This window comes from Phacochoerus africanus, chromosome 6, assembly GCF_016906955.1.
Source record: "Phacochoerus africanus isolate WHEZ1 chromosome 6, ROS_Pafr_v1, whole genome shotgun sequence".
NCBI classification, from domain to species: domain Eukaryota; kingdom Metazoa; phylum Chordata; class Mammalia; order Artiodactyla; family Suidae; genus Phacochoerus; species Phacochoerus africanus.
Window position 1 is genome coordinate 76,409,141 of NC_062549.1, and position 288,358 is coordinate 76,697,498.

At 43.8% G+C, this 288,358-nt stretch overlaps 1 protein-coding gene across 1 annotated transcript; it reads right to left on the reverse strand.

The window, feature by feature from the left end:
* Positions 1–27,913: 27,913 nt before the first annotated feature.
* LOC125128685 (XK-related protein 4-like) lies at positions 27,914–235,453 on the reverse strand. Its single transcript, XM_047782867.1, has 3 exons — positions 234,660–235,453; positions 31,345–31,544; positions 27,914–27,942 (listed from the first exon to the last, which is right to left on the reverse strand). Exons 1-3 carry the CDS (start codon positions 235,451–235,453, stop codon positions 27,914–27,916), a joined length of 1,023 nt encoding a protein of 340 aa, XP_047638823.1.
* Between the last annotated feature and the right edge of the window lie 52,905 nt (positions 235,454–288,358).

Sequence of the window (288,358 nt, forward strand, 5' to 3'; positions counted from 1 at the left end):
TCAGATTCGTTAACCACTGTGCCACCACAGGAACCCCAATTTGTGTTTTAAAATAATTCTCTTTATGATCCTGCTGTGAAAGTCAAACAGGAAGTGAACGGTGTTACATTATAAGATTGTTCAATTTGTTGGTAAGTTTAGGCCCACACCCTCCATCAACAGTGTAACTCTTTTACGAACAAATGCATGGTGTAAGTATAAACTATGTCTTCTTAAATACAATAAAGCAAATCTATTTTCAGTTTGTTTAGTTTGTTTTGTTAAGTTAAAGATTCAAATAATTTTTTAGATCTTCTTTTTTTTTTTAGTGATTTTTTTTTATTTTTTTTGCTTTTTAGGACTGCTCCTGGGGCATATAGGAAGTTCCCGAGCTAGGGGAGGATTCAGAGCTACAGCTGCCGGCCTACACCACAGCCAGAGCATTGGGGTATCTGTGACCTATACCATAACAATGCCAGATTCTTAACCCACTGGATGGATGGATACTAGTCAGCTTTATTTCCAGTGCACCACAACGGGAACTTCTTTTAGTGAAGTTTTAACCCTCATTTTTGAAAGCTATTTTAACATGACCTTTTTCTGGTATCAATTTTCTTCAAATAGTAAAGACCTTCCGTATTTAGTCATGCAAATGTCTAAGTACCTCATAGGTAGTAAGCATCTTACAGGCCTGGGCCATGTCTTCATACTTCCATCCACAGTATGCAGTCAGCATTCAAGGAGATTGAATGAAAGGGAACCCAAATGGTGTGTGTGTGTCGTCGTGGGCGGGGGGGGGGGGAGTGGATTGGGAGCTTGGGGGTGGCACATTGTTGTCCATGGACTGGATGGTCAATGGGGACCTGCTGTTCAGCAGAGGGAAATCCACTCAATATCCTGTAATGACCTCTATGGGAATGGATATCTGTGTATGTATAACTGAATCACTGCCGTAAGAGAAATTACCACAACATTGTAAATCAATGAGACTTCAATAAAATAAATTAACAGTGAATGTAAAAACCAAGTTGGTTTTCTTTTGCTTAGAAGGGTGATGAGAAGGGGATTCTTTTAGGCTTCAGAAAAATAGTCTGGTCTTGTATCTTGATTACCAAACTGAGATGTTGTTTTTGTCCTTTTCTTTTGTATATTTCTTGCCTTTGTCCTGTTACCAGTTAAACCAACCTTCCTTCCTTCCTCCCATTCCTTCCTGGAGAAATATTTGCCCATTCATTTGTCATTCCATCCTTACTTCAGAAGATCAGTTATGCTCTAGAATTCCCATGTTTTAGAATGTTCCGCTTGATTCCTTGTGGTGTTACTGAACTCAACTGCATTTTTCTTCTTTTCTGGAGAGGAAGTAGTGGTGAAACCTTCGTGTTGCTTCATTCAGGAAGGTACACAAGGTCTTGTTCTAAGATGGTCTGATCTCTACGTTATGAGATTTCACATCAACCTTCCTCACATGGCTTCATCCATTAATGATCCTTGCTGAATCCATCATTTCCTTTGGAGTTTCAAAAGGATGATTTTTCCATCATGCTTTTCAGATTCATTAACTGAAATTCTTTTTGAATAAGAACTCATTGTATAGCTATATCATAATTTATTCAACCAGTCCTTTATTAGTGGACATTTGGGCTGATTCTAGTTTTGTTATTATAAGTTAATACTGTAACAAATAAACTTATTAAACAGTGTTTCATATTTTGGAGGTATACCTCCAGGGTAGACACTAAGAAGTGGGTTTGCCGGGTCAAGGGCGGTGCAGGGATAAACTGTGTTAGTTATTATTCAATCCTGGTTCCTGGAGTAGCATCGTTGTTCACTTCATCATCCGCTCATCAGGGCTCCCATTTCTCCACAGCCTCCCCAGCAGAGAGCACTGCCAAATATTTGGATTCTTGTCAACATCATAGGAAAGAAATATTTCCGTGTAGTTGCTCATATTGTAAGGGAGGCAAGCCATCTTTGCATATTTCACAGGCCAACAGAGAACGTTGTCAGACTTTTGGGTTTTTAAGAGTAAGTCACTTAATCAAACTCACCATGTAACCTGCCAGTTTGGGAACTCAAATTTATTTTTAGGTTTAAAAATTTAGTAGCAAGAAAAGAAAAAGATGAGAAAATTTTCCAAGTTCCCCCTTTTTTCCCATAATCTACTGGGGGTGGGGTGGGGCGCTCCCTGAGATAATTAAATCTCTCGGTGCCCCTGGCAATGCCCAAGAAGCCCACTCATTGTCAAGGTCACCGTCATGGTCCTGGGGAAGCCGCCAGCTCCAGTTCCAGGTGGCTTAGGGCCAGAAGTAGGTGTGTGAAGGCCAGAGGGAGAAAGCGAAGCACTGTGTTGAAAATCAATATGTGGGGAAGCGGTTCAAACAATAACCTGTGTGCAGAGCACGGAGCTCTAGTGAAACAGGAGACCCCTCCCCGCTCCCACAGTCTAAATTTATTCAAATGGAAGGAGAAAGTTCCGAAGATTCAATGCGACAACATCAGGCTCTCTGACATGTTACGGAAAATAAATCAGGCCATGTAAAGTCTAATAAGTTGGGGGAACAAAAATGCAGTGCCTGCTGTGTGAAGAATCCTTTTTGGAATTCTCTAACATGACAGGGAATGATACAGGTCAAGGAGGAATTTCTTCGTGATATGAAAATTTATTATTTAAAGCCTTACATCACTAATCAGAAACTTGAGACTGAAATTGACACATGATAGCATTAATTTAAAACTTCCTTGTTTTTTTTAGTGTGATTTGCACAAACATCACTAGAATCCCAAAGCCAAGAAATTAACTAGAGGAAGAAAGATTTTGTTTTTAAATGTCCCTCAGCCGGAAGCCTCCACACGCTCACAAATGGGTTGTTAAATTTATCTCCTGACCTGTGCGCAACCTTCCTGGAAATTGAGATAACCACAGGCCAGTTTCCATTTGTCAGGATCTGGTTCTTTCCCTTAGCCTTTTACCCTGGGTGAGGGATCACTGCAGACGCTCCTGTACAACTTGCACATAACAATTAGAGCATAGACACCAGCCCCTGGCAGGGACTTTGACTGTGAGCCTTGGGCCAATGGAGAAGAAGAGAAATACTAGATGTGTGAGTTCCAGCAGGCTCTGGGAACCTGGGGACATGGTCGTGTTTTCAGGTAACTAAAAAGAATGGGAACTACGCAGAGACAAGAGCAGGTTGCCAGGGACTCAAAGACAGGCTTCCAACTTCACTTAGTTTCAAAACATATTTAATAAGCACTGGGATGAGAAGAGCCTGGCCAACTAGAGGCACTCAATAAATATTTGTTAAATGAGTAAATGGTTGTGAAACCCTGGAGCAGCCTCAGCGGGGGATAAAATCTAGCATTGACTTTATGTTTCTCCCTTGGACGGCGTGTTCATGTTCTTTCTCTGCTACTTGCCCCTTGATTGATTCCATTTGCCCTTGGAAACTTCATGTTAAAAGGCACTTCTTCCAGTACTTTTTCTGTCCTATTCCTTGAGACAGACCGTATGCATTCATTAGTCACTGTGCAGTCTTCACTTACAGGGCTCTTTATTTTCGAGGGTCATTTTTATAATAATCTCAGGTCTTCTGACTGCTATATAAATTCTGAGGAAGTTGCAGGTGACCATCGCGATGCACCAGCTAGCAAGGAATCATTTTCCATCAGCAGGAAGTCTATTAGTTCGCAAAGCCCTCTGTAACAAAGCACCACAAATTGAGTGGCTTAAACCACAGATCTTTCTGGTCTCACAGTTCTAGAAACTAGATGTTGCAGATAAAGGTGTTGGCAGGGCTGTGCTCTCTCTAAAGGTACCAGAGAAGGATTTGTCCCAGACCTCCCAGCGTCTGATAATTCCCTGGCTTGTGACAGTGTAACTCCAGGCTTCACATGTGTTCTCCGTGTGTGTGTGTGTGTGTGTGTGTGTGTGTGTTTGTGTGTGTATGTCTAAATTTCCCCTTTGAAAAAGTAGACCAGGAATATTGGGTTTAGGCTTACCCTAAGGACCCCCTCTTAACTTATCACATCTGCAACAAGCCTATGTTTTATTTTTAAAATTTTTTTTATTTGTAGAAATTGTTAAACATTTTTTTTTTTTTGGCCGAGCCCGAGGCGGGTAGAAGTTCCGGGCCAGGAATTGAACCCACGCCACTGCAGTGGCAACTCTAGATCTTTAACTTGCTGAGCCACCAAGGAACTCCAAGCCTATGTTATTCATTCATTCATTTATTTTGATTCTTTAAAGTTTTACTGAAGTATAGTTGATTTACAATATTGTGATCATTTCCACTGTACTCTAAGCCTATTTTGAAATAAGGTCATGACATTCTGAGTTACTAGGGGTTTGGACTACAGCATATGAACATGTGGGCATCACAAGCCAACTGACCACAGAGATGCTTATGGTGAGATCCTCAGGGGATGTCAATCACACATGCCTGAGGCTGACAGGCCTTACTGTGGGGTTACTGGAACCTGTTACCCTCCATTGTCCTAAGGGCTGGACATGGCGGGGCAAACATGACAATATGGAGCATGCACGAGTGAAAAATTGTCCTTTTTTATACCAGAGGCTTTTGAGAACGTGCCAATAAGACTAAGAGATCTACACTTGGCCTTAGAGGAAATGATTTCATTGAGATGCCTGAATACATGTATTAGAATTTATAAAGGGACATATGGATTAGTAGTAAATGACACTCTTCTGATGCAACCATGAAAAGAAGGTAAATATTTAAATGGCCATGTTCGTAAGAATTTTGAAAGGAAGGCAGGGTTGGCTTCCTAAATGCAAGACTTAGGAGCTAAGTAGACCCTCTTCCCAGTTAAACCACCCTTTGATGGCTGAAAATTATTAGAAAAAAAGATACTTAAAATCTCTGAAAACTGTCCTAAGGGACTATATCAAATGGAGGAGTCTCTATTCAAGAGCAACTGCTGAGCCTCTGTAAGAGCAGCCAGACATTGTTCCATGAGCTGGGACCTGCTCACGTTACTCCTCCTGGAATTAAGCAGGACCCTGAGCGGCCTCCCCAGAGTGGACTCCTCCTCTTTCCTCCGCTTGCCTTTCTGTCTATAGAAAAACTTGAGTCAAAGAATCTGTTTAAGCATAGTGAGGAAATACAGAGAAAAGGAAAATAGTCAAGCAAGACAAAATAACTGTTTCCCCATTCAACAAAGCCAAGGACTTTTAGTTCTTCCTCAAGGGCTATAGAGAATATTCTGAGGCATGTCCTTGGAGTTGTTTTGCAGGTACTGAACCCCCCAGCAGGTGGAAGAGGTTAACAGTATGCTGCCCACAAGCATGGAGACCCCAGACCTGTTGGAACTATAAGGTTGATGACACTGACTCCCAGTGACCTCACCACCCACCAGTCAGAAGAGTGACCATAAGCCCATCGCGTCCTGCTCCTTGAACACTTTAAGACTCCTCACTGCCCCTCCAGGGGGGCCACAGCCCCTGAGGCACTAGCCTGCTGTGTTCCCTCTTAACGCAGCAATTAAAGCTGCTTTTCCTGTTTCCTCCAACTCTGTCTCAATGTTTCTATTTGGCATCAGTGTACAGAGGCTGCCAAGATTTCGGCAGCACTCCCCTCTCCCAGCTCTGGGTGATAGAAGCTCTACTTTGAGGCATGGCCATGAGGATGGGGCTCCACCTCCTTCTATCTCCCTCAGTCTAGACCTTTAGTTTCACCCTAGGAGGGCAGGGCACCACTCATGACCTCCAGCTGCCAGATGGGTGCGGGGCTCCAGTATCATGTAAAAGTCATGCATGGAGTGGGCTCTCTGGGGCAGGCCAGCAAGTGGAGACGCAAGGCACACCTTGATCCTAGGAAGGGTCCCCAAGGATCTCAATGTTACTACATCTGGCATCGAGGATGCCTCTGAGCCTGTTGGGGATGATTTGCTCACTTGGAGTCTCCCAAGTGATGAGCATTTTGATGTCTTGATATTTCATTAAGTATGGGTACTGCCTATTTCAGACAGTAGCTGCTCGGTTTTCAGAGTCTCTTTAAATATGTGTTAAATAAAATGATCTTAGAAAAATTTTTAAATATTGTCCAGATGAAATAGCTAAGCAATTAATAGAGAAAAACAGGCAGCACGCAGGACTTGAAGGCACAGAATACAGTTTTGTTTCTATCACGCTCACTACCAGCTCTTTTCGGATTCTTTCAGTTGGAGGATAAAACGTAAACTGTCTCTCTTCTTGATTATATCTAACGGGGTAAGCATAATACGTACATGAGTCAGATTATATGTCTTTCTGAAAGGTGAGGCTAAAGACGAACCAAATTCAAACAGATACACTAAAACAAACCCATCCAAACTAGAATTACTGATTTTTCAAAGCAATTTTCTTAGAAGGCTGCTCTATTTCCTGTCTTCCGTGGTGCTACCCTGCTTAACATTCTCTGAAATTGCCTTCTTTCATTCTTGCTCCACAAGTATCTATTGAGTACTTATTATGTGCCAGGTTCCCTAGAAGCTATAGATACAAAGACAAAAAAACCCCCATGATTCTCCCCTGTTCCCCCAGTAGATAGGTGGTACTTATTTATTTATTTATTTTTGTCTTTTTGCCTTTTCTAGGGCCGCTCTCACTGTATTTATTTATTTTTAAATTGTATTTGCGTGTAGTTGACGTACAATGTCATAATTGTTTCAGGTGTGCTGCAAAGTGACTCAGTCATAGATATACCTATGTCCATTCTTTTTTCCCCGTAGAAGTTATTACAAACTATTGAGTAGGTTTCCCCGTGCTATACAGTGGGTTCTTAAAACATGATCTTTGACTACAGGAGGTAGTGAGGAAAGGAGAAGCAGGGCACCTGCTGGTGGATATGTGGTCCAAGTCTCACTGAGGGTTGGAGAAGGCTTCGCAGCGGGGATGGCTTGGCCAGACAGCAGGCAAGGCTTCCGATCAAGACTGGAAAGCTTTTCGTCACTAACACCTACCTCTTTCTTTCTAATACTCACTTTCAGGTTGATCCTACAGCAGATTGCAAACTTAGAGCACCCTTCTTTACCAGACTTCATACCATGATTTTTTTTTCTCATTTTCCAAAAATCACACCTACTCTCAAAGAAAAAAAGTATGCTGTTTGTTGTATTAAAGATATTCAAAAGAATGGCCAACAACAATGATGATTCTCAAAGAGGAGTCCCTGGTGTATTTTCAGCAATGACAACAGCCCACTAAGCTTACCCGCAGAGGTGACAAGATTCACTTGAAATTTGTGTGTTGGGAGTATTTGCTAAAGAATCTGACTTACTACCTTACAACACACCTTGTGTGGCTGAGAGATGCTTTCAGAGGCAGTCACTCTACTATTGGCTCCAATTGGTTTTCTTGACAGCCTGTATTTACTGTCATTACACTTAATTCCTTGTTTACTAATTCACAGGTACATGTCTTGAAGGTGTTTTTCTGCCTCCCTATTTTCAAGGATCTCTCTCTTCCAGTCAGAATAGATAACTTAACTCCTTTTAGTTATAATCCAATGGTTCAGTTAAAGACAAAGTAGAAAGCCTGAGTCCTCACGGGGAATTGCCATTTCTCATCTGTCTTTTGGCTATTATTTTCTCCCTTGGTAAAAATATTTCAGCAGTCAAATGGTAAGTTACAAGGCCACTATTTCTACAACAGTTTTGCTCTGACCCTACAGCTGTTCTTACTCTAACCTGACAAGTTAAACACAGCCGATGAAATGAGATGAAATAGCACACTTGATACCCTACCCAATTTTCCCAAAGTAGAGTATCCCCCCACCACCCCAGAAGTGGAAAAGTATTTTCCTGAAATGGTTTTCTGCCTGAAGATCTGACTTCAACTGGCTCTTCCAAACTTAGCCCCCAACTTCCCATCATCAACTCGCCCATCACCTGCAGGCACGCAGAGCAAGTAGCTGCTCCTGAAACATGTCCTTCTGCCCCGTGCTTTGACATCTGCCATTTCTTCTCCTAAGTTCTCCCCTCTGGTGCTACACTTTCTGCAGCCACACTAGGCATGGCCCCAAATGATGTGGGAACACCAGTGACAATTTGCAGAGGAGACTCACAGAATGGGGCCCAGGATTCTAACTTGACTCCTCCCCTCACTAAATACATATTAAGTATAAGGCGGAACATGAAACAATTCATGGTAAATATGGTTTTCAGGGTAGAGGACTGGGTACGTGGGCTATTTCTGCAATCAGATTGAGGCAGGAGATAGGTGGGCTCCGGGATAGACATTTACAACCAGCCACCTATCAATACTTCAAGATAGAAATAACAACAGCCAGACGGCAAATAATTGGTACTTATTTTCTGGGAACTTGTTAAACAATGATGATGACAGGATCAGAAGAGAGGCTGAGCCCTGCTTGGGCAAAAGACCAAGACTTCACGTACTCCCCATCCTCAAGATCAGAACGACCCCAACTACACATGCGCAGAGAGACTCTTCTGGGTCAGAGAAGGAAGGGTGCCAGACCATAATAAGTCTAGATGACTTTCCCATCATGTTTTGCTTAGGAATCCATCTTGGCCAAAAGATGTGCATGCAGATGGGGGGAGGGCCCTGGGTCTGGTCAGGTGGGAAAGATAAAAGAAGATGATTGGCCAAAGGTAGACAAAGACCTGGAGGAACTGTCCTACATAAGTGACTTCACCTCTCTGCACGCTCCTCATTCAGGGGGACGCTCACAACAGCTCTCCTTTCGGTGTGCATTACTGCGTTGCTTCTGCCTTAGATAAAAAGACTATTCTCTGTGTGCTCTCCCACACATTGTACTGTGTGTTTCTAACAATAAACTTTAGACCTGTTTTCACAGTTGTTGCCTCCTTGAAACAGTCTTGCTTTCAACAGCGGGAAAGAATCAGGGCAATTCTGCTTCTAGCCTCTAGCTGGTCTGCTGGCTAGGATTCCTGGTTTTCATCCCAGCTGCCCAGGGTCAGTTCCTGAGCAGAGAATTAAGGTCTTGCCTCAAGTCATCACGCCCTGCTGTCTCTCCAAAATCTGAATCATGGTTCTACCATTTTTTTTTGCTATGACCTTAGACAAGTTATTTTTCTGCAGCTCTCTTTCCCTTTAAGTGACATTAGGATGATAGAGTAACTAACCCAATTGTCTCATGATATTCTCAGGAAAGACTGGAATAATGCTAGAATTTTAAAGATCATGGGGGGGGGGCAGGGATTACATGAAATTCACACAGTAACAATCAGAACATTGTTCCAATGATTTGGAAAATGGCCACCATTTCAGAAATGTTAACTATTTTAAAACTTATCGGAAACTTCCAAATCATAACAATTCACCTAAAACAAAAATCAGTCACACCAAAAAATAAAAAACTCCACCCCCAAATTCAAACTAAGGTATCTCAATGGTTTCCTTTACACTTGATTAAGTGCTATACTCTCCTCCTTAGATACTTTGGCAATTCCCGTGGCTCTTGCTGCGTGTCCTGGGAATGAAAACCTGAGCCAAAGACTAGAGATTTGTAAGAAGCCCTCCAGGTCAGAGGTGCAATTAGGCAGATCAGGGGGCTGGGGGAAAGCAACTGCTTTCAGTCTGTTTAGGTTTGAGCATCTGACCTGCATTTACCTCCTTAACTTCTGCCTCAGTGTGTGCTGCCTACACCAATACATCTGACTCTACCAAATCCAGGCTACCCTCCAGAATATTTAGGGAATTAATGACATCATGAACCTAAAGTCCTGAGTGGGAAAAGAAAAGATGCTTAAAAAAAAAAAAAGCCAGTGTTAACAAATGGCCTTTCCCTGCAGAATACAAGCTGATAAAGCCTGGTATTTTTTGGGCATCCCCCCAACATTCTGTATAACAGAGCAATTTTTTACAAGGTAATTTTCCATCTTTAGGCTGCTGTAAGTGTCAATGGAATCAATACCTAATTGAAATCTTCCAGAATCAAAGTTCTGACCTTCCCAAAGCCCTCCCTTTCTCCTTCCTTTAATGGCTCCACTGCAGCTTTCTTGGCAGCATTAAGAATCACCTGATTACCTTTATGGCTATAAACTCTAAAACAAACCACCTCAGCCATATCCGCCAAAATATATCACCCCTCAATAACTCCGTATCACATTTTATTCTGCTTCTCAAGACCTAGTAGCTAGCATTCTATTCTCTGGAATATATTCACAACAGCTTTTAAAAAGTGGTTCTCTGAAAATAAATGCTGCCACTTTGCATAATAGTGTCATGTTCCGAGAGATCTCGTTCCTGGTCAGTGATCGCGTCCATTCGTGACTCCGCATATTCTTGTTGGAACTGAGTTAAATACAAGTCACGTTTTGAGCTCTTCCACGAAGATATCAAACCTCAGCATCAGAAAAATAATAATGTCTTTCCTCAGCCACTTAAGATGAGAAAAGTTGACAAAGGCATCTCCAATTATAATGCTATAAAGACTTAAGGAATAATTCCTTTCTTTAATAGTAGTATTTTGAATTTGCCTAATATTCAATTCTTGAAGGGGAAAACAGAGCATAGCTGGAAGATAAGACATAGGTCTTTTTTTCTTTTTTAGGACTGTACCTTGCTGCATATGGAAGTTCCCAGGTGAGGGGTTGAATTGGAGGGGCATCTGCTGGCCACAGCCACAGCCACAGCAACACCAGATCCAAGCTGCATCTGCAACCTACACCTCATTTCATGGCAACACCAAATCCTTAACCCACTGAACAAAGGCCAGGGATCGAGCCTGCATCCTCGTGGATACTAGATGGATTCGTTACTACTGAGCCACAACAGGAACTACAAGACACAGGTCTTTTTCTGACTCTAACTTGACATCTCCTCTTAGTCCTAGTGTTTGACCTTCTGGAAAATAGGAATAAGTCCACAGATTTCACCTTTGAGGAGGGGCAGAGGCATGATGGAGGTGTAAGTGCTTTGATGAAATGATGCCATATAAATGTTTACCACTGGAACTTCTCCTTAAATTCAGAACCTATGGAGTACCCTCAAAGAAGTCATATTTAGAGACCAATGCATTATTATGGATTCCTTTTTTAAATAATGATTTTAATTTTTTCCATTATAGCTGGTTTACAGTGCTCTATCAATTTTCTACTGTACAGCATGGTGACCCAGTCACACATACATGTTTACATTCTTTTTTCTCACATTATCATGCTCCATCATAAGTGACTAGACATGGTTCCCAGTGCCATACAGCAGGACTTATAATGGATTCTAATTTATTCTCATTTGCCTTGGCCACAAAAATAAAGTAGTTCTCAGGAGAAAGAGGCAAAGGAAAACAACTTGGAACCAACAATAACATAGCAGAATTTGAAAGCTGAGCTGTGAAATACATTGTCTTCGTAATAATTTTAATTTTTTTCTTCTTGAAATGAAAATAATTATCTTTTTTCAATATGATGAATAAATTTGGATTTTTTAAAAATATTTTGTTTTCATGCTAACTATATGAAATATGGCTGGCCTGATCTCTTGTGTTGGATGTTCAACATATCAGAATTTAATTTATTTTTGTATGGGAAATAATTTTAAAGGATGATTATAATTGCAATATTAGATCCACCAAAAAGATGAACAGAATATTAGCAAAACATTTTTTAGATGGAAATAGGCATGTTTTAATATTTCGAGCCTTAGATGTAGAGATGCTATAGCTGGATCTTTCCACTGAACGTGTAAATCATCTCTGCAGGATTCTTGTGAAGGTCAGTGTGTTAATAAACAGAGGTGCCAAGTGCAGAACAGATACACCAAAGACACATCTGGGGAAGCCATGGAGGGGCGCCTTGGGAGCCCTTGAGTCAGGCTCTTGGGTGCTCCTTTGGGGAAGTTAGCAGATAAAACCATCTCTCTGTTTGCATGCATGTGGTGCCCCCCAAGAACTCACTGACTGGTTCTCTGAACAAATTGAAAACATTAAAAACAACTGGGAAAAGGAGCTCCCTGGTAGCTCAGCAGGTTAAGGACATTGCATTGTTGCTGCTGTGCCATGGGTTTGATCCCTGGCCCAGGAACTTCCCCATGCTTGGGCACAGTGAAAGAAAGATGGAAGAAAGAAAGGTAGATTAACTGGGAATGAATAAAATGAGAAAAATCCAGTAGTTGAAAATTCACCTAAATCATGTGTTTCGTTACTATCTGGATGTTTGCCTAGGCAGAAAAATGTCACAGGACTCAGATTTAATTTCCTGAGGGGTTTCCTTTTTTCTTTCAACATTCAGAATGAACATGCCTTTTCCAGATAATGTTGATTATTAGAGGTGTGAACTGGAGTTTGGCTCTTGCCATCTGCCTCTACATGGATTAAATCATGAGCCACCACAGCTGCTGACCCACAGTTCCCCTGAGTGGAGCTCAGGGTGGAGACCAGGAGTGAGGCGCTCTGTGCTCTGAAAACTGGAAGAACAGGTCTTCAGATAGTTAGATATTTTCAGAAGATTTTATGAGCCCATTTCTTGCAACTCCTCATATCTAGAAAAACACGAAAGTCCTTCACAGTGCTGTGTTCCCCTCAGGACCAGTGGTGACGGGTCACACGACCAGCAGCAAATCTGTAAAATGTACGCCTGGCAGCAGGCACCTCCCCCTCACCTTTATCACATGTCTTGATACGTCCCTTTCCTCTTTGGGGAAGCTCTCAGAAATACTGCCTTCTGGATGGTAGTGAAGTGGACAGAACAAAAGATGTGATGGTCGGCCACTCCCAAGGGTGAGCCCCGAAGGAACTCAGGAAACAAACAGAAGAAGACCGGCCCACAGCTGAGGCGCGTGTAAAAGGAGTGATTCCAGGAAGCCCTGACCTTTATTTCTTCCCACAGAAACAGATTTTCTGTAAATCTTCCGTCAATCTGGTTTTCTGTAAATCTTTTGTTCCTATTACCTTCCCTTTGTTGCAAAAACTCGTGTATCCTAGCTCTCCGCTCATCCTCCTGGGAGCAGTTTCTCAGGACTACCTGAGACACTGTCTCCTGGGCTTAAGTCCTAATGTTGCCCCCAAATAAAACTTAACTCTAGACTTCGGGTTGTGCTTTTTTTTTTTTTTTTTTTTAAGTCGACACAGGAATGGCTTATCCACGTTTCCATGTTATCACAGCACTTTGCCAGCATTTCCTATTAAAGCTTTACAGCGAACTCTTGCAGAAGGGGCTGGGGACAGGAAGTGCCAAATTGCCTCCCAAGTAGCCTCCTGATGACATCGGTGACATGTCAGCCCTGCTTCCGTTTCCTAAGACACCAGGGCACATTTCGCGTCCAGCCCACCCCTCCCTTAAGTGCGGCCTTCAATTTGATCGTCCCTGAGGCCGCCTGGGCACATATGAGAACTGATGCGGCCAGAGTCCCTCGGCCGGGCTCTCATCCGCACTTTAGAGCGGAGGCAGCAGGCAGTTCTGACGACAGGAGCTTTCCCGTTGGAACGTGACTGGGGGGTTAATTACGTCAGTCACAACAGCAGGAGAAAACACACACAAGGCTGTCTGAGTTCCTGTTAACTGCCAGGCCCGGAGCTCAGGGGCTTCAGGGCGTTATGCCATCCAAAGCGTTTGCAGTGCTCATTGTAACACTGGAGGTAGCTCCCCATCTCTGGGGAAAGAAATCCAGCCTCGGAGAGGTTAAGACCTTTGCCCCAGTTTGCAGATCCCAGGCGGTGGGTGGGTGGGCTCCCCTTGGGCCCCTGCTAGGTTCTGCCCGGAGACCACCGCCGGATGTGAGCTGGGCGGCGCTACCCTCACGATGGAGGCCAGAAGGGGCCGGCCCGCAGAAACGATCCTGATTTCGTTGACACTGGAGCCTCAAACAAAGCAGAAGCGGAAGACCGCGGCCCAAATCTGTCTATTTTCCTGTGACATTAGAGTGCCAGGGAACAGTCGAGCCTGGGACGAGTGCTGCAAAGCCCCGCAGCACAGGCATAGTAACCACGCGCCTCTCTGCGCTCTGAGGATCCAGAAGGAAGCAGGAGCCGCCGTGGGACTGGGCCCATTCCAGGCACTCGATAAGCACTTGTGCAAAGAATAAGGAAGGGAGAGATTTCTGTGTTTTTGTTTCTACAAACCAAAAGGGAACATTTCCTTGAAGCCTAGTTGGTGTGATGATTAGCCTAGTCCTGAAAAGCATAGTTATTGGGGGGGGGTAGTTTGGGGGGTTAAATACAAAGCACGTGACAGCATGAATGCGGAATACTTAGATGCCTCTTGATTTCAATCCCTGGCTATGTTACATCCAGAGAAGCTCGGAATGACAAGACGAATTGACAGACCGAGGGAGAAACGTGGACCGTGGTGCCAGGCAGGACTGCTGACTCCCACCCGGTCAGCCCCATCCCGCCGTGTAAAGAATCTCCAAAACTCTGCTGCACGAATAGCAGCTACTCATAGGGGCTCCCCCGATATAAGAGGGTACTTTGCTCTGCTAGTCAACCTGGGGTGGAGGATTGGGTGGTAACTGTTGGATTTTTTGTTTTTGCGGGCTGAAGAATACGATTTCCCCAACATGATTGATTGAGCAATCTGTATTCCATGTGATAAACATAGAGCTGGAGAGTTTTCAGGCTGGAGGGGCACCCAGTGATCCTTTAAGGTGCCTTTACAGCTGAGGAAACTGAGTGTCAGCCTAGGTGACACATTGGCCATTTAGCTACTGACTAGAAATCCGGTGTTGAGTCCACAGGGCCTGGTTCACTTACTCCCCGTATTCTCTTCTCTCTCTCCCTCGTTAAGTACATTTTTTATGGTGAGTGTGTGCCATGTCTATGTGGAGCTCCAAGCAGAAGAAAACACCCTTCAACTTAAGAAATTGAACATTACCGATGTCTTGGAAGCCCCTTCATCACCCCTCCTCATCCCCAGGGCAACCACTTTCCTGGATCTCAGGTTAATCATCCTCTAGTTTCTCTCCATAGCAGGCTACCTCTCTCAATTTATCATCTTTCTTTTATTATAAAAGCCAAATGCACAGATGTTCCCTGAAGCACAATGGGTATTTTAGAGCTCTAATATAAGATCAGAATTTTAAAGATATAAAAATAGCCAATTAGGCATCCAGATCAAACCTGCATTTGAACCCCATTAGTCACTGCCTCGCTCTCTCTGGCTGGGAGAAGACCCTGCCACTTCTGACCATTAAGAACGTGCTTTTTGGCATTTCCACATCCTTTGATAACATAAATTTATAAGAATAATGAGCTCCTGTGGGGGATTCTTTGTTTTTCTAAACTTATTGGACTATTTTGTAGCCTGCTCATTTTAATGTACTGCTGTTTCAAAACCAGAAAACAACAACAAAAGCAGACCTCCTCCCTTTTCAAGCGCTAACACTGCTTAAGGGGCTGAACAAAAACAGTTACCCTCAAACGTTGTCAGTTTTAATTTCTATTCCCTGATGAAGATGAGATCTGATAGGTACCATGGCAACACATTGCCTTGAGCATCAAATAGGTATTACTGGTACACAGTCTCGCTCACAAATTCTCTTTATAAGTGTTAGGAGAGGTGTGATCTTCTCCTAGAACTCACTAAATTAAAAAAAAGCTGAAGAAAATCCAATTAGTGTTTCCTGAAGTACCTGTCTGGGGTCTGATAATATCAGATCACTGTTTCACATTTTTTTTTTTTACCGGTATCCAAGAGGTAGAGGTGCAGCATTAGACGCCTTGACAAGCATCAGGTAAGTGGAACCCCTGAAGAATATAGGATCCATAAACTTATGGAATCCTGATGTTTTTCTTTGACTTTTGATATTTCAGTTTGTTGAATTTTCTTGTTTCTTTCCTTCCTGGAAGAGGCAGTGATGTAGTACTGCTAATTCCCTAAATCAGTGGTACAGTCTTGGTGGTAAGGCGGAAACCTTCGTTATTAATGATCTGTGTTTTTGTAGTTGATACTGACACATCAGTGTTAAATATTCCCCATGTGATGGAAGAGGATGCCTCTTGAGTACCTGTCACACACCAGGTCTGGTTCGGGGCATCTGACCTTCACAGTGTCTCAGCAGATTTTGCCATGTGCTTCACCTAGGAGATAGAGTTTACTTTCCCCACTTCTCTGGTGAAGAACTCAATGCAGAGAAGTAGAGAAATGAGCCCTGGCTCAGAGGTGTGATGTGGTGGAGCCAAGAGCACAGTATGGTCTTCTGAATATGGACTCTGTCTCCATCCTGCTCTGTGAAGAGGCAGCCTACATCTCTCTCTCTTTATTTGGTTGGTGGAGGTGGGAGACAATTGTCATTGTCATTAGGCATTATACCTTTCAAATACGATGCTATAATTTGAGAAGCAGTCTGGGATGCCATTTATGTTAAATACCATATGCAGTAGCACCCCCCGATACATCTAAGAAAATATGTATAAGATCTGTATGAGGAAAACTACAAAACTGCTGAAAGAAGTCAAGGAACTAAATAAGTGGAATAAAGGTAGTCCATTTTCATGGAGAAGGAGACTCAATATGGTCAAGATGTCTGTTCTTCCCCACTTGATCTATAGAATCAATGCAGTTACAATGAAAATCCCAGCAAATCATTTTGTGGATATCAATAAACTAGTTCTGAGGTTTACGTGATGATGCAAAAGATCCAGTACAACCAATATAATATTGAAAGAGAAGAACAAAGTTGGGTCTGACACTACCCAACTTCAAGACTTTTCTATAAAGCTCCAGTAATGAAGAAGCATGATACTTGAGAAAACTGACAAATAGACCAGAATAGATGGTCTAGAAGTAGACCCACATAAATGTAGTCAACTGATCTTTGACAAAGGTGCAAAGGAAACAGTGAAAAGACAGTCTTTCCAACAAGTGGACCAAAAGACACCAACATGCAAAAAAAATGAATCTAGACTCAAACCACATGAACTTCACAAAAATTAACTCAAAATGCATTGCACTAAATATCAAATGAAAAAGTAGAAAACTCTTAGAAGATGACCTAGGAGAGAATTTAGATGACCTTGAGTGTAAGCATGACTTTTTAGATGCAACACAAAGGCAAGATCCCTGGAAGAAGTAATGGATAAACTGGACTACATTAAAATAATAAAAAAACATTCTGCTCTGTGAGAAACAGTGTCAAGAAAACAAATGACAAACCACGGAATGAGAGAAAATATTTGCAGAAGACACATATTTTAAAGGATTATTATCCCAAATATACAAAGAAGCCTTAAAAATCAACAATAAAAATACAACAACCCGACTCAAAAAATGGGTCCAAGACCTTAACAAACACTTCACCAAAGAAATACAGATAACAATAAGCATATAAAAAGATACTCCAGATCGTAAGTCATTAGGAAAATGCAAATTAAAACAACAACGAGATACCACTACACGCCTCTTAGAATGGCTCCAAATGCCCAACACTGATCGCATTAAATGATGGTGAGGAACTGCCATTCATTGTTAGTGGGGATGTAAAATGGTACAACTACCTTGGAAGACAATTTGGTGGTTTCTTACGAAACTAGATGCACTTGTATCATATAATCCAGAAATTGGGTTCCTTGGTATTCTCCCAATGGAATAGAAAACTTAAGTCCACACAAAAACCTGCACACAAATGTATATAGCAGCTTATTCATAATTGCCAAAACTTGTAAGCAACCAAGATGCCCTTTCATAGGTGACTGGATAGGTAATATTCCAGGCAATGGAAAGTTATTCAGCACAAAAAGAAATGAGCTCTCAAGCCTTGAAGAAATATAGAGGGGCCTTAAATAAATAGTACTAAGTGAAAGAAGCCAATCTGAAAAGACTACACACTGTATGATTCCAACTACATGACATTCTGGGAAAGGCAAAACTATGAAGGTAGTAGGAAAAATCAGTAGCTGCCAGGGGTTGGGGGAGAAAGCAATGAACAAGAAGGGTCCAGAGGATTTTTAGGGCAATGAAAATATTCTAGGATGGTATAAATAGACATAGGTCATTAAACATTTGTCTAAACCCACAGAATGTAAAACATCAAGAGTGAACCCATGTAAACTATGGACTTTGGGTGATTATGATGTGTCAGCGCAGGTTCATATCTGGTAACAAATGTATCCTCTAGTGAGGGGTGCTGACGATGGGGAAAGCAGTGCATCTGTGGGGAGGGTACAGGTGGGGAATCTCTGTGTCTTTCCCTCAAGTTTCACGTGAACCTAAAAATGCTTTAAAAATAAAGTCTATTTAAAAATGAAGAAAATATAATTTGGGGAGTCCTATACTTTCCTAGATTGTAAAAAATACCTCAGCACATAAAATATGAATGCTAAAAAGCTTGTGGGGAAAAGATTAGTTTCAAGGTCTAATGCTGAAGATGATGTGCCTAGGCCATCTTAAAAACATGCTGTTTTCCTCATAAATGTATATTCTTTCAAAAAAAAAAACAAGCTGAAAGTACTTCATGCTAAAATATAGGTCAGTGGGCAGATCAAAGTCTAAGTGGCATTTGCTGGAAGATTTCTGAGGTTTCAAAACCCTTGGGGACAGCTCTGAGGTTAAGAGTCAAGAGCACAACACATGCGGTGGGCATTGTCTGTGCAGGGCCGGAGTGACAAAGGCCACAAGGAGCCTTTGCAGGGTGGGAGCAGGCTTGGATTTAACTTCAAGGTTAGGAAAAATGAGTTCAAATCAGTCAATATCCTTTTAATACGGAAATAAAATGTGAATTCTGAAACCCCATTTCATGGCAAATTTAGGAACTCGCTGAGGGGTCTCTTCCCCCTTCTCCATGTGAGGCAGGAAGGAACTAAAAAGATGGCCACTTGGACTACTTGACACCCGCTACGTGCCGGACAGGTTCAGCCCCTTTACCTTGTGTATGTGATTCTAACACAGTGCTGCAACTTCCATCATGAAATTCTTTTCCATCCAGAGAAGTGGACATGCTTAAGGCTACAAGCCGAGTGAAAACAAAAGGTCATTCAGGATGGAATTTCTTAACATTGGGGTCCTTGACCACCAATGAGAGGGAGCTGGTCCTGACTCCACCTGTTACTGGTGGTGTCACCTTTGTTAACTCACACTAAGCTTTGTGAACTACTAGGATGGGGAGCAGGAACTGGATGAGATAAAACCTTTGCTTTTGCTCTGCTTCTCGAGTCTACCCTTCACCACACTGTTCCTTCACCTTATGTATATGTCTCTGTCCTGACACTTGGCCTCTTAGCCACTTCACTCATTTTATTCTTCCTTTTATACTCTAGGAAGTCTACCCTTGCTGCCATGATTTCTTCTCCTCCAATTTGCAATCTTTACTTCTTTCCTATGTCCTGGTGTGTGTCCCATGATGTCATTAAGAGCCAAATCTGACAGACCGTTAAGTTCTCATCTTGACTGGTGCCTCCTGAGCATCTCTTTTGAAACAATCATCTTGGTGATGGCATCTCTGTGTTCTTCTGTTTGTCCCATGTCTCTCTGTCTTGATCTTCTTCATGGGCTGATCTCGGTCAACTTCATTTTTCTAGTATCCAGTGCCTGCCATGGAGAAGGACTCAACATCCATTTGTTCCATAAATAATGTAATAATGAAGATTTTTTTTTATGTCCTAATTAAGACATTTTAGCCCATTGTTGAGAGATGTGTTGCTAGACCTTAAGAACAAAGAGCGATGGACAGACCCTTGTGCTTCAGTATCAAGTTCACATCACCACCTTCCTATTTCTGGGACGAGACAGGGTCACCACACCTCGTGCTCTAACTTCCTCCTCAGGGCCCAGCAGAGCCACTTCCCAAGCATTTTTACATTAAAAATTATTTCACTCATTCTTTCAGGTCCAATACACCCTCTTTCACAAACTTCTCTAGCATCTTTAAATCTGGAATAAATCTCTCCTTCTCTGCTCTCAAAACATTTCAAAAATGAAATTTATTTCAATTTTTTTTTTTTGGATAGCTGCTTCAACTTACTTAGGTTGATTTCTAAAACTCTGTGATTTAAAATTTAAAATCTATGCATTTATTGACTCAGTCATTTATTCCAAAAGTCTATATTAAAAATGTGTTTCTTCTTTAAATCCTCAGAGATGTGTTTCAGTTTTATTTTATTTTTTATTTTATTTTTTATTTTTGGTCTTTTTAGGGCCACACATGTGGTATATGGAGGTTCCTGGGCTAGGAGTGGAATCAGAGCTACAGCTGCTTGCCTACACCACAACTCACAGCAACGCTGGATCCTTAACCCACTGAGTGAGGCCAGGGATCAAACCCGTGTCCTCATGGATACTAGTAGGGTTTGTTATGGCTGAGCCATGATGGGAACTCCTTAGTTTGATTTTTTAACCCACTATTTTCGCTAACAGCAATCTGGTAGTACCCGCCTTCACAAAAGCCTACACCCTGGAAATACCTACATCTCAACTGTACACTGGAGAACCTCAGGCCCTGTAGAATCATTCAAGTGTGGGAAGCAATAATATTATGGGTGTTTAAAAAGTTTTGACGGTTTGGAGTCTTCTTAGTCTCACAGACTCTCAGACTTTCTCTACAGCTGAGAGGAAAGATGTAGAAATTTAGAATCACAATGAAAGTGCTGACAAAACCTTCCGCAGGCAGCTCTCCGCAGGCCCTGTCCTTCTGCAATCAGAGGCTCATTGTGAGCTTTGGGGAGTGAATCGCCATGTGGTTTTATACTAAGGAACGTTTACAGACCAATTGAATCAGTTGCTCCTTTTTCCTCCCACTTGCATCTGGCTCTGAAAGTGTGAAGGAATCTTATCCCTCTCAACTGCAGACATACAGGCTACCGAGCATGAGCAAAAAAAAATTTAGAAAAGGCCTTCCTTAAATCAGTCAACAGGAAATGATCCCGCTTCTTTATTCCTGCAGAGTCATGAAGAAAATATTAGCTGCCATGTCTAAGGACGGATTTAAATTTCAGTCCAACTTCAATCTCCCGGCTGAATGCCAAATATTTCTCGACTCTGACGCACACATTGGAATGGCCAAAGTGTGCTGTTCAGCGGGGTTCCTGGTGAAAACCATTTCAGAGGTGAGAAGCCCTCCTCCACTCAGCCAGCAGGATTAGGGCAGAAAATCCTGATTGTGTAACTGTGTCTGTGGCTTCATAGGGGAAAAAAAAGCTATTTGGGAAAATATCATAGTAGCCATTTTTTAATTTTTTATTACATTGACCTCACCTCAACCCTGCTCAGCAAGCATTCGGATGCCCAGTCACGGTGGTTATTTTCAGTTTTTAGAAATAATAATTACAGGGCATTGATATTCAGGCAGAGTAAATTCAGGCTCTGAGATTGGGCTAAAGGTCAGGTGAGTGGGCGGCTGTTTCCTTTGTAAACAAAAAAAACCCGAAGGGCTTTGCTCATCACCTGGCCCTACAAGGATCAAGTCTTCAGTCTCTGCAGAGCCAAGGGTGGTGCACCCTGGAGGGATCTGGGATCAACAGATGAGGCTCTCTGTGCTTTGGAAAAACAGGGCCCATAGAGAGTTAGATGTGTTTTCAGGAAGAATTTTAAGGAACCCCAATTCCTGTATCTTCCATGGAAAAGCACTAAATTCGTTAACCTGAGGTGTCTGCTCTCTGTGACCGGCATTGCTTTTACCAGGATGTGGGCTTGACTGCCTGCGTTCTCCAGCCAAAGTCATGTCCATACTGGCTCATCCCCCAACCCCTGCTTCTTTGGAGCAGTTTCCTCAGAGCTGCTGAGAGGCTGATTCCCGGCCTCTCACCCTCAGTGAGATCCCTGAACAAAATGTAAACTCCCAAGTCTGAGGTTGGGCCTTTTCCTTTAGGTTGACACCTTGAAGGTATGAAGTGTGGGAACTGAAACTGGGGGAGGTTGGAGGCTGGCAAACAAGGGCCCTATGAGAGAAGCAAAGGAGCAGTGAATGGGACACCATTGTTCCCTTTGCTCCTCTGTTGCCCCAACCGCCCAGCAACTTCCTGCCAGGTCTCTGCTCCCCCGAGATGTCTGTGTGCAATTATTCACACCATCTCCTCACCCCCACACCCAACCGACGCCCGAACACACGAGCACCATCCCTCACCTCTCGCCAACCAGGGGAGAAGTGCGTGAGAGAGAAGGAATACTGAGTGGAAAAACACCAAGATGTGTGCTTGATTATTGGAGATAATTAAGGAGAACCTAAAAATAGTCAGGCTCTTATTTCATATTATGTTCAAAATGATTCAAATTCAAAAGTATTCACAGCTGTGCTGGGGGCTGCTCTCCCATACAGAGTTGATTTCAAGTACTTGAATCAATGATCAGCAAATGAAGCTTCTCTCTGTTCATCTAAGTATAACTTGGAGTGGTACCATGACTCAGAGGGTGTTGGATGTGAACTAAAGGGATCAATAATATCATTACCCCCACGACAGCCATGGGTCTATTCTGCCAATTCTTTCCAATAGAGCGGGGGGGTGGTGTAGCCAACCCCCCGTCATCGGTGTGAACCTCTCCTTACAACATTGTTGAGGACTCAGCTCCCTATAGGTATCGATTAAGCAGACTGGCAACTTACTATTTTACTGATCAATTTATTGACAATCCCAGTACTAAACAATGTAAAAACACAGGCTGAGAAGCCAGACGTACAGAAAAACAGGTGCCTTTTCTGAAGTACGTACGCAGGATGAACCTTGCTGCTAGAAATATCTTTCAAGTTTGAGGAATAAATCTAATTATGTGCTACAAGCAGCACCAACATCCCATCACCTTGAGGAGGCTGTTACTGCCAGCATCGCTGTACGGACAGGTGCAGACAAAACCACTGGCCTCCCTCTTCTTACTCTGTTCACGAGGCTACCTTTTCTTTACCAAACACAGCAAAATATTAGGCGTCATTTGTGACCCAACTCAAAGGCCACTCTTTATAAAAGCTTCCTTGATCCTTCCAACATTGCCTGATGTCCCAGACGGCATGTTCTTTCTATTTCCTCTGTATCATCTTCCATAGGAGATCACCCTGTATCACCAAAGGGCTGTCACATGGCCACCAACAGGTAGAGCACATTGAAGTATAATGATTTTGGGGTCTTTCTTTTCCATCAGGTTGATTTCTTTGACAGCAGGGCTTATGCCATTTGGTTTTGCATCAAGCTCACCTGGCATTGGGCTTTGTCACCCAGCAGACATTCATTCCTCCTTTTAGGCAACAAATATCCCCTGTTTCCACTGGGCTGGTGGTGGCTCCATGCTGTGGGGAAGGAACATGCAATAGCCTTTGATGTCCCCTCAGCCTCAGCATCTGACTCTACTGACTGCGGCAGCACCTGGGAGGGAGGCTGTGCTGCCCTTTTTAGTACTTGGTGGGGCTTTGCACTAAATACTACTAAATACATGTGCTATATTTATAAAGCCAAAAGAAATGACAGCTCTCCCGTGTGGAAGCTGCTCTTTTATGATTTTTGTGTGGCTCAGCTCTTTGCAAGTTTTCTAGGGTCAGAATTCTGTTATGTGTTTGGAGAAACTCACATCCGCTTTCCTAAAAATTTTGGTTCAAATCAAAAGTCTCTATTGAAGCGGTTCTTACAATGTTGTTTCATCAATAATAAATTTCTGTGCTTCATAGAATAGATGCAATAAAGTTGCTATGGTAGGTACAGTGAAGTAATGAGGGAAGAAATGAGGACACTTCTTGGAATCAAGCCACTGGGCACTATGAAGAGAGCTCTTTCCCAAATCTCCAGAGATTTGCCCCAGTCCAGTCCTTGTGCTACTTATTCCCCTCACTGATGTCCTGTGCATTTGCATCAGAAACTTGAGATGCTGCAAAATTCTGCTTAAGAAATGTGCTTTAAAATTGCCAGTGTGACATTATGTATCAAAAGCTTTCAAGCCCAGCCTTGCCCTCGAATCTAGCCACTTCACTTTTAGGAATTTATTTTTGAGAAATCATTAAGACTGCAAAGATTTCCTTAACGTGTTTAGCATAGATTTGTCATAGGACTCTTGGTTGTAGCAACTGTAAGGATAACTGATAATTTGAAAAACGGGGAATTAGCAGAAAGGAAAAAGATGATCCATATGTTGGTAAATTCCACAGTCCTTAGAAATGGTGCCGGATCACATAACTTGTCATGTTCATGATAAATTGTCACAAAGTGTTACAAAGCAGTATCCGTAGTTTAATTCGACTTTAATGTAATATATACTAAACGTGAAAGAACTCAATAAGCAATCAACATAATTGTTGATAACGGTAATATGGTGTAGGTGCTGTGGGTCAATTTTTCTCTTTAGTGAAGATAAGAGCTGTGGCAGTGTGCTCCTTTATATGTGATGGCAAGAATGTAGAGAAAGGAAAATTTGATGATGCAGGAGAGAGAGAGGATAATTTCAGGAACAAGGTGCTTGCATAGGTGAGAGGGCATGGAATCCAGCACAGAAGAGGAGGGGTGGAGAGACGGGAGCGCGCACACTTTATCCCCAGGAACCGAAACCCAGGGAGGCCAGGCGGTGGGTGCAGAAGAGGTGGACACTATGGTGGCCTTAGTGGTGGGACAATAATAAAGCAGTTCTGGTTTCAGTGATTCTCTTTTCCCACTGAAACAGTAAGTGAGACCAGTGGTTCCGAGCGATGGAAGCGTGACAACACAGAAAAAAGTAGGAAGCGGTCAATTTTGGAGCAGGAAAGTGCAGTTTAAGCAGAACAAGTTCCGAGCGCTAGACAGGGCTGAGTGGCCGCTTGAGATCTATGGTCAGACATTTAAGGAAAGACGCATCAGTTGCCAAATTCAGCTGCTGGGATATGTTTAGCATGACGCAGTCTCCGTGATCTGAAACGCATGAGTTTTGTCTTGTCCAATAGTCTTTCCGGCTTTCGCTCAGAAGTAAGTAGCTTTAGCTGGCTACTCAGACTTGATGGCAGGTCTCTTAGGTGTGAGCAGGGAAAAGGAACCTAGTGAGTGATCGAGGCGTGTGTGTCAGTCACCTGGCAGGCGGGGCTGCCAAGGCAGGTCATTCCCAGCTCCTTCGCTGGCTTCCCACTCGATTCTGCCAAAAGGTGGCACTGGTGGGAATGGAAGGCAGGAGGCAAGGAAGGCAGGTATTTTTCTGGCTTCCAGCTCAGATTAGCATCCTATTATCTATCATTGGACCTCTCCAGCCTTCAGCCCTCCTCGGTTTTTGGCACGTGCTACCATGGTGAGGGCGCCAGCTCCTGGCACAGAGCCCCCATCAGTAAGAATACGCCCAGTGCCTCCATGCCTGCCTGCGTGGCATTCCACTGTATGGGCTCCGCAGCAGCTAGGCTGACCCCTCTGCTCACCCAGCACTCGCCAGGCTGGGCCCCTCCCCAGGGATCTGAGCACCTCTCTCTCATTCCTCTGGCCCCAGGGTCGGAGCTGCTTCCTTTAATTAAGAATGCAGGACTTTTCTGAGCATCCTCTTTTTGACTTCTCAGCTTCCTGTGAAGTAGGTTTTCCAATGTAAACCCCTCCTCTGTGAAATACTTAAATGTTCTGCTTTCTTGGTTGGGGATGGTCTTCTCATTGACACAACAGAAAAATACAGCAGGTAATGATCAGAGATACAACAGCAACCCCCCATCCCCCCAAGTGGTGTGGGGACATTGGATGGATGTGCATGAGCTCCTGGCAAGCATTGTGCAAGGAGGGGCCAGTGGCTGGAGGTGCGCACCCCAGCTGTAGGAGAGCTGAATGGCAGGAGCAGCCCTCATGACCTGCAGCATCCCAGGGCAGCACAAACCCACCTCCTCAGGCCAGACGCCAGGCCTCATTGGAAATGCACTGCCCTCCTCTCTGGTCTGATCCACTTTTTCCAAAACTGTCAGTACAGATTTCATAGAAACAACTCTGTTTCCACACTTGTTTTCCATCCGTTTAAATGCTAATTAAACTAAGTGGTTACAAGAACAAGGGCGTGAACACAAACAGCTTCAGAAACCCAGACTGACTCCTTTTATGTGTTCAGCTCAACTTGAGGAGACAGCTGTGCCCGTGGACTCAAGGGCACCTGCTTGGCGTGGACACCCAGCACACTGGGCATCAGGAGAGCGCTCTGCAGAGGGAAGGGAGAACTGCTTGCCCAGCGCCCGAGAGAAGAGATTTCCCTACAGCAGCGTTGGGATCATGAACAGCTTCCTTGTGGGATGGTGGCCCCTGAGGTTGGGTGTGGTGAGCAGAGGCAGAACGGATCAGAGACCCACGTGGAACAATGGACTCTGGCAGGAGCTGTGTGGCTCCTTGTCTGGGGAGGTGAGCTAGACCCTCGCTCTGGGCCCCTCTCGTTTTATATACTTGCATCTAGAAAATGCAGCAGTCCTTCTGGAATACACCCAGACACATTAGCCGCTTCTAAATAGGTTTCGTCATGGTTTTTATAAGGTCTCTTAAGGTTTTTTAATAAAAAGTGAATTTTTTAGGATGAATTTTACAGAGCTTCACCCACCATCATGCACACAAGAGACATTCAATAAATGTGTTAACAACCAACAAAAATAGTAATTTCAAAGTAGATAGATCTAAAGGGACAGGACACAATCCCACTTGAAGGGTGACACTCTTGTGGGTGCTCTCCTTGCCCCCGCAGGAATCCAGAGGTGGAGCAGGAGCAGAGAGTCAGGCACTCAGCAGAAGGAGTGGCCTGGGCCGGGGGTGGGTGGGTTTCTTCTCTAACCTGAGTCTCTTTCTGGAATGCAGTGGGCATGCATGGCTCTATCTGCTTTCTCATAAAGGTGAGCAACTGGAAATGCAATGATTTAGCTGGAAAGCCCTACTCAGAATGTGACATCTACACTTCAGGATTTCTCTGACCCTAGTTGGCTGGGGACTGTTTGTTGAAACTTTTTTTTTTTTTTTAAATGGCCACACCTGTGGCATATGGAGGTTCCCAGGCTAGGGATCAAATCAGAACTGCAGCTGCCAGTCTACACCACAACCATAGCAACACAGGATTCAAGCTGAGTCTGCGACCTACACCACAGCTCATGACAACACTGGATTCTTAACCCACTGAGTGAGGCCAGGGATCAAACCAGCATCCTCAATGGATACTAGTTGGGTTCATTACGGCTGAATCACAACAGGAACTCCAGGGACTGTTTGTTTAAGGAAAAGCCCCTTAACCTCTGACTTCCATGTAGTCTCGCGGAATACGAGATATGAAAAGAATAATTAGAAACTTCTTCCAGCCCCCTTCCCTTTCTTGCTCTCACAAAGTATTCAGGATAAACTGTAGGCAGAAGAGCCAGCCTGTGGGTTTGGGGTATGGAGAAATCAGAATCAAGGTAGGTGTGATTAATAGATGCAAACGATCACATTTAGAACCACATAAGCAATGAGGTTCTGCTGTACAGCACAGAGAACTCTATCCAATCTCTTGGGATAGAATATGATGGAAGATAATATGAAAAAATAATGTATACATACGTATGACTGGGTCACTATGCTGTATAGCAGAAATTGGCACAACACTGTGAATCAAGTATAAATTTAAAAAATTTTTAAAAAGAAAAAGCAAAAAAAAAAAAGTGAGGTAGGTGTAGGTGTCTTTTCCTGCTCAGCAAAGCTTTCCTGGGCACATGGCTTGTGGAAAAACATTTGTTCCTAACTCACTCTGGCCTCTCAGCTAAATGCACGTAGGATGTAAAATGAGATTTTGCAATAACGTCAAGTAAAGGTAGAAACTGGAAACGAAGAGGTAGAGCCATCTGGAAAAAGTGGGAACATTTGGGCTGGTAGGTAGGTATCCACGGGCATCTGCTGAGGGCCTGATTTCCTTTATTTTACCTAGAAGGTTCCTTACAGAAAGCGCTGTTCCTGCACGACGGCACCATGGCGTGGGCGTGCACACCTGTGGTTCACACGCCCCCGCCCGCGCCTGGAAGGTTTCCCACGGTGTGTGTGGCGACGCCACCAAGCAACCTGGGGCTGCGCCGCCTAACCTGCGCTTTGACCACGACCCGGTGGCTCATCCCTGAGCACTGTGGCCACGCAAGGCCTGTGGACAACTGCACCTGCAAGAGATGGTATCCTGTCTGCTAACTACTGGAGGCCGGGTCCACGCAAGCTAAAAGGGACATGAGAGACCCTCCATCCCAGCCCGCCCCCAAAAGGCTGGGGGTGGGGGGTGCAACTTGGTCTGTGGGAGGTGGTTAACCTTCTACCTTGGCTTGTGCGTTTGGATGGAATCAAAGGTCCTGGATCGGTTTGAGATGTTGCTGGAATATAGGACCGACAGGCCTTGGACCAACACCTTACAGCTTTAACACCGAGGGCCTCATCCTCTACGTGAAAACAGGATCGATTTTTTTTCATCTCTGCTTACCCGGCAGAGCCCTTCTTCCCCTCTCCCCCTCCATCCTTTTGTCCTTCCTGCCTGCCTTGCTGTTTCCCAACCCCCCCCCCCCACCCCGCCCCAGGTGGGGACGTGGGATTGGATGGGAGACCAGAACACAGTGGAACCTGGGAACTCTAAGCACAGGCTGCTGTGCTCGCCGCTGTCTTATCTATCACACGCCCTCTTAGCTCTGCGTGTACAGTTGGACAGCACGCACTATTTCTTCCACTCCATGGGAAGACGTTCCTGGGGAAATTCTAGATTCAGTGAAGAGGAGCAATTATGGCAAAGGTGACCGTGTGAAAAGAACCAGATACTCGCGTTCACGTTTCTGCTGTGCCCTGACTCCTGGTCTCAGAAAGGAAGACAAACTGCTCTTCCCAGCACAGGACAAGCTGAGAAACAATCAGGCTTTGCTGAAACTGTTCTCTACTGAGCCTGTCAGCCTCCAGCACAATTAGGCATCTCTGACTGCATTATTCAGGAGCCCTGAGAAAGGATTTTCCCAGTTGACAGTGTTTTCGGGCTGCACCAAATTTCCATACGGAGAATACAACTTTTAAGCATCAGTTTTAAAATGTCTTATTTCTTGTACGCTTTTTTTTAACTGGTGTACAAAGAGTGTCGGTCAGAGAGCAGTAGATGTGAGGTTGGGTTAAAAAAGCAATTTTCTTTCTATCCTAAAAACAATAATTTTAGAGATAGTCATATATAGAAATAACTTGCAGACTTAGGGCTCCTCTCTACCCGCTAAATAAAAATATTTTGAAGATTTTAATTCAGAGTTATGTGCAAATACCTCACAGCTTTCCTACCATTGATTATTTGCATTCATTGCAGAATTCTGTGCTTTTTCATATAAATCTTAGGACTCTTTTACCATAAATATGTGTGAAAATATATGTCGGACCAGTTTCTGTCACTTTTTTTTTCTTTTCTTGGAGAGGGAAAGGCTCCATTCTTATAATTCACATCCATTTTATTTATAAGCTAGTTCATTTGTAAGCGGGATCACCTATCAGCAGAAGGTAGGATTTATTTATTTATTTATTGCTTTTTTTTTTTTTTTTCTAAGGGCCGCCCTTGAGGCATACAGAGGTTCCCAGGCTAGGGGTGGAATCAAGCTGTAGCTGCCAGCCTACACCACAGCCACAGCCACACCGGATCCTTAACCCACTGAGCAAGGCCAGGGATTGAACCTGCAATCTCATCGTTCCTAGTTGGGTTTGTTACTTAGTCACAACGGGAGCTCCAAGAATTGCCTTTTCTCTCTCTGTTGTTTTTTTTTTCCCTATAAAACTACATCCAAAACACAAACTGAAAAGGTGGTCTCATTTTCTATGCCCTCCCTTCCTTTTCTCCTCCATCCCCATCATCTTTAGGATAAAAACCTCCCTGTGATTTTCTAAACCTTGTAGGAAATGAGTGGAGGCCCTCAGGAATCTTGGGCCACAGGAGGTGGTTGGCAATCCTCCCCGTTTGTGTTTGGGGTTTGTTTCTAGAGAGGCCTCGGCTGTGCAGCTGTACCAAGGGGCTGCCCAGTTGTCCTGGAGGTGAGTTATTTGACAGGGATTCAGTTTGCTGTTGCCTTTGAATGTGTGTCCTCATGCACAGACCACCCACTAAGGTGTCTGCCCAGCCCTGCGGCTTTCCTGGGCACGCAAGGAGGCAGCGGTAGACGGGCACTGCCAGGAGTTTGGAGAGCATCTAGTTTAGTTTGTGGCCTTTACATTTGAGACACCGGGTCTCACGGGGAGGAAGTGAGATGAGCAAAACCAGAGCCTCCCTCTGCAACTCATGGCCTTTCACCTCTAAACACAGTGGTCCACAGATAATTCAGCCTTCTCCAGGCTGTCCTCTTCTGTGTCTGGGCTAAGACCCATCTTCTCCTCCGGTTTGCTTTATGGCGTGTGGGACTCATGCCCCATGGATCCCTCTGACCCTTTCCTCAAACATCTGAGACTGAAGCTCTTCTAGTGTGTGGAGCCAGGGCTGGACCAACAATTCCTAAGTCCACGGGTCACTGGCTGTGGGCACACTCTCCATCTCTCTTGTCCTGTATTGTTCTTTCTCCTCCCTCCAGTGAGTAAAGACCTCAGCCTGGTCTGATGTGCTCCTGGCTAGACAAAGTTACAAGGATGTTGCAGAGATTCCCCGGACCAACCAGACAGGGTCTTGGGGGAGGGTGGCCCAGCCCCCGGGGAAGGTCACCGCCAGGCTCTGCTGAGATGGAAACAGATGAGCACGTTGGAGAATGCTACGCGCTTAACAAAATCTACTTGATTACAGGACTGACAAGTTACCAGGAAACTAGTTAGACGATGGCAACCTATCCATCATCCTCCACACTAGTGTTCACCTGTCTACCTACTGGCCTGTCTAACCTTCTTGCTTCTCAAAAAGTTTTGAGCAGCAAGCCCTAAGGAAACATCAGGGCAGATCTGTTACTCATGGAGTCATCTTCCTGATGAGAGGATCAAACAGGACGGCAAGACACAAAAATATTAATCTGACAGTAATGTTCACTGTAGGAAACTTAGTACTGCATAAACCATACATTGTTAAATATTGACATTTTTCTATATAACCTTTTAAAAAAATATTATGGTAATCTTTATCACTTCCTTTTAATCTCTCTCTGTTTTCTGTCCAAAGGAAATGGTAGTGACTACCCTTGTATTCAAATATATATATATATATTATATACATGCATAAAATATATATAATACATATATTATATATACATGAAATATATGTAACATTATATATGTATATATATATATATATATAAATGATAGGGAAGGTGATGAAAAAGATAGCTCTTTTTTCAAATTTTTGAAAATTATCATACAAGCCAGAAAGCCTCAGTTGACTCTATTCTCATATTGACCAAGTGTAAAATCAAAAGGATTTTTGTTCCTACACTGAGGGCAGCATAAGGGCAAAAGAGAATTGTTTTTCTACAAATTACCCACTATAAGTGATGGAGAGATGAAAATACACATCGTTCATAAATTCACGCGTCAAGCAGCCTATGTTAAGAGGGTTCACCACTACCTCCGTCAACAAAGGGTTCGGGATGAAAGGAGCCAGTCTGTCCCCAGATGCAGAAAGCATGTCGAGAGGCCTTACCTTGGAGGGCCTGGAGCCTGTGGGTCTGCACGATGATGCAGAGCTGCAGCACCAGCTGGGGGGCGCTCTCCAGGAAGGTAGCCAGCAGGTGCAGCATGCTCACGTCTGCGTACTCATAGACCATCTTCCAGTAGAACCTCCACCGGTCATTCTCCCCACTCTGCCGACTTCGAATGCCCAAGTATATCGTGTGGAAATACCTAGGAAGGAGACAGGGAGAATAAGAAAGGTGTGCGTGATAATAGCCCCTTCAAACACCAGGGCTCTTTTCTTTTCTTCAAGTCACCACGTACATGAGGTGCCTTAGTGAGTGACTTAGAATTAACCCTAATTTTTTTGTTCTCTCTCTCTCTCTCTTTTTTTTTTTTTTGCTTTTTAGGGCAGCACCTGCAGCATATGGAAGTTCCCAGGCTAGAAGTCCAATGGGAGCTGCCACAGCCATAGCAATGCCAGATCCAAGCCATGTCTTCAAACCACACCACAGCTCACGGCTCAGATCCTTAACCCACTGAGTGAGGCCAGGGATTGAACCTGTATCCTCATGGATACTAGTCAGGTTCTTAACCTGCTCAGCCACAACGGGAGCTCCAACCCTTATTCTTAAATGTTCACTCTGAGGAGTCACAGGAATTTTTATCCTATCTAAAGGCATTCCATTGCATGGCAGTAGGAAGTGGGAGTGGAAACGCAGGTGTAGAAAGGATTCACTACTTTGAAAATCTATCTACACTCTTTCTTATCAGTTCCTCTATAGCCCAAAGCTACTCAAGGGAGGCGCAAGCAATCAAGTTCTAGGATGTACGTGCTTGTGAACTCTCTTGATGTCTTAAATTTTTTTTTTGTTATTGAAACTTTCAAACCTATACAAAAGAAGAAAAAAAAAGTGTATTGAATCCACAATACCCTACTTCTATGTGAAGAAATTATTAATATACTTAAAATCTTTTTTTTTATTTATACTTTCACTTACTCCTTGTCCCCACATTATTGGGAAGAAAATTTCAGGCATTATATTATCCCATCTGTAATATGGGATACACACATAAATGAAATATCATTATTACACTTACAAATAAAGGTAATTTCTTTCTTTCTTTTTTTTTTACTTTTTTTTTTGTCTTTTTGCCATTTCTTGGGCCGCTGCCGCGGCATATGGAGGTTCCCAGGCTGGGGGTTGAATCGGAGCTGTAACTGCGGATCTACGCCACAGCCACAGCAACGCAGGATCCGAGCCGCGTCTGCGACCTACACCACAGGTCACGGCAACGCCGGATCGTTAACCCACTGAGCAAGGGCAGGGATCAAACCCGCAACCGCATGGTTCTTAGTCGGATTCGTTAACCACTGCGCCACGACAGGAACTCCCTTTATTTTTTACTTTTTAGGGCCACACCCATGGCATATGAAAGTTCCCAGGCTAGGGGTTGAACTGGAGCTGTAACTGCTGACCTACACCACAGCCACAGCAACACGGGATCTGAGCCGTGTTTGCAACCTGTCTGAGCTCAGGGCAACTCAGATCCCTGTCCCACTGAGTGAGGCCGGGGATCAAACCCGTAACCTCATGGATACCAGTCAGAGTCATTTCCAGTGCACCACAATGGGAACACCATTAAGGGTAATTTCTTAATATTATCAAATACTCAGTAGTCATATTCTTCTGATGGTCATAATTTTTTTACAGTTTGTTTGAAAATACAATCCAAACAAGGCCCCATGTGATGATTATTTATGTATCTTAGTCTCTTTTATACCTTGAATTCTCCTTCCATTTCTTTTTTTTTTTCCCTGTGTATTTTCCATTATCTTGATTTTGATCATTGCATGGAGCGGTCAGCATCTTTCCTTTGTGTTTTCTTCAGTCGGGTCATTAGTGTTAGAATTTTGATCAGATTCAAGTTTAATTATTTTTAGCTATCATTTATTGTATATCATTAAGGCGAAAAGCAGCTTCAAACAGCACTAAAAAATTATGTAAATGAACTTATTGACACCACAGAAATAGATTCGCACATAAAAAACTGGCGTATGTTCAAAGGGGAATGGGAGTGGGGAGGAGGAGGGATAAATTAGGAGTTTGAGATTAACATATACACACTATTGTACATGAAGTAGATAAACAACGAGGACCTACTGCGTAGCACAGGGAACTATACTCGATATTTTGCAATAACCTACATAATGGAAAAGAATCTTAAAAAGAATACATGTTACATATATATTATATATATATTTATATATATGTAACTGAATCACTTTACTGTATTGTTACTAATGTAACAATGTAAATCAACTATATTACAACAAAAATTTAAAAAACAGTATATCCAAAAAAATTTTAAAAAACAGTACATGCAAAGTGCCCCACTAATAGTTTTAAGTGTGTGTGTATTGAGGGTGCAGAATAAAGGTTAGAAAGTTTAACGACAAAGTAACATGGTGATCTCTGAGTGGGGCTACAGATTACTGATTTATTATGTTTGAAGTTGATACGCAACCATGATGAACTTCCTATAGCTAAAGTTTATTACTTTTTTTACTTTTTATTTTATGATTTTTATTTTTTCCATTATAGTTGATTTATAGTGTTCTGTCAATTTCTATTGTATAGCAATATATATATATTCTTTTTCTCACATTATCCTCCATCATGTTCCATCACAAGTGACTGGATATAGTTCCCTGTGGTATACAGCATAGCTAAAGTTTAAATGCTGAGAAAGCTTGAATATTTTAAAGCTTTTGTTGTATATTGTAAAATTGCTCGCTAGAGACACTGTGCCAGTGGACAATGTATGAGTGTCCTTGCTTTCTTAAACCTTTACGAATTATCACTAAAAAAAAAAATCTTGTTAATTTTATGGGTGAAAAATAACATACGTTTGAGTCAGTGACTCTCTTATTACTACTGAGGTTTTAGATTTTTAAAGATTTACTGGTCCCTTGTACTTATTACTCTGTGATTTACCCATAGGTCATTTTCAACTCTATTTATTTATTAAGTATGTATTTATTTATACTTAAGTATGTCTTTATTTGTACTTAAGTCTGTATTTATTTACTTTGCTTTTTTAAGACTGCACCTGTGGCATATAGAAGTTTCCAGGCTAGGGGTCAAATTGAAGCTACAGCTGCCAGCGTACACCATGACATATCTTTAACCCACTGAGAGGGTCCGGAGATCAAACCCACATTCTCATGGATAGTAGTCGGGTTCTTAACCCACTGAGCCACAACAGGAACTCCTCATTTTCGACTTTAATAGTTTCACCTTTGAGGCCTCGATTCTCAAATGTAGCTACTTACATGGACCTCAGTGTGGACAGCCCTCTGCCCTGCATGCCCCCTCCTGTCCTCTCTTGCTGTCTATTCACATTTGTGCTCCCTGCCCCAAGCATCCAGCCACCTCCAAGAGCCATTCCTCCAGGCTTCGCTCAAGCTTTTCCTAACAGTTATTTCTGCCACAGCAATTCTTATCCCCTGAGGGTCCCTGGAACTCTCTCAGCACCAAGTCTTGGCATCAGTGATCCCTTATTCATGAATGGTAAACAGGTTGTGGAGTTCCCATTGTGGTGGAAGTGGGTTGAGAATTCAGTGTTGTCTCTGTGGCAGTGCAGGTTTGATCCCCAGTCCAGGGAACTTCCATATGCAGCAGGTGCGGCAAAAAAAAAAAAAAAAAAAAAGCTTTTGTTTTGCGTGCAGACTCTGATCCACTGGAGAAGCATTCTGAGTTGGCCTTTGAGCTCTTGGTATCAGTTAATGTCCTCCACCATTGGCTGAGCAATAGCCAGTGTGAGAGGTATTTGCTCCAATTGGTTCATGGGCTATTTAATCTGGACTCACTAGATAACAAGTCCCTTAAGGTACATATTTTCTCTCTCTTTGTTCCTATCCGGCTCGTCAGTCTAAAACGTAGGTTCATTAATCTAAATTTAAAGCTCAATAATAAGGTTCGAACATAGATACACATATATATGTATACAATACACACACCCAGGTGTGTAAAGAACCAACACTGTCACCCCACACACGATACATCACATGGGCTCAGCTGAAAGTGCAGCTCTGTTGGTTGGCAATCGTATTGGGTATGCAGTAGGATTGCAATAGGAGATAAAGGATTTAAAACCTTTTTAAAATCCTTTGCTGTTCTCATCTTTGAGCATTCCACTACACACATCTTCCCCCTGTGCCATATCATATTTTATTATCCACTAGTGTCTCCCAGCCAATTTTCTTTAAAATTCACAAGATAAGAGGACGGACACCTACACACATTCTTTCAGGATATAATTAGAGCTGTTCTGGTAATTTATGAACTAAGGTTGCACATCATGCTTTGAACTCAATGCAGCAACATCAGTGGTCAATAAGATTTGATTTTGTCTTTTATATCACAGGGGAAAATCCGACTGATTTCAATTTTATGTAGAGGATGGCTTTAGTTGAAAAATCATACTAGTAGAAGTCTGACACATTCTTATAGGCTTTTCCTGAACTTCTGCTATGGCTCATGGGAGTGTGATTGATGGTGATGTATTAAATATTAAAACCGATGTAAGATTTAATTGAAACTTATAGGGCAGCTTTACTTAATTTACTGTCTATTGTGTAATTTTTAGCACATGGCATAAATAACAAAAGACTGCCTACAGACTTCTGTTGTTTTATCATAGCTCAGAATTAAATTAAACTTGTTGAGATTCAAGAAAAAAGGACATGCCATGCCACACTGACTTGAACTTCCAACTTGGTTTTGAGTGGCGGCTAAGGGGTGTACGTGGAACCATCTGAGGGAGGAAAGACTGTCTGAGCAAGTTCAAGGTTTGCTTTTGGCTTTCAGCCTCCTGGAATGAAGACGCACCATCAGACAAAGGGAATTAACCAAAACTTTGCACCTAAAACACAGGGACCCTGCAGAGAACACTTTATATATGCTTTCTTGGTCTCCTCAGATGCTTGGTGGAGGTGGTGTTATCTGCTCCCTTTGACCCACAAGGAATCCTGGGCATCAGAGGCCATTTAGGAAGGTCACACAGCCAGTCAGCAGGTGAACGGATCATACACAGATGCCATTTCCGTTGGCCTCTGAAAGCCATGCTGTCTACACACATCCAGACCCACTTTGGCATCTCAAGTTGTAAATAGCCTCCCATTTCCAGTCCAGAAAAATGTGTCAGCTGCCCATGCCCAAGTCACTCCCTTGCTTGCCCTATATGGAAGTGTTATTTGGAGAATGTTACTCAGGCATAAACAAGAACACAATTCTGCCACTGGCAACAATGTAGATGGACCTAGAGAGTATTCTGCTTAGTGAAATTAAGTCCAACAGAGAAAGACAAACACTGTGTGATATCGCTCATATGTGGGATCTAAAAAAATAGTACAAATGAATACATTTGCACAGCAGAAACAGACTCAGACCTAGAAAACAAACTACTGGTTACCAAAGGGAGAGGGCAGGGCAGGGCAGGGACAAATTAGGGATGTGGGATTAACAGAGACAAACTACTAGGTATAAAGTAGATAAGCAACCAGGATATGCCATATAGCAGAGGGAAGCAGAGCCATTATCTGGTAAGAGCTTTTAATGGCGTATAATCTGCAAAAATACTGAATCACTAAACTGTATACCTAAAACTAATATAATATTGTAAATCAACTGTACCTCAATAAAAAAATGTCATTTGGGTCAAAACTAACTCATTCCTTTAAAACAGGGTTGCATCTGATACACTGTGTGGTTCACAGCAGCCTTTAAGCATGGCTCTCTAGAAGGCGAGGGTGAGATCCCTGTCCTGGGTCCTGGCACAGAGCCCTCTGCTTGTCAACAGCTGGGTGAGACTGGTCGATTTATTTATTAGTGACCTTGGTCACCAATAAGCGTGAAAGTGCTTGGGAGTGTTGAGGACCGACTCTCTGGACGCCAGGGCTGCTGGTGCCCTGCCTTCCAGCCTTATGTCTAATTTCACGCCTACAGCTTGCCCCTCACTGGTGTCATACAGGGTGACAGGGTGACGCTTTGCTGGAATTGCCGTCCTTTCTCCTACTCTTTGCCCCAGGACTTCTCATTCCTGTAGCCACCCTTGACCAGGGAAGATTAGAGGGGTCACTGGATCAGAAGTCCCCTCTTCCCTCGCTCAGGGGTGTCCAGCCCACGGCACCCAGTGGAGACCAGCCCTGCTGTGCACCCCGAGCTGGTGGGCCCTCCCTTCTTGTGTCCCCCTCCCTGGAACCCCTCTTCCAAATAACCCACATGCACACTGGCTCTTTCTCAGGCTCTGCTTCCCGGTGGATCCAGACTTAGATGTTTTTGCCAGAAGGGAGTCTAGAGCTTTATTTCTGTCGCCCAGGATTGTGTGGGAGGAGGAACTAGGTAAGTGAAAGTTGCCCAAATTAAAGATGCAAATTAAAAAACAAAATTTGGGAGCACAGTTAGCATTTTTAAAAACAGATCTTTTTTTTTTTTTAATTTTTAAGAGCAGGTCTCTTTCAAATCCACGTGGCTTTCCATTTTCATGATGCCCAACAAAATTCTTACATTTTTAACTTACTGCTCAATTAAGGTTGTCCTACAGGGCATATGCTGAACCAGCCTATTTCTGTAATCAGTTTTTGTTTCCAGTGGCTCAGGCAAGCGACAGTAGGGGAACATGCTGCTCTGTTCAGAGCAAAAGGAAGACTCTTCCTAGTGAATGTGGCAGTGGGGTCATCAAATGTCACAGGGCTGACTTTCTTGTAATGCAGTGAGGAAAATACCCTGCCTCTTCTGTCAGGAACAAAAAACTGGAGTTCCCGTCATGGCTCAGTGGTTAACAAATCTGACTAGGAACCATGAGGTTGCAGGTTCAATCCCTGGCCTCACTCAGTGGGTTAAGGATCCGGCATTGCTGTGAGCTGTGGTGTAGGTCACAGATGTGGCTCAGATCTGACATTGCTGTGGCTGTGGTGTAGGCCTGCAGCTTCCAGCTTTGATTAGACCCCTAGCCTGGGAACCTCCATATGCCTGTGGGTGCGGCCCTAGAAAAGCCAAAAAAAAAAAAAAAGAACAAAAAACTGTTTATCCTATCCTTAGAAGGACCACAGCATTCGGAGATGAGAAAAGCTAGCAATGGGTCTTCTTTTAGAAAAACCCTCTTCAAGGTATTTTAGTGATGTTTCTGGATCATGTGAACTTTTCAGAGCCTCCACCTTCATGTCCAGCTATTTATTGAAAAACCCATTTCTGTCATCCCCACTCTCCCACAGCATATAAATTCTCTGCCTCTTCACCTCTGCCTTCTTTCCTTTCACTAGCTTCTTTCTCCTCATCATCATCTAATACACAATGCCCTGCCTAGATGTTCTCACCCTTCTCCAGCTTCAACTGGCCATGAAGAGTAAGAAAACTCGGCTTCGTGTTCTTCTGAGCAGCTTTCATCACCCAGTTAAAGACCACAGCTACTAGTTGAGAAACATGGCCTTGAAAGGAAGATTAAAGACTTGCTCGCTTTATGGAGTTCAGCTGTGAACTACATATGCTCGCGAGTTCCTTTGTTTAATAGTAAGATGAATGGTCATTGTGAACCTAAGGTATACATGTCCCTATGCTAGTCACTGAGATCCACAAATGACTAATAAAAAGTTCTTACCCTCATGATGTTTATAATCTAGTAATAGAGGACTGTGATGTCACCCCTTAAAACTATAAACAGAGTAGTTAAATAGATTCTGGATTGTCTTCTCTCTTCCCCTCTAGTTCTCATTCTTTTTTTCACCCAGGCAACCATTAAAATGTGTTTAATATCTGTTCTTCTAATCGGCATTTGTTCTTAACTTTTCATTGAGGAATAATTTTAGACTCACATAGCAACTGATAGGTAGTATAAAGAGTTCCCAAGTGACCTTCCCCCAATGACAACGTCTTATAATTATCAATCAGAATATGGACGCTGACATTGACACTGGTGCAATATGATTAACTAAGCTACACACCTTATTTTGGCTTTTACCAGTTTTTACAAGCATGCTGTTTTTCCTTTTTTGGTGTATACCTCTATAAAATTTTATCACCTGTGTAGATTCATTAAACTGTCACCACAATCAGGCTAAGTTTATCCTAAATAAACCACTTGTGCTACCTATTTATAATCACACCCAATTCTAACCCTAATCTTAACCCTGATAACCACTGATCTGTTCCCCATCACTGTACATCTGACATTTTAAGAATTTCATATAAATGGAATCATACAGTGTTTAACATTTTGAGATTAGGTTTTCTTCACTAAGTAGAATGTCCTTGAGATTCATCTGAGCTGTTGCATGTATCAATCAACCATCTCTCTTTATTGCTGAGTAGTATTCTCTTGTATGGATGTAACACAGTTTGTTTATCCATTTACCCTTTGAAGGACATTTGGATTGTCTCCATGTTTGGTGGGTATGAATATAACTGCTATGAATATTCAAATGCAGGATTTTGTGTGAATGTATGCTTCTTTTCTCTAGAATAAATAAGTGACATTGCTAGGTCATATGGTGAATGTATGTGTAACATCCTGGGAAAGGGGCATTCATTCTTGTATTCATTCTGTTTTCATACATTTGCTTATTAAATGTAACTGCATTGAAAATATTTTACTTTCTTTTTCATCCAGTGCCATGTTTTTAAGATCCATAAGTATTGCTATACACGTAACTAATTCACAGAAAGATATTCCACTAATTGCTGCACAGTACTGCAAGGAACCCTTTACTTCAAAGAATTCTACAATTTGTCATTTAGTAAACCAAAAGATTCTTTGGAATATGTATATCCCATAAATAATTTGTTTAGTGAATTTAGGTTTATGCTTATCAGGGTCTAATAGACAGTGTATCATTGTTGCCTGTGGGTTTGGTTCATGGTTTTACATATTGATGGAAACATTATCAAGTACTAACAGCAGCTGTCTAGGTTCAGACTCAGGTCATGAACACAGTAGAATCCCTATGTTGTTAAAGCACCAGAGTTGACCACTCCTGAATGAGCAGCTCCATAGACCTATAGATGTTTCTCTAAGTTTGGGAACAAGAAAAGGATGCCTGCTCTTGCCACTTCTATGTAACAGAGTATTTGAAGTCCTAGTCAGAGCAATTAGGCAAGAAAAAGAAATAAAAAAAACATTCAAATCAGAAGTGAAGAGGTAAAAGTATCTCTGCATATGACTTACTAATAAATGTAGAAACCCTAAAAATTCTACACAAAAAATGTTAGAACTAATAAATGAATTCAGCATAGGTCCAGGCTATAAAACCAACATGCAAAAAGCATGTAGGCCTTTGCATACACTGACAATGAACAATCTGAAAAAGAACTTAAGAAGAACTCAATTTATAATAGCACCAAAATGTTAGAATACTTAGGAATAAATATAATGAAGGATATAAAGAACTTTTACACTGAAAACTATAAAATATTGCTGAAGGAAATTAGAGAAGACACATCTAAACAGGAAGACATCCCATGTTCATGGATTAGAAGACTTAATTTTGTTAAGATGTCATTACTACCCAAAGCAATTTAAAGATTCAATTTAATGTCTACTGAAATCCCAAAAATATTTTTTTGAAGTAGAAAATTCTATCCTAAAATTCATGTGAAATCTCCAGGTACCCTAAATAGGCAAGATAGTCTTGAAAAGGAAAAACAAAGCTGGAGATCTCACACTTCTTTTTTTATTTTTTGTTTTTTAAGGCCACACCTGTGGCATATGGAAGTTCCCAGGCTAGGGGTCAAATCAGAGCTATAGCTGCTGGCCTATGGCACAGCCACAGCAACATGGGATCTGAGCCAAGTCTGCAACCTATGACACAGCTCATAGCAACGCTGGATCCTCAACTCAATGAGCAAGGCCAGGGATCAAACCCACATCCTCATGAATACTATCAGGGTTCATTACAGCTGAGCCATGACGGGAACTCCAGGACTTACACTTCTTGATTTCAAAATTTACTACAAAACTACAGTAATAAAAACAGTGTAGTACAAGAATACAGGCTGACATGTAGATTAGTAGAATGGAATGGAATGGAACAGAACAGAACAGAATAAAATAGAATGCTTAGAGAAAAAAACAACAACTTTCATTTATAGTACAATAATTTTCAACAAGAGAGCAAGATCATTTGAAGAGAAAGGACAGTATTTTCAACAAATGGTATTTGTTAAACTGGATAGCCACATAAAAAAGAATGAAGTTGGACCATTACTTTATAACATATACAAAATTAACTCTAAATGGATCAAAAATCTAAATGTGAAAAACTAAAACTAAAGTACTCTTAGGAGAAAACAAAGAGGAAACGTTGCATAACATTGGATTTCATGATGATTTCTCAGATACATCATCAAAATCACAGGCAACAAAAGACAAAACAGGTAAGCTGAACTTTATTAAAATTAAAAATTTTCATGCATCAAAGGAAACCCTGAAGAGAATGAAACAGAAACTCACAAAATGAAAGCCAGTATTTGCAAGGCATTCATCTGATAAGAGGTTAATATCCAAAATATATTTTAAAAACTTCTAAAACCCAACAATTTTTAATTAAAAAAAACTTGGTTAAAAATGAGCAAGTGACTTGAATAGCTATTTCTCCAAAGAAAGTGTACGAATGTCCCCCCACATGAGAAAATGCTCAACATCACCAATCACTGTAGAAATGCAAACCAGAACCACAGTGAGCTACCCCTTCACCCTGATAAGGACAGCTATTAGTTTTATAAAAAAGGAAATAACACATGTTGGAGAGGGTGTGGAGAAATTGAAAGCTTTGTGTTAGGAGTATAAAATGGTGCCACTGCTGTGGAAAACAGTATGGCAGTTTCTCAAGAACTTAAAAATAGAATTATCATATGATCCAGTAATTCCACTTCTGGGTATATCCCCAGACTAACTGAAAGCAGGGACTCAAACAGATCTTTGTTCACCCATATTTATAAGAGCATTATTCACAACAGCCAAAGTCTAAGTAACACAAATGTCCATCAATGGATGGATAGATAAACAAAATCTATCATGTATACACACTACATACACGCACCATAGAATATTATTCAGCCTTTAAAAGCAAGGAACTTTTGATGTGTGTTATGACATGGAGGAATCTTAAAGATATGCCACATGAAATAAGCCAGTTGCAAAAAACCCATGAATAACATACACTTCTATTAACATGTAGTACCTAGAACAGTCAAATTCATATGGACAGAAGAAGAATGGTGGTTTTCTGGGGCTTGGGAGGAGGGGTTGGGGATTTCATGTTTAATGGGCATGGGGTTTCAGTGTAGGATGGTGAAAACATTCTGGAGGTGGATGGTGGTGATGGCTGCACAACTTAGTGCCACCAAACTGTACACGTAAACATGGTTAAAAGAGTGCATTTTGTGTTATGCATATTTTACCAAAGTAAGAAAGGTTGTCTAGCATGCAGATTGCACAAAGGCACCTCTGCCTTGCCCTTGGGGTATGGGGTACCGCTGCAGGCTTTCCCCCACCCTGCCATGGCGGTCTGGTCAGCAGGTGGGTTAGTGGCTGAAGGAGGAAGTATTCTGGGGGGAGGATGTTCGTGACTGTGGTGAGAAGGCGATGAGCCTTAGCTTGGGAGAGCGTGGAAGATGCCTGGTACACACCGCTTGGGGTATGGAGGGGGAGAGTTCGGGAAGTCTAGCATCTCCACAGAAAGCTTTTTTTTTTTTTTGGTCTTTTTGCCATTTCTTGGGCCGCTCCCACGGCATATGGAGGTTCCCAGGCTAGGGGTCCAATCAGAGCCGTAGCCACCGGCCTACACCAGAGCCACAGCAACGCTGGATCCAAGCCGCGTCTGCAACCTACACCACAGGTCATGGCAACCCCGAACCCATGAGCAAGGGCAGGGACCGAACCCGCAACCTCATGGTTCCTAGTTGGATTCGTTAACCACTGCGCCACGACGGGAACTCCTCCACAGAAAGCTTAGAGGGAATGCAACTCCATTACTGCTAAGGCTCAGTCTGTTTGGGGGGGAAGAAGCAGCCACTCAAATGCGCTGCATTGAGAGAATTTAAATGGCATTCGGTGTCCTGTGGACTCTGATATACGTCTTTATAGAACAGCACATCTTTCCAGATGTTTTACCCCAGAGAATTCAGTACTAATGCAAATGATAATTGAGTGTTTATCATATGCCAGATACCATTTTTAAGCCCTATGGGCCTTTTCTTAGTTAACCCTCATTTCCAGCCTCTGAAGTAAAGACAAGAATTTTCCTCATTTTTCAGGTGAGGACACTGGATCTTAGTGGGATTGGGTAACTGGAGAGAAGTCCCTTAACTATTAAGGGACACAGCTGGTCTTTAGTCCAGCTTAGCTACACAGCCTTTTTTTTTTTTTTTTTTTTTTTTGCCATTTCTTGGGCCGCTCTGGAGGCATATGGAGGTTCCCAGGCTAGGGGTCGAATCGGAGCTGTGGACACCAGCCTACACCACAGCCACAGCAACTTGGGATCCGAGCCATGTCTGCAACCTACACCACAGCTCACGGCAATGCCAGATCCTCAACCCACTGAGCAAGGCCAGGGATCGAACCCGCAACCTCATGGTTCCTAGTGGGATTCGTCAATCACTGAGCCACAACAGGAACTCCAGCCTCATTTATTTTTGTGTCAGGTTCTGGCAAAAGAGATATGCGATATGCCAATGAAAAAACTACCAGTAATGTCTGATCTGGCTCAAAGATAATGATGACATTGGCGATGATGACTGTATACTGTTTATAACCATCCCCAATTCACAAAGCCCCTTTATATACATTCCTCTGCTTTATCCTGAAAATAACTGTGAATTAGTTACTTTTCCCATTTTCCAGATGGAGCCTGCAGTTTGGTGGGGTTAAGTGAAAGCCAGAAAGTGGTAGAACTCACGTGTAAATCAAACCTCTGTTCTCAATAGCTAGTGTCTTTCATTAGACCATATGTGGCCTCACATGAGTTTGCTTTTGAGAAGGGAAAATGGGCCAGACGTTAAAGTACAAAGCAATATTCCTAGTGATATGAGTGGACGGATGAGAGCTTTGTCATTTTATAGTCACCTTTTGTGTGGAGCCCTGGGAATCCTTAATGCATCTCAGAGAAAGAGTAAGATAAAGAGAGTCTGTAAAAAGTCTAGGAAGCACAGACTAGTAAATAGAAATTAAATCTTTAGAATCCCTAATTACTAAGTCTTGTCAAGTGCAATTTTGTTCCCTTTTATGTGGTGAACTCATTTTATTGCTTAAATTTAGTCCATGTAGGATATTTATGTAGACGCTACAGGCTATTTTGGGACTATGGATCCCTCTTTTCTTCAACTCTATCCCTATTCTATTTTTCTCCCTGATTTTAAATACATCAATGATGAATTCTACCTTCCCGGGGCAAAAAGCAGAGACACAAGAAGGTTTAGGAAGCCAGCTTTTCCTGTCGAAGAGAAAATACCGTACTATTAAGTCGATGTTCTGTGACGGTTCCACACTTATTCATCGAGGGTCCACCTCACTCCTGCCAGTGACCTGGGCACTGGAGACATAGCTGGGACCCAGAAGGTCAGGATACCCTGTCTCAGGAGGTCTATAGGTTGTGGAGAGGACTCCATGAACAAATACACAAACAAGGTCATTTCAGAGGACAATTTCCATCAAGAAAAGAAAACAGGAGTTCCCATTGGGCTCAACGGTAATGAACCCAACTAGTATCCAAGAGGATGGGGGTTTGATCCCTGGCCTCGCTCAGTGGCTTAAGGATCTAGAGTTGGCATGAGCTGCGGTGTAGTTTGCAGATGTGGCTCGGATCTGGCGTTGCTGTGTCTGTGGTGTAGGCTGGCCGCTGCAGCTCTGATTTGACCCCAGCCTGGGAACCTCCATATACTGAGGATATGGCCCTAAACAGACAAAAGAAAAGAAACAAAACAGAGAGAACATGTGTGCAGTGGTGGGTATATTCTCAGTGGCAAGGAGGTGACCTTGCCGCTGAGATCTGAGTGACACAGCAGTGCTAGCCCTGAGAAGATCCAGGGAAGGGAACTGCAGAAAGAGAATGGCATGTGCAAAGGCCATGGGGTAGGCACTTTCAAAGGGCAGAAAGAGGGCCACATGGTGGGGTCACTGTGAGTGACATGAGAGGAAGCTGGGGAGGGAGCCGGGTCAGGCTGGGAAGGACTGGGCAGCCTCAGTCGATGGCTGGTTCTCGATGGATCACTGTGCAGAGTGAAGCCACCTGGGAGCTCGGTGTGTAAATGGGACTGCAGAGAGCATGGAGGAAGCTGCTGTGCTCTCCAGGTAAGAGACAGTATGATGAGGTTGAGAGGAACTGGGTGGGCTGGGGACCTAGCTGGTGGCCTTTTTCCAAAGGACCTGATGTGCACAGTAAGGAGATGGATCCCAAAGCAGCTTAGAAAATCTGAGCCACTCTTCAAGTATTATCTTGTTATTTGTGATATTCTCTGGGACATGGATATTATGTCCCTACCTCAAGACAGGGACTGTCCCCTCTGTATTCATCATGTTCCAATAACACTGTCAATATTTCCCTTGAAACCAACACATGAAAAATCCCGTCCGTAGAAACTGGGGTGTGACCTTTTCTCAGATTTGGTTGATACCATCGCCAAACTAGACCAGCGTTTTGATTGCAAAGCTGTATCTCATTTTCCTCTGCTAGAGTTATTTGGCAACTGGCATCTTATTTGTTCTGGCAGAAAGGTCAGGCAGACTTATTTTCCCCCTTTTAAAAATGTCACAGAGTCGAAGTTATTATAGGGAACATTTGTTTTTACTCCCATATTTTGCTGAGTTCTTTGTCAAATACGGTTCTTTACAGCTAAAGAATGTTAATAAAGTTTGAGGCAATCATTAAAAAGATACTATGCTATCCTTTTTTTCTTAAAGGACACAAATACTCTTTGACTGCAAGGTCTCCTTTAAGAATGGCTTTGGCAAAGTACAACCTGGAAGCAATTTAAACCTATAACGATCTTAATTATCACGCAGTGGGGAGATGATTATTATTATTGTCTTTTTAGGTCCACACCCATGGCATATGGACGTTTCCAGGCCAGGGGTCAAATTAGAGCTATAGCTGCTGGCCTACACCACAGCCACAGCAATGCAAAATCTGAGCCACGTCTGCGGCCTACACCACAGCTTGTGCCAACACCAGATTCTTATTGCACTGAGCCAGGCTAGTATCCATGCGTCCTCATGGATACTGCTTGGATTCTTAACCTGCTGAGCCTGACGGGAACTCCAGACTTTTACTCTCATTAAACAAATGATCTGATCGCCATGAAACTCTTGGTCTGCAAGATGAAACAATAGGACAGATCTTGCTCGGCTACTGGGGGCATTCGAAGGAACATATGCTAAGCATTATCTGTGACAGGACCTGGAGTGGTAAGAATTAAACAATCAGTGTCACTGTTCTCACCAATATCCTCACCCAGGGGCACACAGTTTCCTGTGTGGACAACTGCATTATACCCCTAACAGGTGCTCCTGCCTCCAGTTTTCTATCCTCTGTACTCATCTTCCTAAATATCACCTGCATCATGTCATCTTGCGACTCAGATGTGGTCAGTGGTTTCTGTTGACTAAAGGATCAAGCCCCAGATGTTTGGTTTGGCCTTCAAAATCACAGGCTCCACATTCCACTCGATCTACATTTCATCCTTACCTCTGCTCCAGACCCTGGCATATTCATGCTACTGATTTGGAATTTATCATAATCACACCTTGTATCATAGCTTTTCCCCTTGTGAACAAGCCTGATCTCCCCAACCATACATGAATTTCCTAGAGAAGAATTACCCATGTCTTATTCTTTTTTTTTTTTTCTGAAAACTAAGATTTATTTATTTATGGACTTGGCACTTTAATGAGTTATCTCATTTACGAGATGTGTGAAAAGGATGGGCAACCATTCTGAGGAGTAGAAAGATCTTTTTTTAAATTATTATTAAAGTACAGTTGATCTACAGTGTTGTGCCAGTTTCTGCTGTACAGCAAAGCGACCCCGTCATACATATATATGACTTTTCTTATATTATCTTCCATGATGTTCCATCCCAAGACATTAGATATAGTTCCCTGTGCTGTACAGTAGGACTTCATGGCTTATCCATTCTAAATGTAATGGTTTGCATCTACCAACCCCAAACGATTAATTCAGCTCACTCCCTTCCCCCTCCCCTTGGCAACCACAAACCTGTTCTCTATCTCTGTCATATTCTTCTGTAAAATTTTCCCGTAGGAATTCCCGCCCTGGTGCAATAGGTTAAGAATTCAACCAAAGCAGCCTAGGTCGCTGCAGAGGTGTGGGTTTGATCCGAGACCTGGCACAGTGAGTTAAAGGATCTGGCCACAAAATTAAAAAAAAAAAAAAAAACCCATAGAATCTATATGTAGAGTGTCTCTTACATATAAAATTTCTGAAAAATTGTCCCCTGATGGTGATAAGATTGTAGGCCAGGAAGACAGGCAATTATGTGTAATCATGATGAGGAAAATGAACAATATTTTAGTTACTAGTGCTTTTGTATTTTGTCACCTTTTCTTGAATCCTTCTGAAATCAACGAGGAAGGAACAATAAAATTTAAAGTTAATATAAACAGCAGTTTATAGAAAGCTTTTCTTACAAAGTCTTCAAAAACCCTTTAGGTTTTTAACACATTTTCTTTATATTCGAATTCAAAGGAGAATTTTTTTTTCTTCTAAAAACAAACTCAAGGCCCCAGAAAGTAAATTTTTACTCATATTACTCACAAAATCAGGAAGACCTGGGATCAGAATCAGATTTTTCGAACTCATCCTCTGAATACTCAAAACAGAGAGATTAATGGAAAGAATACATAAGATCTGAAGCAGATTCAAAGGTTAGTCCAGTATATTGAAATGGGCCTAATCCATCAAACCCAAAGATGTATGGAGATCTGGAGGAAACACGTTCTTAAGACATGTTCTTCTCTGTTTTTGTTTTCTGACTGTAGCATAGCAATATTCACATCTTCCAAATGGAATGCTCTTTGAGACTGCCAGCCAGGGCATAGCTAGAATTATGCCTCATAGCTGTCCTTGATTATGGCTTTCTTTCTTTCTTTCTTTCTTTCTTTCTTTCTTTCTTTCTTTCTTTCTTTCTTTCTTTCTTTCTTTCTTTTTTCTTTCCAAAGCTCTTTAATGTGCATTTATTTAGCATCTATTTTGTGCCATGTAAAATATGTAGCACATAAAGGATGTGGTACATATTTTGAGAGACACAGAAAAGAAATAGAAGAAGACTCCATCTGCACTCTCAGGAATCTTTCGTTCTTATTGGAGAAATAAGATACATCAGGCAATGATTCATTAGGCAATGATCATGTGCTGAGAAAGGTGGTCAAATATTTATAAAGGAGCCCCGATTAAAGGCTTTTAAAGTTTGATATGGTAAGGGAAGGTGTCATGAGGCTGTGAAAGGTACTGGGAAAATAACAGGTTTTTGTATCAGACCCTGTTGAACATAAATACTGGTGATGATTCTTACTAGTTATATGGTTTTAGAAAAGATATTTCCTATCTTCTGGTTTCAATCTCCCCCTCTGTAAATCTGGTATAAACACATCCACTTCACTGGCGCATCGATTTCTAGCACATACCAGGACCTCAGTAAACAATGCTTTTCTCCTGCAGTGAAAGAGGGAGGTACCCAGGTTTACACACACAAAAAAAATCAGTAGGTGAACACTTATCTTGGTTTTATTAGAAATTGCCAAAACCTGGAAACAACACAACTGCCCTTCATCTGGTGATCAGAGAGACAATGGAAAACTATTCAGTAATAAAAAGGAACAAAGTATCAGAGACAACAACAAGGCTGACTCTCAAATGGATGGATCTCAAATCTCAAGTGCTACATATATATGATTCTATTTACATGACATTCCAGAACAGGTAAAATTGAAAGAGAAAACAGATCAGTGACTGCCGAGGGCAAGAGCTACATACCTCCCTCAAGAGCTACATATATATGATTCTATTTACATGACATTCCAGAACAGGTAAAATTGAAAGAGAAAACAGATCAGTGACTGCCGAGGGCAAGAGTGGGGCTGGGTTGACCGTAGAGAGGAAAATTAGTGAACAGTTGGAATGATGGAACTCTTCTGTATCCTGATTCCAGTACTGGGTACAGGACTGAACACATTTGTCAAAACTCATACAACTGTCCACCAAAGAAGTGAATTTTACCATCAGTAAATAAAATAACAATATCATAAACATTGGTCACAATAATAAATTAAATGAGCAAGATCATATGATTATCTCAATAAGTGAAAAAAAGCTTGTTAGAATGTGACACCATTCAAGATATAATTTAAAATATTTTAGCAAAACGGAGCCATAAGAGAAAGTTCCAAACCCTAGAAAACATACTGAATGATGTAACATTGAAATACTAAAGTAAAGTATACAAGAATAACTACTCTCACACTTCTTTTCAACATTACATGGGAGATCCGAGCAGGAAAGAGGCAAGAAAAATAAATGTGATATAAAAAGATTGGCAATGAAGAACAAAGCTGTCATTTCTGAGAGAGAATATAATTGTTCCTGCCTTATCATAAAAAAATTGAAATAAATGATTCGAGTATTAAAAAGTTCAAATCATACAAAATCAGTGCACAAATTGTGAATATCATTCTATTCTGTTCTATTCTATTCCATCCATTCCATTCTATTCCATTCCATTCCATTCCATCTTTTTAGGGCCACACCCAAGGCATACGGAAATTCCCAGGCTAGGGGTCAAATCGGAGCTACAGCTGCCAGCCTACACCACAGCCACAGCAACGCTGGATACAAGCTGCATCTGCAACCTGCACCACAGCTCACGGCAATGCTAGACCCTTATCCCACTGATCAAGGCTAGAGACTGAACCCACATCGTCAAGGATACTAGTTGAGTTTATTAACTGCTGCGCCATGATGGGATCGTCCATGAAATAATTGTAAAAGACAACATATTCTGTAGCAGGGAAATGCAAATGGAGACCTAAATGAGATAAGATTCTACATTCATCTGATTGCCAAAACTTAAAAAGTCCAACCATATCATGTTTGGTAAGATTAGAGAGCAAAAGGTGCTCTTATTCTGTAATGATAGAAGTCAAATTGTTTTTTTTTTTTTAAATCCTTTGGAAAACAATTTGATAATATCAGGCAAATTTAGAAATGCTCACCTCCTCTGGCCTGCCAATTTCAAGCAAAAATCCTATCCTAGAAAGAAATGTTTGCCTATTTGCAAAGGACGATGTGTATATGAATGCTCAGAGTTATTTTATACGGTTCACGTATTTTATAAATATTCTTTTCATTTTTTCAACACTTGGTAAGGTAAAGAATCTGATGGGAAGGATTTGTTAGGGACGGATGACCTTACAAGGAAGACAGGGACCATCAAGAAGAGAAAAAAAGAGCGTGATGTCACAGCCAAGGGCACTGACAATAGTCTCAAAGGGAGCTGAAAAGTCAAGAAAATAAGGACAAAAAAGTTTTGTTACTCAATGGAACACACTGATGATCTCGGGAGGGCCATTCTCATGGAGTAATTAATGGGTAAGGTGCCTTGCGTGGTAAGTCAAGGTTAGGAAATGGAACCCATGAGCACAGACAATACGTTTGACAAGTTATGCTCGGAAGACAACCAGAGAAGGTAGAGTAGCTGGAGATTAGATAGGTTGTTGAAGGAAGATTTGGTTTTCTTTATGTTAATGAGAGAACGAGGCACTGGTTTAAAACTCACAAGGAAGCATATCATTGAAAGAGAGAACTTGAATCCACAAAATAGAGAAGGTGTCGTGGGCAGTTTAGGTTTTATGAGAAAGCGGGAGGAGGCAGCAATCGACCACAAAACCAGGAGGAGGGATGGGTCCCAGGTAGAAGGAAGGTTAGTTTTTATCGGGGGAAGCAGAAGGGGGTGAAGATGCAGATTTAATGGAGGGAAGCCAAGCCACTGCGGTCAGATTCTCCTTTTCTCTGCAACAAAGGGCATTCGAAGAAGGTAAAGAGGTGATGCCTCGGGTATGAAGAAGGTGGAGAAAGTTTGAAATAGTCCTTTTGGACACAGAGAGTAAGTGGATCAAAGGAAGGGAGTAGGGTTGACACATAATAGTAGGGACAGCATCGGCAGGTAGTCATGAATTTCTCACAGCACCAACCCGTAGAGTTGTGGGAACAAATGTGGCAGCTGGCAGTGGTGCTCAGATGCTCTGGTTCAGCTGAAGAGCTGGGTTCCCCTGGGAATGGGACTTTGCTGGATGTGTGTGACAGAAGAAGGGTGCACGGGGGCGGGGGGGTTAGACTCCTGGGAGAGTATTACATCAACATGGAAAAGGAGGAGGCTGATGGATGGTGCTTTCATGCAAGGAGTTTGTGTTACCTTAAAATTAGAGGAAACACACAAATAAACCAACAACTATGATAAGAGATAGGTTTGCAAGGACCAAAGAAGGACCTGCCTGTTGTAGGGGAGGGGGTCACATTTGACTGTTACCGTTGAGTTGAGTTACTGTTGAGAAGGGTTACTGTTGGGTGAAGTCTTGGTAAAAGCTGCAGTATCTACTAAGTGTGGCTGACGGCCAGAATAAGATGTGACGGCATCAGGCAGGAGATGGAAGGAGAAAGCATCAGCTCTCCCAAAAGAGCATTAGGGTTTTAGGCAAACCTCATGTAACAATTAATGGAACCGAGTTTCAAATCCAAATCCATTTCTATTTTTGCGAAAAGGAGCCCAACCGCTCTGAGTTTTCACAGTCCTTGTGCAAAAAGCAGCGCCCTCTCCTTTCTCTCCCCTTTTCCAAAACAACCACCTTCTCCTGATTCGAGCTGCAGGTTGCTTCAGGACCAGCAGGCTGTTCTTTGATATTCCAGCAAGTGACCTAGTTTACACTGAACTCTTTTCCATCATCCCGGAAAGTGAGCTCAGGGCTCGAGACATCCCTTCAATCCTGCAAATTACCAGGGCAGCTTCTGAGTCCGAAGGGGAAGGGCGGAGGTTATAGAAAAGTCAAGTAAGCGGTTTCGCTTTTTTTTCTCTTGGTAAAAATATTCATTGTTCGAACCAACCATTAGCTCTTTGTTTCGCATTGTTAAAGTACTAAGTACAGCTGTTCAAGGACTTGTTGAGATCAATACATAACGCTTTCCAGCCTCCTTTGTCTGCTCTAGCCCGCTGAAGTGCACTGGCTTCTGGGTTGTCAAGCCCTCCTGTTCTGCAAGGGACAGCCCAGGATCGAGGGCAGAAATGAGAGTGGGCGGGAGGAAAGTCAGTTTCACTCTCCAGCAAGAAATTGGGGGGCGGGGGATCATAACCACTGCGGCTAAGGCTCACTTTTATTTTGCTTCTTCAACTAATGTTACCTCCTTCTTCATCACTCTGCGTTGCTGATGGGTATCAATCACGGGTGGTACAGTTCTGCAGCCATGAACTTCATCTACCACTGCCTGACCAGGAAACTTACTCCATTCTTCCAAATAACTTCTATTTATCTCGCAAGTAAAAATAAGAACTTATTCTCTAGGATTGTAAAGATTAGGAGAGGAAAATGCCTTTAGCCTAATGTAGCTGCTTACAGCATCATTGTAGCATATTATATGTATCTTATAGCACTTTCCATAAACGCCTTGAGTTTCACCTTTAGTTTGTATCCTCCAGGAGACAGTAGGGCTCCTTAAGAGAAGGGATCACAGCTTCCTCATCCTTTTGTAGACATGAAACTCAGTCTAGAGTTTCTGGCCCACAAATGAATGTAAATTGGAGAATGATGACTATCCAACATTTATTCTTGTGCAGCAGAATGGCCTTTAGGGAGCATAGCAAATGACCTCAGGGTACTAACCTTTTGGTACCTAATAGTGCATGAACAAAAAGAGGGATAGATGTGACCTGCAAAAAGAATTTAGATACTTATATTTCGCATATGTTCCGCTAATGGTTAAGGAACAAAGCTCTTACTTTTTGGTAGTAAAACTATTTAGAATTCACCAAAGAACCACACAGTGCAAAATGTACTTCTGAGGATCAAGTGAAAACTTAGGAATCTAGGTTTTGCTTTTCTTTTGAATTTTTGGTAGAAAAAAAAAATCACAGAAAAAAACAGGCAATGTAAGAATTCCTTTGATCTGAACTGATGATGAATTTTTTCCTAGTGTTTTTCTCTTTTCTCTCTCACTCAGAAACATAGAATGTCACAATGGCCTGAACAGTTTCTTGGGGAAAAATGAGATGCACAGAGAGCAAGCTGCCACAAAGACAAAAATGAACAAAAGTCAGATGATTTGCAATTTCTTGGGAGACACTGCTCTTCTGTTTTGACAATATGTACTGTACTAGAACATTCTCATTGTACAATTTTAATCTTGAAACCTAATTTTGTTATCCCTAAATGCTCTTTCTGACTGTGGTTCTGCATTGTCCTATTTGTTAACTTGTCACATCTGATGATAGAGACACTTATAACAATTCTTCCTGCAAAATGGGAAGCACTGTCTGGGACGAGACACTGGTGCTGAGCTTCAGTGTCTGGTGAGAGCAGCGCTATTCATTTCCGGGGAAATGCCCCATGGATCCTCCTCCTGGGACTGTAAGCTCTTGCAAGCCAGGGACCGTTCTGTGCTCATCTTTGCATTCCCAGGGTCCAGCACCATGCTCGACACATCGCGGGCTGTCATTAATGTTTCCAGTTAACAAGCATAATCCCACATTTCCGAGACAGCTCACTTCACAAAAAGTCAGAAGTGCCCTTGGATTACTCCCTGGCTTGGGGCCAGGCCGTGGAGAGAGATCCTGGGGTTTCTGTTTGAGGTTAGAGAAGAGAGAAGTGCCATCAGAGCCGCCTGCATTTTCCCCAGTGGATAGCAGGTGCTCGATTAAACACAGTTGATGTGAATAGAAAAACTTCATTGGATTTTTACTTTACGCGAGAACAACCATTTATTGAAAATCAAAATATTCATAATATAACTTTTGGCTTAACCATTCTCTCGATTATCTGTGGGTTTTTGGTGCCTATTGGTCATGATTCAACTAGATGGAAGATATGAGTCCATGATTTGAGCTAATCAGGGTAATTTTTTAGGAGGATGCTCATCTCGTCTCCTCCCAGCTCCAAACCTAAAAGGATTCAGGGTCAGCAGAGGCGTAAACTCAAGCCAACTGAGACAATTCAGCATGAAGCCAACTTTGGCCTAGGTTTAGTCCAGCCTGAACACTGGTTCTCGTACGTGGGATTATGACTTGGTCCCTGTGAATAAATTACATCTTGGTATTGCACTTTTAGGAAATGCCTTCCTGTCTCTTTTTTGGAGAGGAGCGGTTTGACTCTAGGTCATAGCCATCACCCGTGGGCTCAGGCTCCTGCTCTGGTCCCTGGCTTGAGTTCCCTCCCACAGACCTTTTTGCTACCCATCAACTCTGACTGCTGGGTGACTTCCACCATGCCGTCCTGATCACCTGCTGCTCAGGCTCTCCACCATGGTCTCCGTCACCCACAGCCGGGCAGTGACCTCTACATAAGCCTTCCGTCATTACCTGGGTCCAGCCTGGACCAGATCAGGGTGTGTCATGACCGCCGGCTGCTGGAAAGCTGGGGCTGACTCTCAGCAAACTTGGAGCTGAAAAGCCTGCAGGACCATCTCCTGTCCGTAATGATGTCAGAACCAGTATTAACAGTTCAACATGGAAATTCCACCTAATATAAATCCTGCTCTCTCAGAGGTGGTATGAATCATTTTTTTTTCCTGATGTAAATGAAACAATGGGGGATATTGTACCAAAGCCTTGCTCAAAGAACTTAGACCAAAACTCCAGACCCAAAGAGACACAATAAACCAGAAGTTAAAAAATGATGGCTCATGGCGGGGGAGGGGGATAGGTTTTTAAAATTTGTTTATTCGTGATCAATCTTTCAGAGACATTTCGATGCAAAACAGACTAATGCCACGCTACTTTAGACATAAGCAATGGTTTGGGCCACTCCCATCTGTATTAGCAAGCTAAGTAATTCAGATACGTATTGGAAATGAGTGTCTATAAAAGCCTTCAGAAGAGAACAAGCTAAAGATTATCTCAACTTGGAATTTCTTCCTGTTTGTAACTTTCCAGAACAGATGTCTTCATCTATTCTGGCATAAAAGAGATTTTTGTTATTTTAGAGGGTAGTGGGGGTGGTAGAAGGGAGGGGTTGCTGTGGATGGGGGAGGGGAATAGTGGGACAAAAAAATGTTTAAACACAATAAACTGAGTTATGTTTTTTCTCTTCAAATATTGCCCTGTTCAGTCCTGCACAGTATAGGAAAAATAACTCTCTTAGGATATAAGAATCTAGCACAACAAGCCACAGATATTTCTCCAAGGACGACCTTAGGAAGTTCACACAGGTGACCTCCTTACTTTGTACAAGACAAGCAGGACCAGTGGGGTAAGTTCGGGCAAAAGAAGCCAGAACTGGAAGTCCGATCCCTTCATGCAAATCCCCCAGGGTCATTCAGACCTTGACACGCACACGCATTCAGATCCCTCTCTTTTCGGGGAATGACCTCAAGGTTTGTTGGCAAAACCCTGCTTTTCTGAAAAATCACACGTTGACTGTCCAGCCTCTAGTTAGGACAGACTTGGTAAGGGGACTCCCCAGAAAAATTTCTCAAAATTTCTCTTCTGGGAAAATAGCCCAGAAAAGAATAGACATAAAAAAGAGAGGGAGGAGTTCTCGCTGTGGCACAGTGGGTTAAGACTATGACTGCAGCAGCTCTGGTTGCTATGGAGGAGTGGGTTCAATCCCTGGCCCGGGAATTGCTACATGCCAAGGGTGTGGCCATTAAAAAAAAAATAAAGGAAAGGGAAAGTGTAAAGGGTGGGATAACAGATAGGATGCAAATGCTGTTTAAAGCTGAAAACTTGTTAATGTAATAAACCAGTGCTTTAAACAAACAGAATACGGATGAGTTATGCCCAGAGCACCATCCACCACTAACTGCAGTTTTCTGAAACAATCATTTCATCCGAGACTCTGTTATGAATTTAATTGGCCAAGTACCTCTCACCTGTCAGGGAAGAAAGGCAAGTCTTTAACCATTATGAGCAAAACGAATCAATCTCAGGCTATTTTCAACAAAGGCCACAGAGTCATCGCTACACATTCCCCTCCCCCTCTGGCAGCCTTATTTTTAAGCCACAGAAAGTAAATGTTTATTAAAAGCTTCTCAGCCAGCAATTCCTTTCAATTAGGAGTCCCTTTAAGATCTGATATCCTTCTGTTATTCCCTCAAGGACCATTTTAGCTGCAATCTGCACTTAATATTGAATCTGCACGAGAGAAATTCATTCGTTACCAAGAGTGGAAGAATTGCTTTATGTTTCCATTCTTTTAATTCAGTCCAAACCCCTGGGCCACTGCATCACATCAAACATGCTTGGAGGTTGAGGTAGGGAATGGGTGGAGGAGAGCAGGAGCAGAGCAAGGGGACCTGGGCATTGAGAGAGGTGAGCACAGGTGAGTGCAGGTGCACTGCGGAGATAAAGGAAAAGAGGAGGATGTGGGGGATTTAAGCCGCTTAGCTACAACCCAGGAAGGCTGAGCTTTGAAACCATCCTTCCAAACCAAAGTCAACATGATTATCTTTCAGTGCCATCAACTCTTTAGCAGAGTGTCTGTTTCAAATAAATCTCCTAAAGAGTTTCTTAGACAAGTCAGGACTTCCATCCTGAATCAAAATAATGTGTTTTGTCATAGGCGCATATCAGGAGCCATGGGCCGAGGGGTCTTGTTTGGTCCCTGCGTGGCCAGCGCCAGCCTGCAACTATTCCCTTCTTTTGAGCCTGGAATTCTGTGCTGCTGCTGGTCACAAGAGCCGGGAAGGAAAGATTCATTGTTTGGATGAGGGACTTCCATCCACAGATTTTCAAAAATAGGAGAAAATGATGAGAACAGGCTTTAGACCTTGTGAAATTGTTATTCTGGAAGGAGTCTGCCTACAGGCACGTCCTTATGTTTTAAAGACTCTATTAATTCAAATAACAAGTTTGAATGACTTCTTTGCTTTCTAGCTGACTCTTTTGGCTTCATGCAGCTATGAGCCAAGCTCCAAGGTCCCCAGGATGACAAGGACACCTCGAGGCTAATCAACGGGGCTTCTCACCTTTAGTTGAAATCACATTAAACTGTAAGGGTCCACCCAATTTTTAGGATTTTATAAGAGATGCTGCAGTACTCCTGTGTTGAGGTTTTTATTCAGCGAAGACCATTGAAAATATGGGACGTGCATTAAAAACTCCAGTGTTTCCTTTTTTTTGTTTGTTTTTTAATTAATTAATTTATTTATTTATTTTTGTCTTTTGTTCTTTTAGGGCCGCACCTGCAGCATATGGAGGTTCCCAGGCTAGGGGTCTAATCGGAGCTGTGGCCGCCGGCCTACACCACACACAGCACCGCCAGATGCAAGCTGCATCTGCGAGCTACAGCACAGCTCACAGCAACACTGGATCCTTAACCCACTGATCAAGGCCAGGGATCGAACTCGCAACCTTATGGTTCCTCGTCAGATTCGTTTCCACTGTGCCACGATGGGAATTCCTTTTTTTCGTTTTTTAGAAGTTTTATTGACATCTGATTGATTTACAAGGTTGTGATAATTTCTGCTGCACAGAATGATTCCGTTACACATTTACATGCATCTACTCTTTTTCAGATTCTTTTCCCATATAGATGATCACGGAATATTGGGTAGAGTTCTCTGTGTTCGACAGCAGGTCCACATTGGTGAGTCATTCTTATTCTACAGTGTGCATATGCAGATCCCAAACACCCAGTCCACCCCCTCCCCAGCCAGTCCCCTTTGGCAACCATAAGTTTGTTTTCAAAATCTGTGAGTCTGTTTCTGTTTTGAAAATAAGTTCATTTGTATCCTGTCTTTAGATTCCACGCATAAGTGATATCATATGATTTTCTTTCTCTATTTGACTAACCTCACTTAGGATGATAATTCCTAGGTCCATTCATATTGCTGCAAATGGCATTATTTCGTTCTTTTTGATGGCTGAGTAATATTCCATTGTGTATATGTACCACATCTTAATCCATTCATCTGTCAGTAGACATTCAGGTGGCTTCCGTGTCTTGGCTATCGTGAATTGTGCTGCAATGAACATTGGGGGTGCATGTATCTTTTCGAATTATAGTTTTCTCCAGGTAGATACTCAGGAGTGGAGTTGTTGTTATCTCTATTTTTAGTTTTTTGAGGAATCTCCAAATTATTTTTGAGAGTGGTTGTACCAATTTACACTCCCACCAATGGTGTAGGAGGTCTCCTTTTTCTCTACACCCTCTCCAGCATTTGTTCTTTGTAGACTTTTTGATGATGACCATTCTGGCTGGTGTGAGGTGGCACTTCCCAGGAGTTTCAATCTGCATTTCCCAAATAGTTAGCAATGTTGAGCATGTTTTCATGTGTTTTTTTGGCCATCTGTCTGTCTTCTTTGGAGAAATGTCTCTTTAGATCTTCTGCTCATTTTTTGATTGGGTTGTTTGAAAAACTCTAGTGTGTCTTTAAATGACTAAAGTCATGGATAGCCACTTTTTCCTTTCCACAGAAAGGTTGAGCGCATCTTAGGGATTTTCTGGACTGAGAAGGCATAATGAGGTAGTTCTTCAGAATCAAGAGTTCTTTGAGTTGGAGGCAGCTCTGGGACCTTCTGGGAATGGCACAGCCCAGGGCTGTGGTTGCCAGCAGCAAACTATCCAGAAATTCTCCCTCATTCCTTGCAAAAGTCCTGTCTACTTATTTGGAGACATTGCCCAGACAATGCTCCTCAGACACTGACCAAAGCTGGAGAGGAAACCCAACTGTTTGCTGCAGTTCCCCAAATTCCACTGGTCCTTGCAAAGTTCTGTTTACTTATTTGGAGACATTGCCCAGACAATGCTCCTCGGACACTGACCAAAGCTGGAGAGGAAACCCAATCATTTACTGCAGTTCCCCGAATTCCACTGGTGCCGTTGGACTGTAGGCTCCTGACTTTAAGCACCTGGCTTACTCCTCTCTGTGTCCTTGGAGCCCCGCATGGAGCTGGGTACATGGCAGCTGGTCCAGGAACAAGTGCGAAAGCTAATTGCTAATACAATTAGCCACTGCGACTTACAATAGGCCTCCCCGTCTCATCAAGTGGACACACCGCTCTAACCTGAACTGCTTTTTTTACTGGAACACTCAGGAGATGCAGTTTTAGTCTTAAAGGTTGTTATTAATGAAAACAATGCTGTGAAATCACTTAGTTCAAGAACAGCAAATGCTTGGCATTTTTGCTTTCTCTTTCCTTCCCTGTCCTTGTGGCCAACTTTACTTGTCCACAGGGGTCTATCCTGCAGAAGAACCCCCCCTTTGCTCCTGGGTCTAGTTTATCCTCATCATTTTACGGAGGAGAAACTGAGAAGAGGAGGTGACGCTCCCAGCGGTTGGTGGGGGAGAGGGAGACTAGCTCCTGGACTTTAGCAGGTTGTGAACCATTGTTTCTCTCCCTCTCACCCACCCCCTCTCTTTCTCCATCTGGCAAAACTCTTTTCTTGTTGCTGCTTTTTGGGGGAAAGAATAGGAACGTAAGGATGAACAGAAAAGGCAAACTTTGCAAAAATACACATTTTCTTATTTATTTTTTCTGTTATCATGAGCAACACGAGGGCAAATTAACTTAAAAATTCTTTAAAAATGATATGAGAAAAAGAATGTGTACGCAGTATATGTATGTATGACTGGGTCACTTAACTTTACAGCACAAATTGGCACCACACTGTAAAGCAATCATACTTTAATAAAAAATTTTTAAATCTTAAAAAATGGAAACTTGAAATTGTTTTACTCTAAACTCTGCCTCAATATCACTTCATAAATTACCATCCTGGCCACGTACTTGCTGTTGTATAAAAATGCCTTTCTTTAATATACAGATGTGGGAAGATTTTACTATATATGATTTTTATCATGTTCATAGTATCTAAGTAATAATGTATTATACTATAATAATAATAAGTAGTAGTAGCAGCAGCGGTATTTTCAAAGCAGACTATTTCATGCTGAAAAAAAAATTTTATGGTCAAAACATTCCACTTCTTAAGAAAAACATTTGTACTTTAAGATCTTGTGGCAAATACTAACCAATCCTCCAGGAATCTTTTTGTAATAAAGGTAGTAAAGGCAATTTGGCCATCAGCCTGGCAGTTTCCCAAGGAGGTGAATGGCAGAACAAAAGGTGCTCCCTGCTCTTCTTCAAGGTCAATGTCCCAGAGCCATGGGCCTGGGGCAGGAAGGGCATCCCAGGAAGATCCATTACAACTACCAGGTCTCCTGGGGTCAGAGCCTGCATGCCTGGGGCTGGGGTGTCATTGATGGACCCCTGGTAAAGGGATTAATATTCCTGACCTGAATTCAGGATGTCATCTGCCAGCTTTTGGCGCAAGTTTGGCTCCTAAATTGACTCCCATTTTAAAATCTTAATTGCTATCATGATTGGATTTGCCAAGTTCACCAGTCGGCCAAGGATCTCAGAAGGATTTTAACCCAAGGAGGGCACTTCCATGTGGTGCTGGCTGCATCCTGAAATCACTCCACTGCTGCTGCTCCTGGGATTCACTGATGGAGAATGGACCACAGCCGGAGCTCACCGGGAGGATAAGTCAACAGTCAAGACCAGTGCCTGCCGCTGGAAACAGAACAGTGCAGGCATCGGGGGTGAACGATGAGGCCAGAATTCGCTTATAACTCAGGAGAAAAACTGAGCAAAACACTTACGCCTGCAAGAATGGCCACATTCAAAAAGTCTACAAACAATAAATGCTGGAGAAGGCATGGAGAAAGGGATCCCTCTACACTGCTGGTGGGAATGTACATTGGTGCAACCCCTGTGGAAAACAGTAGGGAGATTCCTCAAAAAACTAACAACAACTACCATTTGATCCAGAAATCCTCCTCCTGGGCATCTATCCAGAGAAAACCATGGCTCAGAAATATACATGGGAGTTCCTGTCATGGCACAGAGGAAATGAATCTGATTAGGAACCATGAGGTTGTGGGTTTGATCCCTGGCCTCGATCAGTGGGTTAGGGATCTGGGGTTGCTATGAGCTTTGGTGTAGGTCGCAGATGAGGCTCAGATTTTGCATTGCTATGGTTGTAGTGTAGGCTGGCAGCTGCAGCTCTGATTTGACCCCTAGCCTGGGAACCTCCATATGCCACAGGTGCAGCCCTAAAAAGCTACACACACACACACACACACACACACACACATGTACTCCAGTGTGCACTGCAGCACTGTATATAACAGCCAAGACATGGAAGTGACCTAAATGTCCCTCAACAGAAGACTGCATAAAGAAAATATGGTACATACACACAATGGAATATTACTCAGCGATAAAAAGGAATGAAATAATGGCACTTGCAGCAACATGGATAGACCTAGAAATTATCATGATAAGTGAAATCAGACAGTGAGACGCGAACATCATATGCTATCACTTATATGTGGAATCTAAAAAAAGAATAGAATGAACTTCTTTGCAGAACAGAAACTGACACACAGACTTTGAAAAACCTATGATTACCAAAGGAGACAGGTTGGTGGGGGAGGGACAAGTTGGAGGTTTGGGATGGAAATGTTATAAAATTGGGTTGTGATGATGGTTGTATAATGTTAAATAGAATACAATTCATTGTTTTTAAAAAATAAAAACAGCAAAAACAAAACAAAACAAGCTCTTTAGTTCTGTGCTAATTAGTCATTCTGTGTCGATCAGTTTCCCAGAGGGTCTCAGTTGGGAGCTCCAAGCATCAGAAGACGCAAATGGCGTGCCTCCTACTCAAAGCACAGGAGGCAGCAGCTGGTCTATGCAGCCTTGAGTTACTCTTGATATTCTGCACAGTTTCCCTTCCCACAGAGCAGTGGCATTGAGGAGGATGGAAGATCAACCTTACTTCTCTTCTGCCCGTGGGCTTTTGGGGCATTTGACCAGACTGACTATGTAGACAACCCCATGGAGTGGCTTCCAGAGACCCAGCACTCTCAGCATCATGGGCCTCTTTTCTGCCCAAACACCAGGCTGCTATATTCCTCCTGAAGCCAGAAAGTGTTGGGGAAACTGCCAAGGGGACTGCCTCCCAAGCCCCTTTGATCTTTTCCAGAAGAAAGTTTTAGCAAATGAGCCCTCCCTACATGTCAGCCATTCTGCCAATAGTGTCCCTAGAATGGGTTGGACACTCAGCTTGTGCAAGTCAGTGTTACAGCTCCTTGCCAATTACTGTTTATCCTACCCTAAAATATTCCTCCTACTCATGATAGTAATGTAAAAAGCACACAACGTATATAGCAACTTTATTTCAAAGAGTGAATTAGAGAATCTATCAAAGTGTGAACAGACTGGGAAATGCATAATAATGATGCTTTTTCCTTCCACGGGTTCCAGCCACCAAGGGAATTATGTATGCTTTCTGTAAAGCACACTATTAAAACAGCAATTAAAATGCTATAAACCCAGGGAAAGGAAGGAGAAGAATGTAACCAAAAACTGTGTCATGTGAGGGTCTTAAGAAAAACTAATCAAAGGCTCTGTCTTGTTTAAAGAATCTAAATACAAACCCACCCTAAGGGATGAGACGGAAAGATTCCATCTAACAACCAGAACAACATGGGTCCTGACTCTTTCTCCTGGGCTTGATCCCCTCGGTGAGCCAACGATGATCAGAGAGGGGGTCTTAGACAGCAGCTGGTCCTTTGGGTTCTAGGAATCAGAGTTTTAACAGGATGATTTGCCTTCATTCCAGAAAACTGCAAAAATCTTTTACCTTCATTATAAAACAAGCTACTCATGAGATTCATGAAGAGAGAGAACTTCTAACCAAGACCCTGATAGGCATTGATGCCATGGGTGATGGACTCTTTGTTTCACCAATATTGCAAGGGAAGGCATGTCAGTACCACTGTTAAATGCCAGTGATCCAAGCTCAAGTGCCTGCTGCTTTGTGTTTGAAGACTTCCTATTGTTTAAATCCCACCCAGAGGGCTAACTGTGATGCTAAGATAGAGATCTGGGAGGTGGCAGATACAGTCACAGTTCGGGGGTTTCTCTCAACTTGTTAAATATGTAAAGCCATTCTAATGCTGTTGTAACTGGTCATATAAATAAATGAAACTTACATCAAATGTATTACTTAAAAGTGTCATGCAAGGAACCTTGGAAAAGAGAAGGTTTTTATGGTAGGTTGACAAGGTATGAATTGTGGCTCTTGCCTTTAACCAACTTGAGGAAATAGTTTAAGAGTCCGTATCAAGAGAAATACCCAAAGGTGGTTTCCTATATTCAGCCAGAAATCTCCAATTTTTCCTTTTGGAAAAAAAAAAACAAAAACAAAAAACCAAACTTAGTCTAGTGGTCACTGACAAAAACTGTATTGTCTTCATACCTAAAATCACTGAACAGGTTTAGAAGAGGCTACATTTGCAACTAAAATTCACAAGAGGCTCACAGCTAAATGCGTTTTGGAATAATTATTCTCATTTGACCATGAAATTAAATTGTGCCAGAACAGGCTGTCTCAGAGCAAATCTAAACGAGAATCTGCAAATTTAATTCGGAGATGGTAGACTACCCTGGACCACAAGATGAGGAAAATCCATTACATTATCAACATCATCAACCATAGAAGCTCTTCTTGTGTTTAGTTTTTTGTTTTTTGTTTTTTTCCAAACTAAATCCAAATACACGTTGAGTTGTTTTAGGCTCACTATAAAATTTCTTTTATCTTCCAGCAAGCAAAGAATATGAAGACAATTTTAAACCTACCTCGTTTCAATTCTTTAGAAATGATTCTATGTCCCCAGTGACTTCTTTCTCTATCATTCATGGATGTTACGGCAAAAATAGGCTCCTGTCTACAGGTTATCATCTCATGGTGAAGTAAGACATGTGGATTCTTCTCACAGCAGATACGCTCCTCTGCTCAAAATGGGCATGGCCCTCAGACCTGTGCAAGTCAGCTCACATGGGTCTCCAGCTTTTCTCACCTTCCAGCCCCATCTTCAGCCACCCGTCCCTCCTTTAATCCGTTATCCTGGGCTTCTTTCATCCCTTGGATGTTAAGTTCTCCTTAGCTGGGTGGACCATGTTCATCTCTCACCACCTCCCTCTTTGCTCAGCAAAGTCCTTCTCCTTCATTCCCTCATTTGCCCCCGAGAGTCCTCCCAGGCCCCTTCCTGCCACCCAAGGTGAGCTGAGGTCATCCTCTGTGCTCTCCTGCCACCTGTGTGTACCTCCCCATATCTAGTGGTTGAGCTTTTTGTCACTTCCCCACTACATTATAAGTGCCATTGATGGAGAGTAAAGCTCCCCCTTGCAGATGCTGTCAACACTTCGCCCAGGTCTCTTTGGAGCCCTTTCCAGTTTCAGGCACACAGCTCCCCAGGGTGTATTCACGCCTCTAAAAGCCAACACTTGCATCCTTTTGCCAAAGGGCTGTCCTCAGGCAGTCAGAATTTGCCTTGCGGGGTCCAGGCACAGAGCAGGTGGTGCCCGGGGGTTTATGTGAGTGTGAACTGCCACGAACAATGACCAGCCAGTATGGGGCACAGGGGTGGGGGGGGGTGGGTCCCCTGGTAGGGATGATGTTGGGGTAATCCACATCATGTCTAGTGCTCTCTGAAGGGGTGCCTCTAAGCCACTTTCTGTGGGATTTTCTTGACTTTTTTCTTTGTCTCACTTCCATTTTGCTCCAGTTTCCTGGGCCCTTGGAATAAACCCTTCCTCATGAATACCCTGCTCAGGGCTCATGAAACCTTCTGGGGACCTCAACCTGAGCACCTAAGGGACTCCCCACTAATGCTTATTGAGTGAATCACGTCACCTTGATAACTGCTGCAGACAGAATTACTCCAAATCACAAAGCTTTACTCTTATTTTACGAATTGAGGCTCAGTGAGCACATGACTGGTTGAAACTTAACTCAACCAGCCAGAGGTAGAGCAAATTGACCAATCCCAGGGTCCCTGCCACTCAATTATTCTGACTTTATTCTGTTCCTTTGAAAAGAACAATCAGAACCTTTAGTTCTTTCTATTTTAAATGTAATAATAACAATACTGGTAAGAGCTAGTGTTTATCAAGTTCTTACCATGTATGCGGCATGATGCTAAAGATTTATATACATTATCTCATTTGAAACTCATAATAACCTATGCAATAGAGAGTATTTTTGTCCCCGTTTTACAGATGACAAAACTGAGGCTTAAAAAGGATGATAACCCTGCTGCACATCATGCATCTAGTAGGTGGCAGATATGGACTATGAAACCTGGAAATCTGACTCTAGAGCCCATTCCACTAAAAATCATACATACTTTATCACATTAAAAAAATTGATGCACATATGCATAGCATTACTTTAAATAGTTCCAAAGATATATTTTTAAAGTTCAGATAAGGCTTGTTTTCAAGGACCTTATTTCTAAATTATAGGATTGCCAAGCCCTGAGGCAATGCGTCTTTATATATATAAAACCATTTTATGTGTGTTTGTGTGTATTCTAAATAATTACTTTCTTTTCTATTTATTTTATTTTTATTAGAGTATAGCTGATTTACAGTGTTGTGTTAATTTCTATTGTATAGCATAGTGACCCAGTTATGCATATATATATGTACATTTTTTTCTCATATTATCTTCCATCATGTTCTATCTCAAGAGACTGGATATGGTTCCCTGTGCTGTATAGCAGGACCTCATTGCTTATCCATTCTAAATGTAATAGTTTGCATTTTGTAACCCCAAACTCCCCGTCCAAAGAAAAAATATTAAAAGCCACAAGGGAAAAGCAAAAAAACAAAATACAAGAAAACTCCCATGAGGATAACAGTTAATTTTTCAACAGAAACTCTGCAGGCTAGAAGGGAGTGAGTGGCAAGGTATATTTAAGGCAATGAAGGTGAGGAACCTAGAACCAAGAATACTTTACCCAGCAAGACTCGTATTCAGATTTGATGGAGAGATGAAAAGCTTTTCAGACATGCAAAAGCAAAGAGAATTCAAGACTGCTAAACCAGCTCTACAACAACTACTAAAGGGTCTTCTCTAGGCAGAAAAGAAAAAGTCACAATTAGAAATAAAATTACAAATGAGAAAGTTCACTGGCAAAGGCAAAGATAATACAAAAGTAGGAAATTATCCATTGACAAATACGATTTCAAAACTAGAAGAGGAGAGGACAAATGCAAAACATTAAAAATGCATGTGAGGTTAAGAGTCAGTGGTTCTTTTTTTTTTTTTAAGGGGAGAATGGAACCCTTTGCAAAATCATAGGCTCTTTTGAAATAGGCACCTACATACACACAAAGTATTGAAGACAACCTCCAGGTGAGTTAAGGACCTTCTGAATCTGCAGAAACAGGTTAACCTTCCATGCTTGCAGGTACATTCAGATGTATTATCATTAATAAAAAGCATCTGAATGATGAATGGCGTAAAACGCTGAGGGATCTAGTGTATAAAGGTCATAGTCTTGACTCTCCCTTCTAAATTTTAACAGAGACAGTTCACAGTCATAGCTATAGAATATAACATTTTTCTATGATGTTTTTTCTTGAAAATTTATTGAGAGAATGGTCGATTCACAGGCAGTTGTAAGAAGTAATACAGAGACTTTGTCACCCTGTTTCCCCCGGTGATAACATTTTGCCAAACTATAGTATAATAGCTCAGCCAGAATATTGACATATGCCAATCTTATTCATTTTTCCCCATTTCCCTTGTACTTGTTTGTGTGTGTATCAAGTCCTCTACAACTTGGCCACATGTACCGGGTCATGTGTGCCCTGCTATTGTCAAGATGCTGAACAATCCCATTATGACAATGCCCATCAGGTTGCCCTGTTATGGCCACACCAACTCTCCTCCCACCGGCCCCATCTCCCCCCCCTTCTCAACTCTTGACAACCATTAAAACTGTCCTCCTTTTCTAAAATGTTGTCACCCTGAAAATGGTACCTAAATGGAATCAAATAGCCTGTAATTCAGCAGCGGGGTACCTCGCTCAGTATCGTTCTCTGGAGTTTCATCCAAATGCTAGCATGTATCAGTAGTTCATTCTTTATCACTGACCAGCATTCATGGTGTGTGTACTCATTTTATATCACTGCTGCTGTAACACATCACCCCAAACTTGGTGGCTCAAACCAACACAAATATATCATCTCACGTTCTGTAGGTCAGAAGACGCGCATGGGTGTCACTGGGTGAAAATTAAGGTAGTGACAGGGCTGTTAGTTTCTGGAGTTTCTAGGAAGAATCCATTTCCTTGCCTTTTCCTTGCCTGCACTCATTGGTTTATAGTCCCCTATATCCATTCTCAAAATCAGCAAGAATGTGTTGTCTGTCTCACACCGCATCACCCCAATCTCCTCTTGGCCACCCTCTTCCATGTCTAAGGACACATCAGTATACACTGCAATATGTGTGCACCACAGTTGGTTTATCCATTTGCCTACTGAAGAATATCTGGGCTGATTCCAGTTGTTGGTTATTTCAAGTAAAGCTCCCATGATCATTCATGTACAGGGTTTTGTGCAAAGGTAAGTTTTTATTTCTCTACTATAAATGCACATGGGAGGAGAAAATGATAAAGCAAACATGGTGATATGTTACACTTGGTGACTTTAGGGTAAAAGGTAAAGGAAATCTGCGTATTATTCTTGCAACTTTTCTGTACGTTTGAAATTACCAAAAAAAGTTAAAAAAAGAAAGTCCAAGGATTTTTTGATTTCCAGTTTTGTAAATGTTGTCAAGCAAATGTGAGAGATGTTGTTCTTATCATTATTTTTGTTATATAAGATCTAAAACTAAAAGGTGCCATAGAAATGCTCACAGTATAAAATATTTTATTTAAGAAAAATCGCTGAGTGAATGCCAGAAGAATAGACTGTTAAGTGCAGTTAATCAGATACAATATGTTGGACAATTCTGAGTGTAGACAGATAATATCATTGGACAATGGAACAGTTGACGGAAGTTTACATTCTTTTCTTTATTACGATTGTTTACTTTTTCTAATTTAAAAGAGTAAATAAGTTTAAGATGGTTGTGGTGCTTTAACAGTGAACAGAAAAAAGAAAAGAAGGCAAATAGGCTCCATGACCCCATGACCTCGGCTAATGGGTTCTGGGAGGAAAGCATGTTCAGAGCCCTCTTGAGAAGCATACTAGGTTGTTTGGTTGTCTGTATACCTGAGAGGTCTAATTATATCTTTCTTAGAGATATGCATACAAATTTTCTAAGTTTTCCTCATCCCCATCCCTTTCCCAATAAAATGTCAATTCAGCCTTTTCCCTTAGGAGGGACTTTTGTATCCTATAAGATCTTGACAGATTATATGACAGACATCTTCTGCCATATCTCAAAGATCTGTCCCAATTCTGGATTATAAGTGCTAATGTGTGTTGTGTTGTAGGCTTTCTGAAGCCAGGGATCCTGCCTGTTTCAACCTCTGTTGAGAATCCAGCATATATTGATTTTTAACAGATATTTATGCAGCAATAGCACCATTCTAACCCATCTTGCCTTAACTGGACATTTTCTGCCCTTTCTGATTGGTTGCTTTTAATTCAGTACTGGCTCTTGGTTTTTGAATAATAAAATTATTAATCAGTATCACTCGTTCATCGAATCTGATGGTTCCAGTCTGAACTTGGAGCCCCTTCGAAGCATGTTCCCCAAACTCCTTCGTACTGCATTTGCAAGGCTGCATTGCAACGGCCTGTTTACTAGTCTGCACCAACCCTCTGGGCCCAGCCGAAGAGAACATAAGTTCCTTGAAGCATATATTCGCATGTCCAGAATGATGTGTAGCATAGAATAGGTTTTCAGAGAGCATTTTCTGTTGTTGATAAATCTAATTTGACATCCCAATTTTAAGAGGAAGAAATGGAGACTTGGCAGTGAAACATCTTCTTTCGTTAGGACCACACAATGCAATACCTTCAGACAGTAATAAGAACCCAGACTTCTCATTAGGGTGGTTGCTCTTTCTTTTTGTAATATGATCCTTTACAAACCACTGCCCTTTTTAAAAGTAATATGATCCTTTACAAACCCCTGCTCTTTTTTAAAGTAATATGATTCTGTTCTTTCTTTTGAACATCATACCATATGCATGTTTGGTTCAAAATAAAGAGTTGTAGTGAGTGTGATAATTCCTGATTTTATCTCTGCAGTCTTGCATGAGTTCCACCATCTTCAGGTCTCCTCCGATCCTGCCTAGTCTTAGGCAACTTCTTTAAATCTACAACTGTTATTTCCATCTTCTGATCTCAATAGGAGCTCAGCTATGACCTTCTATGTGTACATGCTTGGTTCATTTCTGCTCATAAACTCTCTTAAGTTTTTGCGGGATTTGGTTTCCAATGATGAGTTTCCGTGTGGTATCTGCATTTGCTTTCTCCATAAGGATAAAGAAATAGTAAGGGCACATTAGGCAGAAGGATAAAGGAACAAAAGGTCTTCATCACCGGAATGACTTGCTTATAATTTTAACAAGTAATTACGACACAAACCATTAGTTGCAGTCCGATATCCAATCCACACTTCGAATAATAGAATGCCACCTTGTAGCTGGTCATACAGACATGTAGCCAGAGCCTTTGTCTGCAGTCTCCTTCACAGCAGCAGCTGAGGGTGGCCCTGTGACTATATTCTAAACAGTGGAATGAAAATGGAGGTGACACATGTAATATCTAGTTCATTCCTTTATTTTTTTTTATTTTTTATTTTTTCATCTTTTTGCCATTTCTAGGGCCACTCCGAGGCACATGGAGGTTCCCAGACTAGGGGTCGAATCGGAGCTGTAGCCGCCGGCCTACTCCAGAGACACAGCCACACAGGATCCGAGCCACGTCTGCGACCTACACCACAGCTCACGGCAACACCGGATCCTTAACCCACTGAGCAAGGCCAGGGATCGAACCTGCAACCTCATGGTTCCTAGTCAGATTCGTTAACCACTGAGCCACAACGGGAACTCCTGGTTCATTCCTTTAAATGGAAAGGATATGCCCCCACCTTCCTCTTTCCCTCGTGCTGACTGGAGTCCTGGGACATTAGTGGGGGATGGGGCGCTCATGTTCAGCACAGATGATGTGAGACAAGGCCGTCCGAGTAACAAGGTATAAGGATCCCAGATCCCTGAAGACCGTCCAGTCCCGTACTAGCCCTGAACCACTTATCCTCCTTTGTCTGGGAGAGAAATGAACCTCTATCTTATCTATATCACTAGTATTTTGAATTTGTTACAGCAGGCAAACTGATAGCCTATGGAGTAAAATCTTCATTTAATGCTAATCAAAGTCTTAATAGATCTGTGGAGTGTGAAATAATAAAAATGGAATAAAATGTTAATTAAAACCACTTGAACATAAAGTGACTATGTATGATCAATAAATCGACCCCATCTATAAGCTATCAGGAACAGGCAGATAATTAGTATTTATACTCTACTGAGCATTTTAATTATCTTTTTTTTGGCAATTAGCTTAGAAGACAAAATTCTCTACCCCAGAAGAAGTCTGAAATCCCATGAGTGACAAGTAAACATATCCTATAAATTAATAAGTGCCTGTTATTAGCTCAGTGATCCTATTTTACACATTTATAGCTTTCCCCTTATTTATTACCACCCTCCCACACAACCCATTGCTCTGCCTAAACTGAATTACTTACAGTTTGATGCAAGAATCACTTAATATATTGTTGCTACTTCTTCATTCCTGCTATTAGCACACAGAAGGTCCAGTGAAGACCACCGCTCGTGAGTGGAGAAGTCAGTGTGCATCAGGGAGGTGGCAGGGACATGACTATTGTGGGGTGATGATGGCATGAGGGAAAAACATGCACGTGACCAACACGGGAATAGTTAGTTTGAAATTTACTACGAAGCAGCCCTGCAGGAAATGCCTTTCCTTGTTCAAGGGGTTCTTAGAGAAAGTAAGTTTAAAATTAAAACTTTATGAAGACGGTAGAAGAGGTCTGGGGACAAATCCAAGAATAAGAGGTAAACTAGCAGGACTGAAGAAACCAAGAGGCTGGAGACCCTTGATTGGTGTTGGAAAATAGTGATGATGGTGGCGAATAAGAAATGATATTGAAGCTATAACAAAGTAAATTGATAGAAGGCTTTGAGGAGTCTCTATGGGTCCAAATGTTTGTATTACTAGTTCCCGGTGTCCTGAATATGGAGGATTTTAATGAGTAAATGTTTCAAGAAATCAAATTTAGATGTTGATGGGATCAAGAAGTCAACCTAATGATAACTGGAATGGACAGCTTAAATTCTGATGTAAACAAGTCAAGAATGGATTGATATTTTTCCCTGAGTATTTAATTTCCCAACAATTAGTCCAGGTTTGCTATATCAAGTTGATTATGACAGAATGAGTCAAATCAGTATCCTAAGCTCAGATTTTCTCATTCAACTTTATAAGTATCCGTCCATGCAAATAAATAAACAAAAAGAGTCCATGTTTAATACTTAAAATATTTCTTTAGGAAAATAGCTTAAAATATGATATTCTTCTAAAAAATGGGGACAATTTTTCCAGTTTCTTCCTAAGATATAAATAAAAATCTGTAGCTATACTAAATACTGTAATTTTTAATAAATACATAAAGGGTTTGTTTTAATCACATATAAACTACTCCTTAGTTTTAAGCAAGTATAAGCATAAAAGTATATGTTCTTCATTTTCTTCCCCAAAACGTAGCCAGTTAGTTATGTTAAAAAGTAAATAAGAGAACTTCTTACTGTAATTTTATCTTACAAGAACTACTGAAAAACTTATTACAATTTATAATTTCACTTATAATTTATATTTATATTTAAAATTAAATTTATAATTTCACATTGTTTCTTTTTATAAAAGAGTTTCTGTCAAACTATTTGGATTTTAAAATACAATGGAAAAAATGAAATTTGGTGATAGTAATAAGTATGTTCTCTGAGCACAATAAGGAAGACTAGAAATTAAGAACAGGAAGACAGGGTAGGAAAATATCCAAACACAAAGAAACTAAACAATGCACTGTAACATAATCCTTGGGTCAAGGAGGAAGTTTCAAGGAGAAAAATATAGAATTGAAAAAAAAGAAAATACATTTCAAAATTTATGAGACATAGTCAAAGCTACACTAAGAGGGAAATTTATAGCACTAAGTCTCCACATTAGGGAGATAAAAAGAATCTACAAGGGGTAAACACATATAGTGATGAAGCAAAATACAGATATTAGAAATAGATTTCTGCAAATGTGCCCAACTGATTTTTGACAAAGTTACAAAAGCAGTTCATGGAGGAAAGATAGCCTTTTCAATAAATGAATGGCACTGGAACAACTAGATGCATAGGCAAATACACACACACCCAATCTTAGCCTTACACTTTATATACAATTTAACACAAAATTAATTCCAGTCTTAAATGTAGAACATAAAACAATAAAACTATTAGAATAAACATAGGAAATATTTAGAAAAACATGGGAAATTTCCAGGATCTAGGTCTAGGCAAAAGATTCTTAGATATGACACCAAAAGCATGATTTAACACCAAAATCTTTATCCATAAAGATTAATAGACTACATCACAATGTAAAAGTTTTGCTCCAAAAAAGATAGTTAAAAGGATGAAAAGACAAACTTTGGTCTGGGAGGAAATATTTGTAGACCACATATCTAATAAAAACCTAGTATCTAGAATATATAAACACAGCATATATATAAAAATCCAATTGGAAGTTGGGCAAAAACGTGAAGAGATTTTTTTTTTTTAACCAGTGAGAATATACAGAAGGCAAATAAGCACATAAAAAGGTGTTGATTATCATTAGCCATCAGGGAAATGCAAATAAAACCATGAGGAGAAATCACTAAACACCAATCAGAATGGCTAAAAAAAACAAAACAAAAACAAAAACAAACAAACAAAAAAATGATGACACCAAATGCTGGTGAGTATGCAGAGAAATGTGATCAGTCATTCATTACAAGTGGGAATGGAAAATGGCCCAGCCACTCTGGAAAATAATTTGGCAGTTTCTTATAAACTAAACAGGCAACCTCCTTAAAACCCAGCAACTGCTCTCTTGGGGATTTAATCTACGGAAATTAAAATTTGTGGACATACACATGTATCTAAATATTTATAGCAACAGTATTCATAATAGTAAAAAACTGGAAACCACCTAAGTGTCTTCCAACAGGTGAGTGGGAAACAACGCCCTTGCCGTGGAACACAGCTCAGCAATGAGAAAGAACAAATTACTCATATGGAACCACTTAGATGGATTGCCACATCACTAGGCTCAATGAAAGAAAGCTAATTTCCAAAGGCTACCTACGGTATGATTCCATTTATACAACCAAGAGAATAGAAGGGTGGTTGCCAGGGTTTAAATTTGGGGGAGTGGGAAGAAGTGAGCATAGTTATAAAAGGACAGCATGAGGCTCCTTGAGGTGGTGGGAAGTTTCTCCCATCACTGTATTAACACTGATATCCTACTTAGGACCTTGTGCTCAAGTTTTGCAAGATGTTACCACTGGGGGGATTTGGACAAAGGGTGCAAGGAGCTATCGTTCCTTATTCTTTCTTACAACTGCATACCAATCTACAATTTTCTCAAAACAAAACACAACAAAACATATTAAAAAATACAACAGAAAAAAAAAAAAAAGGTAGTTGGAGGAGACGAGGGGCATCTGCTTTAAAAACGTTTTGCTCCGTATGGATCTTTACTACTCTCTGAGTATAAAATTCATTATTATTAGCTGTGCTAGGAGCATGAGATGGAAATGGCTTTTACAAGTGAATAATAATACCTAGTTTCCTTCCTGAAAGCACCTTCAGGATCCACTGTAGAAGCCACTGCTTTGAGGGTTTTAGGCACAAGATTCTTAAGTGAATTAGATGAGTTTTACATCCCTTAATTTTCTGGGCACCACCTCTCGCTATTATTTTTTAACCACGGCAAGACAACCAAGGCTAAAATTAAGTCAGGAGGCATTGTAGTCTTTGCAAGCTACAGGATTCTTTCCCTGAGTCCTTGAAAGCTGAACTGCAGTCTTTGTGTGTGACAGAGCACTGAATGTGCCCCTGGTAAATGATAGAATTTCCCCAGGAGCTTAGATTAGAGGAGGGGGCATGTGCCTGGTAAGAAGGAAGTCAGGTCAGGTTCTGATGCTAAGTAAGAATTTCTCTTTTTCCTACAAACTACCTTGGGTCAGCAGTGCTCAGGGAAAGCCTCTTTTAAAACCTCAGCTTAGCAGGTTTTGAACAATAATACTCTTCTGTTCAACAGGGCCTCCGACTCCCCAAAGCAAAGCCCCCCAGCAATGGCTCCTGTGTAAGGCCCTTAGGGAGAACAAGGCTGGGGAAAGAGGGCAGACTGGCTGTTCCCCTCCACCTAAAAGGTGAGCAACTTGTTAGTCTGCAAAGCAAGCCTTCTGGTGAGCCCACCACACCTGGCTTTGTTAGAAACGGCAGGATCTGGTGAGCACATATCACATTTCAGCATCCATTTCCGAGATGCCTCCTCGCTTATTAAGTAGATTTTCTTTGCTCCGGGTTTCCTGACCGGAATCCTAAGGCCTCTTCAGAGAAGATGAAACATCTTGGATGTTGAGAAGCCGTACTTGGGTGTTCTTAATGCCTTTTCCCGCCAGCACTTCAGCCTTAGCAGATGCACCTGCAGTCTCCAACACGTAAATATGCTTAGACTGCAACTGATTTTCTAAACATGGCCTCGGACTTATCAGCCTACACAAGATTGTCCTTTGGAAATCGCCAGTGACCGGTACCTGAGCACTGAGTATACAGACTGCCCTCCAACGTTTGGCACTGCTCATGTGCCAATGAATATTTTGACTTTTTGAAAAGATACATTGAAATGGTTGAGAAGGATAAACTGAAACTTGAAAATGCTGATTTGCTCTTATATGTTTTTTAATTTAAAATGCTTCCTGGGGGCTCTGCCATCTTGTCAAACCTCAGCTACTGAGGCTTTCGGCTTGCTGCCCTTCGGGCAAAACAGACCTGGTGCAGTAACATCCCAGTGCTGGATGAATGAGACGTGGCCAGAAAGAAAATAATCGTACTCCAAAACTAACATGGTAGCCAAAGTTCTGCAACAGCTATGGACTCAAAAGATGGCTAAAAATCCTCAATAGAAACTCTCCAGTAATTAAGCAGCACCTGGCAACACAGGGACTTAAAGTGTTTTTTAAAATATATTCAAGATCAGCGCCTTTGTCAGTTACACTTTTAGAAATATCTTTGACCACTATTTTCATTGCTGTTTTACACATAATGCTCTGGGAGAAGCATGAAAGAATACTGAGTACCCTAAGACTTCCATGTTGTGAGAGAGTCCAAACTAACCCCATGGAAAGGCTACACGAAGAGCTATTTGGCTCGCCTCAGCATTCCAGCCATCCCAGTACACACACCAGACACGAAAATGAAAAAGCCATTTTAGACTTAGCCACTCCAGCAAATATGATATGAAGGATAGGGAAGATAGGAGTTCCCGTCCTGGCTCAGTGGAAAACGAATCTGACTAGTACTCATGAGAACACAGGTTCGATCCCTGGCCTCGCTCAGTGGGTTAAGGATCCAGCATTGCTGTGAGCTGTGATGTAGGTTGCAGACGTGGCTCGGATCCTGCATTGCTGTGGCTGTGGTGTAGGCCAGCGGGTACAGCTCCTATTCAACCCCTAGCTTGGGAACTTATGGGTGTGGCCCTAAAAAGACAGGAAAAAAAAAAAAAAGAACAAGACAGCCAGCAGCCGGAACCAAGACTTCAGACATTCAGACATAGGACCCAGATTGAGCCATTGCATGATCTCTAGCCATTCAAACCACCCAGCCAAGACCCCAGTCATTGTGGAATGAAAACTCTCTGTCTTTGGTCATCCCTGCCCAAATTCCTGGCCCATAAAATCTCAAGCAAAATAAATATTGTTAGCTGATGCCACTAAATTTGAGATAAATTGTTATGCAATGGTAGATAATTGAAACAGAAAGTTCATTGAAGGCCAATGTCGAGCCGGGCTCTGAAGGACTGGAATAAGTGCAGAAGAGGGCTCCTGGAAAAGCAAACATATGAGCTAAGTCGATAAAAGAAAAATAAACCTGAAGCCTTCGGGTGCTGGTGAGGTGACCATACCAACAAGTAGAAAAGATTACTTTTGGATAAATGTGGTAAGATGTTCTTCACATTTACTGGTTAGACAGAACAAGGAGAGAACTTTGTTAGTATAATAGCACATTAAAATGAAGCTATATAGTTGTCATCATGAAGAAAAATATGATGATGACTTGTGAATGTTGCATTCTGAAGAATCTGAAGTCACAACTCCTGGAATGGACCCACGGCCCTGATTGAGGTCACCTTTAGAAAGGAAAAGAAGAGATAGAAGAGAGAATGATCTCATATGTGTTTATCCTACATATGCCTGATAGGTACCGAATGGGTGACTCCATGGGAAAAGACTATTATTAGTTTATTTGGTTTTCATTCCCCTAATAGATTCCGAACTCAGCATATGTCCAGTATCAACAGTTGATAGTGAAACTACTCTCTGGAAATGAACTTTATATGTAAGATTTACCAAGTTTATTTATAGAAATGTATTAACTTAGCTAGTAAGAAGCATCAAATCATAAAAGACCTTGCCAGAGGTAGGGCTTAGATGAAATGGGTGAAGGTGGTTAAAGGTTAGAAAATAAGTAGATCATGGGGCTTTAGTGTATGGACATAGTTAATAACATTGAAAATTACTCAGAGTAGATCTTAAAAGTCCTCATCACATGAAAAAAATGGTATAACTGTGTGGTGATTGATGTTAACTAGACTTACTGTGGTGAGAATTTCTCAATATATGTAAATACCTAATCACCATGTTGGATATCTGAAACTAATGTTATATGTCAGTTATATCTCACTTTTTAAAACAAAAAATTATGAAAAACTTTGAAATATGTGTTTTTCGTTGGTTTTTTTATGGCTGCACCTGTAGCATATGGAAGTTCCTGGGTAGGAGTGGAACCAGAGTTGCAGCTGCTGGCCTATGCTGCAGCCACAACAACACAGGATCCAAGCTGTGTCTGCTACCTACACCATAGCTCTTGGCAACACTGGATCCTTAACCCACTGAGCGAGGCCAGGGATCAAACCCGCATCCTCATGGATACAAGTCAGATTCTTAACCTGCTGAGCCACATTGGGAACTCCAAGAAACAGGTGTTTTAGATATAATTTTGGAAGCAACTGAGAACTTGTCTCTTGTTAAAATGGTTATAAGTACATATTACAAAAGTAGTTCCCATGTACCTTTGGGGACAGAGGAAGGAAAAGAGACAGATGAGTTTTCAGAGTATAGAATTAAGTAAAAGGATGCATTGGTTAAGTTGGCACCAAAACAAGATCAAGAACTAGCACAAGGGGCCAGTGGCATTGGGACATATTTGCCGTATCACTGTCTCTTCTCTTTCATTTCTCAACCTTGAAAACTGCCTTTGAAGGCATAAGTGGAATAAGGTGGTGATTGGAAGGAAGGTGTATGATAAGTGCATGCCCCAACTATGAAAAATAGTATGAAAAATTATGGAGTGCAAACGAGATAGTGCATATTGACTTCTGTCGTCAACATCTAGTATGATGGCTTATCTCATAATGCTGGCATTTTGAACTGTAGTAAATAAAAACTTTCTGTACCAAAAAAAAAAAAATGCTTCCTGGGTTGCTAAAGTCTGCCCCTCCTCCCCGGAAATATTTGAGATATCTTGTTTTGACAATTAAATTTCCAACTTCAGATGATAGCTTTTTCTTCTCTATGTCAGTGGTCTACGGAAAACCAAAAACGGAAGGCCTCTAACCAATAAGATTTTGTTCACTTAGCTTTCACATAGTACAGGTACGGGATGCACCAGAACTGATGGATTGTTAAAAGACAGGAGGTCCCCCTGTGGTGTAGTGGGTTAAGAATCTGAATGCAGCATCTGGGTGGCTGCAGAGGCTCGGGTTCTATCCCCAGCCTGGCACAGTGGGTAAGAGATCTGGTATTGCTGCAGCTGTGGGGAGGTCACAGGTAGGTCACAGCTATGGCTGGGATTCGATCCCTGGCTGGAGAACTTCCATATGCCGCAGGTGTGGCTATAAACCAGAAAAAAAAGTATCACAAAACCATGTCGCATTTCTGGACATTAATAAACCCTTAAACTAAATAACTTTGTTGACCAAAATGTAATTTAAGGACAATTTCTGGAGGGCATTTGGTCCTGAACATAAATCTATGTCCAGCCTCTTCATGTATCTTTCCTTACAAGACAGATCCTTCAATATTTGGCTCTAAATATTTAAAAATCTTGGTATTTTGAAGGAGGGATCTCCTGTTTGATGGGCAGTAGGTACCGATTCCATCTAAGGAAGCCCTGCATCATGTACATTCACTGAAGGAATAAAACGCAAAGACTCAGTGATCCCACAGAAGGAAAGCAGGAGCCCCGTCCCCCACGTCATCAGCTTTTGGCCGCAGGCGTCCTGCCAGAAAGGCTGCAGATCTGTTTCCTGGACAACACTGGCTGCTGGCCTGGTGCCCAGGGACCTGTGCCAGCCCTGCTACTGGGGGCTGTCCCTCCCCAAGGAAACTCACTCCCACCTTCCCTCGGGCTCCCCGCTCACACCATCCTCACCATCCTGTATCCCTGTGAAGCCAGACCACACAGCCTGCCACCCAGGGCCCCCAGAGCAGAGGGTTGCCACTTGGCACGGCACCTTTGCAAGATGCTGTCCTCTGCATTCATAATGGGGACATGGGACGGGCAATGCTGCCTAGTGTCCAACAGTAGCCCTGAAGACTAAATTCTCTCTCTGGGCTGGCTTCTCGCCTCCATTTCCATAAATTTCACATCTCCCTTCCCAGCCCAGCTGTAGCCTCCACATCTTCTGCCCTCCCCAGGTAATCTCGCTGTGGTGTGACTCCTTTCTCTTTCTCTGTCATTTTTATTTGCAGAGCCAGAACCACTCACTTCACATAGCCACCTTGAGGTAGGAGACCCTGGGAAATTTTCCTTTACATGGGGGAGGGACGGGGGTGGGGGGTGGGGGCGACTCTGATGACACCTATGACTAGTCTTTCTTCTTTTTCCTGCAGGAAATAAACACGACTGTTTATTCCCAAGCCAGGTGCTGGGAGGGTAGGTGCAGCCTCCTCAGAAGGTAGATTCCTACATGCAAAGGATGAAGAACCAGGGTCTGCAGGATTCCTGCGAGCCGCTCCCATCCCCCCAGTCCCCCCAGAGCTGCTGGCGGCAGAGATGATATTGCCAAGTGGGTCTTCTGACTTTAGATCCACTACTCCATAGCTGCTTCTCCAGACCATCCAGATGTCATTAAAAGTAAAGCAGTTGGCATTCCCTCTATGGCGCAATGGGATTGGTAGCATCTCTGCAGCACCAGGACACAGGTTCCATCCCTGGCCTGGCACAGTGGGTTAAAGGATCCAGGTTGCCACAGCTACAGTGTAGGTCACAACTGTGGCTCAGATCTGATCCCTGGCCCAGGAACTCCATATGCTGCGGGGCAGCCAAAAATGAAAAAAAAAAAAAAAAGGAAGAAAAACAAACAAACAAATAAAAAAACACTTAGCACCGTTCTAGGTATATAATAATAGCACAATACGTAATTATTGTCACTAAAGGAACAAAAATGATACTCTTCTCTAAGAACTGTGGCTAGAGTTCTTCCACTAGTATTAGTTTGGGATATGAATTTTTCTGACTATCCGACCAGATCACTCACTTGGGTACCCAGTCACTTCTTGGAGTTGATGGCTGGGGCATAGCTGCTGCTGACCAGCACCTGGGAAGAAGCATATGGTCACAGAGGATGCTTAGTGAGTCCCAGTTACTCTGCCGGTTTACTTTCGGAATATTGCAGGTTTAGCCAAGAATGAGCAAAGTCATACCTGCCCATCAGTATGCAGTTGGATGGTCTTGCTAGATGTTGGGGTGTAAAGTTTGGAAGTAGTCTTTTCTTGGAAAAAAAATCATAGAAGGGGTTCATTTGGGGATTTTTGGATAGAGTATGCCAGGGCCCCAGGATATAAACAATGCGAGGAGTGACTTAAACAACTCCCCTCCCATTAGCCCCAACCTGTCTCAAATCAGGAGTGAGTCACACCAAGAACCTGTCTTTGTGACATCTACATTGTCCTCCTCTCTTACAGGTTAACAAAATATGGAGTTCCCGTCGTGGCGCAGTGGTTAACGAATCCGACTAGGAACCATGAGGTTGCGGGTTCGATCCCTGCCCTTGCTCAGTGGGTTAACGATCCGGCGTTGCTGTGAGCTGTGGTGTAGCTTGCAGACGCGGCTCGGATCCCGCGTTGCTGTGGCTCTGGTGTAGGCCGGTGGCTACAGCTCTGATTAGACCCCTAGCCTGGGAACCTCCATATGCCGTGGGAGCGGCCCAAGAAATAGCAAAAAAAAAAAAAAATATATATATATATATATACATATACATATACATATAACACTGACTTCAGGTTCAAAGTTTAATAAGAGTGGCGTACATCTTTCTAAATTCTTCATCTGAAATTTTTTTTTTTCTATTTAAGGTTCACTTTTCCTTTTTCCTTTTTTCTTTTTTTTCTTTTAGGCCCATACCTGAGGCATACGAAAGTTCCCAGGCTAGGGGTCTATTGGAGCTACAGCTGCTGGCCTACACCACAGCCACAGCAATACCAGATCCGAGCCGCGTTTTTGACCCACAACACAGCTCACAGCAACACCGGATCCTTAACCCATTGAGCAAGGCCAGGGATTGAGCCCGCAACCTCATGGATACTGTGTCAGTTTCTTAACCCACTGAGCCATGCATGACAGGACGTCCCTCCCGTTCCCAATTCTTATTTTAAACCTCAAGAATCCCTCATCTCCCTTTTCCTTAATCACACGGGTTCCTTTATCAGAAGACACAGTGAGGAGATACAAGATAAACTATGTCATTGAGTAGCCAATACTTTCATAGAATAAGGCAACCGCCTTCATTGAATGCCTGTGTGTACCCATATGATGAACTACTACTTTTTGACAACCCAGCTCAGCTGAGATCAGAGGACGAGCACTTACGGCACAGCAATATCATCACGAACCTAGCCTGTTTTCCCCAAACCAAGAAGAATTAATATTGAAATTCTCTTAGGAAAGTCATTGTCCACCTCCTATAGAGAGAAAAGCTAAAACCCAGAAAAGCTCTATGATTTTCCAAGAGGCAAGTCAGGATTTTTTTTTCCCCACTGGTACCTGTTATCATTTGAAATCTGAACCACCATAAAAGACGGGTCTTTTCTCCCAGATACAAAGCAGAAAGTGATAGAACATGCAGTTTTTCATATGGTACACTTTAGCAAAACCATCAATTCAAATGCAGAATAAAATCTTCTTAGAACTGTTAAATAGGAGATTTTGCTTTGATGTGCAATGGGAAGTGGATGAATATTTTTCAGTCTTCAAACCTATATGGGCTACATTTTAACATACAGGATGGTCATTGTTTAGTCCTACTTTCCAAACTTTCATTCCTTTTAATAAAGGCATGGATGCCTCACATTATCTATCACTGAATGGTCTCTGAATAACTTTCATTTTCACACCTAAAGTCAAAAAAATATTTTAAAATCCCAAGGATCTTGCTAGTTCAAATTGATTGTAACTCCTTTGGAATGATTATGAAGAGTCATGGCAAAAAGTCATGAGTTGATATACTTACACATACACTGATTAAAAGGAGATAGAAATAATCCAGCAGAGTGTAGGCTTAAGCTATGCTTCTCACTTATATCGTCTCATTTTCAATGTTGTGGAAAGTAACATAATGTCTTTTCTATCAAAGGAAACCTTGGTTACTCCATTTTGCTCAGGGTTCAGCTGAAACGCCTTCCTGCGACCCCACCCCACCTCACTTCCCTCTTCTTCCAGTAACAATTTGTTTCAAATTAGCCAACCGAGAAGAACGTGCACCCTGACCTGACCAATGGGGAGGGGACAGGTACATCACCTGCCTTAGGGGTAAATAGGGAGGGTCTTTTCTTCTTTGCAGGTGCTTTTTGAGCACCTGCGCCCTTCTGCAGAAGTAAAGAGGCTTGTTGAGATCTCCCTGTGTTCATGTGTCTCATTTTTCGACACTGACGATCTGAGCCATGTCCTCAACAATGTCATGGAGAAAGAGAGAGGCGAGTTGTATAGATGACCGGGGGCTACAGAAAGAAAACTTTCCACTCTTAAAATGATGTGGTTATTTATAAGCTGATTAATGCCAGGGAGTTCACCACCTAATGTTTGTGTTCAAGTGACAGGACACCCTGAATCAACATAAGCTTACCTAGTGGGTTTGCCCATTTGCACATTTATTAAATCTTAACAATACTCTCAATTCCTGTGTGATGACTCAGTTCTCAGAGAGTAAAGCCCTTTATTGTGCCAGATGGAAAGAGTGACTCTGACAAACAAAAACACTTTAGGCTCCAAATACAGCAGAAATATGGGAATGCTTCTCTACACTCTCCTGGCACAAACCTTAATAAAGTAGCTTTCTTTTTTTTGTTTTGTTTTGTTTTGTTTAGCACCGCACCGCACCTGAGGCATATGGAAGTTCCCAGGCTAGGGGTTGAATCAGAGCTTCAGCCATAGCAATTCGGGATCCCAGCTGTGTCTGCAACCTTCACCACAGCTCATGGCAACCCCGGATCCTTAACCCACTGAGAGGGGTCAGGGATCGAACTTGTGTCCTCATGGATCCTAGTTAGGTTCGTCACTGCTGAGCCATGACAGGAACTCCTAAAATAGCTTTCTTTTTATTTCAATAGTAGGCATTCCTCTAATCAGATAGTTACTATTTGAATGAAACACAAATATACAAAGCCAAAAGAAACACCATTGCTACCTTTAGAAATTTGATGCATCTTTTCTATAAACCATGAGAAAGTTTAGTCTACTCTTTTTCACCATGTGCTCTCACTACTACTGACTCTCATTTGAAAGAAAAGCAAAAGCAGGCTTGATTCTGCAAAAAAAGAGCAACTGCTTGCATCTATTCCACCCATAGCCTAGTCATTTCTGCACTGGTCTCCAAATGATAGGTCTTGGGGACCAGTATCCCACGCTATTGGTGCCACTCTGAAGGAAATGAGGGTGACTTCATGAGGAAGACTTGGACATGACAATGTTGAGAGGAAGAGCTGTCCCCAGCCCACCAGCCTGGCTCACTCTGTTAGCATCGGCAGAGGGGGCCAATCAGAAAATAAAGGCTCTTCTCAGCTTCCAAACCAGGGAACCTGGACATTGGGTTGAAACGGTATTCGGTCTACTAAACTTTACCATTTGCTACCTCCGTCACTTCTGATACAGCAAAATGTAGGAGAAAAGAGGGTTACAGGTTCCCCTCAACAGCAAATTCTTAAAAAGTAAGAATCAAGACTGAAGCAACAGAAGCGAGGTCTGCCAAGCTGGGTACAGCCACTGAAAATGTCCAGAGTTCCGGAGATCAGTGGTACAGAGTCAGCACCTAGAACATTTTAGACATGGGAGCGAGGCACCTGTGTTAAGCCCTTCATTCCACAAACTGATTTTTCACACTTCAGAGACATACTTCTCTACACACCTTGCCTATAGTCTCTAGACAAAAGAAGACCAAGGCTGAATGTCTGTGAGTTTTGTGTTCTTTGCTGCCAGAACTGATGTTCTTTGGTGCATGGAGAAGACTGAAGCAGTGGAATAGCACAGGTGAGAGAAAAGAAAAATGAATTAATCTTTGAGCCTTTATTGTGGAAGGCGTGGACACAATAGATTCTGGAACAATAGAGAATTATTTCCCAAGAACTGCTGAATATCCACTTTTTTTTTTTTTTTTTACCTGCTTCCCTTTCAAGTTTGTGGTTCCTGAGATACTCATGAAATAGCATAGTATCTCAAGAGTTGCCCATGGAAGCAAACGAATATTTTGAAATATTGCATGAGTACAGTTAAAGGTGGATACATGCAGGTGAGGCTGTGTTAGGTAGGATAGGATAGGATAGGGACTGGGATCCGGGTGATTTAAAACAGGCCATTTATCCATTACCAAAAACAGGAGGCCTGTGATCAAACAATGAAGACACATGCAGGTACCAGAGGCATGCTCTTCAGAGCATCTTCTTATAAGCTTTTTCCCATGCAAATAAGGCATCTTTGCCCAAAACCAATCAGGGGATCCAAACACACCCCCTCATGCAGAGATCAAAACAACACAGGGTGAGGGGGTTGGGACAGGAAATTAGTGGGCCTGGGGCAAGAGAATAGGGGTTCCCAAGCAGGTCCGTGATATAGGAATAGAAGGAGAGACCCAGTTGCAGCCAAGGCCAGCCCCTACCCCAGGGTGGCCCCATCTCTCTGAGGATGTAAATAAAACTTGCTGTACACTGCTACCTGACTCCTGATCGCCACCTCCGAGGAAGCAACAGGCAGGAGCATTTTTCGCTCGGGTCAATGGACTAGGACTGCTCATTAAAAGAGCCCAGGTCAGGGCTGTTACACTGTGGTTGTCAGTTCAAGGGGAAATTCCCTTTGACCCAGAACCACTCCCATCCCCAGCCGATGGCTCCTGTCGGGAGAGACCACCTGCCTCCATGGCTGCGTGGCAAGACAGCTAGGTCTATCTCGGCACTGCTGGAGCCCCTCCCGGCAGGAACAACCCCCCCTCCAGACCCCCTGCCCTCCATCCGTGCAGGATGAAGCCTGCTGGTTCTACCCTGGCAATGCTACAGTGCTTCTCGGCCTGCACCTCCAAATCCTTGCTGTGTGTAGGCAAGGACGGAGAGAGATGGCACTGAGCAGACGAACTTGAGAGCTGTAACAGAAGTACCCAGACAATTCTCACTTAACTCTATGGAGTCACCTATTGCATATAGAAGTGGTGACATCAGTATGCTGTGATGGTACTTCATATGATAAAAGTAAAATATTTTACAATTTTTTATACAATAATGGCAATTTATCATAGATGACCCATTTATAGCATTTGGATAAAAGCATGACTTCTGAATCTAAGTGTTGCTTTAAAATTTTCATTATTAAGCCCAGTTGGCACTACTTTATTATAATGAAGTTACTGCAGTAGAAATAAATGAAAACAATCTTAAAAAACTGCCATAATCCAAGAAAAATTACTTTGGTGTTAGTAGCTTAAGAATAAAAATTCTGTGATGGTATTGATTACAGCAGCATCTTAGCGATTTTGTTGAAATAGTCAAGAAAAATAATACTTTGGAATAAATCCATAATAATTTGTGAGTTATAGATGTTTTAACTTATTGCTCAGTAAATACGTGCTGATCCATAGCCTAACACTTCAATTTATCCATTAATAATTAAGCTCAGTCATGATGGATATTTTGATGACATATAAAAGCAGTATAAACAATATTTGATATAGACATTATTTACAAGTTTTTGATTTTCACCCTCTGAAGGTCTGTTTATCAAGGTAGGGGGATCAACACAATAGAACATAGTTCATTGAACAGTGTGTAATATTGATTTATTATTTTTAAGTATTTAGACGATATATGGGTCTCCATCTGTCTTCTTGCTCTAAATCTGAGAGTGTTTCAAGAGATATGTGTGTGTAAGAACATGAAATTCCCATTGTGGCTCAGATGGTTAAGGACCTGGTGTTGTCTCTGTGAGGATGCAAGTTCAATCCCTAGCCTTGGTCTGTGGGTTAAGGATCCAGCATTGCAGCAAGCTGCAGCACAGGTAGCAGATGTGGTGTTGCTCTGGCTGTGGTGTAGGCTGGCAGCTGCGGCTCCAATTTGACCCCCTAGCCAGGGGAAATTCCATACACTGTAAATGTGGCCATTAAAAAAAAAAGGAACGTGTATACACTCGGAAAACAGTTATCAAATAGTGTATCAGTGACCTACTGTTCTAGCCCATTAGCATCAGGGATTTAGAAAGGATGTAAACACAGATGTCTGAGAGCAGCCCATAACTGGACCAGCTCTTTGGTGGGTCACATATCCGCAGTTCACAGTGACCTCCATGGAGCCCAGAGAATGTTCTCAAGGACAGGATCTAGACTTTAGCCCCAGGAGGCAGCCATTCGGTCAAGCATTGCTCAGTAATCCAACTGGGCTTTTAATTGGCTTTTCCAAGTACTGTCATCCTCAGCTATTCAAAGGCAGCCAATGAAATCTAGTCCTTCAGGTTAAATCCTCCATAAATAATTACACCAAACAAACATTCCGTGGTAGGACTGTAGTTGACACAGCTTTGCCTAATTTTTTTTTTTTTTTCCTATTGCCTGATTGGATTAGTTTTGTTCTCCTTTCCAGTTCAGTTACTAGATGTTGATGTATCACCGGAATTTGCAAGAGAAATAAAGTTGTCTCTAAAAAAGTGATTGCAAACTGGAGTAATGGTTAATGATTTGTTTCTATCTTGACATTTCAAAAACAATTGATGTGTCCAATATTTACTGAAGTAACATAAATCATATTTATCTGTAATCGCTTGTTTGGAAAACAGTTAAGAAAAATGGTTGACTATTTCACAGCAGGGCTCTCAGAAATTGTGGGGTTCCAAGGATGAATAGGATATTGACAAGACTTAAGGTTTTATCTTTGCATCTCTTGCTACAAATCAGCGTGAAGAGTGGCACTATGCTTTTCTGGAGTTCAAGCCATCTCTGGAAAAGGGAGAAGATGAGGATGATTATTGATTTCCACGTGACGTGAAGTGATTCACTGGTTGTCACTATTGTCCTATTTGCCATTTGTGCCATGACTACTTGAGCAAAGGGAATTGGAAAGGCAAGCAACCTCCTGTGCCTCCATCAGACCACTGGGCAGAATGGTCCTCTCTGCCCTTTGGGAGAGAGTATAAAGCTTACTGCTGATAAATAATAAATTGATTTCTCCAGGTGAAAGAGCCTTCGCTTTCCTACTCTTTGTCACCAGACCAAGTGTCTTCAAAGGTACTAAGGATTGAGGGTATTCTGCTAAATACAGTCTCAGATACCCAGGCAAATATTGGCATCTTAAATGCTGTGTGAAGGGTAGTTTAATTACCCAGGGTGCACTGTGTGGAGTGATTTTGGACTTTCTAGTAGAGGAAATTGTTTTCACCAATTTGCCAGAGGCCTTAAAAATTCTACCCTTAGGAACGCTGTTAGGGGAGGTTTGGAAGAATTAATATGTAAATGAGCCATCAAAATGTTAATGTGAACAAGGTTTTACCTTCTAACAGGATGAGGAAGCATCTGGAAAAGTAGGAGGTGTTAGGCAACAAGGCCAGGTAGGGTGGTTCTGGCCAAGGTCTCCAAGGAGGGTGACATATTTTGAGAGGAATTTGGCAAAAGAAAAGTACACAATTTTACCTGGGTTCAGCCCTACACACCAGGTGATTTCAATAAAGTAGATAAACTTGGGATGAACTCAATCAACCAGTGGACTTGTGGTTTTTTTCCTAGCTGAGCAAATTGCTTGAGGAGAAAGTCATAAGGAGTGGAAGTAATATCCCATGCTCTTTTATAGCAGAATATCCACACTGCAGATCTCAGTTCTGGGCTGGGGTCCATTTGTTCTTAGGGTGACCCAATTACGAAGAAAGATTGTTCAGTTTAATATTCCTAAAACTCTTTCCTGACATCCTCTAGCTCCATTACACCCAAACCCATGCCGTTTATTGTTCAGCCCAAAATGAATACATTTATTTTACAATACCTTGGAGGAGTCAAAGGTATCCATGTGATGTAAAAAAATTTCTTTCCCTATGTAATTAAAAATCAAATGTTGTTATTATATTCCCCTTTTCAAATATTTAAGCTGAATTATTCTTTATTACTATAAAATCTATTCCTACTATCTTCTGTCATAATAGCATATAAGATAGCCATATGATAAAGTTCTATTTTAAAACCACACGCTTTAAAAAAAACTGGAGTTTCTGTCATGGCTCAGTGGGTTAACATTAAGAACATGACATAGAGCCCCTGAGGATGCGGGTCCAATTCCTGGCCTCTCTCAGAGGGTTAAGGATCTGGTGTTGCCACACACTGCAGCGTAGGTCACACATGTGGCTCAGATCCCATGTTGCTGTGGCTGTGGTGTAGGCTGCAGCTGCAGCTCCCATTCGACCCCTTGCTTGGGAACTTCCAAATGCCCCAGGTGTGTGGTGGTAAAAAGGAAAACAAAAAAACACCGCCTCCCCCCCAATTTTAGTCATTTCATTCTAAGTAGCTATTGAAATAGAAATATGAGGGAGTTCCCGTCATGGCTCAGTGGTTAATAAATCCGAGTAGGAACCATGAGGTTGCGGGTTCGATCCCTGGCCTCGCTCAATGGGTTAGGAATCTGGTGTTGCCATCAGCTAGGGTGTAGGTCGCAGATGCAGTTCGGATCCCGCGTTGCTGTGGCTCTGGTGTAGGCCAGCAGCTACAGCTCCAATTAGACCCCTAGCCTGGGAACCTCCATATGCCACGGGAGCAGCCCTAGAAAAGACAAATAAATAAATAAATAAATAAAATAGAAATACGAAATAATGAATACTTTTACTTTGAAAATTGAAATGATTTTTTTAAACTAAAACATACCTATCTTTCAAATATTTTTATACAGAGGTTTCATTTTACAAGAAAGATTTCTTGCAAAATACATAAAGATCTTAAATTTAAAATAAGATTTTTGAATTCCAGTATGCTAATATTTCCCTAGGAAACAAGATGTAATTCCAATTTAGTTTCAATACAGGAGTCTGCTTTTTGCCCCAAGCACACAATAAGGGAGCCTGTCTTTTCTGCAAGAGGCACTTGTTATGGCTGAATTGTGTCCCCTCAGAATTCACATGTTGAAGTCCCAGCCACCTCCAGGACCTCACAATGTAACTGTATTTGAAGACAGGGCCTTTAAAGAGATGGATAAGTTAAAATGAGGCTTTCGTGGGGGCCCTGGTCCAAAATGGCCAGCGTCCTTATAAGAAAAAGAAATTAGGACAGACCACACACGGAAGGAAGATGGCATGAAGACACAGGGAGCAGGTGGCCGTCTGCCAGCTGAGGAGGGAGGCCTCACCTCAGGACGCACCAACCCTCCTGTCACCTTGATCTTGGACTTGCAGCCTCCAGAAGGCTGAGAAAATAGATTCTGTTGTTTAAGCACCGGGGTCTGTTGTTTAAGCTCATGACAGCCCGAGCTGACTAGCGCAGCACTAGACATGTGATGAGCAGTGGTAACAAGGTTATTATTTTGTATTTCACATTTCTGCACCCATATGCCCCATAGTCATTATCTTTACATTATCGTTGTCTAGTTTGTACGACCCTGAACTTGTTCAGGGCCCTCGTTTCACTTTGCTGAAATCCCTATGCACAAACAGAGCCAAAGAGAGGACTCTAGGCAGAGAAGCTCTCCTCCCGTATTCCTCATCCTCCAGGGCAGGGATGCAGGATTCCCGAGCATGGCTTGCACACCTCCCTGGAGCTTCCCTAAATGATGCTGACTCCTGACAAATCTACTCGCAAAGGCGTCATTGTCAGTGAAGGCACACACACACACACACACAGCTCTTTTCCTGATATCACTGCCTTCATTCAATTCTATTCTTATTACGCCTGTGGGAAAAAATTTAGCTAACAGATACCATCATGTTTCCTCCCATTCAGTGCGATTACATCACCTCGTCACACCCGTTAGAGACAGGCAGAGGTGTTCCAGGGATTTTTGTTGAACTGCAGTTAACTGGCCTAAAGTGGGCGGTGGTGGTATATATCATGGGAGGTTATGTCCAATAGCTTAGCTACCTCCAGATGCGATTAATTAATAGAGAAAAGTAAGTCATTCTACAGCTAATTAAATTTTAGTCTAAAACATAATTCTTAGGATTCTTCTTTAGGGGACAGAGTAGAGTAATTATTCACTGTAATGATCGCTCAACAGAGAGATGTCATCTGCCCTGGGTTTTAAGGGAAAGATATAACGTAGCACTTGTGTTTACTGATCTAGCGTGACTCAGGCGTGGTAGAGACACAAACTAAGGGTGAAGCAGGTGCCAGAGACAGATTCCGTGAGAGATCCTGGAGGCAGCGCTGAAGCTGGCAGATGGATGGTTAACAGAAATCTGGCATGAAGGGCTAAGACACTGTCAAGGATCTTCCAAAGCAGCAATCCAGGAAGCGGGCTCCCATCTAAGCCTGGGGGTAGTTTAAGCTCTGTGACAAAAGGAGGGCCCATATCCGTTTGAATGGCTTCCATTCTGCCACCACTGCCTTTACTGGGCTAACCCATGACACAGGGGCTTCACCTGGCAGCATCTTTAAGGCATTACTCACACAAATCTAAACTTTATTTTCTATCTGGTTACTTATTTACTTTTTACATAGTACATATTAACTTTCTCTCTCTTTCTTTTTTCTTTTTTTCTTTTCTTTTTTTTTTTTTTTTTGCTTTTTAGGGCCGCACTTGTGGCATACGGAGGTTCCCAGGCTAGGGGTCTAATCAGAGCTACGGCTGCCAGCCTATACCTCAACCACAGCAACGCAGGATCTGAGCTGCATCTGCAACCTACACCACAGCTCATGGCAACCCCGGATCCTTAACCCACTGAGCAAGGCCAGGGATTGAACTCTAAACCTTATGGTTCCTAGTCAGATTCATTTCTGCTGCGCCATGATGGGAACTCCCCTTTATTATTATTATTATTATTATTATTATTTTCATATTAACTTACTCTGAATCTAAGCCTGCAATTCTGTAGTGGCTCTAATGGTGGTAGCCCTGGACCTAAGCTCATATAAAGATGTCCCTCTCCTCCCTGGCATGGCTTGGCTTACAGAGAATGACATCCTTGGCTTGCTCTGTTAACAATCACTTCTCTTAAGGTCTATCCCCACCTAGACACCTCTATGACCATCTCTCTCCCCATTACCTTCCCCCATCCGTCCCACACATCACACAGCAAACTCCAAATTTACATCTCTGTCTTGGAAACTAGATATACAAACGGAGGATGGCCAGATGACATATTTAAAAATAGAACTACCACTCACAACCTGAGCAACCGGCCCAGTAAACCAACATTTATCTACGATAAACAGCCCAGGATGCCAGCGTCCGTAAGTCAGATGTGCAGGAAACGAGCTCCTTATCTCTAGTGACAATCCAGGAAGCTAGACAATCACTCCTGTAATGATCAGCCCCAAATGGAGAGGACGTGATTAATAACTGCCAGCTTTCCTAATTTTTGTCCCTGCTTCCAATTTAGGATGAACCAGAGGAAGCCAAAACATTAAGTAGGGCACCCAGCTTCTGGTCAGCCTGCCTACGGCCTCCCCCGGCCAACAGCCTCCACTCAATAGCACATACTGGAAGCCTTCCTTTCTCCCACTATAAAGCTTTCCCACTCCTCTGCCTCTGAGTCTCTGCCAAAACGCCAGTAACACGGGGACGCCCTTGCCATCTCAAGCTCAGAACAGACTTGGCTTTTCTCATTTGGTGAGTCTTCCTTTATTTCTGCAATCTTTTCCTTCTCTGCCTTCCCCCTTTACTGCTACTTTTTGGAGACCTTAAAACAAAAGCAAGCCATCAAAGACCGGTGTCCCGAGCCTTGCCTACCGTGGGTTTATTTCACTGCAGGCTCGAAGTGCCCTTCCCTTAGCAATCATTGCTACCTTCCTGCTGCTTTTCAACTCCTTCATTCCCTTAGCTCTGTGTTAATTAGTGATTAACTTCAAGACATCATGCCTTCTGGAACTAGGAAGGAAGCAGTAGAAAAGGAACAGCACTTCCCAGATGAAGACTGGAACCTGATGACTTTCTAGATGGGAGGGTGAGAAAGAAGGTGAGATGTTAAAAGGGACTGTGATATCTTGGAACCCGATGATAGGGATATGGTCATGCTTATAAAAGTGAACATGGAAGAAGGAAGGGGCTTGCCGCCGAGAATGCCACCTGTCCACCCAAACGCATGCTCTCCACTCCTCTTGAAGGCACAGACAGAACCCACGTCCCAGCTCCCTCCCTCTGAGGAATGGTCAAACCACAGCACTCTCATCTACAGCACTCAGCAGAAATGCTGTGGGCGACGCTGGGCCAGAGCTTTAAAAACTGAGTTCTGGAGCTCTTGTGCTGCACAATGGGTTAAGGATCCAGCACTGTCACTGAAGCGGCCCAGCTGGCTGTTGTGGCATGGGTTTGATCCCTGGCCCAGGAGCTTCCACATGCCATGGGTGCTATCAAAAAAAAAAAAAAAAAAACCCACTGAGATTTACTTCCTTTTCACTGCCTTCTCTCGGCTAAGATGGCTGTGTGCACAGTGACCTGGAAGCCATGGGTTGAAGATGGACTCAATGGCCTTGCAAAAATCGCCATCAGCAAACTGGAACACCTGTCCTGGTTGGTTACCTGTTGCAAACTCCAACATCCTGTAACTTGGGGACATCGTGTTAAAGCAGTTTAGTCTCTGTCCTCTAATATATGTCAACTTGGATCACATATTCTGAGAACTGTCATTTCACTGGAATCCCATCACTTGAACTTCTCTAGTGCTCAGGGCCTTACTTGAGACCTCAGGAGTGTAAGCCTGGAGAAGAGTGGTGCTCACAGTGGGATGATTTGATAGACAAGCAATACAGCACCACCAGCACCCCGGAGAAGTGGGTCTGAAGCACTGAGGCTGTTCATGGAGGGGCCAGCAACTCTTACTGCAGGAGTGGAGCGAGCTCCAAGTTGGGGAGCATGGGAGCTGCCACATGAAGGATGGCCAAGAGGTTGCCAGTGGCCAAGATCTCAGCAGAAGCAAAAGAGGAAGTGCAGACTAAGGCAAAGGGGTTGAGTGCTGAGCCACCACTGGGCAAGGTGCAGAGCTGCGACCTGCACAGAAGCCCGGGGACCTCAGAGGGGATTTCATCTAAACTTCCCCTGATGCGCAAACCTTCAATATAGCCTCCCAGGCAGGGGGCCCAATCCTTCTAGAATAAAGAGTTCATCCTTTGAGGAACATGCCCCAGTGTAGGATATTTTTGTTTATAATGAGTTAAAGGAAGGAGCCAGTGATATCATTCGACTGATTAACTCATGTTTGGCCATTGGTCACAAAGATAATGACAGCAACGCCAATGGCTCCCAACGATACCTGCAGAAACACAGCACTTGTGCCATCAGCTCCCCATAGCGACCCTCTATAACTATGGCCTATGAGTTCAGAGCTTACTGACATTTCTATCACAAGGGTCTCCAGGTTCACTGATTTACCAGCCACGCGGGGCCCCTGAGCAGCATTATCAGCAAGAAAAGATGCAAACCCCACAATGGACAGAGCATCCGGTGGTTTCCATATCCAAGGTTTCTTTGGGTCTTTGTTAGTTTGGTCTGTACCTTGGGGTATCAGTTCTTGAAGGCGAGTGGGAGCCCTGATTGGGTGCTGCTCCTGGCTCAGCTGGTCGTCATTAACCACGACATGACCTTGGATGGTGGGTCTTGTTCTAATCCCTCCTACCCTCATCTTTTTCTATCCATGAATATAGGCAGCCGTTTAGAAACATCATGTGCCTTCAAAAGTACCTTTTTCAGGAGTTCCCATCGTGGCGCAGTGGTTAACGAATCCAACTAGGAACCATGAGGTTGCGGGTTCCGTCCCTGCCCTTGCTCAGTGGGTTAACGATCCGGCATTGCCGTGAGCTGTGGTGTAGGTTGCAGACGCGGCTCGGATCCCGCGTTGCTGTGGCTCTGGCGTAGGCCGGTGGCTACAGCTCCGATTCAACCCCTGGCCTGGGAACCTCCATATGCCGCGGGAGCGGCCCAAGAAATAGCAACAACAACAACAACAACAAAAAAGACAAAAAAAAAAGTACCTTTTTCAAATCATGGAAGCTAAAACTGAAGGTTTTGGTGCCATACTGATGATTTCAGATTGAACAATCTGAACTGTGCTAAGGGTTTAGTGATCATCAAGAGATCAAAATCATAGGAAGTCAAGTATTGCTGATGTTCCCTCCTTGCAATCATGGCATCTCATTTATTCTACAGCCTAACTGCTCACATCACAGCACAGAATCAGAGAGGAGACCAAAAACCAAGCAAACCAATAGCTGAAAGTGTAAGAGCAGCCAGAATACATGTTTATTGCAAAATGAAATAACTTGTTTAGAGAAAGTTCATCTGGACCTCATTCAGAGGTAATTTACTCATATTTGGCACATAATTCTTACTATTTTGATTCCTTCCAGTCTGGACACCGATCAGAACAGGGGCTGGAACCCCAAAATCATGACATGAAAACAAAAGGAAAAAAATGAATCGTTGGACATGCACCCTCCTAAATCATCCAGGAAAGGTTTCCAAAATTCTTCCATTGTGTGGAACCTGGGCATACCTCTTAGCAAAGTTCATCCAAAGTGACTAAGACAAATGCGGGGGCTTTAAATACTTCTTTGTGCCACTGGAACTTGATTTATGGAGAACTGCTTATTCCCTAGCAGAGCCGGAAAAACAGTCTGAGCCCCCATTTCCTGGTGTATAAAATGGAGGTAGAAATTTGGGCCACTTACAAGGTCGATGTGAGGTTCACGACATGCTGGTGGAAACAGTGTAATCCTGGCACATCATAAGTGCTCGAGGGTTATTGGAGCTGTTGTTGTGGTTATTACTGATTGTTGCCGGTGTGAATATTGGCTCCCTAAATAAATCAGCTTCTTTTTTGACAGGGACTGTATACTAAAATTCTCTTTATTTCCTATACCTCTTAGACTAGGGCCTTGCTTTTGATATGTATGTAATAAATATCTGTTGAATCAGAAAACCTGATTATATAATACAGTAGTCTACATATTACCTGCTAATGTATCTATGATAGGGAGTTCCCTGGTGGCTCAGCAGGTTAAGGATCCTGTGGGCACAGCCAAAAAAAAAAAAAAAGTATCTGTGATGGCACCTAAAAGTATCAATGTCATTTGCAACTCTCTTTCCTTTGCATGCCAAATGTCTTCAGCACTTTACCTGGAGGCTACCATTGCTATCACTATACTTATTTACCATTAGGCTAGAAATGCATTCCTTTAAAAATGATTATCTTGTAAAGTTCTCCTCTGCTAGATCTCAATTAAAGTGCTAAAAACATGACATACATTCCTTTCTAAAGATGAAAACAAATAGCTCTAATTTATGGACAATCTGATGACTCTCCCTATTTATTTTAATCTTGAAGTTGTAAGAGGATAATGTACTCATGATGGCAAAATCAATAGGCTTGTGTGCTGTTCCCACAATGTCTTTTCATAATTACATACTGGCTATTAGGTGACGCGATGAACATCTCAGATAGGGCAGAGCCAAACTGCCCTGTCTTTTTCTCCCCCTCATTTCCATGTATTTACCCCCTCTTTTATTTCTCAGCCCAGATTTTTCTTTTTCTAATCAACATCATGCAAAGGAGAAATAAGGTTGTCTCTGTTTATGCATGACTACGAACTATTCAGCAGGTTCGGCCAACATTTTCTGAGCCCACCTGTCTTCCTGTATAAAACACAGTCTCTCTTTAGTAAGAGAAATCATGCCAAGCGGAGAACAGACTCTTAAATGAGTCCGTCCTCCCAAGTGCAAAGAGAGATAAAAAGATCATCTTTGGTCAATTATTAAATTATTATAGTCATTATAAAAATAATGAAACTGAGTTCCCACTATGGTGCAGTGGGTTAAGGAGCCGGCATTGCCACAGCTGTGGTGTAGGTCGCAGTTGCGCCTTGGATTTGATCCCTGACCTGGGAACTTCCATATCCCTGGGGTGAGGCCATAAAAAGACAAAAAATCAAGAAACTGTAGTAGAAAGAGAGAAAACAATACATACAAGAAATAAAATTCATAAGGCCCATTCCACTATCACAATCCTTTTTAACATGTTGGTTGCAGCTTAATGTCCGAAACCTTAGTTCACTGTAGCTAATTTTATGTATGTATATTTGGATGTATGTATGTATCTATCTATCAATAGCAAGAAATATATCCTGTTGTTAAGCCACCTCACTTTGGGAATCCTATGTTTCCGCCACTGGCGTGCATCCCCCTAACCAAGACAGGATCTGTACCCCAGACAGTCCTTTAAGTTTTCCTGGCTCTCACTTCTACAGGGTGGCTGGAAAAAGAAAAGTGTACGTTCTATGCAGATGTGCTTATGTAATCTGTACAGAGTCACAGAAACATCGCTTACTGCATTAGTCTCCGTGTGTTCTCTAATTTTGTCTTAAAACTGTGTTTGTAATACCTGATAGAGATCAGATGCACGGTCTCCAGTAATTATTCTCTAGTGGAACTTACCCCAGTTACAATCTTGTCTGAGCTTCTGCATTAGCCCTCTGCCTTCGGCTCTCCCTTCTCCCCTGGCCATCCTCAGGCTCTCCTGGTACCAAAACCTGCAAAGGGCTTCCTGCCCCACTCCCATCAAAGTTCTCCAGCTTCTTTGCTTCTCCAGTGGACATTTCCCTGCCAGTGGGAGGAAGCTGAGCAAAGGTACGTCGATGCCATTGCGAGTGCAAATCCTAGCGTTCCCCTTTCTCGGCCTCTCCCCACACTCAATACACGATTTATCTCACAATCATGTGATGCTAATGATACTTAGCCATGGTGTCAACTTTTTACCTGTGCTTTCTCCCTAGCCTGAATAAGAACAGCTCAGAGAAAAAGGCCATGTCTCTCTAAATGGATCAAATGGGCCCAGGGCAGGGAGGGGGCTGGCAGCAAGAAGCTCCTGAGTATGAGGGGTTGTTCTGCATGTGAGGGGGTTGCTCTGGGGAGTGTTCTAACAGAGGACCTCAGTTTCCTGATCCTTTAACAGTAAGACATGGTGTGCCATCCAGAACGTCACCTTTCATTTCTGCCCTTGTGTCTGAGCCATTTGTTTTCCCTCCCTGTGTACTCCTTGTATTTGATACTGGTTGAAACTGACCATGGCTTTCAACTTGTTGAAGGGTGTGTTGAATTTCTATCTTCTTCCGAAAGGGCTGCACACTCCCCCTTTCTCGGCAAGTTATTGTCAGTGAATGTCACGGGCATCCTTTCAGCTCTGTCCTCCTGCTGGTGGGTGAGCTCTGTGGATCCTTAAGTTGGGCCTGTCCAGGGTCCCAGGATGCACTGGGGAGTAGAGGGGCTCTCAGGAATGCGGGCACCTGCTCTGTCTGTCCCCATCCTTCACTCCTGACTACACACCGGCTCCTGTCAGCTTTGCCTCGTGGCTGCCCCATCCCACCAACCCTCAGACCTGTAACTTTCCATCCCTGCTCTCAGCAGGAACATGGTTTCCCACCTCTCACTATTTTCCCTCCTTCCTTCTCCATCCTCAAAACCAGCTCTGACCTTCAGGACCCCACTGCTGCAGGACCAGCTGCCTGGATGGCGCACTAGGGCTGTGTGAGAGAACAGAACCTCTGAAGCAGTTCACAGCTGCCTCCAAACAGCATCCAGCTGACACTGAGCTCAGCCCTGAATCAGGCACATGTCTCATGCATGTTTTGAAGCAACTGCAGATCTCATTGGCCAGTCCAGTGAAAACCCTTAGCAGAGATGACCGTCTGCCAGGGGTCTGTGTGACACCAGGTGTCTCTGTTCTGAATAGTTTTCCTATGTGGGTCCCAGAACTGACAGGCTCACCAAGGACTGAGATTCTGGAACAGAGTCTGTGTGCCTGTACCGCGTCTTTACCTGCTGCAGTGGCCTCTTGGTGGGAGCAGGGTGGACACCGGTGGACTGTAAGGGAACAACAGGTGTCCATGCTCAGTGCAAACAGAGTGGCCAAAGAAATGCCCCAAAGTCCTAATTTAGGACAATGCAGATGGTCTGCAGAATTCTGGGAAACAGCTGCAGCAGACAGACCCAGCTGGCAGCTAGCAGAAGAGGCTTCCTTTTGGAAGGAGTTTGAGATTTTTACATGTATCACCAAGTCTCAAAATTATATCTTTAGAAGCAAATGAAAACTATATAGTTATATAAGTGCTTTGTATATGTGTGTATATACACATGTAAGCATATGTGTGTATATGAATGCATATGTGTGTGTATGCATGTGCTTCTGTGTGTCTACGTGTGTATATGTGTGTATACACATATTCTGCATAGACAGAGACAACGAGACACCCAAGGAGGGATGAATAAGGCTCACACCCTTGCACTGCAAGTCTCACGGTAGTTAATTGCTTCTGTAAGAGTATCTGCATCTGTGACATCTGTAGACCATGAGGCACTATCGTTTCTTTGTGTGGTTTCTAGTTAAAATGACAAATCTCATGGACATTCAAACATAGCTTCATATACCAATTGTGGCTGAAGCCTTGACTTAGCTTAAGCACAGCTAAACACGGCTGTACATAAATATATTGACGGTTTTCATTACCCCACAAACATACGCCAAGGGCCATTTGTCTATCCACTTATTCATTCACCAAGTATCTGTTGAGGGCCTCGACATTTTGGGCACAGTGCTAGGCACTAGGGAACACAACAGTGAAAAATTCAAGTAGCTGCTCTCATGGAGTTCATAATATGGAAAGGAGAAAAGAGCAATAAACCAATAAAGACAAAGTTTTCCAGGAGCTGATAAAGGCAAAGAAGAAATATAAAGTAGGCTAAGGGAATTAAGGCTGGCATAGGGATGCCATGTTCCGGACAAAGAGAACAAGGAGCGAGCTGGTAAGACATGTGGGGAAGGAGCCTCCAGCCAGTGCAAAGGTCCTGAGGCAGAAGGTGCCTCAGAGCAGACAGCCAGAGGAACAGGACTGAGATGAGGAAGGAGAGAGCTGTGAAAGGCAGCGAGCGAGGTGGGGAGGAAGATCCTACAGAGGCCAGGGCGACCTCGACGGTAGCACCTGTTCCGAGTGGGAAAAGAGCGAGCTTTACACAACAATCCACCCTTGGACGCTGCTCTGGCCTTCAACACATTAATAATGTCTATTTTCCTCATTTCAATCAAGAAAATGAGAAGTGTTCCCAATGGAACTTTGGCACATTTCTGCACACCTGAGCGTGGTGTGATGATGGCACAGACTCAGATGTTCATTACAGCTGAGCCCGGCATTTCAGTCTGCGCTCCAAAGGACACGGATTCTCAAAGGCGGCATCCGTATCAACGAAATATATCCAGTGACAGTTTGGAAGGTGAAAGGGAGAGAAGACATTAATGACCTGAAATAGCATTTACAGCACAATTTAATGTTGAATGGAGAGGATTACAGAGAATCTCTATAAACTGCTCAGCCATCCTTGGGTAAGAAGGTGTTATATAAATAGCACTACAGTGATTACTTTAAATATGCATTATTTACATTTGCATACAATTTCAGCTTCAAAATCATAATTATCTATTTTTGTGTCTGTTTCTGCCTTTATCCCCAGCAAAGCCTGCCTGCTCCCCTCGATCTGGCGGATGAGAGGAGGAGAGCAGAGGAGGGGCCGCATCAGGTCAGGGGGAGGGGCCACTGCACGAAGCGCAGTGCTCAGCACCGCCTCCTGCTGGTCGTGTTTCCCACAGTGGCCCCTTGGGCCGCGCTACCGCCCACCCCACACGCTCTGCTCACAGTGGCTGACTGACACCCCCATTGTACCTTGTACCACTGAAGGGTCTGAAGCAGGAAAGTAACAAATACTTTGTAGTTTTAAAGAGATCACTCCAGAGTGAGGACGGCCTAGAGGGTAGGGTTGCCTGCAGGAAGACCCACGTGGGAGAAGGTGCCAATGAACTTCCCGAAGGCTGGAAGAGCAGGGTGACCAAAGGACAGCCTTGCGGGCACGTTGGAGAGGTAGACGCAGACCTGCTCTCCTGCTTCCGGTGTTTCTGATTTGGGGAGAGAGTTCATCTCATCTGTCTCTACCTCCTTGGACCACAGTGGTCTCAATCCTTCCCCTCCATCTATGCCATCACCCACGAACTGTATCCTTGATCCCATGTCCTTGCCTGCATGGACTCGGAAATCAGGCAGAGCTGGGGTTTAATACCACTGCCTTAGCTCAGGCTGCTGGAACAAATACCCCAGACTGGGCATCCTTAAGAACAGATATTTATTTCTTGGGGTTCTGGATGCTGAGAAATCCGAGATCAAGATGCCCTGGATTCGGCTCCCCAGACGATACGCTCCCTGGCTTTCAGACCGCTGCCTTCTGGCCTGTGCTCAGGTGGTCCTCGTCTGCTCTGGGAGAAAGAAAACTCTGCTCTCTCTTCCTTTCTTGTAGGGAACTCATCCCATTATGAGAGCTCCACTGCATGACCTCATCTAACCCTAGTCACCCCTAAAGGCCCCACCTCCTGACACTGTCCCACTCGGGAGGAGGGGCGGTCAGGGCTTCAACATATAAATTAGGGGAACACAAACATTCAGTTCATAACAACTTCTTAACTCTTTGGTCTCAGGCAAGTTAAAAAACTCCTCTGTTTCCCCAAGCATTTCGTGGGAAAATAACATCTCCCTCACACATTCGTTGCATGGATTAATTTTGGCAATTTATATGAAAGCCTCAGAGAAGGCATTTAATAAATGTCAGTGTCATGCTACTTAACGTCTTTCATTAATGAATTTACTTATTAACATCCTGCCTATTTATTAATGTCCAGACAATATTTACATGTACATTCTCCATGAATATTATGTAACGTCAAACTCATTTTAAAACTTATCCAAGGCAGTTTTTAGATGATATCTGCGAGATGTTGGTTTTGACCTTGTTCACCAAAGTTCTCCCACTCAGTGCTCTCATGATCTTTCATTTTATTAAAACTAATAACTCTATCTCTTCCAGGATATGGATAAAGATTGATTACAATCTAACAGATGCTTTGTATGAATATATATATATATTTTAAGCCAAGTTTTCCATTCTTCAGTAGCAAGAACTTAATCTTACCAGCAATGTCTCATATTCCAGAAGAGTGACCCTTTAGCCTATTAAGGTCCGAAGCCTATTTTTAAATCCCTGGCATTTCCCACCCCCCTGTGGACAGTCAATGTGATATTTGCAGAGCGAGATCTGTGCAGCTGCCTGTTGCCAAATCTCTACTTGTTTCAAACCTATTTTATTTTCAAAGAAAGCTTCTAGCTTTGTTTTGCATGTTTTGTATGAGCCTAGAGAACAAATTTAAAAGGTTGCCAAAGGCCATCTTCCCTTCGTTTTGAAAATCCTGACAGTTTTGTTTTTATTACTTTCAGAAAATGAAGGGTTGGCTGGGGTGCAAAGGAATACAAAATAGAAGCCCTTTAAGCTAAACCTCGTTGGAGCAATACTTAGACCTGTGAAAGGAGAATAATTTCTTCAGCCTCATGGAAAGAAGTAAAACCTGTAACACATCCCTAACATTAGAAATCACATTTATGTCAGTTTGAGGTCTGGGATGTTGGAGCTGGTTAGATCTAGAGTATACGGTTAGACCGAGAATGACAGGTTCTTGGAGAAGCTGGAGGTCATCTGGGCTGACCCACTCCTCCTCCAGGGAGGGGTACTCAGTTCTGGAGAAATGCAGCCATTTCCCAAAGTCACATGAAGTGATCACCAGTGTTAGAATCCAAGTTCCTAACTCCTGGGCTACCATTTTTTTTCTGCTGCATCTTTTCTTGCCTCTCCCTTTTCTCCTTTGATGGCATATGGTTTCCTTGAAGTCTCACCTCCGTGGGTATAAGGTTAGGAATATACTAAGCAGTCTTCTCATCCCTTTCAGAAAAATAAATTCTTTATCTCGAAGGCAAAAACAGATCCATATTAGCTATTTACTAGTTTAACTGAGGTCTCAGCAGGCAATGGAATAGAAATACAACACCATGAAGAATTTTAGGGGCCAATTGTAAAAGAGGGAAGGCAGCTTGACTGGCGGAGAAAGAAGGTGCTATGCAGTAGCAGGCTGGCGGCTGGTGGGGAGACACAGTCACAAAGGCGGCAGGGCTCCAGTTACCCACCGCTTCTGCGAGAATTTGCTGAGCCCCAGCCACTGAGGATCACACCCTGGGAGGGGAGATAGAAAGCAAACAAGGTACATGGGGAAACAGAGGATCCCAGACCCTGGTACGTGCCAGGTAGGACACAGAGAGCCGGAAGGGCAGGACGCGTTTCCTCCATCAGCTGAGCGTGTGTCTGCTTGTGCGGTGCTGGGAAATTTAGACAAGACGGCTAGGGCAGCCCTCACTGAGATGCTATTTGAAAAACATCTGAAAAGAATTAGGTTAATTAAGTGTAATAAGAATTTCTTATTTCTGTATGGAGTACAGTCTGTTAGAATTCAGGATATTAATTAACATAAATCTTCAAATTCTCCACTGAAGAGTACACAAAATGACCAGATAGGTGGATCAATAGGGCTAATAATTTCCACCATGACAGTGCAAGAGCCTTGAAAGAAAGCAATCATCTCCTTCAACTCTCTCAATACACTTCATCCTTATGCGCATAAAGGGAGGGCCCTTACCCACCTCAGGGGGCCCCCGGCGGTATCTGAGGGTCTCAGGAAGGCAGAAGGGGCAGGGCTTGTGGTCAGATGCACGTAGAAAGCCCGCCTCTGCCAGCTGCTCTGTAACCTTGAACAGGCGTCATTCATTCTCTGCACCCCAGCATCCCCACCCACAACAGAGGAATAAGGAATCAATCAATTCATGTAATAGTAGGAGCTACCATTCACATAGCGTTTGTTAAATGCCAGACCCAGTGTTACATTCCTTCCACACATTATCTGATTTAATGCTCACAATTAAAGCAGGCATAATCATCACCATTTCACCGAGCTGGAAGCCAAGAGGTAGATGGTTAAAGAATTTGCCCCCAAAGGACCTGAACCCAGGTCTGAAGCTGCAGGCGTGTTCACCATCAGCCACTTGCCCCACCTGGGGCCCCTCTGGGGCTGCAGGTGCTGGACCAGCACCTACTTCATCTTCTCCCACCTCATGCACCCTAGGATCTGGAGGCTTAAAGAATCTAAGGTGGTTCCCAAACGTGCCCGTGTCCGCATGAGCAGAGGGTAACATGCTGGTGAACCAGTCCCAGTACCGGCCACCGCAAGAGGGAACAGCTGGCCAGTCACGACGCAGGAGCTGCTCCATCGGCACGTGCACATTCTGCGCCGGTAACGTGGTGTTTGGCCTGAGTGAGCCAATCAATGCTCTGTTCAATGTTTGCGATGATTCTCTCTGATCTAGAAAAATCACTGAGGTCAAGACGAGAAAGGCCTGTAGGGATCCAACACTTGCCTGTCAAATCCTGAATGAAAAGGGCCGGGCGAGAGAAACTACCGAAACTCCGCTAACAGCAAATATTCTGAGGAGGGAAAGCTGAGGGTAAAGCGCTCCTTGGCCCCGGAAGGTGGGGCAGAGGCGGGAAAGGGGCGGGGAGGGAGGGAGAGGGAGGACCAGGGAGGAAAGGCCCAGCCGGTCCTCCCCCACGAGCCCCCATCCCCCCCACCCCGGGCCTTCCCTACAGCTACAGGAGAGCCTGGATCCCCCACCCCCAGGCGCCTGGGGTGGCTCAGGCTAATCCTTTCTGCTCCCAGGAATCCAGGCCAAGGAGATCAGTGCTTTAGACGGGGCCTGTCCACCGTGGTCCACATCCCACCCCCAGAGCATAGGGCCCTGAGGGGCTGACAAGCCAGTGCCAGCCCCAGGGGTGGGGGCAGGGCCTTTTAAAGGTGGATGTCCCCCTAAGTAGAAGAGGGAGAAACTGCTCTTTTTTTTTTTTGTCTTTTTGTCTTTTTTGTTGTTGTTGTTGTTGTTGCTATTTCTTGGGCCGCTCCCGCGGCATATGGAGGTTCCCAGGCTAGGGGTCCAATCGGAGCTGTAGCCACCGGCCTATGCCAGAGCCACAGCAACGCGGGATCCGAGCCGCGTCTGCAACCTACACCACAGCTCACAGCAACGCCGGATCGTTAACCCACTGAGCAAGGGCAGGGACCGAACCAGCAACCTCATGGTTCCTAGTCGGATTTGTTAACCACTGCGCCACGACGGGAACTCCCTGCTCTTTTTTTTGTCCCAGGTAAAGGCAGAGCATGTTTAAAGAGATTTCTTCACGGGTAAAAACTGTACTAATTGAATGTTATCAGAGTGGAACATTTGCCCCAGAGAAAGCAATGACAGGGGTCACTGCATGCTCCCCTGGTTCAAGTGTAGCAGGCAGCCTGCTCCTCTTCCCCCCCCACCCCGGCAGTGACACAGCCCCTCTGGGGTCACAGGGTCACATCCGCACCAGGCAGCCAAGGGGTCAAAACCTCCAGCCGAACCTGAGGTTCCCAATGTGCCCTGACAGCATCTTTCTTCTGTATCCTGAAATTTCAGCCTCGTGATGAAGACATTCAATTGGCCATCTGGCCAAGAGCAGGTGGTGTCCTTAAATCTGGGCAGATCCTAAAGCAATCTGACTGGCTCTGGCCTGCCCACTCCCGGGCGGCTGCCCCTGGACTTCACCAGCCTGCCCATCCCTGGGCTGCATGCCCTGTGATTCATAGGGGCAGCAAGGAAGCCACAAGAACACAAAAGCCCCTTCCCCAGGGGGATGCAGACTGGATCATTAGAACGACAATAAAATACAAATGATCATTAAGAGACCATTAAATTAAGATTGGTACTAATTAAATAAATAACGGGACATGTTTAATCATGATGATGATGGTGATGACGGCTCAGTGTGGAGTGTTTACTCATTACCAGACCTGGGGGCTAAGTGCTTTCTGATTTCCCTAACTGCACCATCCACAGCTCTGAGACAGACAGCGTTATCCTTACTCTGGATTAGACAGCACGGGGACATACCTGTCAGGTGCTTGGCCCAAGGTCACCAGCTCAGAACCCAGTGCCAGGACTTGAACCAGGCCCAGCTACTCCTGCTCAGAGCCCGTGGCCTGAACCATTTCACTGCACCCACCCCCATCCCCTGCCACAACCCCCCGCCCCATGTCCACTGGTGGCAGGAAGAGGCCTGGTGACCAACGGGTGGACCGAGCAGGGTTTGTGGGGGAAGAAAGCAAAGTCTGATCTGAAAAATGTTTTAAAAGCCAGAGAGGCTCAAGGAAAGCACCAGAATATGCAAAAATCAATAGTTTTCCTCATTCTTAGCTCTGGAAAGGTTTTCCCTTTGAGCGTGAACAGCCACTGTATCTATTCAATTTTAATAAAGTGTCACAAACCCAACACATCCTTAAAAGTTCAAAATGGAAACCCATGGGTATTTGGGGTATGTATATATTTGCAAAAAAGTTGTTTCCACTTAAGGAAGGATCATCTTCAAATTCTCATGACGGAACTTCTTTCTCCTCCCAGGAGCCTCCCCTTCGTGTCTTCCCCTCTCTCCTCCCTCCTCCCTGCCCCCCCTTCTCTGTGTTTCCCTCCCCCCACCTCCTTTTCTCTCTTCCTCTTAATTGCTCTGTATTTTCTTTCTCCTCTCCTCTCTTCCTTAGTTTTTTCATGCTTACTACTCTTTCTCTTTAAAAGTATTTGTTTTTAATACATTAAACCGTGAATACATACCTATTGAATGAACACTTTTGATACCATTCTTTATTTTAAAATTGGTGGGTGGTCTGCTTCCCCTAATTCCTAGAGAAACCCCAGGAAATTTAAAGTATTACACATGGGCTTTTATCCTGTCCACATTGGATCGGTTTCCTGCTCAGCCTCTGTAACCATGCCAGCCGGCCACGGTTAATGCCACAGAGCCATCTCAGAGTGAAATCCCTGGCCTTCTGAGGGTAGATGACCCCATCTCTCTAATCCAAATCTCTTCTCAGAAGTGGAACCTCAAACATGCTTAGCATCAACAGCCATCTCGGATTCGTTCCATCATTTCTACCTCTGAGATCCCATGTCTTCCTTGGCGTTCTCTCTCTCAGTGGGCAAAGTCATCCTGCATCAGCCGTGCAAGCCAGAGATCTCAGATTGCCTTAAACTCTCCCCTCAATGCCACCCAACCTCCCACCAGTCACCAGCTGCCGCTGATACTATTGCCTGGACGTTTCTCCAGTGACTCCCTACTCTCCGTCCCTACGCATCTGGCCCTGGCTTCTAGCTTCTCAGACTAACCGCAAACGTAGCCCGTCAGCTGTTGCCCGGGACCCAGTTCCGTCTTCCTCGACTCCATTCTCCACAAGCTACCCAGGATTCATTCAAAATGCAATCTGGCCACACCATTCCTTGGCTTGAAAATTTCCAGAGCCCTAACTACCTGCAGGATCAAGTTCAAGCTCTTTAATAAGATCCGTGGAGTTCAGGTTCTCACTTTCCCCTTGGCCTCATACTGCTCCTCCTAGCAGCTAAGGCTCCACGAAGTCTCCTACTAATGTTGCTAAATGTTATTTTTCCGGGATGCTTTTACCCAGCCCTGCCCTGCCGACCTCTGACACCCTACCCCCATCCCCACCCCTGGCACAGCCCCTCCAGGAAATGCTCTTCCAAGCCCTGCTCCACGAGCCACAGCATCCAGCTCACCTGTCACTGCTCTTCTCTCTCCGCATGGTTATTATTAGACTGTGTCTGTCTCTCTTCCATTTGTCTTCATTATTTGCAAGGGGCAGGAAACTCACCCTTCCTGTGCTTTCATCTCCGGCTCCCACAACTTAACCTGGGACCTCCCCAAACTCATTTTGATGTCTCTGGTTCCAACTCCAAGTAATTCGTGTACCATAGCTCACGCAGTTCCTTACCTCCCACACCTAAGAACACAGCCACTCTTTAAGCTTGCCAACATCTCCTACTTACGTAGTTTTGGTCTAGGGTCTTAATTATTTATTTTTTATTTTTAAAATTTTAATTTAACTTAACTTGTTTATTTTTTTGGCTGTATGTGTAAATTCCAGGGCCAGGGATCGAAGCCATGCCACAGCTGTGATAGTGCAGGATCCTTAACCTACTGAGCCACCAGGGAATTCCTATGGGTTTCCTTTAATGTTTGACTGTAAATCTTTTACATATGCAGGTGTGTATTATCATTGTTATCACTATCGTTATTATTTGACATCATGCTTTAAATTTTGTTGTTCATTTGTCACTAAGCACATGCTGAGTGCTTTCTCTGTGCTTAAACAGCGCTGCAAATGGGAGGATCTAAACACCAAAGACTCAGTTTCGGCCTCCGTGATGTTTATGATGAAATATTTATTTATTAATTGGGTAGTTCGGTGAAAATAAAAAGCTGTTAGGATATACACTGGAAAATACGGAACAAATGATGATGGTCCCTGATGTAAGTGATAGGGGAGCTAATTTGAAAAATGCTGCATCCACAGAATACGCATTAGTACCAGGCATCGTTGCAGGCACCAATTTTCTCTTCCGTCCTTACTCTAGGCTCTGAGAAGCAAGGCAACTTGCCTAAGGTTATCTGCCAGTAAAATACAAAGCCAGACCTGTCAGATTCAAAACACACGCCCTTCACTACCCGGAACCAGAAAAGAAAACGTGCGCATAAATCAGAGTTTTCTCTCAAAAATAGTGGAGACATGAAGTTACGTAGTGGAAATGTAGCATTTATACTCAGGAAAGTTGCGCAGAATAATTAAAAACCTGTTCGTTGTGCTTGATTTCACTTCCATTCTGCAAACTGACTGTGTCGGTTCTTTCTCGGGCTCCAGAAGCTCCACTCAGCTGTCAGGCATGCCTCTGGCTAGTAGAGACAGTGTATGACTGCTTCAGAAATATAATTTGTTGGTGGATAAACTCTTTCAATACCAGGGGTCTGTGGGGAGAAGCAAGAGTAGCCTTTCATAGTCAGGACTTTTGTAAGCGGGGAATAGGGCATTTGGCAGGTGTAGGAATCACTGAAGCCTGGACTCCACTCCCTGGAGCAGGGGCCACAGCGTGGGGACCGATTTTAGAAGGCACGGGATCCTCGTAGTAATGGAAACAAGTCAGCACATGGGCTCTAAGCTTCCAGCACAACCAGAGCTCGCCAGCATCGGGAACAGGATGGTCTAGGGCTGTTCCTGGTATGACTTTACCAAAGTGTGAACGTTTCTTTCAGTTCTAAAAAGGATCACTTGTTCCATGAGATTGCTTAGCAAGGCATTGAAAGAGAGCCATTTGTAGATTTTCTTGGAAGAAGAAAAGCACTTAAAGTTCATACTTTCCTCAGGACTTTGAGCTGCTTGAAACCCCATCTGTGACAACCGTGTGTAATGGAGACAAGCGTGCGGTTGTGATGGGATTACATACCCTGATTATTTGGTTGGGAGAAGCAGTTCCAGTGTGTTTAGGATTTGTTCAGGTCCATCCTCCTGGGGACCACACAAGGTAATCATTTTTCATGTTTGGAGAACAAGAGGCCGGCTGTGAGCCGAGAGAGCCCACCTCATCTCTCTTCTTTATTTTATTTATTTATTTGGCACAACACAGGAAGAAGGAAGACAGACTCAACTGAAAGAGATAATCTGTATCAAAGGAATAACTCCTCTGCAGGAAGCACTTTCACGTGACAAAGAGAAGACCAGGCACGGGAAGAGGAAGGCAATGTGTACAAGAGAACTGGCAGGGAACTTTCGGAGACACTCCCAGAGCACAGGACTGTGTTTCCCAAAGACACGGACCTCGACCTTCCTGGCTGTGATTTTTTTCTGAATAAAAAGTGACTTGCTGCCCACACTCAAGGTCATCCTAATTCCTTGAGATAAGACTCTTGGAACAAGACGGCATTCATGCAGTGCCCGAGAACGAACGTTCTAGAATTGTGCTAGCCTTTCATTCGGCGTAAAGGTTAATCTTAAAAACTTAAGGGGGTTGAATAGTATTCTACTGGCCCTTTATTGCTATAAAAATAAACCTAGAAAAAGGTGTCCAGGAAAGCTACCCCAAAGTGTGATTCCCTAGCATCTACATGGTAAATGGTATAAGTCCATTGTCTTTGTGAAGAAGCATCTCAAGGAGAAAATATTGTGGTAGGTTGCCACTGGTTTGCATTTGGCTTCCATGGTGGATAAAAGGTTAGCGATAACTTTTTACTACCATTGAGCTGAGGAAGGAACAGAATATTTACATAGAAAGGAAAAGGCGTAGCTTAGCAGATAATATGCGCAAATCACCCAAACCCTCATTTCGTGCACATGGTTTCTGCACACAAAACTCTTTAACAAAGCAGTTACAATTAGGCAGATTCCTCTGACTGCGTTTCTGCCACTCCCCTCTGCTTTCCTCTACTGGCATCCCCTGGCTCTGGGTTTGGGAAATCTGGACAGCAGATTAAGCCCTTTCCATCCCCTGCCTGTGTGTGGTTACAGAACACAAGGAAGGCTGCAGGCGTGAGCTCTGGGAACAGCCTCTGACGTCCCGTTTGGTCTCTGCTTTTCTGGTTGTGACTCACATTCCGTGTCCACTATAGATCCTGCCTCTGACCCTCCCGCTGGACTCAGAGTGGGCTAAATCCCAGCTCCTCATCTCTCCCGTCCCCTCAGAGACTTCCGGGGGGATCTCTTCCTTCCAGGAATGCCCTCCGCATAGACCGACTGATCAGCAGTCAGTACCCAATACATTTTCTGACACACACAACACACCCTCCCCGACCCATGGCCCGGAGCAACTCATCATGGGCACCGCCCATCTGGTGAAGGGGAGACGGTGGAGCTTTATGCATAAGACCAGACTGAGAAGTCTTACAGAGTTCAGGTAATTATTTGTAGCAACTCTCGATCTTCCATATGCGGAAAATGAGTCCCCATTGTGGAGTCTCTCATGCTCTAGCCCTCCTCCCTGACCAACGACTCCTGTATTCAGCAGACACTTAAATGTCTACATTGTTCCAAGCTTTGGCCGTCAAAATCCAACCGTGAAACAAGGAGTGCCCACCAGTCAGGGGGTGGGGTTGAGGTCCTCCCAGCGTGGGGAGAACAGGAGAATCAAGGCGAATAGCTTATCCAGTTCTGCATTGCCTTTTTTTTTTTTTTCCTAATAAGAAATTTCAGCAGACTTCTCCAACCTGATGCCAAGACTCAGCTGAAAAGAAGACGTTCAAGGACTAGTTTGTTTTTCGCAGCCTCAGCCAATGCAATTGCTGCTGCTCTGAGAAGCTCTCTTTCCTAAACCATTGGGACACAGTGCATCTACTTGGGGAAATTTTCCATGCACGCACACAATTTAAATCTGTTGGAAGAGGAACGACATTTTTACAAAGTTTTATCCATTTGAATCCGACATGGGACAAATATGGATTTTTCTATCCGGGAGGAAACTAATATTTTATAGACATACAAGCCTCGGGCACTCATGGGATTGCCAGTTAGCATAATATGCTGTGAAAAAAATGACCATCCTGACCAAGAGTGACAAACGGAACTAGTACACGAAATACAAATTGGCCAGATAGCAGAGCAAAGCAGGCCTGCTGGGGAATGAGAAAGCTAGTACTTTTGTTTTAGAGACCGATTAACTACGTTGGAATATTTTCTTACTGGTGGTTCAAGCTAAGCATCTGGGAAGTCCCTAAAGACAAAATAAATGTTCCCATTGTTACCGTGTCTGAGAAGAGATATAAGGGGGTGAAAATGCTAGAACAATGACTTCACACTCTTTCTCGTCCTCCCAGGCTACTGTATGAAAATCAAATAGAGGATAATGGACTTCCTTCAGGGTTTAGAGATTTAGATTTTGATTTGTTTTGAAATTTCATGGATATTTTTACTCATCAAGCTTGCAAATGGTTGATAAGAAACAGCCACCCACTGTCTCCCAAAGCCATGAGGTCCCCAGAACCCCCATCTCTCCTAGCTCCATAACTAAGTATCCCGGTCAATAGTTTTTCTGTCTAAACAAAGTCAATAGGTGGACAGGGGCCTCAAAGACAAGCTTCTACATCAAGCTTGCAGAAGCAGCCGTGGCTGCTGAAGTGCGATTGGACATTCAACAACCCCTTTCGGATTCAGCAGCTGAAAGCTGTCTCTGACCCCGTTCATCTTGACCTTAAATGATTGTGGGTTCTTTTCAGAGATCTGGATGACACCAGAAAGTTGAGTCATTGGTGGGAGCAGGCAGAAAGGACCTTATCAATAGCTGTAGCTGTGTTTATTCCTAGTCCTATTTCCATAGCTTTTGGAAGACATCTCTTGTCCTCTGTTGGGTCCTTAGTGCCTCCGAAGTAGAGTATGCTGAATGAATACTGTGGAATCTCCCAGAGTCAAGGATGAGTCAGGATGACCAGTGAATGGGGCGGAATGCCAGCTTGTGGTCAAAGTGCCTAATTACAGGGTTTACAGCATTTGCAGGTAAAGGATCAGTCATCAACTTCCTCAAAGAGTACCAATGGCTGGCCAGGATCCTGTCTTCGTTTCTAGGCCAGTTGAACATTCTAAAATGGATATTCACAGTTGATGCTACATTTTTTTTTTTTCCATTTCAGATGATCACAAATCGAAGGATGTACTAGATATTAGAAAGTGTAAATGGTGATTTGGGGGAATCCATGGCCTAAATTTAGGTCCTGTAGCATGGACCAGATGAACAGAGGTCCTGGGTCCTCATAGGAATCAGAGAACTCATCCACAGCTCTTAGGAAAGTTTCTTGTGGAGCTGTGAATTAGGCATCCAAAGATACAGAATTAGGGCATCCAGAACCAGAACGTGGAAAAAAAAATCACAGAAGGAGAGTCTGGTGACCTGTTTTTGTACACAGTCCTCAGGATCTATGGCTCTTTTTTTTTTCTTTCTTTCTTTTTCCTTTTTTTACAGTAAATGTGAATCATTCCATCACATTACTGTTTAGAGAGAGTTTGGGGGTTTTTTTTGTTTTTTGTTTTTGGCCTTTCCCACAACATGCGTACGTTCCCCTGCCAGGGATTGAACCTGTGCCACAGCAGCAACAACATCAGATCCTTAACTGCTAGGAACTCCACGGAGATAATTTTTATTTTAGTGTGAAAACCAGCTTGCTACATCCTTTCTCAAAAAAAAAAAAAAAATATGTTCTTTGATTCACATGTAGCTATCCTTTAGCTGTCTCTAAACTTCCTATTTCTTAAATATCCATAACAACTTCCTAGTCAAACCATCAGAAACTGAAGACACATTATCCAACAGAATTATGACAATTTAAAATGATCTTGAAAAATGTGTATAACTTAAATGCCGTTAGATTTTAGTGGATGAGAGAAGGTACATGCAACTTGCTAATGCTAGGAAAAAAGGCATAATTTTTTTGATAATTTCTCTGATCCAGAAGGTATTTTAAAAACTCTAATAAATATTTCCTTGGTATTGAAGTTTTTAGTTTCCTACTCACCTACTCACATTCTTTTTCTGGGAGGGGGGTGATCTTTTCATGGCCACACCTGCTGCATATGGAATTTCGGGACTAGGGGTCAAATCAGATCTGCAACTGCTGGCCTACACCACAGCCACAGCAATGCCAGATCCTTAACCTGCTGAGTGAGGTCAGGGATCGAACCTGCATCCTCATGGAGACAATGTTGAGTCTTTAACTCACTGAGCCACAACGGGGCCTCCCACTACTTACATTCTTATACATGAGAATTCCTCAAGCCAAATGATGCTATTTAACAATGTTTGATTCTACATACAAAGATAGTCAATATGGATATAAAGTAAGAATCACATAGAATTAACACATTAATTCTATGGGACACTAAGTCTAAATTGGACACAAATATGATGCAGCCACATCGTTGGCTGAGGGAAACAAAATCTTTCTATGTCATCTCAATTAGGTCTTTGAGGACATTTTTGGATGCAGTTTCTAAGGATGCTTCATGCGATGGAGTTGGAAAGAACTTATGAAAGAAGTCCCCAAAGTATAAAGCTCAAATGGAAACTTTGAAACTGTCAACCCACTAAACCCTGTGACTGTATGAGGCACTTGGCTCAGGAGTGGAGTCAGCCCCTGGGGGTGGACAGGGCCCATTGTGAGAACTGGGAATTGAGAGATTCCATTGGGAGGTCACAGGAGGTCAGGCCTCAGCAACCCTCTTGACCACGACACACATCTCAAAGGAGAAGACAAAGCTGCAGAGGGAAGAGTGATGCTGCCATGAACCACAGCCAAAGACATAAACGCCCATGACGCTTGAGCAAAAGAAGCAGAAGAGGGGTCAAAGAGGGTTATTGCTTTACCTCCAATCTCCATCTCATTCAATTCTTCATGTGTTCAGATGACATTCCTGTCCTCGAATGGCATGACATACCCCTTTGTTAGCCTCAGTGAGTTTCATTTTTCATAATGAGTAATTCCTGGCCAGAATACAAGCTTCATGAAAGCAGGAATATTGTCTGTTTTGACCATGAAAAGAACCATACTTAGCGGTCAACAGAGACTGCTGAATGAATTTGAAACCAAGCTGAGCCCCTTGTGGGCTCCTGGGCACAAAAGCCTTTCTGTGTCTCCTGTTTCTTGTTTTTAGGGACTAAGCCTTATTCAGCCTCCGTGACCTTCCCTGAGTTCCAAAGTTTCAAACAGTTGCTAATCAGGGAAGGGAGGGGATACAGAGACCAGGTAGAAACACGCAAGAAACAGTAGTGCCAGGAGTTCCCACTGTGGAGCAGTGGGTTAGGAGTCTGAATGCAGTGGCTTGGGTTGCAGAGGTAAGGGATCGGTCCCCAGCCTGGCACAGTGGTTAAGGGTCCAGCATTGCTGCAGCTGCAGCATAGTCTCAACTCAGATTCAATCCCTGGCCAGGGAACTTTCATGTGGCAAAGATGTGGCCATTAAAAAAAGAAGACAAAAGAAACAATAGCACAGCCTTGGGGCAGGGTCCTGCTTCTTCCTCAAGGGAGACACATAACAATATCTTTGAGCTCTTCTATAGATCTCAAACCCCCAAGAAGTGGAAGCTGTTAACTACTTGGTGACAAATTCTTCATTCAGAAAGGAGGCGAACCACCAGAACCAGTCCTGGGGGGCCACTGGGCTTTGAAGAATGCAAGCTTGCACCTACCCTGATCCGTATCTATGGTCCTATTGTCTACTCCCAAACTATAAGGCCCCTCTTATTCTTCCCAAAGGAGGGCACAGTCTTTAGGGAACTAGCCTTTAGAACGCATGAAGAGTCAATGCATGAAGGGGTGTGAAGTTCTAGTAACAAAAACAGGACAGACTCGGAGCCAAAATCGACCACACGCTGCTGATGGTCTGAGGTGAAACCAACGTCAAACACACCTGTTTCTGAATAAATTCTGGTTCTTGCAGTAGATGTCAGCATAGAAAATGAGAAGGCGGAGTTCCCATCGTGGCTCAGTGGTTAGTGAATCTGACTAGCATCCATGAGGACGAAGGTTCAATCCCTGGCCTCGCTCAGTGGGTTGAGGATCTGGTGTTGCCTGGAAACCTCCATATGCCTCGGGTGTGGCCCTAAAAACCAAAAAAAGAAAGAACATGAGACGCCTTTATGCTGAAGTGGGGCTGGATGCTCAGTGCCTGCTGGCCAAAGCCTCAACCTGGTTAGAAGGTAGAATCCTCTCCCACAAGAGGGTCCCCAAGGTAGACCTCGTCAGGGCTTTGGGGGCTCCCTTTTCCTGTAAGCCAGAGCACAGCGAGGGAAGAAGGAGACCCTCTCCGACTGCACTTGTTTTCCTCACCAAGTGTAACTCAGTCATTGTTTTGTTTTTGAACAGCGTGCGTCTTGGGAAATGTCATGGTCATAAACTGAACTGAGTGTGTCATCTTGTGAAATGACAGTTTATTTGGAAAAAGATTTTTTTTTTTAAAGCAATTGGCTTCCAGAGACTGGAATCTGTTCCCTTGCCAGTATGTCCTCGAACCTAGTAATCTGCCTTTTGGGTTCAGTATCCCCTGGGGAAGATGAGGGCTTATTTCCCTCCTGCCACCCTTTTTTGTACGATGCAGCTCAAATAATTCCCAGCCACCTGAAGTTTTAATCTTCCACTCCACTGAATAATGTTCTCTCTTCCTCTTGAAGTCTTATTTTTTATTTTCCTCACTCTAGGATCAGCCTTGGCAGCCTTCAAACCCCCAAATCAAGCAGCCTCCCAACTTTCCGGTCCTCTCTTGTCTCGGCCACGCCAGCCTCCTTTGATGCTAATCACGCTGCCCCAAGATTCACCAACACAAACCCTCCAGCTCCTGTCTTCTAACATTTTTTCATGTATCTAAGACCATGTAGATTGCTTAGTATGCAAATGGCAACCTTGATCTCCAGGACCTTTCATTTGACTTCTCATTCTGTTAAGATGTGGGTTTTTAGAGCAGTTTTAGGTTCATAGCTAAAGTGAAGGGCAGTACAGGGATTTCTTACATAGCTCCGGCACCACACGTGCACAGCCTCCCCATCACCAAGGGGTGCATTTGCTGCAAGTGACGAATCTACACTGACACATTATGAGTACCCATGGTCTAGAGTTCCCTTAGGCGCCACTCGTGGTGTTGTGCAGTGCGTGGGTTTAGACAAAGGTATAATGACACGCATCCATCCATCAGGATGTCATGCTGAGGAGTTTCACTGCCCCGGAAATCCTCGGGGCCCTGCTTATTCCTGTCCGCCCCTCTCCCCCCACCAACCCCTGGTGACCACTGACCTTTGACCGTCTCCATAGTTTTGCCTTTTCTGGAATGCCATACTGTTGAAATCATACAGTATCTGGCCTTTTTAAACTGCTGTCTCTCCCTTAGTGATTCACAATGAAGTGTCCTCCGTGTCTCGTCATCGCTTGAAAGCGCATTTCGTTTTAGTGCCGAAAAACATTCTGTTGTCTGGAGGTATTTATGTGTCCGTTCACCTGCTGAAGGACATCTTGATTGCTTCCAAGTTTTGGAAATTATGAGTTCAGTTGCAGTACACATCCCTGTGTAAGTTTTTGGGTGGATATATACATTTCCAACTCATTGGGATTAACACCAAGAAGCACCATGGCTGGGTCCTATGGTAAGTATGTTTAGGTTTGTAAAATCACCACCAGACTGCCTTCTGAAGTGGCTGCACCATTTGTGCATTCTCACCAGCAATGAATGAGAATTCCTCACCCGCATTGGATGCTGTCAGTGGTTTGGATTTTGGCCCTTCTAATAGGTGTGTAGCTGTATCTCATTGCTGTTGTTTTAATTTGCATTTCCCAAATGACATCTGCAGGGGAGCATCTTTTCACATGCTTATTTGCCATCTGTATTTATTCCTTAGTGAGGTGCGTGTCAAGGTCTTTAGCCCATTTTTTTTTTTAGTTGGCTTGTTTGCTTTCTGATTTCTTGAGGTTTAAGAGTTCTTTGTGTCTTTAGAGCTGTATTGTATATGCATACATTTTAATTCCTCATGATCCTTACTATTGGGGTATTTTATTTTATTTTATTTGTCTTTTTGTCTTTTCTAGGGCCACACCCGAGGCATATGGAAGTTCCCAGGCTAGGGGTCTAATCAGAGCTGTAGCCACCGGCCTACACCACAGCTCACAGCAACGCCGGATCCTTAACTCATTGAGCGAGACCAGGGATCGAAACCTCATGGTTCCTAGTCGGATTCCTTAACCACTGTGCCACAACGGGAACTCTGGGGTTTTTCAATAAATATGGCCTTACTGACTAACTCACAAGAAATCACTGGAAGAGAAGGATCTGTTTCATTCAGCTCAAAGTTTGTGCAAAGTGTAGCTTCCAGGCCCTGTACCAGGTGCTAGGGATGAGAGCATGGCCCTGCCTTAAGGATCTGACAATTTAGAAAGGAGACAGAAACAAGCTCAGTGAAATGTTCCAAGTGCGGCTACAGAATGCAAGCAAAATGTATGGGCTCATAGAATAGGGTGCTTAAATTAGCCTGGTGGTATCAGAGGAGGCCAAGATCTGGGGAGAGAGCATTAAGTCAAGTGTGAATAAGAAGTACTTTGAGGAAATGGTTTGCAAGAATCATTGCTCTCGGGAACTGCTTTGAGGTGTCAGCTGCCATGCAACCTGTGTAAAGGAGACCGCTTATTATTATTATTATTATTATTATTATTATTATTATTATTTTCCTTTTCTTTTTCGGCAGCCGGGTGGCATATGGAGTTCCAGGGCCAGAGATCAGATCAGAGCCATAGTTGTGACCTACACCTAAGCTGTGGACATGCTGGATCCTTTTAATCCACTATGCTGGATTAACCTGCGTCCTGGTGCTGCAGAGATGCCCCCAATCCTCTTGCGCCACAGCAGGAACTCCATGAAGGAGACCACTTTTGAAAGGAGCAGGATGGAATGGGTACTTGGGTGAAAAAGTTGGAGAGGGGATATTGGGAAATTATTAAGCTATCCCTGAAGGACTCATGTCAGGATATATACATTTGGTAGTTTTCCAAATCACTCAAGAAACATGAGAACGGACGGGTCTCTGAAACAGAACGCCCAGCACGAGAAGAGTCAAAGGCTGGAAGGAAGAGCAGCAGAGTAAACGACTCGGGGACCAGGAGGAGGGGCAGAGGCACAGAAGCACGGAGACCAGAGGCAGTGCAGAAAGCCACGTGCACAGAGATTCCCTCGGATTCTCAATTCTCCGGGCTGGTAGGCAAAGATGCTCTTCAGTTTTCACCCCTCAGAGGCTTTTCTAAATTGCTTGGGGCTGCAGGCAGTGTGTCTTCTGCATATTAAAAAAAAAAAAAAGCCTCGTGTGGTAGAGCATAGCGTTTATTGCTATTGATCTGTTGCCATCTTTTTCAGTCTGAACACAATCCGAGCTATCGCCCATGACCAAAGAACAAGACACCTCGTGTACAAAGTGACAGGAATCCATGACATCTCTACCCAACACAGCAGTGCTAACCAGCTCTTCCAACTCCAACAGGGAAGAGAGATCACCATGTGTTTCACAGGCCCCTTTAACAATAAATTATATAATCGTAAAGAACAAAGAACACAGAAACAGAGCCCCAATTATGTTTCATATGGGTTAATATGGGAAAAAAAAAAAACAAAAAAACCCTGCTGGTTAACCACAGACATGGAAAGCTACTCTTACAATGCCTTTGCTCAAATACATCAATAACTAGTAGGGTACAGGGGCCATGCATGGATTCTGACGTCAGACACGTTTAGGATGGAGTCTCAACTCCACCCCTTTTTACTTGTCTGCTTCCTGTAGGAACCAGACCCATGATTCATGTCCTCTGAACCTTATTTGTTCATCCTTAAAAATGGAGTCAGAATAGCCGTGTTGCCAGTGTAATTGGACAATATTTGAGGTTTTAATTTATGTCGTTTTGTTTCTCCGCGTGAGTGACTGATGCTGTCTGGGCACAGGCATGACCTCTCTGTATCTCCTTTTAATAACAGAACCGCCCCTTCCACTGGGGCGTCAGCTGGCTGGTGGCGCATGGCTCCCCCTAGCTTGCAGCTGCCATGCTTAGTCCAAGCAAACGGTGTGGGTGACCCGAGAGCATCCCTCAGCCAGGCTTGCCCTGGATGCTTGCTGCTTCCTGCCTGCTGCTGGCTGGAAGACAGTGTGGCCGAACCAGCAACATGGCTATTCTGATTCCGTGTTAAGGATGAACAAATAAAGTTCAGAGGACAGCTCAGAGAGAAAAAGCTAAATGGGTTTAATGTTTTCTCTCAAGTGCTTGGGTTCGAGAAGGCAAAAAAACAACCTCTACCTTGGTGAATTCAAGAAGGCTTCAACTCAGGGTGACATCTGACCAAGATCTTGAAACAGAAGAGTAATGAGAGGGGACAAAAGAAACGAGTTCATTCTCAGCCCTGAGCACATGCTTTTCAACCATAAATAGGTGACAGGTGGCCACAAGTATGGTTTTGAAGACCGTTATCATTAAAGGTGCAGCCAGAATGCAGTGACTGATGGAGGGGGACGGGGCAGACAGGTGGTTAAGGGTGGTTTGGTTTCCCAACAACCCTTAACTCTCCTCCATGAAAAAATGGTGTTGCTTCTGCTTTACAGATGAATTGAAATTGTCCAGCTGGGAAGTGGGGAAGATCTGGTGTTCAGACACTGGGAGCAGCTGTGGTACTTAGGAGCCAGGCCAGAGAGAAGGGGGAGTGACAGAAGAAGCGGTGGCGGGGGGGAGTTCCCGTCGTGGCTCAGTGGTTAATGAACCTGACTAGTATCCATGAAGACACAGGTTCCATCCCTGGCCGAGTTCAGTGGGTTAAAGACCTGGCATTGCCATGACCTGTGGTGTAGGTCACAGTCATGGCTGTGGCTGTGGCGTGGGCCAGTGGCTGCAGCTCTGATTGGAACCCTAGCCTGGGAACCTCCATACACCAATGGGTGTGGCCTTAAAAGACAAAAGAAGTAGAAGAAGAAGAAGAAGCAGGGATGAGTGGGAGCTGCTGGTCCATCCAGGACACGCTATGGATTTTAGCTGATCGGCGCTAGTCCTCCACAGCATGAGGATGAAATTTGTTAGTCATGCAGTGAGCATCAACAGGGAGGGCACAAGGACACTCAAGGCCAGGTGTCCCTGTGCCCCCCTAGTGCTGATCTCTCCTTGGGACAATCAGGCTGAACATATGTGCTTGGGAAGATTTCCAGCCTCGTCTGGACTGCACTGGAGTCAGGTGGGATAAACCATCTGAGGTTTAGTACAATGTCCTCTTTCCTATGGACCATAAGACACAGGGCAGAAGGCACTGGGAATCCAGGCAGGGTGCATGGACGCAGCCCCCTGGGCCTCCTTTCATGACACTTCCCATGCAAAGGGAAGGAGAAGCACAGACCGCAGTGTAGTGCAGCCGGCTTCCCGTTTAGCTCGCAACCCCCCCACCCCTGTGCCAGCACCTGAGTGGTTATGTGAGGTGTCTCTGCCCCTGTGGGTGCCCAGCTCCCGTGTCCTGCAGATGCAACCGGGGTCTGCAGACTAGATCCCCTGCACTTTCTAATTTAAATCTACCAGTTATTCTGGCCAGGCAGGCCTGGGTGGAACAAACCCCAGGATTTGAAATCTGGTCAGATGACCACAATTTTATGCCAAGAGGCCTGAGCCAGCTCACCATGGAGCCAAACTCAGTATGAAAAACCATAGCCCACAGCTCAATCAGAGGCAATTTAATTAAAGCGAGTTGGTTATCTAGGCCCAACGAGGCTCGCCAATTTGTAACTTGGCGACCAGCAGCCATGTGTGGTTTTGAGGATCCTTTGTCCTCTGACACCCAGGAGGAGGCCGTGGCGTGGCCTGGCTCTTTGCCCTTCCCATTGCTGTGGCAGCTTCCTGCCAAGGTTGCCTTCAGAGTGGGTTTTTCCTGAATTTGTTTCTATTATTATTAAAGTATAGTTGATTTACAATGTTGTGCCAATTTTTACTGTACAGCAGGATGGGTTTTTTTTTGGGGGGGGTTGTATGGTTTTTTGTTTTTTGTTTTTTTTTTAACAATTTGTAGGTCAAGAAGAGGGAAATAGGGAGACAGTAGGTACCCAGGGGAAATGTGATCCATATACCTGCATAGGAATCTATGACAAATAAAAATGAACTTAGGTTTATGTAGCATGTGTGAGCCTTTTGCTCACTACTGTGACGAACAGCTGAAACACACCCTCTGCTTTTGCCAAGGATAAAGGGCTGGGCTAAACACCCTTCCTTCGTTATGTGACACAGTACAGTCACCTATGGAGCAGGTATTCTTAGCATCCACTCGGGACAGTCAAAGCACCTGCAGTGGGTTCAATAGCGACTTCTTCCCCGTCAGCCACCAAGTTCCTATCCACCAGGAACCTCAGAACATAACCTTATTTGGAAATAGCATCTTTGCAGCTGTGATTAAGGTAAGGATGGAGACGGGAGAGTACTGGGTTAGGGTGGCCCTGCGCTCGATGACAAGCAGCGCCATAAGGAGAGAACACACAGAGACACGGAGGAAAGGTCACGGGGAGACGGAGGCAGACAGCGGAGTGATGCATCGACTGGTCCAGGAGCCAGAGGACTGCCGGCCGCCGCAGGAAACCAGGAGAGGAAGGGAACAGAGTCTCCCCTTCAGAGCCTCCAGAACGGACCACACAACCCTGCCCACACAAGAATACAGACCTCTGGCCTCCTGGATTGGGGGAGAATAAATTTCTGTTGTTTTAAGCCCCTCAGCTTATATCATTTGCTATGACGGCCTCAGGAATCCAATACAGCAATGAACCCCTGGTCCAAGGATGCAAGGGGCTGAGTGGTCCTGCCCCAGAGTCTTTGCTCCTGTTCATCACCTGAGATGCCTCCACAGCAGGGGTCTGTGGGCATCCTGAAAGGGTCCTAGAGACCAGGTCATACCTGGTTTTCACTGTGTCTTTAATGCATCTGATTATTATATTCTTGGTGATAAGCCATTCAGTATCCCCATTTGCTGCAATATTCCCGTGTTTGCTTCACTGGCTACCTGATTACAACGCCTATTAAAATAAATATGCTTCAATTACCTTAAAATCACTCAACATTGCCAGTGTTCCTACTGATATAAAACTACTGGAGTGATACACATTTTAATAAGAGATGGATTCGGAAGTAACAAGGTTTTGTGATATGTGTAATGTGGAGTGATTTCAGGAGAAGACATTTAGAACTGTCTGGTTCAGACTGAAGAAGTTCAAGTTCAGAGGCAGTCTTCAGACTCAGCCCACAGAGGTGTTTAATTTGGGGTGACTTAAAAGTCTGGGCCTCTTCTGTTTTTATCAGCCATTTTTGTTCAACATTCATGTTTGTTTTCAAGGATAAACATTTTCTAGTAGCTACAAATGGGTAAGAATGGAAAAACAAAGTGTTTTCCAAAAAATATGATTTTGCTTGTTCTAAATACAATAAACAATTTTTTTTTTTTGAGAAGAATGTCCAAGCCTGACAGCATTTTTAGGTCTGAGGAGTTCCAGGCTGTTAAAATTACACCAGTGTGAAATTGAAAGCTGCTTCTGGGTGGGTAATGAAGGCCTCTCCATTGCTGGGCCCTGGGAATTGCATCTTGCTAATATCTTTCTTGACCACAGCTTCCTGAATTTCCTGCGGTATTAATTCGAATTTCAGGGAATCGATCACGGCACTGACTCTGGTACAGACTCCTGGCATGACACAGTTTTCTGGGTTTCCCATTAGAACAATTTTTCTTAGTCAATTTTTGCCTGTCATGTCTAAGTCCACAAATGTAATCATCACAGCTTTTGAGATACAGTCTTCCTCTTTTTTTTTTTTTTTTTTGTCCACCTCTGGGCACATGGGGGTCCCAGGTCAGGTATCAGATCCGAGCTGCAGTTGCGACCTACACCACAGCTGAAGCAACGCTGGATCCTTAACCCACCTCGCTGGCCGGGGATCGAACCTGCGTCCTGGTGCTGCAGAGATACTACAGATCCTACTGCACCATAGCGGGAACTCCGAGATACTGTCTTTCACTTATGTGGTTTTTTTCAGTTTGTTCAGAGCGTTTGCAACAGGTATTCAATAATTGCATTTTCTTAACCCAGTATTAATGGAGAGTGTTTTGACAGAGTTTAGGAGTCGGGGGCTAAAGCTGGTGAAAATGCGTCAGACTTCACAGTGTTTATGGGTCCGGCATTTGCACACTTTGGGCGCATTTCCACCCACCACCATGGCTAAGCTCTAGGACCAGGAAATCAGGTCTACCTCGCTGGGGCCAAGGTCACAGCTCTTGGCGGTGATCAGACGTGCCCTGCATACATGGCATGTTCACACCTTCTCAAAGAATCTACTTTCTTCCAGAGCCTGTGGATTGCAGGCCCGAGGGCACATGCTTCAGCCGACTGGACCAAGGGCCTTCCTGACCTGCGAGGGAGCCATCAGAGAACCCTGTCCTGGTGAAAACGGTGTGGGCTGGATTGGAACTCCTACCGGGGCTTCGGGTGGAATAAGAGTCGAAGTCAGTTGTAGGACCAAAGCCCGTAGATGTGAAAGACTAGAGATGAATTTTATTCTCCATGGAAGCTGGGAAGACACGCCGTCTCCACTTCCTGCCTTTCTGAAGCTGGGTCTGTGAAACACCTCAGCGTCTTTAGAATGAGGTTCCCTGTCCAGGTTAGTGCCTTTAATTTACACTCAGTTGCCTGGCTCAACCCGCAGTGAAAAGTGACCCGGGAGCAGACCTGTCCCCAACCAGCCTGCCCAGCCCTGCAGAGCTCTCCTCTCTCTCCCGCAGGTGCCTGGGCCGCTCCCTGCTCGGGCCCTGCTCACAATGAACAGGAAAGACATTGAAGGATACAGCCTGCCTGCCGAGGAAGCAGCTCAGAGATGGCTGTGAGAGGCACAGGACCACACAGAGCTGACGGCAGAGAGAGGGAATCGGGGTGGGGGCTCGAGGTGCCCCAAGCCGAGAACCAGGCCCCTGCAGGTGACCAGGCTGTGGATGGCTCATGGACATGCAGGGGTGGGCCCTGTGACAGCTCCTTGGACGGGCCCAAAAGGTTCCCACGTTAATCCTGATTTCTGGGCGTGTCTGGGAGGGTGTTTGGGAGGAAATAAGCGTGTCTGTCGGTGGCCTTGGCAAAGCCGGTTTTCCCCTCCCAGTATGGGTGGGCATCCTCCAGTCCGCTGGGGCCTGAAGGGAGGGAAACGATGGAGGGAGGAGAGCTGTGCCCTCTTCGCTGTCCCCTGAGGGCCTCCCTCTGCATGGAGATGCACGCTGGCTGCCCTGGACTCGGGGGAGGCCTTGGCACTCAGGCTGGAGCTACGTCACAGGCGTTCCCGAGTCTCCAGATTGGGGGTTTCTCGGGCTCCATAACTGCCTGCGCCAGTTTCTCATGGCAAATCTCTTCCTGCATGAACCCCGTTGGTTCTCTTTCTCTGGAAACCCTGCCAAATACAATCCCTCATCTCCTGGTTGGACCTGCCTGCCGATGAGACAGGAGACACAGAGCCCCAAACTGATGCTTTCTTGAGGCTCCGGGAGCCACCATCCCAGGATTTTGATACAGTGTTATTAGTGTTATTTTTTCATTTAGTAATTTTTAAAGTATGGGGTTTGCGTTTAACAAAATCAAAAGGCAAGCTTTATACATGGCTCTCTGCCTCTTCGTAAAGATAAAAATAATGGGTCACTCACACGGTGTTTTCAAGCAAGCCTCATGTACACCAAACGCATGGAGGACTGGCTGCAATTTGCATTTTTCTCCTGGCTTTTTGATGTCTCAGGGACAAAGTCTCAACATGATGGTGAAGCACGATTCCTCTTTGCATGCTTTCCAGGAGAGAAGCGCAGTTTCCACACTGTGAACATACAGCGGGCTCCACATTGCAAACCACGGCGGCAGCTGGGCGTTAATGGGCTCTTCCCAGCAGTGAGTCCGCTAATGGCCTCTTCCTGGCACTTGTCAAGCATCACTAAGGACCAGGAAGCTCCCTGCTCAACGCCCGAAGTGTGAATCCACCTTCCTATTTAAGAGCTCTCCAGAGGTCCCTCCCTTTGGCCACAGGAGCCAGGGGACTTGGATGTTCAGCCTGATGGGACTGACGTTGGATGTGATCAACTCAGGAATGTGACAAGCTTGGGACAGGATTCAATTCTGAAGCAACAGTGGAAAGGACGCAATGTCTTTCTTTTATGAGACCATCCTTCAGTTTTAGAGGGATGTCAGCACCACATGTTTGCGGATCCCCAGTTACACTGAGTGGACCTGAAATAACAACTGGTCCTCAGGACTGGGATTCTGCAGGTGATTCTGTTGGAGTGAAGAACCTCAAGCTGTCTCAGCTCCCTGCTCCTCTCTGACCGGGATTGATAGGAACTCTTGCAAATTAGATCGGCCGGGCGGAGTTTCTAGGGCGGATTATCCTGCTCTGCAGGTGGCTTTTGCCACATGGACCCAGTGTCCCTGCTCCTTTGCATTCATCTTCCCTCAGCCCCTTCTAGACAGCACGGCAAGGCCTCAAAGCAGCTCCTGGCGTCACATCCATCTGCCAGGGTCAGGGATCGCAAGCCTCGTCATTCCTTTGCCAAAAATTATGAATCGGCTGTGTTGATGGATGGCTCCTTCTCCTGGCTACCTCAATTTGAACTCTGCCTCCGTCAGGGTGGGAAGGATAGGGTGGGCTGGAGGAGACCAAAGCAAAATCAAAGGGATTAAAAACAACCGTGTAAGTGAAATCAATGGGTTCTTCGAAGCTAAATGAGGTGGGAGGGTAAATACTCTCAGGATATCACGATGGTTTTATCCCCCCACCCCTGGGCTTAAGTGATGGGCATGATACGTGTATTTTCATCACCCTGTCCAGTTCACTCAGGAGGTTCTCTGCTTCTCCAGTTTACAGGAGCCAAGATACCCAGGTATGAACAAGGAACAGTTCCATTTCTGATGTATTCCTCATCCTCTGATGGGAAAATCCTTGCTTATAATCCTCCATTCTTTAACTGGAGTTTATGCAACAGAAAACCAGATTTAAAGAAATAGAGCTATCACCTTGATTAGGTAAACTGATTAATCAACCATATAGTCTTTAGGACTGGAAGAAACCTCTTCTCCATTTCTGAGTCTTCATTTTAAAGGGGAGAAAACTGAGGTCTATGAAGAGGTCAGGCAACATGTCCTATGCCTTGTCAGTGTCCAAGTGCGCTCAGACGGGGAGCTGCTGGCGGGACAAGAGATGGGGACAGAAAGGACGTCAGTGTTCCCTGGGTTCCACACACAGGCTGGTGTCACTCAGCTAAGGAGCAAGGACATCAGGTGGCCACTAGTTGGAGATTTTCACAAAAGTGTTGTTTCCAGTGGGAAAGGTTGTCTTCTGAGATGGTCGTGCCTCCGCTTAGGGTTAAAATGTAATGATGGTTACTGCCCATGGGGATTTTAGAAATGTCTTTATGGGGGAAATACGTGTTTGCCCTCCCTAACTTTTTTCTAGTTCTGATTTTTTTCTGGTTTTGATTTTTTTTTCCTAATAGCTTTATTTACTGCTCTATCATATCTAAAATTCCAGGAAACCACTGCCTTAAGCTATAACGAGTAACTGGAGATTTTTAAATCAGAGAGTTAACATGAACAGAGAAGTAATTTGGGAAAATTAATTGTCCTTCAGTGCATAGTATCAACTTTAGTGGGAAGAAAATGGAGTCAGGAAGCCTGTTTAGAAAATTGCCACACAGTCAGCACAGAGTCAGAGGAATGAGCTTGGGGACTGCAGGGGGCAGGGGGGCACTGAGATGAACAGAACAGGGCAAAGGAGAGGAAAGGGGCAAAGATGACCTGAATGACAATGATTTACACAGGGGCCAGAAAAGCCTGGAAAGCTTAGGAAAAAACCACCTGATTGATTTGGTGATGGCTGTATTTGGTTTGAGAATATGACAGGTACATAATGGTCCGATTGGAATTTGGCCACGTTAAGACCAAGATTCTATAGGGAGCCTGAGGGAATCCCACGGGAAACCCACAGAAATGTGGCAGTCACAAGAACAGAGAGAAAACACACATGCAGAAGACCAAGGGCTGGAGAGGCTAATAGGTCCTTCACAGAAGGGAAGGATACAGAGACAGTGACGGAGGCAGAGACAATCAGCCCGAGAAAGAAGAAACCCAGGAAGAAAGAGAGATTTAACATGTAACACACAGTGTCCCATCCCTTCCTTCCTTCCTCCCTGCTTCTCTCTCCTTCCTCTTTCTTCTTTCCAACCATCCATCCATCCTCCATCCATCCAACTATTTATTGAGCACTTCCTATGTTCCAGACTCTGACCTTGGCTCCCTGATCACCCAGAGGCTGCAGGTGTAGAGACAGCTGAGCAGTTGAAGGAAGCGATCGGTTCCAAGGGAGGGCGGGTCCACAGGGCCCATCAGCCCAGAGCCCCAGCTCTTCAGCCAGGGCCCTAACTCCTCGGCCTTATGATACTTTTTGCTCATGACCTCGGTCGTGTCCAGAAGCACTGGTCAGAGTGCTGAGGGCAAATCCACAGAACGTACGTGTCAGCCCATTTAGCACATGGGGCAGTTCCACTGCTGCTTATGTTACAGGCAGAATAAATTTAAGCAAAACCCATCAGGATCCCTATCCAAGATAGGCAGGTGCTTGGGGACCTGGCCAAGCACGTCTGACAGCACGCTCCCATCAGGGGCAGCAGGTGCTGCTCTGCACTTTTGCAAAGGCTTGACTTAGTTCTTTAGACAGAAAAAATGCCTTTCTGGCAAGATATAGAAGTCTCTGACTGAAGGGAAAGGATTCCTTTTTAGCAAAACATCAGTCAAGTGGAGGAAAGCCCCATGATCAGTGGTGTTTAGAGACAACCTTTTCTCTTAATAAATTCCTGGATCTAGAATTACAGTATAGAAATAGAAATGTGTGTGTGTGTGTGTGTGTGTGCATATACACATATATACATATATATATATATATACGTATATGCATGTATACCGTTCACAAATATTCAATGAAGCACACAAAATGAAAACAAATAAAATAATTACAACGGTGGTAAGCTATGAGGAATATCAACGCGGTTCTGCTATATAAAGCATAACAGGAGGGGGCCTACATTAAGTTAGATTCCAGCTCCTTATTCTGGAGATGAGGGTGAAGGCTTTATTAAATTCTTTAAATTGTTACATGTTTTAAGTGATTTCTTCAATTAAATGGTAAACAATAATATTGCATTGATTTTTTTCCCCTTTGTGGGGATTTTAACTATTAGACTTAATTATTCCATTTATATTTCACACGTGTGCCCCAGGCTTCTGAGAAATGAGAGCACTGGCAATAAGTTAAATAAATAATACATAATAAATAAAACACACTCTCGAATGGTTTTCCATTAAAATTTGATTTTCCTTAAAAGTTACCATTTCCTGTAGGTTCATCCTCTTTTAATAAAGAGCAGTTATGATTGGCTTATTTATTTATTTATTTTTTGGCCACACCTGCGGCATGTGGAAGTTCCTGGGTCAGGGACTGAACCCGAGCCACACCAGCAACCCAAGCTGTTAAGCCACAATGCCAGGTCCTTAACCCACTGCACCACAAGAGAACTCCTCTTTGGTTCTTTTGACATCTACTATTTATAGCAAATTATTCCCAAAGATATGCCCAGGGTGCCCCAGCAGAAGGCTGGTGGCACTGGGGTGTCCCCAGATGTGTTCTTGAATGAGCTGGTGCCTAAGAGCAAGCACAGAGAAGTAAGCGAGGGCCGGGCGTACGGGTGCATTTTACAAAGTAGCAGGTGGGAGAGGCAGGTAATAAAGTCCCCATCTGTCTTGCTCAGGCTCCTGGGTTTCATTTAAAATTTTTTTTTAAATTAGAGTATAGTTGATTTACAAAGTTCTGCAAATTTCTGCTGTCTAGCAAAGTGACCCAGTCATATATATATATATATATATATATATACACGGTTTTTTTCTCCTACTGTCTTCTGTCATGTTCTATCATAAGAGATTGGACATAGTTCCCTATGCTGTAGAGCAGGACCTCATTGTTTACCCATTCTAAATGTCATAGCGTGCATCTAGTAACCCCAGACTCTCTGGGTTTCATATTGAAGGTGACGGGTACCAGCAAAGGAGCCTGGGTTACAGGATGCCATGGTTAAATGCGCGTATTAGAAAGACCTCTCCGTGAACAGCACAATTCTTCTACCAGGACACATTGAAAGGCAACTGAAGCGTGAGATCTGTTAGAAGGTGGCCTTGGCAGTCCAGGCAAGAAAAGTGGGGACATTGAGATGGAGAGGAAGGCAGAGGGAGGACAGGTCACACTGGACGGTGTACAGGGCACAGGGGGGTGGGGGAAGAGGGGGCCACGAGGAGCCTTAGAGAGTGGGCTGGGAAGACCTATTTTCTAGCCAATAGGAGGCCTCCCTCCCTCTCCAGCTCCGATGCTAAAGCCTTTCGTCTTGACATTCAGTGTCTAAATGGTCCATTCTGTAGACAATCACTTCACAGGTCACAGCCTGTGTGAAAGCCCTCCTCTATCTTTTTTTTTTTTTTTTCTCCCCAGGCTAGGGGTTGAATCAGAGCTGTAGCCGCCAGCCTACACCACAGCCACAGCAATGCCAGATCTGAGCCACGTCTGTGACCTACACCACAGCTCATGGCAACACCGGATCCTTAACCCACTGAGCGAGGCCAGGGATCAAACCCTTGTCCTCATGGATCCTAGTTGGGTTCGTTAACCGCTGAGCCATGATGGGAACCCCTATCTGTCTTTTAATCTCACACCTGAGAAGATACTTCCTTCAGCCTCCTTCACATGCTCCATCGCTGGGTGTGCATTTTCTCTCTTCCGTAGGTTAATGCACGATTCCTACAGATCTGAGAAGATTTACATTCTTGCCATAATTTTGAAGTTTCTTAAACTACACTTCTGTCTTGTTTCATGAATCCGTGAATAAGCTACATCTTGATAATCATTGTATATAAAGACAATTTTGACCTATCTTTACTACGGTGTTTGCTTATAATTTGAAGGGCTTTTTAAAGTGATGGACCATGGTCGCCAGTGGATGCAGAGTGGGGAACCATGGTAGAGGCTAGAACTGTCCAGTTCATGTGGACACGCAGGTCCTGAGGCTTCGGCCACTTCCACTCTTGCCAGCTCTGGTCACCACGTGCCTCCTGCCTTCACCTCTTATGCAACAAACAACCTTTCTTATTTTTTAAAAAAGAAAAGAAGTGAAAACACTTGAGAGAAAAAAATGGAAACACTTGAGACTTGTAACAATATATTCCATGTGGAGCATCTAGCTTCCCTTTCTGGCTGGTGTCTGCATCTACTCTTCTCTAGAAAACAAAGACAATTGGCAGCACCACACCATGCAGTGTCATTTATTGCAAACGGTCAGTCCCTGCCCTGGAACAAGGGCTGTGCAGGCATTCACGTGGGCTTTTGTGAAGATGCAGTGGGTCTCTGCATAGTCCAGCCTTTGGTGCTGGAAGAGTATGGCTATAATGAAAACAAGAATCTAGGAGGTGACCAGACCCACCATCTATCTCTGCGGGAAGGGGGGATCCCATAGACCCTTTCCAGGCCTGGAATTTTGTTCGTATGATCATTTGTTGCTGTGGAGGGGTCAATGGCAGCAGTGATCCTATTACACAGCCCATTTAGGCTGTAGGAGATGCTGCAAGGCTGACAGGCAAAAAGCACCATGTAGTTTATTATATAGGCTATGCCACCTAAGTGCAAATTCTAAATATTACAGTTGTGCTGTGCAGTATATATGCTTCCCTGGAAATAACCATTTAACATGCAGAATTCATCATTATCTTCAAAAAAAATTAAGCTAGGAACTTTCTACATTACCAAAATCAAAAATAGCCACTTGAACTCACTCCATGGGTCAAGGACCCAGCCAATGACACAAGCTGGGGTGTAAGTCACAAATGTGGCTTGTGTCCGGTGTTGCTGTGGCCGTGGTGTAGGCCAGCAGCTGCAGCTCCGATTCGACCCCTCACCTGGCACTTCCATATGCGTGGGTGCAGCCCTAAAAAGGAAGAAAAAGAACAACAATAGCCACAGAAGGAAGTAAGATAGTCTTTCAAGCCTGTGAGTTCCAGAGCAGGCACAGTCACATGCACCTGTTGCCCAAATACTATGTGAGACAGATGTACTCGCCTAATAGATGCTGGGCAGCACAGCGGAACCTCAGCATCAAGGATTAGGGCACAGCAAGTTCTATGCTGTATTTTATTCTAAATATGTATAACTTCCTAATTTTTTTATTTAATTCACGAGTGTGATACTTATACCAAAATCAAGATGTGTGTTGTTCTTAATAGCATCACCAGTAGTTAACTAGTATCAGAAAGACCTAATTCTTATTTTTAAAAACAAGAGTTTAGAGCCCCTTCAGTGCCTCTGAAATCAGATACAGTCAAGACGTCACTAGACGCCAGTGTTTCTATAGAATAAGAAATGCCAGAAAGCCATTTAGATCATCTACAACTAAGGCCTTCCAAAAGGTTGGACATGCAATAATAAACCTTCACAATTCTCTGTGGGAAAGAGGGAGAACGTGTGGATAAATAAGTTTAGGAAGAGCACCATTTGCTGGTTCCTATCTCCGTGACTCAAATGAACTTGAGAAATGAAACTGTCGCGTTTGTTTCACCCAGTACTTCCCCAGCCCATTCCCTTTCCCCACAATCCCGAAGGTTACATTTTCATGTAAACAGAGTTCGTTGGGAGTTCCCGTCGTGGCGCAGCAGAAACCAATCAGACCAGGAACCATGAGGTTTCAGGTTCGATCCCTGGCCTCGCTCAGTGGGTTGGGGATCTGGTGTTGCCATGAGCTGTGGTGTAGGTGGCAAACGCAGCTCAGATCTGACGTTGCTGTGGTTGTGGCGTTGGCCAGCAGCAACAGCTCCGATTAGACCCCTGGCCTGGGAACCTCCATATGCCGCGGGGTGTGGCCCTAAAAAGACAAAAAAAGAAAGAAAACAGAGTTCCTTGGAGCACACTTTGGGAGGGATTTTATAGCCCCAATCAACTGAGGTCGAGAATAATTAAAAGTCAACAACACAGTTGAGATCTTAGTGTTTTTAAGGTGATTAAATCTTTCTGATCCTGGAGGTGTTTGGAACAACTACTCTTGTCTCAGATGCAGGGAAAATTCCTGGGGGCACTAACAGTCCCAGAACAAGCCGAGGAAGAGTTCTGAGCAGGTCAGAGGGATGGTCGTTTTTACAGAAATATACCATCTCCAAGATCGCGGCATCATTCTCCACCGTCTGTTCAAATGTATGCCTGTTTCAAAGAACATGATAACTTGTTTTTAAAGGTGCCTTGTGACAAATGGCCAAAATCTTCTGTCTGAAGGTTTATGTCATGAAGTAAAAGTAAGATCTATGGACCCACAAATACTGGCACTTTTTAAAAACCAGTTTTCAAAAGAGAGGTTAAATCTTTTGATTTTCTATAACTTAAAAGGTCCAGGTTGCCATGCTTTTGGTATGAGTATTTATCCTTTGATTTTTGTGTATTTTTATCATTCAAAATCTAGGCAGAACAACTGTGTGTGAGATGGTATTTCAGCCTCTATGTGGATAACAGTCACTTTGATTTTAGGTCGTCTTATCGCAATGGTTCGTAAGGGGTTTTCTTCTTTTTCTTTTTTAGTTTTATTGAAGTATAGTTGATTTATGAGGCTGTGATCATTTTTGCTGTACAACAAAGTGATTCAGTTACACATGGACACACAGCCATTCTTTTTCAGATGCACGGAATATTGGGTAGAGGTCCCTTGTGCTGTACAGCTGGTCCCTGTTGGCCAGTCAGCCCATCTACCACAGAGGGGTTTAGTTTCTTGATAGAAGCAAATCGAAGGCCCCCCTCTTCCTAGGCAAAGTGTCCTTTGGTTTTAAAGGAGAACAACCACCTGTCACGTGACATAATTGCATCACCTGTCACACAAATGGGCTTTCACAACTCAGATGTGAATTCAAAACCGAGCTCAACCACTTTGGAGCTATGTGGCATCGTGTGGGTAATTACACTTCCTCGGTGTTGGTTTTCTTATCTCTAGAGTAATTAAGGTCATGGGTAGCTCGCTAGTTCTAACTTGGTATAAATGACAATGTTTGTTAAGCTATTCAGCCACAAAAAAGAACGCAGGAACAAAACAAAAGCAAAAACAAAAACGAATGCAGGAACGCCATTTGCAACAACATGGGTGCAATTAGAGATTCTCATACTAAGTGCAATAAGTCAGAAAGAGAAAGACAAATACCATATGATACCATTTATTTTGTGGAATCTAAACTATGGTACAAATGAACCTTTCCACAGAACAGACTCACACATGGACAACCGACTTGTTGTCAAGGGGGCAGGGGATGGACATGGAGTATAAGGTGAGTAGATGCAAACTATGACGTGTAGAATGGATAGGCAATGAGGTCCTGCTGTGGAGCGCAGGAAACTATATCCAAACACCTGGGATAGACCATGATGGAAGATAATATAAGAAAGGGAATGTATCATATATGTATGACTGGCTCACTTGGCTGTACAGCAGAAATTGGCACAACACTGTAACTCAGCTGTACTTTTTTCTTTTGCTTTTTAGGGCCTCGCCCACAGCATATGGAGGTTCCCAGGCTAGATGTCCAATCAGAGCTACAGCTGCCAGCCTATACCACAGCCACAATAACACTGGTTTCCAGCCATGTCTGCAACCTACACCACAGCTTGTGGCAATGCCAGATCCTTAATCCAAGGGGGTTGAACCCACAGCCCGATGGATACTAGTCAGATTCTTAACCCACTGAGCCACAATGGGAACTCCTAAATCAACTATCCTTTAATTAAAAAATAAAGAAAAGAAAAATATGTCTTTGAACACTGGCCCATCTTATTACCTTTGGAGAGAGGAAGCTTTAAAAACATCTCCTGTAAAAGGAAGGGAGAAGGGGAGGGGGAAGAGTTGGAAAAGATCACCTGTTAAGATTTTCTTTTCTTTTTTTTTTTTTAGGGCCACGCCTATGGCATATGGAACTTCCCCCAGGCTAGGGGTAGAATCGGAGCTACAACTGCTGGCCTACACCACAGCCACAGCAATGCTGGATCTGAGCCTCATCTGTGACCTACACTACAGCTCATGGCAACGCTGGATTCTTAGCCCACTGATCGAGGCCAGGGATTGAACCTGGGTCCTCATAGATCCTAGTTGGGGTTCATTACCACTGCACCAGAACAGGAACTCCCTATTATGATTTTCATTTGTTTCTGTCATTCAGGTAGTGAATAGAACCAAGTCTTCTTCTCGTGTGTTTGCCACTGATCCCATTACTTTCCCCCACAGAGGTAAGTGCTCTCTTAAGGTTTGTGTTTATGATTTTATTGTCTTTGCAGTCTTCTGAGACAATGCTACATATCTATCTATCTATCTATCTATCTATCTATCTATCTATCTATCTATCTATCTATCTATCTTTCTATCTATCTATCTATCTATCTATCTATCTATCTATCTATCTATCTATCTATCTATCTAGAATTTGCCCTGTGTACTTCTCATCTCTAGGAAAGAATGGTATCATATAGACTCCACAACTGGCTTGTATCTACAATTCATTTGCTTATAGCTGTAGACAATTCATTTTTATTTCCAGGAACACTCTATAATTTGAAGGTCCCACACAAATGGAAGGGAATTTCTGGGTTATAAACTCAGGACAGGAATGGCTGGGTCAGAGAGCATACATGTGTTCAATTTTATGAGATAATGCCAAATTATTTTCTAATACAGCATTAACAATTTACAATCCCACTAGCAGAATTTATGCTTTCAAATCTCCTCTAATACTTGGTATTACCAGACTCCCTATTTTTTGTCAATCTAGATGATATAAAATGGTATCACTGCAGGATTTTTTTTTTAATTTTTGTTTTTGTCTTTTTAGGGCCACACCCATGGCATATGGAAGTTCTCAGGAGGCTAGGGGTCAAATTAGAGCTATAGCTGCTGGCCTACATCACAGCCACAGCCACAGCCACAGCTATGAGGAATCTGAGCCTCATCTTCAAACTATACCACAGCTCAAGGCAACACTGGATCCTTAACCCACTGAGCAAGGCCAGGGATCCGACCTGCATCCTCTTGGATACTAGTTGGTTTTGTTACTGCTGAGCTACAAAGAGAGCTTCCACTGCAGTTTTGATTTGAATTTCTCAGGTTGCTACTACAGTTTAGTACAGTTTCGTACATTTATTAATTTACCTTTAATTTCCTTTTACCTTTAATTTAATTTACCTTTCTGTAAAGGTAAATGTCTTTTGTGCATAGTTCTTTTGAACTTATTATTTTTTTTTTTTTGCCAAAGATACCTATTTGCAATTCTAATGCTTTCTTGTTTATATGTATGAAAAATACTGTATTCCAGATCAAGGCTTCTTCTTCCATTTTCTTTACCGTAATTGTAGTAACAGAAATTTCCAAATTTTTTTTTTGGATGTGCCTGTGTCATATGGAAGTTCTAGGGCCAGGGATCAAACCCATGCCATAGCAGTGACAACATTAGATTCTTAGTGGCTAGGCCACCAGGGAGCTCCAGAAATTTCTAATTTTAATGTTGCTAATCTCATCAACATTTTATGGCTAATGTTTTCTATTGCTTTGTTTAAAATTCATCAACCTTTTATGGCTAACACTTTTGCTTGTCTTGTTTCAAAAAAATCTTTCCCTACCCTGAGTTCATAGAGCTAATTCCCCTACATAGACTTCAATTCAGTTTGCTCGTATTTTTAGTAATTTCACATCTGTATCCATGAATGAGGTTGATTGGTTATTTTCCTTTTTCGCACCAATCTTTTCTAGTTCTAATATCATTCTATAAAGGAGGAGGTGTTCCCTTTTTTCTACTCTTTGGGGAAAATTAAGATTAAAATAAATCTTATTGGTTTAATCCAGAAAAAAACCTTATTATGCTATCTGTACCTGAAGAACTGCATTGGATCAGATTAAGCTGCATGTAAGCGTGTGGGTAAGTTATGGTCACTAGTGAGCCCTAATATGTGCCCCAAATGGTGAAGTTCTGTCCTGGCCCATGTCGATGGGGTCTTCCTCACCAGCTGAATGAGGAGTAAGAGAAAAGCTTTAGGAATTGTTTTTATTCTCTGAAGTCAAATCGGTTTAAGAGGCACGTGATAAAAATGTTAGGAATTCACAATACAGGAAGTAGTAACTGACAGTAGAAGCACAATTTACTATCCTGTTTTTCTAAAGAAACATAGCCTGGAGGAATAATTTCTGGTCTATTTACTTTTGTGCGCGGCTCTAAAACATGTGCATTTTATAAATCAGAATCCTCTGACATCAAGAGAGGAAACTTGTTCAATAAATGATGTTTTGTTTTGCTGCTAGTCCCAGAGGCAAGCAGGGGACTCCTTTGCAAATTGAAGTGGAGAGGTGGCCTGTCTTCCTCTTCCTCCTCCACCCACTTACCTACAGATAAGTAGGAAATACGGCAGGGACAGTGCAACCCTGCACCCCACCCCCACCCCCCGCCACCCTCATACTGAGAATGTACTACAGAGTTCCATGGTCAGTTCAAGAAAGCAACACCTCAATTTAGTGAGCATGAGGGACCCGCCAAAATGCTACTATATATATATATATATATATATTAAATGATTTAATGATACTATATATGTGTTAAAATGAAAACCCATCATACCTCAATATATTTGGGGGATGTTGGTGTGAATACAATCAATGGTAGCTGTGTATTCAGGGCCAATTAATCTTTTCACTCATTTATTATTTACCAACATTTATGATGTGTTCACTATAGTCAAGGGATTGGGCTAAGCATTATGGAGGCACCATAGATAAAATATTCCAGGGGGTGAGGGGACACAAACTCTTTTCCACCCCCAGCTTTAATGAGATAGAACTGATTCTTTTGAAGACAGAAGTCCGGATTCTTTGAGTTAGCCATAAAACTGCCTAGTTGGTCATTATTATGAATGCTGTTTTAGAGACTGAAATGAACATAGTGATGTCAGGGGGTAAAGAGCCCTCGGGTGGGAAATGTTCCTGTTCCCTTCCTATCCCGGGCCATCCTGGCAGGTACCTGTCAAAGGCATGACACGCCAAAGCGTCATCTGTGCAAGAACCTTCCAAGCCCGAAGCAAACTGGGGACGATGCAATCACATTTTTCTCTTCTTTTAAAGAGATACACAACTAACCAAACAGGGCTCCTCAGAGCTTCAGAACAAGTACATGTAGACCTACTGTGAATGACGTTTCAGGCCCCTGGAACGAAGTTGTCTCCGACCAGTTAATCATAGCTTGGCCTCCCCACTCTGCTTTGTGCGGTTTTGGAAAAGAATGGGCAACCTCAGCACAGGTCTGGCATTTCAGGAGTGTGACATTTTCCTCCCAAGCCTTGGTTCTGGGTTGCAGTGCTGCGGGGCACACAGGATTGAGAAAACTGAATTTCCCTAATTAAGCAGACGGTTCTCACGGGGCTGGACCGCGTTCTAATCTGTGCCAGGCACTCTGGGGACCAAGACTGGCATCTCCTCGCTGCAGGAAAAGTCTCAGCCTGAGCCTCGGTTTCCTTGATACCATGTACCATCTCCCTGTGATGATTATGTGGAATTGGCTTCGGCACCTCCAATCTAACCTTCGCTCCTGACCTTGAAAAAAGCAGCCTCCAAAATCGTATTTGTCATTAGAAATAGACACTTTCCCCAAAGCACAAATATGTCGAAAACCAAATGCCAACTAAGGGGACTGATTCAGTTTTTTTTGTTTTTTTGGTTTTTTTTTTTTGTCTTTTTGCCATTTCTAGGGCCACTCCCACAGCCTATGGAGGTTCCCAGGCTAGGGGTCAAATTGGAGCTGTAGCCACCGGCCTACACCACAGCCACAGTAACACTGGATCCGAGCCGCATCTGCGACCTACAGCTCAGCTCACAGCCAGATCCTTAATCCACAGAGCGAGGCCAGGGATCGAACCTGTGTCCTCATGGATGCTAGTTAGATTCGTTTCCACTGTGCCACGACAGGAACTCCTTTACTGAGCCTCTCAGCATGAAAATACAATAGATGGACCATCCCCCACCTCTGAACGTGAATCTAATTTTATGACAACAAATGAGTGTCACACAAGCTAAGTACACAACAAACTAAAACATCTGAACGTGCAATGTGTACGTGGCATGACCTGAAAATTCGGAAATACGATGCACTAGGCAGAAAAGCTTTTTGCTCCTTAAAAGGAAGGAAGGAAGGAAGGAAGGAAGGAAGGAAGGAAGGAAGGAAGGAAGGAAGGAAGGAAGGAAGAAAGAAAGAAAGAAAGAAAGAAAGAAAGAAAGAAAGAAAGAAAGAAAGAAAGAAAGAAAGAAAGAAAGAAAGAAAGAAAGGAAAAGAAAGAAGAAGAAAAAAGAAAGAAAGAAAGAAGAAAAGAAAAGGAAAGAGGTTGTGCTAATAGTCATCTCTTTCACTCAAAATAAGTTTAAGGTTTTTTTGGTTATGCCTTTGGTTTTTTGCTATTTCTGTTTTACTAAATAAAAGAGAGCATAGTATCAAGGGACTGTTCTTCACTTTTCCGGCTGTGCTGGCATTTGGCAGAAAGCTTCTGAGAGCCTTCCAGGCAGCCACCTTCACAGCTCGTCAAGGGGGCAATTACGAAAGCCTGGTCCCAGCACACAGCTAATGAGGCCCCCAGGGCCGACCTGCCCAGCCTGCCAGCCCATCCCCGAGGTGGCCCTGTGGAAAGTTGTCCCCGAAGTTTTCTATTTACCTTTGAAAGCAATAAAATGCATCACTGATACCTTCCAGTTATCTTCCATTTTGTCATCTCTGTCACTATTAGAAATTAAGCATAGAAAACATACTTCTCCATTTTTATAAAGTATTCGCAGGTGAGAAGCTGTATCCTCGAAAGTCCAGCTCAGAATATATGTTCGCTCCCCTCTTTACTTCTCCACAGCCTTTTCTCTCTCTAGGCTCCGTGCCCTCAGATGGGTATTATTCACTTTTTAAGACCACTTCATGTTGTGGTTTGTTGCTCAAGAACTGAATTCATTCTGTATACACATCTCCTCCAGCAAATCAAAAGCTTCAGAAAGACGGAGATCTTGCTGTCAGTTAAAATAAGGCCACACATCTTCACAGAGTCTACACCTAGTGAAGTTTTCTGTATACAAAAGCCAAATGAGGGCTTGTTGGGACATGGGTTTTCTGAGAGCTGGAAACGCCTTTGTAAGTCATCTCCTCCAGTCCAGTGGGCCTCGGTCTTGGGTACACGTTTGAGTGACCTGGGGAGTTTGAAGGACACCAATGCCTGGGGCCCATCCAACAACTGAGTCAGCTAATGTGGGTGTGGCTAAATGCTGGGGCTTTTCCCGGGTGTATCATCTCCAGCCATGCTTTTGTTTTGTTTTTCTTTTTGTTCTTCTTACAGCCGCACCTGAGGCATGTGAAATTTCCAGGGCTAGGGGTCGAATCAGAGCTGCAGCTGCAGCCTACACCACAGCCATGGCAACACCAATCAGAGCTGCTTCTATGACCTGCACCGCAGCTTGTGACAATGCAGGATCCTTAACCCACTGAGTGAGGCCAGGGATCGAACCCTCATTCTCGCAGAGACAACACTGAGTCCCTATCCTTCTGAGCCACAATAGGAACTCCCATCTCCAGCCACGGTTTAGACTTGCTGCTCCACCTGCAATCTTTCTGATGCTTTCCCACAAAAATAACCTAGAAGCTTATGAACGATAGTTTGCCAAGTCTATCATATGAAGTTAATTCAGTGGGTCTGAGATGCAATCTAGACACCCCTCTCCAGAAATTTCCATCATCAGGGAACTTGAAGAGACAGAGAAGACAGCTCACGGGTCCCCTGATTAAGAGGTACACACACTATTGTGGCCTCAGCCATCAGGGGCCAGCGTGTGCAGACATGGGCATGCTATGGTGAAGTTTGGGCAGCAGGGGGCACAGCGAAGAGAGGACAGCCTGTATTGGTCCATGACCTCTGCAGCTTTTGGAAGCAGAGGCAACAGCCGGCAGGCATGTGTCTGCTTCACTGTTACTGACAGTGTCACGGCTGGTGCCCATTGTGACCAGCACACTACAGGCCTGTCGTCTTAGCAAACGCCCTGGTAGCTGTTCTACACCAAGCTTCTTGCTCCACATTCTGCTAAGCTTAGAACTTTGCTACACATGGGACAAGTCCCCAGTGAAGTGGTTTCATCCCTCAAGCGCCTGCACCTTGAGGACATCCTCCAGCTGTGGCTGGACTCAAGGTCTCCCCCTAAAGGTCTGGGTGGGTGAGCGGACAAAACCTCTCTGCAGACTCTGCATTGATTTTGGAAATCAGTCTGTAGTGGCTGCTCTGTTTGGCCTTGTATGTTGTGTGCATTTGAGTCTAGACACAGTTTCATTTCTTTCTTTAAATCTTCATCAATGATGACACATTTCCGTCCGCCCTTGGCTTAGAAGCAGAATTAAATCTTCCCAATGGAGGCACTCAGACCTCCCAAGGATGATGGGGGTGGCGAGATCCCTGGACATGTAACAAAGAACAAACCTGACTCCATATTGAATCTATTCCTTTAGCTCTAACTTTGTGCTTTCTTGCCTGTGCTTGGTCAGGCTGGCTCAGCCTCTTTATAAAAGATGTGGCCTAGAGCCTGAACTGTACAGGAGAGCCTATTGTCAGGGCTCTGACCTATAAAGATATAACCCTTTTCCATTCATATAGAGATCAAAAGTTGCAGAACAGAGAATACCATTTGCCTTGTTGGGGGGCTCTGGGAACATGGTGACCAGATCTCCCTAGACAGCTGCAAGAAGAATGAAGCCCAGCACCAAGAAGTTTGCAACAACCAGCCACAACCCCTCCCCTTTTGGTAAAACAGAAGCCTGAATTCTAACTCAGGTAAGATGGTTCTTTGGGACACTTGTCCACCATCTGCTTGGTCTGTTGGCTTTCCAAATAAAGTCGCTAGTCCTTGTCCAACACTTCATCTCTTGATTTATTGGCTTGCCGTGCAGCGAGCCATATAAGCTTGGACTCAGTAACAGAGAAGGCCTTGGAGCCACAGGCGAGCCCAAGCCCCCCTGGCCTCCAGCTATAAATGCTGGTCACTTCCAGTTGCACCATGGGGTTGAGACATTGGAAGTGCTGACTGGGGAGCCTTCCTCAGTCCAACTCTGAGGAGTGAACATAGCCTGCATGAGAAGCTAAGGACCACATCACTGCTAAATCTGGAAAGGCTCATTGTTGGTCCAGAATCCCTTGGATGGCACTGCAGATGAATTCAATGTCTGTGGATCCCTCCTGGTGATGCCTGGGCGAGGGCAGCCTTTCAGGGTGCGGCTCAGTCTAGGAAGTACATTGGGTAGCCATTTCTTATAAACTTCCTCAAGCAACTCCCCACCCCACTTGGGTTCTATAAATCATTTCACTTCCTGTAAGACCCTGAGCCGATCGTTGTAATGATGATGTACTGAATTCTGTATCCCTTCTGCCCCTGGTCAATCACAGAGTCACTAGCTTTTAAGAGGCAAGTCCAAGCTATTGGGGCAGTCCAAATTTGGGACCAGTTCCCTTGTTGGGGTCCGTCCTTATTAGAATTGGAATGTGCCCTTTGGCACTGTTGCTTCCTCTTTGCCCTATCTGCCTACCTGAGAACCTTCTTGAGCAGTTTCTATATTGTAACAAAAGTGACATGGAGCAAAAACTAACAGTGGGAGCCCCCATTGGGTAAATAAAGTAAGATGTCTCCAAGGAATGATGCTTGCTTCTAATATTAAGTGGACATCTGATTTAATAACTCATTTCCCAAACCACATAAAGAGAGGCCCTGTTTGGACAACGAGGTAGTAATTGGAAACATTCTGTTCTTGTAAATGCTCGACTGTGTAGGCAACAAGGGGCCACACCCGCTCAATGGGCCCTTTCAGGGCCTCTCCAGAGCCATCGGAATGGTGACTTTCCATTTGGTCATGTTGTCATCCCTTCAAGTCACGAAACCCTGGAAAATTCTAGAATCAGACCTTAAAGCCTCATTCTTTCTCCTGATTACAGAGCTACCCCACGGCTCTCTCTCGCACATGGTCTCCTACAGATGGGGTCAGAGGTGGAGCTGGAGGGAGGAGAGGCTGCCCAGAGCCCAGCAGCTGCATTCTCCCTGGTGGAATACAAAAATTCTCTGTGTCTCAATTTTCCCAGAAATGCAATGACAAAAATGACATGTTTTAAATTACCCAGGACTCCAGAGGGGCCAGGGATCTATAATTGTAACATAGCGTTCTCCTTACTGTTCAGGTGAAGCTCAGTTTGCATTATACCAGCGTGAGCTCTGCCGCACACCAATTGTTGGCATAGAAATGTCCCAGTGAAGTGACAGTGTTTCAGATGCATTGTATGCTCCAATCAACTGCAGCCACAAAGACATTTTTGCATGTCCTTGATTTGCCTGTACTGTCCTAGGACTCTGCAGACAGTCACTGAAAAGACTAAGTACTGGTTAATTTTGATTTCTTCCTGACTTTCCACCAGGAGACAGAACGTCAACCTTGTTCTCTTGATTCACTTGTAGATTCTCATTTGTTTCAGTATCTGTGCTGCAGCCAGTGTCTACCCTTAAAATCACAAGCAAACAACAACAGCAATGACAAGATCCCTGGAGAGTATCTTATGATATTCCATTGAAAGGAAATGTGACTCAAACGGGTAGTTAAGATAAACTTAAAGGATATTTTAATTAGCTTTAGCTGGTCTGCTATGAACTAGGATTCAATACTGGTACAGCTTAGAGCAACTAGTTTACAAATACTCAGTTTGTCTTAGGGGGCTGCCTTCTGTTTAACCTGTTTAGCCATCATTAAAACATTAAAAACACGGTTGTTTCTGCTGACACACGCCCCAGATGTTAGGAGGTGGAGACTCTGGTGCAGACCCAACCACATCACAAACAGCTTCTCTCCATCAGAACTTTTCGAAACAAGGCTTTCTGTTTTCCAATGGTAAAAATGATGCTAACTCACACAGCCGGGCCAACACACTACAGCAAAGCTGATTCGAGAATGACCTGATTTATTGGATAAATAAAAATAACATTGCAAAAAACCAGGGTCACTTCTCTTTCCAAAATCATCTTACTGATATCATTTTTACATTTAACTTTCCTGGCAAATAGTCCCTGTATAAATTTTAGGATAAGCAAAATACTTACCAAAAATTCTGAATATTTCACTTTATTTGTAACAATTTTTCTGGCTACCTTTATGCCCACCACCTCTTATTGGAATGATGAATAGGGTACAGACTTAGCCACATGGTATTCCAGAACCAAGGCCAGGAAATGGTTAGGAGTTGAAAATTCTGGCATCAGTCACTATGTGCCAGCTGCGTGACCTCAGGCAGTAGCTCAGTCTACTTTTGCCTCAGTGTGTTCATGGGGAAAGGGGAGAAGATGCTAGCACTGCCTCAGGGGGATAAGAGGAGGGTTAAGGACAGGGCAGGTAGAGGGTTTGGGGCAACGCTTGTCCCACAGCAAGCCTGGCATGAATGCTAGCAGTTAAGTTAAATAAGCAGCTATTTTATATCTAGATCAATGCTACGTCAGCCACTGACCTATTTGGAGGGGGTCTTTTGTCTGTTTTCTCCAGCATTAGGGGGTCGTAGTTCTGACCAGAAGAGCTGGCATACTCTAAAGTCCATGAAACTGAATCCAAAGACTATATGTGCTCGTCTTGGACCCTGTTAGCTCTGCAACTATGGGCAGATCACTCACGGTCCTGATACCTTGTTTCCTTACCTGCATCATGGGGACATGTAGAAGTTTGGAGGGAGACACTTGTGATGAAGACAGAATAAAGCAACCTGAAGGCAGAAGTACTTTGGAAATTGTATGGCACCCAGGAGATGTGAGTTACCATTATAGGATGTTTTAACTAAAAGGAAATAATGACAAGTCACTAGTGATAAGAAACTATGGAGGGCCTACCAGGAGGGAGACACAGTGCAAAGCACTTGAGATGCATCGTCGCCTGTCCCCAAGTGTAACCTGAGATTACGTCGAGTTTTGCAATCTATGATTTGCCAAACTTGCTGATTTTAACCTCTCTTCTTTTACCTTACTACTATTTTTAAAAATCAAAGTCTGATCCAGTCCGCTGTAGTTTTGAGAAATGCCTTTGACCTTCTCTCCTTGGGCTACTACCTCTAGCTCTGTAATGGACCATTTTACAATGTACATGAATATGTAAGGAGTAGTACTACAAATGCCTTTATTGCCTTCATCTTGTTGCCTCCATTGAGATAAGTTTTTAATAGCTTCTTTATACGTGAGCTGAATACTTTCCTTGCTTTTTAAAATTACTTTACATACCCTTGCCGACTGCAGGAAGCTGAGGTGTTTACAGCTGGTTCAAAGGCTAGACCATCTATTTGCTAAATTTAAGGTCAAATTATATCTTTTGCAGACATCAGAATACATAATAGCTTTCACCATGAAATAGAGAGAATTGAGGTGTATTTGTTATATCTGTCCTAAGGTTCCGAAAGGACTTTGGGCCACCACCTGCCCTCAGGGGTGGTGTTTTGTATAACTTTAGAAGTGCTGTTCACATTGTAATGATTATTTGTTTATTATCACAGATCGTCGTATATTTTTTCTAACAAAAATCAGTATTTTACTAGAATTTCCTAATTGATAACAGATATATTCAAAATTGGAATCCACTTCTCATTTACAGGAAGGCTTATACATGGGCCTTCTGTATATACCACTTGTGTAAGTATGTATATTCATATATTATTTATTTATTTATTTATTATTTTTCACTTTTTAGGGCCACACTTATGGCATATGGAAGTTCCCAGGCTAGGGGTGAAATTGGAGTTACAGCTCCCAGCCTCCGCCACAGCCACACCAACACCAGATCTGAGCCACATCTGCGACCTACACCACAGCTCACGCAACGCCAGATCCTTAACCCACCGAGCAAGGCCAGGGAGTGAATCCACGTCCTCATGGATCGTAGTCAGGTTTTTTAACTGCTGAGAAACAAAGGGAACTCCCTATATATCATACATTTATATATAATATTTATAATAAATATTTATACGTATAGTTTTATATTTATAACTATTCTTGATTTAAGCCCTCACTAATTGAATCCTCATGATCAATTTTAAGCTGTTCTTTTACTATTTTTATTGATTTTTGATCATCCTTTCTGTGTTCCATAACAAAGCTTACTGAAGGTCAAGAAACTGTATTTTACACTTGACATCAAACTCCAAGTCACCTGGGCCGAGCAGATGAGAGCTGACATCACTGTCATGACCGGCAGGACATGATAAAGTCACTCGCAAGACAGCACAGATATATGCCAGCAGAGACCCAGCCTAGTTGATACATCCAGGAAGAGAATTGTTTTCTTTTATTGAATGTATTTATTAGCTTCACACATGCACATGATAGTTTCTGCTTTTTCTTTTATCCTTTTTTCTTTTTCTTTTTTTTTGGGGGGGGGGGGCAGTTCCCAGGGCATGTGAAAGTTCCCAGGCCAGGAATTGAACCCACGCCATTATAGTGACCTGAGTCGCTGCAGTGACAATGCTGGATCCTTAACCCAGTGCTCCACAAGAGAACTCTCAGGCAGAGAATCTTTACTCTTCAATTTTAGCTGCTTTTTTGGAGTCAACGGCAGCCATGACAGAGATGCACCAAGACTTCATGACCAACACAGAAGGAAAACCAAAATCTGATACTGTCAAGTAGGCAAGAGCTTTGATTTCCAAGAAAACACCTAATTTGGCCAATGTAGACACTTTTGGATGACACATTTATTTTTTTCTCTCAGTCTCAGGATTCTTAGGGCCTCCATAAAATTAGGTGGAGCTCCAGTGAAAATTTCTTACTGTACATTTAATCAGGGATCCTATTCATAAAACTTCATTTGTGAAAATCTGGCTGAAGCCCATGTATTCGTGTGGGACATATTCCATTTTAAAGTTTAAAATATAAAGCTTATAAGGAGCTTAATGTCTCTATTCATTTAATTACATTAAAATCACAAAGTGAACACTTTTGTCCATAAAGTAACACAAATCCAGTTTTTGCAAGAAGCTCATTAATGGATGCTGTGGCTAAGGATGTTTTTCACTAGCAACGCATTACCTACTATGAAGGTGTGTGGCTACACCCCTTTAAAGAGTCACAGAGCAAAAGACACTCAGGTTACAAACATGAAAATGACTGCAGCAGTGAGCAAACAGTATCATCAAGAGCTGTGGCAGCCTTAAACTTTATCAGCCCCACACATCAGTAGCATTGTCATAGCAACTAAAAAGCAAGGTCAACTATCAAGTCTAGGGTTCTCCCCATGGACAGCCATGACTAACAGATTATAGAAAGAGAGTATGGATCGTTTTTCCCTCCACAGTCTTCGCTCCGTTCAGGGTTGGGTTTCCAGTTATTTATCTTGCATCCGTCATTGTACCCGGAGGGGCTGCAGAAGAGGCAGCCAGAAATCATCTACTGACCCTGCTTTAGAGAGAGTTTCTGACTGCTTCTATTCTAGCGTCCAGCCACATCTACCAGGGCACAGCCGGGGAAGCAGCAAAGAGAGAGCCGCCCCTCTCTCCTTCCCTTTTAGGCTATCTCAAAGATTCTAACACATTCGCACACTTTCCAATTCATTCTTGATTTTTTAAAATAGAAATCTAGATATTAGCATTTTTTTCTGATTCTTTGATTCAACAAATTCCATTGTAATTTCACTTAAGTAAATTACGTCTTTATCCCCATATGACATTTGGTTTTACAAACCCATAATCTGGTTGAGATTTTTAAGGTTGTAGGAAAATAATGCAACGTCTATAAGATGCTCAGTTATGAGCTTTGAAAACACAAATTTAAAATCCTTAGGGAGGACTTCCCATTGTGGCTCAGCGGTAACAAAACCGACTAGAATCCACGAGGACATGGGTTTGATCCCTGGCCTCGACCAATGGGTTAAGGATCCAGTGTTGCTGTGAACTGCGGTGTAGGTCACAGGCATGGCTCAGATCTGGCATTGCTGTGGCTACAGCTGTAGGCCAGCAGCTGTAGCTCTGATTCGACCCCTAGCCTGGGAACTTCCATATGGCATGGGGGAGGCCCTAAAAAGGCAATAAAATAAAATAAAATAAAATAAAATAAGAATCCTTGGGGAAAGCATAACCACACCTTCAAGTGAATGCTGATACATTTACTACAAAGAAGTAGGGAAACCTATTCTTGTTAAGAGGCCACCACGGATCAGGCCTTATACTGTTCTCCGGAAAAGCCTAATAAGGCCTTTTGGGGCTCAGAGAGGGACGTGCTTCATCTCGGGCTGCCTGGTCAGCGGGCACGGGGCTCTCCAGTACTTGGGCTGCTCTCCCCGCCCACCTGCTGCTCCCCTGATAACTTGGACAGCAGCGTGAGGACACTGCTCGAGAAACAGAAAAGAGAGGCGCTCCACCAAGCTCTAGATGAGCTTGGCTGTGTCCCTTGGAACTGTAAAGCAGCAGGTGCTAAGCCAACTGCTTGGGTGACACACGCGGAGAGATTTATAAAACGTAGATTCTAAGCCACATGGGTAGAGATTCTGACTTAACAGGTTTGGGGGTGTGACTGGAGCTTAAGTATTGGTATTGCACTTTAGGGTAATATATTTTTATTTTGAAATTTTAATTGGCCATGCCATTAGACTTTCCTGACACAAAAAATATGCATATACATGAAAATGAAAAGAAAAAAACTGATGTGACTGTAATCTCCAATATGTCAAAAAAAACCTCTTGTTTTCATTACAATTTTAGTGTACAATTGGTCAAAAATGTAAATACAGTGTGTATGAGAACATATAATTACCTTGATAAATTAACAAATTAGTGTCAGATCAAAAAAGTAGATATAGTTTTGATAGATAATTATTAATACTGAGTCAAATTTGATGATGAATGCCTCTAGTTATGGAGATGGATAATGCTTTTGTTCAATGCATTCACGTACTTGTGTCTGAAAATTGTTTATTGCTGGAATGGACAAGAGTCAGAGTCAACCCTGTTCCTCTTTGCCTTTCCTCTAGAATCGAGTACTGAAAACGGTCACACAAATAGGATGGAACGGACGCAGTTCCTTGTAGTGACCTACACAATTCATTGTATTCCGTCCGAGTTCTGTGTCCCAGTTGCACAGTTGTCAGTCATGAAATACAATTTTTAATCATCTACCACCTGACAACAAAGAATTGGAAGCCACTTGGCTCCTAAAAGGGTTCTGTTGGCTGTAACTGTCCCCATTCATCAGTATCAATGGATTTCTTTCAATACCACTCTTGGCGTTGTCACCCTGACACCCAGAAGGTGGTGGAGCCCACAGCTATGACTCACCCTAGGGCTCCCAGGGGGTGTGTCTATCTTCCTAAAGTTGGAAAAGACCCACTGTGAAAGGGGGAGCTTCACAGACTCAAGAAGGTGATCTGAAAACCCTCAGAGCCCACGTGCCCTCTGTGTGTGTGTCAGGGGGTTATAGCCTATTTATAAAGACGCTGCCTAACCGTGGGTGTGATCAGCCTCTTTGTGGCAGACTGCTGCCTGGGCGTGGCTAAGAAAGAACAGTGCCAGACAAACGTGACACCTGGGTCTTTGGAACCTGGAATCTGAATCATCACTGCAGAGAGACACCTGCTTGCCTGGCTTGTAAGGGTCTCTAAGTGATCAGCCCTGAGACTCCAAGGTGCACCCACGTCCCTCCTCAAAGAGGTAGGATGTGCCTAAAACATCCAGAGGGAGCGGCCAGCACCTCTTGGTCATGACTAAAAATATTCCACAGCATCTGCAGGGCTGAATGACACATCATGTCAGGGGCTGCTGGGGGTACCAAACGCTCCGTCTGCACATGACTCAACCAGAGTAAAGAAACACCGAGACATCCGGAAATCCGACCTAGAAAGTTTAGTTACTTTGAGGATCCTGAGGGCAGGGGGGCACTGCAGGGCATCCAGGGCAGGCTGGAAGGCAGGCAAGGAGGGTCCTGACCAGGGAGCCCTGTGACCCGGGCTAAATGCCCAAGGGGCGGTGACAGGACCCCGCAGGGAGAGGACGCAGGCCAGCAAGGAGCCAACGAGGCCTCCTTCTCAGCCCTGGTGTTCGAGTTGGGAGAGTGGCCAGTTAGGCGGTTGAGCACCTGGACCAGAAGCACTGTGTCTGTCGTTCAGCTATCTCATACCCAGAGCCCCCAAACGCCAGCATGGGGGACACGCTCAGACCAGCCCTGGTGACTGAAGGGGGTCTCCTGCCCCATGGCTTCTAAGAAATCACACATTCACTTCCTCGGAGCATCTTCTCCAGGGATCCCTAGGCTCTGGATCTTCTAGTCCGGGGCCCTGGTTTCCGCAGACCAGCTGTCACTGTGGGAGGGAGCCTAGCAGCGTGCTCCTGGGAGTGGGGGGTCAGGTACTGGAGGATCAAGATGCAGCTGAGGGGCCCAGAGGGGGCGCAGTGAGAGAACAAAGCCAAGGTCTGGACACAAGAGGGACGGTCCTAGAAGTTCTGTCAGATGAGAAAGGGAGGAAGTGGCCATGAGCTTGGAAGGGGGTTGTGTGGGGCAAGAGGATGGGCTCCAGAGGGGAGAGAAGATAGACATTTAAAAAGCATCAGTGAGGAGTTCCCGTCGTGGCGCAGTGGTTAACGAATCCGACTAGGAACCATGAGGTTGTGGGTTCGGTCCCTGCCCTTGCTCAGTGGGTTAACGATCCGGCGTGGCCGTGAGCTGTGGTGTAGGTTGCAGACGCGGCTCGGATCCCACGTTGCTGTGGCTCTGGCGTAGGCCGGTGGCTACAGCTCCGATTCAACCCCTAGCCTGGGCACCTCCATATGCCGAGGGAGCGGCCCAATTAATAGCAACAATAACAACAACAACAAAAAGACAAAAGACAAAAAAAAAAAGCACCAGTGAGATTAATCACCATAGAATGATTGGAGTTAAAAAGAGAACAAGGAGCATAAATAAATTAGCGTATCTGTCCTGGGCAGCAGTTTGATGGCCGATGGGGGAAACGGGAGCGGAGCTCTAAACCAGCCCAGCTATCTCAGACTTCATCCCAGGACCTACAGTCTCCTTGCAGAGGGCGCTTCAAGGCCAAGGCAAAGGGAGTGGGAGGGGAAGGATGGAGGAGGAGAGATTAGGAGGGCACTGGAGGTGGGGTGGGGGCTCTGCTGCTGCCCTGCTACTGCTCGGATTCGACCCTAACCTAGGAACTTCCATATGCCTAAGGTGAGGCTCTAAAAAGCAAAAAAAAAAGCAAAGAAATCTAATTTTCATGAATTGACCTATGACAGCCTGCCATGTGTATTTTTAGGCTATGTGGACCTGTGTTTCTAATTCTCTCTTCTAATAGATTCCAACAATAGAAACTCAGAATAGATTTTTTTTTTCCTTGTTTCTTAGGGCTGAATCAGAGCTGCAGTTGCTGGCCTACACCACAGCCACAGCAACACAGGATCTGAGCGGCGAGCGCAACCTACACCACAGCTCACCGCAACGCTGGATCCTTAACCCACTGAGTGAAGTCAGGATTCAACCCACGTCCTCATGGATACTAGTCGGGTTTATTATCTCTGAGCCACGACGGGAAGTCTAATATGCTCATTCTTAAGGGAATAAAAACTGAAATAAACTGAAATAAGTTGAACAGGGGTTGAAATTCCATCGAAAGCAGAATTAACTCATTCATTTAGGAGTCGAGGACCTGGCAGGACAGAGAGTAGTGGAGATTTTGATCCTATGTCTCTGAACTTGTACATAAATTACAATTGTGTCTTTAGAATTCTGATTCCCGGAGTTCCCGTCGTGGCGCAGTGGTTAACGAATCCGACTAGGAACCATGAGGTTGCGGGTTCGGTCCCTGCCCTTGCTCAGTGGGTTAACAATCCGGCATTGCCGTGAGCTGTGGTGTAGGTTGCACACGCGGCTCGGATCCCGCGTTGCTGTGGCTCTGGCGTAGGCCGGTGGCTACAGCTCCGATTCGACCCCTAGCCTGGGAACCTCCATATGCCGCGGAGCAGCCCAAGAAATAGCAACAACAACAACAACAACAACAAAAAAGACAAGACAGAAAAAAAAAAAGAATTCTGATTCCCAGTCAAGATGACAGAAGAGACCTGCATGTCCTACCACCTGCGTGGAGCAGCACTCCATCCACTGACATTAACTGCACACTTGCGAAGAGCTGGGTTCTGTGCCAAGGACTCTAAGCCACGTTATCTCATTTAATCCTCCCCCAAACCCTATCAATTGGTAGGATTATTGTTATTTCCCTTTTGGAAATTGGAAAACTGAGGCTTAGCGAAGTTAAGGAACACACTCAACTTTCCACAGTTCCTAAGCATCGACGCTTATGTGTCACCTGTCTGAGAAGTGGTGGAACAAGGATTTAAGCCCTAGGACTTTGCCCCTAGACCCCAAACTCCTGACCATTTCTTTCTCCGCCTTGTACATCTCAACTCACTTGGGCAACATCAGGAATTTTATTTCTCCATTTTTAAAAACTTCCCCAAATGACCCCTCCTTTAAACTTAGGGGATTGAGGAGACCGGATCTCTTGAACTACTGAACTGTCTTGGGAAAGGGTACGTTCTGAATTTGGGGTCTCATTCTTACCATTTGGCTTCCTTTAATCACTAAAGATTACTTTGGACAAATTGTAGTGGATTAAAAGGTCTTAAGAGTCATAGGGTTGCTCTTTCTTTTAAAGGAATTCAGTCATTGCTTTCTTGATAGCTTCAATTCCAACCATTATACAGTAAAATTAAGAATAAACCAAATCAAACTGACCTTTCGGTTAATAGCTAAAAATGCAAGACAACACATGTGACTGTTTCTTGTTAAATGCTATTTAATAACTTTAAAAGGGGGTTGGTCGCAAGAGGTGTTTCAAAGCTTTGACTTTAGTTGTAACGTAAATACACACAGTCCTACAAGTTCCTATGAATCCAGACCCAATTGTCTACTTCAACATCTGCATTTCTGAAACGAAATTAATACCATCCCTTTAACAGATTATGTCTACCTTTTAAGAAAATTATTCAAGCACCAGGAAAAAGTCGTGATTTTTGTCTTCTTTGGAAAAGGCAAAAAGCATATATACACACTGAAAAAAGCTCTTAAATTTCTGAGCAGAGAAAATTCATTCTGTGTTTGTGAAAGAGATGGCTTTTATAATTAATTTGAATTGAAAACACAACGGGATGTTTACAGCTCATAGGAAATGAAGCTCCTGGACACGTTTCACGGAACTGCCTTTGCAACTTTTGATCCATCACAGGATTTTCTCAGTTGACTCTCTGGCCTTTCTTGTCTCCATGTCTCTGTGCTGGCCATGGAATGAAGACACACACAGAATTACCCAAAATCTGAGAAACACAAAACAGCCCCAAACAGAGAGTCAGCAAACGACAACCTTGAGGTCCACTGGAAATGCTGTGTTTTTGATAAATAGAATTTTTTTAAAAAATGCTATCACCTCTAAAGCAAAATTCTTATGTCACATTGTACAGTAAAAACAAGATTCTGATGGCCTGGATTCCTGAGAAAAGAAAACTACACACATCTAACAGGGTCTCAAAAATCCCATCGTATTCACAGGCTCGCTCTGAGGACTTGGAGAATCCCTCAATTCCATTAAACAACTTCAATCTATATTCCCCCCGTTTACTGTTTCCATGTGTTTGCTACTGCTCTAGTCCAGTCTGGCTGCTCTACCAAAAAGGCCACAGCCTGCGCAGCTTACGAAGAGCAGAAGCTGATTTCTCACAGTTCTGGAAGCCGCAAGTCCTAGTCTTGGTGTCAGCACGGTCCGGTGGGTTGCAAGCCAACTTCTCTCTGTCCTCACTTGACCCCAGGAGCTAGCGGGCTCTCTGGAGGCTTTCCCGAGGCACTCATTCCGTTCACCAGGGCTCCATCCTCACTATGTACGCTCTTCCCAAGGGCCCCACTTTGGGGCGTCAACATGTTAGAATTTTAACATAGGAATTGGGGGAGGGCTACAAACATTCAGACCATAGCATCTATGTATCCTTAAGTTCACCACTATTGATAGCGGGTATTTTTATCTTTCTGTCCTTGACACAGAGCTTCTCCCACTAGACAAGAGACCCTTAGTGTCAGGACTCAGGGCTGTGATGCCAGGCTGTGCAGGTTCCTGCCCGGAAACACTGCAGTCAGCGATTCAAATCCGGGCTCTAGAATGATTACGGGTAAGCCACCAGCTTTCAAACCGCTCATCTCTGGGCTGAAACTGAGAATGTCAAATTCATGAATACCAAGGGTTCTTCTATTAAATTGTGCATGACATACACACAGTCTCTTAGACCCAAACAAACATTCTCTATGGATTAGGGACTGTGTTATGTAAATGCCAGTCTTAAGAAAGGGGGGTGGGAGCACAACCAGGAGGGTTTTCCTTTCATTGTAATTGCTTCTTTAGTAATCATAGCTCGTATAATTTGCTTGTTCCCTAGATACTGGCCACTTATGACTACATAATTACTGATTATACACATAACGGTCTATTATTTCATTACTATTATTATCTTAATCTAGGGAGCATTATTTCCTTCAAGAAAAGGAGGATAGATCCTGAAGCATATTTGAGGGTGAAACAAGTATAGACTCTGTATAAAACAATTCATGGTTCATTATCGTTGATGGATCACCCCATTTTTAAAAATCAAATCTTGTTTTCAAATTCATACGAATATTGTCATGGCCTCGACTTAATTAAGCACTTGGTTCACGTAAATGGGTCCGTGTAAACACAAATTAGCAATTTTGTTATGAGGGTCAAGCTTGTGCTTACTTGGATGTTTTGCATTTTTCTGAGAAGAGGTGAAACAGTCCATTGCCAGTGAGGCTGGGCAAACTGGATTACAGTTGACCCTTGAACAGCACGGGGCTTAGAGGATGCTGACCCTCTGCCGGGCATGGAAAATCCACGTGTAAATTTCAGTCGGCCCCCCCATGCTCTCGGCAGTTCCTCTGGATACACAGTCCTGCCTCCAGGGGTTCCACCAACCGCAGATGGTGTGCTGTCGTGTCTACTCCTGAAAAAAATCCAGTACAAGTGGACCCTTGCCGTTCAAACCCATGTACAGGGTCCACTATACTGACTTCGCAGTTTGCAAGCATCTAGATGCCTGGAGAAGGCAAACTTAAGATGCCACAGTTTTGTCTAATGTAGGGTCTATTTGCCTGTCCATAAATAGAGACAAAAGCCATGCACATTTTTGTCAGCAAGCCGTGCATGTGGGCAGATAAACTTGACAGGGTTTATAAACACTGGAAAAAAGTGGGAGGCTGATTTTATTTAAGGAAATGCTCTTCCTCGATGAGGTGAACATAATGTCTAGGACAGTAGAGAGACCCTTTTGATGTAAATAAGAAGCATTTCCCCAAAAGAAATATAAGGAGTTTGGTAATTACCAACCATTTTTGATGACCAGTTCCATGCTTTGTTTCCATGAACGACCTCACTGGCTTTTTTGAGCCTGAGAAGTTCACATTCACAAGAACGGAACATGACGTGGCTACATGAAGGCCTTGCGGTGGCGGAGGGAGGGCAGGACAGTCTCTGACCATCAGCTTCTCCGGTAGAATCAGGCTCGCACACTTTCTTCTGGGAAACCGCTACTGTCCACGAATAAGTTAATCATCTGTCATTTCAGTGGCAGCCATGATGCATGTAGTTCTCTAACTGGAACTCTCTATTTTAACCAGGCACTTTTCACCAAATCATAGAAAGTGATGGGCAACCCTGAAGAGTTCAGAGTTCTGCAATTTCAAATAACTCTCAAATAATAGTTACAACTGCTTCTCATCAAAGCCTGACCTACTTCCATTCCTCTTACTCTAAATAGGAACCTAATGGTATGCTAGCAAGGACTTTTGTTAGCTGCTAACTCATCTTACAATTATTAGAAGGTAATTCAAAGGATGGATATGTTCTGTTTGTGTCCACTGGAAAACCCAGAAAATATAAAAAATAGCTTCATAAATGGAAGTGCATGTACCCTGGAGGTATAAAGAAGTTAAAGGCAGGGTAAAGCAGTAGAAGGTGACCTTTCAATAGGAATTACTGCGTCAGTACCACTAGGTAGAAGGGGGATTTCTACACTCAAATGTATCAATACTGAAAAAAAATTACTCTAGGTCATTTACATAGTGATGGATGGGCTTTGGTTTAAAATGGTTTTGCAAATGAGTTTGCCTCCAGCAGTGAGAACGGGATCCTCCTATTTCTCTGACCCCTTTTCATCAAGCGAAGCTATTAAAAAATAAATTCGCTCTGTGTCACAACGTCTCAGGTCAGCTTACACGCGAAAACTATTGTTTGTGGCGCTTTTTTTTTTTTATAATTCTAAATTGAATCTCAAATGATATAAGATTAGATGAACTATAGTTAATGATTGGCATTTATTACTGAATATGAAGATATTGATACTCATAGCTTTTTGGAGTTAAGTAATCCTTCAGTTTTATATTATCAGTCTGTTCCTAATAATGATTTATCCCTAAAAAAAGGAACAACAGAAATACTCCTGAGAAGATTTCTATTATCTGAACACGACATACAGCCCGATTAGAGGACAGGAGAGTTAAGGCTGATGCTGGAGAGACCTTGCTCTGGAGATGATAAAAGTGAGTGATGTTCAGAATAGATATCGCTGAGATCATCACCACCCTCATTTAACACCTTCTCAGCAGTGATATCTAACAGGGCTCAAAGATTTGAAAGTAGTTCTTTTTTTCCAAAAAAAAAAAAAAAATCACCAGTGTGATTGTACAGACACACAGAACAGACACATGAATATAAAAGAGAACAGAGGAAAAATACACAATGGCCAACATGAAAAGTCAGTGCTTGAAAGTGTCCAGAAAGATGTAAGTAACATTTTGCCAGCAGAGAGCTTCAGGGGACAATGATTCCTATAAATAGGAAAAGCCAAAGGGCGAAATAGCACAAATTGCTATCAGCGAGGTGGTGGCAGCAGCAAATAAAAAGAGCAGAGATTTCCGGTTCTCTAAGATTTTTGTGAGGCATCTGACACTGGCTTGGAAACGTGGAGAGTATGTTGCCTGTACTCTTCCAACAAGGAAAATGCTGAACAAACAGCAAATTAACAGCTTTTCTGAAGTCTTTGAGAAATCAGTTTGAGGAGCAACCAACCAAGGTGCAATCTGGGGAAAGACATCTACTGGGAGCCACGGGTTCCAGGCATTTGCTGACTTGGAATAAACACTGCTGAACACCTAGGAGCTGGTTAAGAAGATTCAGCTACAATGTTTTTAACAAACTACTGAAAGCTAAATAGAGGTTATGGTTTGGGAGGCGGGGGGGGGGGGGGGGGTAAAGTCCCTGGGGAGGCAGAACAGGAGGGTTCACACTCCTTGGAAGATTCCTCTCCATGAACCCTCCCAGGCACTCAAGCAAGTTTGGTGAGAATCTTGGTCCCAGAGACATTAAAATGATAATCAGCACACTGTGAACTACACTGTCCTACTCTACTACAGATTTGACAACTTAAGTAAAAAAATCAATAAATTCCTGAGAGATACAAGCTACAAAAAGTTATTCAAGAAGAAATAGATAGCATGGATAGTCCTACATCTATTAATGGAGTAGGATTATAGTTTAAAATCATCCTCAAAGAAATACAGTCCCAGATGGCTTCCCTGATCTACAGCTAGAGTTTGGCAAGGTCACAGGATATCAGGTCAATATACAAAAGTAAATCTTATTTCTAAATGCCAGCTTTGAGAGATTGGAAGAAAACACATCCACAATAGCAATGAAAAGTGTGCACAAAAGCCAACACACACATGTGAGAAGAAGATATGTTCAAGAATTTTCTACTGAAAACCTACAAAACGCTCATTAAAGTTTTGTAAAGTCTTGAGTAAATGAAGAAAGATACCATAGACACACGTTGGGAGATTCTATACTGTTAACGTCTCAGTTTTTCCTCCAATTTATCTATAGAGTCTACAGAACCCCAATCAAAATCCCAGCAAGTTTGGTTTTAATTCTTGTAGATATTGACAAGTTGAATCCAGAATTTATTTGGACGGTCAAAAAAAAAAAAAAAAGCTAGAATAACAAAACCAATATTTAAAAAGAAGAACTAAGTTGAAGGACTTACATTATACAATTTTATAACTTACTATACATTTATAGTAATTAAAACTAGGTGATGTGTTATGTGAAACCATAGACATGTAGATCTATGAGACAGAATACAGAGCCCAGAAACAGATGGACCCAAAGATAATCAATTGATTTTTGACAAAGGTACAAAAGAAATTCAACGAAAAAATAAAAATCTTTTCAACAAATGGTAAAGTTAGACATCCACATACAAAAAATAAACCTCAATGCTTACTTCATACCTTATGCAAATATTAATAAGGATTATAGCTAAATATGAAACATAAATCTATAACAGATGTTTCTTCCTAGAAGAAAATCTGTGATCTTTATTTTTTCAGAGTTAGAAAAAAAAACACACCAAAAGCATGATCCATAAAATAGTAAGGTGAAACACTGAACTTGATCAAAATTTAGAGTTTTTGCTCTGCGAAACAGAATGTTAGGAGAATCAAAAGACAAGCTACATACTAGAAGAAAATATTTGCAAATCATATTTGATAAAGAACTCCTTTCCATAATATGTAAAGAATTCTTGAACTTGAACAATAAGAAGTTTCTTGAAAAAAAAGTAGGAGAAAGATCTGAGTTGACATTTCATCAAAGAAGAATTATGGGTGGAAAATAAGCATATAGAAAATGTTCAACATCGTTAGTCATTTAGGAAATGTGAATTAAAACCACAATGAGATGCTACCCCACAACTATTAGAACAGAAAGACAAATGGTCTGGCAGTAGCAAATGCAGGTGAGGACAAAATACTGGTAGGAATATATGGGAATGTTACAGCCACAGTGACTGCCAAGATGGTTGGAGTCTCTTATAATGTTGCATAGTCATCATCCATGTCAGCAAACCCACTCCCAAGTATTTATCCAAGTGAGTCAGAAAGGAACAGTCATACAAAAGCCTATTAGCTTTTTATTTTATTTTATTTTATTTTTTTGTCTTTTGTCTTTTTGTTGTTGTTGCTATTTCTTGGGCCGCTCCCGCGGCATATGGAGGTTCCCAGGCTAGGGGTCGAATCGGAGCTGTAGCCACCGGCCTACGCCAGAGCCACAGCAACGCGGGATCCGAGCCACGTCTGCAACCTACACTACAGCTCACGGCAACGCCGGATCGTTAACCCACTGAGCAAGGGCAGGGATCGAACCCGCAACCTCATGGTTCCTAGTCGGATTCGTTAACCACTGCGCCACGACGGGAACTCCCCTGTTAGCTTTTTAAATAATTGCAGCTTTATTCACAATTTCCCCAAACCAGAAACAACTTAAATGTCCTTCATTAAGTGAATGGATAAACTGTGGTGGAGCCATCCACGTGATGGCATACGCCTTGGCCATTAAACGGAATGGCAATTCATTCAGGCACCAACAGGGATAATCCTAAATGTGGTTCCTAAGTGAAAGAGGTTAGACCCAAAGAGGGACATATGATGTGATTCCACATTCTGGAAAAGACAAAATTATAGGGACAGAAAAGCAGTCAGTCGTCACCAGGGTGGGGGTGGAATGAGAGGCTGACTTCAAAGAGTCAGGCCGAGGGCATTTTTGGATTCACAGAACATCATATAGGCTACTATGGTAGCGTGGATACAGGACTCTGAATGCATCAAAACCACAGAACTGTGGACTGCAAGAAGTTGTTTTTACTCAGTTGAAAAAAAATCAACCAGGATGTGGAGAGACTCCAAGATGGAAGGCAGGTTGTGCCAAATGAATCAAATTACAAGTGATACATAATCACCATGCTGCGGGCCTAGGGAAGAAGTCTCTAACCCCAGCAGCTTTGGACAGGAGAGTTCTGACTAGGTGTTGTCAGGCAAAGACAAACAGGACTGTGTGCAAGCATGGTATTCTCACTTGGAAACCTGTTTCCCACAGGGTTTGGGCTAGAAACTCTAGAACTACCTCACATGTACACTAGGGCTGGGCAAACAAGGAAATACGCTGTGTGTAATGAGAGTCGGAGGCTCAGTTTTGGAGAATGAAGCTACAAAATAAGCAAAGGGGAATGCTAGAATGAATCCATCAGTATGAACTCATGTATATTTAAACAGAGGTAGAGAGATGATGATAGATAAATATTTGATAGATGATAGATAGTAAATAGATAGACAATAGATATGCGGAAATATGGACACGTAATCGGTGCCTTATTATACACACATTTATGTCCTAACTGTCTGCTGAAAGGGCTAAAAGCAGTCGCTCCCAGTACTAGCCAACACATCCTGTGCCCAGAACTTGAAATCTGAAAGGAACTGGGACTCCTTGGAGAAATTGCTGATTCCAGGACTGGGGCGGGGAGAATCCTCGATGAACCTGGGACATCATTCTGTGCCAGAAAGAAGGAACGTGCATAACCTCCCCTCTGCCCTCCACCCCAAACAAACCATGGGTCTTATGTAAAGGACACGGAGGCTAGTCAAAAAAACAAACAAACAAAAAACAAAAACAAAAAAACAAACTAACAAACAAAAACCCACTTCCAATGGAACAATTTCAGCAGTAAGAAAACAACAATCTTTCTGGATTCCGGCATAAAACATAAAGTTAATATCCATGAGTCTATGCAGATATAAATAGTGATAGAATAAATAAACTTATGGAGAAGGAACCAGTGTTCCTTACAGAAGTATTCCAATCGATAAATGCAGAAACTGCTAGAAGAAAAAAAAAAAAGAAAAATTTAAAGAAAGAGAAGCACCATTATATCTCTATGTCAATAACTGCTGCAGGCAAATAGCCCCTGACAGGTGCTAAAATTAGTGGGTGGGTGAGACTTTGAGGAAACACAGGATATTTGCACAGCCTCAAAATATCTCCTCCAAAATATCAACTCCTGTGGGGGTTCTTAGATGTTCCTCCTCCAGGAGGCAGACTAAGTGCCCTTTCTTTGAGAATGGGCTGGAGTTAGTGACCGGCTTACAAGGAATATGGCGTGTAAAGGGGAAGCCATGATTTACCACCGAGAAGGACAGATGCCACCTTCGTCACCTGCCCACCGTTAACCTCACTACACAGGACGGCACGTGCCCCTGACAGTGTGGAGAGAAGGGGACATCTCGTGTGGGGTATTGTGCCCCCAAATCTATCACCTCAAGTTACTAAGGAGAAAGTACTAGACAAAGCCAAATTGCGGTGCCTTCTACAAAATACCTGGCCAGCACCCTTCAAAAGCATCAAGAGCATTTAAAAATGGATGGAGGAATTCGAGAGACAGGAGGTGATTAAGGAAAAAGGAAAACACTCCTTTGGTATTTCTGGTGGGAGATTTCCTAAAGCAGCATTTCTGATGGGAAAACTTGGAAACGCTGATTCAAGCCTGTAGTTTACTTAATAGCATTTACATTAATTATTGATATCAGTATATTAATATATTAATATCACTTTTTAAATGTTGATAATTATACTGTAATTATGTAAAGTGTTAGCAGTAGAGGATTCTAGGTGGAGAAGATACCAGAAAGTACTTTACTATCTTTGCAACTCTTCCACATGTCTATTATTATTATTATTATTATTATTATTATTATTATTATTATTATTTGGCTTCGCCTGAAACATCAGTTCCCAGGACTGGGATCTAACCCAAGCCATAGTAGTGATGATGTTGGAACTCCTAAAATTATTTTTCCAACAAAAACTTTAAAACACATTTGTAAGTTCCTCGAGGAATTCTGAGCCCTGTTGTACGGCAGCCTGAAAATTTCACAGAACTGGAGTGTCCTTAGATGTAGGAAAATTGCCCAGAAGAATAACAGACACAGACAAGATTAATCAAGGATTCGGTCTCCTGGTATCTGCTGAGGACTTGCGATCCGTGGGCTCCCGTGCCGTGTATGGGACATACAATACTGAGTCATGGACAAATCTTCGATGTTTAAAATCAAGAAAAATAAATAATTTTAATTCAATACAATGTGGTAAGAGGCAGGAGTGATTAAGTCTGGCTGAGGGAGTTCAAAAAAGATTCGAGGAGGAGAGGGCAAGACTTTTAAGCTGGTCAGGTCTTAAATTGTCCACTGAGCCTCCCCTCTGCGCCCATGGTTTAATGCACACCCCTTCTCCCCAGCGAGTCAAGTTCAAGTCCCTTCATCTCACCATTCTGCCTCCTCTCCTCTTTCTACACGCCCCTCCCCAAAGCCCACACCCTTATCCCGTGCTGCCAGAAGGGAGAGGAAGTCTCCCTGCCTTTCAACCTTGTGCTGTTGCCCAGGTGACCTTTCTAAAATGGACAAGAATCCTTTTTCATTTCTCCCACAAATGCGTATCAAATGCCTGCGGCACATCACGGAGTGGCCTTGAGCTTGAGTGAAAACTTGCAGTAAAAATCCCCAGCGAATGTTCCTGGAAGAATGAAAGGAATGAAAGGAAGGAAGAATGAAAGAATGAGAAGAAGGGAAGGGAGGAAAGCAAATGAAAAGCTAAGGGGGAGGGAGGGAGGTACAGAGGGAGGCCCCCGGAAAAGCCATCAGGGTGACCCACTACAGGATGTGTGTGGGCGCCAGGAGATGGTGCTGCTGGAGGGTCCAGGACCAGAAGAAACCATGCAGAGAAAGGAACTTTTTTTTTTTTTTTTTTAAGGGCCATACCCATGGCACACGGAAGTTCCCAGGCCAGAGGTGGAATCAGAGCTGCAGCTGCCAGCCTACACCACAGCCACGGCAACACGGGATCTGAGTCACATCTGCAGACTACAGCACAGGATGCAGCAATATCAGATCCTTAGCAAGGCTAGGGATCCACTGAGCAAGGCTAGGGATGGAACCGGCATCTTCATGGATACTACTTGGGTTCGTTTCTGCTGAGCCACAACAGGAAATCCAAAAGAAACAATCTTAAACGCAACGAATTAATGCCCACAAAGAACGATCCAGAGACTACAGCTTCTTATTTGTCAATGCAGCCTAAGGACTAGAAGAACACCGGAAGCCAGAGCAGGGATGATAAGACTTGGTCCATTGTGCTGGACTTGCAAATGTACTCCATTGAGACATAGTAGGAACTTGGATCTGTTCATAGAAGACCTGCCAATAGGACCCTAAGTTCAAATTTACTTTAAGGTTTGATTCAATGGGCCCATCAATCAGCTTGCCCTGACAGGGTCAAATATCAACATCATTCATCAACATGACTCTGGAGTAAGTTTGTTGTGACCCTGTCAGGTAGCGTCTTCTTATTTGAGAGCAAAAGTTATGTCTTTGTAGACAAGAAAGTCTGAGGAGGAGCTCCCACTGTGGCACAGTGGGTTAAGAATCTGACTGCAGCTGCTTGGGTCCTGTAGAGGTGCCTGGGGTTCAATCCCAGTCCCAGAGCAATGGGTTAAAGGATCTGGCGTTGCTGCAGCAGCTGATCAGATTCAATCCCTGGCCCAGGACTTTCCATATGCTGTGCGTATGGCCATAAAAAAAGAAAAGCCAGAAAAAGTAGAAACAATTACACAAAAACACATGATATTTTTGTACCAATATGCATAGTCATACTTTAAAAATGACTCCTGAGTTTCTTTGGCCATACTGACACCCCTGAGCTATTCTAGCACAAGAGGTGCTAGGAAATGACTTCTCTCTGAAATCAGGTAGGCAGGTAGAGGCTCCATTAAAGCTCTGAAATCTGCATATTCATTTTCCTCGCTAAGGACTTCAACATACCCGCTGCATATCCATCTAATTCGCTTCTTTTGCACACAGGTGTATTCACACACCGCTCCAAGCAGCCCTGCCTATGTAGATAATCTGTATAGATAATCTTTGATGGATTAGCAGTCCACAAATGCTAACACATGTCATGCCATCAATGGCCTTCATAAAGTAACTCTCGACGCATAAATCTTTGCAACTGTCCCCTCTAAGATGATTTAGTCCATTTGAATCAGTATTTAATTCAAATACAAAAGTTTATAATCCGTGTGTTGACATCAAGATGTAGTTCATTATGCATATAATTATAATAACACTGTGTTTAAACATCACTGCACAAAAAGAATGACTATAATCAAAGCCTTCTAGGATAGCACTGGATAATTTTAGTTTCTGCTAGAAGAGGGAAAAACTGTTCTATAAACACTTCTCAGAAATCTCCAATTGTCATCGAAAAGAAAATATAATCATATTTAAGTTACAAGTTATTTTTATTGTGATACTAATGGAAAGAGCACAAAAGACAAATAAGAAACGGTAAAGCTGAGTCATCCTCCAATAAACCCATTACACCAGCCCCTCTTTGCTTTCTTATAGTCCATTCTGTACCACTGCCACAGGTCCAGGAAGCTAAAGCAATGCTGTGTGATCACCTAGGCAACAAAGATAGACTCGCACAATTTCTAGTGAAAAACATTGAGCATAAACACCCTACCTCAAGCTGGCCCTGCCTTTGACATTTGTAGATTCGAACGCGAAGCTGAAACTTACTCCCTCCATCTTTATAAAAAGTTGATTAATCAACCAGATTTTTACAACGCAATCTCAGAGTTCCCGCTGTGGCACAGCAGAAACAAATCCAACTAGTATCCATGAGGACGTGGGTTCAATCCCTGGCCTCGCTCAGTGGGTTAAGGATCCGGCGTTGCTGTGAGCTGTGGTGTAGGTTGCAGACACGGCTCTGATCCTGAGTTGCTGTGGCTGTGGCGTAGGCCAGCAGTTGTAGCTCCAATTTGACTCCTAGCCTGGGAATCTCCATACGCTGTGGGTGCGGCCCTAAAAAGACAAAAAAAAAAAAAAAAGCAATCATTTTTAGGCTCCAGATTATTTTCTAATGATCAGCAGCACAGTGCAAAAGCAATTCAGTGGTGGAAATCCACAGGTGGACAGAAACCTGAATATGTGAGAGGGACCTGTTTGGGGGCAAAATGATACCTCTCTTGCTAAAACTGGAGAACTTTAGGACAGAAAGGGACTTTTTTTTTTCATTTTTAGGGCTGCACTGGGGGCATATGGAAGTTCCCAGGCCAGGGGTTGAACCAGAGCTGCAGTTGCCAGCCTACACTACAGCCACAGCAACTCAGGATGGGAGCCGCATCTGCAACCTACACCCCAGCTCACGGCAACGCCAGACCTTAACCCACTAAGCAAGGCCAGGGAACAAACCTGCATCCTCAGGGAGAGTATGTTGGGTTTGTAACCAGCTGAGCCGCAATGGGAACTCCTGGAAAGGGATTTTTGAGATGCCATGCATGTCCCTGGAGCTCACTCAGGATGAGCAGGTAAGAGACAGGCAGGTGCTCTCCCGCTTCCTCTCTACATGGAGCTGTCCTTACACCATCTCAGGAAAACGAATTTCAAGTTTCTAGGGCCGGCATTCTCAATAGTGTTTGGTAACTGATATTATAGTTACTGTTGTCAGAATTTCTTTTACTAACAAACTCCCAAAACCCTGTTCCTCCACACGAATCTCTATTTCCACAATTTCTAGCTCACTCCACTGCATTTAACTCATTTCCTCTCCTCTAATTTTTTCAGGGAAAACAATATGCTCTCACCATCCTCGTCCCTCCCTGCTGCTCAGATAAATCCACTTTTCTCACCACACTCCGCTCACAAGGAGCAAGACAGCGAGTGAACATTCTGTTTCGCTCTTGGAAGAGGACTCTTTGCAGGGAGCTGAGGCCATTGAGGCCAAGAAAATAACCAGTACCCTGGACCAATACAAGGGGCTATTATCATGTTTGCAGACCAGAGCTGTTAGACTGGACAGTGTTTAAAGGCTTTGCTAGTTCCTAGTCTTTATGCTGATTAGAAGGAAACCAAGGGCAAAAGGAAGGGGATTCATGAATTCCCTAAAGTCACCTGGACTAGGGAGTGTCCAGCTGGTGCTAGAACACAGGTTCTCTGATGGTTAGCAGGGCTGTCTTCTACCACGGGACATGGACCCTGGCAGGATATTTTACCAGGAGAGCAGTGGAGAGGAAGACAGCAGCAGCTCTCTGCTGGTTGGGGTCAGGGGATGTGTGTTAGTTATGATGCTCAGGGATTATCATAGGAAACACTTGTAAAAGGAGGATGGTTATGTCACCAAATGCTTGGTGTTCAATACCTTTTTTTAATATATATATAGATACCTTTTATACCTTCACAATATCTCAGTGAGTTAGGTTATAGCATCCTTTCCATTTTACAGATGATGAAATTGAGGCACGGAGTTTATATGGTGAGCCTGAGCTCATGCAGTAGTTGGCAGAGCTTGTCCTTGAGAGTGACCCAGCTGGTCGCTTACATCTCTCAGCTGTTACTGAGTCAAGACGAAGAGGGGATTGAACACTAAGGCGATATGGGTTGTGAAGTAAATGCAGGGGTAACACTCTCTGCTTTCTAGCCATTTCCCTAGAAGGCCCCCAAAGCCTCTTCCCCTGTGCCTTTGTGTCCATAGGTACAGTCTGTGCAACCTCAGTGAAGCCAGAGGACACTGCCGCCGTCGCTCACAGTGGTTTCTCTTCCTGAGAAATTCCTGCTGTCAAAGACTTGTGTTGGAGTTCCCGTTGTGGTGCAGTGGTTAATGAATCCGACTAGGAACCATGAGGTTGCGGGTTCGATCCCTGGCCTTGCTCAGTGGGTTAAGGATCTGGCGTTGCCATGAGCTGTGGTGTAAGTCGAAGACACAGCTCGGATCCCGTGTTGCTGTGGCTATGGTGTAGGCTGGTGGCTACAGCTCTGATTAGACCCCTAGCCTGGGAACCTACATGTGCCGTGGGAGCAGCCCAAGAAAAGGCAAAAAGACCAAAAAAAAAAAGGCTTGTTTTAATCCTCTGCAGGGCAGTGGGTGTCCAGGGACAGGGTACTGGTCCTTGGCTGCCTATGAGGCTCTGGCCAATAGGATTTGAGAGGAGGGTCTGGAGCTGAGCAGGGAAGCGGTGGGCATCATGTGGCTAAAATTCTGGGGATGAAGAACAGTAGTGAGAAATGCAAAACCAGTCAGAAGCCGCACATGCCCAACCCAGGCTGGAACACCAGATCCTCTGGGAAAGAGCAGTGTGACATTTCTAACTTGAGAACGATGACCTCTCTTGGACTGGCGTCCATGAAGACTGCCTACTGGGGTGACAAAGAGAAGGCCTCTTTCCCAGCAGGAGGGACTCGCCAGCACTCGCAGGCCTGTGACCCCAGAGCCAGCCAAGTTACAAGGCACACCTTCCACAGCTACAGGGAGTTTAGGCACATGTTAACTTTACAAGGACCATGTCTGGCAGGAAAGGGGTTCCAAGGTGGGCAAGAGACCCTCTTCCTACTACTTGTCTGCTCTGCCTCGCTCAGCTTTCTGCAGCATCCACTATGCTGGCTGTGGCCCCTGCGTGGGAGCTTTAGCGAACCGTGTTATTGGGCATCCTTTCAGACGTAAGGGTCCATTAAGACGTATGCTGTCTTAGAGTTATGATGGGTAGACCACTGACAGCTATAGATTTCACATTTCTACTTGTGATTTTTTGAAAATTATTAAGCAATTACTTCTGTTATTTTGTAATTTGGCTGAACACAAATTTGCCTTGTGGATGCCGAGATGGATGCTGGCCTGTGGATGGGAGTGAACTGGGAGGGAGATACTGTCCCACTACCTCCATCTTTGGCTCATGATTCCCATGAAATCATCACACTTGTGAGAAAAAGAAAGAAAGAAAGAAAATGGCTATCCAGTAGGAGTCAATTGTAATAAATGCCAAAAGTACACTAAAATGTGCCATGAACAGGGAACACAGGATTCTCCACAGAAAAGGTCCAATCCAAGTCAGAAGCCCACCCAATATTTGACCATTTAGGTATTTACAAAGGTCTAGAGAGAAAACCCTTCTGAATGCTGGCACCTACCAAAAACTGAATGGATTTCTTTCAGAAGGAGAGGCTTTCTGCACTGTGTTCCAAGCAGAAGATCAGAGCGAATTAGAAGGTTTTCCTACATATGCACACACACACACACACACACACGCACACGCACACGCACACGCTCTTGCACTGGCCCCCAACCCTAAGGACTGCATTTAAATCTGTCTCTTCCAGAGGCTGTGATCCAGGAATGCAGAGCTGGCGGGGCCAGAGACAGTGTGGCCCGCTCAGTCACGAGGGACCTAGTCTGTGCCTGCAGAGATGTCAATCCCCAACTCAGGAGGCTACGTTTCTAGAATACATACTTCTGAGCTCCTTGAAAAATGATGGGATGTAAATTTTATATGCCAAGAATAAACATGAGCGGCCATGCATAATTTATTCTTTCATTTTGTCACTACAGATCCGTGTTTTGTCACAGGCCACCTGCATCTCCATGATTTACGTTATTAGCTAACATAGGAAGGGGATGTGTGCTTATCCCACGTTTACAAGGAAGCCTCAACTTCACATCTGTTGAGTTCAGAGAAAAAAAAAATCTCACATTTTTATGGATGTTAAGGATTTCATTCTATAGAGTATGAAGTGACTCAAGTGACTTAACCTATTACCCCTAATTATAGTAACTTATAGGAAGGGATCTCATACCCCCAAACATCTAAATGTACACTTTCCCTAAAACTTATGTACCACTCAGATAATGAACGTATGCTTATTTTATTTATTTACTATTTGTTTCAAATATTTGTGCACAGTGGTACGTTGTTTCTTCTCTACAAGGAGGTGATTCAAAGACAGATCACTTTTATACACAGAACTTAAAATAAAGCTCAATCGAGCACAACGCTCTGTTTCTATTCTGACACTACTGATATGCTTTGATGTCTCTTTCCGCAACAAAGGTCTAGCCATTAAGAAAGCTGAAGTTCTGGAGTTCCCGTCGTTGCTCAGTGGTTAGCAAATCCAGCTAGGAACCATGAGGTTTCGGGTTTGATCCCTGGCCTCGCTCAGTGGGTTGAGGATCCAGTGTTGTCCTGAGCTGTGGTGTAGGTCGCAGACTCGGATCGGATCTGGCATTGCTCTAGCTCTGGCGTAGACCAGCAGCTACAGCTCCGATTAGACCCCTAGCCTGGGAACCTCCATATGCCGCAGGTGGGGCCTTAAAAAACGACAAAAAGACCAAAAAAAAGAAAGATGAAGTTCTGAATTTGATGGTTTTTTCATGGACCTAGCATGCAGATATAACTGACCATGTGCTAAAGTGCTTTAAAAAGACTTCTTAAGTCATTAAATGACCAAGCATAAATCTTGATTATTTCAGCAGAAATTTTTAATAACAAAACTAGACATTAAAAAAAATAGTCAACTTTCTTTGGTCAGATAGCCACATCTCTTAACCATGGTTCCAAGCCTTTGGGAACTAGCGCTTATATTATTCTTACATCATTCATAATCTGCCTAAATTGACTCCATGGAAACCAAAATATTGGATACAAAACTGCTTTCTGACAAAGCCAATTTCTATTATAGCTTTGAGTTACAAGCCTAAGCTTCTCATAAAAATGTCTTAAAAGCCTCTTCAACCATCAGGTGAACTTTTGGTTTTAAAACTCTAATTATACACAGTAGACCATCGTTGTCTGGGTTTTTCGACAGATGTCAAATAGATCGTGATCACGTTCAGAATGCTCTCTGGGTGTACACTGAGCCAACTGCAACAGCATTTTATTACTTATTTTGAATAATACTATTTAACATTAATGTATATGTGCATAAAATATCCTGGTCTCCTAATGAAATTACTTTCTTCCAGGTCACCACTAAAAAATAAACTGCGTTGGTCACAACTCTTTGATTATTTTCTCATCTGAGGAGGAACAAAGGCACCTGTTAGATCCTGGAGGACAGCCTGAGACAAAGAGGCCATGATGTGGGCTCGTTAGTGGGGTCACCAAGCCTGTCTCAGGCCGCCCTGTGGGAGATGCTTCTGGCCCTGCGGGATCAGCCCCATCTCAAAACTCTTGAAGGACAAACAAGGCCTGAATTTTTGTACCAGGTGTATGATTACCCCATCAACTGGGAAAGATGCAGCTACTGCTCCATCCAGCTGATGACAGAGTTGGGGCAAAGTCCTGAGTCCTCCAGTCCTTACCATACACTGCCCAACCCCTTAGGACAAGGAACCATCATGGATGGGGAGTAATACGAATTAACCGGAAGTCGCACAATGGTGGCTTTATTTTTTCTGAATAAATTCTGCAGTTAGACATTCAATGCTGGGGAAGCTTTACTAAATATTGCAGCTAGAGCCATGTGAGGCAGTGGTCACTCAAAGATACAGAGGTGGTCTCCATGCCTTTGCTCTAGTGCAAGTGACAGCCTTGTGTTCTTTGGAAGGAGTTGAGGGCGGGATACAGAGACACCTGCTTTAAACTTCTTTCAGTGGATGTAAGATCCACAGGTGCTGTGGCTTGGACTGTAAGTAGAAACTGACCCTAGGGCTTGCTGTCTTAGGGTGATGGGTTGATGCAAGCAATATAGAAGTCTTGTTTTCAGACATTTTCTGATGTGAAAAATAAAACATATTGGATTAAATATCTGTATAATTAATTGGTGGTATTACCTTACAAGGCAAGCATGTTTGGGAAAGGCTATGGTGCCCACCCTTTAACCAACTGTTAGTTCAACTGATACTTTTTTACAATGTGCTTGGTATCCCGTTCAGCAGTGGGTTGTGGAGATGTGAGACACTAAAAGAATAAAAGCCAGCTCCTCCGAGGAGAGCAGAAAAACGGTTGTAAGAACAACGGAGAAGGGCAGTCGAAACAGAGGGCAGCTCAGGGAAGTCGCAAAGCCTTTAGAGTGTTCTAAAGCTGCACATGTTTTTACATTGATGGGCATGAAGTACAGGACAATGGAGGAAGGCGAATATTTAGAAATTCAGCTAGAGAAGGAAGGAGGGGCAAGATCATGACCGTAACAACCACAGCAACAAAACGTGTATGACCCCACGCGATGCACCAGGCGTTTGAGCTTAGTGCGCATGTGCTACCGCATCCACCTCCCATCCTCAGGGCGGGGCTGGAAGGGACCCATCAGCCCCGTGTGCTGGGGAAGTCGAAGGACGGGTGTGGGCAGTGAGCATTTCTACAGTTCAAAGCCCAAGATCTAGGGGAGCTTGAGAAGCCAAAAAGCACAGTGACCCAAGTAACGGAAGTACCTGTCCGGCTGCAGAACTTCGTGCAGGTAACGCTGCCCTCCTTCCCCGCCGCCTTGACGAATTAGCGCATTCCACAGTCGGGGGTGGGAAAAGAAAAAAATCACTTTGTGCACCCATACCAAACCAAACGGATCACCCAACAACAAAACCAAAAAAACCCCCAGGGTCCGCCCATTTAGTTCTAGTTCCCCAAGTAAATGGCACCTTGAACATTTCCCATGATTGCCAATACCTGGCAGAGCCGTTCTATGCTGGCTTTTACATGGGATCTCTGAAAATGTGTCCCAGACTTTGTGGATAGCTAAGCACTGAGAAAATGACTGTCTTTATGAACAAACTGAACATCTGACAAATTTGGAAACAGTGCATGTGTGTGTGTGTGTGTGTGTGTGTGTGTGTGTGTGTGAGTGATACCTGTGTTATTTTAAGTTTGGTAATAGCCCCTCAGAAGTCTGTACAAGTGTGTTCCTTTCCTTGTCTAAATCTTCTGACACTGGGTCTTTTTTTTAGTTGTAAGAAGGGGAAAGTTTTGTCTTGTTCTGTTTTGTTTTTTTGTCTTTTTAGGGCTGCACCCGAGGCATATATGGAGGTTCCCAGGCTAGGGGTCTAAACGGAGCTGCAGCCGCCAGCCTACGCCAGAGCCACAGCAACGCAGGATCTGAGCAGCGTCTGCAACCTACACCACAGCCCAAGGCAACGCCAGATCAGAAAGGGAAAGTTTTAAGAAATATACGTAAGTGTTTTGTTTGTATAAAGAAACTCAGAATGGATGCAGAAGAAAATATAGACACTGTTGCCCATTTGGAGCTGAGGAGCAGTTGTTTGGGTGGGGCGAGTAAGGGGTTAAGACTTGTCACACTGGCTTGACTTTTGAAGGATAGAAATATATTATCTACTTAAAAATAATTTTTTAAAAAACCCTCTAAGTTTGCATAGTATTATTTCCACTTTGGAGATGAAGACACTGAGGCAGAGAAAAAGTAAGTCACTGCCTCAGACCCTGATCCTATCCGAGAAGGGACCTGTGAAGGATGCTAATACCTGGCGTGTGTATGTTCTAAAGGTCCCTGTGGGGACAGAGGGAAGGATACAGTGGATGGGCTGCAGTGAAACACCAGGAGGCCAGCCAGCGGGCAAGGGCAGTGGTTCGAGGGCAGGGGTTCGGATGAGGAGCAGTGGGGATCTGAACCCGGATGGAGAACAGGGACTATAGCTCAGGGGTGGCCGGAGGTTACCTGATTGGCAAGTGATGGAAGGAAGAGTGAGGGCAATTCCTGGGTTTGTGGCTGAAGAGAGAAGGGGTTGCAGTGTCCCCAGCAGGGAAGGGAGACGACACAACGTTCAGAGTTCAGCCCCACTGGGCAACCGTGACGCCCGTCAGGGCCGGAATTTGAGAATGATGAGAGCCAAATGCTGACTTCCTAATGTGACCTTGGCAACGAGGTGAAAGGGCGCCCCACGCCTGTGCCGTCGGACCTGTGGTGTCCCATTCTGTAGGTGGAATCGTGGAGACCCTGTACTCTGCAGAGGCTTTCAGAAGACCTACAGCCTGGTGTCTGATGAGATCCAGGCTTGGGCTCGTCTGGCCCCTCTTTCCTCCCTGCACTGCCTTCCATCAGATGCTGGAACAGATGCTGTAAGGAGACATTTTCTAGCAAATGCCTCACAGATAAAATTCAGCATGAGCACCTCGAAAATAGTCTTTAATGTTCAGATATGCATTTTCATTTCCCATCGTAATGACCAGAAACCATCTTCACTATGTTCTGAGCTCTTTTTTCATTGTATATTATATATGTGTGTGTGTGTGTGTATTTTCATCCATTTTCTGCCCTTCACTGTAGAAATATAATCTGTGATATAAATAGATAAGCTATTTTAAGTTAATATTAATTTCTAGAAAGTATGTGATAACCTGATGCCAAAAATACCATAGAAGAATTGACAGAAAATTATTAGATGACACTGCGAGGAAGCAGAGGTCACCACTAAAGAAGGAAACGTTGAGACACTTTGACCTTCTGAGGTCTGACAGGAGAGCTGTTTGCCATTGCCACGCACTTGTCAATAACCAAAGAGTCAAAGGAAGATTTCAGTCCAGAAACGCTAAGTGTGGGGGCTTGGTTTTCTGTCGCCTGGCTGTGATGTTTCCACGGAGCCCACTGTGTCTGTGCTTTCCAGAATAAAGGGAGTGCTGCCCGCAGATGCTCTGGAAGGTAAGGGACACATGTCTCAGGAGCGGCTGCGCTCATCTCCTATCACTGCTGTGTGGTAACAAATGACCATACACATAGGAGCTTAAAGCAATACTGCTTATTTTCTCACAGTTCTGTAGGTCAGTAGTCTGGAAAGGACCTCCCTGGGTTCAAATCAAGGTGGCAGTAGGGACATGGTCCTTCCAGAAGCTTTGGGGAAGAACAGGCTCCCTGTCCTTGCCAGCTTCCAGAGGCTGCCCACCTTCCCTGACTCATAACCCCATCTTTCCATCTCCAAAGCCATCGCTGCACCTCTCTGAGCTTCCTCCATAGTGGCATCTTCCTCCAACTCTTTCTCTGCCCGCCTCTTCCACTTTTCAGGGCCATCATGATTCCCGTGGGCTCATCTGAATAAACGATCCAGGATTCTCTCTCATGTCAGTGGATGAGCAACTTTAATTCCATGCGTGAGCCCCCTTAGGTCTGCAGCCAAACACATCCTCAGGGCCTAGGATGTGGACCTCCTTGGAGGCCACTGCAGGACCTCATGTACGTGGCAAGCTCATCACGCGTAATCCAAGTGTGTCACATTTGGAATATGCTAGAAACTTGTGGTTAAATATAGGATGTGAAGACAGACCCTGACTGTGGAAGTGCATTTAGAGAAGGCCACCAGTTGCCTGTTTTGTTAGAGTCTAAGACAATGAGTCACTGTCATAACTCAAGATTCATACAATATTATAAAATGGCAGATTCATGGAAGTTAAACTAGATTGAAGAAGATGTTAGCTCACTCTGATTATTTTTCCCCAGAATCAGTATTGGTTAGGAGGAGAGTCAGAACTCCCTTACATCCAAAGACTCCTTTTCATCTGGAATTTCTTGGGTATGTAAATATTCCTATTTAAGGTCCAAAACATAACTTCTGCATGGTAGCTATTTCCACCATGGCTCTACAATTTTTAGTTTGTGTTTAATTTAAGAGACAGTATAATATCACTTTATTTAAAATCAATAAAATTTAAATGGATGAAACATGGAGAAAAAAGTTTAAAAAAAATTTTTTTGGTCTTTTATCTTTTTAGGGCCACACCTGTGGTATATGGAGGTTGTTCCCAGGCTAGGGATCAAATTGGAGCTACAGCTGCCAGTTTATGCCACAGCCACAGCAATGCGGGATCCTTAACCCACTGAGCGAGGCCAGGGATCGAACCCATATCCTCATGGATATTAGTCCTGTTCGTTAACTGCTGAGCCACAATGGGAACTCCAGAAAAAGTTATTTTTGCCCACAGGTGTTTCTGACAAAGTACGGAGATCGTCCCTATCCTGACCCATCAAAACCATTCAGTCATGATGGTTTTGTGGAAGGACCAAGCCTCCTGGACTCGTCCTCCTGGTATCCTGTTGGAACAGGGACATACAACACACAGAGCCTTGAGAAAGTAACGAGTCAGTACCTTCTGTGACCATGAATTGATGGCGTTCTTATTGGTGTTGGCATTTACTATCCAAATTCAATCTTCTCAAAGGGAGAAGACCACTGAGGGGCATCACGGTCATCTCACTGCCCTCACGGCTTCCTCCCTGAAGGTTCAGTTGAAACAGGCTGGTTAGAAACCACTGCCGGCTACCATGGCTCTAGGGTCTTCCCCAGCACCCAGGCCATAAGTAAGGTGAGTTTTGCATTTTTTTTTTTATTTTAATGACTGCATCTGAGACATATGGAAGTTCGCAGGCTGGGGGTCAAATTGGAGCTGCAGCTGCCGACCTACACCACAGCCACAGCCATATCAGATTAGAGCCGCATCTGCGACCTACACCACAGCTCACGGCAATGCTGGATTCTTAACCCACTGACAGAGGCCAGGGATTGAACCTGCATCCTCACAGAGACTATGTTGGGTTCTTAAGCCACTGAACCACAATGGGAACTCCTGCATGTTAAACTATGCATAAGACATTAGCAAACAGCACCAAGTATAGGAACTTTGAATCATGTCACTATTTCAAAGAGCACATGTTAATAATCTGACTGCTTACACTTCGGAATTTAGTATGCAACTTATGTCTTGAAAAAATAAAAAATGAGAATTGAAATCATTTTAAAGGCACATGATTTAAAAAAAAAAACAATTTGTTTCTGAAATGCTTATTAAGAAACAATCTATCAAATATGCAGTAGATTTTCCATAGGGCTGCGGTTTGCCCAAGAGGCGCTGGCTAATCCGCTCCCTGGAAACAGACTGGAAGACACAGAGTGTGTATTCAGCATCTACACTTCAGAATTAATCACTACATCCTTGTTTGTAAAATAAAGGCCCAAAGCCCTGGAATTTCTTGCTCTTATGAAGGAAGAATTTGATCAGCAAGGAAACACTGATGAGGTGATTTGAAAAGTCTTTCTAAATATTAGGACGATCTGAGAGAATTTCTACCAGGGTTTTGACAGGAGGAGATACACTGGCTAAGCTTATGAATTAAAAGCAACAGAGTAAAGAAGAACTAAAATGAATACATGAGATGACACGGGGCATATGGTCCACGGGGCATCTGTTTTTCCCACGGTAAAGGTCATTCTTTCTAATGACCTCAGAGCAATATTTACAGAGTGATTTTCCTTCCGCTGTAAAATAAAGCACAGGAAAGGAGGAAAGGGTAGCAGAAAAACGGATATGTTTAGAAATTGTTATAAAGTAATACAGAACCTCTCAGCAGGTTGTGTAATTCATTTTCTAATTAGTTAATGTCTTTGGCTGTACCCACCACATGCAGAGTTCCCAGGCCAGGGATCGAACTTGCATGACAGCACTGACTGGCACCACTGCAGTGACCTCGCTGGATCCTTAACCGCTAGGCCGCCAAGGAACTCCTGGGGTAGTTTCTAATGAAACAACACAGGATGAAGGATTCGGTATTTGCCACTTTCCTCCCACTTCCCAGCTTTCCTCTATGTCCTCGAGGAAAATACTACCCCAGATAAAGGAAAAAAGCTGTGCAGACGAAAACAGCGTTTCTATTCAAGGTCAACACGGGGTCATCCTGGACCCTTATCTTCCTCTCCCGACCCACAGCCCGTCCATGAGGAAATCTGTGGACTCGCCTTCAAACTCCATCCAGAAGCAGGTCGTTTCCCATCACTTTTGCCCCTTCCACCCCAGCACAGCTTCCTTCCTCCCCTCTGGAAATTGTGACCTATGCTTTAAATGTCCACCCTTGCCTTCTTGCCATCTATTGTCAACTCTTAGCCTAAATGTTCCTTTTAAAATGTAAATCTGGGAGTTCCCATCATGGCTCAGGGGAAACAAACCCCACTAGTATCCATAAGGATGCAGGTTTGATCCCTGGCCTCCATCAGTGTGTTAAGGATCTGGCGTTGCTGTGGCTGTGGTGCAGGCTGGCGGCTACAGCTCCTATTTGACCCCTAGCCTGGAGCTTCCATATGCTGCAGGTGCAGCCCTAAAAATACAAATAAAATAAAATAAAATAAAATAAAATAAAATAAAATAAAATAAAATAAAATAAAATAATAAAATATAAATCTGATCATGACTCTCTGCTTAAAACTCTCCAATGGCTCCATGTCTCACTAAAAGCAAAAGATCACCTTTGCTCTGGTCTGCCAAGTGGGGCTGGATTTGAGTCCATCCTTATTTCCACTCATCGTCCCCTCGCTGTCTCTAGTTCAGACCTGTTGACCCTCTTGCTGCCCTTGAACGTGCCGTGCAAGGCCGTCTTAGACCCCTCTGCTTGCACACCCCCTGGATGTCACTAAACACCATCTTCTCCAAGATTTAACTCACATCCCACCCCACCAAGAACTCCCTGGGCCATTCTCTCCATCATTTTATCCACGGAGCACTTATCATCATCACCCGTGTTGTGTGTTTTTCTTACTACAATATTTAATTCTGTTTCCTTCCATTAAAATGCGAGCTCCATAAAGGCAGAGAATTTTGTGTATTTGTTTGTTTGTTTTTGCAGCTGTATCTGTAATGCTGGGAAAATGTTTGGCATATGGTAGGTGCTTAAGACGTATTTTTAGGGAATTCCCTGGTGTTCTAGTGGTTAGGACTCGGCACTTTCACTACTGTGGCTCAAGTTCAATTCCTGGTTTGGGAACTGAGCTCCCGTATCAAGCTGCTGCATGTTGTGGCCAAAGAAAAAGACATTTTTTTAAATGAAGGAATGAAACATTTATCTTTAAAGACTCAGGTTAGATGCCTGTCTGTATACCAACCAGGCAGTCCCCTCTGTCTTCCCCAGCAGGATGATGGGGCTGGAACTTCTCTTGCAGATTCAGGCTTCAATTATCCCTAAGAACGACCACTGCACCGTGCATCCTGGCCAAAGAAAAGAAGTTAGCTTCTGCAGCCAACACTGCAGAGAAAGTGGGATTAATTGGTTATTTATTAACAGTATGACGTTAATTGGGCCTCAGCTGGGGCATCGTTAACACTATCCTTCCTCCGGTTCCCAATTCATTTGTTTGACGGAGGCCGCCCATTCCACACTTTGCTGCAGGTACATGTTTCCCTCCCTCCCATTACCTTGTTCAAAGCAATGCCCGAAGTCACTTCTGAACATATCACACTTGACCCTGAGTGGGACGGAGAGACCAAGAACCAAGGTGAAAAGATATCCCGACTCACTTTGTTTATACGTAGAAGTAATTACTTTCTCCCAGACAGAGAAGCCTTGATAGCCTCTTTTCCCACAAATTTCTTTGACACTCAACTGCCATAGTTCATGAGCTTTCAGAAGAAGAGATGAAGAGTTAGGTCTCTTTGACTTTGAAATGCTTCTTTGCTGACATAGACGATAACATCCAAATTCATTGTCGAATTTAGATGTAGTGAATGTTTTGTAGATTATTTTCAGTTTGGGGCTTCCCTTTAAAAAAAAAAAATACTTCGTGCTATTTGCAAGTTTAGTACTGCCAAAATTTTAAATATAAACTACTCAGGCAAAAATATCTTATTTGCTGGTACAGATGATTAATGTTTTGTAACATTGAAAAATGAAAAATATGTGATCGTCATGCATACTAATGGTGCATAATATGTACGAAGGTCAAGGAAAGATCTTAAAATAGCTGGCCTGTTGATTAGCCCTGATTCCTCCTTTGTCTTCCTATACATGGCTTCATTAATACACCGCGACCGTGTCATTAGTCTCACATGGAGAGGTTCTTACAAATCAGCTCTCTAATTTCAAATAAAGACCACTTAAGCAACGCTGTGTCTTCCTCCAAAAAGGAACTGTTGGGAAAGATAAGCACAGCGCACTAGCATCGTCTCACCTTCCACAAGCCCTGACCGTTCCCTTTCCTCTGTGCTACCAGGCCGCAGTTTCACAGAGTTTGCCTTTGACGAGAAAGGAACACCCTGCCTCCAAGTGAATTCAAAGGACTGAGCCTGAGCACAAGGCCTCAAGGACACTGAAGGGCAGGGCGAGTCAAGGACCATCTCTGGGGACTTGGAAAGCAGAACACCCCCCTTCTGGGTAAGAATAATGGCCCTAATTACCACCCCAAGCACTTGGGGATATATACCGACTTTCGTTAGCAAGATTTGGGCTAAAATACAAAATTTTTAAAAATTTGGCCAGGGAGTTCCCGCTGTGGCACAGTGGGTTAAGAATCAGATTGCAGCAGGTTCGATCCCCAGCCTGGTGCAGGGGATTAAAGGATTCCACGTTGCTGCAGCTGTGGCTTGAATTCAGTCCCTGGCCCGGGAAATTCCATATGCCTCGGGGGTGGCCATAAAATTAAAAAGAAAAAATAAAAAAAAATTAAAAATGTGATCAGATTTGACTCAGTCTTATCTTCTCACCTGTCTTCTCTGTAACTTTAAACAAAAACATGTTAGAAAATGACCCCCACTCTCCTTTCCTTTTTCTCGGGGTCCAGTCTTCACAGAGGCAGCCCGTGGGGGGTGTTCTGAGGCCCGACTGCTCTGGACCCAGTGCTGGCAGCTGTGAAGCGCACCCAGCCAGAAAGCATCAGCTTCTGTCCCGAAGGATGTACATTTTACTCTTTTAGAGATAAAATCGAATCTTAGTTTGTTAGGGGCTGGGTCTTTGAACAAATGGGAATTCTTTGCATCCAGGGGCCCTTTCCCCCACCTTCCCATCAGGAGGACAGAAGAGGTGGGGGGGGGGGGAGAAACAGAGGGGTGGGTCCCAAAGCCCCCAGTGCAGGAGGGGTGCTGAGGGGGCCTGCGCTGAGCTCCTGTGGGGTGGGTTTGGGGCTGTGTCCTGGATGGAAGAGAGGACAGACGTCTCAGTGGGTCACAGAAAAGGGTGAAGGTGCCCCGAAGCCATGCGTGTTTTGGGGGGGTGTGAACCCCCAGTCACAGACGGGGCCTGCAGGCCTGGGGAGCTGGGTCCCTCTGTGTCCGCTGGTTTCCTTGCTCTGTTTTAAAGAGCATGTAGATAGTATTTACGAGCATTATAATAATGCCAAATTATTATACATTTTTGACCACACCCACAGCAGACAGAAGCTCCCAGGCCAGAAACTGAACTCACACCACAGCAGTGATTCCAGCCACAGCAGTGACAACGCAGGATCCTCACTCTGCTCTGTGCCCCCAGAGGACTCCTAAATTATTATAATATTTAACATAGTTGCCTGAGCTGTGAAATCAGACGTCATGGAATCCATAGGGATGTATAAATAAGAATACTTGGAGTCTATGTGGAAGGGAAATTCCTTTTGGAAGCACGGTAGGTCCCATTCCCCTTTTTACCATTTGCTCCTGTGTTTTCTCTCTCAAGCTTCAGTGCAGCCCCAACTTAACCACAGTCTTTTTTTTTTTTTGGATGGAAGTTCCCAAGCTAGGGGTCAAATTGGATCTGTAGCCACAGGCCTTCGCCCCTTCGCCACAGCTCACAGCAATGCTGGGTCCTTAACCTACTGAGCAAGGCCAGGGATCGAACCTGCATTCTTACGAACCCGCTGAGCCACAACGGAAACACCAACCACAGTCTGTTTTAATGGAGGAATCTGAAAGTCACTCACACTTTAACACAAAGGGCTATAATGCTAAAGTCGTCTCTTCTCAGGTTTATCTGCATGTTAACAGAGCTTGGAGCCTTAAGTTTAAAAAAAAAAACAAAAAAAAAAAAACGAAGCTTTAGATGTTCCAGCAAGTACACATATGTATTAGGGCACAATAAATTCAAAATAGAAAAGAGATACATTTTAGTTTTTAAAGTATTTCCCTAAATATGCTTTGGCTTTCGTGCCACTTTACTTACCTAGGTTTCTGGCTTGCAAAGTAAAATTCACTATATATATAGCCATACAATTGTATCTTGAGCAGGCACTGAAGATATTTACTAAAGAGCTTATAAAACTGGGGAAATACTTTCTTGTTATGATAAATGAAAAATATATCAGTCCCCAAAGCTCTATGCACAGTGGGATCAAAATCATGTAATAAATGCAAAAGAGAGAGAGAAGTTGGTTCTACATAGTACATCTAAGGATGATTTTTTTCATTTAAATTTTATTTTATTTTAAGTTTGCTTGTCATAGTGTATAGAATTTAAAACAGAAGAGATACATTTCAGTTTTTAAAATAGTTCCTAGATTTGATTTGACTTTCATGCCGTTTTATAGGCCCTTTAACAATTTCCTTTCCATTCATGCATCCATCAGCTGAGCATTTTCAGCTGCCTCTTGCATAAGCACTGCCGAAGTGGTCACCTGCAGGGTCATTTCTGGGACTGAGGTCAACTGAGAAATATTCACAGAGAACCTCAGGTCAGTTAGGTCCAGGCTTATGTAGACCCTCCGCTATGCAAAGGCTTCTTCCTCCCCTATCCCCTCTGCACTAAAATGTGTTCAAATGATGATCTTGGCTCCTTCAAGAAAGAAAGGAAAAGGAGTGGCTCTTAGATTTGAAGCAGTCCAAGCAGGTGTTTTTGCCCAGCTTTACACACTGTGTTCTCTCTCCCTAATTCTTGTAGCCCAGAGGTCCCTGCAGCACCTGGTTACACCCTGGATTTAGTTTGCTATTATCCAATGGGTGTGATTAGGACAAGGTGCCCAGAAGACATTTCTGAGTGGCTCAGTCCAACTTTGTGCTCTCATACATGAGCTCTACCCGAGGGAACGCAACACAACTTCTTTGTTAGACTCATGCATAGGGTGGCCGTTCTAGGTGATGGCTACTGGCCTTCTAGCTGAGAGGCCTTTGCATCACTCCAGGAGTGGTGTCAAGTTCAAAAGCATCTTGGTGGCTAAGAGAAAAGAGGACAAAAAGAAAGGATAACAACCATGAGTTGGTAAACCCACATTCTACCCCAGAGCTGTGTGAAATATCTGAATCTCAGATGCATAAAGGCAAGAAATGTTTACAAATTTCCCAATTACATTTCTCTTTTGCCTGGATTGTACTGATGTTCTGTATTATTCCAATTTCACAATCTCCGTATCAGTTCCACTTGTTAGCTTTCTACTGTGTCTATATTTCAACCCATCCATAAATATCTCTCTAAAAAATGGAGGGCGTAGATCCACGTTCAGTCAATAGATGAAAAAAAATCAGTCAAGTTCATGACTTGCCCAAAGCCACTCAAGGTAGATGGTGGTTCTAGCATCCTATAGGATGCCTGACCCATGGAAATTTGCCGAATATGTTCTAGAAGCAGACACTAATATCTAAAGTAGGTTGGGACGGGTGACCAATGGTGGAATGTCAACCTAAGTGGTGAGAAGAGCATCAGTTCTGACCAGAAAGAGAAGCAGGTGCAGGGTACAGGTAGCAGGAAAGATAAGTCAGGATCCTGCTAAGTCAGATTACACCTGGATATTATCCACAAAGAGGAGCCCATGCAGCATCACATGGAATGAGACTGTCCAAGAGGAAAATCAAGGTGACCTTGGTGGGTGAGGCTACTTAATCCCACTTGTCTTTATTTTCCTGCAATTTCCCTGGCAGAATCCAGAGCTATGCAGCATGTACCTGAAGGCTTGCTAGGATAGACCACTGGGGAGAAGGCCAAGTGTGGGAAAGAACTTCGGAAACAGATCTTGGACCATATTCTGACATGCTGAGAGTTCAGGTATGGTAAAACAAAAACCCCCAAAAAACCCCAAAACTAAGACATATCAGAAAGCAGTGCAGAATCCAATAGGTCAGTTGGCTAAATGGCAAAGAGATGGTTTAATTTTTCTGTTCCCCACACAGCAGGATTTTGAGTTACGAGGACAGAACAATGAATTCTCTTCAGGAACAGTATGCACCTTCAAACACTATGAATAATGATTCTATGTACTGGCTGAGCACCAATTTAGAAGCTGACATGATGTCCCCCTGTGAAAACCTGCTTTATATTTTATGGGCTGATACCACACTTGGAAATCTGGATATCCAGTCCATTTCCATTGCTAGCGATCTCCTTAGGGACGGCTTTACCCTGAAGTTTATGGAGATGCTTGGTTGGAGTAGCCCCCTGTGCCACAACGGGGGCTTCCCACAGATGGACCACATCCCAGCCTAGGGGGATAGGATGAGATTTTTAACTCCCCGAGCATGCATGCTGCACATCCCTTTTCCTGTCTCTTTATTCCTTTAAGATTTTTTTTTTGTCTTTTTGTTGTTGTTGTTGTTATTGTTGTTGTTGCTATTTCTTGGGCCGCTCCGCGGCATATGGAGGTTCCCAGGCTAGGGGTTGAATCGGAGCTGTAGCCACCAGCCTACGCTAGAGCCACAGCAACGCGGGATCCGAGCTGCGTCTGCAACCTACACCACAGCTCACGGCAACGCCGGATCGTTAACCCACTGAGCAAGGGCAGGGACCAAACCCGCAACCTCATGGTTCCTAGTCGGATTCGTTAACCACTGCGCCACGACAGGAACTCCTATTCCTTTAAGAATTTTACTAACGTTCAAACCTATGTCTTTTTAAAAAATTAAATAGTATTCAGAATTTACGTTGGCCAAAAACGCAACCCAGGCTCCATTCCTCTTTAACTTGGATCCCCCATCCCATGCCCCAGAGAGCAGTATTTTCAAACTTTTTAGGTGTTTCTTCAAGCATTTATCCCCAATCTCTTTGTTTCTATATGTTTCCTTACACATTTTAGACATGATTACAGAACTAATTAAGGAAAAGAGTTTTTTTCAGGGGGGCGCACCCACACATATGGAGGTTCCCAGGCTAGGGGTCGAATCAGAGCTGCACCTGCTGGCCTACACCACAGCCACAGCAACGCCAGATTCAAGCCGAGTCTGTGACCTACACCACAGCTCACAGCAATGTCAGATCCTTAACCCACTGACTGAGCCAGGGATTGAACCCATGTCCTCATGGGCTCAATGGATACTAGTCAGGTTCATTATCGCAAGCCACAATAGGAACTCTGTAATTAAGGAAAAGTTTTAACTCCTATGTCCCATCTCACTTCTGCCTCCCTTTTCCATTTCACATTGTGACGAGGTCAGTGTCGTCTGCTGTTCGAAGAACTTGGTTACAAGTCCTCACTCACAAATAGTTATACATTTATTTAAATTTAAAATTGTCTCCTTTTTTCATTTGTTTTCCTAAATACCTACCACTAATTTCTTCCCAAGAATTCCAATAGATTTGCCAAGAGTCATAGTTTCATGAATGTACAGAAACAGTCACAGGCAGTCCACCCCTGTGTGCCCTGGGGGGTTCCTCTTCCACGTCTCAGCTCCAGTCAAACCTGGCTGGTCCCAGAGGTCACTCTCCTATGTCCAAAGCCCAGCCTCTGTGGCTCATGAATTATGCATTCTGGGGTAATTCTTCTTTTCCCTGATCCACGTCTTCCAGCAGCTTTGTAAGGTGGGCTGTTTGAGAGGTCATTTTGTGTGCGTGTGTATATGAGTCCTCGCATGTCTGCTGTTTTTATGATGATAAAGAAAGTGTCTTTATTCTGTTCTTACACTTGATGGACAGATGGCTGAAGTATAACTTCATATGGAAAGTCATATTTCCCTATCTCCACTGTTTCCGATTCTCCAGTGTTGATATAAGGGTGGTCCCATTTTTAAGCTTTACCGTTTCTTCCTGGTATTTCACAATGGTTAGCACAGGCATCTGTGTGCTTTCTTTTTGAATCAGACTCAGTGTTGGAGGGTCGCTGTTAAGTTACAATTTTATATTCTTTCAAATGGCATGTGTTCTTTCTGGAGCAATATCTTCCCTTGCGTTTTTATCTGTTCTGGTTTTTTTTGGAACTTCAAGTCGTATGTTAAACTTTTTGGAGGGGGAGCCAGGTGGAGGGGGCTGGGGTCTCAGAGCCACAGGCAGCACTATGTTCCACCTTTTTTCATAGTTACATGCCCACCCTCCTTTTCCCTGGACCTGGGACCAAGGTGAGGCTCTCTGCCTTGACTTCTCTAGAGCATCATCTTCTGCTCCGCAGACAGCCGGAGAAGGAAGGTCATCTGTCCACGTGGATAGAAGGGGGAGCTCCCTGAGCCCCCAGGACCCCCCGAGTGCCCTGGGCAGTGTGTCAACATTGGTCTCCCTGCTTCCTCCCCCTACTGTGAGACATTTTCTGACGTGTGAATATAAATCTTACAGTGAAAAAAATATATATGCCCGGTCCGTACATATCCCCAAATCTCCATTTAAGTGACCTATTTCTTTCCTCAATAAATAAGGTTTTGGGTTTTTTTTTTTTTTTTTTTTGCTCTTTTAGGGCCAAACCCCCAGCATATGAAGGTTCCCAGGCTAAGGGTGGAATTGGAGCTACGCCAGAGCCACAGCAACGTGGGATTCGAGTCGTGTCTGCGACTACACCACAGCTCACAGCAACGCCAGATCCTTAACCCACTGAGCGAGGCCAGAGATCGAACCCATGTCCTCATGGATCCTAGTCAGGTTTATTAACTGCTGAGCCACAATGGGAACTCCTAGGCTGTTTTAATGAATTACAACTACTTTCTACCAAAGCATTTTAAGTGAGTTTAGCTGCAGCTGCTTATAACTTAAGGATGGAAATAGTTTCTCATCTCTATTAAAGTGCAGGATCCTGACGAACAGGACTTTGGCCCCAGCGTATCTTCTACAAAAGCTTTTCGGAGGAGGTTTTGCTGTACCATGAACAGGGAGATGGTGCTGTGAGGTCTCAGGCAAAGCAGAGGGAGCTGGTTCACCGCTTCCTATCCAGTCCTGAAGGTAGCTTGGTGGAATCTAATATCTGATGTCACCAGCATTAAGCGCTTTTTTTTTCAGGCATCTTTTGTTTTTTAAGATAGAAAAAAAAAATCCCCCAAATACTTAAAAACATCAACCTTTTCTGGGTTTCAAGGTGTCAATACAAAATGACGGATATTATACTTAGGAAATTTCACAAGAATGATGTAATTCTTTCCATACAACTTGCTTAAAATTTCGTTTCTCTAGAGATTCAAAAATAAGGACTTGAATGGTCATATTTAAAATATATTATTAAAAATCTTTTAGGAATGATAATAAAAACATCCCTCGAAACCTAATTATGGAATTAATAAACAGAATCTGAAAATAGGTTCTCAAATTCTAAAGGGTGTGAAGGCCAGAAAAGAAATGTTACAATCGTCCCTGGGTATATAAGGGGGAGGAATTAAATCTTTCCTGTCATTAAGAGCCCGAAACGCGCAATCAATGGGCCACATACTCTCTAATCCATGCCTGGAGCTCTAAGAAATGTCAATAGAAAACTGTGTTGGAAGATCAAGGGCAATGAGTTTATCAATGTGTTTACCCTTCCTGGGAAAACCCGCTTACCAACAGCAGACTCGGAGCCAAAATAACGCTGTCAATTCCCCAGTATCTTTGAATTGTCTGTATGTCTCATATCTTCGTGAATTAACAAGCCTAGCTTTCCTTTTTCCAACTGGACTTGCATAGACTTAAGACAGCACTGAACCTCTCACTTAGTGGCAGAGGAAATATCTGATCTGCCTGTGCCAAGCCCTTGATCTGTGTTTCCATGATCAGAAGGGCAGCAGAACTAGGCACTTCAAGTTAGTTAAGATTTGACACCTAAAACAAGCCTTACAAACAGGAAGAAAATGTTATTAATCTGAGAACGTTTATCTCTGTATTGGAACTCAATGGAAAGTCCTCATAGCTCACCATGGACAATAAAGTACGAAGAAACAAGTGATTCAACTGACCCACATCGCATGCGTTTTATTTTTATCATTAAAGTAGATCCACGCCTCTGAAGGCAGTTCTCCTAGCAACAGTGGTGCTAATTTCCTCCTGGTCTTCTCGCTGGAAGGCTGAAGTGCTGGTGTATATGCTCTTTGAAGGTCCACAGGTCATAGACTAGTCTTTGAATATTTTCTCCCTGTAAGGCTCCAAAGCTTTAAGAAATAACTGGCCCTTTCTCCATTATATCTTCCCTTGGAGAAAAAACCTACAAGGTGAAAGCACTGAAAAATGTCGATATTTTTTAATGTTTCTTCCAGTAAAAGGTTTTCCGTGCCATACTTGGACCAAGGATTGTACGGAAGCTGAGTAAACACAACTCATCTATCTCTACATAAAAATCGGGAGACCCTTGAAAGGCCAATCTGATGCATCATGTACGTGGCAATTATGGCAGTGAGGTCAACTCTAACGTGGACTTAGAATCTCGATCATTCTTAGTCAAGGAAGTGCACCAATCTCAACCCAGGACCAGCCTAGATTCTCCCAAGGGAGCCCCAGAAAAGTACTAGTCAAAAGGCACCTGCAGGAATAGGAGTGATCACCTCCAGTTCTTCCCCTTGTCCATCCTAGAGCCTTGGGCTCATGCTTGTAAAGAACAGGTACCACACTGCAAGGTAGGCCTCTGCTGCATTATTCAGTCCTCATTCTTTAGAGCTGAGTAATTGAGGCTGGAAACCCTGATGTTACTTATGTAGGTCAAGTCTAGTTCAGAGAGGAGCTGGAATTGGACCTCAGTGTCTAGTCTCCAATGTCACGTGATCCATCCACTTCTCTGACAAATATTACGTCTCATTGGGATCAGACTGCTGAATGGACTGAACTCACAGCGAAATAAATCAGTTGATTTTTCCCTTCCTTTGGTAATCAATAGTCTGGATGTTTCTAATTTTGCAAGTCATTAGCATTTAGAACTTTTCATTTCGGTGACTACCATTGCCAGAGTTAGTACATCACTTAACTTACATGAAAATTGGAAAGGATCAATTAAAAAGTGCTCTACACTTCGTAAGTATTAAGAACTTAGGAATCGAGACCCCCCCCCCCAAAAAAAAAAGGAGTGCCCACTGTGGTTCAGCAGTAACGAACCCGACCAGGATCCATGAGGACTCGGGTTTGATCCCTGACCTCACTCAGTGTGTTAAAGGATCCAGCATGGCTGAGAGCTGTGGGGTAAGTCACAGACTCAGTTCAGATCCAGCGTGGCTGTGGCTGTGGTGTAGGCCAGCAGCTATAGCTCCAATTAGACCCCTAGACTGGAAACTTCCATACGCCACAGGTGCAGCCCTAAAAAGACAAATAAAAAAAGAACTTAGGAATCTAAATGACTGACCATTCATTTATCATTACTTGAAGACAAACAGAATTTTCACAGCCCATGTAATACTGTTTTAATTTTTGCCTCAATAAAGAGTCTGCATAAAACCTGCCATTTTTCTGTGAAGGAACAATAAATGGTACATAATGAACATCTTATCAGATTTTAGATCAGGCCTTAAAACTCTCTGGAGAGCCCTCGAGAATTACCTAATATCTATCATCTAGCTTTAAACAGAGTTTAAACTATCAAAGCTCCTTCCTCATAACCTCTGGTAAATCTGACATCTCGGGTCCTCTTTCATAAGGATAGTTCATGTTGAAAGCAACTTATTCTGTTATTATCCCCTTTACGGGCAAGTTTTCTAGCTAAGGTTCATTGAAAACTACTTTCTTCTATTGTGAGAGTAGGAATTACTTTAAGTAGATTTTGCTGCTATTATAAGACATCTGAGATAAAGATGGGCAAGCTGCCACTGTACCAGGATCCTAGCAAATCTTGATATGCTGACCCAGCAATTACATTTCTGGGAATTTAAAGAAAGAAAGATGCACACACAAAAAAGTTACTCACAAATTCTTCATTCTATTTTAACAATAAAAACATGAGGGAAATGGTTAAATAAATTATGGTATATTCACTCACTGAATATTAATAAAGGCATTAAAGTCATGTTTTTGAAAACCATTTAATGACATGAGAAAATGCTCATCATGAAATGTTACATAAAAATAGAATACAAACATTTACAGCTTGATCACCTATGATTCTATCTATGGATCCAACTGTCTGTCTTTGCAATTCAACAAAAATACATAAAAGGATTGAGGGTGAGTGGAAGGCATAGAGTGATTTAAGTTTTCTTTTTTATACCTCTCTACATTTTTATAAGAAACATGTTACTTTTATATTTCTGAAAAACAACGTCTGAATGTTTTTTTAAGTTCACTCTATTTTTATTTATTTGTTTGTCTTTTTAGGGCCATACCTGTGGCATATGGAAGTCCCCAGGCCAGGGGTCAAATGGGAGCTGCAGCTGCCAGCCTACACCACAGCCACAGCAACACCAGATCTGAGTCACAGCTTTGACCTACCCTGCAGCTCATGGCAATGCTGGATCCTGAACCCAGGGATCGAACCTGCATCTTCATGGATCCTGGTCAGGTTCGTTACTGCTGAGCCACAACGGGAACGCCTTCAGTGTTAAACGATAAGGGAACTCCTTAAACGATAATCACCTGTTTTTGCCTTATAGTGAGGTCTGCACCAGGAGAGACCTCAGAACGCCTGCATTTTTGTGTGGCTCCCTCACCGATCACTGGATGGTCCTGTCATGCTGGCGACAAGGAGGGACATGAGCTTGCAGTGTGATTGGCAGCACGTCTCTTGTTTCAGATGACGCGGGTGATAGAAATTCAGCGCACATGCCTGGCATTCTTCTCCTCTGCCTCAGCTTCTTTCACTCTCAGATCTGGTATCCCATTAGATAATTTTTCTTAAGGTCAGACACTGTCTTTTCAATCTTCCTGGTGAATTTTACTTTGCAAACCAGAAATTGAGATATAATAAGATATCTAGATATAATAAGATAGTGCTATTCTTGGTCATCAAATATTAATATGCTGATGGGTGGGGTGGGCCGTTGAGAGGCAGTCCAATTGGACTTGGGGGTGCCCTGGCAGAGCTCGGGAGATGTTAAGCAAAGGAAAAGACAGTCTTGCGCAGACAAAAAGCACCACATTACTATGATTAAACTTCCTTTAAATACTGAATGCAAGTCTGGTAATTACTAAATCAAACACTGTTATTTGCAACCAATTATACCTTGGCAAAGCACTTGTTCCTTAGAGAGCTGGAATGAGGGGGGGCTACGAACCATCTCACTTACTGAAACGCACTTAGACAAATGCATTCGCTCAATCGCCCTTCATCCGTCTGCTCCTTCATTCTCTTGCACAATGGCTCTTTGGCACCAACTGTGCCCCAGACATTGCAGAGATCACCCTGAAGACAATACCATCCTCTTCTCAGGATCTCACGGTGTATCAGAGTGGAAAAACACACAAGCAGTTGCGACATAAGATAGACATGACATGCGAGGTACTTATGATGGGCTGTGCCAGTCCAGGAGGGAAAATGTTTAATTGTCTGGTAACATCTGAACAAGGATTTCCAGGATGAGGAGGAGTTTGCTGAGCAGGAAGAGGGCAGAGAGCGTGTGGAGCAGGGGGCTCAGCCCCAGCACTGTGAAGACATGGGGTCTGCTGATGGAAGAGGGATGGGTGGCGCCTGGGATGAAGGTACCAGCGGGAAGGTTGTATGGGTTGGGCTGAGGGATGGGAGAGTTAGGAGGGATCACACGTGACTTGCTGAGGATGACTGATATTACAAAGGGTGTCCAGGCATGGCGGGGTGCTAAAGTTATATTTTATCTATGTCGTCTGGAATAGCTAAATCTCAGCCTCTATTAGCAACTTGCTCCCTCCCACCTCCTTCTTCAGCAACTCGTACAGTATGCTAAAATACACTGGCATCAGTTTGCAATAAATCTGCTGCCATGCTTAGCTTACAAGCACAGATTTGAATGTAAACTGAACCAAAATAAAAAGAGAAAAGAAATGGCAGAAAAACGTGCCTTGCAGTTACAGCTAACCCAAAGTGTTTGAGTGCAGGCATAAAAAGTGCTTGATGATGGAAATACTGCTCTGATTAACTTCACGACTCAGTGATAATCCCAAAGACCATTAGCAGGTAACCCGTGAAGGGCTGCTTAGATCATCTTAGGGATGCTCAGCAGAATTGAAGTCATACTGCTCCACGGTTTACAGGTGAAAAATTGGAGCTTTATGCTGACAGTCCAGGAACATCCAGCAGGAGGTGGAATGGTCAATGCCAGGTCTAACTCTCCAGGTTCATAGCGCAGGGTCTTCTTGTTTCCTCGTTGTGCGTGGTTAGAAGGCATGCATTGCCAAGGTAAAGAGCACATCGATAGAACCTTTGTATAGAACTATTACCAATAGACAGCCAGCATGGGTTTGGATAAGCCAGTCCCCACCGCCCGGACCCAGCTCACAAGCAGCCACTTTTATGTGGCTGCTTGTGAACTGCCCCATACGGTAGCACTGCCTCTACAGTGGGTTGCAGAGAACTAGGCTCACACATCACAGCTAGTTCCTTCCTCATCCCCTTCTGCCAGCTGCTGCCCCGTGGTGGCCTCAGCTAAGCTATAAATACTCTGAAAGGCAGAGCCTGTGGCAGCTTCTGCAATGCTCTTTTCAGTTGATGACCAGGAGGAGAATGATGGTCCTGATAGTTATCAAAACCAATCCCCACGTTGCCTAGAAACCCTAAGGAATATTACGTAATGTCTAAATTTAAACTTTTTCTCCTTTCCAAAGGCTCCCCACCACCCTACCCAGACCCACTTCTTTGCTTCCGTTCTCTTTCTCTCCTACTTTTCAAATGCAACACCTCTATGGTCCTATCTGAACTCCTGCCTCTCTCTGTTTTTCTCCTCCTGCATAGACTCAGGGCGGTTCTTTACGACACTGTTACGCTTTCCCTCACTGGCACTTAATTCAGTTGAAAGAGAGAACTACTTGTGGCTGAAGGAAGTGGAGGGGACAACGTGTGAGATGACTTGATGGGCAATTAGAATGCTTGGGTGGGTCAAGCACGGTACAAAGAAGCCGCAGAAACGTGGGTGGTGTGGACACGGCCAGCAAAGGGCCTGCCTGAGATCCAGGACCAGGAATGCTGCCCATTATCCAAATAATTACTTACGGACTTATTCCCAGACAAAAGCTAAAGAGGACTGTGTCTTAGAAGCAAAAAAAAAAAAAAAAAAAGTCCAAGCAGAGTTCCTGTTGTGGCTCAGCGGTAATGAACCCAACTAGTATCCATGAGGACATGGGTTCGATCCCTGGTCTCACTCAGTGAGTTAAAGATCTGGCGTTGCCATGAGCTGTGCTGCAAGTTGCAGATGCAGCTCAGATTTGGTGTTGCTGTGGCTGTGGTGTAGGCCGGCAGCTATAACTCCGATTCAGCTGTAGTCTAGGAACTTCTATATGTTGTGGATGTGATCATAAACCACCCCCCCCCAAAAAAAATTGAAGTATTTTCTGAGTAGTGGTTTTTGAGCATTATCTAATTAAGCCACAGGGGATTTTGTCTTATTTTTATGTGTGTCTTCCATAGTACCTTTGTTCTTAAGAATTTATTTATTTATTTATTTATTTATTTATTTATTTATTTTTAGGTCTGCACCTGCAGCACATGGAAGTTCCCAGGCTAGGGGTTGAATGGGAGCTGCAGCTGCTGGCCTACACCACAGCCAGAGCAGCACAGGATCTGAGCTGCTTCTTCAAACTACACCACAGCTCATGGCAACACCGGATCCCCGACCCACTGAGTGAGACCAGAGATTGAACCCTCGTCCTCATGGAAACTAGTTGGATTCTTAACTCGTTGAACCACTACAGGAACTTCTCAAGAATTTACATGTTAACAGTAGGAAAGCAAATCACCAAGAAGGAAAGCCCACTTGCTGCTAAGAACACTTTCTGGGTCAGAGCTGGGGAATGTAAAACCAGCTTTTGAGAAATAAGTCACCAGATTTAATGTAGCTGCACATAATTTTACTTTTCCCTTAAGCTAATCAACCACCTCATGGGTCTAGGTTTGGGTTCTGATTGTGAAAAGAAATAAAGAAAAAAGAGAAAAAAAATTAGTTATTTCAAAGACAAATAATAAATGATAATCCTCTAGACAATGAAACTGGATAGAATGCAGCGTATTTTGTTTGGGTTGGCGTGGGGGGTGGGAGAAGACAGAATTTCAGAATGTTATGCTGTCATGTATTTTACATTATTTGACCTGATGATTTGACGGTGATTTCAAAGCAAAAGAGTCACATCACATTCGGGATCTGGACATGAGACACACTTCTCTCCACGGAGTACGAGATCGTCGGCCCCTGGTCAAGCTAAGTAAGCTATGGTAATTCTCAAGAAAAAAAAAGTCATATGCCTCTGGGAAATGTTTCCTTCTTCAGTCCAAACTTCTTAAAGTTCATAATCAGAGCTCTCCTATTTACGAAACCACCGGAAGAGTTGGTGTCTGAGCAATAATGCTGCTACATGACCCAGTGTGCCCCACTTCACTCAGCAGGTTAGATGAGGGAGGAATGAGAGCCCACAGCCCCTAGAAGTCCCGGCCCCTGTCCCTCCTCCAGTGCATCCTCCAGAATTAACACAGCTATGATACCACAAAGGTCCAAAGTCTCAGCTCACCAACGTGGTGGCTTTAGTCTTCGTAGTTTATGTCATTCATCTGGTTATATTTTCCCCTTTGGGCACAATTCATATTTATAACAGGGAATCATAAAATATACAAGGTAGGACCAAGTTTCCAAAGCCTGAAGGACTTGTGGTTTTACTTCCTGCCGTTCACTGGGCATCTAGGGATGTGCCGTCACATGTTCAGAGGTGCTTCCAAAGTCTAGGTGTCAATGCTCTGAGATACAGTGCATTTCAAGCCAAATGCACAGGTTGAAAAGAACAAGAAAGGGACAAGCAGTCACCAGCCTCCTGCCTCTTCTGAACAGGAGTTTCACAGCAATGGGCAGAGCCCCCATCCCGCATCACAGCATCTAAGACGTGACGAAGCCCACGTTCTGCTCTTGATGTACTGGAAATAATTCAGTTTGTCATTTAAGAGTCTAGAGAATCTGTAAAGCACGAAAATTAGATTCTGAATCATGAGGTTCAGCATAAAAGAGGATGTTCCTCATAATTAAAAGACAAAAGAGGTTATGAGATTGCTCCCCTACAGGTCTTTACAAATTGGAGAGAAATGCTGCCCTTTCAATGTTCTCAGCTCATTCCTGAAGCTGGACCAGCCAACCTCTCCAACCTCTTACTTAAGGCATTTTACGCTTGGATGGGCTGCTTTGTTTGCTTCTTTTCATGATCTGTGATTTCTTTTTTCAAATAAAGCTTTAGTCTCCCCGTGTCTAATGAAAACAGATGTTAACTGAAACTATAAGATATAAAATGAAGCAGATGTGAATTGATTTTTTTAATATACCTGCTTCTCACATTTACTGGGACACATATGCTGAAAAATAGATGTTTGACTTTAAAGATGCCTAAAACCTACTTTAATGATAAACATGAATATGTTCAATGCTGAGACCTATCACATCATATTGCCCTTGACTTTGATAAAGTGCTCAGGTTATTGTCAAAGACAGCATTTCATTGTATTGGGTATAGATAGCATGGCTTCTCCTTCTACGGGGTGATTATCTGGGTGGAAGGGGGTTCAGCCCGGGTGACTCCTCAGCCAGAGGGCATCGGGAGGAGAGGGTCACCGCAGGTGCCAGCGTTCGTCCGTTTTTCAGTGTCAGCCGTGCCTCTGGTTCACACTGCTCACATCCTTTCTCCCTCAAGCCTCTCACCTTGAGAAATTGAAAAGCAGAGACTATCACTGGAGATATCTGAGGTTCTTGACCCGAACCAAAGGGAAAAAATATTTGAAGACATAAAAAATTGTTTCAAAGACATGAGAAAGATCTATTTTCCTCCAGAACTGGGCTGTCCAATATAGTAACTACTAGTAGCTATTCCCACAAATTAATGAAAACTAAACATTCAGTTTCTTAGAGTTCCCTTGCGGCACAGCAGGTTAGGCATCTGGTGTTGTCACTGCTGTGGCTCGGGTTCGATCCCTGGCCAGGAAACTTCCACATGCCATGCGCGTGCCCCCCCCCCCCCCAAATAATCAGTTTCTCAGTCACACTTGCCACTTGCGCTACAGCTCAAGGGCTCAACAGCCATATTTGGGACAGCACAGACTGGGGACATCTCCATCACTGAGGCTAGATCTGCAGCGGGAAGTGCTACTCTAGAAAATACGGTAGTTGGGTAGCTCCTAAGGAACTACCTTACAGGTCATTGTAATTATTACCCCCTATTCACACTGTTTCAGAAAGTCTCTTTGTTCTCATCCCCAACTCTAGGCTGGCCTTTCTGTCAGCTGTCTTCTAAGTTCCAGCAGTGGCTTAGGAATCTGTGGCGTGGGGGAACACTGCGGCTTTTCCTTGGGAATTTCGATCCTGTTTTTGGAGTGCATGAGAATGGCACATCCCAAGAGAAGGCACTCTGCAGAACCTAAGAGGCAGAGCAAAAGCAGCGTGGCCTTAGATGGCCTTTCCTGCTCTGCGGTGACTCAGGTTACAGTGTTCTGCTGTTCTCATTTCCAAAGCATCGGCTTTATTTCACAGCTTTACCCAACCAAGAAAAATAAACGCAAGATAATATCTACACTACCAACTGAGCCTAAAATCTCCCCACCCCCCACCCCCCCACCCCGCAATCTAAATAACTGATAACATCTTTGTTTCACAAATAGATCTGTTTCCAATAATAAAACTATTCAAAGGACCCCAGGAGACTACTGGAGTGAACCAACCAGCCAGCTTGCACTCATTTGGCACTTACTGCAGACACAGTTTATGGATGGAAAGATATAAAGAGCTGGCCCTAAGACTTAAAGAATATTACGAGAATATTACTAGATGCTTAATGTACAAAGTCCTCACTTGGACTTCATCACACATTTGCATTACCTGGCCCTGTAGGTATACGAGTGTGTAATTCCTGCTGAAGAGCACTGACCAGAAGAAATGGAAATGAAATGTGTTGTTGTGTCATAAAGACCAATCCTATCAGTAATATGCCGAGATAATTTAGAGATGACAGAAGATACCATTGAGGAAAGCAGCCAAGGGGTTGTTGCAATAATTCAGTCCTGGTGTGATGAGGATCTGAGTTAGAGGAAAAGCCGTCAGTGGGGAAAGGAAAAGGATCAATCTGGCATAAATGACAGATGAGCTCTTAGAGATAAAAGTCAAGCAAGAGCCAAAAATACAGTCGGGGTTTGGGTTGTTTGTTACCAATGGTGACCCGGGAAGGACTGCTGGGGGAGGGGGGCTCTGCTTCTTCACTGGGGTGCTGGTTCCATGTATGAGCTCTGGGGAGTCTTCCTTGAGCTGATTTCATTGGGCACATTTGCGCCTGTATGTTATGCTTCAAGCAATCATGCAAGAAATGCTTACAAAAACAGAGAATGTAAGCCCAGGGTTTCTAACTTCAAAATTCATAAGACTGGTACACTGACTTACTAAAATTGAAAACTTTCAAAGAAACAGTAAAGTCGATGGTATACTAAGAATTAATATACTTACAGCAAACTATTACATTTAGAATCGACCAGCAATGAGGTCCTGCTGTACAGCACAGGGAACTACATACAGTCTCTTGGGATAGAACATGATGGAAGATAATATAAGAAAAGGAATGTATATATATGTATGACCAGGTCACTTTGCTGTACAGCAGAAATTGGCACATCATTGTAAATCAACTACGCTTTTGTTTTATTTTTTTATTTTCTGGTCTTCTGTCTTTTTAGGGCCGCACCTGTGGCATATGGAGGTTCCCAGGCTAGGGGTCTAATTGCAGCTACAGCTGCCAGCCTACACCACAGTTCACAGCAACGCAGGATCTGAGCTGCATCTGCAACCTACACCACAGCTCAAGGCAACGCCAGATCCTTAACCCACTGAGTAAGGCCAGGGATCAAACCTGAAACCTCCTGGTTCCTAGTCGGATTCATTTCCACTGCACCAGGATGGGAGCTCCACACTTTATTTTTAAAAAAGAATGAATACACTTACAGATCTCACTTTTTAAATTCCTCTATATTTAAATCTCTGAAAGTCAACTCTCCAAATCTAAGTTGCCAAAAAAAAATCTAACTATGAAACACTTGAAATATATATATATGTGTGTGTGTGTGTGTGTGTGTGTGTGTGTGTGTGTGTGTATATATATATATATATATTTTTTTTTTTTTTTTTTTTACCATGCCCACGGGCTGTGAAAGTTCCTGGGCCAGGGATCAAACCCAGGCCCCAGCAACAACTACAGCCATTGCAGTAACAACGCCAGATCCTTAAGGCTACACCACTAGGGAACTCCAAAATGTTTTAAAATATACTTAAGCAAAAAAATATACTTGAATAAAAAAATTTTAATGAATCTCGAAAGATGTAGAGATCTTCTCACATTGACCTAGTTCTTGGCCTGTGTGTGGCCCTGAGGCCTGAGCCTCAGGGAGACCCAGGAGGATGGAGTAGACCTCTGGCGAGTTCAGGGGCAGGGGAAGGAAACCAGGATGGGTGGGGCTGGGAGAGGCAGCATGGACTCACTGAGGACAAGGCGGTGGGAAAAGGCAAGCATCAGCGGCCTGAGAGGGCCCCTGTACCCCCGCCATCCCCAGGAGAATGGTGGCCTCTTCCACTTGAGAGAACAATAGAGAGAGAAAGGAGAGGCAGTTTTTTCAGTGACGTGAAATTCTCTAAGGAGACCAGCAGGTGGACAGGATAAGACAGAGTGCCCGGGAGAGCAACCCCTGGTTCCCTGGGCTGGAAGAAGGGAAGGCGGCAGGGGGTGGGGTGGGGGGACTTACTTGCTAGCAGTTCTCAGAAGCAGGAGCTCCCCCAGGGGGTTAGCAGACCAGACAGGGCGAGGGAGCAACCAGGAGACCAGCCTCTGCTGCTGGGGCTCCAGTTTTCACCCCTGGGCCTGGAGAGGAGGGGCCGGAAAGCCTCTTGGAGGAGTCTTGGGGGAGAGGGTGCTTTCGGCAGTGCTGGCTCCGGGTCTGGAGGTCCAGCTCCCTCCGAGGGTGCTGTGGGCGTGAGACCCTGCCCTGCCTCCCTGATCCACTCGAGACCACATTTAGTCAAATGCTTTCTTTCCTGGGAGTCTGAGATCCACGGAGTCTGATCTATGGGCAAGCTGTTCTAGGGACTGTTGCTAATGGACGAGGAGGAAGGGGACCAGAAGGGGCCGTTCCACCGATGAGGGAGTGATGAGAATGGCACCCACGGCCACCCAGGCCCCCAAACACGCGTTCCCAAGCCGTCCCCACACCTCTCTCCCTGATTCGTCTCAATAGATCTCCGCTTGGTGTGAGCCAGCATTGCTGAAGGCAGATGGGACTTGGGGCTCCAGTGGAGCCTGAAGGGGAGGAGAAGGGGCAGAGAAACCAGACATCCCCAGCCAGCTGGGCAGGGACCTCAAGTGATGCCAGAACAGTGACAAGAGAGAGAAGGTGGTTCAATGTGGGGCACAAGGGGCGGTGCCGGGGGAAGGAAAACCCTGCCGGGAGATGGAGGTGGAGCAGAGAACAGCCCACCCTCCAGAAATAAAATATTTACCGCAGCACAGAGCGAAATTTCACAAATGAACACCTGCAATTCACTTGAAAGCTCCCACAAGATGGCCCTATGATTTTAGTTTTTATTTTTCTGATTGATGGAGATGATTCTCGATGATTCTCTCTGTCCACGGGCAGGCCACCCTTTGTCAAGTGAGCTGAGGTACCCCCCACCCCCGCCCCCACATCCAGCATATACAAGAGGGCAGCACCCTCAGAGCAGGGGGCACGGCAGCAACACATAAGCGGATACAGACCATGTGTCCTCTGATACATACACATACCTTTCAATATGAAAGGGGAAAAAAGAAAGGAGAAGTTGAAAACCCTCAGAGCATCACACCTTCCAGCGCCCTAGAGTGCCACAGCATCAGTGGTCCTCAGGGTACTCGATGACATGAGGCGGAGGACAGCGACCAGCGTGGAGGTGCTGGGAGGGGAGTGTGGGGACCTCTGCCTGAACCCTTGAGATGGAGTCATTCTGCGGACTGAGATCTTCCCATGCTGAGACATGGGTTTCCATGGAAGGAATGTCTCTTAAGCAAAATGAAGACATTTCTCCATCCCATGTGGCATCGTAATCTGGTCTTAATAACAGTCTGTGATCAAAACAATGGCTCCCAATTGTTTCAGACTTTCATGGTGACATTCCAGAACTTTTACACTTCTCTACCTAAGAGTTGAAATGAACTCTAGGATTTGAAGCTAATAATTATTGATTAGACTGCAGCTCAAACTCAACTTTGAGATGCTTACGGAAAAAAAGATACTCTGTCAAGATGGTACCAATCAGAATAATTTAGGATTTTCATCATTAAGGCATTTACCTTGAAAAAGTCTAAAGACATGTTTCCAATCTAATAAATAAAATAGGATGTGAACTTTTCCAGTAGACTTCCCCAAGTTTTGCCAGCTTAAAAATCAAATGTTAGCTAATTTAAGTAGGAAGGAATCAATGATTTAGAAATACATTACCCTTAATTATGCATAATTTGATAAATTGAGGACTTGTGCTTAAAGGTGTACATATCCAATTAAGTAAAAAGGTTTTAATATTATTTTTTATTGATAAGGATGACAGAAATAATAGCTAACCATTCCTGAGTACTCTTTCTATGTCAGGCCACTTTAAATCTATTAGCTCATGAAATGCTCATACAAATCTTTTGGGGTAGCAACCATTATTATTTCCATTTTGCAAATGAGAAATTGTATATTTTAGTTCAGTAATTTCTCAAAGAAGATAATAAAAGATTATTGGGATCCTAATTTTGATAATAAAGCATTGATATCAAGTATCTTTTCCTCTGAGTAACCTGTTTCAGTAGAATCCTATTTCAGTAAGGCTCTAAGTTACTTAAATAGCACTTCTTTTTACTTTATTTATTTATTTATTTATTCGTTTGTCTTTTTAGGGCCACAGCTGTGGCATATGGAAGTTCCCAGGCTAGGGGTCAAATTGAAGCTACAGCTGCCCATCTACACCACTGCCACAGCAATGCCAGACCTTGAGCTGTGTCTTTCACCTATACCACTAAGTCACAATGGGAACTCCTTAAATAGCACTTCTGAATTTACCCTCCTACAAGTCCTTTCTCATTGACACACTGGACCCTCCTCGGACACAGAGGGATTTAATATGACTACCCTCTTTTCAGAAAAGATGGAACAGTTTAACTTCAGACAACTGTGGGGGGATGGAATTTGAGTCTCTAGAATCTTGGCCCAACACGAAAAATGTACACATGCACCATTTAGCTTTCACTCTCTGCTGTGCAAAGATTAAGCACAGGATTCAAAAGGTTCAGGCAGAAGAGCTCCTCATTCTTACCCACGGGAGTCCCCTTAGGGCTGATCCCTCCACTCTCTTCTGGAACTTTCTTGACAATTGTTTCCTCTCTTTCCTACACATTCAACTTATCCTCTCATAGGACGCCTCCCAAGCCAGGGGATCAACTCTCTCTCATTAAAAAATAAATTAATTAATTAAAATAAGCAAAACTAAATGAAGAAAAGAATCCCCTCCCTCAGCCATGCATTGTAACCTGGAGACTTTGCCATCACTTCCCCCAGCACAGGGGCCAGCACATTCTTAATAATATTTGTTGGACAAATGGATGAGCTGAATGTAAGCCTCATTTCATAAGAGAAAACACAAACTGGTAGTTCTCTTCCATCAGGTGCATGGTCTTTGCTTTGCAGAGCTTAGCATCAATTCTTAGATACCATGTTTTAGAAATATCCAGGTATCTCTAACAGTCATTATAAATTTAATATATTTCTAGAGCATCTAAGAAAGATGATTTCATTTTTACATGCTATCTTTTTTTTCCCCTAGAATACCCTCTGAATATTCTCCTGTAAGTTGATATTAAAAACTTTTCTCATCTCTTGGTGTCACCCACAGTCTTTCTCTTGCTCATCATCCCGGGAGCACAGTCTTGGTTGCCCACTATTGAAGGAATTCTGAGAGCAGCAGATGATCGAAAAGCTTGGTTCTGTCTATCAGATCCAGTCTCCTCCTCGCCCATCATATCTCTTTAACGAACTTACAAACAGCTCGGTAACTGTTCAAAGAGTTAAGTGTCCAAAAAAAAAGCATCTTTGGACCAAGGAGCCATAAACAGACAATTGCTTTGGTTAGGACACAAAGTAACACAGGGCTTTAAAGAGTTAATGAGCCAGCCTCCCTCCGCCTGTCTTTTCAATGATAGAAATCCATGCCCCCCCCCAACTGCTCGAAAAATACCTCCCCTAAAGATCTTCCTCAGCTATGCAAGATTTTATATTAAACATGAAAAAACAGCCACCTCTTCTTAATCCAAATACCACCAGTATGCATGCTCTCTAAACTAGCTATTATTGAGACTCTATCCAAATTATTCTTTCATTCCAAGGTTGGATTTTCACGCTTCTTTAATTTTCTGTGATGTTTCTGTGCCTCCTATCATTTTTAGCATTGAATTATTAATTATTCAGACTTTTGGGGTATTTTTATATTTTATCTCTCCAATTACATAATAATCCCTTAAAGGGCTTGCGAATCCCTGTTGTTTTCTAGATTCCTCTTTAACTGAATGTTTTCATCAGAGTAGGTGCCTCAAGATACAACCTGAGTGGATAATAATGGACAATTGAAGCCATCACCTTAAAGGTAAATTTTAACATCTCTAGGCAGAGGGTAAGAAGCCTGGAAGGAATTTCAGAAATCCTCTTGCTTATCTTCTTCTTTCCTCTCTCCTCCTTTCTCTCCCTACCCATTCATCCCCCACTGCCCCCAACTTTCTTTTGACTTTATATAAATCCTTCTGACCATTTTTTTTCTAGCAGATTCTCTGGATATCTTTCCAGCAGCTGACATGAAAGTCTAGTGGTAAAGATCACTAAACAGAAAAACATTCCCACTCTAAGTTCAGCTCCAGGACCTAAAACCTTGTTCTCAGAAACGTCTAGCTTTATCCTCTCTTCAGTGTGTAGGGCTGCTTACAACTGTAACACATGGGAGAAGCCCAAGGGGGTTGTTTGAAACCACTAGGAGCTGACGTTGTTGAAACTTGAGCTAAAATGATTTAACAGGCTTTCTTATTTCTTCATACAACTACCATTTTAAAGTCTTCATCTCTAATTAAAGAAACATAATCCATTCGTTAGAACACACCAGATTATCCAAAGTAAAAGGAGAAACTGCAATTCATTTAGTATCAGGGAACAAAAATTTTAAGACCTATAGATCTGAATCACTCCAATTATTATGAAACAGCAACCTTTCTGATAACACAACCAGGATCGGCTTTTAGACTATTCTCCGAAGCATGAATATTATATTAAACGTACTATTAACCCCCATATTACCGATTACTCAAAACTCTCATACATATAACACTTTCTCATGTGAGAATGAAAATGAAAGGATATGGTTTTTATGTGAAATGCATATATTTACAGAAAGCCCTAGACTGGTAGTTAAACTGAGGAGATACTCGACAGGGAATTCATTCATCTGCAATCTGTAAGGGTTGGGCAAATAATTATTTAGAAATTTTAGATTGTTCTCTCTGAAGGAAGAAACATCTTCCACTCCCCAAACAATCCCCTACTCACCCCAGGCATATCCAATAACATGCCCCAATTCTAAAACAAATGTGCAATTGTATTGTGATTTGACACAGGAAAGGCAAACTCTTGAGCATGTTGAAAGAAAATCTAGGCAAACAATGGAAGATTTACATCCGATCCCTTCTTTGAGGGGGCTTCCCACCTGTTAGCTAGGCGGGAGGGAGGAACCAACAGGCAGGAAGCGAATGAGGGGTCCCGCCTCCCAGATCTTGCCTCAGGGAGGCTCCAAGGAGAGGGTGTGACCAGATTCCGTCCACTGGCTCAACCAGCCCACGTCCTCTACCCTGACTCCAAGGTTGCAAAATCGGAAGCTGATGTTATTTCTGGGCATAATGGGATTCCTGGCAAACTTCAGCTGTGGTTTTACTCTCCTGCTCTTTAAAAACCCAACTCTCCCGCCAGCCAATGCATCTGTCCTCAGCTTCTCCTCACAGAGCACTTACATATGGTGGACACAGGAAGGCATGCTATCCTGAGATTGTGCAGTTTTTCTCAATTGAAGGGAAAGAGTTAACATCACAGGTAGAGAAAGACTGAAGTTACAGGGTCAGATAAGATTTTTGGAGGATCTTCAAAAACTTCATTACTCCTATTTACTATTCATAAAACATTGAATAAATATTTATTGCGTACCTACTATGTACCAAGAACTTATATCAAATACAAGCACTGTAACATAGGGGTTAGAGAGTGGGATTTAGTTTTTCAAATTGTGTATCACAATTGATTGGCATATTCAATTTAGTACATTATTATTATAATAAAAAAGATTATATTCTATCTATCCCTTGTGTGTATATGTGTGTGTCATTTGCACCACATGAAGTGTGACCATTGTTTCATGACATTTTGGTTTCAAATTCACATGCATGTACATATACATACGTGTAGATACACACACATATAGATAGACATATAATAGACACATATCTGTATCATGGTGATCTGTACTGATTCACAAGGTAAAATGTATTTCTTATGCATGTTGTAAAAAAGAAAGAAAAAAAAACTGTTATAGACCCTGTCGCTATGGTCCCAACACCAGTTTTTCCACCTAGTAGCTCTGTGTCCTCAAAGTTCTGTGCACCTTATATTCTTCGCCTGTTAATTAGGGCTTGGGTGGTGAGGATTACATGAGATAAATCACTTGCGGGGCTCAACGCGGGTGTGGGTGTGTGTGTGTGTGTGTGTGTGTGTGTGTGTGCGTGCTCTTTTAACAAAAGGTAAAAGATGATTTTCCAAAACTTCTTCATTTGGTACAAGACAGGCTTAGAGATACTAGTACTGCACGTAAATGAAGAAGCTGCAGCTCAGAGACTGTAATTTCCTCTAAATCAAGCAGCTAGTAAAGGGCAGAGAGAAAGCAGACTCCAGGCTATTACTTTCCCTTACATCGTCTTGAGCACCATGAAGATGGGGCAGGCAACCACGCCTGGAGGTCTGAACACGGAAGGAAGGAATAAATGAATGTAGATAACATTATTCTGACTGTCTTTTTCTCCGCCTTCCTTTTGGTCCTTTCATAGGGTTTTAGGTGAAAGCAGCATTTGCATGTGAATGTATTACACTTTTTTCTTTTTAAATTTTGCATTCTTTACCTTCGCAAAGTGCATACTGGCTACTGTCATCCGGATCATACACAAGTAGCTTCCCATAATCACAGAAATGATTTTGAATAAATCCAACTAATTTTGACAGAAGGAGGCAAAGAAATGTCCTGCTCCAGAGAGGATCCACTAATCTAGTGTTCACCCACTTTCTCTGCTAGAATTTGGTAAACTGATCTTGATAGCTTCCATTTGGGAGACAACTTTTTTCTTTTGGTCTTTTTGCCTTTTCTAGGGCCGCTCCTGCAGCATATGGAGGTTTCCAGGCTAGGGGTCTAATTGGAGCTGTAGCTGCTGGCCTACACCACAGCCACAACCAGCGGGATCCAAGCAGCATCTTCGACCTACACCACAGCTCACGGCAACACTGGATCCTTAATCCACTGAGTGAGGCCAGGGATCGAACACGCAACCTCATGGTTCCTGGTCAGATTCGTTAACCTCTGAGCTGCAATGGGAGACAATTTTAATATATAGTAGATATGGATATATTACCACACTGTGGGGAAAGTGTTTTTCTCTAATCAGTTGTTTCAGTCTTTCAGTTTCCTTTCAAATTTAGTAATTGAAGAAACTTATTTCATAAATTGATTTTAGAGAAAAATAATCCACCTGGGAGGGCAATTTTTCTAAAACATCTAAAAGGTTGAATTTCCAAGTCTCAGGTCTTCGTAGGTATTAACGGACTTTCTCACTTTCTAAGCAATCCATAACTGAAAAGGCTCCAACAATTTTAACTGTGCTGTATCTCCCAGATACATGTCAAAATATCTCTTATAAGTCTTCATCTCCATTATTTGTGCTTAAATATTCAGACAAAATTAAGTGCAAACATAATCCTCCCCATCCATCTCTTCGTTTTAATTGATGGCAGTTATGGAGGGGGGCAAACATCATCCATTAAATATCAAAATACCTCATTCAAGACTGTGACATCTTTGGTGAGTAAGTACATTCTCAGTTTCCCTCTACCCAGGGGTGATAACTTATTATCGGTGATCTTCAGGAGGAGCTGCTGCAAGAAGCAGTCCCCCCGCTTAGTCACAGAGCCAGGTTCCTCAGCACGCGACCTCTCTTCATGAACCATTCTATCACCCGAACCCATAACACCAGCCACGAATGGCATCACACAGACCACAGGTTCATTTCCCCCACAAGTGACTTTGGTGCACGGGATGGGAGCTGTGTGTGTGGGACTTGGGCATTGAAGCCTGTGTATCCACGCTTTTGTGCAAGATGAAGAATGAGTCTATTGCTCGTGGGGCTCAGCATGGCAGCTCCAGCCAGAGCAGTTTAATAAGTTGTACTTTCACCCCAGCACTTACTCTTCAGGGCAGATTTTGAAAACATTTATCTCTTGGAGTTCCTGCTGTGGCACAGCAGGTTAAGTAAGGGGCTGGCGTTATCTCTGAAGCAGCATGGGTTTGATTCCCAGACTGGCGCAGGGGTTAAGGATCCAGTGTCGCCACAGCTATGGTTTGGTTTCAATCCCTGGCCCAGGAACTTCCATATGCCGTGGGTGCAACCAAAACAAACAAACAAACAAACAAACAAAACTGTATCTATATCTTGCTTATCCCATTACCCCTTTTTCCATAAATCTGTGGCTATTTTCCAGTAGCCATTCCCATTTTAATGACTCTATTTGGAGAAACAGGAGCCAGGAAGACAGGCTCCTTTCTTGCTGAAGCAACATGTGCTTCTCTCTTTCATCCCAGCTCACCCTCCCAAATGTGAGAGGCCGTATCATCTTTCAAGGACCAGCCTGGTTACCGAGTCACTTTTCATCCCCAGGCTGAACCAAGGCTGGCTGATTCCTTACCAGTCTTCAATGGCACCATCTCAAGTCACACCATTGGGCACCCCAGTATGGGTAACTGGCCACACGCCTTTTTTCTGGGTCCCCAACTCTTCCTCATGCCTCTAGTATACTTCTCTTCTGAAAACCCCACAGGCTCCCCTTTAGGCAGGCATGCTGTCTGCATTACTACCAATCTCCTTGAAGTTAACGATCTGAACCCCCCCCCACCAACTTCTGACAAGTGCTTAGAGCACAAAGGTTAATAACATGTCCTCAGAGTCAGGGACACCTGGATCTGAAGGTTCACTTTGTCTATTGATGATGTGACCTTGGATAAGCCTCTGGCTCAGCTCTCAATCTCTTTGTAGAATGGACAAGTTACAGTGCTTACATCGTGGCCGTTATGAGAATGAAAAATCATTTATGGAAAGCATACTGCCCGGCGCAGGTTGAAGCCATGTTACCAGCCCCAGCTGCCATGCTCTGCCCGTCCACGAGGATAGGCAGCTGCTTGTGGTTTGCATGGCCCAAGTGATGACATGGCAGGGCCACCCCCTTGGGTCCTATGCTTTACTTCCTAGATGAAACTGCCTTGCCATGTCCCATCAGGGCCAAAACAGGATTGTTTCTTCCTAGAATGACTCTCACGAAGCCACACACAAGCCAATCATTAACAACACCTGTCCTGCAACTAATACCAGGAAGATGCTGAAAATGTTTTTATGAACATCCTTTTGAAAAGCACACTAATCATGAGTAGGAGTCATTGAACACAACTACATTCAGGGGACGCTGAAGCGAGACACCTGATGCAGTTGAAGTGGTCCAAGCGTCAAGGTGAAAGGACTCTTATCTAGAAAGACAAAAGGATCTGGGTCTTGAAAGAAAAGATAAGATGAAAAAAGCATGATTTCCCATTACACAAGTAATTAGGCAATGTGTGCTAAGTGATCCTACAAATGTTTCTACTTTGTTCCAGGAACTCAGAGAAGGCCTGTTAGAACGTGCTTAACACAAGAAGGCTCTTGGGGAAATGAGCTTGAATAGGAAAAATAAAAACTCTCGGGTTTTTGTTTGTTTTATTTTATTTTGTTTTTGAGGGTTTCTAAAGCAGCACTTCCAAAGTTTACTATGTACACCACTCACCAGGGGAGCTTATTAAATGTGAATTTTGATTTTAATTCATCAGGCTGAAGGCCCCAGAGACTGAATTTTTAACAAGCAGGTGAGGGCTGAACTTTGAGAATCAAAGCCCAGGGTCCCAACAGGGGCAATGAAAGTAAACTACTGGTCAGCTGGCCATGTCCAGGGTGTCATGGGCTGACTTCACCTGCCCTCTGCCATGGAGCCTGTGTGTGTTCACACACACACACACACACACACACACACACACATTACATAAACTCTCATAGACGATGGGAACCTGGTTATCTGGTCATCCACGCCTCAGGAGGAGTCTAGGAACACTGTCCAGGGCAAAACCAGAGCAATACACACAGGCATTGCCAACGGAGGCTCGGTCCAAATGGAAGGCAACTAAAGAGACTGGGGGCGGGGGGACCCTGGCCGGACTGTCCTTCCCACTCGTGCCACTCCAGTTAACACAGCTTTGGTCCCGGGTCCCCCACGCATGCACTGGTCTTTCTCCTCCACCACTGACCCCACCCGGCAGCACACTGGGCTCCAGCCCAATGCAGTACAGTGTGTGCAGGACTGGAGTCACCTCCTCTGCACTGTCCCCACCTGCCACGGCCCCCTGTCCCTCCAGGGGCTTCCTCAAACCCCTCCATGCAGCTTCCCCTCAAGCTCCTGGGCCATCTCGCCTTGCCCAGTCAGTTCCCGCCTCTTCTCAGCATGACCCCTCCTCTGATGCGCCACCCTCCTGCAAAGGCCCTCAACCTGGGCTCCTCTGTCCCCTGCTCAGTACCTCTGCCAAACCCCATGGCAAGGTTGACCTTTTGGAACCTACATACGCTCATTCAAATTAAAACCTTTCTGTGGCCACCAAGACCCCTGGGCGCATGGCCCTCCCACCTCCCCTTCATCCTCCTCAGCCACCTGTTCCCTGTGCTCCTGTCATCCTGGTCCCTGTTCCCTTGGGCAGCCTCCCAGGTGTGACACTTCTACCTGGGATGTTCCTGTCTCAGGTATCTGCATGGCTGCCTCCCTCCCTTCAGTTATTTGCTCAAATGTCACCATCCTGGAAACACCCTCCCAACCACCTTCTACAGATCAGAAGCCCCCACCCCCAGCTCTCTTTACCCCGCCCCGATTCACTTTTCTTCATAGCACATGTCACCTGACATGCGTTGATTAGCTTTTAAATTATTGGTGACATTTCCTCTTTGGAATGCTTGTTGCCATACGTTTTGAGCCAACAATAGTATCTGATTTTTTTTTTTTTTAAAGCTGATTGAATGCTGACAAATGTCTAACTGGTTGTTTCTGAGAGTCCAAAGACTTCAGAGAGAAATCACAAATCAGGTAGGTTGGTAATGCTCCAAAATCAAGGGCATCAGGCTTAGCTGGGCACCCAACTCATCTTACCAGAGTTCTCTAGTCCAGTTATTTTTCCATCCTTTTAAGTCACTCTGTCTTTGAACTTATAAATCCTGCTCCAACCACTACCCATACCTCCCTAAGCAGATGGCCTTGTCTCGTAGTTTACAGGAAGAACTTATGAGAAGGCCAGTGATCCCTGACGGCACGGGCCCCCTCCTCCCTCTGCCACCTGGGAAAGCCCACTGATCCCCGTACTCTGCTTCTAAGAAAACTTATCTGTCAAGTCAAGGTTGGTCTCGGCATTATCTCCCTCTCCCGGATCCATCCAACCACAGTCCAACATGTTTTAGATGCTTCCATTTAAAATATAACAACAGGAGTTCCTGTCATGGTGCAGTGGTTAACAAATCCGACTAGGAACCATGAGGTTGTGGGTTTGGTCCCTGGCCTCGCTCAGTGGGTTAAGGATCCGGTGTTGCCGTGAGCTGTGGTGTAGATTGCAGACACGGCTCGGATCCCACGTTGCTGTGGCTCTGGCGTAGGCCAGCGGCTATGGCTCCGATTAGACCCCTAGCCTGGGAACCTCCATATGCCGAGGGAGCGGCCCAAGAAATGGCAAAAAGACAAAAAAAAAAAAGATAATAAAAAAAAATATATAACAACAAGGGGGCAAAAAGTAAATATGGAAGAACAGAAAAGAAGACCAGAAAAGCTAAAGTCACTCCCTTCCTGGGGCCAGGCTCCTGTCCAGTCCCTCTCCTGGTCCTCATGGTCAGGCTTCTCTAGCATCGCCCTCAGGCCCCTTCATCCCTTGCTCATCTCTGATTCCATCCTCCACCCACAGGAACCTGGCTTCTGCCCACCACGCTCTTGCTGGGGTGGCCAACGACCAAGTACCATACCCTCAATATCATGAGCATTCTGCAGTAGAGGAATGAGTTCAGATCCACATAGGCCCGATCCACATAGTCCCGACAGTCAGTGAAGAGAAGAGTTTGCAAACTGAAATCTTCCTGGAATTCCATCTCACTTCAGTGGAGATGCACTCTCAGAACCCACCACCATGCCTCCCGGCACAAGATGTGCAAGAGTGTTTGAGAGAATTATTTTCGAGGGATTTGCCCAGAGGGAAGAAGTCCCTTGAGGCCATCACATCTTTATCCTGGAAAATTCTTTTCTTGATTCAAAATGCAGGCTCTCAGAATATAATGTGGGTAGCCAACCTTTTAACTAGAAAGAAAAACATGTATATATTTTGCCCTTAAAACAGACACCTTTGCCTTGTCTATTTTCAAAACTCAATATTCACCCCTTCCTAGGATTTTGCTGAAAAATATTTCTTCTTGCTGTAAGGTCATTATCTCCCTATTTTGATTCAAACACTTCCTGAGTTCGGCTGGAATGTGGCTGGAATGTGAGAGCGTTTGCTGAGGCTTCCAGTTTGCCCGGGGTTGGCTGATGAAGGATTCAGAGCCTATCATCCGTCCCACGGAGAGGACCCAATAAACAAAAGTCTTGGGTACATTTCCCCCTGATTCTGGTCCTGAACCCACCCTCACAACTAAGCACCTGCATTTCAAATCCTGAACCATGGCGCTGCTGCCGGAATAACAGGTGGTGCCATTGTGCTCTGCTCTACTCTGCTGTTCCTTTTGTTGCAGAGATTTGTTTTTCCATAACATTTCTCTGGAAAGAGGAACTGGGAATCTCTGTTGCACGAGTCAAATCTAAAGAGCTAAAGTATCAGGGATTGTTGTGTTTGGTTTGATTATCAGCAGAGAAAAGCTCCAGGGCCGTATCAGTAGCTTTTTTTTTTTTTTTCTTTTCCTTTCCAATGTGATAAGTTTTAAATGAGCTAAAAGTATAGGCAGTCATCCAGGACAGACTCAATCATGGTGGCGCTGACTTTGTTACCACGAGCAAAATGCCTTCTTAAAATGAGGCCACTTAATCCTGGCTGCTAAGGCTTGCCTCCGAGGCAGGTCTGTCTAGACCTCTAGCCAAAGAAGTGGGAGCAAAAGCTCTGGGCTGAAGCAGAGTCAAGGGCAGCCCTGCAGGCTGCGTGTCTCCGATGCCCCTCACAGAGGACACCCACACATCCATGTGCAGAACTATAAGGAGGAATGTTTTTCTTTTTCTTTTTTTTTTTTCTTTTTAGGGTTAGGGGTTCCTGGTTAGGGGTCGAATTGGAGCTGTAGCTGCTGGTCTACACCACAGCAACATCGGATCCGAGCTGCATCTTTGACCAACACCACAGCTCACAGCAACGCCTTATCCTTAACCCCCCCGAGCGAGGTCAAGAATCAAACGGGCATCTTCAGGGACACTATGTTGGGTTCTTAACCCACTGAGCCACAGTGGGAACTCTGGCACCCTCTCTCTTTAAGGGTCTGCCACCTAAGCTGAAACGATAGGCATTCACAGGTTTTAACACTTCAAGGCAGGCCCGCAGCTTCAGAAGGGTTTAACAGTGGAGACATCCTGAATCTGTCAACCAGTTTCTCATGTTCCTCTGTTCCCATCCCCACTCCATGCAACCTACCAATGGAGAACCTATGCCGCCTGTTTTGCTGGGCTTTCTAACCTGTTTATCCAACTGGATGAAATTTACCTGAGGCTAAGATACATTTTGTTCATTTTTTTCATCCTCTTTATATATTTTTAAAGGATTCCCTCTAAGATTTTTTGAAAATGGCATGTTGTTACTTGGGTTTTAGGGAAAAGACATGTCCTCTAAATCAAAGTATGCCTGAATTCTGTAATTGTGGTTAATTTGATGAAGCACTTGATTGATATGTTATTTGACTAAATGCATGAGTAAATGTCTAGAAAATAACATTTTATGAGATTTCTACAGGGGGCCCAAAAGCAAATTTAGTTTTAATTTACAGTATTCCTCAGCAGCAAAATAACAGAACTGAAACTCTAAAGGAACTTTTTTATGGAACTCCTCCTGGTTTTGATTGGTTTATTTATTTCCATGTCTCTGTTTTCTGCTCCATCCTCTGCCTCTACCCTCTGGTTCCCAAAACAGAATTTACTATTGAAATGTATCTGTTGACTCCACTCTGCAGGCTTAAGAAGAAGAAGGTTTGTTACAATGTATTAGATGACCTAAAGAATTTCTGGAGTTATCAAAGTGCTGGGATGCTCCATGGCCAGGAGCGATGCTACTGGACAATGACTGCCCACAGCCTGAGACTTCGCCTCCAGCATCTTGGTATAGATGCCACCTACTGCCCAGCACTGAGGACCACATGATAGGATGCTATGATCTCTATCACAGCTTCCCAGAAAAGCAAGACACTTCCTGGCACACAGCCACTGCCTTCACTTGCTCACACCATCATTCCAAGTTATCACAAATGTAACTTTTTGGCAGAACCGTGTTTTCTCACTGCATGAAAGGATTGAAAACTACTTCTTCCTTGGTCCCTCCCTCCCTTCCTCCCTGTACCCCCCTCACCACTTTTTTTTAAAAGCTTTTCTGTTTCTATCGCATAAGACTAACTAGAAGGGGGCTGGAGTGGATATTTGGTGAGCCAATCTGAAATATCTGCTGCATACACAAAGGGATAAATAAATCTCAGTTTTCCAGGTGAGAACTACAGACAGGGTCTACTTCATCCATGTACAACCTGGGCCACAAACAAGGCCCTGCACTTGTTTTTAAGAGACACAGGCAGATCAGCTATGTTGGTTTAATGCCTTCCGAGCTTGAAAACAGAAGTGAATTTCTTCTACTGGAAGTAAAATTGTTTGCATTTTGCATTCACATGCTTTTGTGTGAATTGTCTACCTATGTATTTGCCCATTGTTGAAGTGGTTACTGGCCATTCTTTTCATATTGATTGATGAGGATTTTTATGTTAGAAGTAGCCCTTTGTCTGTGATAGGTAATATGTGTTGCAATGATATTCATTCAGTTTATCACATAGCTTTCAATATTTTGTGGCACGTGTGTGTGTGCAAAAGGATTTTACCAAATTAGTGAGCTAACCAACTTATTTGTAGAGAAATAAAAACCAGCAAGTTCACATAGGTTGGCAAACAGTTTCTTACATCTCTGACATAATCTGTAGCCATCTGAAAAATGCCTGTTGAAAAATGTCTTTCTATAAGGACATCATCCTGCTGTATGGCACTGGGAATTGCATATCTAGTCACTTATGATGGAGCGTGATAATGTGAGGAAAAAGAATGTATACATGTATGTGTGACTGGGTCACCTTGCTGTACAGTAGGAAACGGAAAGAACACTGTAAACCAGCTATAATGGAAAAAAATAAAAATCATTATAAAAATAAATAAAACTAGTCCGTGTTTAAAAAAAAAATGACATCACATGTCCTTATTTGTCATACCAACACCATTTTCCAGAAAATAGCTTCATATTAAAACCTATAATTTATGATTGAAAAATATCCCCAGAGGATAGCAGAGGCTGGGAGGTGTTATGAAATGTCCTAGCATTTGGTGGAACCTTATTAAATACTTCTAATGAACTATTGAGCATAATATTTCAAGTATGAATAGATTACTATTGAAGAAAATGATGGTGACCTCATATTATACTTGGAAACCTCAATCTGGGCTTCCAGTTAAAAATAAGCCCACTTAAAATGGTTTGGACGGTGTCTATGAATAGGAAGAGGAAACTTTAAAACCACAGTCCAGTTTCCAAGTTATCCAGATGCTGAAACCTCCTCCCAATCTCAGAACTGACTTCGATGCTTTGGAAGAAATTGTAATAAAAAATGCAACTAGCTTTAAAAGCTTGTGAGAATGTTTCATGAAAGATTAAAGTTAAACCGCAGTAATACAAGAAGACAGCACATCACAGCTTCTTCCACTACTACGGTCATTAACAGTCATGGGCTTCAAATCTTCTAGTCACCCTGGTGTGCACAAACAAACTGAAAGGAAATCTGGTGTAGGGACCAGTCAAAGCACCTTGAGCCCTGCCTTCAGCAAGTTAAGATTCTTTGGCACGGGGGACAGGGAAGCAGAAGGAAAATGGGGTACGATTAAAACATGAGAATTCATCTGGCTTTACACATGGTGGCAAAGTCAAAAAAGCAGACTTGGAGGGAGTGCTATCAATGGACATTATGGTGACATGTCAGCAGGTAAAAATAATATGATGCTGTGATTACGGCTGCCAAATTTTTTGGTCCAGTCAGAACTGCTCAATGTAAAATGTAGGTTTAGGGTCTAAGAAAATGGTGCAAATGGTATCTCTTGCTCACTCTTCCTCCCTAAGATGAAATAAGCATGGCACTACCTGGAGTAATAAATCATCACTAGGAAGCCCCTGAGGACCTTCTGTGGGACACACACCACAGGAGAGGATTATGCAGAGACAGGTTTCTGTGGCTGCTTCTGGGAAAGGCAGCATCACCAGCAGGACCAAAGCCTCCACATGTGAAGGGCCAGGCTCATCCTGGGTCTGGGATGGAAGGCACATGGTTATGTTGGCAGGTGCCACTCCCAGGACGTTCTTAAAGGGAACTGTGAGGCATGCTTAGGTTTTGCAGTGTCCTCTCAGGCCAGAAGCTCTGGAGACCTGGTACCAACGCTCTGTGGTCTCAGTCCTGGTTCTGCAGAAGTCCAGCCTGAACATCCACTGGCCTGATGCCAATGGCCAAGTTCAACAGGGAAGTCAGCAGGCACACTCTAACGTGATGTCTGGGCATCGTATGCTTTTTCAATCCACAGAGTAAATTCACAGTAAAATGAAACAAAGAAATGAGGGATGCACCCATTTATTTTATTGGAATGATGCCTTGCTAATTTGCATTTCATTCATTTATTCCGCAAGTATGTATTAAATGACAGCCACGTGACAGATACTGTACCAGATGCTGGCTGGGGACACTGCTGTGAACAAAACAAAGTTTCTGCTCTTACGAAGCATACATTCCAGAAAGGGACAGATTTTACAAATGAAACTAGCCAGTGTGAGGCTGATAAAACCAAGCACCAATCTTATCCAAAAACTTTATTTCAATGTAAGCAAGAGATATTATTGAAGAAGCACAAGCCAGCACACAAGTGGCAGGTCCAAGCCAGCTCATGAAGGTGTTTTTACCCACACCTGACCCCCAGCCTTCCTCCCCTCCCCTCTCCCATCCCTCCCATTCATATGTCTTCCACTCAAGTCCTAGGAGCGCCCCCCACCCCCGCCCCAGGTGACACAGCAAAAGCCTGAGGTGGGCTTAATCAATAACTTCTGGGAGAGAAGACAAGACAGATAGCACTTTGCTGCAAGTCACAGCAGATGCAGCAGAGCGACTATGAACTGTGTGTCTTTTTCTGTGGTTACTGTATCTCCTCCCTGGTTGGGCAGACTTCAGGGCTTCTGTGTCTCCACCACATAAAAACTCTGTTCTATCTTTCAAGCATATGAAAAGGGATCCTTTAGCGTTTCCTCATTAATTTCCCCTCCAAAATCAAGTGCCCACAGACTGCCCGTTCACAAGCCATCCCTTTACAACAAATGAATGCATGTTTACCCTCAGGACAGAGAAGCAAGCATCCCAACCCCTTTCAAAGCTGAGTCCTCCACCACACACTCTATTTCATGAAATTAGTAAAGTTTTACTGGCCCTCCCAGCCAGATAAACCTCACTAGAAATGTCACTTTACACCATGTAAAAATTCCAGTTTCACAAATATTTGTATGCAATTTTAAAGCCAAAAAAGTTGGAAATATGGCGACAGATGTGGGGCTGTGGATTGAAATGAACACAATGCAGAATGCAAACCGTTTGACACCAATACTCAAACTGTTTCTATATAGTACAAAGGAACCAGGAAAATGATCTGATGATATAATTTAGGCTAAAAAAAAGTTTAAATTTCTCATCTCCTTTGTCACTTTAGTCCAACAGATAAGAACGAAATTTTTAATTCATTACCTGCTTTTAGGAATTACAAAAATATTTCAGTCCAAGCTTAGCTAATACTATCATGCTTCCACTAAGGATTCTGACAAGACCTTTTAAAGGTAGAAAAACTAATTTTCTGCCATTCATCTGTGTATAATTTCCATTCAAGTCCACTGGAGGCAAAGCTCAAGCTGAGCTGGAGTGAGAGAGAATCAGGCTGTTGCTCCCCAGGGCAACTGTTCAAGCCTCTGACAGACTCCAAAGCAGTTCGAGGTGATGGGAGGTGGCGGGCAGTGTGTGTGTGTGTGTTGTGTGTGTGTGTGTGTGTGTGTGTGTGTGTGTCCCCGCATGCACGCATGCACACATGCATGCACTTTGCATTTTTTTTTCCTGAAAACCAGAAATTATTTACCCCATGGTACTTATTTAAAGCCATAATTACCAAGCAAGTTTATAAATCTATGAAGATCACTGATCTCAAAAATACATTAAAAAAAAAAAGACTGCTTTTGTTCTAGCAATTTTTCTTTCATCCATGTGAAACCAGAGAGCTGGACCAGAACTCAGTGTCTAGATGTCCAGTTGTATAATCTCATAAAACCACTCAAATGCATCACTGATATATTTTATTATAGTTTAAAAACTTTTGTAAGTTTACCCATTTCTCATTTAAGAATAATTATGTGATTTGTACTAGAAAGCATAGATCCTAACCAGTAAGTCACTCTAACGTTTTAGAGTAAATTTAGAACTTGTAACTGGAACAGGTTCATGGTACCTAAACACTTTCTAGAATAACTTCTGTATCCTGGTTGACTAATTTTGTGCCCTCTAACAAGGAGCGTTTGGCACGTGGTAGATACTCCAAAGTTGTTAAGTATGGGAATGGAAATTGGTGCTGCCACTTTATTAGACAATTGGGCAGTTTCTTATAAAACTAAACATGTTCATCCCATAAACAAAGCAATTGTACTCCTTGGTATTTACCCACATGAGTCGAAAATGTCTATCTATACAAAACCTGAACACACATGTTTATAACACCTTCATTCATAATTGTCAAAACGTGGAAGCAACCAAGATGTCCTGCAGAAGGTGATGGATAAATTAACGGTGGTGCATCCAGACACTGGAATTTGATTCAGCACTAAGAAGAAATGAGCTACCGAGCCACAGAAACATATGGAGAAACCCTAAAGGCATCTTGCTAAGTGAAAGAAGCCAGTCTAAAGAGGCTACGTGCTATATGACTCCAGCTATACGACATGTTGGAAAAAGCGAACTACAGCAACAGTGAGAAGATCGGTGGTCTCCAGGCAAAGGGGGGTGGAGATGAACAGGGAGAACACAGGGGCCTTGAAGGCAGTAAACTATTCTGAGTCTCACACGGCAATGGGGGGGGGTCCAAGTCTCGAGGCATTTGTCACAACTCTTAGAATTCACAACACAAAGAGGAAATTCCAAACCTGGACTTCAGTCCATCATAAAGTATCAACCTTGGTCCATCATTTGTATAAAGGTACCACACTCACAGAAGACGTTTCTAAGAGAGGAACCTGGGGGTGGGACATACAGGGGAAACCCTGTCTTTTCAATTCCATGTCTTCTGAAAGCCCAAAACTGCTTGAAAAAAAAAATCTATTACTTACAAACTAAAAAGTAATACATTTTAAAGGTTGTTAAATGAGGCTTTATGGCAATAAAGGAGGTCAGCTGGGACCTGAAGCTACCTTCCTCTGAGGACTCTTTGCTGAGCTAAGCGGCTCAGATGAGCCCCCACCACATCCCAATGGCTTACATGGCTCGGGCTGTCTGTTCAGGGAAGGCTCGATCGCCTATGGAGTCTTTGCCATGCTGGAGTTTCACCTACTCATGCAGAGAAGAGAAGTTCATTTCCTATAGTCAGAAAGGAAAATCCCACTGCAAACTAAAAGAGCCTCTACAGCCATAGGAATTGAGGGAAGGGAGAACTGAATTTACAACCAGACTCCCTTTAGGTTCAACCAGAAGCCCATGAATGCCTAGTATACCCATCACTGCTGGTCCCGAGGTTCGTCAGCAGACCCTACTACCAGGAAGCCCTAATTAACTTCTGTGGGGAAGTCTCCTAGCTAACTGGTGTCGATTGTAAAAGCAAACCCTCCTCCTGACACACACATGTATTAATGCACCCAGTACAAGTTCAGGGTAGCTATTACTGAGTTGTCACAGGCCCATTAATTATCCCCTATACTGTGTTTAGCTTTACTCGGGTAAATCTTTTTTAATTGCCCAGCCTACATCACAGAGCATCTCTATTTAACTCTGTTTATGTTTATGCCTTTTCCAATAGCTCATTAAGTGCTATCAGAAGCCTCGGTGAGAATCACCAAGCTCATCCATGCTTTCATTTTCCTCACTCATTACCTTGCATCTTGGAGCTCCGGAGACTTTTCATCCACCGGTCCACGCACCTGGTCTCTTTCCTGCCTCTGAAGGGTCTGGGGGACTTCCTTCCGCAATAGTTCCAGACTGCGAGTCAATCCTCCCCACCGCTGAAAGATCACTATTTGAAAATACGAGTCTGAACGCATCCCCTGAGCGCCCCTTACCCACAGATTCCAGTCCTGATTCCTTAGGAAAGCAGCCATGGTTCTGGCGAGTTTGGCGCCAAACTCACAACTCAGCTGCTGGCTTCTTTCCTTCCCACTTTCCGTTGCAGCTCTTTACCAACAGGGCGTGAGATGTCTCTGTCCCTTCAATGCTTTCTGCTGGGAACATAGATTCCACAAGTGTTACTCACTTGTGGAACCTTGCAGACAGAGGCCCCCCCATCCCTGCATCACTCCCCCAGACAATCCTACTCCTGCCCTTGTGGAGGCTGCAGGACCCTCTGAGGTGTAAACAGTTGCAAATGGGATGCTCTCCTGCCAGACAGTGACCTCCTTCAAGTCGGGGAAGGGGGATGCATTCCACTTATCTCCAAGTGCCCAGCGTCTGCCCACAGTGAGGGTTTGAGAAATTTTTATTGCGTGAATGAATGAATAAAGGCATTTTCACTCCAATCTGAGTTTCTTTTTTTCCCCCTATAGCTGCAGCTGCAGCATATGGAAGTTCCCAGGCTAGGGGTCCAATTGGAACTGCACCTGCCGGCCTATGTCACAGCCACAGCCATGCCAGATCCACAGGGTCTGCATCTTTCACTGAAGCCTGCAGCAATACACAGATCCTTAATCCACTGAGTGAGGCCAGGGATCGAATTTGCATCCTCAAAGAGACAACATTGGGTCCTTAACCCATTAAGCCACAACAGGAACTCCAAACTATCTGGGTTTAATTAAATCATATCTGCTCTTTGCAGCACTTCCTAACTGATCAGCTGTATACGTGGAAGAAACCCATGAGAAAATGAACTATGGTATAGGTACACATGTTTCTTAGAATACATTACTTGGGACTAAAAAAAACCCCAGTAAGTCAGAACCCACTTAATGTCATGGACATTTAAAACATACCTGGAAATCTGCCTCCATGGAAAAACTATACTTTCTGAAGATGTTACTGAACAAAAAGAAAAATGATACTACATGTTTTTCATGAAATGCCACCCCCCAAAATAATAATTGAGAAGTTTGCCGATGGAAAGCCCTTTCAAAGCAAGTCAGATCCAATTCAGGAAGGCATCTTTTGAGGGAGTCCTTTTGATTTTTATTTTATTTCTTTTAATTTTTTTTTTTACTGTACCTGCAGCATATGGAAAGCAATTGCTAGGACCAGGAATCAAACCAATGCCACAGCAGCGACCTGAGCCACAGCAATGACAATGCTGGATCCTAACCCACTGCACCACCTGGGAATTCCTCTTTTGCTTTTTAGAACTGAATATTTGGAATTGTCTTTACAAAAACTACCTGTGCCTGATTCTGAAAATTTTGAATTAGGTGCCTCTGAGAATGAATTTTCTAGCACTTGAATATGTTGGACGACTACTGAGTTTGGTCCACTGAGGTATAGGTCTTTGGAGTTGAATTTGAAGTTGTGTCACATAGATGTAAATCCTGCTGGTCTCAGAGAGAAAGACGTGACTGACAGTGAGGCTTGCCTGGAGTGGCTGTGGTTGAATTCTTAATTCATGAACATATTGTGGGGTAGGATGCTGCATTTGCAAAGCATGACTGCAAGTGAAATGAGGATATAAATGCAGGTTAATTACATGATATTCACATGGGACTGGAGCCTCCTTGGCATTCTTTAGTGTCATGCATTTCCCAATGGAAACAACATGCATTTTACCTCTAGGTATCAAATGAAAGTGACACAATTGTACAGATAACATTGATTCATAAGTGTTCCTGCCATGATACAGTGGGTTAAGAATCTGACTGCAGCAGCTTGGGTCACTGCAGAGGTGTGGGTTCAATCCCCCTACCAGCGCAGGGAATTAAAAGGATCCAGGTTGCCACAGCTACGGTGTAGTTTGCAGCTGTGGCTCAGATTCAACCCCTGGCCTGGGAACGTTATATGCCATGGGTACAGCTCTAAAGTTAAAAACAATAAATTGATCCATAGTCTCTGTGTGTGAAGTTGGTGTGAAATATCAACTCCAAGAATAGCTTATCAGAAATCTAACCCAGGTCAATATAACAGGCATATTGTTCCCCCAGTGGATATTTAATATAGCACATGAGAAGAGGTGATGTGCCTCATTTAGACCAGGCTTCCTCGAGCTACAGGGCTGAAAAAGACTTCAGAAATGACCTGGTGTACCTCCCACCGACTGTTTAGTAGTTGACAAGTTTCCAGCAAAGCTGAGACTTAGATCTGACTTCCCTTCCTTGGCTGTGTCTCTCCCTTTCCCTGTAGTCAGGGGACCATCCCATAATCAGTCTTATGCAATCCCCACTGATGGCACAGCACAACTGAATTCACTGCAGTTGTTAGCACAGTTGCCAGGAAATGACTCTCCAAATTGCTCTCTAGGATCGATCTTATACGATACGGTGGGAAAATCGCAAGACTAGGAAGTTGAAGTGGAGAATGTGAGTGCAGGTGATGGGCTGTGTGGCCTCCGGCGAATCGCCTACCTTCTCCGAACCTTAGTGGGTTCATCTTTACCTGGGAATGATAGCCATTCCCACCTCAGGACGCTGGTGAGACGACTGCATGGTTTAATAGGAGTGAACGCACTTGGCAAGCCACAACGGCCCTTACAAAGATTCAGTCCTTATCGTGATCATCAAATACCATTTAGTAAACCACCAAAGAAGCGCAGCAGGTCGCTGGGCCTTAAGCAAGGCAGGAAGCAGGGCAGACAGTGGACTGTACCCACGTTAGGGGTTTATCTCCTAAGGAGCCAGTTTTCGCCAGCAGGTAATCTTATTTGCAAAGCCCATTAAGTCAACCTGCCTCGGCAGTGAACCACCCCCGGCCCTTTCCCTGGTAACTTCTAGTAATTTCTCCTCTTAGTATTTTGAAATATTCTCACTCCTTAAGCACAGAGCCCTCACATCGTCTAGGGAAGCTCTCTCCAATACAAGTGCAACGCAAGCCATGCTGTCATTTTAATGTTCTTGCAGTCACATTTAAAAAGTAACAACAGGAGTTCCCGTCGTGGCGCAGTGGTTAACAAATCCGACTAGGAACCATGAGGTTGCGGGTTTGGTCCCTGCCCTTGCTCAGTGGGTTACCGATCCGGCATTGCCGTGAGCTGTGGTGTAGGTTGCAGATGCGGCTCGGATCCTGTGTTGCTGTGGCTTTGGCGTAGGCTGGTGGCTGCAGCTCCTATTCGACCCCTAGCCTGGGAACCTCCATATGCCGCAGGAGCGGCCCTAGAAATGGCAAAAAGACAAAAAAAAAAGTAACAACAACAAAAAAAAGCACCAGGGGAAATTAATTTTAGTATATTTTATTTAATCCAATCTCTCCAAAATGTTATCAATTCCTCATATAATCCATACGAAAATTATGGATGAGATAGCGATCATGCTTTTTTCCCCCCTAAGTCCTCGAAATCCCCTGGGTATTGACACCGACCGTACACCTCAACTGGGAATAACTGCATTTCACGAGTCATGTGTCGGTGACAGCTACCATACTGGAAAGTCACGCAGGTACAGCCTGGCAGGGTGACCACACCTACTGATAAAACAGACTGAGATAAATGAACTTGGAAACTCTCCATGGAAACACTTAAGAACACTGAAGAAACAATCACATCCTAGGACAGAGATGGGGGAGGGAGCCCTAGCAACAGGAGTGACAGCCTAGCAACACCAGCTGTTGCACGAAAGGGAAATTACAAAACCATGACTTTGAAAATAAGCATCTCTTTGAAGGTCATCTTTTTCTCTTTTGTTTAAGGTGAAGGAAGGACATGGATAACCCATCTACACAAATATACCTTTTAGAAGGCACCATTTGCATTATCTCTTTATGCCGCCACACAGATGCTGACGTATTTGGTCATATTGTATTCCTAGTTCTCACTTAGACACACAGTAAAGCATGAAATCAGGCTGAGCCGATTTCCATGGTACAGCCTGTCTGGTGGTCCCCGCGGCTTACCGTGAGGAGCTGAACTGCACGGAGCAGACGGGTCATCAGAAATCTTTCCATATCACATGATGAAGCTACCCTGCTAACTCCTGGCCAGGGTCTGGTCTTGCGGGCCTGGGTGCCTTGTGCATTTTCTTTACTTCTCCCTTGGTTCTTCTTTCCAGCGTAGACACAGAGGCTCCCTGGTCCATCAGACTAAGAGCTGAGGGTGAGGAGGGTCCAGAACCTCACCTCCCGTCCACTGTCCTTGACACCCCAGCGGTGGGACGTCCTTGATCACCCTCAAGGCTGCTGCTTTTTCTGAAAAGTGTGAATGTGGATGCCACAGCCAGCCCAGCTCCACCTCTCTGAGCAGAGACAACAGTATGTCTTTCTGGGTAAGAGCTGCTGCCCCCCTTTCCATTCTCACCATCTGGTGACTCTGAACCCAATGCTGTCTTCAGTGTCCACCGCCATTGGAAGGTCTGGTCCCTCTTCCTCCGCCCCTTGTCCACTCCATCCCAAATGACCAGATGGCAACGGCCTGAGTACAATGTAAAACTATGCAAGGAGGGGGTCAACGTGCTGGATGATCTGCCCGGGGGCCAGCTGTGAACAATAAAACCACAAAATAATGGGGAATTCCCTGGTGGTACAGCAGGTGAAGGATCCAGTGTCGTCACTACTGTGGCTCGGGTTCGATCCCTTGCCTGGGAACTTCCTTGTGCTGTGGGTATGGCCAAAATAATTTTTTTTAATTATAAAATAATGGATTTTGAGTGACGGTCTTACTACAAGCTTTCAGTTTTTTCGGCATGTGTGGCTTACCGTCCTGTCTACAGGAGGCTCCCTGGTGTGTACCTGGGTGCTTTTCACTGTTAGTTTATCGGCCGTGGTCCTGAGTGAGTGGACTGGTGAGAAGGCCAGTTACGGAGTCTGGATCAAGCCTGTTTTCCATGAGTGTCCAGCTCAGAAGAGCTTTACCAGAGCACTTCAGGTAAAAAGGAGCCCCCTCCTCTGTGGCAGAACAGATGCAGCTCTGCTTCTCAAACTTAAACATGCACCTCCCCTCACCCGGGATCCTGTGCAAATGCAGGGATGATTCTGTGACCGAGTCCAAGGTGGTACCGCTCGCTGCACGACAGGCCAATAAATCAAGAGATGCATTGTTGGGACAAGGAATTGTGATTTCATTCAAAAAGCCAGCAGACCAAGAAGATGGTAGACTCATGTCCCAAAGAACCAGCCTGTCTGAGTTAGAATTTAGGCTTCTTTTGTACTAAAAGAGGAGAAAATAAAGTCCAGCCTTTCTTGGTTCTGATCAGCCTGTGGTGGGGAGGGAGGCAAGAGGGGGTAGTGTTAATTTCCTCCTTCCAGCAGTCATTCACGTGTGAGCCTGGTCAGGATGTTTCCAGCAAGCTAAACAAAGGTATTTGGAGTTCCCGTTGTGGCTCAGTGGTTAATGAATCCAACTAGGAATCATGAGGTTGCGGGTTCGATCAATGACCTTGCTCAGTGGGTTGAGGATCCGACGTTGCTGTGAGTTGTGGTGTAGGTCGCAGACGCGGCTCAGATCTGGTGTTGCTGTGGCTGTGGTGTCGGCTGGCGGCTATAGCTCCAATTAGATCCCTAGCCTGGGAACCTCCATATGCCTCAGGAGCAGCCCTAGAAAAGGCAAAAAGACAAATAAATAAATAAATAAAAATAAAATAAAGGTATTTTAGCTTAATGCTCATTCCTGGAAGGCAGGGTTCCCAGAGATGGGCCATCATGTACCATTTATACTTTGGAATAGAACCCAAAGGTTCCCCTATGACAACTCAGTAAACTGGGGTGAGCCTGAGGTTCTGCATTTCTGAGACTCTTCCAAGAGATGGTGAGGCTGCTGGTTGCTGGCCCTACCTTGAGTTGCAATGTCATTGCATTGTCACGACATATTTTGGAGGTGTGAACCCAGCTTGCCTCCTTTCCTAGATGGTAACCCTTCTGAGAGCTATTCTTTATTTATTTTTTTCTTTTTCAGGGCCGCACCTGTGGCACATGCTAAGTTCCCAGCCCAGGGGTCCAAACAGAGCTACAGCTGCCAGCCTACACCACAGCCACAGCAACACCAGATCCAAGTCACATATGTGACCTACGCCACAGCCACAGCAACGCCTGATCCTTAACCCATTGAGCAAGGCCAGGGATTGAACCCACATCCTCATGGATACTTGCCGGGTTTTTAATCTGCTGAGCCACAGCAGAAGCTCTGATTGAGCTTATTTTTTTAACACGTTTTCCTTCCTGTGATTTTAGGCAGATGCTTATGGAATCCATGATTGAAAAGTTATCATTGGTGACTTATTTTAAGGGCATTTCATTCTCAGCAGCCAGCTACAGTGCTCAGGCAGTGATTCAGGCAATGGGCTATTAATAAACTTGTAGGTGTCAACAGAGGTTTAGTGAACCTGCTGTCAATTCCAGCTCTCTGGCCTCCCCTCAGTGGGATTAAAACTCAACCTCCGGTTTTAGGCCCTACTCTCAATAGCCCACCAGCCAGAAGGCATACAATGAGGATACAGATGAAACAAATTTCCCGTCAGGCGTTCACTTGAAGCCTGGCTGTCACGGTTTGCTTTCCTGATGATCTCCTTGATTTCAGAGTCTCCCCTTCCTTTACTATTGTCAAGTTTGCCCCTGGTCCCTGCTTAGACTTCTGGTTCCTAACATCTTCCCCTTTGCGATGATGTGCCCTGGCCTTGACCCTCCTCCAGTGGACTTCCGCCTACTTCTGACCTGCATCCTAATGTGGGACTCAGGTCAAACCCCCTCTGGCTGCAGAACCCATGGTGCCTTCGGTCTCAAGTTGAGTCCCTAAACCTGGCCATCATCACAACTGGAGCTTTTGCCTTCTTCGCCCCTGGAACAAATGCACCCCATGGAAGCTTGGCCTGGCGGGGGAAGCCTTGCTTTAAGCTTTGCTGGGATGTGTTTTATAATGGGGGTCAGTACGGTTCCCCATTCCTATTACCAAGGATTAAAAATCCATCCTCTGATTATAAAATAAAATTCTTCATCTTCATTCATTTCTTTCCTAGCTCATTTTTCTTTCTCCAGCTAATAAATACACGTTTTTGTCTACAACACGTTCCTCTCCAACTAGCAGATCAGAGAATGGGGTGAAATGAGAGCTTCCAGGATACCTGGACATGCTTCCTTGATGGAAGTTCTCCTCCCTCTTACTCATTTGATTTCAATCTTTTTTTATTTTACTTCACGTATTTTTTAATTGAAGGAGAGTTGATTTACAATGTTGTGTTGGTTTGGGATGTCCAAAAAATAAATATATGTATTTATACATATACATATACATTTAAATATATATTCTTTTTCATACTCTCTCCTATTTTGGTTTATTGTAAAATGTTGAATATAGTTCCCTGTGCTATACAGTAGGACCTTGTTGTTTGTCTATTTAATTAATTAATGCTTTTCAGGGCTGCACCTGCAGCATATGCAAGATCCCAGGCCGGGGGTGGAATCAGAGCTGCAGCTGCCAGCCTATACCACAGCCACAGCAATGTGGGATCCAAGCCAAATCTGCGACCCATGCCACAGCTCACAGCAATGCCAGATCCTTAACCCACTGGGCAAGGCCAGGGATTGAACCCCCATCCTCATGGATACTAGTCAGTTTCATAACCTGCTAAACCACAACGGGAACTCCCTGTCTATTTTATATATAGTAGTGTGTATCTGCTATTCCCAAACTCCTCATTTAACCCTCCCCCATCCCCTTGGTAACCGTCAGTTTTTTTCTATGTCTGTGAGTCTGTTTCTGTTTTATAAATAAGTTCATTTGTACCATACTTTAGATTCCACATATAAGAGATACGGATGATATTAGCACATCCTTAAGTCACTGCAATGATTGTTTCTTTTTCAGAAGTAGGAACATAACTAATATTTATGTTTTCATTGGGATGGTGTTATATTACCTGTTCCCATATAGAAGTCAATTTTCAAACCTGACCATGACCAACCAAATGAGGAAAAATCCCATAGGATAGCTGTGACTGCCACTCTTTTCTTTTCTTTTCTTTTGTCTTTTTGCCATTTCTTGGGCCGCTCCCGTGGCATATGGAGGTTCCCAGGCTAGGGGTCGAATCGGAGCTGTAGCCGCTGGCCTACACCAGAGCCACAGAATGTGGGATCTGAGCCCCGTCTGCAACCTACACCATAGCTCACGGCAACGCCAGATCCTTAACCCACTGAGCAAGGCCAGGGATCAAGCCCGCAACCTCACGGTTCCTAGTCGGATTCGTTAGCCACTGAGCCAAGACGGGAACTCCTGACTGCCACTCTTAATAGTAGTACATCCCCTGGAAATGTGAAACCCCATGGGACCTCCTTTCTCATTTCAGTTATAATAAAAGACCTGAGAACCAGAAACCACTTTGGAGAGTCTTCGAGAATTGACCTACATTTTTCAAAATGATTGCTCTTAACTTTACTGTTGTAAAACAGTAAATTAATTAATGAGCTGAGACTCTATCAAGACAAAAGAAGCCTTTGCGAACCCTTTCCCTGCTTTCCTGAAGGATCCTTTCTTCATTGTTACAATTACCTTGACGGAGTGATTAAGCCACGAACTAATGACAGAGGTGATGGGGGACCATTTTGTTACTGTCACTGCGACAGGGACCGCCTTTGTCTTATTGACTCTCTGCTACTGAAAACACGATCTGGAGAGTAAAGAATCCACCCCAAACTGACATCTTTATTCATAATTATTATCTGAGCTCCAGAAAGAAGAAGTCAGACTGCTATTTACATGGATGGAATCTCCTAGGCTGGGGGTTCAGAAAGGTGACTTTTGTCCTTTTTAATTGATGTTTTTGATGGAAAGTCAAATCAAAGTCACCTCAAGTCCCTTTAGACTCCTGTTCACTACAGATCCTACTTTTTTACATACACGCGATTCTGATGGATTGATCCTCAGCCAGCCCACACACCGCCCTCTGCTCTGTTTGTGTGAAAGGGTCCCCATGACGGGAAAACAGGGCATGTACATAAATTGAGCAAAAGAAGTAGAACTTCTTCAAACAGCATACTTCTGAATCATAAAGGGAAGAAAACAGTTCGACATACTTCAGACACTTTTTAAGTAGATGCTTAAATTATTACTATTTTTTTTAATGTGGAAGTCTAGAGTTCCCGCTGTGGTACAACGGGATTGGTGGTGTCCTGGGAGCCCTGGGATGCAGGTTTAATCCCCGGTCCAACAGAGAGGGTTAAGAATCCTGCGTGGTCACAGCTCTGGCTTGGGTTGAAACTGCAGTTCAGATCTGATCCCTGGCCCAGGAACCCCATATGCCATGGGGCAGCCCAAAAAAGAAAAAAAGAAAAAGGTAAAAGTCTGAAGTGTTGCCATGGGGTTGAATACTGTTCAGCATCAGGCGAGATCTCTAACCTCCTCGAGATCCAGGTAACCCCCCATCAGGAAAGGTCAGGGCAGTGATCTCCGCTGGCAGAGTGTCACCTGGGCCTGTTCTCTAACGAGTGCAGGCCTGGGGACAGTATCTTTGTATAGAGTTCAATTCAATTTCCAGCATATTAAATCTGTGACAGTGTGACCCAGGACAAGCTTTTAATTTAAAAAGCAAATCCAGCTCTGACAACAGCCTTCTCGTTGACATAATGGACAGTTCTTTTTAAGCCTGGGAAGCACAGTTCCTGTTTCCTAATCATACCAACTCCAGTTGTGCACACGTCATCACGAGAAATGCAGAAGACAAGTCTGGCTTTCCAAGTGTCTACAGCACCTCTTCTGGAATGAGTGGTCTGGAACATTTTGGACATTAGCTTCAAAGACTTAGATATGGGTTTTCATGAAAACAGGTTAATTTGATTATAACTAAAACTTGGCAATGATACAAAATAAGTTGCATTATACAAAGAAGCTTAAGAATCTCTCTCCATGCATAAATAATACCAGTTCCTGGGTTTTAGACACTAATATTGTCAACTCTGGAAAATCCCTTGTAGATCCCGTTTGACTGCATGACACACACGGTAGCAAAAGCCTCAGAAGAATAGACTTTCTGGTGCACATACTCAGGGGTCTGGGCAAGCAAAAAGGAAATGTCTAAGAGTAGGATCAGAATGTTAAACCCAGAAAGAACTGTGAATATTATTTCTGACCAGTCATATCATACAGGCAGAACACTAAGCCCAGAAGGAAGAGACCAAAAGAAGCTCTAAGCCGGGGAGCCCCAGGGACTCTGCTGCATCAGCTGTCACCTGTAACCTGGTTAGGGGACTACCTGGGGTCTGAGCCACCAAGCAGTCAAATACTCTCTGCTGACGCCCCATTTTGTCCATTTCTCCAAAGGGCAGCTGCCTGTCTAAATAAGGTCCATCGTTGAGGAGTTTCTGTCATGTAGTAACAAATCCTACTAGTATTCATGAAGATGCAGATTCGATCCCTGGCCTCACTCAGTGGGTTAAAGTGGGTTGCCGTGAGCTGTGATGTTGGTTGCAAAGGCAGCTTGGATCTGGCATGGCTGTGGCTGTGGCTGTGGCCGGGGTAGGGGGGGGGCGATGCTGCAGCTCCAATTTGACCCCTAGCCTGGGAACTTCCATATGCCGCACCTGTGGCCCTAAAAAAGCAAAAGCAAAAGCAAAAAAAAAAAAAGGTCCATTGTTGAGACTCCACCTATGACCCTCTCCCTTCATCTCAGGGTTAAAAAGATCTAACAGTGTCACTCAAGCCACCTCTGGCCTCTAGGAGGTTTTGGACTGATTTATTTCTGTTTTTGACTCATCTTTCTTTTCACTGGCAATAGTAATCTGGATTAGTGCCGTACATATACTAGACATGGAAGCAATGTTTCATGGAGGCAAGAATCACAGTGATGATGGTGTTGGTGGTGGTAACAGTGGAAGCTATAGCCTTGCTGTGTGAGTAGACAAACAGGAGTGCCAGAAATACAAAAAATCATTCTGTATACAACTATATTCTTAAAAGGTCAGGTGTAAGTCAGAATGAAGTGAAAAATATTGATCCCAAGGCTTCCTCAGTCTGACTTTTCCATCAGCAAGAACAGGAACGTGAAGGTGGGCTTCTTGCTTCATTTTTTTCGGAGGATAACTGGTCTTGTGTGACACTTATCCCCACTCCCCAGCACTAGTAACCTAAAACAGAGCTGTGTGATTGGGTGTATCCTTTACAGGTAAGGCTCACTTTTCCAATTTTCTGTACCACTAGAAACTCAAGAAGCAACAAGGCAGCAAGTGCAGTGACACTCTTATAAAGAAGAAAGAATAACACCGGGGCATCATTCACAGATCAACAAATATTCCCTGGACATGTCTTCTTGTGAGCAGAAGTTCCACAACTACTAGAGCAACTCCATGAAGCTTTGCCCATGACCTTCCTTCCCAACCCGCCACGCCAACAGTTGCCAACGACACCATCCTACACCTAGATGGAAGTTACTTGGTGGGTGGGTCAGAATTACACATGCCATTCAAGAGACTATCTCTTGCTGAGAATTACTGAATTTTTTTTCTATGAAATCCATCGACATATTTCAACCAGTTTACAAGACTATACCTGCTAAGCACGTTCTCATGACGAGCACCACACTGAGCCTTACGTTTGATAATGCATAAGAGTAATGAAGCCAATTCTGATTCCAGGTCTTGCTTCCATAAGCCTAGAATGGGGGCCTTTCAAATTCTAAAAACAAGTCAAGGAAATGTGCTAACCAGATTAGCCCACGATTCCATACGAAAGGGAATCTTTCTATCTGTTACTCAGTGACTGGGGCTCTTTAAATTTACAGGTAGACCATTCCACTCAAACTGTGCACAAAGAGATCGCATTGAATGGCAAGTCATATACCTGGATATTCAAACATTAAGGATATTTTTTGTAAGTGGCTATGGAAAGACCTTCAAAGCTACTGACCCAAGAATTTTGGACCTGTTCAAAAATGACAGCATCTATTTGTACAGACACCACTGCAGAATAGTCTACAATTTCATGGGGTAAAATAAGTATAACTTTTTTTTTCCCCTGTGAACAGGGTACAGTTTATGTCAGTGGAAAAAGGAAAATGTTTGCGCTGATTACAGAGATACTGAAATAGGTATATCCACCACACAGATTTATGCATAAATGATTCCAGCTCAGACAGAAGCCCAAGTAAATGCACAGAGGACTGTCAGATGGTGTGTGGATTTACATCCATTAGCTAACTCAGAGATTTAAATACCAAGCCCAGCACTCAAGGAAGTGGTGTGGATTTGTGATGCTCTGGAGAAGACACAGGGTCCATAAACCAATGCATAGGTTTCAAAGTGACACGGCTGCAGTATTTCAAGCGAACTCCTACTTCTCTCATGCACGAAAAGCAAAGGTGAGTCCACTGCGTTTGGAGCAGCACATGTCCACTGCATAAAATCTCAGAGCTGGGAGACAGTCAGGTTCAACCCTCTGTGTAATAAAGTCTCTTCTACCGCAATTCTGCCTACAGTTTCCCAACCTATGCCTAGACACGCCAGTGATGTGGAACTCGGTGCTTCGAAGGATTAGCTGATCTTGGGATCCCTTTGACCACTTAACATTTTTCTCCTTATGTCAATTCAAAATCTCTTCCTGTAGTTCTCATCCTTTTTGCCCAGAGGGTCTATGCAAAAATCTCTTCCATAATCCTTCAGGGCTTCCCAGAGAGCTTTCAAGTTGAGAGGTTTCTCTTCTACCTAATCCTCAGTTACAGCAACCATTTTCCATATTTCTTTTTTTAAGTCATGTAGTCTACAAAACTACATGACCTAAAGAGGGACACATCTAAAATTCTCTATCTCAATTTCCACAAGGGCAAAACGCAAGTGTCACCTCAAAGATGATTCGGAGGACCACATAGGAAAGAAAAGATGGAAACCCTCTGAAAACTGAAGTTCTGCACCAATACAAGGAACAATTTTCTAAGGACCAGGAGATCTAAATTTCAATAAGGTGAAGCCCACCATATCCTGGGGAAAATATCTTCAAACAGTAACACAAACTTTGCCAAGAATTTACTTTACGAAAACTTTCCCACCATGTTGGGCCTATTTATATGGTCCAATTCATTCCATCCAAGCTCAATTTGTTTAAAATCAATGAACTTTTATGAGTGAAAGAGACATGAACAAGTCAGAGAGGAACTGATGACACACACCCCCTCTGAACCTTTCAACTTTTTGGTTTTGCCGTTCCTTCGACTAACAAGGTTTTACCACTTTTGTCAATGCTCTTCCCTCTTATAATCTTTCGATGGTTTCTCAGTGCCTTCAGAATAAAATCTACATTCCTTTCATTATCCAGCCCAACTAATTCTCCATCTGCACCTCTAGTGCTATCTCTCACTCACCCTCAACGCAAAGCACACCCTAAACCTGCCTTGCTCCTTCTTGCCTCTCTGCCCTCACACATGGGCACAACCACGGCTACACAGCCAATGCCAGCAGATCTCCCACCAGCCAAACCTTAGCTCAGACATCCCCTGTTCGAGAGTCCTACCTGAACCCCTGAGGTGGTCTGAGTTTCCTGTTCCTACCACGTGCTTATTTCCCTGTACTGAAATTGTCTGCTTACTATCTGTCTTTTTCATCAGAAAGCAGATTTCTTGAAAGAAGATGTGTATTTTATTCGTTTGGGGATGATTAGTACCTAGCACAGAGCTTTGCAGGTGCTCAATTCAGACGAATAGATAAATTAATATTCAGCAGATGGACCACAAATATATGGAAAAGAGCCATTCACTAAACTCAGAAAAGGGGACCCATCTTGCCTGACCTAGATCAATTCTGCAGAACTAACTCAGAATCAGTAAGGTACTTTTTCAATAGTTGAAGCCGTAATCTATATGCTATTTTCCTACCGGTTGTTTATCGCTAGAACTTTTTATCATTTACAAAGCACTTTCTGCTTCTTCACATACATTGTGTGCCCTTTAATCATTAATGCCACTATAAGATCATGTTACCCAGCTGGGATTTAATGCAACAGCCTCAGCTCATCCAAGTGATATGGGAAGCAGAGCACAGGACTTAGACGACAGGGGCTCTAGCCCCTGTTCTGCCATTAAACTACAGGTGTGTTATTGGAGAAACATCCTAACTTGTCTAAACTCAGCTTTCTCTCCAATTTTGCCAACCTCAGTGAAGGTAAATTGTCATTTCTTATACATTGTTGTCCTTATTATGCAAATTGGCATTTGGAAGTAGCTAACTGAGCCAGAAAGAGCACAGACTCCAGGGTAAGACAGTTTTGACTTGTTTTGACTCTGAGCTACATCACATAAGAGATGGATAAACTTGTGCCAGTTACTTAATCTCTCTGAGCCAGTTCTCTTATACTGAGACATACTAATGATTAGATTAGATAAGGAGTATAAAAATACTTGCAGATTTTTCAAGTGCTGTATAAAACCCTGGTTATCATCCTTCTTGTTTGGCCAGGTTGAAGAATGGCATAGAACAACATTTCTTGGAGTGCTTCGTGTGCCACTGAATTCTGAGAGTATTTAACAGGTGTGCCTTTAAAAAGTTATCGGCAACTGCAGAATAGCTTAGTAAGTAAACGCTTTGAGAAGTTCTGCTGTGGGGAGATCTGCTTAACTGTTTATCCCGTCATTTTCCCATGTCCTTAAACCTGGAACACATGTTAACAGCTTGTGGGGATCAAGCATGAGAGATGCAGGAAAAGCTGTGTTTTCACCAGGTGACTCTCATGATAAGCTATTTAGAAACAAAACCCAAAATGATAAAAATACTCTCCATTCCATCACCCATTGACTTACCCTTTGCCATGTGCCTATTTGCTAGAAAACAACTAAATATGTATGCACCTACACATGTAAATGTGAGGAGAAATTTAGCTTGAATTTTAAGAAACGTCTTAAATCCTGAAGGAAGAAGACATCTAGATATAATTGATTGTGGGTATGAAGACCAAACACTGTTTCCACTGGGCATTTATAATTCCCATTGGCTGAAGTGCCCTCTTCATAGCTTCTGGAATCACACGATATGAACAAGAAAGCAAAGTACTTTCTCATTCATTTGTAGGTACGATTCCTTTAAAGCCATGATTGCTTTTTTCACATGGTAGAAAATATTCACTTCATTATTTCAAATGGCTCTTTTCTAGTATCAACTCCTGTGACTTTAAAAGCTGACATTAATTTCCCATTAGTAAACTTTAATTAAAATGAGTATGTATCCCGCTTTGGGTGGTTGCATTTGTAACAAATGTCCGAATACATGCAAATCTTGTCCAAAATGTTTCCAATAGCTTTTTCTGAACAAGCAAACACTTTGATGTCTTTTCAAAGGATTTTATCTGCAGAGAGCTTTTAGCATCTGGCTCTTACCTAAAATGACTAGAATGCTATGGAAATACAATGGATAGTTACCAACCTAGCTAAAATCTATTCTATTGATCTTAGAAAGTAGCATGTTAAAAACATGAGTAATGATCTCTGAGCTTTGAACCATTCATACCCTGGTGTTTTCTGCAAACCTTGTGTACAATGCATTGCAAAGAAAAGCTAGAAAAAGCAGAAGGATGTTCCTCATTTAAAGAACCACAGTGCTCAAAGATAATGTTCTTACACAGTGATCCGAGATGCACTGCATCTCACCAGCTTATCACCAAAGATGCATCCCCCAAGTTCCCTTCAAATAGTCTACACTCAGAGAAGTTGAAACAGTTCCGAGTGCGTCTGAGAGTCAAACCCCATGAATTCTGATCCCATGTCAAATTCCTACATCCAGCTAAAGTTTTTTGTTCTGCTTTGCTTTGCCTTTAACATCCTAAGGCGAAAATGAGGCTGAGTCTTAGACCAAGCTTCCACCTAGTTACCCCATTATCCTTCAACTACTTAACCAGAATCCAAGAACAGTAGGATTAGATAACTTAGATATGCATATTAAATACATTATTCCGCATAGGTAGACAAACATCTGAAAACATGTCCAGCAATACTTCCTCCCAGATGACTTTGCATTAGCAGAATAAACTTCAAAGCCCTTAAGGAAAACAGGGTAGAAATGTTTAACAAAAAGGAGCCACATGACTACAGTTTCTCCAAGGGTTGGGCTGGTTAATGTATTTGTCTGAGAAGTTGGGGTTTTCCTTGGCATCCAACCCTCCCCGCTTCCCTCCTTCCCTTGGACAGCTTTGCCATATGGCCAGTTGACCCAGTGGCTGTGGTCTCACTGAGATGTGTTTAGGTCCTTGTCTTTTCCTAATTATTTCTGACTTTCTGCATTTTCTATCCTGAGATATCAACATCATTTTTCAACTGGGAAAATGTTTGGTTTAGCAGGTCTAGTAAACACAACCATAATGAAAAGGACTTCCTCAGACTTAGAGTTTGAGATCTGATTTTTCATGCCATATCAATCTGTAAGAAGCATAGGTAGTTCTTCAGTTAATAGAACTGAGAAGTGTTTGCATTAACATAAATCTAGAAATTTTAAAGGTGAAAGTGAGTGATTTCTAAAGCCGGCATAAAGTTTGCAGAAGTTCACAAACAGAAAGTTAAGTGTCATTCATCACATTACCAGAGTAAAACTGCTAATCATGAATCCTAGCCACAAAACAATTCCAGGAATTAAACCCAGCATTTGAGTTCTTCATCAAACTTGAAGAAGAGCATCAAGCCTGTCTTTGCAACAGTCAACCACAAGAAATGGAGCTAGCACATTTCGGTGACACTTCAAAAATCCCTGGAGTCCAAAATATGGAGGTTTCCAACATCAGTTTGTCTGATCGCATACAATGTAGCACTTTTCCAGAAAGTATCTATTTAAAAAAAGAAAAGCTTTTACCATTTGAAAGGTCACTGTCTAAGGCAATGATTTACAAGCAATGGTGCTGGGAAAGGTTGAAAAATAAGCACACTTACTCTACCCAGTGAAAAACACTGTAGTTCACCATAAAGAAAAAGAAGTTTTTAGTTCTGTTCCACAAATTCTCCAAGTTGTTTCCACTCGGGAAAACTCATCACAGTTCAGGACTTAAAATTTTTTTTAATCACAAAAATAACTGCAAATGAAATTGAAAAGGACACTGGCATAGCAGAAAGTAGTCCCATATCAGTGCACTTGTGGAGAAGTTCCCTCATTTCACTTACACTTAACTAGGTCATTTTAAACAAACAAACATAAACCCCACAAAGCAAAAAGACAAAACTCCAGGATGTTAGCATGCAAATACTTCAATGGAAAGAATTTTTGTAGAGGTAAAATGTCACTTCAAAAAGCACAACGCAGAGCCACGCGTGTCTGAGCACACTGCTTCATTATATTCCTAAATCCAGCCAGTGATGGCTCAAACCATGGTTCCCTCTGCCCAGAGAGTTTAGCCCTGTATTCAGGTTGTAAGTGGGAGTGATGTCTGTGTAAAAAGACTGGGAAGATCAGATGACAAGCAACAAAGCGAGTCCATGAAGACGCCAAGTGTGATCCAAGTTTACGAGATGCACAACCCTTTTCCACGGGTTCTTAGTTATATGAGAAATCAGATACGGCGAAATAATCAGAAAGCGCAACATAAGAGTAAGTCTGGGACCCATAAAGTGTACTTACTCGTATTTGGAGAGAAACATAAATAAAAATATCGATAGCCTTCCAAAAAGGCAAGCGTGTCCCTACTAAGCTTAATTCGAAGCACAGGACTTCTCTCTAGTGATAATTAAAAGGCGAGTACTTTGGAGCAGCAACAACTCCCATCTAACTAGCAATAGCGATTTTTCTCAGGAACCAAAAGACACCATCCAAATTGCAATATACACCTCTAATTCAACATAATTAAAGGAGATTTTTAGAAGGTGTGATAGGCATCCTCTGTACTCACTGAAACAGTGTCACTAAAAACGTGTGTGTCACTGGGGGGTGGATAGCATATAGATAGAGAAGCTAGTGAGTGGGAATACAGAAGGGATGAGGTGCTCAAAGCCACTTTGCTGCCTCTTCCTTGCTTCTCACTTCTCCCACGCCCCCCCTCCCCTGGTCGTGATGACCAATTTTAAAATGCCAAACCAGTTTTGAAAAACTAGCAAACAAACAAAAACGGAAAGAGTGTGACTAGGGTTACTCCCACAGCACCCCTAAACGATTTTCGTGCAACAGCAAAGCAGTGGGGATGTAATAGCAGCAGCAGCAGCAAATCTCCCTCCAACATCCCCACCCGTGATACAGTACCTCCAGATCTGCCCGAGCTGCAAGATGTGGATGAGTGACTGCAGGAGCCAGATGCAGAAGGAGCAGGACGCAGACCTGTGTTTGCCGCCGGCCCGGCTGCTGGCGGCGGTGATGTTGCTCTTGCTGGCGTTGGATGCTTGCCTTTGCGGCGTGGAAGGACGAGCCTCGCCTTCCGCGGCTGCAGACCCGCTGCTGACCACTGTCTTGCAATCCGCTCCAGGCTGCGGGTAGCTGGAGGCGGCGGCGGCTGTGGCGCTGTCCTCGGTGCTGAAATCGTGCACAAACCAGCGGAAGCTAAACACTTGCACCGAGAGCGAGCCGAGCACCACGAAGAAGAGCGTAAGCCCGAACCACCAGCGCTGGCCGCGCAAGTAGTAGTCCACGGCGAGCCAGATGTCCGTGCCCACGTCCGCGAAGTACACGGCCACGGCGGCCAGGATCCAGAGGCAGTCCCACAGCGAGTAGCGCCGCTGCTCCCTGCCCAGGCGCAGGCACAGCGCCGCTGAGCCCGCCCCGCCGCCGCCGCCGCCGCCGCCGCCGGGGCCGCCCGAGCCCCCGGAGCCGCCGCCCGAGCCGCCGCTCCCGGCGCAGCAGCAGCAACAGCAGCGCGAGCAGCCGCCGCCGTCCCGGCAGCAGCCGCCCCCCGCCGCCTCCTCGTCCTCGGCTCCCGACCCCGACGGCAAGCCCGAAGCCAATCCCTGCACCGAGCCCGAGTGGTCGGAGTTCTGCAGCGGGGTGAACGCCACGTCGCTGCTCTTCTTCATTTTCAGCCTCCCGTCTGATTTAGCGGCCATGATGCCTCCGAAGCGGAGGAGCGCCCTCCTTTATGTGACACCTTTCCGCGCTGTCTCCTCCTCCCGCCACCTCCTCGCCTCGCCCTGGCTTCCCTCTCTGGCGACGCGGCTCCCCTCCTCCTGCTCCTGCGCCGGCTCGCCTGCCGCCTGCCGCCCGCCGCCCGCCGCCGCCGCCCGCCGCCCGCCGGGCTGGGCGCTGGGCCGGGCTAGCGGCGCGCCCGGAGCCGGCAGGAGCGCCGCCTGGCTGCCTGCGCGGAGCCAAGCTGCTCGCGGCGCCCGGCGCGCGCCCCGGCCCGCCGCCCGCGCTGCTCGCTGTCCCGGCCCCGCGGCTGCCGCCCGAGCCGCCGCCGCCGCCAGCAGCAGGAGCAGCAGCGGCCGCCGCCGCGCTCCTCAGACCTGCACATTCCTCTCCTCCCCTCGCGCGCGCTCCCTCCTCCCGCTTCCTCTCCTCCACCAGCTGACTCCGAGGGAGAGGATGACCTCATCCCTTCTCTTCCAGCTGCCGCCGCTCCCACCCCGGCTCGGGAGGGGCGAGGGAGGAGGAGGAGGGCCCCGGAGGAGGGGCGGGGACCGGGAAGCGCGGCTGGATGCGGGGTGGGGGCGGCCGGTCCCCGGGGCCGGGGGAGGGAGGGGGAGGCGGTCTCGGGCCCTAGCTCTCGGGACTCCGGAGCGCGCCGGCTGGCTTGGACCGACCCTGGGGGAGGGGCGGGAGCGCGCGGAGAGGGGGGGTGGTCCCCGCGTCCAGCCGGGGCGGAGGTCGAAGGAGGGTGGACACCGCGGGTGTGGCAGCGGCAAGGGCTGCGGGGCGCAGGCCTCTTTGTGTTCCGCTCGGAGCCGCGGGTGCGTGGGAAAGGGCTGGGGGCGCATCTGGGGCCGGCGAGGGTTGGGGGACTGGCTTGAACTCGGACGCCAGGGCCCCGACTGCTGGCAGCGGCCGTGGGTGTGCCCGGCCTCGGAGAGCGGCGGGGTAGAGGGCGCGCAGGGCCGCGAAGGCGCCCAGCGTGGATCTGGGTCCGCGGAGGACGGGCGGGCCCGCCGGGAGCCCCAAGTCCGCGCCCTCGGGGGAAGGGACGCGCAGCCTCCAGGCGCCTGGCTGGGCCGGGCCGGGACAACCTCGGGGAGGTGAAAGGACGGCCCGGAGCCCTCCGCAGCCTGGGCCCCCTACAGCCTGGCGGGGACCCCCACGCGCTCTCCGCGCCTGGAAGACGGCTGAACCTGGAGGGGCGGCGGCGCGCGGCCGCATCCTCCGGCAGGTGGGACGCGCAGCACCCCCGGCGGCGGCTCCGGGTGCGGGCGGGCGGGGCCGGCCTCCTCGGGGAACCGGGAACGGAGCCCCGGCCCGCAGGCGGGGAGTGGCGGAGCCCGGAGCTGGCGCCACCTCCCCGAATCCAAAAGGAGAATTACCTGCGCTTAGAGCTATAGGATTTGCAGGCTTGTGTAGTACCGCAACTCCAGAAACGACTCGAATAAAATAAATGAGTGATCCAAGTGGTTCACCAAATTACATATAAAGAGAATTTGAAACATTTTGCGGACTGAAAAGACTTAAAGATCCAATAGATATAGGATCCTTTATATATGTATGAGTATGTGTGTGTGTGCGTATAATCTTAGTCTTTGATTTGTCTCACAACTTTTGCAAATGTAAAAAACAGGGAGAGTAATTCTTAAATTATACTGTGACTCACGTGTTTTAAGACCAGAGGGAAGTGAGGCAACACGTATTTCACCTCCACGAAGAACACCAGTGTGGTTTTCTAAACCTGGAGGCAAAACCTAACACCCTCCTGCTTAAGGGTAGACCTCAAGCTCTGTTCGAACGCGTGTCTGAGCCATTCTTAATTCCTGGCATTATGGAGTAGAATTTCTCCTCATGTAGACATAGACGCCCCATAGCATAGACGTCTTATGCTATGGCTCCTCCACTGTTTTGGCACCCAGCCTGGAAGGGTGGGCCTTGCCCCATCCCCCCAATCCTTTCTTCTTAAGGACTGCTTCCCTGGACAGCCTTACTTGGCCTTTCCCTGTCAGCCTGACAGGAGGTTGTTGGGCCAAGGAGCCCATAAACATTACCTGACATGTACAACTCCAGTATTTCTAAAAAGGCATGGCCAAGTGGTGAATAAGAGTCATGGCAGGACCATGGAACCGGTTAGGTTGCCGAGCCAAGGGTGTGGTTTTTTGTTTGTTTGTTTGTTTTGTTTTTTTGTCTTTTTGCCATTTCTTGGGCCGCTCCTGCGGCATAGGGAGGTTCCCAGGCTAGGGGTCGAATTGGAGCTGTAGCTGCTGGCCTGCCCCAGAGCCACAGCAACGAAGGATCCGAGCTGCGTCTGCGACGTACACCACAGCTCACGCCAACACCGGATCGTTAACCCACTGAGCAAGGGCAGGTATCGAACCCGCAACCACATGGTTCTTAGTCAGATTCGTTAACCACTGTGCCACGATGGGAACTCCCCAAGGGTGTGTTTTAAATCTAGCTTTAAAATTGCACCTTCTTGGAGTAGAATCAGCCTTTTTTTGGGGGGGTGGATACCTGGGGGGTTTTCCCCAAGGTCCAAATCTAAGATTCCATCTCCAGGGCACTACAGCTGATCTCACTTTGTGCCAAACCACTGGGGAGAAGAATGATCTCTTAGGTAACTGGGTCCCGGAGGATAGAGTGTATTCTTGGTCAAGTGAGGTGTCTTACAGTGCACCAGGCATGACAAGGCTGCAGAGGATCCGAGGTTCTGGAGGCCTGGAGCTGCCTGAAGTTTCCTTTAAAGTGGAAACTTTCTTATTCCATTGTATCCCCTGCATCTAGCACAGTGCCTGCCTGCACAGACTACTCGCTCAATAAATATTAGTTGAATGAATGTATGAATTTATAGAAAGAACGTTACACAACAGAAGGAATGCTACATTCTGTACTAACTAATGTTTCCATGGAACCAGGAATTATTAGGCTTATCCTGTTAGGTTCTAAAAAAGAAATAACCAGTAATACTTTCCTTAGTAATACATTTATGCAAAACCGTCCAGACATCTTTTTAAAGTTTTACTCTGGAAAGTAGTGGGAGTTAGTGGGAGGTGTGCAGAAGCAGGAGGCCAGGGAAAGAGCATTCCCATCCAAGCTCTGCTACGTCCTGGCCCCAGGATGTGGGCACATTGGCTAATTAAGAGAATGAATATGAGGATTGGCTGAGATCATGCTTGTTATTGTGCTTTGTATACAAGATTTTTCTTAAAGGTCTCTAATCCCATAAGCCTATTACATCTCAGGACTTGGATTTTTTTTGGGGGGGTGGGGGCACACCTGAGCATATGGAGGTTCCCAGACTAGGAGTCGAATCAGAGCTACAGCTGCCGGCCTACACCACAGCCACAGCAATGCCAGATCTGAGCTACATCTGCGACCTACCCCACAGTTCATACCAACACCAGATTCTTAACCCACCGAGGGATGCCAGGGATCAAACTCGCATCCTCATGGACTCTATGTCAGGTTCTTAACCCGCTGAGCCACAATGGGAACTCCACTTTCCCACTGTTTTAAATGATCTTTTCTCTGTTCTTCTTTTCCCATCTCAAACTTTCGATACCTCCTTCTGCAGCCTTAGTCTCAGTTGATGACTTGCTTTCCATTTCACTGAGAAAAATGAAGCACAACAGAACAGAACCCACAAAGCTCTCGGCACCTGTCCTGCCCCCCAACGAGCATCTGTACCCGTGCTGAGCTCCTGTCTCTACAGGGGGACCCTCCACTGGTTCACCAGTTCCCATCCCCTCACAGCTCAGGAGCAAAGTCAACACTAATTTCCACAATCATCAATTTCCCCTCTCTGCTGGGTTACCCCCCATCCTGTATAAACATGCTCCTATTTCACAGGTTAAAAAAAAAGCCAACCAAAAAACACTGAAACAGAACAACAACAACAACAACAAAATTCCTTTGATTCCAGTTCCCTTTCTAGCTAGCACCGCATTTCTGTGAAATCTTTACAACAAACTCCTTCAAGAGTTGCCCAATCTGGCTTTCTTCAATTCCCATTCACCTGACCTCTTGAATGCAATCAAAGAAACCAACAAGCACTCCACCGAAACCGCTCTCACCAAACCCCCTGGCATCTAGCTCCACTTCACCAGACATCTCAGCCTGCATCTTGCTTGAACCCGTCAGCAGCATTTGACCTAGTTGATCGCTCCCTGCTCATTGAAATATGCTCTTCACTTAGCTTTTACCTCAGCGCGTACTCTTGGTTTATTTCCCTCTCTCAAAGCCTACTGCTCTGGAATTCCCAATGTGGCTCAGCAGGTTAAGAACCCAGCTAGTATCCAAGGCAATGCAGGTTCAATCCCTGGCCTTGCTCAGTGGGTTAAGGATCTGCTGTTGCCACAAGCTTCAACATAGGTCGCAGACATGCCTCGGATCCCACGTTGCTGTGGCTGTGGTGTAGGCCAGCAGATGCAGCTCCGATTCAACCCCTAGCCTGGGAACCTCCGTATGCTGCAGGTGCAGCCATAAAAAGCAATAACAACAACAAAGCCTGCTGCTCGGCTCATTCTAGGTCCTTTGCTAATTCCTCTGCCTTTTTTTTTTTTTTTTTCTGTTTTGTCTTTTTTCCTTTTCTAGGGCCACTCCCGTGGCATATGGAGGTTCCCAGGCTAGGGGTCGAATTGGAGCTGTAGCCGCCGGCCTACACCACAGCAACTCAGGATCCGAGCTGTGTCTTCGACCTATACCACAGCTCATGGCAATGCCAGATCCTTAGCCCACTGAACAAGTCCCGGAACCGAACCCGCAACTTCATGGTTCCTAGTCAGATTCGTTAACCACTGCACCACAATGGGAACTCCCCTAATTCCTCTGACTTTAAAGGGCTCAGTCCTCAAATCGTCCTCCATGTACTCTTGCTCCCTCGATGTCATGAAATCCTAGGTTTCAAAATGCTGCTTATGCACTGAGGACTCCCACATTTACTTCTCCCGCCTGGATATGTCCCCTGAGCCCTGGAATACACCCCACCGCTTTCTCAACAGCTGTACTTGGATGCCTAATAGACACCTCAAATTTAAGTCATCTGAAACTGAACTTTAGATCTTCCCCCCAAATCTGTTCCTTTTCCCTCGTTTCAGTTAATGACAGCTCTGTCCTTTAAGTGTCTCAAACCAAACACAGTGGAGTCACCCTTGACCACAGTTTTCTCTTAGACTCATATCTGATCTGCAGCAAACACTTTGGGCTCTACATCAAAATCGATTTTTATTGGCTCGTTTCTTACCATCTTCCCTGAGACTGCTCTGATTTGATTCTCAGTTATCTCCTGCTGGAGTGCCGCCTCCTGACTGGTCTTCCTGTCTTTGCCCCTGCTCTCCTCCCAACAAGGCAGCAGTCTGAAAGCTCCTTTAGATAAACAAGTCAGATTCATCAACGCACATCAGTGTTGGCTACATATTTGTGGGGCCCCGTGTAAAATAATATTCCAGGACCCCAGCTGGGGGCAGGAAAGTCAGTCTCTGCCCCACCCTACAGTGGACGAGCAGCTCCTCAGAGATGGCAGTTCTCTTGCTGGACATGCTTAGTACCTGGGTCCTGGCAGGGTGCATGGGAGGTGACCTGCCTGATGCAGCTGAAGCTGCGGTCCAAGGAGGGGAGGACCCCAGCCTTGCCTCACCCTGAAATGCCATGGGGCACACCCCAGCCCCAGCACTCTCCCTTCTATGCCCAGGTGCCCGTGGGGGATGGAGGGCAACAGTGATTATGGGACGGGGTGAGGGCATGAAGGGAAGGCCAGGTCAGGCTGGAGGACAAGGAGGTGGTGGGTGGTGTGCTGAGAACCATCCTAGGGAGGCTCTGAAGTCCTGGCACTCACTCCACTGTCCCATCAGACTTTGCTCATAAAACACAAACTCAAAGATAAAACATGGCAAGTGCAGAGCGTGGCAGTGTGAGGGTCCTCTGAGCTCTGTACACCTGCTCTGGTCACAGGCCCCTGCGGCAGCCTATCCTGCAGCTTATCCTGCAGCTGCTCATTGTCTTGCTCCATCTAAGAAGGAACATTTTCCTATTGGCCTGCAAGGCTCAGGTAATCTAACTCCCGGAAAGAGGCCTGCTCATCGTTCTGATTTTCCAGTCAAAGTTCTCCAGTGTTTTACAGCAGCTAACGTCTTTTAGACACACTTGCCTTATTAAGACCTCATGACACATTTGTGAAAGACCCCAGACAGACATCCCGCCACCATTTATTTAAAAAGGGAGTCAAATGAGACTTTGAGAGTTTGAAAGACTGCCCGGTATCACAGTTCTTATTGTGTTAAAATGCTCTACTTTTTTTTTTTTCTCCAAAATACTCTTGAAGCATGTAAAATAAAAGACATGGCTGGTTTTCTATTTTCGAATAACCATTCCAGTAGCAAAGCGGAGAAGTCAGAGAGCTTGTACAAGACCCTTCGTGATTTGTGATAGTTCATCAACCCTCCATGTACTCTGTGCCCAGAGCCTAATGCTGTGTCGGTCATGTTAAGGGGCATTAGATAAATATTCTGGGACAGATTTTCCCCAACAGGGAAATGATGACATTAGGCATTAGATGACATTAGATGTCATCTTCTGACGACATTAGAACTATAATCGTGGCCTTCAAAGGGCTAGAGCTGCAAAAACATAGACTTCTGAAATGCTAAAAAAAAAATGGACTTTTAAACAAAATTTAGGGCAATACCAGGTAATTTAAAGTTTGGAGGTAAGTTGGGGAAGCAGCAGCTGAGTGCTGAGGGATAAAACTGCCAAAAATGGTGAGAGGAATTCAGAAGGTTGAATTGCCTTAATATTTTAATTTCCAAATTGGCATAGCAACCCAAGCAGAGTAAGAGGAATAGAATGGCATGCAATTTAGGGTCTGAAATGAAATGTCTCCAGTGCCGGGTGCACAGGCTTAGATCTGATGCAGAAAGAAAGAGGGGGCCCTAGATTTCTTTCTGAATTTCAAAATAGCCTCCGACTGGGAAGTGTGTTTTGTTTCTGAAGTATGTTAGTGAATCATTGAGGTCTTAAAACATATTTTCCCATAAGAACAAAATGGTAAATGGTGATTAAGTCCCCAAGCCAGACAATTAAAACCTGCTTAACACTGGCATAGCTGAAATGTCCATTTGCAAGGAAAAAAAAGCAGAAAACACACCATTTCCAAACTAGCACTTTGACAATGCTAAAAAAAAAATGCTATGCTGTTGAATAAGAAAGAGTTTTATTTGTAGTAGATGCTGGTGCTTGAAAAGAAAGTAGGAGAATTAAAAGAAGAAGAAGAAGGAGCTGAACTTCCACTCCCCAACACCACCACCCCCCCTTCCCGTGTGACCTGCACTTACTGTCAAATAATAGAGTATGGGAAAGGAAGAGGAGTAATTTTCTAGCAGAGAAACTTGGGGACGTCCTGTTGGCCAGGTTGTCTAGGTCAGCGCCAGCAGAGATAAGTCACATCGGTAGCAGAGGCTCCTGATAAGATGGGATGAGAGTTTCTCCTCTGTCATCTTCTTTCCCCCAAACCTAAGAGGTTTCTTATGAGGAAAACATCAGGCAAATCCCAACTGAGGGGCATCCAACAAAATACCTGACATTTCTCCCCTTGGCCGTCAAGGTCATCAAAACAAGGGAAATCCGAGAAAGTACCACATCCAAGAGGAGGCTCAGGAGGTGACAATGTAATGGAGTCCTGGGCAGGCTCCTGGAATAGACCTTCGTGGATATGCCTGTGCAATTGGAATACAATAGAGTTTGATTAATAATAATGGACCAGTGTTGTTTCCTTAGTTGTGACACACATAAAGACATGAATATAAGAAGTGAGCAATAAGGGAAACAGGGTAAGAGGTGCTCGCAGAACCTCTCGGAGCCGCATTCATAACATTTCTGTAAATCTGGAATTATTCTAAAGTTAAGTTTATGGAAAAGTTGAAAAAATCAGCACTTTGAAAAGATGGATAAAATCGATAAAGTGAAAAGCAAGACGGGTCAATCGAAAGAGAAGACAAAAGTGTCCCACTATCAGGTGTGAAAGAGGGGCATCGCTTCAAATTCTCCAGACGTGAAAAGGGTAATAAGACATGTAACTACCATATGGCCAGCAATTGTAGTCCTGGGCATTTATCCCAGAGAAGTGAAAATTTATGTTCACACAAAAGGAATCCTTGTGGAAGCTTTATTCATAACAGCCCCAAACTGGAAACAATCCAGACATCTTTCAGTGGGTACATGGCTAAACAAACCAGGGCACCTCCACGCCATAGAACACTACTCAGCAATTAAGAGACACAAACTAGTGATCAGACAACAACCTGATCTGCAGAGGACTATGCTGAGTGGGAAAAAGCCAATTTCAAGAGAATGAATGAATAGTATGGGGTCCCCTTTATACAACAGTCTTTTAAAAAAATCATGAATTGATTCATTTTAGTTCATTTTTTACTAAAGTATAGTTGATTTACAATGTTGTGCCAATTTCTGCTGTATGGCATAGTGACCCAGTCATATATCCAGTCTCTTTCTCATGTTATCTTCCATCATGTTCTATCCCAAGAGATTCAATATAGCTCCCTGTGCTGTACAGCATGACTTCATCACTCATCCATTCTGCATGTTGTGAGATTCGCTGAAGGAGGAACACATGAGGCCCAATTGGTATAGCAAGAAATTTACTGATCCTCTGTGATAGATGGGCTGAGTTAAGATCGCATCAGCCCTGACTGCCAGGAGAAGTGAGTCTTACAAAGGGTCATGGTGGGACTCTGTGGTGAGGGTCTATGGTGGGAACCTGTGGCAGGGACTATGAAAGGAAGGTTCCACAGTTTGGGGAAAGGGTGGGGGGGTCAAGTTACAGGACCCAGTGATTGTGGCAGAGATACTTATGGAAAAAAGGACACAATGTGAGAAGATGGGTTGGGTCTGAGTCTCATGACCAGGTAAGTGTAGCAACAGGAACTGACATACAGGGGGCAGGCCATCTTTGTAGGTGGTTAATCTTTCCTGGGGGTTGTTTCCCAAAGGCTGTCGTTTCTTGCTGTCCAACTCAACGGCTACATTCCAACGGAGGGGGCTTCTTCCATTCTTCTGAGAACCCATCAAACGTATGTATAATATTCTTCAAATGACAAAAATAGAGAAATGGAGGACAAAGAGTGGTTGCCAGGGGTTAAGGATGGAGGTGATGGCTATTAAAAGATCCTTGCGGTAATGGGGCTGTTCTGTATCTTGACCGCAGAGGGGGCTAAGTGAACAGGAGATGAGCCACACAGGACTGAACACACGCCCTCAGGTAGAGAGGAGTGGACCTGAGGAGCAACTTTATGCCAATAAACCTAACAACTTGGAAAAAATAAGAGATTTATAAAGATGCGGAAGATGACCCTCCCACTCCAAGAGCGTTAGAAGCTGATAGGAAGGGTTCTCTATTCTACTTTACTTCCCCTGCTTTGGCGCAGATATGTCACTAGCATTTTACCTGTAGGACTTTGGGGATGTGGAAGGTAATGAATAAACATTGCGGGGTTTCCATCATGACTCAGCAGTAACAAACACGACCAGTATCTGCAAGCATACGGGGTTGATCCCTGGCCTTGCTCAGTGGGTTAAGGATCTGGTATTGCCGCGAGCTATGGTGCAGGTCGCAAGTGCAGCTCAGATCCTGCATCGCTGTGGTTGTGGCGTAGGCTGGCAGCTGCAGCTCTGATTTGACCCCTAGGCTGGGAACTTCCATATGCTGTGATTGTGGCCTTAAAAATCATATAGACATACATACATGCATAAAATTCATAAAAGACAGAGAGAGGAAATGAGGAAGAAGTGGGGAAAGATTTGGGGGATGGATCAGCTGCAATTTGGAAGAGGACCAAGAGGGAGAATGGAGGTCATACATATGAAGCGGAAATAAAGTGACTTCCTCGTTGGTGGGTTTCTAGATACACTTTCAGGGCCAACCGCATTAGTGATACAGTATCTTTATCTGAGAGCAAACTTTTCCAGTCTGTTTTCTAAGTCCTTCAATGTTGGGAAAATGTTTTTATATGAAGTTGTTCCTACATAGATTTTATAGAATGATAAGAAATCACAGTCTTATTGGAAATAAGTTTGTACAAAAAAAGTAACATATATGATAGAGTTTTAAGGTCAACCAAAGAGACACATTATGGCCCTTCTTTAATACATTTTAGACTTTGTTCATATGCTTTTAATATAGCCTTTGCTCTCCTCCTCCCTCCTTCTCTGCCTCTCTGTTTTTGCTTTTTTTTTTCTTTTTGCACCTTCATAATAATCCTGTGAAGTTATTTGCAGTACTGCTTACCTAGCTCAGTGGGGGTAATAATTTGTTTTGAAATTTTGTCTTCTAATGGTCTTGATGCCAAGTAAAACTATCTCTGCACTCCAACAATATTTTCTTTTGTAGAAAAGCTATTAAAGCTCAAAAGTAAGACATAGGACATAATATTAATAATAAATAATAATTTTGTTGTTAAAATAAATAAAAGCATTTAAACTATAAACACAACTTTGGGATTTCTATAAAGAAATGACATCAATGGTTTTTAAAGAGGATACTGACTTTGAAGTTTGCCATGAAGTTGACTCTGAGTTATGATTAAACAAAAATACAGATCAATTGAACTCATATTCAACAAAATCATCTCCTTAAAATTCTGTTTCTACTTTTTGAGGCCAGTCATTGTTCTATGCCATTCAGAAAAATACGGAAGCTTGAGTTTCCTTATGAAGAGGCAGCAGTTCCCTAGTGGTGCAGTGGGTTAAGGATTCGGCATGGTCACCGCTGTAGCTCGGGTCGCAGCTGTGGTGCCAAATCGATCCCTGGCCCAGGAACTTCCACATCCCTCGGGCATGGTCAAAAAAAGAAAGAGGTGGTATAGTGAGACTGAAGGGCCATTCCACCGGGAGCCCAGAAATCTGGGTTCTAAGTGCCATCTATACCAGGATCCTCCTTTCTGCGGCTATGGCATTTGAGGCTTGTGGTTAATAGAGAGCAAAACAGATATGAGTTCTGAGTCACAGAACCATAGGACATTTTTGTGATATGATTCTTCTAGCCAGCATCACAGGGACAAGATTTTGCTGGTGTTTGACCTCACTCAAGTCAGCCCTTTGGCCAAGGCTCATGTGCCACAAAGACCTCCCACCACAGCATTTCCAAATCTTTTCCCAGGTTTACTCTGTCCTTGCCCTCCCTGAGTGGCACCCCATCTCCACAACCCATAACCAGTAGCTGGGGCACTATTAGGAAATATCGAAAGAGTAACTCCTACTGCCTGCTCTGCTTCGGAAGTCTCGTCCCGTATTCTTCCGAGTCCCTATCAACACATGCCCAGAGCACAGTCATGTTGTCAATGCATCTGGGCTCAGGTCACACTTTAGACCCAAGAGAAGTTCCACTAGACATCTTCTCCCTTGATCCCCACACTCAGCATCAAAAAGTCACACAAAACCCAAAGGTTATGTGAAAGTAAAAGCATGGCGACTTACAACAAAGGGGAATTGTCAACAGGTCATCAACAGTCAGTCCTAGTCCAGAAGGAAGGAAGTACAGGAAAACAAGAGGCTAACTGGGGCCCAGGGATAAAGTGCAGAGGGAGAACAAGGTAGCTAAAGCATCTCTGCACCACACAGGCAAGTCACACTGCCATGTCCAGATCCAAACTCTCTCTTTACTAGTTTCCTCTCTGCCCTCATTAGCTGGTTAACCTTGGGTCTTAGTCTGTTTACGTGACCATAACAGAGGTGCACTCTGAGTTGTTCAGAGGACCCAGCCTCTGTATTCACACAACCCCTTCTCCAGGAGGAGTAAGCGCAGCAGCTTAGCCTTCTAGGGTCTATGATTTCCAGAGAGGCATCTCTCTTGTTGACCATGAGCAGATCACAAGGACCAAGAGTAGTCTGAATTTTTAAAATTGATTATTTCATTAATTCAGCAAATGTTGGTCAGAAACTTCTAAGTGTCTGAAATGGACATCGTGTATCCATCTGCAGGAAGTGGGCAGAGTGATGCCTTAGGTGAGCCAGGATTTTGGAGTCCGATTGGCTGTGACTTCCTGTTGGACTGGAATTCCTGGTGTTTATCCTTCGGAATGTTGCGCCTCTGAACAAATTCTCTGAGCCTCAGTTTCCTCACCTGAAAAGAAATTGAAGCTGTTACGTCTTCTTCATGTGATGGCTGTGAAACTGCAGTAAAAATTAGAGACAATATCGACAATTATAGACAATAACTTGATATACTTACTTATAGACAACAAACCTGGCCCCTGATAGAGGAGGAGAAAAGTGGAGAAGAGGGGAATCATTCCTTCAAAAAGCTTCTAGCCCAGTGTAGCAAATTGACACAAATATGAGTAATATTGTATGGAAACTATATCAGCAACTCACAAACAATAGAATACAATACAAAACAGTACCGTAGAATGAGGATTCAAAGTTGTGCACCAGTAACCCTCTGGAAGAAGGCTGGCTCTGCAGGGGAGACAATATTTGATGAAGATCCCCAAAGAATTAGTAGGGATTCATCAGGCAGGCAGAGCAAGGAGTGCGTTCCGTACAGAGCAAAAAAAATTCTGAGAATAAAGAGGCATGAAACAGCCTGGCGTTTTACTGACCTTTGTGCAATAATATTTCACAGAAAGAGAGGCACATAGGCAAAAGAGAATCTGCAAAACTCGGAGTCCAAATGCAACATGCTCAAGATGACTGGTGAAAAGTGGGTCCCCTGAAATCCTAATTGTAATAGAAATGATTTTGGTATGGATACGAGCAAATTCTATCCCCCAGCCCTTGACCCTCCTCTAGATTGGCCCCCTCGGGTTCCGTGGTCCATGGGGAGAAGAGCCAGCAGATCTCCAAAAGCCCAGAGACCCCGGGCTCACCTCCCCTCTCCTCCTGAATCCCTTCTGCAGGGGGAGCTCCCTTTGAAGTCTGGGAGAGGACTGGGCCCGGTTCCAGCAGCTGCTGAACTACCTTCTTCTAATTAAGTTTCCAAGTTCCTTGAGAAAGAACTGCCGCACACCAAGGTGACTCACGCCTGCCTCACAAAATAGGAAGGTAGGAAGGCGGTGGAAAGAGAAACACCCTATTGTTTGTCTAATAAAACTGGAAGTAATTGAAAAAGCTGGTGGCCTTACATTTCAACTTAACTTCTTCATAAATTAGATGTAGATTTAAATTGTTTTTAGTAATTCTAATAGAAAAAAGATATGACTAAACCTAAACAATTAAAATGGGCAGTGTTGGAGGAATTCTCTTTTCTCTCGTACTGCACTTTCAGAAAAACCACAGAAAAGAAATCAAAACAAACAAAAAAACAAAACCGCCCAGCAACACTCAGCCCAGGATTATAATAGGTATTTAATGTTTCTGCTGCTTCCAAAATACTCCAGTGTGCGTTACAGATAAATTATGGAAATATAATAAACCACTTGTCAGGAAGAATGAAGATGTGATTGTCTTTCGCATAAACCATCTCAGGAGAATTTGAATTCAACAGAATTCAACTGAATCATGACCCTTTTTAAAAGGTGATAATAAACTGACATTAGTGAGTAAAACATCCACCGAAATATAGAGGTATTATTTTTGGACAAAGGGAAAATCCTAAGGAATTACATAAATATATTAGAAAGGTACTGAGGATTAATGTGAGTAATTAAATAGCATAAAAGCCTAGCAAGTACTTTCTCTGCTCAAATGCAGTTTTTGTTTTCTAAATTTGCAAAGGTTAGATCTCATTCTCTGATTCTCATAGGAAGGAAAACAAAGAGAACTGTGGTCTCCCAAAGAATACGCCTCAGAAGGAAGATTGCAATGAGACCTTTGGCTCAGTTAAGCATGCGAGGCCTGGGTGATGGAGGTTGTGTGGACTGTCCTGCCAGCACAGCCTCTCGAGGCCTTGAAAACCCTGGAGTTAATTACTGCATGAATGTTACATCATATATTCAACACGAGTATTTTCTTTTTTTTTTTTTTGTCTTTTTGCCTTTTCCAGGGACGCTCCCGCGGCATATGGAGGTTCCCAGGCTTGGGGTCGAATAGGAGCTGCAGCCACCAGCCTATGCCAGAGCCACAGCAATGCGGGATCCGAGCCGAGTCTGCGACCTACACACTGCTCACAGCAATGCCAGATCCTTAACCCACGGAGCAAGGCCAGGGATCGAACTCGAAACCTCATGGTTCTGAGTCGAATTCATTAACCACTGCACCACAATGGGAACTCCTGGAGTATGTTTTTGAACAGGCAAGTTACAAACCACAGCATGGGCTTCATTCACTGATGGTGGGTCTTTCTCTGGTTGGGCCCCAGAGTCACTGAGTCCAAGGGCACAAAGCTCAGCCGGACTTTGTTTTTCAAAAGGTGGGACCAAGTTTCCTGCTGTCAGAGCTTGAGGAACCCCGCTGACATCCCTGAATCAAGGAAAGCTTTTTCATAGGTGACATGTATGAGTACAAGAGATACTCCATGAGGAAAATGAGGAAGTTCCAGGGTTGGGGGGAAAGAAGTCAAGAACTGTCACTGCCATGGTATTAATTTCAACACAGGGAAGCAGGAAGAAGTTCTAGACTCCTGAATCTTGTGTTGCCCTTAAACCCTGACAATAACCCCGTTGAGATGCAAAATAGCCCTGGAGCTACCTGCTTGTACCAAAGCATTCTGCCAAGTCATCCTTGCAGAGGGCTATGTTTCCAAGTGTGTTAAAAATATAAGTTTCAGGACCTGTAAGAGGTGAGGAGTGTGGAAAAGAGGACAAGGACCTTCACTCAGAAACTGGATCGATGACCACACAGCCAGCTGCTTACTCCCAGGTCCCTGGGGTATCAGAGAGAACTTCTGGCTCTTGGATACCAATGAAAGGGCATGTCTGCTCTTAAAACAGGATTTAGCCATGGTTGTGCTTTTCAAAGTCAAGTAAATGATTTAAGTGAAACCAATGAACAAAAGGAATTTGTATTGTGAGGATGTAAAAACAAAATACTCAGATGTTCTTCTTAGCTGCTTGTGCTGAAACACACCGTAGGGCGTCCCTAAATGTGCCCACATCACAGATCCAGCTACTGATATAATTTGACCACTAAGAAACCTGGAGGGGGGGATTCCCTTTTTATTACAATAGTAACAACTCTAATCTATCCAGAGTGGATATAGTCAAGGCTGTGTTGTTGCAGAAATCTTAGTGGAACAAAACCTAGTATTCCATGGCATCCTACCCATCATCTTAATGTTACAGACGACAGTGGCAACCACTTTCTTGTAGAAAAGGATGGTCAGGAGACAGAGTCAAGGTTATTAGAAATAACTCAATAAATGTATTAAAGAGTATTTAAAATACATAAAATAAAAACACTATTTTGATTCCTCTCTAGAGCTGTTTACCTTCAATGGCTTTAAGTTTTTCCTATTTGTTTCCTGACTTGGATGAACTTTTTGGAGGGATTATTTCCCAGTAATGTTTCATAGTTAAACATATACATACCTGTATATCTTATTTACCCACCTACCTACCGATCCGGAATCTCCTACTTGAAATATCTATGTGAAGTGTCAGAAAGTTTAGAAAGTAGAAAGAGAGATATCCTTTTTCCTCGTTAAAGTTCAATTCCCCTTCAGTTTGTGCCTCCTATTGCCTTTTTACACATGTCCTTTCTAGTTATCCACTAAGCTGATTTTCCCAACACTTAATTCATATAAGCAACTTGGAAGTCACTCTCCTTTTTGAAAGGCTGGAAATATAATCCTAAGGATAGTGTCTAAAATTAGGGAGTAGGGGTTCCCATTGTGGCTCAGCAGTAATGAACCCAACTAGAATCCATGAGGACGCCTGTTCGATCCCTGGCCTTGCCCAGCAGGCTGAGGATCCAGGGTTGCCATGAGCTGCAGTGTAGGTCACAGATGCAGCTCGGATCTGGCGTTGCCCTGGCTGTAGTGTAGACCAGCGGCTGCAGCTCCAATTCAATCCCTAGGCTGGGAACTTCCATACACTGCAGGTGAGGGAGGCTCTAAAAAAAGCAAAAAATAGAAATAAATAAATAAATAAATGAAACTAGAGCATAACGTTGCCACCCTCACTACTCAACAGAATAAAAACCACATCGGAGTGAGTGTTAAGGTCGGAACACACTTACGGTGTAGCTGACGGGTCATGGATGGGCACATCGCTCAGACAGATGGGTGTGGGACAGGCTGGCTCCCTCTCCCGGGAAGAAACACCACCACTGGTGGGAAGTGTCCTTTATTAATGATGGAAAGCAAATAGATTAGGCAGGGCTTATTTACACATGAAAATCAAATATGGAATCGCAGAGAATTAATATGACACACTATTAATAAAAGGCACAGTAATTAAACAGAGCACCTAGCTGGTCACAACCAAGTGGCTGAGGGTAATGAATACTGATACCAAGCCAGCAGACTGTACTCCTGGGGCTGAGGTTAAGATCCACGCCAGGCCCTGCTGCAGCAGTACCCGAGGAAATTACATTCCTGAAGAACTATTGTTATGTTGTTATTTGTCTGCTTGGAGCCTCTCAGGAATCACTTGAATTATTCCTTAATAGGACACAGAGACACAAACCTCAGCTTCCAGGAAGACCCTGTGGTTTTCTGCCGGGAGAAAGTTCAGAGCCTATGGGAGATGGTCACGCAGTCGGCATTCTTGAATCTGATTTTTAAAAACAAATGTTTTTCTCTCAAGTTAGAAATCAGTGTTATCACAACATCTAGCCTTTATATTAAGCAAATGGTGCTGTGAAAACAGGCCTTGGGCTAGAGGGAAAAATCAAGAGAGACTGGACATAGCAGGGTCTGGGTTTGACACGTGCCAGTTCAGGTATATTTTTCCAGTTAATGTTTTCCAACCTCTACACTTCTTATTCCTGATCATAGCGAGAGGCAGATGCCAAATCTTTTGAGAAAGGCTGTTCGCAGGGTATTTCTAGCCTGTCTGAAAATAGGAAGTGCTAGAAATTTCATAGGAAAGTCAGTTCTTGTTAGCTTTCTGATTCAATTTTTACAGACCAAACTGACTTGGATAATTAAAGCCTGGGGAAAAATAATAAAATAATTATTATCAAAGGCAGTGACTATTGATGTGAGCAGGCAGCAGAGTGTAATGAAAGACCTCTGGACCATGCGTCAGGTTAGCGGGACTTCTTTTTTAATAGAAGTATAGTGGTCTACAGGACTATGGATTTGTATAGTTGTATTCATTTCCACTCTATGGCAAAGTGATCCAAATATACACACATATTTTTATTTTTTAAATATTCTTTTCTTTTATGGTTTGACCATGGTTCTCTGTGCTATAAAGTAGGATCTTGTTGATTACCTCTCCCTGTACCCATGCATAGCTCACCTCTGCCCACCCCCACCCTCCCAGTCCATCCCTTTCCCTCTTCTCCCCCTTTGCAACCATACGCCTGTTCTCTATGGCTATGAGCCTGTTTCTGTTTGTAGATAGGTTCCTTTGTGTTATATTTTAAATTCCACATATGAGTAATATCATGTGGTATCTGCCTTTCTCTTTCTGGTTTACTTTGCTTAGTATGTTAATCTCTAGGTCCATCCAAGTTGCTGCAAATGGCGTTATTCCATTCTTTTTCGTGGCTGAGTAGTATTCCATTGTATGTATACAGCATCTTAATCCATTCATCTGTTGATGAACATGTGGGCTGTTTCCACATCTTGGATGTTGTGAATAGCACTACTATGGATATGCAGGTGCATGTATCTTTTTGAATTATAGTTTTGTTCAGATATATGCCCAGGAGTGGGACTGCTGGGTCTTATGGTAGTTCTAGCTTTAGTTTTCTAAGGAACCTCCATACTGTTTTCCATAGTGATTTTACCAATTTACATTCCCCCCAACAGTGCAGGAGGATTCCCTTTTCTCCACACCCCCTCCAGCATTTGTTATTTGTAGACTTGTTAATGGTGGCCATTCTGACCTGTGTGAAGTGGTACCTCATTGTAGTTTTTGCATTCAGGAATTCTTGTTCTAACTCTGAAACTGATTGTAAGACCTTGGACAAATCACCTAACTTCCTTTAGGCTCAATTTTGTATTAAAATGAGAAGGCTAGATTAAGCCAGTTAGTTCATATATTTAATTGTGTAATGGCATCTTTAAAATAAATATTGTGTGGTGATCAAATAATAAAGACAGATAAATATGGAGGTACTGTTTTAGAAAAGAGGGCAGTTGCCACAAAGTATGTGTTCAATAAATACTTGTTGATCAATTGACTCTTAAACTCCTTTAAGAGACAGATGAGAAACTCCATCGAGCATCTTGGCTAAATTACTTTCAAAATTTCCAATAGTTAAAGCCTTTCTGACACAGAAAGATCCAAAAGAAAGAGAGGGCCCAAAGAAAACTACCACCAATAGGAAGTAGCTGTGTGTCTCTTTCTTAGCCATCTGGAATGCTGCATTCATTAGTGTGCTTTGGAAATAGAAAAGCATGATGCAAACCGGTGTGAAGAAAACTGGTGATACACTGATCACATAAATAAATGATAGTAGAACAGGAGAGGCTTAGCTCAGATGTCTCCAGGCCGTTCAGCTGGCTTCCTCTGTGTGTGCTCATCATCTCTAGGCCCATCTACTCCTCTTTTGGTGGCGTCCTAGCTGCAGCAGTTCAGACCTCAAATCCATAGCTCACCGTCCAGAGAAGGAAACTACCTATCTACTGGTAGCCCCCAAAGAAGAAAGAGGAAACTTTACCAGAGCCCCCTCAGGAAGCTTCTCAGTATCACTGGCCCCAATTGCAACATGTGTTCATTCACAACAAATCCGAGAAGGATGGGACCCAGTGACAGAGCTAAGTCAGAGCTCACTTCTTGGGGTTGGGGCGGGGGCGGGGGGTGGGCATGAAGGCAATCCTGCTCAAAGCACCTGGCTGGGAATTTATAGAACAAGAAGGAGGGAAGACTTTCCGATAAATGTTCATTTCAGCTGTTACTTTTATTAATTTAATGCATTGCTACAATTCTCCAACAGACCTAGGAAAAATTCTTTGGAAGAAAAAAATATATGTCCACATATGATAATTGCCTCTCATGTCATCTTATGAAAACCACCTGGACAATCCGCTACCAGGTGGAAGGGCAGGTGTTTGTTCAACGAACAGAGGATGAGTTAGCTGGAGTGTCAGGAATATACAGAAACCAGGGCTCACAGCTCGAGTCATTGGCTTTTTATCGACACATGGTTCTTGCAAAGTACTTAAGTGGATGGATTGTGGATGGATTGTGTATTAAAGACTTTTAAACTCTATAATGTTATGAGTGTATTGTTTTGACATTCTTCATAAATAATGATGGTAGTCTTAATCACTTCACATGAAGAAATCTAGGAAATCAAATTGCCTTTATTTGGAAAAAGATGTAGAGAATAAATGCTGGCAAAAAATAAAAGCAGATTCACTGGTAAAGCTTCATAACAAGGAGTCTGTAGCTCTCACCATTTACCAACCACCTGGATGCAGGAACAAAGAAAACACGCCAGCCTTAATAACAACCCGACGTAAATCCAAGAGGCGGTTAGTGACTCTGCTAACTGATTGTGTGGACTCTTCATCTGAAACCCAGCCACCCTGCTCATGTCCGTCACGTGAAATAAGTTACCTTTCTAGTTTCCATCCTACACACTGGAAAAAATAATTGATCGCCATCCAAGACTTTTCGCAAACCGTACATGCAATAGATACCCGTGGGAAACCTGCTCTTGCTCCCAGTTTTATTTAGATGCTCTGAGAAGATAGAAGGGAAAGATTAGGGATTCTTGAGAAGAACTTTATTTATTTTTTCCAAGTATTATTTGTTTGCTATAAAGTTCTGCTGTGGGAATAAATATCTGGCTCTTTTAAGACATCATTTGGGCTTGTTATACAGGTGAATGGCAGGTAGTGACTGCGGGATAGGGAAGCAGCTGTTAGAAATCCAGGGACAATAAGTACCTTCCTTTGAAAACGTGGTTCAGGAGTTCCCATCGTGGCTCAGTGGTTAACGAATCTGACTAGGAACCATGAGGTTGTGGGTTCGATCCCTGGCCTCGCTCAGTGGGTTAAGGATCTGGTGTTGCCGTGAGCTGTGGTGTAGGCCAGCGGCTACAGCTCCGATTGGACCCCTAGCCTGGGAACCTCCATATGCCTCAGGAGCAGCCCTAGAAAAGACAAAATAAAAAAAGAAAATGTGGTTCAGATACAGTGAGGTCGGAGGCCAGGCTTGGGCTGCCTGGCAGCAGAGAGCCAGATGCTCATGCAGAAGCATCGAGCCCAAGAGGGAGAGGGGCTCTTAGCTGGAGGGTTGCCGGGTTCTGGGAGGAGCCACACGTGCTCACGAGTACTGGGGACACCTTGATGATGAAGAGGGGTCTGAGGAGAGGCCTGATGCAGCGTCATAGCACCCTCATCCACCTCTGGGGAGACTTCACAAGCAATGTTTGCTGTGCCCACCCAGGATGAATTTTAAAGCCTTTCTAAGGCTTGTTAAGAGATTCCCAAAACAAACTTCACAGATTTCAAAACCAGTCTTATGGTTACCATACATGGGACCATTGTGGGGAGGGAAGACCTGAGAAGGCAGGAATAACAGAAACACACTACTGTATAAAATAGATGATTAACAAGAACCTAACGTATAGCACTTACTGTATTAATAGCTCCTACTGTATAGATCTGAGGGAAATCTCAATAGTTCGTAATAATCTCTATGGGAAAAAAAAGGGATATATTTATATGTATGACTGATTCACTTTGCTGTATACCTGAAACTAAGACAACATTGTAAATCAACTGCACTCCAATAAAATTAAATTTAAAACAAAGAGAGATTTTTAACTATTTTCAAGGATTAAAACCTGCAGGTTTCAGCGATAGCGATTTATAGGGAGTAGCCTGAGAAATATCGATGCTGACGCGTGAGAGCCTGGATTCTCATCTGACTCCTTGATGTAGCAGTGAGAATGTTCAGGCAAATAACTGAATCTCTCTGAGCGGCGGTTCCCTCATCTGTATATAGGAAAGATCTGAATATACTCTCTGCAGGGTCTTTGGAGTTTTGAAATGAAATACGTATAAAGTGGCTGACACGCTCTGGCAGAGGGGGGTTTGGAACACCCTGGTTCCGTCCCTTCTGCCTCTATTTCATCCAGACACAGATTATTTTCTGATTTTGAGTTAGTCGTGCCCAGCCAAGGTGACTGAGAAGTAAAGCTGAAGATGAAAGCAAGCGTCGAGCCCAGGCGAGAGATTTACCGTCTGGTTTTTGTGGATGGATTATTTGCAAGTTCAGGACGAGAGGAAATCCATGCTTTATGTTTCCTGCAAATCAGATGGTTCTCGGCCTCCAGGCTTTCCTCCTGTTCTAAATCTTTGGGGCGACAGTCAGGAGAGGCCGCGGGAGGGTTTGCAGACACATTGGGGCAAGATCGCAGCCGAAGAGGGACATTTGATATCTGCACGTGTAAAAAGCACTACAGCAGACACCTGCTGTCTCACGGCCCTTTGTTTTACTGGGCTTTGATTTTTACAAACTGAAGGCTTGTGGCCACTCTGAACTGAGGAAGTCCATCAGCGCCATTTTCCCAACAGCCTTTGCTCACTTTCTGTCCCTGTGTCACATTTTGGTAATTCTCACAATGTTTCCAGCTTTTTCATTGTTATTATATCTGTGCTGGTGATCCGTGATTATTGATCTTTGATATTGCTATCTCAACTCTCTGAGGGCTCAGATTTTTTTAGCAATAAAATATTTTTAATTAAAGTTATGTACATTTTTAAAGACATGATGCTATTGTATACTTACTAGACTACTCCAGTATAGTGAAAACATAATTTCATATGTACTGGGAAACAAAAAGTTAATGTGACTCCTTTGACTGTAGTAACTGCTTTATTGGTGTGGTCTGGAACCAAAGCGTGCCTGTATTAAGCACAGCACCTCAGTGTTAGATTCTCAATGTAAATTCTGCAGTCTGCCTTTTCAGATGCCCAGCCCCTGCTCTGAAGTTCATGTGGATTCATGCAGGAAATAGACATTCATCAAGTAAGCAATCCTACAAAAGCTGTCCTTGTATTAATGGTATTGCTAGCTGGAGTTCCCGATGTGGCTCAGCAGGTTAAGAACCCGGCTAGTATCCATGAGGATTCGGGTTTGATCCCTGGCTTTGCTCAGTGGGTTAAGGATCCGACGTTGCCGTGAGCTGTGGTGTAGGCCACAGATGATGCTCAGATCCCATGTTGCGGCTGTGGTATAGACCACCAGCTACAGCTCCGATTTGACCCCTAGCTTGGGAAACTTTATATGCCATAAATGCAGCCCTAAAAAGCCAAAAAAAAAAAATTATACTGCTTATTTTACTTAGACAGGCCTGAGTGATGGAATGAACATTTGTCTCCTTAAAACTCATATGTTGAACCTGAGCCCCCAGCGTGATGGTATTTGAAGATGGGGTCTTGAAAATACTTAGAGGAGTCATGAGGATGGGGATTAGTGGAGGGAGAGACACCAAGAGTCCTCTCTCCATGCACACACACCGAGGAAAGGCCACCTGCAGGCACAGTGAGAAGGCAGCTCTACAAGCCTGGGAGGGAGCCCTCGCCAAGTGCAAATCAGCTGACACCTTGACCCTGGACTCCCCGGCTCCAGAACAGCAAGAAATGAATGCCTATTGTTTAAGCCACCCGGTCTGTGGCATTGTGTTGTAGCTGCCTGAGCAGACGAATGCAGCCTATATAAGAGATTAGAGGAATAGAAAAAAATCTCAGTCTCAAATGTATGATACAAAATTTGAAACTTTCTGTTTCTCAGAAATGTATAACTACCACTTGTCCGAGGTCTTTTAGATCCAAAGTCCCTAGCCTGGCACTAAAGCCCCTCCAGGAGGTGACCCCCAATGCCTTTCAAGCCCCATTTCTTCCTCCCTGCCCTCTGCACTCCCCTCGCCTTCTTGTTTGTCTGTCCCTTTGCTCACAGTGTCCACTCCATCAGCAGGGCCTTTCTCTCCTGTCTGGCAACTCCACACCTAACTTCTCGCAAATCCTGCTTCCTTCATGAAGCCCTTCCTCCCATCCGTGGCCGCCCTAAAGTCAAGTCCACTCCAAGGTGAAATGTAAGAGAGGAAAGAACATTGGATTTGGAGTCGGCTGTGCAGGGTTGGCAATCTCCAGCCTAACATCCTCCCATGATGGGTTAACCTCTGCGTGAAAATGGTGGGAGTTCCGTCCTGCTCGAAAAGCTGGTCGGAAGGGTGGCTGCTGGGCGTCCCACGTGCTGAGCACACGGTCCTGGAGGATTGTCGGAAACTCAACAAGCACACTAGTTCCTCTGTTCGCTTCTTTCCACTGAAATCTTATCTTTCAAGTGCCTGCTTTCTTTTTTTCTTCAAGGAGCATCCCAACCTACAAGGAGTAGACAGCAGGGTCTGTAATACCTAACTCCCCCTCCTCCTCCCTCCCAAAAAAACCCTAGAAAGGTGACACAAACAGGGAAAGTTCCTGCGGGGCCAATAGTTTCTCTGAATTAAGAGCTGAGAACTAAGAGCCAGGGAGAGCAGTAATGGTTGGAAATGGACAGAGGGGAGGTGTCAGCAGAGCAAGCTTGGGTACCTGTCATCAGGTGATGGGTCCCCAGTGTCCCAAGGGAGCAGAGATCTGAAGCCAGTTGGACAAAAAAGAATTTTGAAGCAAACATACAGAGAGAAGCAGAGGAAGCGGGTGGTGGGAGGTGAGATACAGGGGGTCCCAACAGTCAAGCTGGTATCTGTTCTTCACTCAGCCATTTATTTATCCAATTATTCCACAAATATTTACTAAACACACACTGGGGCCGGTCCAGGGGGAAGGGAGATAACAAGTGAACATAAAGGCACATACAGGGTGCTGACAAGTGCTGCAAGAAAAGATAACGCAGGGCAGGGAGAGTCAGAACCAGGGCCAGGATGTGCCATTTCATATCAGGTCTTCAAGGAGGGCCTGACAGGTGATGGAGAAAAAGCAGCTGTGCTCATATTCGGGCAGGAACCCTCCTGCACAGATGCTTGGAGGCAGGAGGTTCCCAGCATAGCCCAGAGGGCTGGGGAGCCAAGGTGGTGGGGATGGAGGAGCAAGGAGACATTGGGAGGGAGGCCAGGGTTGCAGAGTTGGAGAGTGGATAGAACCTGATGGTAAAGCCTTCCCGTGGCTTTAGAGTTTTTTGGTTTTGTCTTTTTTTTTTTTTTTTTTTTTTTTTTTGCTCCTGGACTCTCATAAGGTCTGTTTGCCTCTTTCAAAAGAAGAGAAGGGGAGTTCCTTTCTTCTTGTGGCTCAGCAGGTTACAAACTCAACTAGTATCCATGAGGATGCAGGTTCAATCCTGGCCTCACTCAGTGGGTTAAGGATCTGACATTGCCATGAGCTGTGGTGTAGGTCACAGATGTGGCTCAGATCTGGTGTGGCTGTGGCTGTGGTATAGGCAGGCAACTGTAGCTCTGATTCAACCCCTAGCCTGGAAACCTCCATATGCCACATGTGTGAACCTTAAAAAAAAAAAAAAAAGAAGAAGAAGAAGAAGAGAAAGGAAAAGAAAAGAATTTCCTGTTTTATTTGACTAGATTTGCATGGATTTTAGATCCTTGAAACAAAAGCTCTTTTTGTGGGAACATATATTCTTCCAGCATTTTCTGTTTCTATGGTCCTGTGGTTAGGTCTCTAGGTCATTTAATGAGCCCGTGTGTTTGTGGCATTGTCTGTATACATCTTCTCAGTTGCATTTGCCTCTCTCTCTGTGGGTAGGACAGGGAGCCAGATGGATTGGAGTTGCGTATCCCCCCCAGCCCCCCCACCCCCATCCAGGTTGCTTAGGCTCTGACAAACCCCTATGGTTTAGGCTCTGGCTCAGTAGTTTCTCCTGAGGGCAGACCTTGTTAAGAAGAACAGCGGGCTCTGGCCTATTTTAGAATATGGTTCCTTTTCTCATCCCCTTGCCAGAGGCACCAGGAGACTTTTCTCCCATCTTTACTGTAATAATCTGATAGGGCTCCTGGAGATCAAACTCACAAAAGCATGGGGGTCTCCAGGGACTGCACCCCCTGAGCTTCGGACTCTCCCTCTGAGCCCTGGTTCAGAGCACTGGGTCAATTATAGCAGAGATTTCCTGCCCTGGAACTGGTTCCCTGGAGGCGTCTGTCTGCCCCTGTGCTGTGATTCTCCACATCTGTCCTGTTTCTCCAATACTGGGAGCAGGGGTTTGCCCCGTGACTTCAGTTCTCTGGTGGATCTGAGGAAAGTAGTTGATTTCCAGTTTGTTCAGCTTTTTTGCTGTTGTGTGATTGACAGAGCTGTGAAATGGACAATAAACATACTACATCAGTAATCAAAAATAAAATAAAATAAATAACATAAAAGCCCTGTTTCCCTGGAAGCCTAGTGATTAGGCAGTGGTTTTCACTGCCGAGTCCTGGGTTCAATTCCTGGTCTGGGAACTGACACCCTACATGAAGCTGCTGCATGTCACAACCAAAAAAGAGGGGGAAATAGCTCAGGATTTGATGGATCCACAAGTGAATTTTATCAAACATTTAAAGAAGAATTAACACTAACAGGGTCCTATTGTTAGCACAGGGAAGTCTACTCATTGTTCTGTCATAATATATATGGGAAACAAGAATAGATACATGTATACACATAATTGATTCAGTTTGCTGTAAACCTAAAGCTAATACAACATTGTAAATCAACTATAGTATAGCCCAATAAAATTTTAAAAAATAAAGAAGAATTAACCCTAATACCTCTCACATTCTTGCCAAAAAAAAAAAAGAGAGAGAACAATTCCTGATTTATTCTTTGAGGTCAGCATTTTCTTGAAAATAAAAGCAGACATTCATTTTTAACTTTCTGTTTGTTTTAAAATTCTGTGTCTCAATATCCCTCTCTCCCATTTAGAGTAGAACTTCCCCACTTTGGAGATCATATCTATCAGGTTTGCATTCCTTTTCTTGGCACAATATTGTTTAATGGAATGACTATATGAAATCTACATAACATTTCTTTTGCTGATAACTTATATTCTCTCATTTTTGCTTGTAAATGTTGGGAAGAGGAAGGCTAGTTACGAAAAGGTAAAAAGAAAAAGAAGAAAGAAAGAGAGAGCCCAGATGACAGACTTGTAATTTCTTTTTCTTTCTTTCTTCTTTGTCTTTTTATGGCCACATCTGTGGTTTGAATTGGAGCTGCAATTGCCTGCCTACACCACAGCCACAGCCACACCGGATCCTTAACCCACTGAGCCCACTGAGCCCATCCTCACAGAGACCATGTGGGGTTCTTAACCTGCTGAGCAACAGCAGGAATTTCAGATTTGTAATTTCCGTTCATGGATGCATCCTCTATCATTTTTCAAAGCTCAAATGTATATGACATGTCTCAACTACATGTGTTTGCTGTTCTCTGTAAGAGCGCTTTGAGACTCTTTCCTAAAAGGCGGGGGGACTACCAGAGAAAACTGGAGGCAGTGGAACACTGGGTTTAGAGCACGAATTAAAAATGAAATTCCTGTGTTGAGATTGGAGAGAGTATTTTATTAGGTGGTATTTTGAGTAATAGGACATAAAAGTTAAAATGTGGGGTCTTTGTATGGGAAAGAGAATAAAAAATAAATAAATAAGTTTGCATTTACAGAAATTCCTAAGGATAGCCCTTTCGAAAGATCAAAAATTATAAAGATTCAGAGAGAAAATCGTTCAGTTTATTCTTCCAATGGGCATTATTGTTTCTTTTTCTCCTTTCATATAGTCTCTAAATAACAATTGTTGCCTTGGGGCAAAGATCAGTTATTTTCTTTTATCAAAAACTGCAACATGTTTAAAAGATAACTCTGGCTTCCTATTCACTCTAAAAAGGCAGACTTTAATTTTCCTCACCCAACCTTCCCCCTTTTCTTCCTCTCACTCAGCTGGGCTTCCTTCTTTTTACCTTCCCTCCCCTCTTTCCTCTCAAACAGGTCCTAGCTTGCCAGCTATTATCACCTCTGGAGACAATCCCCAGCAAAAACCTTCAAAACCTCGGGGACCTAGTGAGAACGGCCAGGGTCTTCTTAGGCTACTCTCATTCCCCACGATGCCACCTGATTAGCAAGGCCATATTTAGGTGACACTGAGCTCTCAGAAAAATAGGTCTTTACAGTATGGTATAATTCAGAGAGAACCAAATCTGGAGCCAGAAAAGCTGTGTTTGAATCCTGTCTCTGTGACTTACCGGTTATGTGACCTGATAAAATCACAACCCCACTGAGCTCCGTCTTTCTTACCTGAAACCTGGATATTAACGACCCCCAGCTCAGTGGGGGCTTTGCCTAAATGAGAGCATACACAGCTATTGTCTGAGCGGGCTTTGTGCACACAGCTGTAACAATGCCTGCATCACCGTAACATCTTCATTCAAGAAGGTTCTACCATCCCAAATTGCTACTCTTGTTCCCAGCTTGAGAAGCAGAGAGGAGGAACTAATAAAAGTATATTCTGGTGAATACCGGCCACCATCTCTTATTAAGACCTTACTTGTCACCACCTGTTATGACATATGCTTAAATATATTTCAATGCATCCTCACAAGACCCCAATGGGGTTGACCCTGAGGCTCAGAAAAGTTAGGGTGACAAAGTCACTGAAGTGCCAAGCTAGGATTTGAACATGTGTCATCTCAGATACCAAAGTGTCTGTCTCATAATTATGTCGCCTGTTCAACCATCCCATTGTCTCCCACCAGCACCTCAGGCCTGTTTCTATCCTTCGCAGGAAAGCTGAGCCCACCCTTCCCCACAGCACAGGGAGCGTGGGAGGCTGGTATAGGGGACAATGACTAAAGAGCACCCCTGGTGTTGAAGTCAGGATGGTGTCTCCTTCACTGGGGCGTAGTCAGAAGCAGCAGCAAATCATGCCTGTGGGAGTCCTGGGAGCAGCTTTGAGGCTCCTCTGATGACATAGCTGATGCTGCCTCTGCCAAGCTCTGGTGGCTGCTGTTCGGTCAGCCTTGCCTGTTCTCCATCTCTTCCTTATGATTTGCAGCCCCTTCTGTTTGCAGAACTCCTTCTCATTCTTGGGGGTCCTGAGACCATGTTGCAATCTCAGCCTCCACCTGAAGGCTGGGTGTGGGACTGGGGCTGGACCTTTAACAGTAACCCATCCCTTTGGCTGCAGTTATTAATCGTGTTGGGGACTTGACATGAGAGCTCATCCCTGGACTGCACTGCAGAGAGGCCATCCCTTTATACGCAGGATGCTGCGTGGAGCTGCTGGAAAGCAAATCTGAGGTTCTGCCTTGCCTTCTCCCCCTGCCCCCCGAGTAGAGTTAGGCACCTCTTCAGGAAGAGAGAATCAGAAGAAATGATGGGAAAGAAGACAGAGAACACACAAAAAAAAGAGAAAAGCTGACAGTGACGTTTGAGGGCATAGATGCAGCCTTGCCTGAGGCCAAGATCCACTTCTGAGCTGCCTAAGAACCCAAGCCAACAAATTTCCTCTTCAGGGGGAAATTGAGCTCATTAGAGCAAGAGTCTATCTCCTGCTCAAAGGAATCTTATCCCGACAGGTTAACATAGTGAAGCGATGTTCCATAGAGGAAGACCCGCTTCCGAAAGAGGGCACCGCTAGATGAAGAATATATGCATTATAAGATGGTTCTACTCCAAGACCACACACAAATCTGTATACAGACCCACTGCAATGAAGGAACTGTATCTCCTTCCTGAACATTTCTGTAATTTCTCCTTTAAAAAAAGGATACAGTCCTAAGCCATAGGGGTAAAATACTCAAGTGACAAAATAGTTTAATATGCTAAACATCCAGATAGAGATGAAGATTCTCTGGATGTTTATTCTTACTGCTCTTAGCCTGAGGCTTGTAGAGAAATGCTGCCCAAGAGGTATTTATTATTATCCCCACACCTAAAGCAGTGACAGAAAGTTAGTGGTGATGGTAGCAGTTGTGAGGCCAATTCTCAAAACTCTGAAAATGAGTTTTAATCTCACTTAAGGGACAGTCCAGGAACTTCCCTTGTGGCTCAGTGGCTTAACCAGTGTTGTCACTGCAGTGGCCAAGTTGCTGCTGTGGCACAGATTCGCTTCCTGGCCTGGGAACTTCCATATGAGGCAGGCACAGCCAAAAATGTATATATAAGTAACTAAATAGATAAAGTACAGTCCAAACATCTGCAAAGAGAATCAGATCAAATTATCAATAAGACCAATTTCTTCATTTTAGTTTTGCGTCTTCTCCCACTGTGAAGCACTAATAAGGAATATTACTGGAGCCTCATGATATAGATCTCAATTCCCCAGCCACGTAAGACAGCCAGTCCCTGGAGACTTTCATTTTTTTCTGACATAAAGAGAGATTTCTGAATAGATGAGACTTAAAGGGAAGACCTCACTTCCTTACCTTTGCACATCAGCTGCATTTATGCATCCACTATATTACAGATTTTGGTAAAAGCCCCCACAATTACGATTTCCATGGTGAACCTTCAAAGCAGCTGTATTTTCTGTGCAGGGGCTATTTTTTTGGTTTAAGCAGGGCAGGAGGGGAGTTCCCGACGTGGCTCAGTGGTTAACGAATCCAACTAGGAACCATGAGGTTCTGGGTTCGATCCCTGAGCCTTGCTCAGTGGGTTAAGGATCCGGCGTTGCCGTGAGCTGTGGTGTAGGTCACAAATGCGGCTCAGATCCCGAGTTGCTGTGGCTCTGGTGGCTACAGCTCCCATTAGACCCCTAGCTTGGGAACCTCCATATGACATGGGAGTGGCACCCAAGAAAAGGCAAAAAAAAAAAAGCAGGGCAGGAGGAAGGTCAGTGAACTTGGTCAAAAGATAAAGGGACTTTCATCTTCACCTCTTCAGTTACATCGCTAGTAAATCTGACTGTTGTAAGTCATGTATAAGGCCCACCAAACTGTAACTTTCTACTAATAAAGGACCAATACTAATCACAAAGACTAGTGTTGTGCATTCCTCTCCCTTGAGCAGAATCAGCTCATTCTACATTAACATTTCTCCCTAGTTCTGGCATTTCATCAACATGAACGGGGGTTCTTGGCCTAAGTGATCCTGACAATATCATTGATTTGTGTTCATAAAACATAAGAAACAGGGAGTTCCCATCGTGGCTCAGTGGTTAACGAATCCAACTAGGAACCATGAGGTTCTGGGTTCAATCCCTGGCCTTGCTCAGTGGGTTAACGATCCGGCATTGCTGTTATCTGTGGTGTAGGTTGCAAATGTGGCTCAGATCCCGCGTTGCTGTGGTTCTGGCGTAGGCCAGCAGCTACAGCTCTGATTCGACCCCTAGCCGGGGAACCTCCACATGCCATGGGAGCGGCCCAAGAAATGGCAAAAAGACAAAAAAAAAAAAAAGAAAGAAATATACTTTTCTACCCCCATTCCAAGGAGCATGCTGATATGTGATTCACTGATTTGACTTCTGACAAAACACATGAAGAAAACAGTAGAGCATATTTAAGGATAGTTATAAATGTTCACTGAAAGTTGATTGAAATATATGGTTTTCTGCATATGCTCATATTCTAGGAAAGACTATTATATACATAGAAATTGATTCCCAAAGTTAGTCAGCCTCTAATGTTTTAAAACTATGGGCAGACGGGAGCATCTAAAGATTCTACATGTGTTTCTCCATGACCTTTAAGCTGCTAAAGAAAGATCAAGATTTCAGATCCTTATCATGATCACAACCAGGAATGGAACGGATCATCAAAAAATCAAAGCGATTCACCTCCAACTCTCCACTGCTGGCAAGATCCTGGCCAGTTAAAACACTCTGAAAGGAGTTCCTGCTGTGGTGCAATGGGATTGGTGGTGTCTCTGGATGTCGATAGTTTTCAGGTTCAATCCCTGGCCCAGCACAGTGGGTTAAGGATCCAGTGTTGCTGAGACATCACAACTGCAGCTTGGATCTGATCCCTGGCCCGGGAACTCCATATGCCACAGGATGGCCAAAAACGGAAAAAAAAAAAAAAAAGAGAGAGAGAATCATTAAAAAAAGGAAAAAAAAATTGGAAAACTTGATTTCAAAGATTTTGTAGGCTGTTCTAAGCTATCTGCATTATTGTTTACATGAATGGGAATTTTTTGTAGCTTGATTTCTATGTGTTTGTATAATTTGTACATAGCAATGGTATGATGCAGAGACTATTATTGCTCCTGTTGTACAGGTAATTTCCCTGAAGGAGAGAGAAGGTGAATAACTAACAAAGGACACAAGCTTACAAGGGACAGGCCCAAGCAATGACTCAGGTCACAAGTCTCCAGCACCACACGTTACCCTCTAGGAGGAGGAGAAGGATGAGGGTTGGTTTTGGAGGATCTGGTGTGTTTACATCAGTTAGACCACGGGCTGTTTATAAACTGTATGAATATTTTAAGATGGTTTCCACTGGATATTGTTTAGGGGGAAACATTAGCAAGTCCTTGTTTGTTCACAGACATCCCTGAGAGATGACAAAACGTGGAAGCTGTCTGCAGAGGTCGCAGCAGGGGACATTTAAGCTGCCTAACTGAAAGGGAAGGGACTCAAAGGAGCAAAGTAGTCTAGTGACCCAGGGGACCCTGGTGGCCAAGAGCATGTGGTCTTTAATGTCAGCGAATGTAGGCCAGAAGCATAAACGCCTGGAGCCTGGAGGCTTATGCAAGAAATTGTGTTCAGATGGCCAGTCACGCAATGAGGGCGAGTAAGCCCATGGGAAATGGATGTTACATATCCATCTGCAGAAAGCCAGAGCGTTCCTTCACCAATTAAGATCCACAGCAGTCATCACACGCTCCTCGGGGGCAAGATATTCCATGAGCAGGTCCCCTCGCTCTAGTCCAGATGGCACCACGTCCATGGTGCGGCTGCAGCTGAAGGGAGGGTTGGGCTGCGGGTCTAAGTCTGAAGGAACTGGGGCGGGGAGGAGGGGGGGCGGGGTTGGTTGAGAGCCCTGCGGGGAGGAGGCTTGGGTTTAATCTCACACTTCACATGCATCCTTCTGGGCAGCTTCACCAGTGTTACCGGGAGCCAATACCCACCCATAAACCTCTAGATGGGAGAGAAAAAGAAACCTTGGAATGTAGCCAACGAGCCACCTCTCCTGAAACATTGCCTGCAATTTCTCTGCTGCTCTAGAGGACAGGTTAGTGTGCGGGGTTGGATTCAGGAAGTAGCGGTTGCCAATGACGTGAACCGGAAATGGGGACGCAAAGACGTGAGCATATGCTGCTCAACCATCCAAGCCAGGGAAGGAGAGCGGAGAGCAGCCGGACTCGGGGCTCGCAGGGATGGCCTGACTTCTCCTTCCTTTTTCTTTCTCTTCTTTATGAAGAAGGCAGCATCTAAAATAGCAACAAGCTCAACCACCAGTATCTACAGCTGCTAAATAAGAAAGAAGAGGCTTCATTCGAATGCACTGCAGAAGAGACAGCTGGTCACTCTGGTCTTATCCGCCTTCCTTGCACACATTTAGCAACACGGCCAGTGGCAGCCTCTTTGAATATAAAGGACACTGATAGATATCTAGGGCAACTCCAAGTCACTTCAATTTTCCTTAAGGAGAGCTGTCCAAGTCTTTTCCTATTCTGCCCAAATTCCATCGTCTCTGGCTGTCCCAGATTCTTTGTTTTAATGTGGAATGTTTCAGCCTTTAAAATAGAGATGGGGCTATTAACATATGCAGACGTCAGAATATTAAAAATTGAGATCTTGGCTGGTTCAGGTTCGTGACTGCACCAAAGAGACGGATGAAGGATGCTTTCTGTATCCCTTCAGAGTTAATATGCTCTTCTTTAAATGTGAGAAATGTACTTTCCAAGTTATCAACGGACCATTCCTGACTTTGAAGAGGGTTGCGGTCCCCATCCAGTTATAATTTGACAAAAGGCCTCAGCAAACAGGCTTTTGATATCACCGGAGCTGTGTGACATTACACCTCAGCTCTAGGACGGCAGAGTGATGTGGTTCCTGAAACAGGGCAGGATGGATAGAGCGCATGGCACACACATCTGCAACTCTGCTTAAGGGGATAGAAAGAGTTTACATCTGAATTAAGACGTGACTTGGGATGGGCCTTCAAGAATTCGCAGGATTTTAATGCCCACGGGTGCAGCCTAAAAAGCAAAAAAAAAAAAAAAAAAGGAATTAGCAGGATTTTAGTGGATGAAGATTTTGGGGGGAGGGAGGAGGAGTGAATCTGAGAAACCATAAAATCATCTCATTCTGATATAAAAGAAGAAGCCAAAAAGGAAGGCTTTGAACTTCAGCTTGAATGGTTCAGGGCAGGAAAGTGGCATGGCTGGAACTGCAGTTAAAGGAAATGTCCAACACACTTAGATATTTTCCTGTTTATTATTGTTGCCCTTGGAGCACAGGAAGCTCAGTAGGAGAAAAGCAGAAAGTAGGCTAAGTGCTTGGGATTGTGTCATGTGGCTAAAGCTCTTCCCTCTTTTGAGTTTGAAAATGTAAAATTATTTCTTAGAATCCATTAGTAAAAAGATGGCAATAAATGCCAAATTAAAATATTTATTCTAGAGCATTATAAACATACAGATAAAGAGTATGGTTCCGAAGGCTGTCCCAGTAATAATAATTAATATAATGAATTCTTTTTTTTTTTCTTTTTTCTTTTCAGGGCCACACCTGCTGCATGTGGAAGTTCCCAGGCTAGGGGTCGAATCGGAGCTTCAGCTGCCGGCCTATACCACAGCCACAGCAATGCCAGATCCAAGCTGCATCTGTGACCTAGGCTGCAGCTTGTAGCAACGCTGGACAATGCAGGATAGACATGCATAACCATCAGAGCAATGGTGCTGTAAGAAAGACAGAACAGGTCTGGCATAACTGGGACAGATATTGAAAGATAGGAGAGTTTAACCTCCAGGGAGCAGGGTCTGCGAGCACCAGTCACTGGGCAGCCAACGCCTCATCCTTTTCACCCAGCTGCTCCCTGACCTACAGCCCATGCTCTTGAGTCTTAAATGGGGAAAAAGGAGCTGACATCAATAGCGAGTATTACAAAGATTTCTCTTATATCAGAAAATGAGGAGAACAATGGTGTCTGAGTAATGCTTATTTATTACACGAAACAGACTTATCAAAACTCACGTTTCCCCTTTCAAAGGGTCTGAATGGCCCTAAGACTGGGGAGCAGCAGAGGTTCAGACAGGTCCTCTTTTCCACACAGACTTGTAGACATCAGCATCCTTACCTGTATCTTGAGCACCACTTGTATGCACCTTAATTGGAAACCCAGTTATACCGCCTCCTGGCCTTTTGCCTCCTGGGAATGAAGAATGAATTGAGCACCAGAGTCAGCTCTGGTTTCTTCCTCTCTCCCTTCCTTCTTTCCTTCCTTCCTTCCCTCCTTCCTTCCCCATCCTCCCCCTCTCTCTTTCTTTCATCAATAAATAACGGTATATGCTGAGATTTTTTTTCTTGAATTTCAGGCTTTTCAGCATTTATAATGAACTTTATGCGAAGTAAATCAATATAAAAATACTGCCAAGTAAGTCAATATAAAAATAAAAATTGTTAGCACTTTAACTGGGAAGCATCAGAAAAAAATCAGGTTAAACTCGGGGAGGAAACTTGGAAATCTGCCTTCTGAGTCTCCTCTTTTTCTGGGAGGACCACCTGCTTCCCTGCCTTGGGGAAGAAGAGCTTCTTGACCTAGTAGGACCCACGAACCATCTTTGCCGCTGCTGATACACATCCCCAGGGCAGAGCAGACTCTCGGCACATGGAGTGAGGGGCTGCTCTTTCCTCTCTGCTGCAAAGCCCACCTCCCTTCTAGCTTCTCAGGAGACACTGCCTTCCTTTCCAAGCAGGTACCATGTGCCTTTGGCAGCTGGGGTCAGCTGTGCCAGAGGCAAGCCACTGTCAGACAGGTGCAAGGCTAAGGTCAGAGAGATGGAGGAAGCTTGTTCTTTTTTAGCGGCATTTTGGCTTTTTAAAATGCCCAGTGAGGAGTTCCCGTTGTGGCTCAACAGGTTAAGAACCCAACATAGTGTCCACGAGGATGTGGGTTTGATCCCTGGTCTTGCTCAGTGGGTTAAGGATCGGACATTGATTGCCATGAGCTATGATGTAGGTCACAGGTGGCTCGGATCTGGCGTGGCTGTGGCTGTGGTATAGGCTGGCAGGGGCAGCTCTGATTCCACCCCTGGCCTGGGACCTTCCATATATTGCAGGTGTGTCCCTAAAAAGAAAAAAAAAATTCTCTTCCAAGGGTGTAAAGGGGCCTGGCACGCCTACCATCTGGAAAGCAGAGATCTCCATTGTAGCTCCTGCCCATCTTAGGACAAGAAGGAACAGAGACAAGGAGAAAGAGCCCAAGGAACAGGCTTCTAACGTCTGTCCTTATCCTAGTGCAAGACTGTCAGCAGGTGTGCCAGGGGGAAGGCTTCTGGGGCGTGACCGTCGGGATCTCATGACATCTCAAGGGGACACAGGCCATACAATCACCCTCCCTGGTCTGGTTCAGACCCCTCAGGCTCGCAGGGTACGAGTCCAGATAGAAAACCCCGAGCTAACACTGTACTTAGGAACACAGCACACGCACTGGCATCTGTGTCCTATCACTTTAATTCTGCCCAGTTGATGCAGCATTGTTAGCCATTATCTCAGGGATGCGGGGTCCTGCCCAGGCCCCTTTCCCTCTGAATGAAAAACCTGCATTGCTCGGGAAACCTCAGTTCTGTGTGCTCATGGGGGCCGGATCCCTCAGGAGCCCCAAGCCGTGGAGCGGCTGCCGGACTCACTGACACTTTTATTCAAGAGAAGAAAGATTTGGGAGCTCCCTGGTGGCCTAGTGGTTAAGGAACTAGCAGTTGTTACTGCTGCAGCTCCAGTCACTGCCGTGGCACAGGTTCAGTTCCTGGCCTGAGAACTTCCATGTGCCGAGTGTGGCTAAAAGAGAGAGAAGGAGAGAGAGACGGGGGTGGGGGGGAATGCTTAGGGGGGAGCTGGCTCACAGGTGGGACAAGGCAGCTAATCCAGGGACCCCAGGCTGTAAAATCTGCTGCAGGCTGGTGGCCATGGAGCTGCACATCCCACCTGGTTGGAGGAGGGAGACAACGTGTCCTTCTGGGGCCACAGAAAAGACTGTCTTGGACCAGAGCTCATTCTCAATTCAGGATCCAGGTATCAGGACTGCAGAAGCGAAAGACAAAGACTAAGTAATTGTTCTTTAAATATTTATTAGGATGCCACAGAGAAGAATAAGAAGGCCTTGGGGGACACCCGAGGGCTAGCAATGCCTGTACTTCAGTTTCTCAAATTGGATCACCAGTTTCTGAAGACAATCTCCTCAGAGGACGCGGTCTGCTGGGCGTGGGAATACTTCCGCAGTTCACCTACTTAGGGGAAACGTCCTCCCAAATGCATTTAAAATGAACGACTTTGCAAAACAGAAACAGACTCACAGACGTAGAAGACAGGTGTATGGTTGCCAAAGGGGAGGGGGAGGGACAAACTGGAATCGGGAATCACAGCTACACACCACTGTCGACAAAACAGATGAACAGTAAGGACTGACTATTTAGCACAGGGAACCCTAATGAATGTCTTGTAATAACCTGTGATGGAAACGAATCAAAAAAAGAAGATATGGATATAGATACAGACATAGACATAGCTACACATGTGTGTGTCACTGAATCACTTTGCAGTACACCTGAAACTAACACCATATTATAAATCAACTATACTTCAATAAAATGATTTTTTTTCTTTTTGTCTTTTCTAGGGCAGATCCCGCGGCATATGGAGTTTCCCAGGCTAGGGGTCCAATCAGAGCTACAGCTGCCAGCCACAGCCACATCAGATCCGAGCTGCATCTGGGACCTACACCAGAGCTCACGGCAATGCCATATCCTCAACTCACTGAGCAAGGCCAGGGATCGAACCCGCAACCTCATGGTTCCTACTCGGATTCCTTAACCATGACAGGAACTCCCAATAAAACAATTTTAATCAAAAAAAGAATACCATAAATTGTACTGAAATGATATATGAATAAAATAAACAAAAGTACTTCTCCTGGTGGTGGTGGGGGGAGGAATAAAACATTTCCCTGGTGATCGAGTCTTGATAGCTGGTGTAAACAGAGACTGAAATGCATCTCTCTTTCCTCTCCTCCCTTGTTTCTTGCTCTGTCCCCATTGCTCCAGCTCCAACCCTGTCTCCAGACACTTACTGGCAGCAGTGGACTTGGATGATGTGGAAAGAGAACTGAACCTCCAGGCTGGAGAAGGCTCACAGCTCAAGTTCCTTTTGCCAGGCTGCACCGTCCTTCCGGATCAGAGTGGGTGTTGCTGCCTGGCTCACTCTAGCCTGGGTTGGCAGGTGACAGCGTGTCTCCTTCATGAATAATGTAAAACAAGCCCTGTGGACCCCAGAGAGCAGAGCTGAGCTCCATGACGCTAACTGGCTTTCAATCCCATTGGGTATGAATAAAACCTCATCTGCCTTTTTCTTGGGGACTGAGAAGAATCAGCCAGGTTTACAATCAGCTGAAATTTCTGCCTAGTGTCCTGACACCAGGGGTCTAGAGGTGAGTATCTTTAAAAGCCTTATTCCTTATTTTATTTTATTGGAGTAGGGTTGACTTACAAACCTATTAGTTTCAGGCGTGCAGCAAAGTGAATCAGGCATATACGTATACATCTGTCTGTTCTTTTTCCGATTCTTTTCCCACATAGGTTATCACATAGTAGCGAGTGGATTTCCCTGTGCTATAAGTTGGTCCTTACTACCTATCTATTTATATAGAGCAGTGTATAAATTAATCCCATGCCCCTAATTGACCCTTCCCCCCATGTTTCCCCTTTAGGAAGTTTGGTTTTGGAAAAAATTACAATGAGGTATCACCAGTCAGAATGACCATCATCAAAAAGTCTACAAACAATAAGTGCTGGAGAGGGTATGGAGGAAAGTAAACCCTCCCACATTGTTGGTGAGAATGTAAATTGGTGCAACCACTGTGGAGGAAAGTATTGAGGTTCCTTAAAAAACCAAATACAGAACTACCTATGATCCAGCAAACCCATCGTGGGCATATATCCAGAGAAAACCATAATTTGAAAAGATACATGCACCCCAATATTCATTGCCGCTCTATTTACAACAGCTAAGACATGGAAGCCACCTCAATGCCTATTGACAGATGAATGGATAAAGAAGATATGGTACATATATGCAATGGAATAGTACGCAGCCGTAAGAAAGAACAAAATAATGCCATTTGCAGCAACATGGATGGAACCAGAGACTCTCATACTAAGAGGATACTAAGTCAGACAAAGACAAATATATGATATCACTAACATGTAGAATCTAATAAAAATGATGCAAAATAACTTACAAAACCTTATTCCTTTTGATGTCTGTTTTGCAGGCAGCCATGCAGTGTGGGAAGTAGCCTGGTGGAATTTGTTCTTTGTGGAAACAAGAGACCCTTCTTGTGACAACTTGTTCTCTCATATGGGGGAGGTTGAGAAGTCTGCATATTTACTGAAAGTCCTTCCCCTCAAGCTCAGCACACACCAGATTGTCTGGTGTGTTTAAGGATCAAACTTATTTATTCATTTTAAAAACATAAAGGAGCTCTCTCTCATGAGTTTGCTTCGAGCGTAGTGCTCTAATACCTGTATCAGACAACACAAAGACAAAGAAAGTAGCATTCGGTTGCTTGGGTGGCTTCTCTGCATTCCTTTTCTGCATGCTGCCTTTCGGCAAACAGCATTCCCAGGCCATCTCAGCCTCAGAGTCTGCCTGGCCAGGTCTCACACTCCCAAAACACCAACTGGTAAATATCAGACATTCTTCTTCTTCTCAGTACTACGAGGCACTTCATTATCCCCATTTGATAGAAGCATCCATTGAAGCTGGCCAACTTGCCCAAAGTCAAAGACTGCTACGTAATAGAGATGAAAGTTAAACTACAGAGCCAGGTCACTTAAACAATGTCACCCAGCCTCTCCAGGAAGCAACTTCCCCAGGATGACCCAGCTCCCCAGTTATGGAGCCAGGATTTGAACTCAGGTCTTTCTGACTCTCCAGCCCCACACTGCACACTTCAGCTCACCTTTCAAGGTCCAGTGAGATGATAATGGGCAGCTTTTGCAGTGCTAAGAGGCAGACACCTACACATAGACTGCTAACAGCTTCCCCAGGAAGTGGAAGCTAAGATAGCATTCGTTTCACCTTTTACGTTAACAAACACTTTGACGTGTTCGGTGCCTTCATTGTTCTCAGCAACTCTCAGAAGCAAGAATTCCCATTTCCATTGGAGGACGCCACGCCCAAGCTCAGGCTGTTTGTCCAATGTCATTGCATTCAACTCTAATCCTTCTGGCTTCAGACTCTGGTGTTTCCATCATGGACTCCTCATAAACATATCATCCTTTAGGAAGGTGTGTTCTTTCTTTCCTTTGAAATGAATCAGAATCACTGTACCATACGTGAACGTGAAATTCACATATTACAAGCATTTTTCAACTGTAGCCCAGCCATTTGGACTTTTCTTGCCAGAGCAGAGCTTTGAACCTGGGTAACCTCATTGCTTTTACCTGGGTGACCTGATTTCACCCACCATCACATACGAGTGGATATGGAAGAGCATATATGACAGAGCATCTGTGTCATAAGGATGCAGTTCCTTCCCTCTTAGCCCAAGGCTCCTTTTGCTAGGATAGTTGTATGCTCTGCTTCTCACGCCCTTCCACAGAAGGACAAACACATCGGCCTGGGCGTGTGCTCAGCAGTCAGGGTTCGTTCCGTTACACTTCCAGGGCTTTCTGGGTGCACAGGAGTGGAATTCCATGAGGAGACCTGGCTTCCTTGCCAGGCAGTCATTTTCCTGCCTGCAAAAGATAAAGGCTGCCCACATCCCCAGAGATCTGTGCTGTCTGCTTTTCCTTCAACTCTTCTTGCTTTTACTTAAAAGATGCACTTGCTTTGCTGACATACAAGCTAATGTGATGCAGTGTTCCCAGCTCAACAGCCTCCAGGACAAAAGCAGAAGACCAATAGCAAAAGCTTCCAAGGCAGGAAAGAGAACTGGGAAAAAAAAGGTTATAAATTCAAAGACAAAAGCAAATGAAATGCATTTCCTAGAGATAATGAAAGGTAGAATAGCTTCTTGTCTTTTTAAGGATGTGTTTCCGACTAGAGAGAAGGTTCCTGTGTCCCTACTATCTCCGAAGATGAAAAAAAATTTTTTTTTTGGCTGCACTTGCAGCATATGGAAGTTCCTGGGCTGGGGATAGAACCTGCACCTCAGCAGTGACCCAAGCCACTATAGAGACAACACGGGATCCTTAACCTGCTGCGCCACAGCAGGAACTCCTGGAAGATGAAAATTTTAAGGTGAACTCAATTCCCCAAGTCAGGAAAATGGCTAGAAATTGGTGTCACCTAACACAACCACTGGCAAGAGATAAGAAAAAAACAGGTTACTACTCTAAATGTAACTCAGAAATTTGCTCCTAAAAGATGGCAACATCTTTTTTTTTTAAGTAACACTCAAATGAAAGTTGAAATAACTTTGACAAAGAAGCAACATGAGTTTCAAATTTTTACTACAACTTTAGAAATTATAATAATGACTACAAATTCAATATGTTTTACCTCAGAGATCTATAGCATGGCTTCATACACACTTTCAGTATGTGTATAATAATATATTCTATTATACTTATTAAATATTAGATTCTATAAGTATATAGATAAATTTTTTGCCTTTTTTTTAAGGGCCACACCTGCAGCATATGGAAGTTCCAGGCTAGAGATCAAATAGGAGCTACAGCTGCCAGCCTACACCACAGCCAGAGCAACGTAGGATCCGATCCGCATCTGTGACCTATACCACAGCTCATAGCAAAGCCAGATCCCTGACCCACTGCGTGAGGCCAGGGATCAAACCCAAATCCTCATGGATACTAGTTGGATTTGTTTCTGCTGTGCCACAGTGGGAACTCCTTTTAAGTATGTAGATAACTTTTTATCTCGGTAGATTATGTCTTGATTCTTGAAGCTTTAGAGAAGAAATAATTTAAGAGGAGAAAATACTAAGAAATCTCAGTTAAAGTTTGCAATGATTCAATAAGTCTATAAAATGCAGACACTTTATGTATTAATTCAGTTATTGAATATTTATTGAACCTAAATTTTGCACCATATACTATATTTGGTGCTAAGGGTATGGAAGTAGATTGAACTGTAATTGCTGTTTTTGTACATTAACAACAGTTAATGGCAGTTTAAACAGCAATTTCACATGATTTAACTTAATAAGTAAAACATAATCCTTGTTCTCATGAGGTTCAGTCTAGTACGGAAAACAACCTTATCAACAGATGTGTACAAGTGCAGGCTGAGTCATTAAGGTGGGTTTTTAATGGAAGGTGATATATTTTTTAAAATAGGAGCAGAGTAAGTGGTCTGGCGATGACAGGTGAGGTCACGATGGACCTTGAAGAGGAGATGGAGGGTGAAGGCGGGAAATGCAATGTCTCATTTTTAAAAGGTTGACTGTGAAGCCGAGAGCATCAGTTGTGTCTGCGGACAGGTGTGGTGCAGGATGTATTTGTTTTTCTTTCCCATGAGAGAGGAAGTTTATGTGCTGAGGGGTCAGGGGTCAGGAAGAAGGTTCTGGAAAGTGATCCTGAAGAGGCTGGATGGGAGACTTTCTGGCACTTGAGAGTTCAATTGAGTTTTGCAGCTCTGTATACCATGCACACAATTTATCAAGTAGGAAGCACACAACCAAAGGTTTCTTGAACTGAAATAAAACAATGCTTGGTATTCCCTGGTGGCCTCGTAGTCAGGACTCTACACTTTCACCCCTGTGGCCTGGGTTCAATCCCTGGTCTCGGAACTGAGATCCCATGTTAAGCCACCACATACTTCAAAAAGAAAAGAAAGAGGGAAAAAAAGCACGCTAGTTTTTTTGTGTCTAATTTTGATGGTACTCTGTTCTTCTCTAGGAAAAATAGCTCATGAGAGTCAACTCTGGGGAAAAGTCTTGAAATTTTATTTCTGAACACTCTAGGTAAATTATGTCATGAGGAAAGAAAAAAGGAAAGAAGAGGAAGCTAGGAATTCCGTCATGGCTCAGTGGTGAACAAATCCATCTAGGATCCGTGAGGATGCAGGTTCGATCCCTGGCCTCGCTCAGTGGGTTAAGGATCTGGTGTTGCCGTGAGCTGTGGTGTAGGTTGCAGATGTGGTTCAGATCCCATGTTGCTGAGGCTGTGGTGTAGTCCGGCAGCTGCAGCTCCTATTCGACCCCTAGCCTGGGAACCTCCATGTGCCATGGGCGCGGCACTAAAAAGACAAAAGACACCAATATTTATAAAGCCTGAACAGAGCCTGGAGCACAGGAACAGAAGAGTGTGGGGGCAGAAGTAGGAGGGAAAGCAAATTGCATGCAGAATGAACTTTGCAGAAGGAGGCTTCATGGGTGAAGACCTGGATGAGACAGAAGTATTAAAAACGAAAAAAAATTTTAAATGAGAGAGGCTCTTTGAAGCTCAGGCATAATATTCTGGAAAAGGCAGTAAGAAAACTATTAGTCCCTTATGACAGAGGGTTGTTGCTATTAATGACCGAGTGGAATACAGTGGCTGTCCTTTGACAGAAAGCTGGTCCCTGGATGTGTAAGTGGTTCCATCATCATGCTGTTCTCGGCTGAGAAGGCAGCCTGAGGAAGGAGGTTCATAGGCGGGGTGAGCAGCGGGATCAGATTAATGGGAGAGGGAGAGAGACAGAGAGACTCAGAGAAAGGGAGGGAAACACACTCAGAGGGGAGGAGGCGGTGGGGAGAGGGCCGAACAGTTCAAGAAGACAAATCTTTCAAAGATGCTAAAGGTACAGCAAAATAAGTGAGAAAATTCTGAATAGGTCTTCACTTAAGCTGTGATCAGATTCCAACTCTTTCTGGCCAAGTCAATGCTAATTTCAGAGTTTCTCCCCCAGGGCCACTGTCTTTCAAGGACAAGGCTTGTCTGTGGTCTGCATTGTGCGAAGCGCACCAGCCCAGCTCTGCTGGTGGAGGAACCAGTGCGTAATCATTTCGAGTCCCCCCCTCTGCAGCCTGCCCCTTTCCTCAGCCTCCTGATGGTGGGCGCATCTCCAGGAATCTCCACTTGAGAACCCCTCTGTCATTTATGCAGTCTTTTCAACAACGAGCTGCGTTGCTGAAAATTCGATTTACTAGGAGTCCCTAGTCCCCGTTTTCTCTGCCCCCTCAGACCTCCATCGGCGGCTGCCTAGGAGGCTTGCACTAGCAGTAGGTGTGCGCCCATCACCAGGGAGTGCACACCGGGTTCTGGGTGTGCCAAGAATGTGTCCGAATCACCTGTTTGTCACCACTGCACAGGGATGCTGCCCCAGATCTGCCTCCAACGTTCCCTCTCCAGGTCCCTAAGGGGAGGATCACTGGCTTCACTAGAAGATGGAATCCCCGAGCTAATTTCTGGGGGTCCGAGAGAACTGATCCAGGAAGTCTGGGCTCGTCCTTAAGCAGACATGGACTGCCACTCAGCTGGTCCTGATGAAGGCCATTACCAGCCAAGGGAGCGCAGCAGAGTGGCTTCACCTTTCTGCGTCTCGATTCCACCAAATGTATAAGAAGATGCTAATCCCTGTGGGCAGCGTTGATGAGTGAAAGGAGATACAGACAAAATTCCCAGCACTGTTCTGGCTCAAGGAAACCACTCAATAATTATTCCTATTATTTTTATCTGGCCTATATTTTCTCAATTTTTTTAGAATATCGATGTTCCCCAAAGCCCATCTTGGTGCATGAAGAAATGGCTTATGACGCGCAGTATAACAGAGCTAGTGCAACGTCTATACCAGAGCTGCCAGCTGAGGAGTGAGCACCGCAGGCGGGTCGATGCTTCTAGCACCACGTCTTCCTGTCCTAACGTTCTACTTAAACAATCAATGGACAATCGGAAGACCTTAATGATTTAGCATATTATTAGCATAACGCAGTGTCCGCTTAGGAGCCTTTGAACCGCTGCTAGAAATCTGAAGCAAGTGATTTTTTTAAAGGCCACTCAGCTTTGTTGGCAACTGCCCATAGACAGCATGTTACTTTTGCTTTCTTTGTCAAGCACAGAAAATCAGGAAGCACAAAATCAATTGGGACTGGGGGTGGGGAGGGAGGCAGGCTGTTTCTCGCAGTAGAGTCTGATCCACGTTCCGTAATTCAGAACTTGGCCTGGGGCTCCCTCTGGGCTGCCCTTTTGAGCGCTGCTGGACATGCAGAGGAGTTCTTCCGTACTTGTGGGGTTTCTGGCTCTGTCTAAGGGACCTTGCCTTTTTTTTTAATGCCTGCCTGTCCACTGCAGGACAGTGGAGTGAGGAACAGAAAGACTGAGGCAGGTGTGGACCCAGCTCTGCAGTGAGTGAGTCATGTGACCTTAAACCAATCAGGTCTCATCGTCCGACCTCTGCGCTGGGTTTCTTCACCTATGTGAGCGCTAAACAAAGAAGGATTTCACACTCAGATGCCAAAGCTGGTGTGCACTGTGGGGAACGGAGGTGACCCGGAGAAGCTGGTTTGGACTGTGGCCGATGGAGATCCTGTGCTCAATCAAAGATTTCAACGCCAATAAAAACAGTCATGTTGCAGAGTTCCCGTTGTGGCTCAGCAGGGCAAGGACCCGACACAGTCTCTGTGAGGATGCAGGTTCCATCCCTGGCCTCGCTCAGTGGGTTAAGGATCTGGCATTGCTGCAAGTTGCCATGTAGGTGGAAGACATAGCTCAGATTTGTCGTGGCTGTGGCCGTGGCATAGGTCGGCAGCTGCAGCTCCCATTCGACCCCTAGCCTAGGAACCTCCATACGCCTCAGGTACAGCTGTAAAAAGACAAAACTCATGTTCCAAGAAAGAATACTTGGCTGTCTAGGCCAGATGACATGTAAGGGCTTTGTTCAGTTTTATGATTCGCTCCGCCCTGGCACTGGAAAGTAGCACCAAAGCATATTGAAGGATGTGAAACTACAGCAACTTGCCAAGTACCACTGAGCTGTGCATTCTGAGAAAAGCTTGAAGTGTGTAAAAAGTAAGCTTGCTGGAGTTAAACTAATCCGAACAAAAACTAAATTAATTTCAGTTTAATTAACACTAAATCTAGGATTAATACAAGGCTTTTCAGGAATTTTTAAATGTAAAAAATGGAGCACTTTGAGAAACATTTCTAGCACATATTAGCTCCAGAATCATTTATCATATTCTGAGAAGCTAGATATATACATACCAGACAGAGCTTTCCTTAATGGCCACTCAGCAGGGATTCAATCCATCCGTCTCCATTAAAAGAAAGAGGAAGTGTTTTATTTATAGAAGACTAAAAGTTTCCGTTGTTGCTTTATTCTGCATTTTTTAAATGATGAAGAAGTAGAGGTTGCTTCTCAAACTCTTCAGCGCAAGTGGGATCTTACTGATCACCCCTAAGTCAAGGGCTTTAGGGACCTAGTAGGCCGTGACCCAAATTACCACCTGATTGGACACGCTTCATCAATAAAAAGATCACATGTATCTGAGGCTCCTTGATTCTGCAACACAGGGTGTCAAACATATAGAGAGTTCCTTAGAACATCGGAGCCAAATTGGGATTTTTTTTTTAAAGCTTTTTCATTTGTTATAGATTGGAGGGAATTGCCAAGGTAGCACAAGGAAGTGTTGCGTACCTTCACCCAGCAACCACCCCCTCACCTGGTTACCTCCGTGTAGAGTGTGATACCAAAGTAGGAAGCTGGCATTGGTGTGACGTGTGGGGATGGATGGTCCTGTCATGTTATCACTGGTATAGATTCAGGACCTGCAAAATTCTTGCATTACCACAGTTTGCCCGTGCACGACCCTGTGTCACCATGCTCATCTCCCTTCTCCTCAGCATCCCTAAGCCCTGGCATTCATTTATTCTCCAGCTCTATGGTTTTGTCACTGTGAGAACGTCCTACAAATAGAATCATACAGGAAATTATACGGCAGCTTTTTTGTATTGGATTTTTCTCGTTTGGCACAGTGTCCTTGAGAGACCTCTCCCAGCCATTCCATTTCTTTGTATGTGTGGGCTTGTCTTTGCACTGCTGGTTGGCATATCCCACGGATGGGTTTGTTTGACTACTCACCTAGGAGGGAACGTTTGTGCGGTTTCTGGTTCGGAGCTATTTCAAATAAAGCTGCTATCAACAAGCATATATGGATTTTTGTGTGGAATAGTTTTAATTTCTCATAAATAAAGGCCTAGAAGGGCAATTACTGGGGTCATGAGGCAAGTACATGTCTGGTTTTTTGTTTGTTTTTTAGCAAACTGTCAAACTAATTCCCAACATGGCTATACCATTTTACTTTCTCAGAGGCAAGGTATAAGAGATCCAATTTCTCCGCATCTCCACCAGCATTTGGTATTGTCACTGTTTCTTGTAATTCTTTTGTTATTATTATTATTACTCAATGAATTTATTACATTTATAGTTGTACAATGATCACCACATTCCAATTTTATAGGATTTCCATCCAAACCCTCAGTGCATCTCCCCACCCCCCAAACTGTCTCTTTTGGAAACCATAAGTTTTTCAGTCTGTGAGTAAGTATCTGTTCTGCAAAGAAGTTCATTCTGTCCTTTTTTTCAGATTCCACATGTCAGTGAAAGCATTTGATGTTGGTGTCTCAGTGCCTGTCTGACTTTACTTAGCATGATAATTTCTAGGTCCATCCATGTTGCTAAAAATGCCAGTATTTCAGTATTTCGTTCTTTTTAAAGGCTGAGTAATAGTCCATCGTGTATATGTACCACATTTTCTTGATCCACTCCTCTGTCGATGGACATTTAGGTTGTTTCCATGTCTTGACTATTGAAAATAGTATTGTCACTGTTTCTTAATTTTAATTGTTTCAACAGATGTGTAGTGCTATCTCGTTGCAGTCCTAATGGCTAGTGATGTTGAACATCTTTTATGTCCACGTTGGCTCTGCAAATATCTTCTTCAATAAAATGTCTCTTTGGGAGTTCCCGTCTTGGAACAGTGGTTAATGAATCCCACTAGGAACCATGAGGTTGCGGGTTTGATCCCTGCTCTTGCTCAGTGGGTTAAGTATCCGGCATTGCCATGAGCGTGGTGTAGGTCGCAGATGCAGCTCAGATCCTGCGTTGCTGTGGCTCTGGCGTAGGCTGGCGGCTACAGCTCCGATTGGACCCCTAGCCTGGGAACCTCCATATGCCGAGGGAGCGGCCCAAGAAATGGCAAAAAGACAAAATAAATAAATAAATAAATAAATAAATAAATAAATAAATAAAATGTCTCTTCAGGTGATTTGCATTTTCTAACAGATTTGTTTGTGTTTTACCATTGAGTTTGAGTTCTCTGTAGAGTCTATATATGCATCCTTTAACAGATATAGGGTTTGCAAATATCTTTTCAGTCTATAGTTTTTTTCATCATATCTTAACAGGATCTTTTGCAAAGCAAAGTTTACTTTTTTTTTTATGGAGCAGTTTTGCGTGTGTGACATCTCTTACTGCAACTCTAGATTATGAAGTGCTTGCTTATGGGTATCCAATTGCTGCAATGCCATTGGTAGAAAAGGCTTTCCTTCCTTCATTGACCTCCTCTTGCACCCTTACTAAAAATCAGCTGAGCATGTTTGTTTGGGGCTATTTCTTCATACTCTAATCGCTTCCGTTGATCTATGTATTTACCCCTCCACCAATACCATTCAGTATTGATTACTGTAACTAATAAGTATTAAAACTGTGTAGACTGATTCTTCACACTTTCTTCTTCTTTTTCAAAATGGCTTTAGCTACTCTAGTTCCTTTGACTTCCCATATATTATTTTGGAATAATATTTTCTACACCTACAAAACATATTGCTTTGAATTTGATAGAAATTGCATTTAATCTGTATATCAATTTGGGAAGAATTGATATGTTCATTACACAGAGTCTTCCAGTGTGTGAACAGATATTCCTCTCCATTTATTTATATCTTCTTTGATTTTTTTCATAAGCTTTTTGTAGTTTTCAGTATACAAGTCTTAGACGTGTTTTGTTAGGTTTACACATAATTGTGTTCCCACTATTTTGGGGGGTATTGCAAATGGTGTTATATTTTAAGTTTCAGTGTTCACATGTTCATTGCGAGTATGTATAATACGATTGATTTTGTGTGTTGCTCTTATATGCTGTGACCTTGCTGAATTCAATGACTAGTTCTAAATGTTTTTTCTTTCCTCTCTCTCTCTCTTTTTAAAATATATCCCTTGGGGTTTTTTGCATATAAACTCATGCCATCCATGAATAGAGGAGGTTTGACTCACTTCCTTTTCAATTTTATGTCTTAATTTCTTTCTCTTGCCTTATGAAGTGAGTTAGAACTTCTAATACTAGCTTCAATAACAGTGATGAGAACTGGTCACCCTTGCTTTTTCTTGACTTTAGGAAGAAAGCATTCAATTTTTTTGCCATTAAATATCATGTTAGTTGTAGCATTTTGGTAGATGTTCTTTGTCAAGGTGAAAAAATTATTATCTGTTCCTAGTTTGCTGAGTATTTAATCCTGAATTAGTGTGGAATGTTGTCAAATAATTTTCCTGCATCAGTTGATAGGATTACATAGGATTACGTGATTTTTGTGTTAATATTGATGGACTGCATTACTAACTTGTAAATATTGAATCAACCTAGCATTCCTGGAATAAATCTCATTTGACCAAGATATAAAATTCTTTCTATATACTGCTAAATTATATTTACTAATGTTTTATTAGAGATTTTTGAGTCTATATTTATGAATGCTACTGGTCTGTAGTTCTTATTTTGTTGTGTTGTATACTGTCTATGGTTTCGGTATCAGGATAAGACTCACTTCATAAAATGAATTGGCAAGTGTTTCCTCTTTTATTTTCTAGATGTTGTGTAGCGTTAGAGCTAATTTTCCTTTAAATGTTTCATTGAATTCTCTAGTGAAAACAGCTGGTCTGGAGACATCTTTTTTGAAAGGTTTTTAATTGCAAATACAATTTCTTTAATAGTAGCAGGGTGACAGATTATCTAGTTTATATTGGGTAGGTCATAGTAAATCATGCTAAGCTTTCAAACTTGTTTGTGTATAATACTCTCATATTACATTTTTAGGGTAGGATCTGCAGTGATACTCTATGTTTCATTCCTAGCTTTATTAATTTATCTTCTATATTTTTGTTATCACTCTTGTTTTTAATTTTATTGACTTTTTAACGAAACAGATTTTGGAGTTCCCACCGTGGTGCAGTAGTTTAAGAATTCGACTGCAGCAACTCGGGTCAATGTTGAGGTTCGGGTTTGATTCCTGCCCTGGCAGAGTAGGTTAAATGACCTGGTGTTGCCACAGTTGCAACACAGTTTGCAGCTGTGGCTCAGATTCAATCTCTGGCCTGGGAAATTACATGTGCCATGGGTGCAGCCATACATTTTTTTTTAAAAAAAGAAAGAAGGAAAGAAACAAGTTTTATTTTTTGTTTGGGGTGAGTGTTTGTGTGTGTGTGTGTGTTTGCCACACCTGCAGCATGGGGAAGTTCCCCAGGTAAGGGATCAAACCTGGGCCACAGCAACAACCCTGGGCCAACTGCAATGGCAACACAGGATACTTAACCCACTGTGCCACAAGGGAACTCCAATAAACAGGTTTTTGTTTCATTGATTTTCTCTTTTTTTTTCTATGTTCAACTTCATTGATTTCTGCTTTTTATTATTTCTTTCTGCTTGCTTGGTTTCATTTTGACCTTCTATGTCTAGATTTTTAGGTAAAAGCTTAGATGGTTGATTTAGGACCCTTCCTCGTTTCTAAGTATTCAAATGCTATCAATTTCCCTCCCAGCAATTGTTTCATTGGTGTTCCACAAATTTTGGTATTCTGTTTTCATTTTCATCCACTTACCTGTTATTTCTGTGTTCCCCTCAGGCTTCCTTGATGACCCATGACTTATCTAGAAGTGTGTTGTTTAAGTTCTAAATGTTTGAAGATTTTCCTGCTCCTTTCTGGTTTTGATTCCTAGTTTGGTCCTGTCGCTGCCAGCCGTCGCCCTGATGAGCCTGAGCATCTTATCAGAGATGGCAGTGTAGGGTTGGGTCACCTCTCGGGCTTTGGTGGCAGGGTGGTGAAGCAGCCACACTTTTCCCTGTGTTGTGTGGTCCAAATGGAGTGGTTATTGCCTATATTATTTTCTCTCTTTCTAGGCTTCTCCTTTGTTGGTTATTTGACTAGAGAGAGCAGGATCGCTGGGCAGGGGGCCGGGGGCGGGGCAGGGGGTGCTTTTTTTTTTTTTTTTCTGTCTGCGCCCACCAGCATTTCCAGGCTGCTAGCTTCTCCGGCCTTCTGTCTGAGGCTTATGAGGTAAAAGGAACACCAGAGACTCCACGTCCATGTCCTTCCTTGGGTCCTGAGGTTTCCAGTCTGTCTTCTTTCTTCTCTCACCTTTCAGAGTCTTCTTAGGTTTGTCGTGCATGTAATCTCCAAGGGTGGTAGTTTATTTAGTGTAGAAAAGTCTATGTCCTCCATCTGTCTGGAAGCATCTGCCTCTCAAATCACATGTATTTAGCCCCCACATTTTCACATTCTTGGCCTGATTGTTCCTGAACCTTTAGGCATATCTTCCATGTGTTTTCTAACCAAATTATATATGGATATAATAAACATAAGATGAAATTGTTTTCATTATAAAAACTGTGGCAACCAAAAAAAAAAAAAAGCCTCAGGAAAAGGAAATATATTTTGCTTTCTTTCAATCAAGCATTTCTCTGGGCAGCAAAACCCCCAACAAAGTCTTCTTCCATTGCTTATATGGCTTCTACTTTAAATCAGAAGGACAGGCCTTTTAGGAGAAATGAGAAGTTTTAGAAAATTCATGTTTCTTTGGAGGCTAAACTTATACCAGATAGTATCTTAAAAACCCCAAAGAAGTTGCTCTAATAAATAAGAATGTATATTTTGACTGGGTAATATACTCTAAATATATCTCTATTTTTTAAGGGACATAAGGAAAATGTAAAAAAACTTTTCCTGCAAAGGGGAATTCTCACATATTGACAGCTAACATACAACCAGGTTTAAAATGACTGGCACAACCTCCGTGGCCATGGCGTGTCTCACCTGGTTTCTAGTATTGGTGTCTTAGTGGCAAGCCGTCTACATTTCTGCTTCCCTGGGTTTCTAATTGAAAAGGAGATTGAAATCCATATGACTGTTTTGGCAAAAGAGTATCTAAATGATAATGACATATGTATTCACTTGTGGTTCAGGAGTTGAGTATCATTTAGATTCAGCTTAAACGGCGAGGTCTACAATGAGATTTTTTATTTAACTTTACCCTCCTAGACACTGCTCTGCATAATGAGCTGGTTCTAGAAGACACACGATCCTTTGAAAAGCTTTAGATCTAGCTACTCCCTATTTTTCATGCTTAATTATTTATACTTCGTTTACATAATTACTGCATCTCGCTGGTGTGGATGTGTCGGAAAGAATCAGACACTTCTAATGGCAAAATAATTACTTAAACAATAACAAGATTCAATTGTATACAATAACATGCAACTTTTTCTTTTATGATTTGGTGGTAAAGTCAGTAAAAGCCCTTTTTGTTCTGGTGGGTCACAGAATACTTCCTACCAAAGTTGGCCATATCTGTCGTCCTTAAGAATTATTTATTAGGAGTTCCCGTGGTGGCTCAGTGGTTAACAAACCCAACTAGCATCCATGAGGATGCAGGTTCAATCCCTGGTCTCGTCTCACTTGCTGGGTTAAGGATCTGGCATTGCCGTGAGCTGTGGTGTAGGTCGCAGACGTGGCTCAGATCTGGCATTACTGTGGCTGTGGTATAGGCCAGAAGATGCAGCTCTGATTAGACCCCTACCATGGGAACCTCCATAGGTGGTGGATGCAGCCCTAAAGAGACAAAAAAAAAAAAAGACAAAAAAAATTATTTATTGAACTATCAAGACTTATTCAGGATTTTTTAATAGCACATTGATTCTAAGTTAATTTGCTATAAGCAGATGACAATGATTCACTTCCTTTCAAAAAAGTAATACAATTAAGGCTAGATAATTCAAAATGAGATAATAGTGCACCTACTAAGCAACACTAGCAGGTCCCCTTATCACCCTGTGGAAATAGTGCAGAGTTAAGTGTCAAGATGTTTTCTTTTGTTTTCAAATCATAACATCTGTAAGAGGTAAAAGCACTTTGCTATCTACAACTGGATCACCTTTGAGAGCAGTATTATATGGTCTAACACATTCCTAGACTTAACTTCCAATGGTGTTTCCAAGGTGAGATGCAGGAATGGCCTGTTTGGTACATACTGCTGGGTCTTGCGCTAAGTTTAACATGCATGGATCATCTCAATTAAACCTCACATTCCCTCTCTGGGACCATAGCTCAGAGAATCCAAGTTTTGTTGTTGTTGGAGCGAATATATTATTACCTTTTTCCAAGTCCTTCCAATAATCAAATTTCAGAATTGGAAATAACATCAAGTTCTGCTGACGCCAGCTCTGCCATTATGCTGAGTCTAGTCTGACCTCTTATGTTTGCTGAAAATTGAAACAGTTACAACGCCCTCTAATAACAGCAACAAAGATGCTTGGCTATGTCACTTCTCTCCCAAAACAGTTTTAGAAAAGCAAATTTTAAATTTTAGCAAATTTTGATCATTATTATAAGAATAATGTTATTTTAATAAAAGGAAAAACAAATCACCTATGATCTTTAGTATAATTGTTGAGTGTTCAGTTCTGCTTCTGAGCCAGAAAGAGCAGTTCCTTTCATGGGCACCTCCCCCATAGACACCTTTTTCCAGTG

Bases quoted from the DNA above. Each gene is read 5' to 3' on its own strand.
- LOC125128685 (XM_047782867.1), bottom strand. From the start codon at position 235,453: ATGGCCGCTAAATCAGACGGGAGGCTGAAAATGAAGAAGAGCAGCGAC. The intron at 31,545-234,659 runs GTACTGTATCAC...TCTCCTTCCTAG, and splicing joins CAGCTCGGGCAGATCTGGAG to GTATTTCCACACGATATACT. The intron at 27,943-31,344 runs GTAAGGCCTCTC...TGTCCCTTTTAG, and splicing joins CAGGCTCCAGGCCCTCCAAG to CTTGCGTGGACCCGGCCTCC.